The 288,358-nt window shown below is 33.8% G+C and overlaps 4 protein-coding genes across 12 annotated transcripts in view; 2 read left to right on the top strand and 2 right to left on the bottom strand.

Moving 5' to 3' along the window:
• The window catches only part of LOC145293177 (interferon-induced GTP-binding protein Mx1-like), a 200,974-nt gene extending 145,355 nt beyond the window's left edge, over positions 1 to 55,619 (bottom strand). For 2 of the 9 annotated variants that reach the window (XM_080139651.1, XM_080139649.1), the window contains exons 1-4: positions 54,722 to 54,844; positions 15,409 to 15,523; positions 4,398 to 4,506; positions 1,624 to 1,679 (exon numbers count right to left, since the gene is read on the bottom strand). In XM_080139651.1, coding sequence (XP_079995777.1) covers positions 1,624 to 1,679; positions 4,398 to 4,486 — 145 coding nt within the window. In that variant the 5' untranslated portion in view covers positions 4,487 to 4,506; positions 15,409 to 15,523; positions 54,722 to 54,844. Of the gene's footprint in view, positions 1 to 1,623; positions 1,680 to 4,397; positions 4,507 to 15,408; positions 15,524 to 54,721 lie in introns of all 9 variants that reach the window. The other 7 variants (XM_080139650.1, XM_080139648.1, XM_080139653.1 and 4 more) reach the window with 5 other exon arrangements.
• Positions 55,620 to 76,435: 20,816 nt separating this feature from the next.
• On the bottom strand, positions 76,436 to 77,224 carry LOC145292784 (uncharacterized). The gene has a single exon (XM_080138823.1). The coding sequence runs from the start codon at positions 77,222 to 77,224 to the stop codon at positions 76,436 to 76,438; it is 789 nt and encodes a 262-aa protein (XP_079994949.1).
• Positions 77,225 to 81,724: 4,500 nt separating this feature from the next.
• Positions 81,725 to 231,131, top strand: LOC145293179 (N-acetylglucosamine-1-phosphotransferase subunits alpha/beta-like). The gene is made up of 29 exons (XM_080139654.1): positions 81,725 to 82,244; positions 124,511 to 124,596; positions 133,764 to 133,883; positions 137,149 to 137,342; positions 142,592 to 142,662; positions 151,289 to 151,417; positions 151,811 to 151,885; positions 153,109 to 153,177; positions 155,640 to 155,687; positions 159,230 to 159,361; positions 165,517 to 165,687; positions 170,765 to 170,888; positions 173,602 to 173,676; positions 176,191 to 176,246; positions 176,964 to 177,078; positions 180,370 to 180,578; positions 189,004 to 189,170; positions 189,587 to 189,702; positions 192,040 to 192,371; positions 194,245 to 194,432; positions 195,407 to 195,559; positions 197,872 to 197,938; positions 199,654 to 199,761; positions 203,109 to 203,194; positions 205,527 to 205,625; positions 206,431 to 206,485; positions 206,815 to 206,927; positions 208,312 to 208,402; positions 230,609 to 231,131. Exons 1-29 carry the CDS (start codon positions 82,119 to 82,121, stop codon positions 230,741 to 230,743), a joined length of 3,510 nt encoding a protein of 1,169 aa, XP_079995780.1. The 5' UTR covers positions 81,725 to 82,118; the 3' UTR covers positions 230,744 to 231,131.
• A 21,070-nt stretch (positions 231,132 to 252,201) lies between these two features.
• On the top strand, positions 252,202 to 278,484 carry LOC145293180 (low molecular weight phosphotyrosine protein phosphatase-like). The gene is made up of 6 exons (XM_080139656.1): positions 252,202 to 252,359; positions 265,644 to 265,717; positions 271,579 to 271,692; positions 273,553 to 273,614; positions 275,748 to 275,850; positions 278,250 to 278,484. Exons 1-6 carry the CDS (start codon positions 252,320 to 252,322, stop codon positions 278,325 to 278,327), a joined length of 471 nt encoding a protein of 156 aa, XP_079995782.1. The 5' UTR covers positions 252,202 to 252,319; the 3' UTR covers positions 278,328 to 278,484.
• The last annotated feature ends 9,874 nt before the right edge of the window (positions 278,485 to 288,358 follow it).

A 288,358-nucleotide genomic window follows, 5' to 3' on the forward strand; every position in this document is an offset into this window, starting at 1 on the left:
TTTCATTACAACTTATTTTATTGAGAATGAAGAAATACTTAAAACCTGAATGGCTGGATTTGGATCCTACAAGAATGGACACTGCTGACATGTGGCAACACTGGACGAAGTCATTCACAATATTCCTTGAGGTGGTTAATGGCTCACAACTAACAGACGAGTTACAACTAAATTTATTAATTAACCTGGTGTCTCCGGCAATATTTAACCACATTTCCAATATTAATGACAACCAGACAGCCATGAATGCCCTCAAGGAGGTTTTTGTCCATCTAAAAACAGCATCTTCTGCAAGCATTTATTGGCCACTTGTCGCCAATAAACAAATGAAAGCATGGACCAATATCTACAGTCCTTGAAAGAACTCGCCAAGGACTGGGATTTCCAGGCCGTGATGGCTATATAAGCGAGGTATGAGTACATCAGCGATGCATTTATAAACAGAATTTCATCATCCCACATCAGACAGAGACTTCTAGAGAACAAGAAACTTGACCTACATACTGCATATGATCAAGCTTTTATGTTGGAATCGGTCTAAAAACAATTGTCGACATACGCTCAGTCGGACTCCTTGACTACGTTTATATCTGCAGTTAAAACTGAAGAGGAAGAGTCTATGTGCGAGGAGCAACTCACAGCAATGGCACTCCTGGGACAGAAATACTTCTTCTGTAGAAACCCAACACATGACTGGGTGAGGTGCTCCGCCAGAAATGCAGTATGTAAAAACTGTAAGAAAAAGAGGCATTTTGCACATGTCTGCAGATCTTCAACAGCAGCTGCTATATATTACGGTGAGACTCTTCTTGTTTCATCAGTTCCTTCTTTAAATTTCTCATTTGTCCTTATGGGGAAAAGTCAAAGGTGAACCTATGAAAATACTCGTCGATACTGAGAGCTCTGAAAATTTCATCCATCCTGATAAAGTTAAGAAGGTCGGGTTAGCAGTCTCGCCAAGTTCTGAGAGAAATTTAATAGCCAGCAGTTCTCATGCATCCTCCACTCTTGGACATTGTGGTGTATCTCTGAGTCTGAATGGAAGGGAGTACGATAATGTCAAGCTGTCGATTGTGGCAGACCTATGCAGTGACATTATTCTCGGGCATAAATTTCTAAACCAACATTCGTCTGTAGAAATACCTTTCAGAGTACCCCCTCCCCTTCTCACTTTTTGTGGACTAACTGCCATTAAAAATGTCCCTTATTCTTCTCTCTTTACAAACCTAATCTGATTTAATATTTAATAGATTTTGATCAGTATATTAATAATGTATTAATAGTTTAAATGTCTGGAGATAAAATCTTTTTTTCATTTTTAAGATTCAATTCATAAAGTAGAACGAGTTTGTTTTACATGGAGATATCCAATTCCCTTCAAAGAGCACTCTAGATGGGGAAAAAATAAAAATTGACCCAGAAGAACTCTTCCACTTCCAACCGAGAACATCACAAATATTATATCTTGATCCCAGTCCGATGTCTCAAAGCAGAAATGAACATTGTACAATAACAACAAATTAGTGAAAAAGATCCAGTAATGACAGAAATGCAACAATGTGTAAATAATCAGCAGCACATTGCACCATTTACACATGTAGAGAGAAAATAAATTAAATTTACCTGTCATTTTGGAAAACTCAGGAGGAATGTTAATTTCAGGATTGCGTAAAGGAACTCTGAAAAGAAAAATTCAGTGTGAGTGACTCTTGAAGGTAGAAATAAGTGAAAAATTTGGAGGAAAACCTCTTAACAAGAAATCAGAAATCTCTATTAATTACAGACATAATAAATCAAACACACTTGATAGCTTACAAAAAATACAATTTAATTTTGATTTTGATTTTGTTTGTTCATCATTTTGAAACTGATTTATAATTTACAATTATTAATATTTATGCTCAATATTAATATAACTCTAGAATAAATATACCTATTGAGCTTATTATATATCTACAGTACTATGAGCACTGTTCTTTTAAACTATTAATACATTAACATAAACTTTGCTCTTTAGACTCCAGGTCTAATTTCCTCCATAATATACATACATTATATATATATGCATACATTATTTTATATATATATATATATATATATATATATATATACACACACACATATATATATATATATATATATATATACACATATAAAGTAAAAATGGTCAAACACTTTTTGAAGACAGTTATGTTTGAATTTCAAATTTCTCATTTATATATATATACAGGGTGGGCCAAAATAAGGGTCCTATCTTTAAATTTGAATAACTTCCACAAAATAAAAGTTAAACTCATAAAACTTTATGTGTGTGTAGACTGACTCTTCCGAGATTTTTTTGAAATAAACAAAACAAATTTTGGCCGAAAAACACTTCTTAAAACTGACATGAATTTATGAATTTTTAAAAATAGGACCCTTATTTTGGCCCACCCTGTATATATATATATATATATATATATATATATATATATATATATATATATATATATACTTTCCCTTACTCTATGATTTAAACAGTTTAAAAACTTTTAATTATGATTTTCTATGTTTATTGTATTTAGCAAATTAGGTATAAACCATTAATAATGCTAATATTTTATCCTCTGAGGAGATGGGTAGACATCAAAAACCTATAGGTTAAGGAGATATCCTTATTGAAATGTATTCTTTGTCTTGCACATAATAAAAATTCTAGATTTGAAATTTAACCATTTCACGTCATAAAATTACAACAACTAAATTATGATATATATATATATATATATATATATATATATATATATATATATATATATATATATATATATATATATATATATGGTAGCTTCCTTCAATTTTTATCCACTGTGTTAGAAAGACTATGGATACCAACTGTAAGGAAACCTGTGCATGAAATATTTGTGGCAAGAGTTGCACAATCTCCAACCACACATCTCCTGAGTTGGCATTGTTAAATATCAGTGACAAATGGAGGTTAAGGACGACTGAAAACAATGCTGAAATAAGCAAAGTCACCCATCTCAACGTTGTTTAACTTCGGTGATCTGGCAATAACCAGTGTGTCAACGTGATTATATATGTATATATAACTTGTGTGTGTATATATGTATACACACACAAATATATATATACTTACATGTGCATACATGTGTGTGTGTGTATACACACACACACACACAGAGTCATATATATATATATATATATATATATATATATATATATATTGATTAATTAAGTTCATGTGTATTGTTGATAATAACTAAAAACCAATATTTCTTCAAACGTGTTCAAGACATATAAAGAGCTTTTATATAAATAAAATTCTATAAACATTGTAAGGAGTCTATGCAGAACGATCAACATTTCAACATTTTCATATTTCATCAGGACTTTAGGTGAAACTCACAATCATAAAATAAAATAAAATAAAATTTACCCAGAATGCCACAGAAAAGATGAGACGAACGATCCTTTTCTACCTCCTTCAGATCCTCTTGGTAGGCATTAACCCCTCATCCCCGTCGCTCGTCTGATTCAACCTTGATTCTAAAACCACTTAATTTTCCCACATCTCCCGCCTTTGAGCACCCAGGGCCAGCCCAGTTGACCACCTAAAGAGTAATTTGATCCCACATTATTTAGTGTTAGCTACCAAGTAGATAAAAGTTAAAAATTAAAAAGTGAAGAAGTGTTTTTAGATATCATATACATGTTTGCTAGAGTTTCTTAAATTAATGAAACTAAAAATCGCCATTTACCTTATTTGTTAACTGGGTTAGTTAAATGGATTTCTTTATATTTTCACCCAAACTAGTCTCTTCATTTTAACTGGATAAAACATACACACAAATATAAATGTGTGTACATAAATGCACCCTCATGCACACAATATCTGTCAATACTCAAACCAGATGACCGATGAGGATGAGGGAGTAAATGCCTACTAAAAGGATCTAAAGAGAATAGAACAGAGTTGTTCTTGTATTTTCTGTGGCATTCTAGGTAAATTTTATATATATTTATATAGATTACATTGACTGAAACAGTTTGAAAATAACACTCAAGTAGTCCGAAGAATCCAATTAATATTAATAATCAATTCTCATCTTGAAAATTAAGAAACGTTGCACAGATGTTGTTTTGTATTGTTTTCTCTTTTTTCTTTCTTTTGTTCCTCTTTTTTACTCTGTTTCTCTTTCTCTCTTTTTTCTTCTGTTTCTTTCTATTTAATAAATTTATAAATAAAATGAATTGATGTCTTTGTGTAAAATATTTAAAATGCTGATGTAAGGTGCATGCTAGAGTAAATTGTGAAAGAGAAAGACATAAAATTTACATAGAAAAGTATATTTAATTACTTTTATCTTTTTAATTGTAATAATTTTATTAGTCACCTTTTTGATGCATTTTTCACTCCGTTTCTGCTTTTTGTTTTTCGTGTTAATGTTTCACTTCTTTCCAGCACTGTTTCTGTTTTTTCCATTTCCGTTCGACACCTTTACTCTAAAGAAAATGTAATACATTTTAAAATTGTTGTTTTTAAATTGATTCTTCTACATTTTGGGGATAGGGGTGGCTAAGGTCCGTCCTCTGTCGTCTATAATATAAATCTCACTTGTCTGTTTAAATGTATGTATGTATGTTTGTATGTCTGCCTAAAACTTTCGACAGAGGTGACGTGTTAAAATGTTTTTGACTCCTAATGGGGTATGCCACTAATGATTTCGACGATCGTTTTTATAGCCACAAGTTATAATAAACAACCAATCAGAAGCTTCCAAAGTTACTATAAAAATTGTCGAATTTTGGATTCAATCAGTTCACTGGTCTCCATCATGAGCCTGAATTTGATTCTTCACCACCATCTTTGTTACTAGGAATTACTTAAAACTCAAGATCGGAACTGCACTGATTCTTTGTGCCATCTTTGTTCAACATAATGTCTCAACACTTAATTTTCATGAGAGCGGTATTGTTTTGAAGCTCAACCCTTCGGATGACAAATATCGAAAAATTGGCTAAATACATTAATTCCTTCACCTTCAACTGGGCACTTTTCTTTAGGCAAGGGTCGCTTTTTTCACCGATATTTTCGAAAGTCATTCTCTCTTTGACTGACTAGCTTTAATTCAAACCTATATCACTTTCGGTTTAGCGATGGCCCCAACAGCAAATACGCCGCTTTTTTTTTTTCACGTTCTTTTCGTCCTTCGCAGTATGGGTTTGAGCCTGCCTACTATGACTTTTTTTTTTTGCTGAACACACACTTCCAAACACCTGGGCAACGCCAGGTACCCAGACTAGTTTTAAATAAAGGAAAAAGCCCCTCTGCACCCCCATTTTTAAAAAATTTATTCTGTTGTTTCACATAAATGAGATACAATATAAATGTGAATAACTTGAAAAACTTGGGTAGATAAAAAGAAAATCTGAGTAGACTCTTGAAATTTTAGTATGTTATTGCTTTACATCTTATGAGATGGCTGACCAATTTTTATAATTTCAGGTTCAAATGAGCAACTATCGCAGGAATTGGAATACACCTAATTATTACAACTGGTAAATTTTAAAAATGCAATCTGGACGTTAGGACACTTTAGAAAAACAAAATGCAATAAAATTCTGTTTTAAACTTGGAAAAATGCCACAGAAATGTATGGAATGCTTCAGACTGCTTTTGGACTATCTTGCATGAATCGGGCATCAGTTTTTGAGTGGCATAAGAGATAAGAAAGGCAAGGAGTCTTTGAGGGATGATGAGAGGTGTGGGAGAAGTAAGGAATCAGAGTTGATTGGCCAAATAAAGAATTTCATGGATAAGGACTGTTGTGTATCTATAGAGATAATAAATGCACAGTTTGATGTCAGTGTAGGAACTGTGCACACAATTATTAGTGAAGAACTGAAGATGCGGAAAAAATTTGTGCAAAGTTTGTCCCAAGGATGCTCAAAGAAGATCAGAAAGAAAGACATTGTCATGATCAAAATGGGCATCGAGATAGGTTCATGAGTAGTAGTTGATGGGAAAAAATCAGAAGCTCACAGTATTAATGCTGGAGTCACTCAGCGGTCCACCCTGGGCCCAACTCTTTTCCTGATCTACATTAATGATCTTCCAAATCACATCCTTACATCATTCGTAGACATTTATGCTGATGACACTACTATCTATGGTAGCACATCTATGACTGTAAATGACCAAGTTCTCTCTGATTCTCTCTCCTCTGATCTTGAGCACGTGGTACAATGGGGAAAGGAGTGGCTGGTTACTTTTAATGCATCTAAAACCAAGTTTTTATCTTTACATAATCAACGCTCTGATACCGATCTGGCATCAATTGAAATGAATGGCTCTCGTCTTGAGGAGGCCTCATGTTTTGACAAGCTTCTGGGCTTGACCTTTACTCCTGATCTGAAATGGAACACATACCTCAAATCTGTTGCTAAGGCCGCTGGAAAAATGATGGGATCTTTCTATTAATCACATAGATATCTCACTGCTGATGCAATTCTCTATCTATATAAGGGCCAGGTACATCCAAGGATGGAGTATTGTTGCCACATCTGGGCAGGAGCTGCTAGAAAGGACTTGTCCTGTCTTGATAGAGTTCAAAATAGACTTCGTAGTCTCATAGATGTCCTTTTCTCTTCCCTGCAACTTCTTTCTCACAGAAGAGATGTTGCGAGTTTGTCTCTGCTTTATCATTATTTTCATGGTAAGTGCTCGACTGAGCTTCAATCTATGGTCCCCCCTCGCCAAACTTTCACAAGAAACATTCGTCTAGCTGAAAACACTATCAATAATTCCCCCCACTCTTTATCTGTGCCTAAACCTAAACGTAGATTTCATGAACAAAGCTTCTTTCTTAGAACTGCACGCCTGTGGAACTGTCTTCCGTTTTCCTGTTTTCCAGCTAACTACAATCTGATTGTCTTCAAGTCCAACATAAACAAGTTCTTCATGAGCTGTTCCACTTAACTTAAAAAAAATTTCCATTACTAACGATTACTATATTGTCCAATTGACTACTGTACACTCTTAACCCTTATCCTCGAGTGGTCTTTGGGCCTTGATAAGTGGTGATGCCTATGTAAACAAAAAAAAACAAAAAAGAAAAAAAAAAAAGACAGTTCCTCATCCTCTCTATAGTCTACACCTTCTCCATGTGACTTTTGGTTATTCTCTAAGATCAAGTAAAACCCTAGAGGCTGTTGTTATGGGCCAATTGAGGAGATGAAAGAGGCTATGATGAGAGTCGTTGACATGCTCACACAAGAGGACTTCCCTGGGGCCTTCAAGAAGTTGTTGAAACGGTACATTGCAGCCTGAGATTACTTCAAATGAGACTAGAGTTTCATGTGTGTACTATCAATAAAAGTGCCCATACGAAAATGTCTGGAAACTTATTGAAGGCAAATCATAAATCTTAGAATTTAGATGGGGATCAGTTTTGCATGTAAATTTTATTTAAAATTAGCATCCACTTTAGGACAGATAATTACATGAACTTCTGAATCGGTACTGCTAGATGAGTCTAAATAGAGGCAAAGGTTGCTTATTCCTTAACTGCAGCTCCTCTTTTGAATTGACACTGATGAGTCTAGAGGGAAGCAAGGTTGTTTAATCACTAACCATACATCCTCTTTCTGAACCGGCATAGCTTGATGAGTCTGTAGTGAAGCATTGATTGCTTAATACCTCATCGCACTTCCTGTTTCTAGGTAGCAATAATAATGTAGTATCTGTCCTCTGATTATGAGACCATATACCCAGGGATTACCATCAGCATTTTTTTTTGGGGGGGGGGTATTATAGTGTCCATTTTGTTGTCAGGAGACAATCCTTCCAGGCATTATTTCCTCCTTTTTTTTTTTTTTTTTTTTTTAAAGTAGTGTTAATGTAGTGTCTGTTCAGTGGTTATGAGACCATAAACCCAGGGATTACTATCAGTTTTTTTTTTGTTGGGTAGTGTAGTGTTCATTTTCTTGCCATGAAACGATCATCCCAGACATTACCTCCTTTATTTTTTTGAAGTAGTAATAAGGTTGTATCTGTTCTTTGGTCATGAGGTCATCATTTTAGGAACCCCATCCTCCTACGTAGACCCCTACTACCATGTCTCCTTCTCCAACATCAGGGGTCTACGTTCTAACCTTCCAGAGGTTGAAACTCAATTACAGGAGACGAAACCTGACATATTCTTTCTAAGCGAAACTGGAATAGGGCCGACCACCTCCCTAGATGAGTTCATAATTAAAGGATACTCTAACCTAACATCTAAATCTGACCCTCAAGATTGCCACGGGCATGGAATATGTGCCTACATTAAAGATGGCTTCCCATGTGGCAGGGATATCTCCAGAGAAAACCCTAATCTACCTTATATGTGCTTCCGGGTTGCACTTGCTTACACCACCACATTTATATTTGCCCTCTATCGCCCTCACAACAGTGGAGTTACTGTCTTTAAGAGTATATCAGAAAAAATTGACCACATCCTGTCTGCTCATCCCTCGGCTAACATTCACATTTGCGGTGACTTCAATGTCCATAATGTGGACGTTCTATCTCCTTTGGGATCCTCCGACCACTGTGTCGTATCAATTAAGATAAAAATGAAATATAATAAATCTACAGACATACCTCTCCACCTTACTGTATACCGATACTCTATGGCGAACTGGGATAGCTTCCGTACATTCATATCTGATCTTCCTCTACATTCCATGTTTAAAAAGGATGTGTCCTCTATAGTATCAGATCTGATCGAATGGTTACTTGTAGGCATAGGCCAATTCATACCATCCAAAAAATTCCAACAAAAACCTAACAGCCAGCCATGGTTCTCCCCAGAATGTGCTGCTGCCATCGCACACAGAAATCACTTTTTCCATAGCTACCAACGTAATAGATGCACTGAATCTAAAGCTGCTTTCAGAACTGCCAGTAACCATTGTAAAAGAGTAATAAAAAATGCAAGAGAACTATATGCGCAATCCGTTAAGTCCAAAGTAGCTGAGCAGCGGCTTGGTTCCCACCAGTTTTGGCAAATAGCAAATAGGATCTTGAACAGAAACATGCACTCTATCCCAACCATTATCAATGGACCAGAGGTCATCTCGACAGCATCCGACAAGGCCAAACTATTTGCCAAAAACTTTGCGGCAAATTCTACCCTGTGTGACGAAGGCCATCAACTCCCATATTCCCTCCTATAACAGACAACACACTATGCAACATACAAATATCTGTGCGTGTGGTCGCTAAGCTAATCAAGAACCTTGATTCCAGTAAAACAACTGGCCCTGATATAGTGCTGCAAAAGCTTCAACCAGAACTTGCCCCCATACTTACAAAACTGTTTAAGCGTTGCCTTAAGGAGAAGTGCTTTCCAACACCCTGGAAAACCTCATCAGTATGCCCTGTATTTAAGAATTCAGGTGATAAGTACTCCCCCTCTCAGTACAGACCAATAAGTCTCCTGTGTGTCATGAGTAAATTGTTGGAATCCACAATAAATAGAGAAGTAGTCAACCACCTCAGCAGAAATAACTTTCTTAGCGACACGCAATATGGTTTCCGTTCTGCTAGATCTACAGCAGATGTGCTAACGGTTATATCTCATAGGATTAGCGAATCTCTCAAAAAAAGGCTTCATTTCTAGGGCAATTGCTCTCGACATATCAAAGGCCTTCGATAAGGTTTGGCATAAAAGCCTACTACACAAGATTTCCAGCTACGGTATAACTGGAAATGTTTTCTCTATCATTAAATCATTTCTATCTGATAGGCTCATAAGAGTAGTGGTTGATGGGCAGAAATCAGAGGCCCACAGTATTAATGCTGGAGTACCTCAGGGGTCCATACTGGGCCCAACTCTCTTCCTGATCTACATCAATGATCTCCCTAAACACATACTTAAATCTTTCGTTGACATCTATGCTGATGACACGACCATCTATGGCAACACATCAAAGGCCGTAAATGATGATGTTCTCTCTGATTCTCTCTCCTCTGATCTTGAGCGCGTGGTACAGTGGGGAAAGAGGTGGCTGGTTACCTTTAATGCATCTAAGACCAAGCTCCTATCTCTACATCATAAACGCTCTGATCCCCATCTGCCATCAACTGAAATGGATGGCTCTCATCTAAGGGAGGCCCCAGGATTTGATAAGCTCCTGGGTTTGACCTTTACACCTGATCTTAAATGGAACACATACATCAAGTCTGTGGCCAAGGTCACTGGGAAAATGGTGGGATCCTTCTACCGCTCCAGAAGATATCTCACTAATGATGCAATTCTCTATCTATATAAGAGCCAAGTACGTCCAAAGATGGAGTACTGCTGCCACATCTGGGCGGGGACTGCAAAAAACAGCCTATCCTGCCTTGACGGAGTACAAAATAGACTCCGTGGCTTGGTGGGGGATGCCCTTTTCTCTACCCTGCAACCTCTTTCCCACAGAAGAAACGTAGCGAGCCTGTCATTGTTCTATCGTTATTTCCATGGCAGGTGCTCGTCTGAGCTCCATTCTCTGGTCCCCCCTCGCCAATCTTTCTAAAAAAACACCCGACTAGCTGAAACCACCGTCAATAATTTTCCCCACTCCCTATCTGTGCCTAAATCAAAACGTACATACCATGAAGAAAGCTTCTTTCTTAGAACTGCACACCTGTGGAACTCTGTTCCGCTTGCCTGTTTCCCTCCCGACTTCAACCTGGATGTCTTCAAGTCCAACACGAACAAGTTCCTGATCAACCGCCCCCCCCTAAGTAATGACACCTTACCAATTCTCCAATACTATTGCTACACTATCCCTTTGATTACTGTACACACAATAACCCTTATCCCTGAGTGGCCATTGGGCCTTGATAAGAGGTGAACTCCATGTAAAAAAAAAAAAAAAAAAAAAAAAAGGATTGCCATCACCTTTTTTGGGTGTGGGGGGAGGTATTTTATTGTATCAAGTTTAAACTCCCAAGTATTATCTCCTCCTTTTTTGGTTGTAGTGATAATGTAGTGTCCGTTCTGTGGCCATGTGACCATCCTCCCAGGGATTATCTTTTTTTTAGGAGTGGGGATACTGTAATGCCCATTTTGTTTTTTGATCATCCTACCAGGCATTATCTTTTCTTTTTTTTGTAGTAGTGATAATATATAACCTGTTCTGTGTTTATGAGACCATGGATTACTAACATCTTCATTATTTTTTGGAGAGGTGAGTTATGTAGTGTCTGTTTTTTTGTATTTATCCCTTCCATTATTTTTGAAAGTAGTGATAGCATAGTATCTATGGTCATGATTAGGGCTGTGACAACAGAATATTCTTTTCATTGTTTTGACTCTCGAGTATATATCAGTTAATATTTTATGTTTTTATATAGAGTGATGTGGTTCTTGGTTGATTAACTGAGTCTAACTGTGTCGAATATATACTTGAGAGTCAAAACAATGGAAAGAATATGCTGTTGTCACAGTCCTAGTCATGATACAATACCCCCCATGGAGATTATTATCACCTTATTGAGGGAAGGGGGGTAGTGTCCATTTTGTTGTCATGAGACTATCTTCCCAGGCATCATCTACTTTTTGTGGTAGTAACGATAATATAATATCTATTCTGTGGTCATGAGACCATTGTGAAAGCAGGTGGAGGAAACGGAATTATCTGGAATCAGAAATGTCATTGTTTTGTTCTATTTGGTGTTGCCCAACAGCAATAAATATGAGATTACAGTATTACATTTAAAAGGGGATTGCTCCAGTATCTGAAATACATTTTTTCAGCCCAGTAAAACAAGAGAGAGGAATGAGTTAGGTTAAAGATAAAAAGAAGGCAACAGAGATGGACGGTAAAAGGAAGAGAGAGAAAGAGAGAAAGATACACTGAAAAGAGAGGGAGAAAGAAATTTTAATATAAAGATGTTACACACATAATTTCACTTCTGTTCAATTTTATATGGCCACAAGGAATGCCGAGTAGTCCTGTGAACAATTTAATATATTTAGTGCATAAGACTTCTGCATCTCTCTGCCTTTCTTTCTCTTTATGCATAAGTCAATATCTCTACTTATATATAAAAGACACTTTGTCTGTGTGTGTGTGTGTGTGTAGGAGGGGTGAGACTTGGAAACAGCTGGGACGAGTTTTTAAAAATTTCACACAAATGTACTTATGTGTCTGGCAGTGTTCTTAGATAGGTTTTGTATGGGAATGCTTCCAATAAATATCAAAAATCGATAATCGAAAAAATCTGATTAAAGGGAAAGTCAAAAGTTGACCAAAGTTAACACTCTAATACAGCCTAAAATCACAAGTGCATTTTAGAAGTTTTATCACTGTATGAGTAGAAGAGGCCAGCATATAAAATCAACAGTAGATTCTTGGATAAGATAGGGGTGGGTTTGAAATGAATACTTCTGTTTAGAGCACAATTGAACCATATTGCTTAATCGTATTATTTGGATTCATCGGACTACTGTTCTCATCTTGAGTGTGATTTTCACAACATTTCGGTCAGTGTAACCTCTGACCTTCTTCAGGTGTATCTTGTCAAACTTGGAAATGTTTATATCAAACTCTGGAATTTGGACAGAATTTTGAGCGGAACCCTTTATTTACTTCACGGGAGTAGCGTGCTCTTGTTCCATCAGCCATGACTGGATAGAGGCCCTAAGTAATTTGCAATTGTATTTTTCAATTACTCACACTGAGGATTGAACCTTCAACCTACAGAATATTTTACAATTGATTTTCAAAGTATACTAACCACTTCACCATGGGTCCTTGTGGATTACTTAAGACCTCTATCTAGTCATGGTTGACGGAACAAGAGCATGCTACCCCTGTGAAGTAGATAAAGGGTTCCGCTTAAAATTCTGTCCAAATTCCTGAGTTTGACAGAAACATTCCAGAGTTCAACCAGATACACCTGAAAAAGGTTGAAGGTTACATCGACCAAAATGTTGTGAAAATCAAGATGACAACAGTAGTCCGATGAATCCAAATAATACGAACAATCAATTCTCATTTCAAAAATTCAGAAATGTCATATTACTTGACTTTTGCATTTTAAACTTTAATTCAAGCTATTATATAAAAATAAGTTTGCAAAATCAATTGTAGGTTCTCTACAGTGCAATGTAGACTATAATGAATTGTGGACTGTCACTGTAGGAAGCATGTGAAGCTTCCTCCCAATGCATCATAGTAGGTCCTAGGCAATCAATCGGTTTTATTGAAAAATGGGCAATTTCATCAATTACGGTGACAATAAAAATATTAAAAGTGTGGAACATTCATTGATCCTAATTCCAAGCAACGTCAGGTCTCCCTGCTAGTATATATTAAATGAAAACACCATTCAGTCTCTGTGTGCATGCTTGTCCCTAAAAAAAAGACATACTGAAGAGTCTACTTTAAATATAAAGGTATTCAAATGTACAATTTATATGTGAACACAATGGAAATAGTTGTATCTAGGTGTCTCTAGCTGCTTCTTAAAGCAATGCCTTAAATACAGTTGACACACTGAACAGCTCCCATGAAATAATCATCCTAAATTCTCTTTTCATTTTATGATTATTTTCCTAGTGAATCTAATTATCCCCCCTGGCTTATCAACCTCTTTAACGCCACCTTCTTGCTTACATGAATAGCTGCATGGCTTAGATATTTAGCTAACGACATCAAGATTGCTAAGTTTCTGAATTTTTGAGATGAGGACTGATTATTTATGTTTTGAATTCTTGAGTGTTATTTTCACAAGCTACCTCCGTGGATTACATAAAGTGTTCCGTTTGAAATTCCATCCAAATTCTTGAGTTTGACAGAAAGATTCCAGAGTTTGACAATATATATATATATATATATATAATATGTGCACAAAATATCTATATATATACATGTGCACAAAATATCTGGAAATAGTAACTCTCCCACCTCTAAAAAAACATGGTCAAATTTTCATTCGGCCAAGCAAGACGGATGCAGAAACAGTGTCTAAAACAAATGATAAGTACTAATTTTTAAAATTCATCTTAATTCCTGAAATTTATACATGCTACCTCGCTAAATTTTGTTTCTCTTGTTTTTCTCTTTGTTTTATTTATTTATATTTATTTATTATGTCTTATTTTTCTTGTTTTTGCAAACTTTCTCTAGTCCCAAGATGAAATTCGTTACCCCCCTCCCCCTCATATGCTAGCTATACTAAACCACTGAATATAATTTGTCTTATTTTCAATTATATCTGTAACTGAAATTCAGTGTCCTTAGCTATGTCACTAGGACTATTTCTGAATAGATACACAATGATTAGAGCCTGAGCTAATTGACTATCTTTAACTATGAAATCTGACATGCTATGTACTAAGTTTCTCTTATTACCGTACAAACACCCCCTGCTGGCTTGCTACATATATCCAATGGACACTTTTCCTCCAAGATCACTGCCTCTGTCTGATCTCCATGTTAAAAAAAAAAAAAATTTTTATCTCTCTCTAACAAAACTTTATTTGACACTGTAAATTTTAACAATTAATTTTACTGTATTCTGATAACTAACAATCAGCTCTACTCCCCAAGCTGCCATTAACACTCATACATTACACACGCCTTGGGGGGGGGGCTTAGCTTTCAGCCCTTAATCTTCGCATGCTGACTGATTGGAAGTCATTATCACTAAAAATCTATACATTTCTACCTCTATGGCATGCATTAGCTTATTCTTATCCATGTAAATACTTACTCGCTACAGTCTGTACTTAGATTTACGGATATCTACATTACATAGCAATAGTTGTCTCTTCTTTAACTTTGCAAGATTAAATACAAAAATTGAACCAATACTCTGTAATGCAAAATACAACTCCCTGATTTTTAAATGAAAGCTGAAGATATCTTCATTAGAAGAGGAAACATACTTAATACCTACAACCTCCATATATTCGTAACTACTGGAAATCTGCCTATATATCTATTTACTTTATTATACATACTGAATACGCCATAGCTTATAATTTACTTCCAATTATACCTGTACTGTATTGTACTTCATATAAAAAATGACGTCACTTGTATCTACATTGAAGATACATCTTAACCCTCCTGCCATCTGAAATATCCAGAGCTTGGGCATCAAAATTTTTAGTTAATTTATGGCGATTACCATAGATTTTAATGACGTTTGAAAAAGGGTCACCATTTCGGACTGTCCCCTTTTTGGGGCACCTCCGAAATTAGAGAGAGAATAAGAGTGCTGAAAAAGAAAGGTTGGGGAAAAGAAAACATTGGATTATAATTAAGTGCAATGAGACTTTAGGATTTATGATGTTTTATAAAAGTTTCCAAGATGTAGGGGTACAAAGAGGATAGTACATTTATTTTGATAAAAGTCTTTACCCAGAGAAACTGGTCAGTCGCATGTTGATGCTTCTATCGTTCCAGCATATCTGAGACAGATTTCTTCTTTGTATCTCCCTCCAAGACAGTCCTCCATTCCGATTGGCTGAAACCTCTGGTGACGTTGCGAGAAGAAAGGAAGGGAAAAGTAGAAGAGTAGGGAGAAAGATAGAAATAAGGGAAGCATACCGTAGCAGCATCATAGTAGTAATTCACTACAAATTCTTAATATCAAGCATTCTGTAACACATTATTCTAAATTCTAAAGCCATAAATATAGTTACTTCCACTGACTGAACTCTTACTCACCCCCTTCTCCAGTAACAATGAAATAACAATGTCCCTTAATCACTTTGAGGAGTATTATTTTACAGTAGATATATAACCTTTACAAACTAACCCAGTAACATTAACTATCCCAGCAGGGTCGCAGAAATATCTGGATTAGGACCCAGGCACAGGGCAAACCCTCTCAGTGCTGATGGAACATAGATCTTCCCAGGTCATCCGTCTAGGAGAAGGAAAACTCTGAAACTAAACCTAAGGGGAGGGAGGCCTCTTCAGTCTTGGATGACGGCCTTCCTAGAGCTGGTGACTCAAACAAATTACCGGTCTGCAAACCTAAACTGCTTAAGGAGTAAATAGGCTCTGTCTATCGCCTGGCTTCCATACTCCTTCTTTGCCTATTGAAATGATAAAAGAAGAATGAATAAGAATGCCTTTTGTAAAGGTTTTATCAGCTTAAAATATATACACGTGTTTGGTAAAATCAATATGGCGGAATCCTTAGTTCCGGCCAAGGGGAATAACTATGATTCATTTCCTGAAGAGTTACAGTAATTTATTATAACATTTTCCCCTTCAACAATAATTAAGTATGGAATTACAGAAGTTAAATTTAGTCTGTTCAGTACTAGGTTAAAAAGTCCTTATATTTACTTGGAAATCACCGCATTCTGGACGATCTCCGCACTGACTCACAGGGATTTTTGTTCTCAGCATCCACATCGTGGCTAGTATGGATATGTTCAGGATCAGGTAAGGGATTCTTCTCCTCCACGTCGATATTGTTTTCGTCAGGTGGCGGTTCTTTACGGGCTTCAGGACTTGCAGTATTGTTTTCATCGTGTTCGTCTTCTTGGTTTGAGGAGTTAGGGGCCAGGTCTCGCACATTGACAGTAGTTTCCGCACCAGAGGGTAGTCGTACATGACCATAGTAGGGGTTGATGTCTAATAAGGTAGCAGGGGTTACTGGAGGGTCGAGCTTACTAGACTTAGTATGGTTTCTGACATATACTGGTCCTGGTTTCGCCCAAGTGGGAACAGAAGTTCCGGAGGAAGATCTACGACTATATTTGAACATTCTCTCATGAGGAGTCGTATTGGTGGCAGTGCATAGTAACGACCTGATTGAATGGAGAGCGTTTGGTAGTATATCTTCCCAATGAGGCAGTTTCATGTTGCTAGAGTGTAAGGTCGTTTGGATGGCCTTCCATAAAGTTCCATTGAGCTTCTCAACTTGCCCGTTACCCTCAGGGTGATACCTACTTGTTTTAGAGGTGGCGATACCTTTGCCACGTAAGTAATCTTTGATTTCTCCTGCAAGGAAGTCGGCAGCCCGGTCAGTGTGTATCATATCGGGCATGCCAAAAATAGCAAATAGTTGGTTTAGACAATGGATCACGGTTTTACTAGTCATATCCTTACAGGGGAAGGCAAAGGGAAAGCGAGTATATTCATCAATCATGGTGAGTAAGTATTTGTTACCACGTACAGAAGTAGGTAAAGGGCCTTTAAAGTCGATGTTTAGTCGCTGGAAAGGTAGTATAGCCTGTATGAGTGTTCCTTTGTTACAACTGGCAAATTTAGGTTTCAAATACTGACAGGAGGGGCACGAATCTGTTATGTTTTTAATTTGTTCTAAAGAGAAAGGAAGGTTTCTTGTCCGGATGAAGTGGCTGAGTCGCGTGACTCCAGGATGGCATAGTGTAGCATGCAAGTCACGGAGGTCTTGCAAAGTGTGCGTTAATGCAGAGATGCGAGAAAACGTATCAGCAGCTGTATTTTCCATTCCTGGGCGGTAAGTAATGCTGAATTTGAATTGTGATAGTTCGATCCGCCAACGACATATCTTATCATTTTTAATTTTTGATTTTCTCTTATTATCGAACATAAAACTGACGCTCTTTTGATCTGTAATAACTTTGAAATGTCTCCTGAGTAAGAAGTGTTGCCACTTTCGAAGAGCTTCGACAATCGCAGCAGCTTCCTTTTCGACCACGTGATGTCTAATCTCGTTCGGGCTTAGTGTCCGAGAAAAGAATGCAATGGGTCTACCCTGTTGGTTCAGCGTAGCAGCAATGCAGTATTTACTGGCATCAGTTTCCACTACAAATACTTTGTCCAGGTCAACAGTTATAAGGGTGGCATTACTTAAGTCGGTCTTCAGCGTCTGAAAAGAATTTAGAATAGACGGGGGTAGTGGAAACTCCCTGTTATGGTTCAGCGGCAGTATCTTATCAGAAAAATTTCGAATGAATTTACTATAGTAAGAGAACATACCAATTATTCGTTTTTGCGACTGTAAATTTAGAGGCGGTGGCATTTCAAGGAGTGGTTTTAGCCTCAGGTAATCAGGAGTAATTTGGTTGTTCTGGATTGTGTACCCAAGAAGTGTGATAGAAGTAGTAGAAATGATGCTCTTACTTTGGTTGAGTGTGATGTTGCATTTTTTTGCTACATTATAAAACCTTTGAAGGTTGTAATCATGTTCTTGTTGATCCTTTCCGCATATCGTGACATTGTCTACATACACAAAAGTATCTGTTAATTTTTCTCTTTCTACAATGCCATCGATGCATCTTTGAAAGGCACTCACTCCGTTAGTGACTCCAAAAGGGATACAAGTAAATTGGTAAAGTTTTCCATTTACTTCGAATGCTGTGTATTTCCGATCGCCGTGACTAATTGGGATTTGATGGTAAGCAGACTTCAGGTCAAGTGTTGTAAAAACGTTGTATCGAGCTATGTCATCAATCATTTCAGTAATGTTAGGCATGGGATAGGCATCTAGTTCTGTAAATCTATTTATGGTGTCGCTGTAGTCGACCACCATTCTTTTTTTTTGATTCTCAGTAGAGGTCACTAAAACTTGGGCTCACCAAGGAGATATAGAGGGCTCTATTATGCCTTCCCTCAGCATTCTGGCAGTTTCCTCTTTAATAAAAATGTTGTCAGTGAATGAGTGACGACGAGATTTGGTGGCAATAGGGGTCGTCCGAGTAGAAAGATGAGAGAAGAGGGGAGGAGGAGAAATTTTGATACATGGAAAACTGTTACTCTTACCCATCGCTCCAATAACAAGTTCTTCCCTGGGACCGTCGAATTTCAACGTCACAGTTTTATATTGTTCTAGAAGGTCTTTTCCGACAATCATATCTGTGAACAGGTCCTTAATTACTTCCACCGTCATGGCGTGGTGGTTTTTACCATTTAGAGAGATGTCAACAACAGGTTCGCCGATGATTTTAGCATGATGATTCAGGTCCGCCAATGCTACAGTTTTCAGTTTGGGGATAACAAAAAGTTTCAGCTTTCTTGCTGTATTTTTGTTAATGAACGTCCCCACGCTGCCGGAGTCTACCATAGCATTCACTATCTGCCCATTTATTTCGCATTTGGTGTAGGTGATGTCTTTGGCACCCGTTCCTAGTCAGGAGAGATTGGGTAGGGGGGAATCCGCGTCGTACAACACAGCAGCAGGAGAGGAGGATGATCTACATACCTTAGCCCAATGGCCATTTTTTTTACATTTTCTACACTCGGCATTACGCGCAGGACACATCGCCCATGCATGCCATGTGTTCCCACAGAAGAAACAAATTCCTTTTTGTAATGTATTTCCTTTTACAGCGGCTAAGGGAGTTTCTACTGGTTGAACTACGGTAACTGTTATGCTCGGGTGGTAATCGAAGCTGGCCGTATGCTTCTCCGCTTGTTCTAGGGACCTAGCCACTGTAAATCTCTTGTAGCGTCGAGAAAGGTTTTTCAAGTAGGCGCTGACGGATAGACGAAGACGAGATGCCGCTAATAAACGCGTCCCGTATATATTGTTTTTTGTTTTCCTCGGCACTTACCGCTTGAAATTCGCAAGATTTAGCGAATACTTCCAATTGTTGCATGAACTCGTCGATGGTTTGTGTCGGTTTCTGTTTACTTGTCAGGAGTTGATGTCTGTTAAATACAATGTTTGTTGGTTTCATATAAATAGCGTCTAGCGTTTCTATGGCGCCGTTGTAATCCGTGGCGTCGCTTATAATTTCGAAAATTGTCGCCGAGACAGAATTGATCAAAGCGAAAAGATTTTGCGCATTGTTTTCGATTTGGCCGTTATTTAATGTGCGTAGATAGTATTCGAATGTTAACTTCCAATGTTTGCATATTTTTTCCGAATTCGGAGCAGTTGGTTCTGTGTTAAATCTGTCTGGCCGCAGTAATTTGTCCATTTTTTTTTTTTTTATATTTTAAGCTGATAAAATTGAAATGATAAAAGAAGAATGAATAAGAATGCCTTTCGTAAAGGTTTTATCAGCTTAAAATATATACATGTGTTTGGTAAAATCAATATGGCGGAATCCTTAGTTCCGGCCAAGGGGAATAACTATGATTCATTTCCTGAAGAGTTACAGCAATTTATTATAACACCTATTAGCCAGGAATAGAGGTCGAATCACAGAACTTCGACAGAAACTCTCAGTGATCGATCTTGTTTCCTGACTAGGGCAATGAACGCCGTTTTCCCCACTCCCGACACATCCCATCCCTTTAAACTGGGCACTTGGAAGTGTTTGAATACCATAATGCCAGTGCAAGTAGATTGGGTTGACCATTGTGTGATGGGTTGAGGGTACCAGATTGACAGTTCCTGGCTGCTGTTCCCGACTGGTAGTACAGGAACCCTAACTCTTTGGTAGCGCTTAGAGTGGCTTCTCCATCAACAGTTAAAAAATGTCGGAATGTTTGTAGTGCCATGTCGCGCATGGAAAGGGACCCTGCACTCATCCCCGGTGGGCTTTCCTGAGGCCACAATCCTAGTAGATGGAATATCAACTGATGGTCAACTTATGTTGCATGTCTGGTATTCTGCATAACCACTTGTTCAGAACCCCTTACCTAAACTGAAACTCTTTAAAAAAATGATAGTACAATCAAAAATAAAGCTTAAACCAGGACAAAACTTAAAGAAAACCAAGAGACTTGCATTTACGAACATCCGTGGGCTTAGAACTAATTTAGATGATGTTGAAGAATTTCTCCTAACAAACACCCCGGATATCTTAGCATTAAGTGAGACTAACCTACACTCCTCTATCCCCTCTAACTACTTTAACATGCCCAGATATTTCCCACTCTGCCATAAGGACTCTGACAGACATATGCACGGACTTGGAGTCTATATTCATAACACCCTCCCCTTGACTAGAGAAACAAAACTAAAATCGGACGATCAAGCCTTTATGTGCTTTAGACTTAACATGCAACATAACATTAGTTACTTTTATTTTCTCTACCCCTCTCCCTCAACCCAGGACTGTACCCTAATAAACAAAATCTCTGACAGCACTTTCCCTCGATACTAGCACACAAGTGCATGTATTTGGTGACTTCAATGTCCATCACAGCAACTGGCTTGGATTTTCTACTTACACGGACGCAGCTGGTACAACAACACATAGCTTTTCTATATCTCATTCCCTATCACAAATGGTTATGTTTCCGACCCATTTCCCAGACCAGCAAGAACAACATGCTTCACTTCTAGATCTGTTCTGACCACAGTTCCCGATGATTGTGTAACAAATGCCCACAGCCCACTCAGGAAAGCTGATCATGCAGTGATAATGGTTGAAATCGCACTAAACTCTAGAGGCAAAACCGAAGAGCCACTGCTCAAAACAACAAGATATTATGAAAAGGCTCACTGGGAAGCCATCAGGGATCTCCTCAGAGATGCCTCATGGGGAAATATATTTTCACTTCCTGCTGAACAGTGCACCAAAGAGATCACTGAATGGCTCAAAACGGCAATTGAAGCACATGTTCCCACGCGGGAATTTTATAGCAAGCCCCACTCTCCCCAATGGTTTACTTATACTTGTGCAGCTGGCATTGTGCAAAGGCAGCGTGCATACCACAGATTTAACCGACATAAGTCCAGTTCAAACAGACAGAACTATATAGAAGCCAGAAGTAAATGTAAGAAAGAAATAGCGATAGCTAAGAGAGAATTTACTGAAACTACCAAAAAACGTATCGAAGCACAGAAATTAGGAACCTGTGACTTCTGAAAAATCTACAACAGTGTAGTAAATAATGGGCAATCAACTATTCCCCCACTATCCAACAATCATGAGCTTGTTTGCTCAGCAACTGAGAAGGCTAACATGCTTGCCAGTCGGTTTGTCTCAAACTCCACACTGGACCCTGCTAACCACCCTCTCCCTGACTTTCTTTTGTGGACGGACATCACACTAGACAATCTGAAATCACCCCTTCTCAAGTGCATGCTATCATAAAAAGTCTTGACATTTCAAAAGCGTGTGGACCTGATCTCATGCTGGATGTGCTATTAAAAAAATGTTCTGCCGAAGTAGCTCCAGTTCTCTCCAAACTTTACAACAAATGCCTTAATAAATCTTGCTTTCCTGATTGCTGGAAAACTGCTTCTGTGGTACCAGTTTTCAAGAATTCTGGCGAAAGAACCGAGCCAGTAAATTACCACTCCATTAGCCTCCTCCCACTTTTTGCCAAAATATTTGAGTCCATAATTAACCAGGCTCTGGTCCCTCACCTTACAGATACTAAACTTCTGACTGACCAACAATATGGATTTAGGCAGGCCTGTTCCACAGCAGACATCCTAACTGTAATCTCTGAATGTATATACCATTCACTGGACAAAGCAGGGGAGGGTAGAGCGGTAGCTCTAGATATATCTAAGGCTTTTAACAGGCAGCTAAATCCCAACCTTTCACAGTAGAGATCCCTAGTAGAGATGTAAGAGAGCCTTCTACTCTAGTAGTTTCTTCCCCAGAACCGCTAGACTTTGGAACTCCCTTCTGGGACCCTGCTTCCCCAACTGTACTAACATGCAGAAGTCCAAGTGTAACGTGAACCAACATCTTGCTACCCAACTCCCTACATAGTACCCCTGTAGCTTATGTCCCTGATAGTAGCCCCGTACATCAAAGTGGCGATGTGCCTTGTTTGGGGTGAAAATGTTATAAAAAAATATATATATACCTGAAGAAAGTCAGAGGTTATGTAGACGAAAACGTTATCAAACACATGAGGGCCATATAAAATTGAATAGAAGATAAGGACAGTAGTCTGAAGAATCTGAATAATATGAATGATTGAGGTTGCTCTTAATGTAAACTCTACTTAATATGATATTTAATATGTAACTACTTACCATAGGGGTTAGCCATTGTAGGTACTGGCTGTAGAGTCACCAACTTGTAAGGGTGTGAGTCGGGGTTCACCAATTCATAATCGGGATCTATCAATTTTTAGAACCAGGGTTGCAGGTGCAGGAATCTCTTAAAATCTAAAGTAGTAGGGTATCTGTGGGACCATTAAAGGTAAATTTAACGAGATCGCCGATTAATAGAAAGGTGTCACCAAATCACATCTTCACATACATAAAAATAAAAAATAGAAATAACTCTAGAAAATAATACCCAACAAAGAACTCAAAATCATTGTATTAATACGAAATAAGCAACATTTATTTTCATGTCAGAAATATTAGTTCAAAATGTTCCAACATCAGTGTTTTCTTGTACTCAGGGTTCACTATGAAGGATTAGCTAAATGAGGATTTTGTGAGAATAGGATGGTGTCTAAAATTATTGATTTTTTTTGTGTTCAGAGTGTCACACGTGGCTTGAAATAAATGTGATTATTTTCTGAGAGAAAAATGAACATCAATAATCATGTGAGATTACACTGTTTAAAAAGGGAGAATAAAATTCACATTCAATCTGGTAATTTCCCATGATGGCGGAGTTATTCTTACATCCAGTTTTAGGGAAACACGAGAAAAACACATTTGATTTCCACTGCAAATCTTTATATAGGGATGTCTTCGAAAGTTCCAACCTATTTATTGTTAGGGTTAGTGGTAGAATAAGTCATTTGTTTACAACTTTTCAGGAATTAAGCCTCCTGACCTGATAAGCAATAAGTAGCCATTTATATTTTTATTCAGTGTGTAAAAAACACTTTTAACAACATATTTTGAAATTAGAAAAAAAAACTTAGTTTTAGCACGTTAAAAGCATACAAGTAGATAGTGATAGCCTGATTCTTGTCCCCTGATTAAAATATGGTTCAATTTTTAGTTTCTTTTGAACTCAATACTCACCTTTAAAATGATGACTTAAAGATTTTTGAGTTTGCTGAAAGCGAATATCACATTTCAAACTGGGGCAAACAAATAGTTTTCCTAATATCTTTATTATCGAATGTAATCTCTACTTATGCAAACAAACATGGCCACAAATAAAAACAGTAGGGATTACATTGAATAATAAAGGACTTAATAGTAGAAAAAGTATTTGTTTATCCCAGTTTTAAATGTGATATTTGTTTCACAGGACCCGGAAACTTGTAAAAAGTCGTCATTTCAAAGGTGAGTGTTGAGTTGGAAGGAAGCTAAAAATTAACACAAATTTTTATCAGTAGACAAAAATCAGGCTATCACTGTCTACTTGTGCCTCATCCTAAGCTCCTGCTGATTAGAATCAATTAATATGCCGGATTGCCTATTCTTGTTGTTTTCCCTTTGTAGATTATATAATGCAAAGTGTGACAATTTCTTTGAAAAGCAGAGAGTAATGCTTATAAAAGAAGGTAATATTGATGACATTTAAATATTCATTTAAATAGCATCTTCTTTATCATAAATAAGAAAATAAAATGCAACAGCAATCAACTCAAACAGTGTTTATATATATTAAAAAATAGTTTTATTTAACACAGTAGTTTCTTTTTATTAGTGGTGTGGAGTATTAACTCTCTTTTATCTGGTAATTCGTTATGAAATTAGGGAAGTCAATATTCGTCAATATAGAATTAAAATCCATTACATTTTTTATTAGGAAAGGTCTAGAAATGTTTTAATGTAGATGGCTACATATAAATCCATATGTCTGGATAAAAAAGAAAGATTTAAAGAGAATCATTCATCGCTGTTTGCAAAAAGAGAAACCCCTTGGGAAGGTATTTATCCATTGGTGCAACTCCTAAGTGTGCGTATTTCCTGGTAATTAATTTTTACATCTCCTGATAGAGTTATGAGGACTGATTTCTCACTAAAACTGATTTGATTTTTCCTGCATGCTGTATTCATAATCAAAATTGCTCCCAGCCTGCTTCCTGTACCCATGCATGAAAAGACAAAAATTAGTCCCCATAGAATTTATATCACTTTGAGACATTCAACTTGAAGGCAAGTGGGTACTACATCATTGTGTACAGATACATGTGTCCACAAATTTATATCCTAAGGGATGCTTTGAACCCTTGGATTAATAGTCAAGTATTATGACATATATTTCTTCAAATGAGTCATATAGCTCGTTGGGTCTTGTATATTTTGTGTAGTGGATGGTGCAACCATCTGACCAGGTAATGTCAGTGATGTTCCATAAACAATCTCAGCAGGTGTAATTCGAATGTCTACTTTATTAGTAAATCTGATAATAAGGAGCACAAAAAAGAAATTCTATCCAATTATTAGGATCAGAAAATGCTTTTAAGGAAACTTTTAATTGATGCTGAAAGCGTTCAACCATGCCAAGATGGTAAGCTGTAGTATGTATGTGTTTACATCCAAGTAGGTGGGTAAGCTTAGCATAAGTTGAGAGTCAAATTGTCTACCTCTATCAATAGTTATTATTTCTGGAATGCCATATTGTGATATCCATTGTGAAATAAATTTTTTGGCAACAGTTTCAGATGAAATATTCATAATGGGGAAAGCTTCAGGCCATCTAAAAACTCTGTTAACACAGGTAAGCAGATATGTGAAGCTCTTTGAAAGAGGAAATGGATCTATGATGTCAATAGTAATGTGTTTAATACGGGCCTCTTGGATTTTTGGGAAGGAATACGACTCCATGTCTAATCGCATACATCTTTGTTGATGGCAGTCCATATGAAATGTGATGTCACCAATTTTTGTGTTGTATGAATACCTGGATGAGATAAATTATGCAATTTTTAACAAATGATTCATCCGTGTTTATGAGGCACATATGGACGTTCATGTCCAGTTGAAATATAACACCAAATGAATTCATTTAAAAAAAGGCAAAGGTACTTTTTAAATTTTAGATTAGAAGAATTTCAGAAGTTATTTTCTCATCATTCTTCTGGTCTGCAGAGATCAGATGAAGATTAATATTATTATTAGCTTGTATAGCATTAATATACATGTATGACAATGTGTCAGTAACCACATGTCTGGTGCCTTTAATATATCTAATATCAGAAGTAAACTGTGAAATGCTTCTCTAGGTGAATGCCAATCAGTCTTAACAAATAAGGCATGTGATAATGGTTTATGACCAGTAAAAATTGTGAAATTTGAGCCTTCCAATATAAATCAGAAATGCTGAACTGCAGAATAAGTGGCAAGAAGTTCTCTACCGATGGTACTGTATTTAATTTCAGCTTTTTGAAGTCTTCCAGAAAAGAAGGATAATGGTTGCCAAATGTTATTAACAAATTGTTGCAAGACATCTCTGATGCTGACATTAGATGCATTTACTAATAATGATAGAGGTGCATCTGTCTGAGGAAAAACCAACATTGTTACATTCGCTAAAGTATTCTTTAATTTTGAGAAGGAGTTTAAGTCATGTTCATTTAATGTAATTTTTTCATTTTTATTTTTTATTTTAAAAAAAAAAAAATCAATGAAAGGTTGTGTTATTTCAGCACAATGGGGTGAAAATCTTCTTTAGTAATTAACTAAGCTGTGGAATTTTTGGAGTTTATGAAAGTTGGAGCAGGATAATCAATAATAGTTTTAACTTTTTCTGGTAGGGGACTAATGCCATCCTTATCAATAATGTGGCCAAGAAAAGATAATGAAGAAATTCGAAACTCACATTTGCTGAGATTTATGATAATATTGTATACTGATAGTCTGTGAAATAACCAATTAAGATGTGGAATATGTTCATCTTCAGAAGAACTTGCCATTAATAAATCATTGATGTAAGCGTAAATGGAACACATACATCAAATCCATTGTCAAGGTCGCTGGAAAAATGGTGGGGTCCTTCTACTGCTCCAGTAGATATCTCACTCCTGACGCAATTCTCTACCTATATAAAAGCCAGGTACGGCCAATGATGGAAGTACTGTTGCCACATCTGGACAGGAGCTGCTAGAAGCAGCTTATCCTGCCTTGACAGAGTTCAAAATAGACTTCGTAGCTTAGTGAGGGATGCCCTTTTCTCTTCCCTGCAACCTCTTTCCCACAGAAGAGATGTTGCAAGCCTGTCTCTGATTTATTGTTATTTTCATGGCAAGTGCTCGTCTTAGCTCCAATCTATGGTCCCTCCTCATCAAACTTTCACGAAAAACACTCATCTAGCCAAAACCACTATCAAAAATTTACCCCACTCTTTATCTATGCCTAAACCTAAATGTAGATTCCATGAACAAAGCTTCTTTCTTAGTACTGCACACCTGTGGAACTCTCTTCCATTTGCCTGCTTTCCAGCTGACTACAATTTGATTGTCTTCAAGTCCAACGTAAACAAGTTATTGATAAACCATCCCCATAAGTACTCCAATTTACAAAATTTCCACTACTTATGTATACCCAGTGACCCTTATCCTCGAGTGACCTCCGGGCCTTGATAAGTGGTGACTCCTTTGTAAAAAAAAAAAAAAAAAAAAAAAAACTTGTAATCTATGTGTAATTTCATCTATAAATCTTTGAAAAGCCTGACCTTTCTTCCTTAATCCAAATGGCAGCTTCAGGAACTCGAATAGTCCAAATTGGCTGGTATTAGTAGTCTTGGGAATATCTTCAGGATCAACAGAAATCTGTTGTATGCATGAACTTTGTATGCACAAACAAGATTAATCTTAGAAAATATTGATTTTCTGGAGTGAATTCAAACAATTATGAAGATGAGGAATTGGATAATTATCTGGGATAATACAGCTATTTCTCAATAATCTTCACATGGTTGTCAGTCAATGGTTATCTTTTGGGAACCATGTGGAGTGATGATGACCAACTGCTATTAGAAGGGTGTATTATTCCCAGGTTCAACATATGTTGAAATTCCTGCTTAACAGCTTTTAAACAATCAGATCTGAGTCCGTGGGAACGAGCATTTACAGGTATTCCTTGTGTTTGAAGATGGTGAGTGACATCATATTTGATTTTATTATCACAAAAAATGGATTGAGTTATGTTTGGAAAATTCCTAAGGATGTTGGTATATATGTAAGCCGATTTTTTAAAATGATAGACTTATCTTTGTTGAATTATTAATTTTACTATTAATCCTGTATCATTATTAATTAATCTTCCTCATTTAACATTAACAAGTACTGACAGTTTAGCAATAGTGACCCACTGAAAGGTGTGCCCGAATCCTAAATTCAAAGTTATAGACTTTTCTCCAAAAGTCGGGATAGAAGAATGGTTGACAGCTTGTAAATGAAATGATGTTTAGTTAATCTTTTCTTTAATTAATTTTCTAAAATAATATAAATAATAATAAATAATGCTTAAAATGTTTTGGCAAGGGAGTGATTCAATTCTCTCTTGTCAAAGTTGGGATGCTGAAAAAAAAAAAAGTACAGAAGGCACTCAATACTGAGATAAGGATAATATATTATTGAATTATTAAATTGAACAATAATAAAGAAAAGTCCTTGCAAAACTGATTATGCTTGCAGCTTTAGAAGTCCAGCTATAAAGCTCTGTTACGAAGTTGAGTGCGAGATCTCATTTCGATTTGTGAAGCTTTCTCGCAAAGAAAACAACAAATTAGCAGGAGCAGCAAATACATTATGGAATTAGACAACCATGACAAATAATAGCAGCAGCTAAAAACAAAAATATTTACAAATCTTTGCAAAATACCAAAATACTCAACTCTGGTTAATTTCCAACAATTTGATTGGCTGTCAAAATCCAACTTTGACCAATCAGAAACAACTTGCCATGGGAGCTGGGCACCTGCTATGTTTACGTTTAAATAGAGAGGACCCCAGCTGATCCTAGGAGACTGGCTTGATAGAGCCCAGTGCACGCCACATGAATCCCTGTCAGTTGAGAACCCAACTCCAAACCCAAGGAGAGCAACCAACTTTAACCCTGGCCAGTTTGGCCACGGGTCTCAACTAAAACTAAGATATGAGAAGTACTACAACTTCACCAGTCTATCACCGGCTAGTACTGACTTCCACACCAGACCACTGGTCAAATCCCCAGACAAAGGATCAACAAATCCATCGAAGGCGCTACTACTAGATGCTGCCACTACGACGTACACAAAGAAACTTGACAGCTTGCCTGAGAAATGAGATGGCTACAGACATCACTTACTGGAAAACGACAAATCTGTACCTTGTTAGGATCTACAACGCCATAACACACAGCTGAATAAACGTCCCACCTAACGTAAGAGGAGCAACATTTCCAAAACCAAGTAGACAATTAATCTGCTAAGTTGCTTCCACTTAACGTTTCCCATTGAAAAACAAATTCTTATTTTCAGAAATTATTATCAAAGATACACAGCGCAAAGAATAATACATATATATTATCATATTTCATCAAAAGTAGATGACAAATCTGCTGCATTGCTCACCTTAGACTTTTCTTATTAAAAACAAAAAAAGAAGCAAACTCCTATCCTTCGATATTGTTGTCGAAATAACACCACAAGGAATAACAATTATTGACGTTTTACCAACAAGAAAGACACGAATCGCTGATAAAGACTATGCTAAAATGAATAACCTTAAAAGCAGGGACAAACTGTTGTTGAACTGAAGGACTCTTTATTTTATTTTGCTTTTCTTAAGTTTTTTTTTTTTTTTTAAATAAACGATTGAGTAATCAATCGGTTAAAATTAAACTTATATTGTTTTTCGGGTTCTTCCACGCCACCATACGCTTATTCATAATATAATGCTCTTTTACGTCTGAATGTTCAAAGTATAATATAATGCTCTTTTACGTCTGAATGTTCAAAGTAGGACAGTCACATTCAAATCAAAGAGGAAGGTTTATTACTTTTTTTTTTTTTAAAATAGGAGTTACCACTTATCAAGGACCGGAGACCACTTAAGGATAAAAGTTAATAAGTGTACAGTAGTCAATTGGATAATATCGCAATAGCCGTTAGTAGTGGAAATTTGGTGATTTGGATTATTTAACTTGGTAAATTTGGATTACTTAAGGGGACAGCTTATCAAGAATTTATTTACATTGGACTTGAAGATGACCAAATTGTAGTAAACTGGAAAGCAGGCAAATGGAAGAGAGTTCCACAGATGTGCAGTTCTAAGAAAGAAGCTTTGTTTATGGAATCTATGTTTAGGTTTAGGCACAAATAAAGAGTGGGATAAATTATTGATAGTGGTTTCAACTAGACAAGTGTTTTTTTTGTGTAAGTTTGGCAAGGGAGACCATAGATTGGAGCTCAGACGAGCACTTGCCATGAAAATAATGATAAATCAGAGACAGGCTCGCAACGTCTCGTCTGAGGGAAAGAGGTTGCAGAGGAGAGAAAAGAACATCTCCCACTAGGCTACAAAGTCTATTTTGAACTCTGTCAAGGCAGGATAAGCTCTTTCTAGCAGCTCCTGCCCAGACATGGCAACAGTACTCCATCCTTGACCATACCTGGCTCATATATAGGGAGAGAATTGCATCAGCAGTGAGATATCTACTGGAGCGGTAGAAGGACCCCACCATTTTTCCAGTGACCTTGGCAACGGATTTGATGCACATGTTCCATTTCATATCAGGAGAAAAAATCAAGCCCAGGAGCATGTCAAAACATGGAGCCTCCCCAGGACAAAAGCTATTTATTTCAATTAATGCCAGATGGGGATCAAGGCGTTGATGTAAAGACAGAAGCTTGGTTTTAATTTTAAAAAAAAAAAAAAGAAAAAAAAAAGAAATGGCTTCTTGTCAGCATTCGAACATTCTCAGTTCCGACCTGTTCAGTTCGGTTATCCTGAACTCTACTCTCGCCATCTTGACTGCCAGACTTATGTTATCTTATTCTAGTGTGTAGCCTCATTGATATGCAAATTAAATCAAACTACCCTCCCCCGATCCTTAAAGATAATCTCATAAACTTAAAACCCTGCTAGTTTCTCTTCCTAGTCCACTCAGATCCACGATACCCGGCTAAGGACACAGCTAGCCCTCACTTAAAAGTGACGACTCCTTCTTTATATAACAACCAAATTGCATTTCCAGTTTTTCATTTAAAAGTGACGACTTTTTCTAGGAAATCTTCTTTTTTTTTAACTTCTTCATTTAAAAGCGACAACTTTTTTTTCCAGTAAATGCAACCGAATTTCATTTTAAATTTCTCATTTAAAAACAATGATTTTATATACAAGTTGATCACGCATTGTAAGTTCTTTTAACAGCAGCGACTTTTTCTTTTCTCAAAAACAAACAAAAAAAAACAAATCTAACTCGAATTATACTTTCATTAAAATAACTTTCTGTTAAAAGCGACAACTTTTACTTTTCTTTTTAGCAAATACAACGGAATTTCATTTTAAATTCCTCATTTAAAAGTAACGAGTTTTTAATACATACTAGTCGACCGCATTCCAACACGTTCATTCCAGTCAACAATTAAAAAAAGAAAATCCAATGAATGCTATTGGGAAGACCAAACAAAAAAAAAAAGATCCAACTCACTTCAACATCGTTGTAACTCCACCTGTCTGCCCACAACTCGTTTAAGTTTTTCCTTTCTCAACGCTTTAAATTTTTAAAGTTTGACGTGAATAATTTTAATCTTTCCATTTTTCAACGCTTCCAATTATTTCAAATTCGAAGCATGCCATTTAATATTCTCATTCTTTCGATATGTCATATTAGGAATAAGCGTATGGTGGCAAGAAGGAACCAGACAAACAATATAGATTTAAATTTTAAATGATTGATTTCTCAATCGTTTATTTAAAAAAAATAAATAAATAAACTAACGTGTTCAAAGTTCGTAAGGATGTGAGAATGTTCCGGAAAGAAGATTTTTGGTGTAAAGTTAATATTTGTAACTTCTTAGGAGAGAAAAGTCAGGCGCTAATAAGAAACATGATGAAATAAAAAATGTAAATGTTAATTCTCGCTGTTGGTGCTCCCACGTGAAGTTGATGAATGATGCGCGCGAAAGTGATTGTTTAACGTTGGGAAAAAGAAATCCGACGGAGCCAATGATTACCCCATGCTGGTTGACTGACTGTGACTCTGGGCTCGACTGACTGGTTTTGGCGTGTTTTCCCTCTTTTATAGTGGACAGACTGGCTCCAGTGAGGGCTGTTAAGGAAAATATTTTTATATTCTCTTTTCTCGTAATGTGATTGGTTGAAAATACAACATCTCTATGCTTCCAACCACGTCAGCAAAAACAAGACGAGTTCTAGCTTTTATGATCGCGAAAATTGCGTAGGTGTATACAGCACTGAAACGTTCAACGATGTATTCGCTGCTCCTGCTAATTTTGTTGCTTTCTCGCAAAGAAAGCTTCACAAATCTAAATGAGATCTTGTATGCACTTCGTAACAGATACTTTAAATTTTTCCAGTTTGACGCGACTCTTTCCCTTCCTTGAGGCTTTTAAATCTTGACGTGACTAGTTTTAATCTTTCGCATTGCAATTTCGATGTGACTCGTTTAATTCTCCTTTTGACAACACCTTCAAATTTTGTCTTGGTCGCAGCGACTTTATTTTTCAGGATGAAATAGCTCCTAATTAAAAAAAAAGAAAGAAATGGCTTCTTGTCAGCATTTGAACATTCTCAGTTCTAACTTGTTCAGTCCGGTTATCCCAAACTCGACTCCTGCCATCTTGACTGCCGACCTTATATTACCTTATTCCTGTGTGTAGCCTCATTGATATGCAAATTACATCAAACTACAGATGCATTAAAAGTAACCAGCCACCACTTTTCCCATTGTACCATGCGCTCAGAGGAGAGAGAATCAGAGAGAACTTGGTCATTTATGGCCTTTGATGTTAACTGGGCAGATTCACATTCAGAAAAGAGGGAGAATAAAGGAGTTTTGCATTCAGTTTGACAAATAGGATGTCTTCTGATTGGTTAAGGAGAATTGCCTTGACCAATCAGACAGGTCCTTCTTTAGAATATAAAGGATAAGCAAGAAGAGAATTATTTTAAGGATGAAAGAGTAGTTAAGAGAAGTAAATCCTTTTTTTTTTATATATATGCTTACTTCAGCATCAGTAGCAATGAGAAAACCAATACCAGTAGTATTATCTGTTAGATAAAAGATGCAACACGTACAGATATTGCCAGAAGTGTCAGTTGCTTTTACTGAGGCTGAATAGTTTCCCAATGTATAAATAGGTTTTGTGAATGCGCAGAGTTTTTGGCATTTATAAGCTTTCTCTCTACAGCGATAATGGAAACGACACAAGCAAATATGGTGGAATCCAAGTTTAGCATTACAAATTCCAGAGAATTATTTAAGGATGGGCACTTTTGCTGAAAATATCGGTTAGAACACCTGCAATGAAGGTTATCTCGACAAGATTGGTACTGTTGATGCTGCTTTAAAATCAATTTCTGCAATCTATTAATCAGGTCCTTAATCTGTTTTGATTACCTTTTTTTATTATTAAATTCCGTAAGTAGCATCATCATCATCATCATCATCAGCAGCAGCAGCAAAATAAATGGAACAAAAAGGTTTCGGATTGTGCTTGACTCACTGGATCTACAGTAGTTGTCACTTCAAGGATTTTGTTGGCTATGTCAGCCAACTCTTTGACTGAAGTGGTTTCCTTAGCAAACGCTAATATCATTTGAGCATCTGACGGTGAGCGGTTGATGAAAAGTTGTTTTAAAACATTAGGCTGGAATGGATTTTCTTCCATCAACTACTTTATTCTTCCTAGATGAGTAGCTGACGAATGCATTTCTGTTGAGAGTCCAACGTTCTTTTTATTAATTCGACTCTAAAAATATCATATGAAACTGATCCAGGAGAAGACATTATCAAATCTCTAACCTCAGCTAGTATTTCATGAGTTAATGAACCCACAACATAGTTGCATTTTGTTAATTCGCTATGTGTTGCATAAAGAATTGCACCTCGATATGAGCAAATCATAATGTTGAATATTGAGTTTAAAACAGTGGTATTTTTAATATATTGCTGAAGTGGCTGTAGTTGAGGACAGGGCATCGTTATTCCTATTTTCTATTAAAAAAATGACAGCTAAAAATTAATATTTTCTGAATGTTGACATGTGGGGTCACCAATTTATAAAAAGAGGTAATAATTACATTTAAACATGCATTTTAATATCATAGACTCATTTATAACAAAAAAATAAAATAAAATGCAGCACTCAAGAACACACCAATAAATAGCAATCAACTCAAACAGTGTTTATATATATTAAAAAAAAGTTTTATTTAACACAGTAGTTTCTTTTTATTCGTGGTGTGGAGTATTAACTCTCTTTTATCTGGTAATTCGTTATGAAATTAGGGAAGTCAATATTCGTCAATATAGAATTAAAATCCATTACATTTTTTATTAGGAAAGGTCTAGAAATGTTTTAATGTAGATGGCTACATATAAATCCATATGTCTGGATAAAAAAGAAAGATTTAAAGAGAATCATTCATCACTGTTTGCAAAAAGAGAAATCCCTTGGGAAGGTATTTATCCATTGGTGCAACTCTTAAGTGTGCGTATTTCCTGGTAATTAATTTTTACATCTCCTGATAGAGTTATGAGGACTAATTTCTCACTAAAACTGATTTGATTTTTTAGAATTTAATTTCTTAGAATTTAAATGACTTTGGGACGAAGCACGCAATTAACATTCCACCATCTGTTTGCTTGAGCAAATTGGTGTTCTCTTGATCTAGTGTCTATTATAAAACTTAAAAAATTTCTATTGAGTTATTTCCCTTTAAACTTATACAGCGAATCTGTGAAATAATGATTCGCTAGATGCTTATAACTGGGGGGGGGTCACACTACCGTGAAAGCCTACAAAGTATCGCCTGTAGGGGCTTTGACATTTCAAGTGGGGCGTCAAGGAGCTCTGCTTGTTCTCTGTCATAGGAGAACATATTCTCTCCTATGATTGGATTAAGAAATATATAAATATTTCTTATAATATATAAATATGTTTATTGATATATTAATTAAAACATAAAGACGTTTCTAGAATGTCGTTATTCAAAAATAAATAATAATCGGCGTCTATAAATATAAAAAGGCGTAGAACGCCTTTTTGTTCCTTTTTTGAGTCTCTAGAAGGTTCCAGGAAGTTCCTTTTAAAAACTCATATAAAAGAAACGCTATTGGTGGGTAAAGTCAGGCCGTAAAAACAAGTTTGTGACATATTTTGGGATGCAAAAGGAGGCAACCAACATCCGAATTCCGGCTTCCACATAAGGCCGTAAAAACAAGTTCGTGACATATTTTGGGATGCAAAAAGAGGCAACCAACGTCCGAATTCCGGCTTCCACATAAGGCCGTAAAAACACAACCTCACTGAAGAACTGCTGTCCGGATTCTGGTAAAGTTTTTATTTATTCTTTGAGTTTGTTGACCGAAACACATATACATATAAAAATATACTAAACAAAATATTTCAAAACAATACATTAAGAATTACGATCTTTATGATCTAAGGGAGACAATTTATTAGCGAGTTGTCGCCCTTCAAACATGATAATCTTTTCTTTTTTTTCTTGTTAATTTATTTTTTAATAAATTTATTTTTCGTTAAATCTTTTTCTTTTGTTTTAATTTTATTACATGTGGGTGCTGATAAATCCCTAGACCATACGAGCTATGATCAGCACACATATGTAATATTCTCACTTTTTGTTCCATAGGCATGTTTGGTGTTCATTTGGGCATTCCTTTGTTTGGTGATTGGAGGGTCAGGGGAACAACTGGCGTTTTCAAATAGAAATAAAAAAATAAAAAAATAAATGATTTTGACTTCAAACACTGAAAGTAGGTCTCGTAGCATATAGAAAAAGCTGTTCGACAGACTGAGCATCTCCAAAGTAAAACGTTAGTGCTCCTACAAAAAATAACCCCTTTTATGGACTTGTAAACAAAAAAAAAGATTTCAATATGGAGCACACGTTTAGGAAATTGCCCCTCCCCCTTCTAAATTTCACAATTTACACTTTTTTTCTTTTCTTTTTCACGTTAATCTTATCAATTACAAACTTAACTTTCAGATTAAAAAAATAATTTTGAAAAAAAAAAAAAATTTATGACTTATCGTCAGGGATCAGTTTTCAATTATAACATTCCACTAAATTGAACACCTACTTTGTGACTATCTCTTTTACGTGACAGTAAATATTCCAGTCTAAAAAAGGGGTTAGAAAGGGAACGTTTTTAATCTTCCACCCCCTCCTCTCTCTCTCTCTCTCTCTCTCTCTCTCTCTCATCTATCTATTTGAAAGAAACCCAACTATAATAAATTGTGAAAACAACTTTTTTTTTTTAAGAATTTGGTAAAAAATTAAAATGGTCACTCCAAGAATGGATCTTTTGCAAAAATTTACAGAAAATAATGTGTTACATTATGAACAGACAACACATTTTGTGACAAGCAACAAGTTGTGTTCTTGTGGATATGCCATGTCTATACTGACATGTTCAACTTTCAAAGATGACATATTAGTAATTTTCTATTTTAGCATTGGAAAAAATGTATGACTATAATTATTTAAAATAATGTTGTATTTAAACCAAGTTAATTTAAACTAAACAGAAATATTATTTGTATCAAATGCTAAAAGTTAGACCTGTTGAATTGTCACATGTTTTTACTCATAACCAAAAAAATGTGTTTTTATTTTTGGTTAATTTTTACGACGTGCCCAAGCTTATTATAAACACCCCAATGAACGACTTTCGGAATAAACACCCCCTTCAACCTCCCCATGTTAAGAACGGCTTTCGAGGTTGGGGGATATTTATTCCGAAATCCGCTCTTAACATGGAGAGGTTGGGGTGTAATTGTAAGAAATTCTGCAGAAATAAGCAAGCTCTTTATTGGATGGTTTGTCTTTCCACGGATTTGTTTGAACCAATGAAATTGCATGTTATAACTAACTGCCGAATGTTCTTGGCGCCAAAATTATCCTTTCAGATCATCAGAATTCAAAAAGACAGAGGCTTGAATGGGCTCGAACTCTCACTCGGAGCTCGAAGCAGCAAAATTACTTTGTTACTTTTTGAGAAGTTTTAATGCCTCTATGTTGGGCAAATTATTATATCCTTGCACACTTCATGCTCTGTGAATCTACTGACTTTCTTCTTTACAAATTAATGTCTGTCAAAGACGAAAGTAAGATCTACTGTTTTATCTGCCTTGTCCGCCGTTGGACTGAATCAAAGAGGACACTATGAGGCTACCAGACTTGCAGTATCAATCTTGGAAGATATCTCAACACTTCAACCTGCGCTGTTCTTCAGCGGAATTTTCTACCCAGCTTTTATCGAAGATGAACTATTATCCCCTCGGGGATGTTACCAGCCCATAGTGGCAGATAGCTGAAGATGACGTTTTTTTTGCAATATGGATCTTTTTGCTTTAATAAAATTAACGTTGAAGTTTAAAAGGTGAACCTGTTGTAATTCTGCTTGGTTTTCTTCCATTCTGCCGAGGGCAAAACCTATGTGAGGATTTTCTCACATAATACGCTGGGGCACGTCATAAAAATTAACCTTATTTTTTATACAATTAAACTTTGTATTCAATTTTTTGTTTGAATTGAATATTCTTGGAAAGTTTTTCTGACACTAAAATAGGACGTTACTGTGATGATCATTTTCAGCATACTCGATGTTACATATAGGGACCAGATCAATGGAGAGTATCATCACGGTTATTTCAATAAAGATTTAAGTCAGCAATTATTGCTGGTGTTATGATGTTAATGCTACGTTTTTCTAGTCCTTCAACGCAATCAAAATATTAAAAAAGAAGTGTCAAAATTAGTTATCACAACAAAGGGTGCAGCTTAGATAAGTAGGTCCCGTAGACGAGCCTCGTTCTGATATTCAGAAAATTTAGGTTAACAAACTATGAAGCTACCAAAAAGTAATCCTGTTGAATGAAGATGGATATAAACAATATTTTTTAAATTAATTTCTTAATTTTACTTAAAAACAAAATGTAAACATAATATGTAAACAAAATATTTTATAAAATGTAAACAAAATATTTTAGAAAATAATTTCTTAATTTTAAATAAAAATTGGGCTGATGTACACAAGTGAGACTCCTCTAGCGAAATACACATCGACTCCAATGTTGTACGCAGTTCGATTGAGGGAGCAATTATTATTTTTACAAGGAAAGAATTTTTGCGCGTGTGGACTAGTTTATTTATTTTGGCTTGAACTTTGTGCTTTTTCAGATTATTTTGTTATGCCTGTTGTTTTTTTCTTTTTGAATGGATATTTTTCATTTTGACTTGAATTTTGCGCTTGGCAAATTATTTTATTATTATATGATTTTTTCTGTTTTGTTTTGGATGGATAATTTTTTGGACCGGAGATTATAGTTATAGGTAATTATTAACAGGAAAATTGGTGCAAGTCTAAATTAGCACTTGTGGCGATAAACAAAAATAAACAAAAAGTTTTAGCATGTACGTACCTCTCACGGAATGTCGTCAGTGTTTTTTCTCATATCGAAACACAGTGGAAAGTTATTTGGTGCTAGTGCACTTATTGATCCGCGCTATTTTTAAATAGTATTTTCAAGTTTAATTAAAGTCTTATGATACCTGTTTTTATTAAATTGTTAGGTGAAAGTACAGAATAGGTACACAACACCCTCCGGTCCTCATGTTAAGAATGGCTTTCTAAATAATAACATCATTATTTCAGCACGGCTCAATAAGTGCATGAGCACCTTTTATTTTCTTGAATAAAATAAAAACTACTCTACGACAACATTACTGTTTTTGTTTTAATAATTGTTTTTTTATTTAAAAATAAAAATTTCAGTTGTTCAGAACATGTTTTTACCAAAAGCTTATTGGGGAATTTTTTTTTTTTAATTACCATATTTTTCATGCACATGCTCAACATGTATTGTAAATCTTTAATTAAACTTGACTAAACTGTGTTTCGATAAGCTTTTTGTTTATTTTTGTTTATCGCCACAAGTGCTAATCTGGACTTGCACCAATTTTCCTGTTAATAATTACATATAATCTCCGGCCAAAAAAAACAAAATGTCCATAAAAAAAATAAAACAAGAAAAAAATCATATAATAACAAAATAATTTGCAAAGTTCAAGCCAAAATAAAAAATATCCATTCCCCCCCCCCAAAAAAAAAACAATCTGAAAAAGTGCAAAATTCAAACCAAAATAAAAAACATACATAAAAAAACAATCCGATCAAGCCAAAATAAAAAAGCCATAATAAATAAGAAAAACTAGGCGCTCCCCAAGTCGAACTGCGTACAACATCGGAGCCGATGCGTATTTCGCTAGAAGGGTTTCACTCGTGTACATCCGCCAAAAATTGATTGTAAAGAAAATTTTTTGTAAATAATTACTGGAAAATATTGCAAAGTGTTTACATAGCTGGTTCTTTGGAATAATAGGGGCGCCACAAAATCCCCTTCCAAAAAAGAAAGACAACAAACAAAGAAAGCTTTAGTGTTTTTACTATTTTAAACAGCTTTTTTTTTTAAAGTTTGAAACACAAGTAGCGGCTAGTTGTTAACTTAGAACAACAAGTGTGCATGGCGGAAATTCTTCATGTATTGTAATGCTTTTATTGGGGTTGAAAAACGTTTTTTAGCCACCATATTACTATTATTCCTAGGAGGGCAGAGTTAGACACAAGGTCGGTTTTTAATGCAGAAAAGTATTTATTACTAAAAAATGAAATAGTGAAATATAAAAGCAAGTTAAGCTAAAGGTAAATAAAAATAAAAATTTAAAAAAAAACAAAGAAATTTCGAACATTTATTACTAAAAACATAACGAAGTGAAACATAACAAACAAGTGAAAATAAATAAATAAATAAATAACAAGGGTCAATAATGGTAAAAGCACCGGTGTCACATGTTACATGACCTAACTGTTCATATTTTTCAGAACGAGGCTCGTCTGCGTGACCTACTAATCTAAGCTGCATCAGGCAATGCAAACTTATATAAATATATCCTTTTGGTAATTGGTTCATGGAAATTTACAACTTCAAGTGTAAGGCACGCAACAATTATATTCGTGATTTAACGTCAGGGAATGGAGCGAGTGTTCAAAGAACTGGTCTACCCGACAGGAAAATCTGACTTGACTGATTGGTTTTGGCACGCGTACCTTTTTATAGTTTTCCAACCAGCTTATAAAAATGAAAAACAATGCAGTGGAGTTTCATTCCATATTAATAAACAACTTTATTTGTTATCTTCGTTAGTAGAGTGTACAAGAGAGGAACGTATTAGTAAGTTGAAGTGTTCTTGTGTAGTTGAAGTGTTCTTGTGTAAAGTTTGTTGTTTTTATGCTTCACGAAAATAACAAACAAAGCTCAGAAAGTTATGCGTTCCAGGGCCACCAAATATAGAATAAAGGACAAAACGGAATGGGGTTGCGTGTTCATATCACGTCGGGTTTACCAAAATATAGAAATGAGAGAACACAATGGAAGTTTCATTCAATATTAATAAACAACTTTATTTGTTATCTTCGTTAGTAGAGTGTACAGGCGTACAAGAGAGAAACGTTTTAGTAAGTTGAAGTGTTCTTGTGTAGAGATAGAATTAATATCATGCCGGCTGATTGAAGAAGAGAACAGTTCAGTTCCCACGTGTTTATAACTAGTAGTAGCTGGGGCAAAGGAAACCGATTAAAAGAGAAAGAAAGGGCAAAGTCTTCAGTGTGTTGACGTGTTGTTGTGCGTGTCTGTGAGTTGTATGTTCTTTAGCATGTCAAAGAATGTTCGTTTGGGTACTTTTGTAGAATGATAAAATTTGTGTGGGTACAGCACGTGGAAATAAATGGTAGTCAGATGAGAGCCATAGCTAGTCCATATTATTCACGTTCAGCCTAGGGCTGCAGCCCCAGGCGATGTCTGCATTTGGGCAAAGAAATGAGAAAGAGGATTGAAGGTTCGTGATTTCGCCTTTTATATACTCGGTCACGTGATTGGACAAGCCAGGGAGAAATGAATTTCAAATCTCGAAGTCGTGAGAAGTAGTCTCTGCCTGTGATGTGTCGGCTGCTACAGGTTCCAACGAAAGCTGTTGGAAAAAATATTTTGAAATTCACTTTCTTCGTAATCCAATTGGACAAAAAAAAAACATTTTTGTGGCGTAAGGTGCTTTGAAATACGTCCGCGTGAAAAGGCAGAGTTTTAGTTTTTATGATCGTGAAAATTGCATGGGTGTATACAGACGTTATGTTTCTTGCATGTCGTTACACTCGAAAACCTGTAAACGTTGTCACTGAGTTGAAAAGAAAGTAAAAATTTACTTTAACCCCCTTTTTAAGACGGGAATATTCACCGGTCACGTGAGAGGGATGGCCACAATGTAGGTGCTTAATTTAGTAGAACGTTGCAATTGAAAACTGATCCCCCAACGATAAAACTCATAAAAAAATCTTTTGTAATCTGAAAGTTAAGTTTTTAATCGATGAGATTAATGTAAAAAAATAGTGTAAATTGTGGAATTTAGAGGTGGGGGGTGGGGGGCAATTTCCTAAACGTCCGCCAAATACGGCCATAAACGAAGATGTCAAAAAAATATAATCAAAATTTGCGCTAAAAAATAAATAAGCTTCCGGGTCAAAAGAAATAAGTCAAAAGCATCGTTTGTAATACACTTTACATTAAATAAATTTAAAAACAAAAATTCTTTGTAATACACTTTACATTAAATAAATTTAAAAACAAAAATTCTTTGTAATACACTTTACATTAAATAAATTTAAAAACAAAAATTCTTTGTATATCCAAATTACGGGGAATAAAAAGTACGAAAAATCAAGTTTTTTTTCTTAAATGCGAAAAATCCCAGACCCCCCCCCTTCCAAATGTCTTTCCCAGAAAGAAAAACAGCTGGAGCGTAAACAAAATGAAAGTGTGATATTTAGCCTTTCGTCCCCGGCCTTGGCATTATCTACTGCCAAGGCCTCATTTGGGGTACGAAAAAAGCTTAGGTACGAAGGCCAGTAAGGGGGAGTAGGAAAAAAGGGGGGGTCTTTTCTAGTCCTTAGCTAGACTTGCGTAAGATAGCAAGTACTTTATTATAAAGCCTACACTAGAGTTTCTATCACGCACTATTCCGCCTAACATTCTTACCAGGACCTACTTAAAATAACAGCTCCCCAGCTTACGGGATGGCAGGCAACATTCACACTGTGAAGAAAAAAGCATAAAAAACATATAACAATATTTACAAGTAACTTAAAAAGCAAAATATATTTACAAACTAAAGGGGTTTTTTTTTGTTTTTTTTTTGTAATGGGGGTGAGATGATGGGGAGGAGGGCAAACGAGAATACACCCAAAAAGAAAGAAAAAGAAAACAAATTAACAAAATGCCTATGGGGGCGGGTTAGTAAGGGGACCCTCCCTACCTAACGGCTGGTCTGTCGTATGAAATGCCCACTGTCTTCCGGTCCTTTTCCCCCCGAGGGAAGAAGGTGAAAGCAAGCAGCTCGTTCCCTAAAGGGGAGTGGAGGAACTAGGGACTTGTATGAAAAATAAATTAGGGTCGGGGATAATAGGGATGGATGGCGTCTTCCAAGATAAAGTACGTAGTGGGCGAAATAGGCCTGGGACAAAATAAAACAAGTGGACTTTTGGGCATCTTTGGAAGCTCTCCTAGTGCCAATCTATCAAAAAATAAAAAGCTATGGGAACAGGATCAACACGCATACTACCCTAACCTAGGCCCTATAAAAAGCACAAGCTATCCACTCTTGGTGGTTACGTACCTATCTAGCCTTAAACCTACCCAACATTATAAGGTGAACCTTACATTACTTGTCTTGATGGGGCTGGGTTCCGAGAAAAAAGAAACCTCAGCACCCCAGAACCAATACCACTAGGGCGGAAACACGAACTGAAATCTAGCGCCTCGTCGGATGCACAAACTAGTGTTGTGCACCCATCTCCTATCAAAGTCGATGTGGTGCAATCTTTTCCAATCACATCTGATTTTCGTCTTAAGTTGATGCTTAAAACGAACGATCAGATCGTGATCAGAAACAGATTGCTCCCTATAGACAATGTCCAGACGTGAAACCCACGTCACTAACCTAGCCACCGCTAGGATCGCTAGAAACACCACCCGTTTCTCCCTGTCAAACGGCGGATCCACATTGTCAACTACGTACGCCAAATCAAGTGGCACCGACCGCTCGAGGTCGATGCGAGCCGTTACCCCTTCGACATACTCCCAGAGACTCCGCACCCCGCTGCAAAGAAAGAACGCGTGTTCTCTCGTCTCCTCCTCTTCTTCATCATTGCAGCGTGGGCACGGGGGATAGTAGTAATCCCTATCTCAATCATCCCTGGCTTGTTTGCCAAAGAGTGGCAGCGCGTCCCGGACTAGCCTCCACGTAAGTGAGAACTCTGTATTGTTAATATAGCTACTGGCAGGCGCCCAACTCCACAGCGAGAGAATTTTCCCCTTGTAGCCGCTCCACCAGCGGGTCTTTTGCAGTCCCCTCCACTAAATCCCTATATAGCCTCCACCTAGGCTGTGCAAGGTCACTGGACCCCGGCAATGCCCTAAGGGCGGCTCGGCATTCGGTCAGGAAACACCTTTCCCCCGCCGGTCTTTTGCGACCTTCAGCGGCAGGGTCGGATATGAGCAGTGGGAAAGCTTGCTCCACGACTGGTACCCAGGGCGTTTCCTCCATCAGTGTCCGACTCAGGAACGCCAATCTTTCTGCGTGCTTATGACTTTGCAGATCAGGCAGCCCTAAGCCTCCCTCGCTAAGTTTCTGTGTACAGACCTGTCTACGGACATACGGCTTTCCTCCTACCCAAAGAAGTTTGAACAGGAGGTGCTCTAAAGCCTTACAGCGGTCCGCAGGCAGGGGAAAAACAGATAAACGGTAAAGGATCAGCGGAAACATGTACGTAGCACATGCCTCCGCGCGACCCTTCAAGGACAATTTCCTCCGAATCCAAGTCCTTACTGACGACTCGACCTTAGTCTGTACTTCCGACCAATTCTTGTCCAGCTGGAGGTCCGGCCCGAACCACACACCGAGGATCTTTACTGGGCCATCAGTCCAGCCGAACGCACCTGGAAGCGAGTTTAGTCCGGTCCAGGTGCCCAACCGCAGGCCAACTGACTTGCTACGATTGATCACAGCCCCTGTGACAACTTCATACTCAGCGATCACCTCTCTCACCGCTTTAATGTCGATCCATCGTGCAACGGACACGGTGAGGTCATCGGCGTACGCGGACACCCTGGCAACTTTGCCGCCAGGCAGAGCTATGCCGCGTAGGACTGGTCTCGCCGCCTCGTCCCTTAATTTGTGAAGGAAGAGCTCCAATGCCAGGACATAAAGCAGAGGCGACAGCGGGCAACCCTGCCGCACCGACCGGGAGACCCCAAAGGACTCCGACAACCTACCATTTACTTGCACCACCACCGCGGGATCACGATACAGGGCGGAGATCCACTTGCGGAAGTCCGGACCAAAGCCGGCGGTTTCCACAACAGTCCTCAGGAACCCATGGTCCACCCTGTCGAACGCCTTGGACTGATCTAAATTGATCAGCGCAGCTTCAGTGTCGTCTTCTACCCCCTTTAAGATCGTGCGAATCAAGTGCAGATTGTTCTGAATCGATCGACCCTTCACAGCGTAGTTCTGATCTGGTAAACAAAATGAAAGTGTAACAACAACAACAACAACACCAGATGTTTTTCATCTCTTTTTCTATATAAGTAGCCTGAGTGCCCAGCGTTGTCCGGGTGTTTGGAGGTGTGTGTGGAGCAAAAAAAAGAAAAGAAAAGGTATAGTAGGCAGGCAGGCTCGAACCTGTGACGCGAAGGTGGAAAAGAAAGTTGGTGTGGTGTGTGTAAAGATGTTGGTTGGGCGAAAAAAAATTGCGAGCGCAAAAAAATAAAAAATAAAAATAAGGAATAGTAAGCAGGCTTGAACCCATACCGCGAAGGAGGAAAAGAGCATGAAAAAAAAAGACATCTTTGCTGTTGCGCCCATCGCCAAACCGGAAGTGACGTAGGTTTAAATTAAGGCCAGTCAATCGAAAAGAGGGGATGACTTTCGAAAATATTGGCGAAAAAAGCGACCCCTCCCTGTAGAAAAGTGCTCAGTTGAGGGTGAAGGAATTAGTTTTTAGCCAATTTTTCGATATTCGTCGTCCGAAGGGTCGAACTTCAAAACGATACTGATCTCGTGAAAATCCATCACCTCTGTCGAAAGTTTATGCGAGACATACATACATACATACATACATAAACAAACAAGTGGGGTTTATATTATAGGAGAAGAAAAAATGGTACAAAAGTTATGATGATGGTAACTGTCAGTGTCGGAATACTCTGGCCAGAAAAGATGTATTTCCCTGTTATTATTTTAGTAAGAACGAATTACTATTTCGTTATCTTTCTTATTTTCTTGTTCCGTTATTCTTCTTACTAAAATAGAATTGTTAATTTTGCTACCTATGTTTTGTTTTTTGTTTTTTTTCATGCGTACCTATTTTACCCTGTTATTATTTTAGCAAAAACGAATTACTTTCGTTCTCTCTCTTACTAAAATAAAATAAAATGATTAATCATTTATTAATTCTTTTTCACTGCAAATAAAATAAAATAAAATAAAATAAATAAATAATCCAATTTCTTCACGACAAATAAGTAATAATGATTCTTTTTGTTATGTTACGAAGCGTATGGTGACAAGCAAAAAGAATAGACAACACAGGATTAAAAATTGGACGAACTCAACAATTTATTTTCGAATAAATAACACAGAATAATAATGAGCTGTCGTTGGGGTAAAGATGGCAGATTGTTGTTGTTGTTGTTGTTGTTATAAAGCGTGACGATCCCTTCGTTGTAGTAGTAGTAGCAGTGGTGCTGGTTATAATGCTGTGTTAATGGCGATAGTTGTTGTTGTTTATAAGGTGCGACGAAGCCTCCGTTTGTAGTAGTAGTAGCAGCAATGATGGTTATAATGCTGTGTCAATGGCGATAGTTGTTGTTGTTTACAAGGCGCGACGAAGCCTCCGTTTGTAGTAGTAGTAGCAGCAGTGCTGGTTATAATGCTGTGTTAATGGCGATAGTTGTTGTTTATAAGGCGCGACGAAGCCTCCGTTTGTAGTAGTAGTAGCAGCAATGATGGTTATAATGCTGTGTCAATGGCGATAGTTGTTGTTGTTTACAAGGCGCGACGAAGCCTCCGTTTGAAGTAGTAGTAGCAGCAGCAGCAGTGCTGGTTATAATGCTGTGTTAATGGCGATAGTTGTTGTTGTTTATAAGGCGCGATGAAGCCTCCGTTGTAGTAGTAGTAGCAGCTGTGCTGGTTATAATGCTGTGTTAATGGCGATAGTTGTTGTTGTTTATAAGGCGCAACGAAGCCTCCGTTGTAGTAGTAGTAGCATTGGTCGCGACAGCCGTAGCGTTGTAGTGATGGTGAGGCTGGTGGTCCTTCTCCTGTCTTTTCCTTGGCTTCGCTAAATATAGCAAGCATGCGGACGTAGTTGTAGACAATGGTCAGTGATGAAGAAATTGCCCCCAGGTCAAGAAAACTGTGTTTCTTTTGAGTTGTTATTTTCGCTACGGTGTGTAAGGCATCTAAGCGTTCTGCCCGTAATTTCGTGGAGGTAACCATGATCATGTGTCTCGACTTTGGTGCCATGGCAGCGATCGTAGAGTGAATCCCTACGTAGTCAATTTCTCCCCAAAGCGGTCAGGAATCATGAAACTTGAGTGGTGGTCGTCACGGTGACATGTGGCAGACAGTATAACGGCGTTCTCAAGTCAAAACGAGATCTAAATCATAACATCATAACAGCTCCCCCAGATCTCATTTTGACTTGAATTGTCCAGTGCGGTCATAGTTGCATGTGTGAATGGAATCAACCCATGATGAAATCCTTAAATCGTTTAGGAAGCTGGCCTCGTGTTGACCGATTCCGAATCAGGTCTGATCTGTATCCCGACGGTAGTCGAGGGGTTTCTATGTATATGGGGTCCTGCAACGCTCTGTGTGCCCCTGCCTGGGGTGGAGGCGTTGTCTCTTCGGTAGATTGACGAGTTGGGTAGGGTAGAGGAGGTAGATTGGGGGACAAATGTTTTGGTCGTGGTATTAATCAGCGGACATGTGCCCAGTGAACCCATTCACTCTCCCCGTCATCATTTTTTATCTGGATCACCATGCTGTTGGTCTTAGCAACTTCGAAGGTACCGATCCAGGGTAGGTGAGATGCATGAGCAATAGCTGATTGAGGCCAGTGGATTAGTACCTTGTCACCGACTTGTATTGGTTCCTTATTCATGTCCTTGTCTAAATTTGGGTTTTGGGCATGGTCAGCTTCATTGTTGGCCAGCACGACGTGTCGATGAACTTGTCTTAACAGGACATTGACCTGCATGCCGTAAGCCGTGGGGCTGTGGTTTGTGATACTGTTGTCGGGTAATCTTGGTAAACCAATGTTGGGCTGCCGACCAGTGATTATATAGTGTGGTGACGCTCCAGTGGCACTGTTGATGGTAGCATTCATTGATGAGATGACGGATTCGAGGACGTCGGTCCACTCACAGTCTCTATCTTCGCACAGCATGTATATGGCGTTTTTCATCGTGCGGTGCTGTCGTTCAATGTTGCCTGAGCTTTGTGGTCGCCAGGCACAGTGTAATTCCTGCGTGATTGATGTGAGTTGGCAAAAGATCCTGTGTACCTCCCCCGTGAAGTGGGTTCCGCGATCGGATGAAACAATGCGTGGTATTTCCTGGTGTCGAAGGAAGAAACTGTAAATTCCACAGGCAGCATCGATCGCACGATCTCTGGAACACAGCACAGCCGTAAGGTGTCTACTGAAACTGTCCAGCATGGTTAGGATGTAGCGTTTCCCCTTTGAAATTGGCATCGTGACGAAATCAATGTAGATGATTTCGAACGGTCTTTCTCCACGTTTGCAGTGTCCGGTGGGCCAGTCCTTGCGTTTGCCATAGTTACCCTTCCGCTTGGCACATGTTTCGCAAGAGTTGACATACGTCTTAATGTCATGGTCCTTGCATTCCCACCAGTAGCTGGATAGATGTTCGCGTATGCGGGCGATACCTGAATGATTGACGCAGTCATGGGCCTGATGCAGGTACTTGGGACGGAGTTTGTATCGTACGACCAGTTTTGGGGAATGATTGTTGTCCCTAATCATCAAGACAGATGTGCCGGGCTCCAGGTAGAACTGGTGGATGTATTTGTTGAGTATGGGGGCCCGATGGTCATCGGGGTCGATGTTACAGTTTTTGCTGGAGTTATTCGTCTGGAGGGTTTTGATGATTCTCGACAGTGTGTTGTCTGTGCATTGTTCAGCAGCGATATTGATATGGTCGCAATTGTATTTTGTGGGGATGGTCGATGTAGAGTGATAGGCAAAGAACGCATCCACAATATTCTTGTGGTGGCGGGTGTTCTGAGGTGTGTGTGTTTCGGGGATGAGCATTGATCCATCAATTTCGTCCATACACCAAGATGGGATGTAAATGCGTAGGTCCGAACCCTGGATTCTGAATGTTTTGCCTGCAGGGTTGGCGTCAGCTGGTGTGTTATTTTTTCTTTGGCCATGACTTCTGCTGAGCATGTCGGCCCAGACATTGGATTCGCCTTCCACAAATTCCAGGACGAATTTATAGCATGCGACCTCTTCTTGCCATCTGCGGATTTTGGCATTGTTGAATACCCGCTGATCCAGATAGGTTAGTGATCTGTGATCGGTGAAGATGACGAAGGGGCGGCTGTGTAGGAAGTAGTCGAATTTTGCTATGGCCCACTTTATTGCGAATGCCTCGCGTTCAGTTGTGGACCAGTTTTGTTCCGTGGTGTTAAATATGTGTGAAGCGACTGCTATGATCTTCTTCTTTCCCCTGTCATCTTCTTGCATTAGGATGGCCCCACATGCGGTGTCACTCGCATCAGTGGTGAGCGTGAAGAGTTGATCAAAGTCAGGGAATGAAATGACAGGAGCCAAGGACAGTCGTTTCTTTATCTTATTAAAGGCCTTGTCCGCCTGCTCAGTCCATGCAAATGGTTTGCCAGCCCTATTCAGTCCATGGATGGGGGCCATGATACTGGAAAATGTGTCTGACCTGATTTGTTCCTGTACCCGTGTCTCCAGGAATTGCCGTATCCACACTAAACGACCTATGAGGCCTTACAGTTCCTTTTTTGTTGTTGGAGGCTTCATTTCCATGATGGCGCGGACGTATTCGGGGTCGGCCTTGAAACCCTTGCTATTTACGATGCGACCGAGGAATTTTGCTTCGTTCGCGAGGAAGGTACATTTATCCGGATTCAATTTTAGTCCAAATTTACGTAGGGCGGTGAATAGTTGCTCCAGTGCCAGTATGTATCCTTCAAATGTTTTGGCGTGGACTAGGTTGTCGTCAATGTACGAGGATATGTTGGTGCGAGATGTAACAGTGGCCAAGGCTTCAGCTATGCAGCGGGAGAAGATTTGTCCGGCAGATGTGAGACCAAAGGTGAGTATAGTTGCTCCAGTGCCAGTATGTATCCTTCAAATGTTTTGGCGTGGACTAGGTTGTCGTCAATGTACGAGGATATGTTGGTGCGAGATGTAACAGTGGCCAAGGCTTCAGCTATGCAGCGGGAGAAGATTTGTCCGGCAGATGTGAGACCAAAGGCGAGTCGTGTGTATTGGTAGCATTTGCCCTTCCATGTGAATGCAGTTTTGTGTCGATCACGCTCGTCGATAGCGATCTGCCAATAGCCACTGCGAAGATCAAGGGATGCAAAATATTTATTTTCTTCGCCGATTCTGTGGAACAGGTGGTCAATCGTAGGTATGGGGTAGGGGTCGAGATCGACTAGGACCTTGTTGAGTGTTGCTTTGAAGTTGGCAACTACCCGGATTGCCCCGTTCTTCTTGCGAACGGCAAATACAGGACTATTAAAACCCTTGGGGTCCTTGCATGGTTCGATGATCTCTCTGGCGGCCATGTGCATGATTTCAGCATCGACATCAGCCTCGAGAGCCTGGGCGATTGGGTGTTGCTTCTGACAGCGGGATTGGCCATTGGTTGGTATTCGAACTGGTCTGATGAAGGTACCCTTTTCTCCCTTTTCGGTACCCATGATGTCGGCGAAGCGGATGATTAAGTCTGCTGTGGCCTCCAGTTCATCGCGGTTTGGATGGTTGGGCAATGCCACACCCACATTACTCTGTAGCCAGTGTAGTTTTTCATTTTGTGTCTTGAGGCTGGGTTGTGTGAGTCTAGTGGGATGATCGATGGTGTGGCCTCCAAATGTGGTATCATCAGCTGGTATCTTCTGTGTAAGAGCTGGTAGTATTGCTGCCGCGTGAGTTATCGGAGTGGACGCGAGCGTGCGTCTGAATTCGATCGTTGATTTTTGGTGGTCGATTGTGTAGGAGTCTAATGTGCTGTGACCAAGGATGCTTTGGCCGATCAGGATTGGAGATATAGTGGATGTTATCAGCATGTTGATCCCGTCGAACCTGGGTGAATCGTGGTTGCCGATGGCGATGCCACAATTAAGTTCGCCAAGGATATAGATGCTGCCGTTTATGCCTCTCACATGCACGTTGGATGGCGTTATTCGACGTCTGATCTCTTCGGGTATTCGAGATACTGGCATAATGCAAGTGGAGCAGCCTGAGTCCAACATAGATATGTCCGAGAACGTAGCTCCCTCAATCATGAAATGTGTGTTGACGAAAGGTGACTTCTGCGCCGAGTGTTGATGAAAGTTAAATACATGATGGTGAGTCTGTTGGACCACGGGGTGAGCCATCACATCTCGCCCGGTCCGTATTGAAAATCTTTGGCCATGGTAGTGGGGAGAGTATCTTCCGGTGGCATATCCTTGTCGTCTGTTGCGATATATGCCTTGGCACGAGGTGGGTGCCGGTACCGACAGTTGCGTCCATGGAAGCATGCATAGCCTTTCATGTAGCTTTGGCAGATCTCAGCATCCTGATTTTGTCCATCGTCCCTGCGCATCTGAAAATGGCCGCGAGTGCCAGTGGGTTTGGTGTTGTGCTGTGTTGTGGTATCTTTCCTTGCCTGTGGGCGGAGTGTTTGCCTGTTCACATTGTGTTCAGTTCGCCTGGTCCTTTGATCAGATCGTTGTGGCCTGTTTGCGTAGTACGCAATGGGACTATCATTAATTTCATCGTCCGTTTTGACACCACAGTCGATGTACCGCTGTGCATCACTAGCTATCCCACCCGCCGTATAATGCTTATCCATTGTTTTGACGATGTGTGGGTATAAGCTCGGTGTCCAGGCTTTCACCTTCTCGCTCATTAGCATTGCACCCATGAGAGAGAAGACAGTATCTGCAGGTATTTCCCGTGAGTGGTCCGACTTAAATTTTGCCTTTATGTGTACTGCAGCCTCTCTAATCGTGTTTTCCAGTCGGCCGGCGAAATCTGTCAATCTCTCCCCATCTCGACGCTGCAAATCCCAAGCCCGGCTGAGGTGCTGGAAGTTCGTCATTTGGCTGCCGTGGGTCGTTATGAGGTATGCTTTGAGTTGCTCGAAGGTAGATGTGTCGTGTTGGGAGTCCGTCATTTGCTGGAATATCCCTTCGTTCAGAAGCTGTTTGCAGATTCTGACAAACTCTTTTTCGATACTAGGGTGTGTACTGATTTCCGGCTTGACGTGTATCATGTATGTTTTGTTTACATCCGTGATGAAGCGGTTAACATCGTTCCCGGGGTTGAACTTTTTTATATCCTTTACCGAATCGTGTATGGCCTGTAATCTGATCATCAGATTGTAGTTGTTGTTATCGGCTTTGGGCGTGTCGGTTAAGGTGGTCGATTTGAGGGTGGAGAGCATAATCTCTAGGTCCGCTTTTATTTCGGTGAAAAGGGCTTCGTCTGGTCGTGATGTACTCGATTTTAGCTGGAGGAGTGCCGATTTCTGGTCTCTGATAAAACTGAGAAGTTCGTTACGGGTGCACCCTGAGTAGTCCATTCTACCTGTCGCACGCTTCTGACACCAGTTGTTATGTTACGAAGCGTATGGTGACAAGCAAAAAGAATAGACAACACAGGATTAAAAATTGGACGAACTCAACAATTTATTTTATGAAGCCTCCGTTGTAGTAGTAGTAGCAGCAGTGCTGGTTATAATGCTGTGTTAATGGCGATAGTTGTTGTTGTTTATAAGGCGCAACGAAGCCTCCGTTGTAGTAGTAGTAGCATTGGTCGCGACAGCCGTAGCGTTGTAGTGATGGTGAGGCTGGTGGTCCTTCTCCTGTCTTTTCCTTGGCTTCGCTAAATATAGCAAGCATGCGGATGTAGTTGTAGACAATGGTCAGTGATGAAGAAATTGCCCCCAGGTCGAGAAAACTGTGTTTCTTTTGAGTTGTTATTTTCGCTACGGTGTGTAAGGCATCTAAGCGTTCTGCCCGTAATTTCGTGGAGGTAACCATGATCATGTGTCTCGACTTTGGTGCCATGGCAGCGATCGTAGAGTGAATCCCTACGTAGTCAATTTCTCCCCAAAGCGGTCAGGAATCATGAAACTTGAGTGGTGGTCGTCACGGTGACATGTGGCAGACAGTATAACGGCGTCCTCAAATCAAAACGAGATCTAAATCATAACATCATAACATTTTCCGAACACAAAATATTTGAAAACCAAAACATTTAATAAATGTTTTAAATGTTAAATGTCATTTATTGTATCAAAATATATCAAAAACATTTATTTAAAAGTCTGCGTAAGAAAATATGATTTAAAATCATATTTTCTTTTAAATTTGAATAAAACAATTTTGGGCGGACGTTGGGAATCTGAGCCTTACCTTATAAATTTAAAGTTAATATCATCCAATAGAGACTTATGTAGCAGATAAAAAAAAAAAACTTTTTAAAATCATTTTTTTATTTTTTTTTACTCTAAAATAACCGGACGTAACTCAGCGTTCACTAACAATTTAATAAAAGAAAAACGTTCCGAGTGAACGGTGAGTTACGTCCGGTTATTTTAGAATGAACCTTAAGTTAGTGTTTAATTTACTACAACGTTATAATAGAAAACTGAACAAGCCGTGAAAAGTCATAAAAAATGATTTTAAATGTATTTTTTTAATTATCTGATACACAAGTCTCTATTGGATGATATTAACAAGAAAAAAGTTTTAAAAAAGTGAAAATTGTGGAATTTATAAGGTAAGACTCAGATTTCCAATGTCCGCCCAATTTTGTAATGAAAGCAACACTGGATTTTTATTTTTTTAATAAATAAATGAAACATTTTTCGAATTTATAAATTTTATTTTATTTTAATAATAAAGATAACGAAATAGTAATTCGTTCTTATTAAAATCATAGCATGGGAAATACGTCTTTTCTGGTAATAATAAATTTTTTTAGGTACGGGCAAAAATGGGCGGATAAAGATAGAGGGACCTAGTTTTGAAAGCAGATTTATCATAATTTTTTGTAAGTTTCTGACTACTTTTGATTGTATTTGAAATATTAGAGACTAAAGTTAATTTACTAGAGGAAAAAATATATATTTGTACACGGGAAAAAAAAGTTGTGAAAAATGTTTTCACGGCGAACTAATCAATTAAGCTACATTTTGAAGTTAAATAAATTAATTGTAAAAATCTTTTAAAAATATAAATATTAGTTTTCTGGGTCTATTTCAAATATAGTTAGTAAAGTCCTAAGATATTGAATTAAATAATTTTAAAAAAAAAAAACACCTTGTTTGTGCAAAAAATATTTTTTGTAGATTTTGGTGTGCTAAAAACGAATCTGCAAACCGTTTCCGGCGCAAAAAAAAAAAAAAAAAAGTTTTCATGATATGTAGAAATTACTTTTTCGAAAAGTGGGTGATCACTTTTCCATGTAAATTTAACTTAAAATCAGCACCCACTTTCTGGCCACCAGAGAGAGAGAGAGAGAGAGAGAGAGAGAGAGAGAGAGAGAGAGAGAGGGGGGGCTTCTTTTTTGTGTTTATTGGCTAAAAGTTTTTTTCGATTTCTTTTTCTGTTTTCTTCTTTCAATAAAGATACGAGGAAATTAAAAAAAATAAAGAAAAATCGATATTATTTTACTTTAAGGCTCGTCTCAGATTCGTATAGAAAAAAAATTAGTTTTTTTTTTTTTAGTTTTCGGTGTGCTTTAAAAGAATATGGTAACCGTTTCCGTCGCAAATTTACCGTTTGTATGGTATCAACCCCTTAACTCTGGGACTATTTTCCATTTCACAGCCCAGCCTTCGTTTAGGTACTTGTACAGTTTAGTCAAAACATTAAAAAAATGAAAATATCGAAAAATGTTTAAATTGTATGTATCCGTTATGGGACGAAGTTCTCTGAAAAAATTTCACTTAATTTCATCAAGTAGTTGTTTTTACAGCGAAAAAAATTTGCTATGATACCGAGCAAAATTTTTGGTATTTTTTTACGATCTGCCCAAGCGTAGTATACCCCCAAACCACCCCATGTTAAGAAGGGCTTTCGAAATACCTCCCTCAACCTCTTCATGTTAAGAACAGCTTTCGAGCTTGTGTGTGGGGGGGGTATTCAGAAAGCCGTTCGTAACATGAGGTAGTTAGGGCTTTTATAATACGCTGCTGTGGCACGTCGTAAAAATTTACCGCATTTTTTTTATAAATAAAACAAACAGGGTTAATTTTCTTCTGTAACACCGTCGACCGATTACCACGTGACCTAACTTTCCCCAAAGTGGAAATAAGACTCAAATTTCAGGCCCCCATTGCGATATTTGCACCCATTTTTTACTTACCTTTTTCTCGCGGGGATGAGTCTGAAAGCGGCGAAACAACTTTCAAATGTTGATGAACAAGTTTGAATGTAGAAATGTCTCGGTTAAAATGCGTTTGCGTATATAAAGCGTAACTGTCACACCCACACCTCTTCCTCCGCCTTCTGATCATTTTTCCGAGAATTATGAATCATTCGCCTGCTTATGGGTTTCCGAGAAACGTATTGTTTTTCAAGATTCTCCGAAATTATTTATTTATTCGTTTATTTTTATTAGTATTCTTTAAGATTGTAATTTATTCATCACATTGATGTATGATCGTAATTCATTGAATTGCGTATATGCTAACTCACCCAAGGTCACTCTGACCTTAAGGGTGGTATTTTTCATGCGAAGTCGATGGTATGTCCTCGACAATCGGTCCGACAATGTCTGAGTCTTTTAAGTTAAGTGGCCTTTTTATTGTAGGACCGTGGTATGATTCTGTGCAGTTGTAGAAACGTCACCTTCCCAGGCTTTACCTTTTCCTTTTGAGATTATTTATTGATAATCGCCTGGTATGCCGACAGGGCTGCTTAGGCATTTTTGTAGGCCAGAGTAATCTGCCTCTTGCGTGTTGACTTTTCAATCTCTACCTTTGTAAAATAAAGACAAGAATCTGGGGCAAAAAGAGAGAAGAGTTCATGTGTGTGTGTGTTGAACTTATGGTCCATAGCCATGATGGATTATTTGTCTCCATAAAGTTAGTAGTAGAAACGTGCGTCACGAAAGATTAAAGTTAGTACTGTAGGATGAGAAAGAGAGATTGCGTGTGTACTGCATTGAAGTTCGTGTGTGGAGATAGCCATGTTGGCTTGTTTGTATTCACATCTTAGTTGAACCCCCAAGTCCGAAGGCGGGGTGAGTTCTGCTGAATCCCAAGAGAGAAGTTGGGGGGGGGGGGGATAGATTTTTTTTTTTTTTTAATTACATTTCCACCCCAAACAAGGCACATTGCCACTTTGGTGTAGGGGGCTACTATCAGGGGCAGCAACTACTGGGGCACTACGTTGCGATGTGGGCAGCAAGATGTCGGTTCGCATTACACTTGAACTTCTGCATGTCAGTACAGTTAGGGAAGCAGGGACCTGGAATGGAATTCCAAAGTCTAGCGGTTCTGGGGAAGAAACTACTGAAGTAGAAAGATCTTTTACAGCTAGGGATCTCTACTGTGTGGGGGTGGGATTTAGCTGCCTGTTGTGTTTGTCGAGGGTGTCTAGGTCGTGGGGGCACAAGTGTCTGCAGTTCGTCAGAGCATTCACCATTAAAATACTTGTAGAACAGGCAGAGGGATGCAACGTTTTGTCGATGGGACAGAGGCTGAAGTTTAGATGACAGTTCAGGACCTATCAGATTTGCGACTCTACTTTGAACCTTGTCTAGGAGCGAAAGACTAGCAGCAGATGCACCAGCCCAAATGTGACAACAATACTCCATACATGGGCGAATGGTGGCCTTATAGAGGTACAGGATACTTTCAGGTGTTAGTAGTTTTCTAGCACGGTAGAGAGAGCCTACCTTTTTCGGAGCGGCCTTGGCAAAGTTTTCGATATAATTGTTCCAACTCATATTTCCTGTGAACGTTAGGCCAAGGAGTTTGAAAGGGAGTCAATGGCCATTGCTATTGGTGGCAGAGAAGGTTTCTTGTAATTATTAAAGGTAACCAGTTTAGTCTTGGCAGCATTAAATGTGACCATCCATTTATGTCCCCATTCCACTACAGATTCCATGTGGAGTTGTTATCAGTTCAATAATTAGGAAGAAAGAGAGAGAGTGTTGCCAGTTTAATCTTTTATAAGTTCGGCCACATGACTGAGAGCTGGCTTCTGATTGGACAAGCCAGGAAGGAAGTATATTCAAAATCTCCAGCCGCGAGAATTTGCTCCTGCTTTTGTTCATTGCAATTTTGTCTGTTTTACACCTTTGACCTTACCTCAAATCTTTCCTTGATGGAGGGAGGTAAATACTATTCTAACAAATTTTTTTCGCACAATGTTTTTTTTTCTCAAGGAAGTCACTACTTATCAAGGCTTGAAGGCTATTTGAGAATAAGGATTACTGATTGTGTGGTAGCCACTGAGATAACAGCATAGTGATCGTTAATAGTAGAAATTGTGCAGAATTTGATTATTTAAGGGGATGGCTGGACAAGAACTTGTTTACATTGGATTTGAAGATGACCATATTGTAGCCATCCAGAAAGCAGCCAAGTGGAACCAAGTTCCACAGGCGGTCAGTTCTAGGAAAGAAGCTTTGTTCATGGAACTTGCATTTAAATTTAGACACAAGTAGAGGGTGGAAGTAATTGTTGATAGTGGTTGTAGCTAGACAAGTGCCTTTTGTGAAAGTTTGGCATGGAAGCTCAGATGAACACTTGCTATGAAAATAGTAACAGAGATGAAACAGTCCCACAACATTTCTTCTGTAGGAAAAGGTTACATTTATGAGAAAAAAGCATCATCTACTCCCTATTTGAATACTGTCAAGACAAGATAGAGTGCTCCGGGCAGCTCCAAGCTAGTTGTGGCAACAGTACTCTATTTTAGGATGTATTTAGCTCTTATACAGGTGGAGGATTGCATCAGGAGTTAGATAATTTCTGGAGCAGTAAAATGATGCAACCATTTTTCCAGTGACTTTGGCGACAGATTTGATGGAAGTCTTTCATTTCAGATTAGGAGTGAATAGAAGACCTAGAAGCTTTTCAAAGTAAAAAACTTTTTTGAGACAAAAACCATTCATATCAATTGGGGCCAAGTGGGGATCAGAGTTTATGGTAAAAAGATAGAAGCTTGTTTTGGATATGTTAAAATTAACAAGCCACTTTTTACCCAATTGCACCATGTGCTCAAGATCAGAGAAGAGAGACTCAAAGAGATTTTTTTCATTGTTGGTTTTTGAAGTGTTGTCAGAGATGGTAATGTTGTCTACATGAAACCCAATTACAGGAGACTAAACCAGACCTTTTATTTTTAAGTGAAACTGGCATTGGACAGGCTATTTCCCTAGATGAGTTTGCAATTACAGGATACTCTAACTTAACTTCTAAATCTGACCCCCAAGATCGCCATGGGCATGGAATATGTGCCTATATTAAAGATAGCTTTCCATGTGGGAGGGACATCTCCAGGGAAGATCCTAACTTACCCTATATGTGCTTCCGGGTTGCTTTAGCTCACACTACTGCATTTATATTTACTCTCTATCGCCCCCACAACAGCGGAGTTACTATCTTTCAAAGCATATCTGAGAAAATTGACCAAGTCCTTTCTACTTATCCTTCAGCTAACATTCACGTATGTGGAGACTTCAATGTTCACAACGTCGAATGGTTGACCCACTCAAACAAGACCGATGATGAGGGGAGGTTCTGTCATGATTTCTCCATTGCCTATGACCTCACTCAGATTGTTCAGGAACCTACCCGTGTGCCCGATAATGACGGCCAGTATGCGAGCCTACTAGACCTTTTTCTCACAACTTGCCCTGAACTATGTTCAGTTTCTGTTCTGTCGCCTCTTGGATCTTCCGACCACTCTGTTGTATCAATTAAGATAAAAATGAAATGTAATAAGTCCCCAGACGTACCACTTCATCGTACAGTATATCGATACACTAAGGCTGACTGGGATAGCTTCCGTACATTTATATCTGATCTACCTCTGCATTCCATGTTTAAAAAGGATGTGTCCTCTATAGTATTAGACCTAACTGAATGGTTAATTGTAGGTATTGACCATTTTATACCCTCTAAAAAGTTTCAGCAAAAACCTAACAGCCAGCCATGGTTCTCTCCAGAATGTGCTGCTTCCATTGCGCACAGAAATCACTTTTTCCACTGCTTCAAACGTAATAGATGTATGGAAACTAAAGCCGTTTTCAGGACTGCCAGCAACCATTGTAAGAAAGTAATAAGGAACGCAAGAGAGTTGTATGCTCAATCTGTTAAGTCCAAAGTAGCTGAGCAGCGGCTTGGTTCCCACCAGTTTTGACAAATAGCAAACAGAATCCTGAACAGAAGCGTGTGCTCCATCCCAACTATTATCAATGGACCTGAGGTAATCTCGTCAGCATCAGACAAAGCCAAACTCTTTGTCAAGAACTTTGCAGCTAATTCTACCCTTTGCGACCAAGACCGCCAACCCCCAATATTTCCTCCTGTATCAGAAAACACGCTATGTGATATACGTATATCTGTACGTGATGTTGCCAAGCTAATCAAAAACCTTGATTCCAGTAAAGCAACTGGCCCTGATGGTATTCCAATTATAGTACTCAAAAAACTTCAACCTGAACTAGCGCCCATACTTACAAAACTGTTTAAACGTTGTCTTAAGGAGAATAGTTTCCCATCTCCCTGGAAAATCTCATCAGTATGCCCTGTATTTAAGAATTCAGGTGATCGCTCATCCCCCTCTCAGTACAGGCCAATAAGTCTCCTGTGCGTCATGAGTAAGTTGCTAGAATCTGTGTTAAATACAGAAGTAATCAAACATCTCAACAAAAATAACCTTCTTAGTGACACTCAATATGGTTTCCGTTCTGCTAGATCTACAGCAGATGTGCTTACAGTTATATCGCATAGGATTAGCAAATCTCTCGACGGTGGCAATCTTTCTAGGGCAATTGCTCTTGACATATCTAAGGCCTTTGATAGGGTATGGCATAAAGGTTTACTTCATAAGATCGCTAGCTATGGTATAGCTGGAAATGTCTTCTCAATTATTAAATCATTTCTTTCTGATAGGTTCATAAGAGTAGTAGTTGAGGGGCAAAAATCAGAAGCTCACAGTATTAATGCCGGTGTCCCTCAGGGATCCATCCTGGGCCCAACTCTTTTCCTGATCTACATTAATGATCTTCCAAATCATATCCTTACATCATTTGTAGACATTTATGCTGACGACACTACCATTTATGGTACCACATCTAAGACAGTAAACGAGCAAGTACTCTCCAATTCTCTCTCCTCTGATCTTGAGCATGTAGTACAATGGGGAAAGGAGTGGCTGGTTACTTTTAATGCATCTAAAACCAAGCTTCTCTCTTTACATCATCAACATTTTAATCCACATTTGTCATCAATTGAAATGAATGGCTCTCGTCTTCAGGAGGCCTCAAGTTTTGACAAGCTTCTGGGCTTGACCATTACTCCTGATCTTAAATGGAACACGTATATCAAATCTGTTGCCAAGGCCGCTGGAAAAATGGTGGGATCTTTCTATCGATCCAGTAGATATCTCACTGCTGATGCTATTCTCTATCTATATAAGAGCCAGGTACGTCCAAGGATGGAATACTGTTGCCACATCTGGGCAGGAGCTGCTAGAAAGGACTTGTCCTGCCTTGATAGAGTTCAAAATAGACTTCGTAGCCTCGTAGGAGATGTCCTTTTCTCCTCCTTACAACCTCTATCTCACAGAAGAGATGTTGCGAGTTTGTCTCTGATGTATCGTTATTTTCATGGAAAGTGTTCAACTGAGCTTCAATCTATGGTCCCCCCTCGCCAAACTTTCACAAGAAACACTCGTCTAGCTGTAAACACTATCAATAATTTCCCCCACTCTTTATCTGTGCCTAAACCTAAACATAGATTCCATGAACAAAGCTTCTTTCTTAGAACTGCACGCCTGTGGAATTGTCTTCCGTTTTCCTGCTTTCCGGCTGACTACAATATGGTTGTGTTCAAGTCTAAGGTAAATAAGTTCTTGATGAGCCGTTCCATATAAGTTATTAAATTTACCAAATTTTCATTACTAATGATTACTATATTGACCAACTTCTACTGTACACTCTTTAACCCTTATCCTTGAGTGGCCTCTGGGCCTTGATAATGTGGTGATGCCTTTGTAAAAAAAAAAAAAAAAAAAAAAAAAACATAAATGTCAACAAATTAACTTAGATAGGGAAATCATTGATGAAGATAAGGAAAAGAGTTGGGCTCAGTATATATCCTTGAGGCACGTCAGCATTGATACTTTGAGCTTACACTTGTGTCCATCAATAACTACTTGTATAAACCTTTTTGGAGAGAAATGATTCGATGGTTTAGAAGACAGATATTCCATAGCTGGAAATGCCGTGAAGTAGATCTTTAAGCTCTCAACATATCAAATACCTTTGATATGTTGAGAGCTTTTGCTCTTAGAGAGAAAACTTCCATCAATAGATTCACTGATTCTATGTGAAATTACAGTCAGTAAATTAGCTGTAGATCTTGCAAAATGGAAACCATATTGCTTCTCATTGAGTAGGTTGTTTTGGTTGAGGTGATTGACAAACTTTTTTATTATAACGCCTGTTGTAGTTTACTCCCACCAAAAGTTCAGATTCTAATGGGGGCGATTACATTTAAACAACCTGAAAAAATACTTACAAAGAAAAGAAATTTAAAAAACAAAATATTTTTGATTTTAGAGTGAGAGATCACCTTTTATATGAGTTTAACTTGAAATGAAACCCACTTTCTGATAACTCAACTGTAAATACAGACATGTCATCGATTTTATTTTTTTCAATTTTGGAGGGAAAGAAATTTTGTGTGTGATAGAGGCAGATGTGGGTTTGTAGTGGTTGGATTGCAAAATGATTCAACTGAATGCCAAATAGCTTAAATAGCTTACTCTCTTTCTTTATCTACTTCGTCACTTCCAAAAACTAGTTAGTTTTCACATGAATGTATTAACTCACACGAATGTATTTTCAACCAATGAAACTCATTTTCAGCCACAAAAGTAACACGTCTATACACAATTGACCATGCCTATAAAGAGCAGTGACCTGATTAGCATAATCACATTTTCTCCAGAATTCTCAAGCTGTTTGTACTGAAAAGTCCAAGAACGTATGCTCGCCCCCCCCCAACCAGGAGAGAGGCATTAAATAGAAATCTTCAATGACTCACATACAAGCTTTCATCAGCGTGCACACTATATGCACTAACAAGAAAAAGATAATCCAACAGACACATATACAATGCTATGTTGCCAAATGCTCACATTGTATATTACTTACGCATTTTAGTCATACTATGAACATATTGACATACATACATCTAACCCTTGTCTCTACTAACTCAACATTCTTTACAAAACACAAATTTACATAAATGAATACTTACTGACTGAAAATAACTTATATCTATATACAGTAGAACCCCGGGATATGGTGGTCCTAGGATATGTTTTTTTTTTTTTTGTCAGGTTACAATGTGGAATACAATGTTTTTCTGGCCCCTGGTTACGGAATTTACCCCACCTTTGCAGTGTTATTTATAATGTTATTTGATTATGTACATGTGTATTATATAATCTACTGTATTTTGTTACTAATTTTTAATGCCTTATCCCGGGGTTCTACTATAATTATAAAATTTTGTGAACCTTGCTAACTTTCTTGCTTGCATCTTGTCTTCAATGATCGGGCGATTCCATCTTTTAAAAAACGGGATGGCAGGTGAACTTATATATATTTTTATAATTATAAAATCTGGGGACCTTGCTTGCTTGCTTGCATCTTGTCTTCGATGATCAGGCAATTCCATCTTTTAAAAAAGGATGACAGGTGAATTTATATATACATAACACCGTAAGGTGGGGCAAATACCTTAACCAGGGTCCAGAAAAACATAGTATTCCACATTATAACCTGAAAAACCGTATCCTAGGGCCACCGTATCCCATGGTTATAATAGTAATTTATAAAAATATATATAGCAATTAAGCTACATAGAATATTCTTGTGAGAATTCGTCAGGCATAAACCTGACGAATTCGCACGAGAATGAAACGCGAAATATTCTGTGTAGCTTAATTGCCATATATATTTTTATAACTTACTACCTAGCTCTACCTATGTATTGAGCACTGTTAAAGTAAATACTGAAAATTTATGCATAAAATTATATTTTGTATATTAATTTATGTGATTAAATGAAGTAGTCATATATATATATATATATATATATATATACATATATAATCAAGGATAAAAATAGTCTAAGTTTCATTACATTTGACATAAACAATTATTACCAATAAATTTATCCTATATTTTTAAACAAGTCTCTTATTTTTGCAAAAAAAACACTCACATTTAACAGACTTAGAAATTAGATTGATTCTTCTGGTCAGGCATTCTCTCATTTATTTTGACAATAAACATTGGACCAGAAAGGCTACCACTAATAGTTTTGATATCGTCATGGGTCTTCAGACTCGGCTTCGTGACGGATTTAGTCGGGATCTTCCTATTAAAGGAACTTAAGATATATTTAAAGAAGATCTAGGGAGGTCGTTATAGCCAGACCTAGGGAGTATAATAAAACTGTCAAAAATCTTTGCTTTTTTTTATTTTGAACTCTCCATAACAGTTGAACCTAACAAGAAAACAACTAACTGCTTAGATATCTCACTTAACCTCAACTCTGAAACATACAGCCCTTACCACAAGTCAAACCTTACACTTTTATATGTACATAAGTTTTACAAATTACCCTAATTCAATAATTAAATCCATAATACCCTCAATCTCTACCAGAATCTCTAGGCTTTCAGCTGACAAAAAGACCTTTGATCAAAACTTCATGTTTTATAATAACGCCCTTAGAAATCCAGGTTATATGAAAAAGATAAGATATAACCATAAAAACCAAGAAACTCGCCGATTACCCTCATTAATTATGCATAACATTTCCAGAACTAAAAGAAAGCATACATTATCAAGTAATAGCAATAATAATGTCAACCATATCAATCACAAGCACACTAACATGGACAGGTCTTCCACTAAAAAAAGGATGAGGAGAAAGAATAATCTTTGGTTTAACCTTCCTTTCAGCTCCAATGTTATGACTAATATCCCCAAGGAGTTCTTCAATATTGTTGAAAATTCTTTTAAGTATCTGCATAGGTATAGCACTTTGTTTAATAAAAATTCTATCAAGATATCATACACTACAATACCTAATTTAGCTTAGACAATCATAGCCTCTAATAACAAGAAAATTAAAGATACCCAAGCAATTGCTTTTCCCTTGGTCAAGAAAACCAAGTGTAATTGCCAAAAAAAAAAAGAATAAATGTCCTCTCGATAATAACTGTATCCATAAGAATGTGATTTATTTATGTACTGTAACTGACATACCATCTAAATAAGCAAACACCACTAATTTTTCCTAACAGCCAATGTCTTGACAATTAAATAGCAATGAACCTGAACATCTGCTAATAAGCTTGATAAGTAGCAGCACTAACAATATGAATACTGATAGTCCTCGGATAACAACTACCATAATAATATTGGAAACTAATCTCTTCTTCTCTTCTATATAAATAAAATGAACTCATTTTTTCCCGTGGGATTTTGACCTTAATAGGATTAAAAATCAAGATATTTCATGCAAATACATTATGCACAAACGGCAGAACAATATCTGAGGTTTGTTATAGGCTTATTAGTTCTCAAATTCCTCAATAATCTTAGATTTCTATACTTTTTCTGCTGAGAAGTCACGGCCAAAATCGGTTAAGATCAATGGAAGTGGTAAAATATTTTCTCTCTTAAAAATTCCTCCTCCCCCTGCCACCACTTAACACCGTTTGGAGATCGTCCACAAGGAACAGTTGAGAAGAGAACACCGGTTTGGCTTCGTAGTTCTATCATGTCAAGTTATTTAAAATCACTAAACTAAGCTGCAGAGCTCTGTGGCGTAGTGGTTAGGGTACTGGACAATTCACATTATATTTTCACGTTCGCGCCGACCTACCATAGTGTTTTTTTATTTTTTTTTTCCTAAACAACTGGAATGGACTTTTCTTGGTGGCTGAACTGTTAACGTTGCAGATGTTTGTTTTTTTTTTTCACACTTTATTTTCCTACTTTTACTCATGACTCCGGGTTTGATCCTTCCTACTTACCTACCATAACATTTTTTAAAACTCCCCCCCCCCCCGTCCCGGAAACAAACACTCGGGCAACGCCGGGTACCCCCGCTAGTTCAGTAATAATATCCTCAATAATTCACCCCCTATCCTGTCCTAACCTTAATAACAATCTAATACTAAATACTACCAACAGTATCCACAATGCACCCAAAACATACACATACATCGGATCCACTTCAACTTTAATAAAGGAGAGAATCTCTAACCACACATCATCTTTTTAGCAATAAAAACACAAATAGTAACCAGGGAACTTCTTCAGCTACTCTAATGAAAAAAAATCTAAGAATATTCGCTTCTCAATTAATTGGAATATAATATGTAAATCACAATCTTACACCTCTGGATCTACAAGGGGCGTGCAATAAGTAATGCCCCTGACCCACTTCCCATAGCAGTAAAGAAACGAAACTTGGCACAGTTATTAGTCTTTCTCTACATCGGAACCGCCCAGAGTTATGCATTTCTCCCATCGTTTGATGCAGTTCTGGAGACCGTTTTGTTAGACCACCCCAGGTTGGTCCTCCAACCATGACGTGACTTCAGAAATCAAGGCTGCATCATCTGGGAAACGCTTTCCTTTCAAAAACAACTTCATGGCTGGGAAGAGGTGAAAGTCAGAGGGTGCAAGGTCAGGAGAGTGGGAGGATGATGGAGGATTTCATAACCACATGTATGTGCTTCTGATCTGGCGACATGTGAGTTGTTGACCGGAGCATTGTCCTGCAGGAGGAGGGTACCTTTACTGATCTTGCTCTGCCTCTTGATTTTGATAGCTTCCCTTAATTTCCTCAAAAGTGAAGCATAATAGGCTCCTGTAATTGTGGTACCCTTTGCCAGGAAATCTCTCATCACTACTCTGTCCTGGTCCCAGGAGACTTGACCTTGCCAGCAGAGGTCTGCACCCTTGCCTTCTTTGGAGGTGGTGAGTCCAAGTGCTTCCACTGCATTGACTGGGTTTTGGTCCCTGGATTATAGTGATGGACCCAGGTTTCATTCTGTGTAATCAGTCTTTTGAAAAACTTTGACTCATCTTCTTGACACATTTCCAAATTCATCCTCGAGCACTCAACGCGTTCTCGCTTCTGGAATGGTGTGAGCAACCTGGGAATCCATCTGGCAGACACCTTATGCATACGCAAATGGTCAGGAATGATAGTTTCCACAGACCCTGTACTAATCTTGACATCTTGGGCTATTTGGCGAATAGTAATGCGCCGATCTTCCAAAGTGGCAGCCTCAACTTGATGGACAGATGCCTCATCAATGGCAGAAGGGGATGGGGGGGCGACCAGGTCTGGGAGCTGTTTCCACAGACTTCCGGCCATGTTTGAGTTCACGATGCCAGCGTTTTACAAGGTCATATGATGGAGCATTATCATCATGTTTCTTTCATTTCATCAAAAGTCTCCTGTGGTGTGCGCCCTTTCAAATACAAAAACTGGATCACTGCTCGATATTCAACAGGCTCCATTTCACACCTGACTCAGTTAAAACACCTGTAAAACAAAAACCACAATTAGTTCAAAGCTGTAATTTGCCACATAACCCGTAGAGATATAAATCATTGCACATGCAAAATTTCAGCTAGATCAGACAACTGGAAGTGGGTCAGGAGCCTTACTTATTGCATGCCCCTCGTAAGGTCCTGGATATGACCTTAAATTATATCCGATGATGAGACTCCAGCTTGCAGGTTTTGGGGAGGGTGGAGCCACCCTTTAATTGCCATTGCTCCCAGGTCCACTCTAACCCGGAGTGGTAGTACCTGTTAGGGTCCCAACTATGAATTAAATAGAAACTGACTTAAAAAAGAACAAATATATTCTATTAAAAAACTTTTCTTCAAAATCACTGAATTCGGCATTAAATAACCCAAAAAGTGTTGATATGCCGTAAAACAAAAACAACCAACCAACCAACCTGGATCTAAATATTGTAACCTCTGTCTATCTGAGGCAGTTAGGATAATAACATCTCCTCAATCCAAGAATGTAATCAATACAAAGAGTGAGCTGATTTTCCAAGGCAAACATAGGACAAAATACAAGTATTGCAATTTTAAAATTACCTAGTCCCTATGTTGAAATAAAAATATGTTAGAAAGTGTGTTTATTTTTTTTATCATTATTATTATCATACATTCTTCTTATTATGATTTTTCAACCCGCTTTACCAGACTTTGTCCTCTTGTCTAGTTTATGCCTTTTATCCTGAGAATTATAGAAATAATCGGACCAAGTAAAGAATAGATACCCTGTAGCAGACGACGACGACGACTAGTGACAACCAGCGCACATTTCAATCGACACCGGTGATTCGATCTTGACATTGGCATAAGCACATGGCGTTGGTTGTTTAAATTTTTTAATTTTAATAAAATAAAACAAAATAAACCTGATTTCGTGTCAATTGGAGATTACATCAGCTGAATTATTGTGAAAATGGCACTCAATTAGAACAGTCGTCTGAAGAATACAAATAACATAAATAAAAAAATTTTTTCTAAAATTTAGTTTTTCTCAATTATTCATTTATAAAATTCTGTTTATGTTTAAGTTAGCACTTGCTAACCGGTGACACTAATATTCATCAATATTTCATTTATTTCCATAGCATATTTATCTTTCATTTTCTTTTTATTATTCGTTTCAGTGTTACAGTATTGAACGGTGTAGTATTGCGCCGTCGGATTCAGGGTTGTACTATTGTAATGCAAAAACCTCGCAGAAAGGGTTGTAATCAACTGAATTCCTACTACACTGACAAAAAAAGCTTAAACAGATATATAAATAAAAATAAAAAGGTTATGTAAATGTTTTTAAAAAGACACGTAATTACGTGAGCAGGATTTTTTCCTTCTTTTGATGCGATAACAAGTAACGTTCTTATTTTTTATTATTTATCTATTTATCTATTTTCGAAACAGTGCCAGGTGCAAGTGGAGAAGGAAAAAAACAGGGTTATGCAAAATTTGTGTCGAGAATTGTCTAAAGTTCTGACTTTTTTTTTGGCTTTCACTTATAAAGTGTGAATTTATGAGGTGAATTTATTCGACACAATATGATTCAACTCAGAAAAAGCTAACGTGAATTAAGATTAAAGTTAAGGTGTTATTGTGGACCCTCACCCCTTTTAAAAAACCTTGTTAAACTTTACGATATATTTACATTCTATGGAGGTCAAGCGCGAACGAACACCCAATAATTTTATTATACCATATTTCTTCAAACTGAAACATAATTATCAAAGTATACTTACGCAAATAGATATGAAAAGTCTTTGTTAAAGTTTGTGCCATATTTCCATGGAGTACAGGCGCGAACGCAGACCCCACGATTTTATTATATCATCCCTATTGAAGTTGAAACATACTTATTAAACTATTCTTATGTACATCTATATCAAAAACCCTTGTAAACGTTTTTTTTTTTTAAATTTTTTATTTCCATACTTTGGGGGCCAGGCGCGAATGCGGACCTCACAATTTTTATGAAACACCGTTCTGCCAGATCAAACATAACCATTCCTGATCCTCAATACATCTTCTATCATTATATGCAATCAGTTTTTTAAAATAGTCAACCATATAGGAGCCTATTCGTGACCACACACACATACACACACACACACACACACACACACACACACACACACACACACACACAGACGTTCAGCTTTATATATATATATATATATATATATATATATATATATATATATATATATATATATATACATGTATATATATATATATATATACTTCAGAATAGTTTTTATTTAACAATCAGTTGTTATGGAAACGTGAGATTGTAAGGTTTACAAAATATTACTGGCAGTAATATTCTGTAAGTTATCCCATCTAAACAAGAATTGCTCGATATGCAAGATAGAGCAAATAAATTAAATTGTAATTCAATGAATTTAAAAAAACTCTCATTGAAATGAATTTCATATCAAAGAATTTTTATTATTCTAAGCAAGACAAAGAATGCTTTAGAAAATTAATCTCCTTAACCTATAGGGTTTCGATGTCTACCATCTGATCAGAGAGAGAAAATATTAGCAAATATTTATAAAGGTATGCACCCTATTTGCTAAAGTCAGTGAGACATGGACTTCTGATATCCTTTTTCTGCAAATTCTCTTGCTACAGGACTTCTGATAAATTTAATATTTTGACTTTGACTTTCCATGTCTCACTGACTTTAGCAAATAGGGTGCATACCTTTATAAATATTTGCTAATATTTTCTCTCTCTGATCAGATGGTAGACATCGAAACCCTATAGGTTAAGGAGATTAATTTTCTAAAGCATTCTTTGTCTTGCTTAGAATAATAAAAATTCTTTGATATGAAATTCATTTCAATGAGAGTTTTTTTAAATTCATTGAATTACAATTTAATATATATATATATATATATATATATATATATATATATATATATATATATATATATATATATATATATGCGTGTGTGCGTATGTGATTGGCCTGATTTTACAAACTCACATTTTTCTGATTGAAACAAGACTCATCGGGTCACATTTTTCTAGTACACTTTTATAAGAGTCCCTTTAACATATGAAAATTAATTTGTGTAACAGTGTACCTTTTGTATATATCAATCAAATTGTGAACAAACAGATAGGAATACAACTTATATATAGTGTTGCTAAATCATGTTTGCGTGTGATATGATAAAAATAAGGCATTCAAAATGTTTCTTATCTTAAGCATTATTACATGAGGAGTCATTGCGAGTAAAAAATTAATTTATTTTACCTATATAAACTAGGGAAATGCACGATTAAAATGTGTAAACATTTGAATTGTGTTGTATAAGAATCAAGATGGATGCCATCAGTAATTTCATAGAGCATGAAGCAGTCTTGACCTTGTAATCAAAAACCAAGATCGAGTAAAAGGGAACGAAATGCAAGAAAAAAAAAACATGGCAAATAATTTAAACAACTTTTATTTTGGAATGAACCGAGGCAAAGCTGACTAGTCGGAACATGACAATTTAAACAACCTCATGTAGAATAAATGCGCAAGAAAAAAAAATTTTGATTGATATATACAGTACGTCTACTATAGATTTGAAAACGGGTGGGTACTTTATGTGTATGGCAGTGTTCTTAGATAAGTTTTGTGTTGCAATGTCTTCGATAAATATTGATAATTGATAATCGAAATAATCCAATGAAAGAAGGAGCAGGCGATTTTGACCAAAGTTAACACCTTACACAACATAACATCACAAATGCATTTGGGAAGTTTTATTACCACATAAGCCGAAAGGCTTGGTATATAAAATCAACAGTAGTAAAGAAAATTTTATCCGCTATGTCTCGCGGAAGATATTTCTTCTTAGCTTGATATCTGCAATGTAGATAAAGAGAAAGAAACATTCAAGGGAGAAAGGAATATGAAAAAAGAAAAAAAAAACAACTTGAAAGAAATGATTTTTATTAAAATGAAAGTCCTGATAGGAAAAAATCTGTAATCTGCTGGCTGCCAAGAGTTGTCCATTTGACTTACAAGCGAAATCCTTGTATTGTAACATTTTTGAAAGGGTAGAGAAGGAGAGAGGGAGAGAGAGAAGGAGAAAGGGGGATTCACTTACTGAAGGCAATTCAAAATTCGTATAAATCCTTTTAGAAAGTGTATTATTATCTTTTTTTACTCCAAGACATTTTAGAAAAATCGTTGCAATCTTCTTGTTTTAAGCGATATTTGTTCTTCCATTATACAGCGTTTGCTTTCTTTAGTAAAAGTTCTTTGCAGGTGATATTTTTAGTGCGTGCGACTACAACACTTCCAAATCATCCCAACCAAAAGACAAATAATCCTTTTGTAATCTTTTTTCAAGTAACTCGAAACCGCCACGACAAATCCTGTGTTTTCCTTTTTTCCTTGGATAATTAATTTCTTTGTAATTCACCATATATTCCAACTATTTTAATGTCTAGTTAAGACAGAGAAGCTGATTTCTTCATAAATTTCCATGGTCTTGAATTCGCCCCCGAAACTCGTTCCAAAATATCCGGTAAATTTGACATTGAGGGGAAATTAAAACTTCCTGCTATGGTTTCAAATAATCTGAAATAACAGCAAGGGGATACTTAATTCCAAATATTTCTCATATGTTATATCTCCTCCCTTTGGTTTTCATACATGAAGTAAATTTCACAGTGTGTTGGACTTATTTGATACTCGAGATATTCATGACTGTACCCTATTTCCAAAAGAGAGGAGATATAACATATGAGAACTATTTGGAATCAAGTCTCCCCTTGCTGTTATTTCAGATCATTTGAAACCATAGCAGTATGCTGTAGTCTTTTTTTGAAAAGACCCATCGGAAAGAAATTGCACATCTATCCTTTTGTGAGGACATCAATGTATACATATAATTTTTTGTTAAAGCGTCGATTTCATTTTTCATAGCTGCTTTCTATTCTTGTTAATTTTCTGAATTAATAGCTTCAATAAAGCTGTTTGGCGCATTTTCCATGGAATAGCAATAGCCAACTTGATAATTCTCAAAATTTTCGACCACTAAAAATCGGGTCTTTTATTTCTGACATATTTTTAACTTTAACATCAGCATCAGCATCTTCATTGTCATCATTATTTATCCTTCAGTGACAATGCTGTTGTTTTTACTTGATGTATGAATTTGGGGAAATATTAATTCTTTTTCATAAATTGGATTTTTGTTTCTGAAATCAAACATCTCAGACTACTTTGGTAAGAGCTACGGAAGTGTAGAGGACTAGGATATATAAATCCTAATCCCGTTACAAAAGAAAATAATGAAACGAATGGAATGAAGGAAACAAAAACTCAATTGCTGGATAAAATAAACATGTCGTTTATTTACTGTTGAAGAATGAATGTTTTAGGTGTAATACGTGTTCATGTCTGCGTTCTGGTGTAAACATCGTTTGTTGTGGGATTGGTGGCATAGAAAGAAAAGGAAATGCATGTTCATCTCACGTTCGGGTCACCTTCGTTTGTTCGCACGTGGAAAAAGGAGTGAGTAATGTAGTGGAACGAGAAATGGCCGTCCGGCATGTAGAAAGAGAAAGAGAGAGAGGGTTAACATCAGTTAAGCTGCGCGCCATGTTAGCAGTCAGCTACGCGGAGGTATTCTCAGGCACAAGTGGTAGATAGAGAGAAATAGAAAGTCAATCCAGGTTATGGAGATAGAAAGCGTATAAAGTGTACATACTGTCTGTTGGCTTTTTGCCCCACATGGTAGCAGGTGGTGTGAGGTGTGCAGGTGCGCACCTGCCGAAACGGAGGCGGCTGGTCCTTGGACCACTCACCTCGGAAAGCGAGTTGGAAAAGAAGGAGGAAGCAGCTTATTGTTCTTGCTTTTATAGTTGTTTCCGGTGGTCTTTTGCGCATGTGTGGATTTCCCTTTGAAAGGGGAAGTGACATTGCCCATGTGTGCATGCATGTGCGCACATGTGCGTGTATGTGAGTACATGTGTGTACGTTAGCATGTGTGTGTATACACGTGAATGTGAGTGTATATATGTGAACGTGAATATATGTACTTGTGTGGATGTGTGCGCGTATGTTTGTGTGCGTATGTATATGACAAGTAATATAGCTTGAGATGTGAAAGCGTGTTCTTGTGTGAGACTAGAAAAGGCTCGCGCAGAAGTTAAATTTGTTAACCTGTAGCAGAAACAAATGGAACCTTTTTCTTCCTCGAATAAATGCCTCTCCCCTGTGCTATTTGGCCACATACTGATCAATCAGGGGTACGGCGCATTGATCCTTCCTATCCCCTAAGGAAATCGGCCAGCATCCGGTTTGAGGAACAACAACTCGTCCTTACTGAGAGAGCCACCAAACAGAACAGACCTCCCTTTTCTTCTCTCTCTCCACCTCAGTGATTTCTAATGGTATCGACGATTCTACAGGGAATAATTACCGCGATAGCACCAGGTAGCCGGAGTTCAGCTTTTGACCAGGAACATATCACATTCTCCTTAATAAACCTTTAGGGAGTTGAGTTAATGCTTTTCGGGCACTCCCTAATAAAATAAATATTTCAACGCAAGCTACTGAATAAACGAACAAACGATTTCGTAAAACTTGGAAGGAAAAGGTTTATTGAAGCAAGGGCATGATGCCATTTAGATATAGCTAGGATAGAACTCGTCTGCCTTTGCCCGGTAGTTAATCCCCAGTTGTAATTGTAGATACCGGTGTAGGCAGAGAGAAAGTGTGAGGAAACAGGTCCGCTCTCTTTGACGCCTCGCTGGAAAAAGGGTCGAGTTTTTCTCGTCCGGGACGGAAGCAGTTATAGTTCCTTAAGGGGGTAAGGAAGATCCCTGTGCTATGCCTCTGATTGGTCAGTATGTGCCATATTGCACAGTCAGGCGAGGCACTAACGCACAAGAAAAGAATTCTATTTGTTTCTGCTACATAACCCCCTGCTTAGGCTGAAAGCCGACAGAGAAAAAAGTAGCAGAACAAATAGCAAAAAAAAAAATTAAATAAAAATGTCAATTTATTCACGTTATTTTTTGTTTTTACGAAGGAAAAAAAAATGTTCTTAGTTTTCTGTAAAAAGTTGGGGAATATTTTTTTTTTTAAGCGTTCTTTTTGTGGAAAGGAGAGAAAGAAAAGTTTCTTTTTTAACAGAAATATACAGTTTTACATAGTTTCTTTGGCCAATGTACCCGTCGGCCACTACGTGTCGTGGTCACATAACTGTTCTCATGTGGAGCATTTACCTCAGGTGTACGATGATGCTGTGTGTATGTTGGAGGAATGTGTGGCTCATGTATTAATGTGTCCAGAAAGGCTCTTTTTACCCTATCTATGGAAACTGTCTCTTTTTTACCATTAATGTCGAGGATAAAAGTTTTATCAGTGCGTGAAAGCATGCGATAAGGAGGGCCAGTGTAGGGTGGAGTAAGGGGAGCTTTTACTGCGTCCTTTCTGACGAACACGTTGATATGTTCTTTGGGACCAAAGATTTTATGGTCTGTTCCCTAGGGTGCATCGGTGATAGCTTACTGAGATAGGCTCGTATTCTGTTGACATACAGAGCTGAGTCAGTTGTTGTATCCTCTATCGGGGTCAGCATCTGACCTGGCAATGATAGAGGTGCTTCATAGACTAGTTCGGCTGCAGAATATCCCAAGCCCTCTTTGATTGAGGCACGACAGCCAAGAAGGACGACCAGTAAGCACTCGCTCCATCGCTGTTGGTCAGGGTAAGCGCATAATACTGCTTTCAACTGGCGATGGAAGCGTTCTATCATCCCGTTAGAAGCTGAGTGATATCTCGTTGTCCGAATGCGTGTGATCCCTAGGATCCTGGACAGTTCCTGGAACAGGTGGGATTCGAATTGTATGCCACAATCAGTGGTGATGGTGGTGGGAACTCCGTAACGCGATATCCAGCCTGATATAAGGGCTCGCGCTACAGACTCAGCCGAAATGTCTGTGAGGGGAATGGCTTCAGGCCACTGTGTAAAACGGTCTATACAGGTCAGGAGATACGTAAATCCCTGACTGACCAGCCAAGGTCCAACCAAGTCTATGTGAACGTGGCTAAATCGAGCGTCTGGGGTGCAGAATGTTCCAAGGGATGCACGGATATGCTTGTGTACCTTTGACTTTTGGCAAGATACACAGGAACGTGTCCAGGCAGTGATATCGCACCTCATATTTGGCCAGAAAAATCTGGCTGTAATCAGCTTCACTGTGGCTTTGCATCATCGAAAACAACTCTACGATGAGGCTTTGGAACAAATGGTCGAGGTGAATCCGTTGAGGTATCGCAGATGATCTGCGTGTCTGAGGTAGGTACGGGCAAGTATGCAAATTTGCAAGTTGCAAATTCAGGTGGCGATGGATCCAATGTGTCCAGACTAGGCTGGTCTAAGGCCATCTGTTGTAAATCGATATCTGATGGTGAGGACAGAGAATTGCGAGACAAGGCGTCTGCCGCTGCGTTCTGCTCACCCGAGATATGTCGGATATTGCTGGTAAATTGCGAAACAAAATCCAAGTGGCATGTTTCGCGGGGAGAATATTTGTCCAGCTTAGAACGAAGTGCATATGTAAGTGGACGGTGATCAGGGTAGATCACAAATTGACGACCCTCGAGTGAATGTTGGAAGTGTTTCACTGTGAGGTACATTGCCAGCAGTTCACGGCCAAACGTGTTGTAACGTTGTTCCGCCGGTTTCAGTTGTCGCGAAAAGTATGCAAGAGGTTGTAACTGTTGTTGGTGCTGCTGTTGCAACACTGCACCTACAGCTGTGCCTGATGCGTCGACGACCAGTGAAAACTGGGCATTGGGTACAGGATGTGCAAGTAAAGATGTTGTCGTTAGTTTTGTTTTCACTTCATTGAAAGCTTTAAGCTGGACCTCATTAAGTGAGATTTGCTCATTTTTCTTCTTCCTGTTACGTAACAGGTCAGAAAGAGGAGCTAGAAGATCCACACAGTGTGGGATAAAGTGTCCATAGTAGTTCAACAGACCGAGGAAGTGCCTTAGTTGGCGAAGTGAAGTAGGTGGTTGAAGGTCTTGCAGAGTCTTCACCTTTTCCGGTAACGGAGATATACCATCTGGGCTGATAATGTGGCCCAGGAAAACTAGTGACGAAGCACTGAAAACGCATTTTACCAGGGTTAATCCTCACCTGGTATTGCTGAAACCGTTCGAACAGTAGGCGGAGGTGAGTGACGTGTTCCTCTGGTGAAGCACTTGCCACAAGAATGTCGTCTATATAGTTATAGACGAAGTCCAAATCACGCACTACTTCGTCCATGAAGTGCTGAAAAGTACTAGTGGCATTACGTAAACCGAAAGGCATAGTTAAATATTCAAACGCTCTGAATGGAGTTGTTAATGCCGTCTTTGGTATGTCGGCTGGATTTACTGGAATTTGATGGTAAGCCTTGACCAAATCTAGTTTGGAAAAGGTCTTACAACCATGCAACAAGGAAGCAAAATCCTGTATATGTGGGATTGGGTAACGATCAGGTACCGTCATGGCATTGAGTCGTCGGTAGTCCCCAGTCGGACGCCAATCTCCGTCATGTTTTGGGACCATATGTAAAGGGGAAGCCCATGGACTGGACGAGGGATGTATTATTCCCAACTGTAGCATATGATTGAATTCAGTCTTTGCTGCTTTAAGTTTATCAGCAGGGAGGCGACGAGGGTGTGAGAAAACAGGAGCACCTGTGGTCTCGATGTGGTGTTTTGTAATGTGCGTGGGTTTGTCACCACGAAATTTAAATTTGTTAACTCCGGGTAAGCGTGTAGCAACTCGTGGTAAAGATCATTTGAAGTGGCAATGAAAAATACCAGGCTGATAGATGGGACATTTCGCATTAAGCCAGGGACGGAAAGTTCCGTACTAGCGTCTATCAGCCGGCGTCTGCGAATGTCTACCATTAAATTAAAATGATGCAGGAACTCCGCACCTAGAATGGGGTAAGGTATATCCGTTACGGTAAAAACCCGTGTAAAGTCTCTTCGTAATTCCAAGTCCAGAGAATGTGAAATTTGACTGTACGTGGGGATAGGGGAGTGATTTACCGCTTGCAGTGTGATGGGTGAAACTGGTGGCTTCTCTGTGAGGAGTTTCAGGGGCCAAATGCTGCAAGCTGCTCCTGTATCAACCAAGCAACATGCTTGGGATAAGGAGTCAATGATAAAATAGGCACGGTTGTGGGTGGTCTGTGAAGAATGTGGCGTGCTCAGTTCTCCAGACAATCGTTTCTCTGGTTCAAATACGAACAGGGCATTTTACAGCGCCGTGCGTCCTTGCCAAAATGACTATGATAAAAGCATAGTCCTAGCTTGCTAGAATGACGGCGGTGATGTGGGGATGGCGAACGGCTCTTGTAGTGGTGTTGGGGCGAATGTGGCCTGCTCATGGTCAGCTTACTCACCTCTCTGGTGAGGCGTTCGATGGCTGTAAGTCTAGCCACCGATGTTGCTTCTTGCGTTACCTTTATATCTGCCGCAGGGCCCGTGGGTACTTCAGCCTGTTGCTGAGGGATCGCCGTGGTAGTAGGCCCTCTCACAAAATCCATTACTTTATCCGCCGACGCTGCTACTACGTCAACAGAATGCTTCTCAATCATAGGCGCTAGTATTGCCTTTACTTGCGCCGGCAGCCTTGAAAAGAAAAGCTGCTTAATTAGGGTACTGTCAGAGGGGACATCTTCTGCCAGCTCCCTCATTCTGCGGAGTAACTCTGTTGGCCTGCGGTCCCCTAAATGCTCATCGTGTACTAACGTCTGGAAACGTTTTTCTGACGACACAGACGTCCGGAGCAGAACCTCCCGCTTTCTGCTATCATATGTAGCGTTAAGAGGGGTGTCAGTTATTAAGTCCTTCACAACAGGAGTCAAAGACGCGGGGAAAGCACTAAATAAAATATGTAATTGTGTTTGCTCCGAAACGTTGTTCACAGCAAAATATGATTCGAGTTGGGCAAACCAAACTCGAACGTCACTGGCAAAGGCGGGCAATGTTGTCATTTTAAGAGGATAATAGACAAAAAAGATAAATAAATAAACTATCCGGATACTAGAAGGACATTATTGGAGGACCACGTGAGAAAAAGGGAAAATATTTAGACGGAGGCAAAAATAAGAAAAATATTTAACAGGCTAAAAAAAAAAAAAAGAGAAGAAAAAAAAAATTTACAAGAAAATAAACTAGAAAAATGCTTCAAAAGAGCAGTGGTAAAAAAAAAATGAACAATGTGTGTGTGTGTGTGTGTGTGTTTTTTGTGTGTGTGTGCCTGTATGTGTAACCTAAACCTGAAGGTAAATGAATTCTTTAAACGGGTACTTACGTTTTGGCCGATACGTGAAAGCAAGTTTTTTTTTGTTTTTTTTTAGTAAAAGTTCTCCCTTTTGTTTCGCGGAATTAGCTGTCCCTCAAATTACTTGTCTCCTGTTCGCATGTGGGTGCGTTCTGGCGTCGTTTTCCCCAGAAGGAGGGTGAAAAAAAAAACTTTTAGTCACTTTGGTTTTCAAGTCATTTACGACGAACTGCTATCCATGTTTCTCGCGTTCTTTTTTCTAGGATATCCACCACGCAGGTTAAAAGAGTCTATTGCAGGAAATAATGTCTTCTTTTTTCGTTTTTTTTCATACGGTGACGAAGAAAAAAAAAATGTTTCTGTGACGAATTTTTTTTTTTTTATTTATATATATATATCCTTCTCCGAGGTGTGAAGTTTGTCTGTAGTATTACATTTCTTGAGGAAAATATTTCAGGAATTTCTGCTCGCCGCCCCTTTCCTTGCTTAGACGGGGTAGAAGTCTGGCTCGCCATTCAGTAAACTTGTGTACACATCGGGTCATCATTTTAGAAAGTTGAGTTAATGCTTTTCGAGCACTCCATAATAAAATAAATATTTCATCACAAGCTACTGAATAAACGAACAAACGACTTCGTAAAACTTGCAAGGAAAAGGTTTATTGAAGCAAGGGCATGATGCCATTTAGATATAGCTAGGATAGAACTCGTCTGCCTTTACCCGGTAGTTAATCCCCAGTCGTAATTGTAGATACCGGTGTAGGCAAAGAGAGAGTGTGAGGAAACAGGTCCACTCTCTTTGACGTCTCGCTGGAAAAAGGGTCAAGTTTTTCTCGTCCGGGACGGAAGCAGTTATAGTTCCTTAAGGGGGTAAGGAAGATCCCTGTGCTATGCATGTGATTGGTCAGTATGTGCAATATTGCACAGTCAGAGGAGGCACTGACGCACAAGAAAAGTGTTCTATTTGTTTCTGCTACAAACCTTTGCTGTGTTACCTTTTATGAAGTTGTTGCGTTCATCATTTCAGAAGCTTGTATTGAATTATTTATTTTATTAGGTTGTGCCCTAAAAGCATTCAAAACCCTAAAAACCTGTCTGTCGTCATCAGGACTGCATAACAAGAGAGATTCTCCATCTCATAAAACAAATGCACGAAGCATGGGTGACGGGTGCACCAAACTCTTGTGATTGTTGACACCGTGTTACTCAGTTTATCCACATTGATAGAAACACATACAAACAAGAGTTTGCAGAAGAAACAGAGCATATAGCAGCCTATGGAGACTCACATAAACTTTACCAGGAAAACAGAAGAGTAAATTTAATATGCTTTTCTCTTTTACTTTATTTTTATGTTTTAAATAAGATTTTAATCATTTAAAAAAATTTTTTACAAATTACTTAACTTTTTCCCCCAAGAAGAATATTGCAACAAAAAATAATTTCAATTTATTACAGACATGTGTAGAGGACTAGGATATATATATCCTAATCCAGTTACAAAAGAAAATAATGAAACGAATGGAATGAAGGAAACAAAACTCAATTGCTGGATAAGATAAACGTGTTGTTTATTTACTGTTGAAAGAATGAATGTTTTAGATATAACACGTGTTCATGTCCGCGCGGGTGTAACCATTGTTTGTTGCAGGACTGGTAGTATAGAAAGAAAAAGGAAATGTATGTTCATCTCATGTTCGGGTCACAATCGTTTGTTCGCGCGTGGGAAGAGAAGTGAGTAATGTAGTGTAAAATGGGAATGATAGTCCAGCGTGTAGACAAAGAAAAGGATAGAGGGTTGACATCAGTTAAACTGCACGTCATGTTAGCAGTCAGCTATGCGAAGGTATTCTCAGGGACAAGTTGTATATATAGAGAGAGAAAGAGTGAGAATGTCAATCCAGTTCATGGAGAGAGAAAGCATATAAAAGTGTACGTACAGTCTGTTAGCTTTTTGTCCAACATAGTAGCAAGTGGCGTGACGCACGTGCGTGCGCGCACCTGCCAAAAAGGCACGCTATTGGTCCGTAGACTGCCCAGCTTGGAAGCTGGTCTGAAAAGGAGGAAACAGCTTATTGCTCTTGCTTTTATAGTCGTTTCCAGTGGTCTTTTGCGCATGTGTAGATTTCCTTTGTAGATTTTCCTATCTGTGTGTATGTGTGCGCGTATGTGAGTACATGTGTGTACATTAGCGTGTGTGTGTGTATACACGTGAATGTGAGTGTATATACGCAAACGTGAATATATGTACGTGTGTTGATGTGTGCGCGTATGTATATGACAAGTAATACAGCTTGAGATGTGAACGGGTGTTTTTATGTGAGACTAGAAAGGGCTCGCGCAATACTCCCATTCCCAGGAAAAAAAAAATATATGCAGTGTATATATATTTATATATATATTTTTTTTGTAAGTAATGTTTTTGGCAATTGATTTTTCGTCCTGTTTTTTTGCTGTTGGTGTGGTTGTTTAAAAAAAACGTTAAAAACGGAGTGTGTTCGTAAAAAAATGTATTTACTTACGCGCGGAAAGGTGTTTACTCTTTTTTTAGGGTGATATTTGTTTGGTTGTTTTTTTGTGTGCTGACATCTGCAACGAGTTGCTTGGACAGTGAAGTGAATTGTTCGTTTGGAAGGAAAATTTTTTTGTGTTGACGTGGTGTGTCCAGTTGATGGTATCTTCGCAAGTGAGTCTGCAGTAGTGTGTGCATTGTTTGGACGGGCGCTAGTTGCACATTCGTTCTTGTTGAACGCTGAGTGTGATTGCCGGCTGTCAACGAAACTTCCAAGTTGTAAGTTTATCAGTGTGCATGGTGCATCTCAACTCGTATTGTTGATTCAGCTTCTTCCTATGTGTTGATAGGGATGTCCTGTAATTGTTTCTTTGTTGTTGCTGTGCGGGAGAGAATGTGCATAGGCCTATATGATTTTGCTCTTCGCGTTTGTTGCAGGGTAATGTCAGGAAACCGTGAAAAATGTTTGTCAAGCTCGAATTTTTCTTTAAATTCGGTATGAAGTCGACAGCTCCGTGTTTGTTTTCTGCCGAGTTTGACGAAGGGTTTCATCATTGTTGTTTGTAGTAGTTATTCCTGTCAGTAGTAATTTACTTGTTTTTCTTTGTTGAAAAATTCGTTTTTTCTCTTTATCAAATAAAACACGTGTCTCACTCAAAACAATTAATTTCAAAAAGGTAGGGTCACCATGCTTGTTCGTTTCACATCGGTCGGTCGCCGGTTTGTTGCGGATTTGTGGTTATAGAAGGAAATGTGTGTTCCTCTCGCATTCGTGTGTCACCAATTTGTAATGGTGGTGCAAAATAGGGAAAATGAATTGAATTGAGAAAGAGACGAACTACGTGTTAAATTGAATTAAACAAACTAGGATTTATTTTGTGAAGAAACAAATGAAAGAAAAGGGTACCACACGTGTTTAGTTTGGCGTGTGTCTCTCGCTGTTAACTGGTGAGGAAGAAAGTGTATTGTTTGGCGTGCGTCTCTCATTGTTAGCTGGTGAGAGGGAAAGTAGTAGAGAGAGAGAGAAAGAGAGTGTGTATAAGTGTTTCGTCCAAATGCATCCATTTCATTTTTAAATAACGGGGTCACCATTTTCCTGTATAGGAGTCAGGATATAAATACCCTAACTCGCTACAAAAGAAAATAATGAAACGAATGGAATGAAGGAAACAAAAACTCAATTGCTGGATAAGATAAATGTGTCATTTATTTACTGTTGAAAGAATGAATGTTTTAGATATAACACGTGTTCATGTCCGCGCGGGTGTAACCATCGTTTGTTGCGGGACTGGTAGTTGAGATGTGAACGCGTGTTTTTGTGTGAGACTAGAAAAGGCTCGCGCACATGCAAAAGCATATTAATTTTTAAATTTAAATTTAAAAATTAAGTAAAATATAATCCTTAAAAAAATTGGATCCATGTAAGAAAAGCATTTCTTGTAAGACATGAAAATAATTTTTAAAAGTATTTTTTTAAACTTACAATTAACTTACAAGATTTGATGTGAAATTTGTCAATTTTCCAAGTGCTCTTTTATAAGTTTTACAAAGTAAGGTATAAAAATTTACCTTGGATTTATTTTATGTGATTTAAATTCTGTTGCACTTAAAAGAAATTAGTTGAAACTATATATCTATATTATTAAGTGCTAAATAATAGATAGATTTGTTTTTTCAACTTGTATAAAGATAGGCTAAAGGTAAAGAATGAAATACAAAAAACATGAAAAAAAAAGCTCAATGTATTTCGATAAGTAATTTTTATTTTATTTCTATATGAAAACTATATATGAAATTCGGCAAATACAACGAACATAACATGGTTATGAACCGTTCTTTGTGATCTGCGCCGACCAGCTGGTGGCCAAAGAGGACAAATCGAATGACTTGTACAAATAGAGCGTCTGCTTATTTAAAAAAAAAAAAAAAAAATATGAGGCGGAAGTCCTTTGTCACGTGTTCCGGAAGTGCCCTCCTCTAAACCAGACACGTTTTTCTTGTGTGAACTTATCAACACTTTGTTTTCTTCCGCCTTTTTAATTAATCTTCATTTTCGTGTTGCTTAGAAATATCTTGTCATTCGTAGATTTACGATGAAATCTAACGCTTGTAAATTGATACAACGACAAATGTACACGGTTCTTTCACATAAATATGGCACCACCGTTATTTTCTTGGGAATTGTGTTAGTCGTTATCTCAGCTTTTCAATTTGGCGAGGTGAGTTGTGAATTTTGTTATTATTTATTTCTAATCGCAAACAACTGTTTTAATTCATGTATTAACCTAATTATGGATTAACTTTTAATTTATAAATCGTTACATAATGCTATTTGCCTTAAAATTATTTACTGGCGGTCTCCTATTTGAAATTCTAGTGCTTCTACAGAATTTTAACCGGGTGCTTGTTGAGAGCCGGCAAATCGATTTTTTTAAATATGTGATTTTAAGCCAAAACAACAGTAATTACTTAATTGTTGTGCCGAAAATAGTAATATATCCTAAAATTACGAAAATTAATTAGGTAGAACAATTGCTATTGTGTCTTTAGTAAAAAAAAAAAAAAAAAAAAAAACTGAGTACTTGTGCACTTTCGTTACCATGCTGAAATAACGTTATTATTTTGAAAGCCATTCTTAACATGAGGAGGGTGTTTTGTACTATTCTGTTTCCACCTAACAATTTAATAAATCGTGAACCTTGAATTTAACCTGAAAAAAAAGCTATTAAAAAAAACCAAAAAAAAACCGCGGTTACAGAAGTAAGCACCAAAGAGTCTATCGCTATCGACTAAAAAATAAAGGTCAGTATGGCCTGGTTGTCTCACTGAAGACCTACCTGCAAAGAGTTGCTTTTTAGGGGTATTATCTCCAACCTCCCCATGTTGAGAACGACTTTCGGAATAAACATCCCAAACCTCATGTTAAGAACGGCTTTCGGAATAAACACCCTTTGCAGATAAGTCTTCAGTACGACAATCAGGCCACATTGACCAAAACAAAACGTCCCCATCAAATTAACGAAAAGGTATGTCCCCTGTATTCGCAATTTTCAAGGTGTTCACATAAAATGCAATTTCCCCGATTTTCCGTAAAAATTACAGTAATTGTGACCCGGAAGACTAACACAAAACCTACCATTATAACACTTGTTTTCTAGAGGTTTTCGGGTGTGCTGAAAACGAATATCGTATTACAAGTTTTCCGGATATTAAGCAATGTAATTCTTTATTTTGTAAGTGGTGGTCATTGTTGTACGCGCAAGCGCGCATATTTTTGCTGCAAAAATAAGTATCGAAAATTTTATGAAAATCTGATCATTGGTCAGATTTTCATAAAATTTTCGATACTTATTCATTTTTAAATTATATACTACAAGCAGGGTTTTTTTTAAATATATGAGGGATTTTTTATTTTTTTTTTTAATATATTAATTGCAAAATGTCCTTTGAACGATAAATATTGTTTACTAAGTTTATTTCAAAGATAATTAGTAAATTAAAATCCTAAGATATTGAGTTAAATTTTAAAAATATACACCTTGTTTGTACAAAAAAAAAAAATAGCTTAATCAGCCCCCCCCCCCCCCAAAGCAAGAGATTTTGTCTTCTCGCAATCACAACAAACGAAAAATCGTCCAGTTGTAAATTGGAAGCCCAAAATGTCAGACAGTCAAAAGGCTGTTTGAAAATGACGTCAGGTTGTTAATGGGAGGGGGTAGGTAATGCTGGTTTTCTTTCTTTTTTCTTTTTTTATCCTCATCATGCATCCGTACATTCTTATCGTGAACGTTTATATAATTTTTAACATTAAAATTTTTGTTTCAAGATTATATAAAAATTATGTTATGCCGAAAGTTTCACATTCATTCAAACAATTAGAATTTTACATATAAAATTTATGCGAAACATGTAATCTACAAAAAAAAAAAAAAGTAGAAATATTTTTTGCAATTATAATTTTTTGTGTGTGAAAATATTAAATAAGCAATGCTTAGTCCAATGATAATATCGGTAGTTCAAGAAATTAATTTTTCTTCAAGATATATCGAATTAGCTAATACGGATTTTATGGTTTTATTTTTCGTAATGTTCCTGAAAAAAATTAATTTTTCTTTTATTTATTGTTACAAATTATGATGCTTTATTTTCATTAAAAAAAAAAAAAAGCAAAAATAAATTCTTTTTTTTTTTTTTTTTTTTTTTTTTACTATTGAAAACCATAACTTTAGTAAAGGTTTTGTTTAAACAAAATAATACATTTTCACTAGAATTCAAATAAAAATAATGGGTTCATTATATTCTATGATAAATACTGAAAATTTCATTAAAATTGGTTAATTTCCTAATTTTTGGTGAAATTTTAAGTAAAGGGAAGTGTTAAAATGTTTATACATTTTGAGCATCGGCTTGTACGTACCTATATTTAAAACTAAAAAAATCAAAATTTACGATTTTTGCGATTTTACTACTAAACTGCATTTAAGCTGAGTTTTCAACTCTCAACTTCGATTTAAGTTGTCTCCCCTTTTTTATTTCATCGGATCTAAAGATGGCTGATGAAAACACTATGCCTAGTTGTAAAATTTGATTTTCTTGAACAAAAAAAATACTTGATCGAATTAAATAATTTTCGGACTATTTCGTCTTTGTTCTGTGGCTGGAACATTCTTAATACAGACTTTTTTCTGTATTTTCTTTACTTTTAATTGCCGCCATAAGTGCCAATATGAATAAGCACCCAAATTTTTTATTTTTATTTTTTATAAATATTGATTTGGTTTCTGATACTACTCTTCTTTTTTTTTTTTTTTTTTTTTTTTTTCGTGTTCATTTGGAGTTTTCTTGAGGGGAGGGGGGACGTTGCTACCTGAACTTAGTCATAGAGTTAAGAGAGAATGTTTTGTTTTGTAAGAAACAAATAATAAATCCAAACAATGTTTATTAAAAATGAAATAAAGGATAATTTTCACTATGTTCTAATCCACAAAAATTCTGAAAACAAATTAATATTTGCACTAATTTGCGCAGTGGTTTAATTTACCCTGTCACTGCTACAAAAAATCAACTAACTAATAAAACGATAAAATATGGCAGCGTCTTTGGGAGCTAACTTTTATATATATATATATATATATATATATATATATATATATATATGGATTTTTAAACTTGCACTTATTTAGGAAAACAAAAATACTTGTCACTGCATGATGTTATATTTCAAAAACATGAAAATTGATCAAATAGTTTTGTTTTTTATTTTTTTTTTTAAAGAAAATCAAATTTTACTATTTTTAGCGATTAAGTATTCTTAACTGCCATTGATGACCCCTTGATTCAGGAGTGATTGTTAAGGGGGAGATAGCCAGTGATGAATTTCGCATTTAATCAAACATAGAGACTAGTTTTTCTCATGGTACGGCATAAAATTTGATTTTCTTAAAATAAAAAAACTACTTTATCAAATTAGATAATTTTTGGAATATGCCATTTTCGTTTCATTATGAGAACATACATCATAATGACGTTTTTGCATTTTCTTTACTTCAAATTTTTATTACAAGTCTAAATAAACATCATATATTATCCTTATTTTTTTAAATAACGTTTGATTGAATTAGTCAAAAGAATTTTTTTCTTACAATTTAGTATGATAGCTTATTTGGAATACTTTAATTGACACTGTTGCCAAAATATCTGCAAAATTGTAATAATAATAATAATTAAAAAAATAAATGGTACTTCTACAAAATTTGAACCAAGCAAATATTTGTAAACTAAGCCATTACTTTGATAAAAGTTTGTTTGATTCAAATTCTGTAAAAGCACCAAATAAGCTAAATGTAGACTTTAGAATGGAATCTTTAAATAAACTTATGTAGAATAATAATCCACTGTTTGTTTATCCAAAACAAGGCACAGTATTAATGACATATTAGGGCTACTGTGATTTGAGGTTAGACTTATAGAGGGTATCATTAGTGAAGAGTTGTGCAGCAAGATGTTTGTTCACATTACATTTAAATTTCTGTATGCTGATACAAGCAGGGAAACTGAACAGGAAGGGATTTCCTTACACTAAGGAATATTGGAACCAAAACTTCCATTTCATTATAATACCTTAATGATTAAATCCTGATTTCTGTTCTCTGATAAATTGAACATCTACTTGGTTATAAAATACTCTTAAGTATTTAATTTAGCATCTGCTATATCTTGGCTTGAGTATAACGCTGTATGATGCATGAACTTGAAAACACTGATAAGAGTTTTGTATTATCACATTTGTTTGTAGTGGTGTACAGAGAACTCGATCACCCCATAACATGGCAATAAAATGTTTAAAATGGGATTTTAATCTGATCAAAAATCTTTGCATTAATACAAAGTTATTTTTGGTGAACCCGTCAGATTTAAACACAAGTATAAAAAGTGACAAAATCTCAGATTGGAATTTCAACAGTTTCCAACTTAAAACACCCAATTACTGTTTAATCATATTTTGTCAGCCCATTTCATTTTACACTTGTGTGTTGCCAAAAGAATCATCCTTCTCTCACACACTTTCTCTTAGGTAATGTGACATATCAATTTTTATTAATTCTCACAATTTAGTAATATTCATCTTATATTCATAAAGTTGATCTTCCATTTTCATTTAATGATTTTATACGTTGGTCAGTTATACCAATATCTAACAATCATGGTTATGTTATGTTTAACTTCGGAAGCTAACGGTAAAAAAATCTCAATGTTAGAGAACTTCCAAAGTTAACATCATATTCGCTGCTGATAATTAAAAAACTTTTGCTCCATATCTATTTCAGTATCTTCCAAGATAGATTTCAATGCTTATCCAGCGAAAACAGTTTAATGTGGTTAATCGTGACAGGATAGGAATGTGGTTAATCGTGACAGGATAGGAATGCTGAGTCTCTTAACGTCTAAGCAACAACTATGAAGATGAAGTCTGCAAATCACAAATTACTCATCTCAAAGAATTCTGATAATAAAATAATCTTTGATTTATTTTGGTTAACCAATTCGGACATCAGTCTGTCCCTGCTTCAGTGAAAAAACATGTTTAGTTGCATCCATGTGGAAGTCTTGGATTGGTTTGTGAATCAAATTTTATTTGGAGGTCATACCGTTCTGAAAATCTAGTGAGTTCTGATGTTGCTTCTATCCAGTTTGACCATTTTGTTGACCATTACATGTTTTTTTTTTTTTTTTTTTTTTTTTACTGTTATTCACCTCAAACAATGCACATTGCCACTTGGATGCAAGGGGCTACTATTTGGGACCAAATTTTAATACACTATGGAGGAAGTTGAGCAGCAAGATGTCTACTCACATTGCACTTGAACTTTTGCATGTCAGTACATCAGTACAGTCAGGAAAGCAGTGAATTGGAAGGGAATTCCAAAGTTTAGCAGTTCAAGAGAAGAAACTATTAAAGTAGAAGGCTTTCCGGCATTTAGGAATTTCTTTGATGCTTGTTGGGTTAGTCAAGGGTATTTACATTGAGAGGGTGGGGTACAAATGAAAAAAGTCCATCAAAGCACATTCCATTAAAAAATACTTGTAAAACAGGCACAGACATTTCGGCAATGGAACAGGAGTTGGTAATTTGGGTGATAGTGCAGGAGATATTAGGTTGGATATTCTTTTTTGGACCCTGTCTATAAGCAAGAGACTAGTGGCAGATGTACAAGCGATACTCCATGCATGCAGGCGAATGGTGGCTTTGTAGAGATATAAGATACTCTCAGGTGTGAGTAATTTTCTAGCACGGTAAAGGGAGATCCCATTTTCTTTGCAGCAACCTTGTCTTTCTCAATCTGGACGACTGGCCATTTTAAAACATTCGTGTTTTAATTTTCACTTTCTCTCAACCTCTTAAATTTTATCATCCTTAGCCTCCTCTGGACTTAATAATAAAAGACACATTCGTGCAGTTGAAAATCCTTTCTGTAAAATTTTTCATACCTACATGATATAGCAACAAGTCAAAAAGCTAATATATAATGAAATGAAACTTATCCATTTGCTTCTTGGGATGATAATTTCTAAGGATGGGATCATCCTATAGTACAGACTTGTGGAAGGGACTATCGGTTGTTGATATTCAGTGGCGTAGCTAGAGTAAATGTCACTTGGTTGGTCCACTTAAATGTCACCCCACTAATCCCCACTTCACCCTATTGTTAAATTTTGTACTTACTTCCTGATTGGTACGTTACTGCTTACACTTATAATCAAAGAAAAAATCATATACGAACAATCAGTTCAAATCCAAAGACTGTTAAAATGCAACTGTGCAAACTTATTTACTAGTATGGAAACTGGTTATGAAAACTTTTTGGAAGAAAAACATAAGTGTATACTATGACGAGTCATTTAGTAAATGGATGAATAAATAAATTGTTACTATGAAGAAGAAAAGGGGGCGTTAGAACTGTAGTCAAATAGAAATGCTGAAAAAAAAAAAAAGGGAAAAATTAGTGAGTAAAATCGGAAAAGATGGTTTGAAAACAAAAAGATGCGTAATAGCGGACGTGCCTTATTAACTCATAAAACAAAGCGAATAAAATAAAACAGAAGAGGACCGATAGCCACTTCCAAAATTCACCAAAGAATTAACTCCCCTATATGTAACACAATGTCACTTCATTATAAGTTAATATTAACGACATAACTTTTGTACCATTCAAAAAAAGGGCAAAATAAGCTAGTAATAATTTAAACAAATTTTTTTTCAGCATATGAAAAATAATGCAAATGCGAGACAAAAATCGTGTTTACATAATTGACACTTTAATATAACATTCCCAAGATGAAAACACACCCGTGTTTAATAAATCTAGCAAAAAATCAACTAATGGTCAGATTTTCATGAAATTTTCGATACTTATCCATTTTAGAATGAAATTACATATAAAATGCAGTTTCCGTAAAATATGAGATTTTTTTTTTTTTTTTTAATTTTTTTTTTAGTGCATGTCTTCCTCTCCCATATTTATTTTTTCTAAGTTTGAACAAAATATATTTAAATTGATCAAAATTTCTATTTATTATGAAACATAAGAGTTCAAATAAGTAAAAAATATTAATTTTTTAAGTTTAAATACACATATTTAACAAAACCTTACCTTGAAGTTGCAATTAAGAAAATGATATAAATTTTGTTTTTTTTTAAATAGTATTTTTTTTCTAATTAATATATACTATTATCAGTTGAATTGCCAAGAAAAAAAAACTTCCTAAAAATTAATAAATTTTTAAAAGATTAAAACTCCATTATTTCAACATGTTCCGTTACAACACAGATTTTTGATTAATGATGTTTAATTTTTTTTTTTAATATTAAGTTATAATATAAATATGACTCTTGCTAGCTATTTTATCACAAGATTAAAACTGATTAAAAAATATTATTGTGCAAAAAATAAACATTTTGTAGATCACTACCAAATCTAGTTTGTTTCTTTTTACCAAATAAAGTATGGAAGCCGGTAATTAACCAAATGAAAAGTCATATTTAGTAAAACCATATTTAATATACGAATGTTTATAATATTATTAATAATTAAGCTGTGTAAATCTTAAACTCTTACAAAACTTTAACAAAGATTAATTATTAATTGCAGTTTGAAGAAAATAAACAAAGTTTTGAAAAGTTGCTTCTGCTGCACCATACTTCGTAATACAAGTCTGACGTCACAGGATTATGTGCTTCATTCTTCACAATGACTAAAGATCACGTGATGATAATAAATGAATGGGTGGAAAAACAAAATTATGAAGAAGAGAAGAAATAAGACACTTAAAAAAAAGAATAGAAAAAAGAAGAAATTGTGAGTTAACGATTTTTTTGTTTTATATTTAAACTAGCGGAGGTACTCGGCGTTGCCCGGGTGTTTGGAGGTGTGTGTGGTGTTAAATAAAAAAGAAACGGGGGCGGGGGGATAGGATCGAACCTGAAGCCCTGAGGCGAAGTTTGAAAATAAAATCAGCCAGTCAGAATGAGTTACTGGAAGATGTTTGAATTTATTTAAGTAAGAACCAAATTGAAAGGTGCGCGCATGGAAGTCGTAGAGCGTTACGACGACGACGGACGCTATTCAGCAAATGAGGTCAATGACCAGGTTTGTTTGTTATAAGCGAAGTAAAAAAAGAAAACATAAAAACGAACATTAAAACTTAAGCGCGCCGGGGGGGGGGGGGAGAATCAAAACATCAAAAAAGAAACCCAAAAAAAAACTAACGTAAGGCAAATGAACAATGTTAAATGTAAAAATCGAAAAAAGAAAACAGAAAAACGAACACGTGAAAAATGGCTTAAATAAGCCAGTTTCGATATTAAAATTAAAAAAATCTGTGGGTACTCAGGTGTTTTTGGGTGTGTGGTCGGGGATGGATAAGCGAAGTAAAAAAAACCAAGAAAAATGAACATTATGTGAAAAATGGCTTAAATAACATTGGTTCAATATTTAAATTTAAAAAATCGAAAAGAAAAAAGACATCTCACACCACATTTCGAACCCACAACGTTTAGATAACGAACCAACGCTCTAACCAACTAAGCTAACGCGACGTACATGAAATTTAGTCAGTTTTTCAACTATTTAAAGTAAATCAGGTTATGACGTCATCTGACGCATGCATAGAACCGGTCGTTGTCACGAAAGGACCGTTTTTGTTGACCCCCCCCCCTCCCTGTCGAAAATTGTCGATTTTGGGGTGAAAAAAATGAACGTTTTTGGCCAATATTTTGATATTTTTCGAGCGAAGGATGAAGCTTCAATATGATACCGAGTTTGTGAATTTTTGTCGTGTCTGTCGAAAGTTTTTAAATACACATACATATATACATTTTCGCTTTTATATATATAGATTTACATTAGAAAGAGAAAACGGTACTTATGCAGTTTTGTTACCGCAATTTTTCCGAACCTTCAAGAGTGTTACCAGACAGATATCGAGAAGAACTGGGATATGCTGAGCCGCTTAGCCAATTGAATTCAAGTTAGCAGACGCTAAAAAAATTCAATGCATTTTTAATTCAATTATTTTTTGTCAAAGTTCACACTTTAATAAAAGTCCTTTTTTGTCAAAGTTTCCAAATAATTAAGATAATGAATCTCTAAACTTTGTTGACGCTACAACGAACTGTGTCTCAAGAATATGCAGAAAAAGAAAATTTGCCAACATCCCTACCCTCTACATTAAAAAATAATCATTAAAAAAAAATAAAAACAAAACAAACAAAAAAACAACACTAACCATCGGCAAAAAAATTAACTAACAAGAAAAAAAATTCATAACAATGCCCCCCCCCCCCGAAAAAAAACAACAATGGTCCTCCAAACAACAATAAATAAAAAAAAAAAATAAATGATTAATTAAAAAGTTTCATTAAAAGACATCTACAAAAAAATTTGTTTTTCATATCTTGTTTAAATTCTTTTACTTCATTTTCATTTTCTTGTTAAAATAAAAGTTTAACATTACCAGTGGTGTTTTAATTATTTTGCCCTTAAGATATATTAGAAACTATTTTGCGTTATTTGGGTTTTTGGTCTTCATCGCGTTTCTGCATTGGCATATCCCAATTCTTTTTGATATCTGCTTGGAAAAGCTTGTGAAATGCTGTTGACATTTGATCTGCATGCAAAACGTCTGGTATGCTGTTAAAAGGTATACCAAAGTATTTTGCATTCTTGATGTCGGCAATGAGTTTTCTAATCGCATGTTTTGCCAAAAGAGAAATAAACTCGTTCTGTATTTCAGGCGACATGTATGAACATATTACCTGACTGTATGCGCTTTGCTGGAGGTTGAAAAGATGTTCCTTTAACACGACATCATAGTGAGATAACAATTCAACAAACCCCAAACCTTTCTTTGATGAGGATGTATTCTCGTGATGTCCTCTAAATGACAGGTTCTGGTGTGCGAGAAAAAGTATCACATCTAAAACTCTGTGCAGAATGTCTCTGAACTTCCTTTTTTTCTCCATCAGGGAAATGTGCACTGCATCGATAGTTTTTTGCAGCTGGAGTCCTGAAGCCAGCGTTTTCCACTTCTCCCAGCATGACAGATGATCCTTTGATTGTTCATGCTCAATAATTTTGGGATTTAGCTTCCACCAGGCTTCAAAACAAGTGACGAAAGTAAATGCTCCAAGAGCCTTGTCTTTTTAAGCAAACAACTGACAGCAAAAGTAGTACAATTTTCTGTCACGCAGCGAGTAAGTCATCCACGATCGTAGCACTCTGTTGCCATTTGACAATGAGGAATAAAACCAGGTTGTAGAAAGTTGCCGCAATTCACCTTTAACCTTTGCGCCTGTCCTTTTAACCGACTTGAAAGGCCCCTGCTTATTCTGGAATGGCTCGCTCCCCCTTTTGATGATATCAATTCTTACACTATCAGGCACAGGAATTTGCTATAACACATCATTGAATGTTGACAAATTACTGGCAGTGCTGGAGGCCGAGGCTTCAAACTCTTCTGATCGAACTGCAATTGCTGTATCATAATGTTCTTCAATATCAGTTTGTTCTGTGCTGCTGTCTCTTGGTTTCCTGCTATTACTTGAAAAAATGGCCTTCGAACTGTTACATTTTATCTTGGTAAATTTACAGTCTTTTATGTGTCTTGTCAGTAGCTTAGAAACATGAAAACTAAATTGTCAAATGATATCGAAGATAGCAATTAGCAAAAATAATTTCTATCAGTAGTCTGCGATTTTATTGCCTAATATTACCTCCCCCCTCGTATAGACATATAAACTGAAACCAAGGATGAAATGTCGCCAAAAAGGGGCAAAAAGTTTTAAATTCACTAATTCCATTAATGCCCACTTTATTTGATAACAAATCTTTGGAATTGTTAGAAGCTTTTTTGTTTTTCTTTCACACTTTTTTACCACCCTTTTTAAGTTTTGCCAATGCTAGCTAGGACCCCCCCCCCGGCCCGGACATTTTATCTATTTATATAAAAACGAAAATGTATGTATGTATGTTCACTTTTTGTGTATGTCTTTAAAAGGCTTTTTTCAGAGAACCGATCGGTTGCCTTACAACTTAAAACTTTTTATATCGCGCCTAAATGATAATATCTATGACTTAACAACGGTGGTCACCTCTCTATTTAATTTGCCCGACTTTGAAACATTAAATATTCAACATTTTCAGATCAGCACATGTTACTTTCATTTTTCGATATAAAAAAAGCGAAACTCGATTCAAATCACTGGCCTGGTCAGTGGTCTCTAGAAAGCGATTTAACGTTTGATCAATGTCGGCTTATGTTCATATCAGAAGGTTGCTTTCATTTCGAGACGAGACACTCCCCTTAATAAACAGGGAGCTGGTTTTCCCCAAAGTTAAAACCAACAAACCAGTTTATTGACCTCATTAAAAACTGCCCCGCAGAAAATGTTAACTGCTGAATAAGTATTGCTTACGATCGCCGCATGTGCATTAAGCTTTTTCGTATAAAAAAAAGAAGTTAACAGACTCGCGGTAAATAAAAAACTGTCCGCACTCAAAGTTCACGTCAATAACTCGTCAAAAACGGGCACCTGTTTTTTTTGTTTTTTTTTCACACCTTACTATTTTCCAACTGTGCGTCAAGGCTTCGTTTTTTTTTTTTTTTTTTTTTTTTTTTTTTTCAAACAACCAACGATTTTTCTTTTCATTTACCCAAAAACACACACACCTAAAAACACTCGGGCAACGCCGGGTACCCCCCCCCCCAGCTAGTGTATATATATATATATATATATATTAGGGGTGTACCGATTATCAAATTGACCGATTAATTGTCCGATTAATAGGTTTTCTAATACCGATTTATCAGCAAATTTTATTGTCATAAATAATGATACTAATATTAATTATATTGTAAACAGATGAGTTTTTTGCTTGCTAGTGAAAATTTATCAAAGATACATGCACGTCTACACCATATTATTAAATAACAGGTATGCTGCACTGTTAACATGTAGACTTTTACAACTGCACTGAATTTGAAGCAAATAGATGTAAACATATGAAAAATTTCCCTCCTTTCTTTTCCTATCAAATTAACATTATTTTTATCACTATCAAAGAAAATTATCACTATCAAAGAAAATTGTTTCATTTTTCAGTTTTCATATCGAAGACTTGTACAGTAAATTGAAATGATGTGTGAACCGAAAATAAAGCATTCTTTGTACTCTTGTTCCTCATTTTCAGACTCCCATTATATATATTTTTTTTATTTTTCTGGTTTGGATAATGTATATTTTATTGAGATAAGTTACTAATTAGATATGAGACATATGCATTTTAATATGTAAAAAATGAACTAAATATTAACAGCCTTCAATCATTATGGCAACCAGTTTCTGATGGAAGTATTTTTATGTCAATCCCAAGAATAAGAATACAGTTATGTCAATTTATTACATCAATGGATGGCAAATCAGTAAAACTTTTACAATGACTAATATGTTAAACTATCTTAGAAATTTTCATTCAAAAGAAGCAAAAGTTTTAAATAAGAAATAGAAGAATAATGAATATTCAAGGACAGACATTCCAGGAACAAGTGGCAGCAACTATGAGCCTCCAGCGAAACACCAAACTGTTATAGAAACAATATTGGCCAAAAAGAAAGTTTGGAATACTAATGATCATAGGTCACAAGAGATTCATTATATGAGAAAGAAATGATTGCTGTTGATATTTTTTTTTTTTTTTTTTACACAGGCATCACCACATTATCAAGGTCAAGAGGCCACTCAAGGTTAAGGGTTAAAGAGTGTACAGTAGAAATTGGAAAATATAGTAATCATTAGTAATGAAAATTCAGTAAATTTGTTAACTTATATGGAATGGCTCATCAAGAACTTATTTATGTTAGACTTGAAGACAACCATATTGTACTCAGCCAGAAAGCAGGAAAACGGAAGACAATTCCACCGGCGTGCAGTTCTAAGAAAGAAGCTTTGTTCATGGAATCTATGTTTAGGTTTAGACACAGATAAAGAGTGGGGGGAATTATTGATAGTGTTTACAGCTAGACGAGTGTTTAGCGAGGGGGGGCATAGACTGAAGCTCAGTCGAACACTTTCCATGAAAATAACGATACATCAGAGACAAGCTCACAACATCTCTTCTGTGAGATAGAGGTTGCAGGGAAGAGAGAAGGACATCTCCTACGAGGCTACGAAGTCTATTTTGAACTCTATCAAGGCAGGACAAGTTCTTTCTAGCTGCTCCTGCCCAAATGTGGCAACAGTATTCCATCCTTGGACGTACCTGGCTCTTATATAGATAGAGAATTGCATCAGCAGTGAGATATCTACTGGATCGATAGAAATATCCCACCATTTTTCCAGCAGCCCTGACAACATATTTGATGTACGTATTCCATTTAAGATCAGGAGTAATTGTCAAGCCCAGAAGCTTGTCAAAACTTGAGGCCTCCTGAAGACGAGAGCCATTCATTTCAATTGATGCCAGATGTGGATCAGAATGTTGATGATGTAAAGAGAGAAGCTTGGTTTTAGATGTATTAAAAGTAACCAGTCACTCCTTTCCCCATTGTACCATGTGCTCAAGATCAGAGGAGAGAGAATCAGAGAGAACTTGGTCATTTACAGTCATAGATGTGCTACCATAGATAGTAGTGTCATCAGCATAAATGTCTACAAATGATGTAAGGATGTGATTTGGAAGATCATTAATGTAGATCAGGAAAAGAGTTGGGACCAGGGTGGACCGCTGAGTGACTCCAGCATTAATACTGTGAGCTTCTGATTTTTTCCCATCAACTACTACTCATGAACCTATCAGAAAGAAATGATTTAATATTTGAGAAGACATTTCCAGCTATACCATAGCTAGAGATCTTGTGAAGTAAACCTTTATGCCATACCCTATCAAAGGTCTTAGATATGTCAAGAGCAATTGCCCTAGAAAGGTTGCCTCCCTCGAGAGATTTGCTATATGTTGATATTCAATCATATTTTGTAACATCTGACATTGGATTTAATAGGCTTATTGCGAATTACAGTATTTCATCAAAAAAGTAATTCAATGTAAAATAATTTTCGATATATTTATAAAAATAAAACAAAAATGCAACCATCCCTAGCTGAAAGTAGCAGCATTTTATGAACTACAGATATTTGGACAGCTACAACAGATAATGCTCTCTTCCTGAGTTTGACAAGTCATTGATTTTCAAATAACTTTCAACAGTGCAGAGCTGTGCTTAGAGTTGTTCTATTCCCTGGTACACAAACAGGTACAAGAATAAGTGAAGAATTGCACAATGTTCTGAATGAGTATAAAATCTTCAATAAAGTTTTCAGGAATAAAAATGGTTGCTGGTGTCAGGGAATGTAAATTAGAATATCATACATTGTAACTTAGGTTGTGAAGGCAACCTTAACATCTAACAGAAATACTGTTTCTCACTTTAATCGCTTTCTATTAGCAAATTAGCAAATTAATTGAAATACAGGATCAGCTTAATTTGGAAAAACTCATTCAAAGTGTGACCACATAGTGGAGTTCAACATATTATATGCTGAAAATAAATTAAGAACAATGAAAAGCTTTGGTAATGTGAGCTGTTGATAAGATTCCTACCTTACCAATGAGGACTTGTCTGAAAAACATATCCAGTTCCTGAGTCCATTTGAGGAAATCACTAAAGAAGCAAGTCACAAAACTTCAACAGTATCAATGATATTTACAAATTTAGCTGTAAGGTTCTTTCTGTCAAAATCTAATTCTAGTATTTCTGACTTTAGTGGAATCCTTATCATTGTTGAACAATTCAGGTTATCAATCGAAATAAGATTTCATCCTATCTAAATGATAAAAACTTGTGTATGTCTACTTTCCTATACCCATGATTCAAATATTAATTTTAAAAGATTGGCATAAAAAACACATTTAGAATTGGATTCTACATTTACTTTCCACTAATGATAATGAAGCAAGATCAGCAGTATACATTACCCTGCTGAGGGTGAAGAAGCACAAACGTGTGTAAATTACAACATTGCAACTTTGAAACCAACTGACAAAAAAGTAACGAGTAAAAATGTCACAAAAGATGCTTTCATCACTCTTTCTATAAGAAGACAATAGGAAGTAAAAGTAAATTATTTCTAATTTAATTTTGGCCTTAATTTTTGAGGTGTGAAAAGTGAACATTGCATCATTTGCAATAGCAAAATTGCACTGATGGACCATTTTTAAATTTAATTTGAATTAAATGACAGTAAATATGAACATTCAATATAATTCTATACATCATGATTATTATGCCTATTTATTTTTTTTTAACAATTCCAGCTGCAATTATAAGTTTAAAAAAATGCCCAATTTTGGTGGTGGAAATAAAGTACCAAATGTCATAAACATATACTAATTTCAAAATCACATATCACAAAAACTATTAAAAGATACAAATCTGGAATATTGCATGTCTAATCAATATGTATTGTAGAATGCTATATCAAAATGTCAGCTCTTTACACCATGTAAATTCATGTTTATTTATTATCTGATCTTCCATGGTCTGGTCCGTACCGAATGGTATATATATTATTTTAATTGGAATTCATTATTGAGATGAGTTTTATTTATTAATTTTATTTATTGTGGACGATGTTTCAGCCAACTATTCCTCTGGCCTTCATCAGGTGGTAACAGCGACAGGATAAAAACTCTGAATCTCCTGACTACATTCACTGCAATTACTGCTTTCCGTAGTTGTTGTCGTCTCACCACGTTTTGGCCAAATAAGCCTCTGGCCGGCTTTGGGTAGGATTGAAATCGTATATATGTGAAACAGAAAGATTTGCACAAATCGGAATTTTTTAATAAGACATCTATTCATTTTTTTTTTTTTTTTTTTTTAATGATATTTTGGGATGCAATAAGATTCCTACCTTAATTTACCAAAAAATTGTCCAGTTACAGAAATCATCAAAGAAGCAATTCACAGAACCTCAACCGTATTGATGATAATACCTATAATTTTAGCTTTGAGGTTATTTCTTTCAAAAGCTGTCCAATCTAATTCTGATATTTCTGACTTTAATGGAATCCTTACCATTGTTGAACAATTCAGTGAATCAATGGAAACAAGATTTTCATCCTATCTAAGTGATAAAACTTGTGTGTGTGTCTACTTTCCTAGATCCAAGATTTAAATTTAAATTTTAAAAGAATGACATTGAAAACACCATTAAGGATTGGATTTTACATCTACTTTCTACTGATGATAATAAAGCAGAATCATCAGGATACACTTTTTCAAACTCTGTTGAAGGTCAAGAAGATCAAAGTAAAAGTAAAACGGGTTTGTATTACTGTACACATAGATTCGAAAAAGTTGTCAAAAAACAAATATAGAACAAATAAATGTTATCAAAGGCAAGATAAGTTACTTTTCTACCTAACTGGATATATTTTTTGTGTTTTTATTCAGTGTAACATGTTTATTCAGCTCGAAAAACATGCAATGTTTACCGATGTATTGGAAAATTCAAAATGGCAGCCGACTGTCTCTCGGAGAGGGTACGTTTGGGAAAAGGTATTATAAATAATAAACTAGACAAAATACTGTTAGAAAACAACCGAATACATGTCAACTTATGTCACGGTAACATATATTGAGCGAATTTCTAACAGTATTTTGTCTAGTTTATTATTTATAATACCTTTTCCCAAACGTACCCTCTCCGAGAGACAGTCGGCTGCCATTTTGAATTTTCCAATACATCGGTAAACATTGCATGTTTTTCGAGCTGAATAAACATGTTACACTGAATAAAAACACAAAAAATATATCCAGTTAGGTAGAAAAGTAACTTATCTTGCCTTTGATAACATTTATTTGTTCTATATTTGTTTTTTGACAACTTTTTCGAATCTATGTGTACAGTAATACAAACCCAGTAAAACTGTATCTCTTTGAAACCTGTTTGATGAATTAGCTTCAAATAAGTCTACAGTAACAAATCAAAACTTAGAGCCAGTAGAAGCTGAGTTAAACATGGTGACTACAACTAAAACAGAAATGCAAAATCATAATTTAAACACAAAAGGTGTAAATCCTGTATGGTTAAGTGCACAAAAGAACTTGACCATTAAGTAGCTTTACAACAACTAGCAAGAGGTGATAATCTATTTCAGTGGTGGAAAAAAGAGACCTTACCACTGCTGAGTAAACCGGCCTCAAAATATTTAAGTGCATCACCTTCATCTGTAGGGAGTGAGAGGCTCTTTAGTACACATGGTAATGTGTATGAACCTATGAGGAAAAGGTTGTGTCCTGAGAATAGAGAACGTCTAATGTTTCTACATTACGACTTAAAAGTATTCAACTTTAAATACTGAGGAGACTATGAGAGCAGAGGAGGCAGGTAGCTAGAATAGAAGAGGAAGTAGAGCAGTAGCAAGTACAGAACTTCAGCTTATAGTCATTCACTTAATGAATTACAATTTGTACTTTGTAGTTGGTTTGTAATTTCTTTTTTCTCATATAATTGTTTAATTATATTCATTTAAGAATTGGAAATTGTATTTTGTAATTTTAGTTAATAAAGGTAAAAAGCCATAATAGTTGCCAGATACTTTGATATGTTGTTAAATTGGCAGTTACTATGTAAATGTGTCAATGCTATCTGATGAGTTTCTTGACAGTGATGAAATGATTTAAATTTAATAGGAAAGAGAAAAGTAATTAATCGGCTAATTAATCAGTAAATTTGCAGATTACCGATTAATCGGCAGTCGCCAGCTAGACCGATTACTGATTACCTGCCGATTAATCAGTACAACCATAATATATATATAACCATTTAATACTTTCTAATTTTTTTTCACAGTTTAAAAAATGAAATGAGTGTCATCAAATGATTTCAAATTTACTATTAAAAACTTCAAAAATACAAGGTTTAAAGTTTTCAATAAAAATCGGCAAAAAGATTCCTCAGGCTAATTTTTTTAAAGAGTTTGTAATTTTAAAAATTAAAAACTTAAAAATTGCATAATATATGATAAATAAATTCTATTTCCGACTATTTTCATACCTTAAAGATTAGGGGAAGGGGATTGTCACCCATTTTTGGCTGTCACCTGGGGTGGATCGCCCACCCCACCCCCTCTTTAGCTATGCCACTGTTGATATTACTCTTCAGGATGGCTGGGTAGTAGATATTGTCTCTTAGCATTAAATAACCCACAGGAGTTGATGTTCTTCTGTAAAGAAGAAGAGACAAACCAAATGAGACACTCTTTATCTTTGTCCAACATTGTCTAATCAAAAAATAGATTCAAAGTTTAAAGCTGTTTTCTGATCGTTTTCTGTTTTAATTTGAAACTTTTCATTGACTACTATACTATGAGAGGAGAGCATTATTCATTTCTTGATCCTCACTTTGTAATGGTGAGTAAGGAGGTATCGCATACTCTTTTTCTTTTTCTTTTTCTTTTTTCTTTTCTTTTAATATCATTTTTGAGTCTTTGGTATGACGCCATGATAGAATTGAAAACTCGGTGCTTCTATATTATACAAACGAAAAAAATATTGAATTTATTGAATGTGAAGTGAAACAAATCATCCCTATGTAATTGTCAGGTCTCAAGTAGTAACATATCCCAAAATTACAAAAAATAAGACCATAAAAATAATTATTAATGAAAAAAGAAATTTGTGAAAGGAAGTGAAATCACTATATTGCACTTGCTAAGAGATAATTTGACAGGGGAGATTATTAAACTTTTTTTTTTTTACATGGGGGTCACCACTTATCAAGGCCCGAAGGCCACTCAGGGATAAGGGTTATTGCGTGTACAGTAATCAATGAGATAGTATTGTAGTAATTATTAGTATTGGGGGTTTTGATAGAGTGTCTTACTTAAGGGGACGGTTTGTCAGGAGTTTGTTTATGTTGGACTTGAAGACGTCCAAGTTGTAGTCAGGTGGGAAACAGGCAAGCGGCAGAAAGTTCCACTGGCGTGCAGTTCTAAGAAAGAAGCTTTGCTCATGGAATCTACGTTTGAATTTAGGCACAGATAAAGAGTGGGGAAAATTGACAGTAGTTTCAGCCAGACGGGTGTTTTTCGTGAAAGATTGGCGAGGGGGGGGTGATGGATTGGAGCTCAGATGAGCACTTGCCATGGAAATAGCGATAAAACAAAGACAGGCTCGCAACGTCTCTCCTGTGGGAGAGAGGTTGCAGGGAAGAGAAAAGGGCATCCCCCACTAAACCACGAAGTCTATTTTGTACTCTGTCAAGGAAGGATAGGCTGTTTTTAGCAGCTCCTGCCCAGATGTGGCAACAGTACTCCATCCTTGGAGGTACTTGGCTTTTATACAGATAGAGAATTGTATCAGTAGTGAGATATCTTCTGGAGTGGTAGAAGGATCCCACCATTTTCCCAGCGTCCCTGGCAACAGATTTGATGTACATGTTCCATTTCAGATCAGGAGTAAAGGTCAAACCCAGAAGCTTGTCAAAACATGGAGCCTCTCCAAGACGAGAGCCATCCATTTCAATTGATGCCATATGTGGATCAGAGCGTTGATGATGTAAAGATAGAAGCTTGGTTTTGGCTCCATTAAAAGTGACCAGTCACCTCTTCCCCCATTGTACCACGTGCTCAAGATCAGAGGAGAGAGAATTAGAGAGAACTTTGTCATTTACAGCCTTTGATGTGTTGCCATAGATGGTCGTGTCATCAGCATAGATGTCAACGAATGATTTAAGTATGTGTTTTGGGAGATCATTGATGTTGATCAGGAAGAGAGTTGGACTTAGGATAGACCCCTGGGAGACTCCAGCATTAATACTGTGGGCCTCTGATTTCTGCCCATCAACCACTACTCTTATGAACCTATCGGAGAGAAAATGATTTAATGATTGAGAAAACATTTCCAGTAATACCATAGCTGGAAATCTTGTGAAGTAGACCCTTATGCCATACCTTATCGAAGGCCTTCAATATGTCAAAAGCAATTGCTCTAGAAAGGAAAACGTTGTTGCTTATGTCACGTGACGAACATAATTCAAAATGTCGGACAAAATTTTTTTCTCCATAAAAACTTTATCAAAAACAGTTTTTCAGTAATAATTATTTTTTTAGTTTATCGTTTTTCGTAATTTTTAGATATATTACTATTTGAGATTTGTAGGTACCATTTACTTGAAATTCAGTATTTTTTCGTTTGTATAATATAGAAATGCCAAAAAAATCTGTTTCTTCTCGGCCCATCTAATCAGTATATAATATAGAAAAGTATTAGTGAACCTTGCCTCTTAGATTTACAATAATGTATCTTATTTATTTATTTTGGATAATCATTTTTACACATTTAATGTTTACTCTTTCCATTTATGCTATTAGTAGTTTCATAACAATTTTCATTGTCCTTTTTCTGACTGTTTTTGGTCATTTCTATGGGTTTATTTAACGTTATAAACAACTTTTAACTCTTGCTAGAAGAAAAAAAAGTGATATGTAGAAAACTGATCTGAGCATAACAATGAAATATATTCATCTTGTATTAGAGTATAGTGAGCATCAACCAACTCTAAAGTATAAAATATGGACGATAAAACGCTTTGGATAATCAGATTTCAAGGGGGTTCTGCTAAAATCGTCATATTTTAAAAACCAAAGCATCTTAAGTCCTCAAAATACCATCGTTTTGTTTGGAAATGAATATACGTTCAAATAAATTAATAAATAATAATGTACATTATATATTTTAAGAGTTTTAAGCAAATAAAGTGATAACATCATAAAACGGCATTTCAGTAAGATTTTGTAATGACCCCACCCAATTTGTAAATGGTCATACCGCAATTGTATTAAGAATTTTTTCATGAAATTTGGAAATTAACTAGAAGAGATATAATTTTTAATAGATTGGGGTGTCCAAAATTCATTTGACCACTCATTTTTTGTTGTGTTAAAAAAAGACTTCAACATGACGAGTATTGAAAATTTTGAAAAAATTTTCTTTGGACACCCACTGTTAAATAAATCAATCTTTAAAAATAAAATTCTAACTTGCTTTCTCTTGTGGTACCAAGCAATTAAAAATCATGATACCTGGAAAAAAAATCGTTCTATTTTAAAAAAGTATCTAAAAACTATCCGTAGCAGCAGCAGCAATACTATCAGCGATAACACAGCTGTAAACAAACGGTTTTTTGTTCATTTTTTTCAAAAATGAAAATATGACTATAAAAAATGTTCTTACATATTTAGTTAGAGCTATGAGGGGCGTGCAATAAGTAAGGCTCCTGACCCACTTCCATTTGTCTGATCAAGCTGAAATTTTGCATGTGCAATGATTTATATCTCTACAGGTTATGTGGCAAATTGCAGCTCTGAACTAATTGTGGTTTCTGTTTTACAGGTATTTGAACTGAGTCAGGTGTGAAATGGACCCTGTTGAATGTCGAGCAGTGATCCGGTTTTTGTATTTAAAAGGACGCACACCACAGGAGACTTTTGATAAAATGAAAGAAACTTATAGTGATAATGCCCCATCATATGACCTTGTAAAACGCTGGCATCATGAACTCAAACATGGCTGGAAGTCTGTGGAAACAGCTCCCAGACCTGGTCGCCCCCCCCCCCTTCTGCCATTGATGAGGCATCTGTCTGTCAAGTTGAGGCTGCCATTTTGGAAGATCGGCGCATTACTATTCGCCAAATAGCCCAAGATGTCAAGATTAGTACAGGGTCTGTGGAAACTGTCATTCATGCGTATACATAAGGTGTCTGTCAGATGGATTCCCAGGTTGCTCACATCATTCCAGAAGCGAGAACGCGTCGAGTGCTCGAGGATGAATTTGGAGATGTGCCAAGAAAATGAGTCAAAGTTTTTCAAAAGACTGATTACACAGGATGAAACCTGGGCCCATCACTATGATCCAGAGACCAAAGCCCAGTCAATGCAGTGGACGCACTTGGACTCACCACCTCCAAAGAAAGCAAGGGTTCAGCCCTCCGCTGGCAAGGTCATGTTCACAGTCTTCTGGGACCAGGGCGGAGTAGTGATGACAGATTTCCTGGCAAAGGGTACCACAATTACAGGAGCCTATTATGCTTCACTTTTGAGGAAATTAAGGGAAGCTATCAAAATCAAGAGGCAGAGCAAGATCAGGAAAGGTACCCTCGTCCTGCAGGACAACGCTCCAGTCCACAACTCACATGTCACCAGATCAGAAGCACGGGCATATGGTTATGAAATCCTTCTCCATCCTCCCTACTCTCCTGATCTTGCACCCTCTGACTTTCACCTCTTCCCAGCCATGAAGTTGTTTTTGAAAGGAAAGCGTTTCCCAGATGATGCAGCCTTGATTTCTGAAGTTACGGCGTGGTTGGAGGACCAACCTGGGGTGTTCTACAAAAACGGTCTCCAAAGCTGCATCAAATGATGGGAGAAATGCATAACTCTGGGTGGCTCTAAAGACTAATAACTATGCCAAGTTTCGTTGCTCTATTGCTATGGAGAGTGGGTCAGGGTCATTACTTATTGCACGCCCCTCGTATTTTGTTACCAGATCATAATTAGCTTAATTAGAGCTATTCAGTTATCAGAATATGTAATTAAAGCTATCCCAACCAGTCTGTGGTCAAATTTTAAAAATATTTATATGGTTGAAAAGGCAAGAAAATAAACTTTGTAAATATGTAAATTGCATGCATTTTTATCCATTGTATTAGTTTTTAATGGTGAATTAAATAGTGTTTTGTTTTAAAAAAAAAAAAAAAAAATGTGAAATATGATTTTTTTTTTGTTTTTTGCTTCACGTGTGCGATCAGTACCCCCCCCCCTAACTCCAATATATTTTTTTCCATCTTGCTTACTATATTTTTTCAGCAGATTATAATTGAATGGACACTAATCTACCCAATTATTAAAAAAAAAAAAAAATCCAAAATCACTATTTAAATATTTATAGGGGGTGCTCAGTTAATCCTATTTACTTGCCTCCCCACGAGGACAGTTAGACGGTTGGTTTTTAATGTAGGGAAAATCCAGCTCCCCCCAAAAGAGGGCAATCTGTATAGGAACAAACATAAAAATTGTCTCTGTCATGAAGGATTTTTCCTTTACAGACAGAGGACAGAAAAGGTGAAGTGTAGCATCAGAAGTGTAGAGTAATCAAAAGAACTGTGTTAGTCAATAACACACAACAACAACAATAATAATAATAGCAGCAACACTTATCAAGGGTCCAGCTTATGCACAAGACAGACATCAGATTGAGCTGGACTGAGGGCTTGTATTTATGTACAAGCATATCCAATCAGGTGATTCAGCCAATCACAATCCAAGGAATAGACTGGCCCATGTGTGCACAATGGAATCTCCCATTGTGCCATGAATAGTTCTCCTCTTTCATGAGAAGTAACTTTAGTCTTTGTCAAGTTATCCACAACTTGAACGCTGACCGAAAGTCCACTACACAATCCAACAAGAAGACTAAACTGATTTTGGTCGAAGTCCAGGTAGAGAAATAAAAAAAATGTCTTAAATTGAAAAGTTTAACAAAATAATGTGTAATTTGGACAAGAAATGTAATCTATATATATATAAAAGGCAAAATGGCCATGCGCATTTTTGCATATCCACAAAAGGCTTTTTTCACTGGGGTTCTCTACGACGTTACATTTATTTAGAAGTTTCCTTAAACTTCCTAGATTATAATATCTACGATTTGCGAACGGACATTGTCTCTACATTTATTTTGATCGGATTTTAAAAAATTCCCTCTATTCTGTCCTTTCACGTGTTTGTTGTCTTTTGCATATAAATAAAGCAAAACTAATTGAAGCGAAGTCATTCGCCGGCCTTCTCGGCCGGGACGTCCAAAAAGGCACTTAGCTTTGATCAGTGTGGTGGAAATCCTTCATATCAGACAATTTCTATTCATTTGGACGCTGCCAGAACTCCCCCCTTTTAGGGTGAAGCCGGTTTTCCCCAACGTTGTGGGGAAACAGATATGGCAGATACTGGCTTAAAGCCAGAGTTAAGTGTGTGATTTTTAACGTAAGCCAGACTTCATTTCTGTGCCTACATGAATTCATTCACTCACTATCCATTTCTGTTATCACTGAATTTGAACGCTTCTCACTTCCTGTGGCATCGTAGCGTAGCGGTAAGATGTCAGGTTTTCTTTCATTTTCTTTTCTGCTTCGCATCACTGGTTCGAGCCTGCCTACTAAGACATTTTTTTGTTTCCAAACACCCGGGCAACGCTGGGCACCCTCACTAGTTGAAAATAAAAACCAAATTCCTCCAAAATTTGTGAACGATTTGTCAGCTTTAGCAAAAAGTATTTTTTGATATTTAAATAGGTGGGCAAAAAATACTTAATAGTTTTCCAAACGTCACGTTTTCTGTTAATGACGTCACTTGTTTTAAATAAAATTTATTTGTGTCTGTTTGTCGTAATTTTTGTTAAGTTTCACACCCCTCATTTATATAAGTTTGCATATTTAAAAGTAATTTGATGCTCAAAATCTAAGCTATAACATTTTCAAAAGCCAATAATTATGAACCACTAACCGTAAATATGGGTGTCAAATGCCCTCTTAAAAAAAACTTCCTCTAACCCTAGGTACGAGTGACAAGCCACCTCCTCTTAAAACATTCTTTAGCCCTAACAATAACGCTACATCTGAGTGGCAAGTTCCTCACCAAACAAAATTCCTTGGTAAGCTACAAAAAAAACTCCAAAAAAACCAGATCCTTCTTTAAAGAAAAATGCATGATTTATTTCCCATAAAAAAATAAATTGGTCAACTGTCTTAAAATGCTAGAATGGTCTCAAAATAGTGAACTATTTTACATTAAATTTATGTGAAATCAACCCCCACTCTAAATTTGTTTTCGTTTTGTTTCTATCAAATCTTCAGAACCTTCACACATAATTTCCCTTAGCTGTATCATTAACCCAAAGTCAGATTGGCAACCTCCGTACCCTTTCATAATTGCACAAAGAACCTCTTAAAACCACACATAATTGTCTTTAGAAAAAAAAGGCGCACAAGATTTATCTCCTATAGAAAAAAAAAAAAAAAGAATGGTAATTAGCCCTAAAATGCTAGAATGGCTCAAAATAAGCAATCCTTTTACATTAAATTCTATTATTCTATTAATTCTATTAAATTTATCTTTCATTAAAGTTTTTGCGAGGTGTTCACACGTAATTGTCTACAAAGGTAAAACCATGTTTTGGAGAGGTGGTCAGATGGGGGGGGGGGTTAACAGAAAGTATTAATCTACAATAATACCAAAGAAATATTGTAATATATTCATTTTTAAACAGTCCTAGATTTCGATTTCAGTTATTTGCACATAAAATGTATTAAAATTTAGCTTTGAGTTCTCTAACTTCTTTTCTTTAAATGGATACATGGCATTTTTAAGGAATTGCAGCGTACATTTACTGCAAATTATTTGGAAACCATTAATTTCTGGAGATTTTCAATTGCATCTTCTAATTCCTAGCACAAACATACACTTATATGGTAAATTTCATTTCTTAATCTTGTGTTTTAACAAAGATATGACATTTTGACTGAAAAAGTAGTGTAAAAAATGTGATTAAACACATATGGTCTTAAAGACGGAAAAATATCCAAACGTGTGAGGCACAAAAATAGTCATAACTTCCTTAATTTTAATTGAGTTTTAAAACTTAAAAAATTCTTTCTTAGCTCATCAAGCTCTTTCTATAGATACCAATATTGAAATATTTTAAGCCATTTCAATTTTTTCATGTGCATTGCTATTTAAATAAATATTTAGTGGATATGCTAAGGTATTAACATGTGCAATCATGCAAAGAAATTTAGTTAAAATAACGGTAGTCAAGGATACAAAATATACCTTATTAAAAAAACAGTTGAATTCTTTTACATTTTGTAAAAAAAAAAAAAAAAAAAAAAGCTGAATCGATGGCTTTGAAAGAATATGCCTACCCTCTTTACATTCAAAACACTTAAAAAAATATTTCTCTGTTTGTATAAACTGAAGTATGTGTATATGTTTTTATATTTCTATGTATAGAATTCGCTCGTAAACTAATTGATCATTATGGACTTTGAAACGCAGCTACTAGGTGTAAAGATGGGTAATGTGGGTTATATTTAGTGTAATTTATTTTTGTAAAAAGGGGTGGAAGTGCTTTTTTTTTTTTTTTTTCTTTTTTACAAAGGAGTCACCAGATATCAAAACCCAGAGGCTACTCGAGGATATGGATTAATGAATATACGGTGGTCACCGGGACAACATCATCATCATCATCATCATCATGCAGTCTGTCAGGCTTGACGATGTCTAGTTGGGGCCTCAGTGCTTTATCCTTCGGTGTTGGTATAGTCTCATTCCATCGCCACAGGACATTCCACCTTGGCTCCAAACTTGCTTGCACAGTTTAGGTGCAGTATCTGTTGTGCATCAGATAGACACCCTCTGAATGTCCAATGCTCATGTCCAGTTGCGCGAACCCACGACGACTGGCAGCAGAGGAGGCCGCAACTTCTGGCCAAATGTAATCTCAGTGAGGTAAACAGTCGCCCTATTGTGTCCGCTACTACGCCTTTTCTTTTTGGATGAGGTTCCATAGCCATTTAAGGAAAACTGCAAGGCAGCAGTAGGATTTGAAGTTCCCATCTCTTAACCTTTTGCTGTGATAAGGCCTACAAGGCAGTGGTGTTTGATTTTGGGGTTGGTTCCCCTAGTCTTCGCCCAACCAAGGGCACCCATAAGACAGTGGGGTTGGGGTTGGTAGTGTGCCAGGACATGTCCACACATCGGTGGGCCATAAGGCACTACCTCTGGGGTCCCCTACTACTCCGAGATCTCCTATAAGTTTAGCCTAGGGCCGCAAGGCACCCAGTTACCATGTGTGGCCAATGTGGAGGCACTGTAGGAGTCTTGATAATGGAAAAGCTATGTACTGGCAGGGAAGACATGCATAGCTGCTCCCTTTTCACCGTGAGGTTAGCCAGTGGTGTTAGCTGGAAGCGAGAAGGCATGCAAGCATGAACTTAACACTAACTTGTAACTAACATACTAGATGCATCACATCCCCCTGCTGGATTAAGAATCCAAATGTACACACCACCGGGACAACAGTGTAGCAATCATTAGGTTGAAATTCGATATAGTTTGATTATTTAAGGGGCTGGCTCAACAAGAATTTGTTTACATTGGACTTGAAGACAGCAGTATTATAGTCAGCTGGAAAGCAGACCAGTGGAACAGTTCCATGGGTAGGCAGTTCTAGGAAATATGCTTTATTCATAGAATTTGCATTTAGATTTTGGCATCAATAAGGAGTAGGGGAAATTGTTGATAGTGGTTGTAGTTAGACAAGATTTTTTTTTTTTTTTCTTTTGTGAAATTTTAACAAGGGTTATTAAAAATCAGTTAATACATATTATCCAAATTTCAGTTTCTTTGGAGTATATTTAAGGGAGCATAATATGGGCATAAACTTTTAATGGTGGAAAGAAAAAGAAAGTAAAGAGAGAGGGAAGAAGAGATATTAGGTTGGTGCAAAAACAGTATCGTTTTCTCACATATGTTACTTTTATATATGATTTCTGAATTAATTCATTGATATATATAGCCATGTTATATATCATTTTGAAGCACGTTTTTCACTCTATCGAATCGTGTTATTTGTTACCGTTCTCAATCTCTTCATTCCTTTTTATGCAGGCTTTTAGACAGCATGGACAAAATTCAAATCTGTACGATTTTCTTGTTCTATTTCAAACTAGGCTGAAAAGCTGCCAAGACAGCTTGTGATATCAATAATGCGTTTGGAAAAAGAACCACTAATGAACGTGTGGTTCAAAAAATTTTGCAATGGTGACAAGAGCCTCGAAGATCAGGATGGTTGTGGCCGTCCGACTGCAGTTGATAATAAACATTTGAAAGCCTTAATTGAAGCCGATCCTTGTAAAACCACATGAGAAGTTGAACTCAAGGTTGGCCACTTAACAGTTGTTTGCCATTTAAAGCAAATAGGGAAGCCAAAAAAGTTGGATAAATGAGTGCCGCATGAATTGAACGATAACCAAAGAAAATCGTCGTTTTGAGGTGTCTTCTATGTTCCTTCTGCACAACAAAAACGACCCATTTCTCAAACGGATTGTGACGTGTGATGAGAAGTGGATCCTCTACAACAACCGATAATGTTCAGCACAGTGGTTGGATGCCGGAGAAGCTCCACAACACTTCCCGAAGCTGACTAGGGACTTCTGGAAAATCTACAACAGTGTAGTAAATAATGGGCAATCAACAATTCCCCCACTAACCAACAATCATGAGGTTGTTTGCTCAGCAACCGAGAAGGCTAACATGCTTGCCAGTCGGTTTGCCTCAAACTCCACACTGGACCCTTCCAACCACCCCTACCTGACTTTCCTTTGCAGACACACTAGACGATCTAAAAATCACCCCTGCTTAGGTGCATGCTATAAAAAACCTTGACACTTCAAAAGCATATGGACCTGATCTCATCCCAGCTGTGCTATTAAAAAAGTGCTCAGCCGAAGTAGCTCCAGTTCTCTCCAAACTCTACAACAAATGCCTTAATGAATCTTGCTTTCCGGGCTGTTGGAAAACTGCTTCTGTGGTACCAGTATTCAAGAATTCTGACGGAAGAACTGCCCCATTAAATTATCGCCCCATTAGCCTCCTCCCACTTTTTGCCAAAATATTTGAGACCATAATTAACCATGCTCTCGTCCATCACCTTACAAATGCTAAACTTCTGACTGACAAGCAATATTGATTTAGACAAGCCCGTTCCACAGCAGACATCCTCACTGTAATCTCTGAACGTATATGCCATTCACTGGAAAAAGCGGGGGAGGGCAGAGCGGTAGCTCTAGATATATCTAAGGCTTTTGACAGGGTATGGCATGAAGGTCTTCTCAGGAAAATTAGATCATACGGTATTACTGGTAGAATACTTAACATAATTAAATCCTTCTTAGATAAGAGAAAAATCCAGGTTGTCCTCTACGGTCATACATCTAAACAATATGATATTAATGCGGGAGTGCCTCAAGGGTCTATCTTTGGACCTCTATTGTTCCTAATATTCATAAATGACCTCCCGACAAAATTGCCTCTGAGATGGGTATATATGCTGATGGCACCACACTCTATAACAGGCATGACAGGAAAACAAATGAACGCATATCTAAAGAGATGGCAAAAACACTAGAGGATGACCTCCAATCTGTAGTGGAATGGGGACAAAAATGGATGGCCATATTCAATGCTGCCAAGACTAAACTGGTTTCTTTCAATAATTACAAGAAGCCTTCTCTGCCACCAATAGCAATGGCCAGTGACTCTTTATCTGAGAGTACATCTTTCAAACTCCTTGGCCTAACGTTCACAGGAAACAAGTTGGAACAATTACATTGAAAGCATTGCCAGGGCCGCTGCGAAGAAGGTAAGCTCTCTCTACCGTGCTAGAAAACTACTAACACCCGAAAGTATCCTGTACCTCTATAAGGCCACCATTCGCCTATGTATGGAATATTGCTGTCACATTTGGGCTGGTGCATCTGCCACTAGTCTCTCGCTCCTTGACAAGGTTCAAAAGAGAGTCGCCAATCTGATAGGCCCTGAACTGGCATCTAAGCTTCAGCCTCTGTCCCATCGACAAAATGTTGCATCCCTCTGCCTGTTCTACAAGTATTTTAATGGTGAATGCTCTGGCGAACTGCAGACACTTGTGCCCCCACGACGTAGACACCCTTGTTTCTTCCCCAGAACCGCCAGACTTTGGAATTTCATTCCAGGTCCCTGCTTCCCCAACTGTACTGACGTGCAGAAGTTCAAGTGTAACGTGAATCGACATCTTGCTGCCCAAATCCCTACATAGTACCTCAGTAGTTGTTGCCCCTGATAGTAGCCCTCTACACCAATGTGCCTTGTTTGGGGTGAAAATGTAATTAAAAAATTTTTTTAAATTGCGCTAAAAAAAGGTTATGGTGACTGTTTGGTGGTCTATCGATGGACAGAAGTCCAAAGCTCAAATTATCAATGCTGGTATGCTTCAAGGATCCATCCTGGCCCAGCTCTCTTCCTTATGTTCATAAATGATCTTTAAAATCACATTTTAAGTTCATTCATTGACATATACACAGATGACACTACCATCTATGGCAAAACTTCAAAGGCCAACAATGATCAAGATCTCTCCTCCAATCTTGAGCATGTGGTACAATGGGGCAAAAAGTGGCCAAGCTATCTTTTCACTACTAATGGTCTGATTCTCACTTGGCTCCAATTGATATGAATGGATCTCGTCTCAAAAAAGCTTCCTATTTTGACAAGTTTCTGGGTCTGACCTTCATTTCTCACTTGAAAAATGATTGTCATTTTATTGCTTGAGAAGGTATCTCACTCCTTACGCAATCCTCTATCTTTATAAGAGCCAGATATGTCCTAAAGTAGAGTACTGTTGCCACATTTGGCCAGGAGCTACTCGGAGCATCCTATCCTGCCTTCACAGAGTCCCAAACTAGCTTCAAAACCTACTAGATGATGCCCTTTTCTTTTCCCTGCTGTGTCTTTCCCATAAGAGATGTAGCAAACCTGTCTCCGCTATATCATTATTTTAATGGCAGCTGCTCGTCTGAGATCCAATCTATGATCCTCCCATGCCAAACTTACACAAAAAAACACTCGTTTAGCTACAACAACCATCAACAATTTCCCCCACTCACTATCTGTGCTTAAGTCTAAATGCAAATTCCATGAACAAAGCTTCTTTCCTAGAGCTGCCCGCCTTTCTAGCTGACTACGGTATGATCATCTTCAAATCCAATGTGTCGAGCCGTCCCCTTAAATAATCAAGTTATACTTAATTTCCACCACTAACGATTACTACGCTTTTATCCTGGCGACCACCATATACTCATTAAACCTGTCCTTAAGTGGCTTTTAAGCCTTAATAAATGGTGATTTCCTTGTAAAAAAACCCCCCAAAAAACTGGAATATTTCAAGAATTTGAGTGTTCAAGCTACGAACTTCACAACCCTGGTTATGAATATATTATTGAATTCTTTGGACTACTGTTTTCATCTCTAGTGTTATTTTGGTCAATGTAACTGCCAACTTCAAGTGTATCTTAAGATTCCTTATTCATGCTTTAAATTAATTTTTTTTTTTTTTTTTCTAAAAGAATGGGTGCTTATATACACTAAAATTTTGTACTAGATATTTCTACTCAATCATGGCTGGCATGATGAGAGCATGCTGCACCTGTGTGTTAAATGAAGGATTCAATTCAAAATTATGTGAAGATTCTTGAGTTTGACAGAAAAATCTCTGATTTTGACAAGATACACTTGAAGAAGATCAGAGGTTATATTGACTTGTGTAAAGCAAATAACACTCAAGATAAGTACAATAGTTCAAAGAATTCAAATAATATGAACACTAGATCCTCATTTAAAAAAATTCAGTATCTGGTTATGAAATTTGTAGTTTTTGTATACATAGAACAGTTTAATTTTTATTTTTATAACGTTTAATGTTTGCCAGCTGTTGCACTATGTGATTTAACTGATTGAATAAATAAAATTTAAGAAACTCTATAAATATTGAGTTCACTTGTATTCAGTAAAACTTTTCATTTATGTTTCTAAATATGGAAATGACATTTAGAAAATTGACGCCCCACCTCTAAATTCCACAATGGACACATTTTTTTTTCTTTTTTCACATTAATCTCATTGGCTACAAACTTAACTTTCAGATTCAAAAAAAAAATAAAAAATTGGGAAAAAAAATTTTTTTTATGGCTTTTATCATTGAGGGTCAGTTTTCAATTATAATGTTCTACTAAATTGAACACCTACTTTGTGACCATCACAGAAAAAAATATTGCAACTCTCTCACATGACCGGTGATAATTCCCGTCTAAAAACAGGGAGTTACAAAGGGAACTTTTTTAACCAATCCCTCTTCGTTCTCTCATCTATTTTATTTATTCCATCTACATTGTCTCGCTTGAAAGAATCCCAAGTATAAGAAAATGGCCACTCCAAGAATGAACATTTTGTGAAATTTTACAGAAAAATGTGTATGTCAGATGTTTTTACTTATAACCTAAAAATCGTTTTTGTTTTTTTTTTTTTTTTTTAATACACTTAAACTTTGTATTCAATTTTGTTTGAATTGAATATTTTTGGAAATTTTTTTCCGATGCTAAAATAAGACATTACTGTGATATTCATTTACAGCATACTCGAAAACCTGTAAAAGTCATCAGGTTGGAAAGAAAGTAAAAATTTACCCTAACCCCTTTTTTAAATGGGAATATTCACTGGTCATGAGTCGCAATATTTTTCTCAGTGGTAGTCACAATGTACGTGAACGTTATAATTGAAAACTGATCCCCAATGATAGTCATTAAAATATTTTTTTTAATCTGAAAGTTAAGATTGTAATCGATGAGATTAATGTGAAAAAAGAAAAAAAAAAAAGTAAATTGTGAAATTATGGGGTGGGGGTCAATTTCCTAAACGTCCTCCGACTATTCATTTGAATTTCAAATGAAATAAACCTGCAGAGAGGGATTAAGATAAGAATGTAGAAGTAGTTGGATTGCACGACTGGATCAATATAAACGATGTATAATATTTATGATATAGTGTTATGTAACACAATGACGCCTTCACCCCCACAACACAAAGTGATTGAAGACTAGAAGAAAATGAGAATTACTAAATTTATTTATGAGAAAATATAGAAATATAACTAATGAATGTGGATTGAGAACAGCAAAGTGATGGGTAGAAGCATGAATGTAAGATTGGAGAAAGTCAGTAAAATGCTAAAAAGCAGTAATTCCAAAGCAACAGTCCAACACTATTTTCTTATGTGAAAAGACTAATCTATATATATAAAAGCGAAAATGTATGTATGTATGTTTGTGTGTCTGCTAAAAACTTTTGACCGACGGAACAAAAATTCACAAACTTGGTATCATATTAAAGCCCCACCCTCCGGATGACAAATATCGAAAAATTAGCCCGAAAGGACCATCAGAAGTGTGTCAACTGATCGATTTTCTGCAGGGGCCGGGGTCCCAAAAAAAGTGACATTTTAATGTTAAACATTACATATTTTTAAATCGATTTATAACTGCCCCAAAAAATATGGGCGCCAACTCTTCTACATAAAGTATACACAGGGCCGTTTATTTTGGGTCAACTTGCATTTAAAACCCGCTGAGTCATGTTACGTGATCTTGACGTCAGCAAGCTCTAATGGCAGTCTGAATTTACAAAAACATGTTATCGGTAAAAAAAAAATTAACCCTTACACAAGCTAAACTATGAACTTCTACGCGATGGCAACGTTACCAAAGTTATTAGCACATTCAAAATAGTTAGATACGATAGTTAAACAAAAAATAACAAGCCAAAAATGTGAAGTAAAAAAAAAAATACGCTTACAAAAAATATTAATGATCGAAGTTTTTACAAAAAGAAAACAGCCAGACGCCATTTTCTTTTTTAGTAACAGTAAGGAAGACGAAGTGAGAGAGAGAGAGAGACGCAAACAAACAGAGAGAGAGATATAGAAAGAAAAACGTTAACTTTTCACCCCGAAATCGACAATTTTCAACGGGGGGGGGGATGTCAACAACGCATGCGTCAGATGACGTCGTGACCTGATTTACTTTAAATAGTTGAAAAACCGAACAAATTTCAGATGCGTCGGTTTAGCCCAGGTAGTTAAGGCCTTGGTTCATTATCTAAACGTTTTGGGTTCGAATCATGGTGCGAGATGTGTTTTTTTTTTTTTTTTTTTTTCGATTTTTTTATATTTAAATATTGAACTCTGTATTATTTAAGCCATTTTTCACGTAACGTTCGTTTTCCTGTTTTTTTTTTGTTTTTTTTACTTCGCTTATTCTTAGCGACACCCAAAAACACCCGGGTACCCACCAATTTTTTAAATTTTAATATCGAAACAGGCTTATTCAAGCCATTTTTCACACGTGTTCGTTTTCTGTTTTCATCGTTCGTTTGCCTTACGTTAGTTTTTTTTTTTTTTTTCGATGTTTTGATTACCCCCCCCCCCTTAATTAAAACGTTTTCTTTTTTTACTTCGCTTATAACAATGCTTACATCGTCATCGTCGTAACGCTCGACGACTTTCAAACATCTTTCACTTATTCGCTTATCAATGCTTCATTCTGGCTGGCCGATTTTATTTTCAAACTTCGCCTCAGGGCTTCGGCTTCGATCCTACCCCCCCCCCCAGTTTCTTTTTTATTTAACACCACACACACACCTACAAACACCCAGGCAACGCCGGGTACCCCTCGCTAGTCTATATATATAAAAGCGAAAATGTGTGTATGTATGTTTGCTTTTTGTGTATGTCCAAGAAAGGCTTTTTTCAGAGAAGCGGTCGGTCGGCTCACAACTTCTTAAAACTTTTTATATCATATCTAAATCATAATATCTCCGAGTTAACAACAGAGATCGCCTGTCTATTTAATTTGCTCGACTTCGGGAACATAAATATTCAACATTTTTCGCTCGTCGCATGTGGATTAGGCTTTTTCGTATAATAAAAGCGACACTAATTTTGGCGGTATTTTTCTGGTCGCGATCGCCGGAAATGTCCAAAAGCAATCAGCTTTGATCAATGTGGAAATATTTTCCTTATATCAAACAATTGCTATTCAATTTGGACAAGGGGAGTTGGTTCCCCTCCTTCCCCCAACATATTGGGAAAATAAAAATAAAAAAGTGTTCTCGCATTAAATAAAATACTACCCCGCAGTCAAAGTTGACCTCATTAAGTCATTAAAACATGCACTCAAACGTGTTTCCATTAGTATGTCGCGGTGGCCCAATGGTTAATGTTGCACTTTTTTTTTTTCACACTTTAATTTCCAACTTTGCTTCAAGGGTTTGGGTTCGATCCTCATACTCCCCTACCAAAACTTTTTATTTTTTATTCTAGAAAATGTCTTTTTAAAGAAATGGGTGACTAAGAAAGAACCGGGCTCAATTCAAAATTACATTAACCTGGGGTCAAAGTATAAAAAATATCAGAGGCTTTTGGTTACAAAAGAATAAATAAATAAATAAAACATATCAATGTGATTGCTATTTTCTGTATTGTGGAATAAGGTTAAAAAATACTGCATTTATTTCTCAACATCATATCTAATAGAGTGGGGCTATAATTGCCAGCACCTGGCTTCATTTTCAACAAACATTTAAATCAAATTCTGAAATAAAAAAAAAAAAAAATGAAAAAAAAAAAACAGTTTTCACATGTTAAGAATATGAGTCAGTAGAAAATTTAATTATACTGCGTTTGTTATAAATTTTTTATTTTTTGTTTACGAATTTTAGACTATTTACTACTCTGTACTTTACCCCAGTGCTTATTGATTTGTGCAGTCAACCACTTAAATTTGTTTCTACCACATTATCTATGCAGTACAGACTAGTACGCCAGGTGCAGCTGTTTTCTTCTTTCCTTCCTCAGTCAACTGAAGCCATGATAATGACATTCTGTTCTGTAGGTAGTAATGAAATATTGGCTCCCCTTTTGTGTCTGTTTTAAGCTGCCTTACAAATAACATCTCTTGAACATAAGATTCATTGCCTAGCAGAGTAAACTGCAACAGGCTTGTTATACAGTGATTCCTTAATGTTTTCAAACATTTCATCTACTCTATTTTTTATTTTATAATTGTGTCCAACTGTTTTCAGGAATCTTACTGCCAGCCAAATAAACTCTCCTCAAATTGTATAAAGCTTACCAGATCAAACAAGAAGCAAAGATATGTTGTATGATGCAAATAAATCATCAGTGAATTGTTTGCGAAATGCTACAAACTATGATTTTCCAGAACAACAAGATAGGAGTCAAAAAATAAATATACAATAAATAAATGTTACCAAAGGCATCTAAGTTACTCTTCTACTTACCTAGATTAGTTTTTTTTGTGTTTTAACTTATTTCACATCCTGTGTGTGTGTGTGCGTGTGTTTTAGTTAAAAATAAAGGTAACTGTCGGGTTAGAATTTAAAAAAAAAAAAACCCAAAAAACCAACAAAATGGTGCCATAGTCAAGCCTCAATAACATCTCAAAAATCGAAAACTAAACAAAATACTAATAGAAACACGTCATCAATTATTCGAAAATGAAATGTTCTACCAATATTTTTGTTTAATTTTCGATTTTTAAACGATTATCAAGACTCAACTATGCCTTGAATTAAACCATCATTTTGTTTTTTGTTCTAACGCAGCATGTTTTACATAACCTTTATTCTTCACCGTGAAAAAAACCCTCTGAAATAAGTTAGAACACAAAAAACTTATACAGGTAAGTAAAAGAGTAACTTCTCTTGCCTTTGACAACATTTATTTGTTGTCTATTTATTTTTCACTTCTTTTTTTGTTTTGTTAGCTATTCTGAAAAATCACTGAAAACCTTCAATGATTTTCTGTAACTAAAAACATGCTAAATATTTTTTCATGCTCTGTGATATGTTGGGGATGTCACATATCTACCCCCTCCTCCAAAAAATAATTGTAATTTGCCAAAATAATTTTAAATGCTGAAAATGTAAAAATATATTGCAAACTATGGATCACTGTTGATTCAAAGAGACCTTCAGACTTTTCACTCTTGACATTGATTCCTTTAAATATTATTCTGCACCCACTCTTTTGTTTTGTCGTCTTCTCTCACACTTCAGGAACCAATATGATAAATACTCTAAAAGAATTATTCAGAAAAAAAACCCTGAATATTTTAATTCCTAAAAGAAATTGGGTTGTAAATAAAATATAACTTTAAGTATTGATTTGCATTTATTTTCTAAACATGCACCGTTTTAAGAACTTGATTTTTTTAAAAGAAATTTTATGTTTATTAGTATCACAAATATATGTAATATCATCCATAGACACATACATTTAGAGAAATAAAAAGGGACAATTGTTCCTTTTTACTTTTCTATTTCATCGGAATACTATTTCCATTATTTTCATCACACATACATCCATGATATAAATCTCACCTGTCTGTTTATATGTATGTATGTATGGCTGCCTAAAATTTTCACGAGATCGGTATCGTTTTGAAGTTCAATCTTTTGGACGACAAATATCAAAAAATTGGCTAAAAAAATTTTCTTCACCCTCAACTCGGCACTTTTCTACAGGGAGGGGTCGCTTTTTTCACTGATATTTTCGAAAGTCATTACCTCTTTTCGATTGACTAGCCTTAATTTAAACCTTCGCCACTTTCGATTTGGCGATGGACGCAATGACAAAGATGTAACTTTTTTTTTTTTTTTCATTCTTTTTCCTCCTTTGCAGTACGGGTTCGAGTCTGCCTACTACCACTTTTTTTTTTGCTCACCTTCAAACACCCGTGGCAACACCGGGCACCCAGGCTAGTTTATATATAAAGTGTAGTCGTCTGTATGTGTGTTGATATGTCTAACTAAAAGTAAAAAAAAAAATAAATAAATAAATAAAAAATACTAAACAAACATCCAAAAAATTTATATATTTTTATATATATATATATATATATATATATATATATATATATATATATAGCTCAGCATTTATATATTTATATATATATATAGATCAGCATTGCTCCGGATGAATAAAATCTAAAGTTTAGAAGAAAAAAAGTAATTCTCTGGGAATCAACTGGGTCATGTTTCATTAGGAGAGTGGATCGGTTTTTCAGTATTATTATGTACTACTTGGGAAATAAAATGCTAACAAATTACTTGATAGATTTGTTATATAATAAACAGTTGCCTGCACGTGTGTGTGTCTGTGTGTGTGTGTGTGTGTGTGTGTGTATTCATTCATCTAGAGAGGAATGGATAAGGCATAGGAGAAAGATGAGTTGGGGAGAGAGAGAAATGGATAGAGAGACAGATAGAAAAATAAGTTTTAGTAGAAATGTTACATTTCTGCCCCGGCAACACTGGGTAATCCTGCTAGGAATCTAATAAAACTTGCAGTTCTGAGTATGACTTCAAATTATGTCTGATTGGAGCTTTAATTTGGCAATTTGTTTGAAATGAGATATCTCCATTTAGTTGCCATTACTGCTAAGTTCATTCTGACCTGGAATCGTAATAGCTATCTGGGTCCCATCCTTCAAAACAAATTAATCTATAAATATTTGATGGTATTTAATGAAAAAAAATATCTAATTCAGTATTGACATTTACTGCTTTCATTGGGACTATGGCCATTTACATATACAGCAATGATAATAATAAAAAAAGATAAAATCTAGAAATAGCTTAAGGTCCAAGGGTTTTAATATACATAATAAAAGAATATGGGGAGAGGATTATTCAGTTCAAGACATCAAATATTAAAGAAATTAGCAAACAAGTGAGAAATAACACAAAACAATCAAGTTAAGGTTATAATACAATTACAATGTTGATCAAAAATTTAAAACCACTTAAAAATCTTTAAAAAGAAACTTTTTTTAAAGATAGATTGTAAACTCTTCGGACTTTAGGTTACTAATACTACAATCTAAAAGGTTATGGAAACAAAAAGGTACATTCTAAAAAATTTATTTAAAAATTTGCATTTTTATTAAATTAGGCTTTTTACACATGATCAAAATTATAAGACCAAGGGTATAAAATCGTTAGATTTATGGTAATTCTAATGTTTTTAGTTCAGTTAGAGATTAGCCATCACTGTGCATCGGTGTTACCATGCTTAAAGCAAGAAAACTAACTGAAGTTGAGCACTCTCGAATTCTAGGATTCCAAGCAAGGTTTGTTACAGCAAGCGATAGCAGCTAAGGTAAACCGCAGTAAAACTGTTATTTGCAACTTTCTAAAGAACACTAAAAATTCTGGAAAAGCAAAATCCTTTCATAGCCCCCCCCCCCCAATTTCTCCTGCATTGAGTAGTAGAATCAGATGGGTTGTTATGAATGACAGAGGATTTTTTTTTAGTCAAATTAAGGAGGTTACAGATGCTGATTGCAGTCCATCAGACGACACTTACAACAAAAAGGCATGGTAAATAAAAAGCGTAAACAAATTCCTCAATTCCTTCCATGTTACAAAGTGGAATGCTTCAGATTTGGTTGTGAATACCAAACCTGGGACGTTTAGAAGTGGAAAAAAGTCCTGTTTTCTGATGAGAAAAAATTCAATTTAGATGGTCCTGATGGCTTCCGGCGATATTGGCATGACAAAAACATGCCCCTTGAAATTTTTCCCACACGTCATAGTGGTGGAGGGTTCATAATGGTATGGGGTGCCTTTTCTTACAGAGGGACAATGGAGCGCCAGGTGGTCGTCAGACAGCAGCTGGTTATGTTAGCATGCTACAAAAAGCATCTTTGGTGATAAAGGGTCATCGTTTGTGTGAGGATGGATGGTTATTCCAACAGGAGAATGCTGCAATTCACACTGCAAGACAGACCTTGAGCTTTCTACAAGAAAATGGAGTCCATCTCTTGGGACATCCTGCATGCTCAACGAACTTGAACCCAATTGAAAATGTTTGGGGATGGATGACAAGAAAGATTTATCGAAATGGCAAACAATATTCAACAAAAAATGAACTTCATGAAACCATCTTCAGAAACTGGAGCAGGATCCCCCACACCTTAATGGAAACCCTTATTTCTAGCATGCTCTAAAGAATTTTTGAAGTCATCAAAAGCAGTGGAGGTAGAAGTTATTAAGTTTTATTATTGAATGTTTTCATACACTTTTTGTACAATTCAATAGAATTTTTGTCTCTGGTCTTATATCTTGATCAGGTGTAAAAAGCTTAATTTAATAAAAATGTAAATTTAAAAAATAAATCTTTGGAATGTAGCTTTTTGTTTCCATAACCTTTTCGAGTGTAGTATTGATAACCTTAAGTCGGAAGAGTTTAAAATCTATCCTTAAATAATGTTGTTTTTTTTTTTTTTTTTAAAGATTTTTAAGTGATCTTAAATTTTTGATAAGCAGTGTATTTATTTACATTAAAATACAGGAGAAAACTCTATAAAGAAAAACAAAAATAAAAAGGTAATATAGGAAAAGGAATCTAAATATTATTTTTAGCCAATGAGCAAAAATCACATTTAAACATATGAAACCAATGAAAGAAAGTGGGGTTTTAACTTCGACTACATTGGCAAGTAAGTGTAAAGGTATTCCACATTAAAGTTTAATAGTTTGGAAACCGTGATTTCTTTTTGCATAAAAAGTTGATATGTAAAAGAAAGCAAGTCTTATAAGTATCAGGCAATTCCAATTCCATTGGCTGCTACACATTCCTTAGTCAGACTATTGGGTTGTTTTCCAAGTGAATGGATGATTATAATACTGCTGGTCCGTTTGAATTCAGTTTTCATAAGTTAACACTGCCCAACTCCATAAATAGTATCTCTGCAAATTTGGTCCCTCATGACTAAGTGGCCCTGTGCCTTGTTTGGGGTGGAGCGTCAATAAAAAAAATTTCATTTGTTCTCATTGACAATAAAATATTCTAAAATAACTCGAGTTATCCAAAGTTAAAATTTTAACATTCAAAATCCCTTTTTTTCAGGGCATCTTTTTTTTAGTCAAATATATGTAAATTGATAAATGGTGTTTTCCCCTTCCTTTCTTTCTTTATTGATGTTGTTCGACTGGTGCTTAGAAACTAATATCTCTGGTTTCTTCTTAGATAAATTGGTGTCAATGATCTGATTAATAGTGTAAGCAAGTCACATAGCCGTCTGTCAACTTTTAGTGACGAATTAAATATATTTTTAGTCAAGGGCACAATAGGTTTACATGCATTTTTTGTGCTTTTAAGAAATTTGTTTTCTTTTCACTCAAATAACTGTCTGGGTGATAAAAATATGAAAACTGCTTTTCTTTATTCATGATATAGTTGGTTTGATAAAATAAACTTCTAAAATCCTAATTTGGATGATCGTATATGAGCATTAAATGACCCCAAAATGATTGAAATGCTATAAAGCAAAACAACCATCTCCCAAAAAGTTACTGTCAAAATAACTGTTCTCTTTTTTTTTTTTTTTTTTTTTTACCCCAAACAAGGCAAATTGCCACTTTGGTGTAGGGGGCTACTATCAGGGGCAACAACTACTGGGGTACTATGTAGGGATTTGGGCAGCAAGGTGTCGGTTCACGTTACACTTGAACTTCTGCATGTCAGTACTGTTGGGGAAGCAGGGACCTGGAATGGAATTCTAGAGTCTAGCGGTTCTGGGGAAGAAACTATTGGAGTAAAAAGATCTTTTACGTCTAGGGATCTCTACAGTGTGGGGATGGGATTTAGCAGCCTGTCGGGTTTGTCGAGGGTGCTCACGTCGTGGGGGCACATGTGATTGCAGTTCGTCAGAGCATTCACCACTAAAATACTTGTAGAAAAGGCAGAAGGATGCAACATTTCGTCGATGGGACAGAGGCTGAAGCTTAGATGCCAGTTCAGAGCCTATCATGTTTGCGACTCTCTTTTGAACCTTGTCAAGGAGCGAGAGACTAGTAGCAGATGCACCAGCCCAGATGTGGCAGCAATACTCCATACATGGGCGAATGGTGGCCTTATAGAGGTACAGGATACTTTTGGGTGTTAGTAGTTTTCTAGCACGGTAGAGAGAGCCCACCTTTCTTGCAGCGGCCCTGGCAATGCCTTCAATGTAATTGTTCCAACTCATGTTTCCTGTGAACATTAGGCCAAGGAGTTTGAAAGATGGACTCTCAGGTAAAGAGTCGTTGGCCATTGCTATGGGTGGTAGAGAGGGTTTCTTGTAATTATTGAATGAAACTAGTTTAGTCTTGGCAGCATTGAACGCGACCAACCACTTTTGTCCCCATTCCACTACAGATTGGAGGTCTTCCTCTAGTGTTTCTGCCATTTCTTTAGAAATGTGTTCATTCGTCTTCCTGTCGTGTCTGCCATAGAGTGTAGTGTCATCAGCATATATACCCATCTCAGAGGCAATGTTGTCGGGGAGGTCATTTATGAATATCAGGAACAATAGAGGTCCAAGGATAGAACCCTTGGGCACCCTCGCATTTATATCATATTGTTTAGATGTACGACCGTCGAGGACAACCTGGATTTTTCTCTTATCTAAGAAGGATTTAATTATGTTAAGTATTCTACCAGTGATACCGTATGATCTGATTTTACTGAGGAAACCTAGTAAGATTGATTTCCCATTAAAGATAACCAAACAATATTAAAATATGATAAAAATTGCCAAGAAGTGCACAGATTGACTTTTGTAATTAGAAACCTTCACATTTTATTTTTCATTAATCTAAACTTCTCTTGGATATGTAGTTTTTCTTTATTTTTGTTTATTCATTTAATTTTCAGACAGTTATGGAATGGAGTTATGTACAGTATATCAACATGTTCAGTTCATTTACAGATAATGTGGCTGGAGTATCATTTAAAAATAGGTAAGTCTCAAATTCACTGTACTAGAAAATAAATTAACCTAACAAATGTACTAGATTGTGAGTCGTCTTTCATTCCACCTTTTTTAGTAACTAGCAGGGCGCCCAGCATTGCCCAGTCATAAAATATGCTTAAATATGATATTTTGATTAATGCAGATTTCGTATTTATTATATCATATTGGATCCAATATATAGTAATGATTTTAAAAAGTTAAAAAAAAAAATGACTTGTGTGCTACCACCAAGAATCAAAACCAAAACGTTTAGCTTAAGATTTATTTTTGCCTCTGCCGTTAATGACTTAGCTATGAAGACATGTTTGCTGCAAACTTAAAAAATAAAACATGAACCAATAGCTACTACCTTATGCATGCATATTCGTAATGCCAGCATTTGACCTTCACCTGGCAAATTTCATCTTTTTTTTAATTTTCACACTTTTGTACTGATTTTCCCGGGCTAAAACCCAAATATAAAGTTTTGCATGAGTTCAAATACCTTATATATGAAGTTTCATGTCTGTAGACCAAAAACTCTAAGAGAAGTTAGGCAGGCAAAATATTTAAACAAAAATATATAAGTATACATGAATATATATGGAATGTGTTTACTATAAACTTTTTATGCAAATATTGTGCAAGTATAAATTATGTAGAATATCTGTATGAATATAATTACACGTAATAGTTAACTAAAGATGATCATCCCATAATAAAACCAAAAAATCTAATAGGAAATTAATTAAAATGAATGTTTAAAAGAATATGCAAATTAGCTAGATCTTTTGCTAGTAAATACAATTCCATGGACCGTATATAAGAAAGTTGTATTTTCTTTTTAAATAAATAGAAAAACGGGTTTTTAATATGAATATCAATACACAAAAAAAAAAAAAAAAAAAAAAAACAGATTTATAGGAGTAAATATTAGATCTATTTTTATTTAGGTCAGTTTTCAAAAACCGATATAAAATCGAAAATACTTGACTTGAGTTTTGGCGGCATTCACCCCGAATGGATTGAGCTGGCCGCCCCTCCCCCCTCCCAGAACACACGACATCTTAAATGTATGCAGACCACATACAACAATCTGCCATGGCCAAAATAGTTATAGACAGCCAGTCCCGGGACCAACGGCGAACACCATAGAATTGTGTACCAAAGGTAGGTTCAACGTTGGCTTTGATGGAGTGTAACCACGTCTTCAGCTGGCTTCCTAGGCATCTTCACCAATCTTGGAGTGGTTCTGGAGCTATTGCTTCCTGGATGAACTCTCCTGTGTTGTTTCTTGGTTAAGAGGAGTATTTTGTATTACATCCAGATTTGTGTACTAGAGACAATGTGAATGAAGCAACCATGTGATTAGTGGAAGAGTCTCTAGCACTTTCTTTTTTTTATTTATTATTTTTTAATTTTCTTCCTTTGAAGATTGTAATGCTGGGTACGGGGTAGCCAAACTTGCTACCAACATTGCCCTGCTTTTTATTGAAAGCAGCCGAGAGCTTTTTTTTAGTATCCTCGTTATTCCCTTAAGCGCAATTGTCTGGATCTTTTGCACTTGGTTCACCAGAAATATTAGTTAGGTAGGACTTCTTCATAAGTCCTGTGGCACCTATAATAACTGGTATGATTGATATCTCCCTAAGATTCCAGTTTCTTTTCATAAGACCTTAATATTTGGTCTGTTTTTCCCTTTCAACTCTGTTCAAACCTCCATCATTAGGGACATTCATTTCAACCAAGGTTGCCACTCTCTTTGACTTATTCCATATAACTGTCAGCACTTTCAAGGTAGGTGGCTGTAGGGATTACATGGTTGTAATGTATGGTATGCAAGTCATTTCCAACTGTTTAGCATGAGCATTCCAGTTACTTATGAGATTATGGTGACTGGAGGGTATTATAAAAAAATCCTTCAATTGATCATCAGTCAAAAGTCGGGATGATGACAGATGTTGTGAGTGATGGCCCTTAGACAAATCCAAGCCAATTGAGGAGAGATGGGTTCCCAAGAAAGTATGATGGTATGGGCTTTCTCACTCGGTGTGAGGGCTACACCATGTTGGCCAGTTGGGCCACTGTGATAGAAATGATATGAGATATTTGAATGTGGAACTTTTATCATGCAGTGAATAGAGTCAGAGATCCTTACCTCAAAGAGGTAGTGTGTCTATCTTATACTCATAGAGCAAGAGCATGGTGAGCATTTTGGGCTTCATGTGATCATAGTCCTTACGTTCCAGTAGGTGATGTGATATACATCCCCACAATGAAAAAGCCTAGCTTGCATAATTGACACTCGTATCACTGGGATGGCGAGTACATCGGGCCCCTGCGGACACCATAGCAGTAATTGTATCCAGCTAAAGCCGCATGTTCATAGGAGTTATATGGGGATATTTGATTCACAAGTGGTTCCTAACCGCAAGTGTACACACATTAAGGATCATGCCGAAGCCAGTGCTTTTCATGCCTTCCTAATTTTGGGAAACCAGATGTAATGATGGGGATGCATGGGAAGAACTTGATCGGCAAAAGTGATAAGTTGGTACTTGGGCATAATTTGAACCAGATGTAACTTGGTTTGCTCGGAACATGACATCATGCGCTTGGAATGTGACATAAGACGTCGATCAGACAACAAACTTTTCGAATCAAAAATTAGAAGGAAATAAAAATCATTAAATGCATTAAGCAGCACACACCTGTAACAGCCCTTTTCTGAAAACTGTAAAGAAAAAAAATGAATATCTCTAGTTTGGAAAAATATTTGATGACACTGGAACAAGCGGTCTCATATTGTCAAGTAAAAAAAAAAATTAATTGCTGGAAAAAAAAGAAAACACCAGCAAAACAAAAACAAAAAACTGTGTTTCCTATGGCGATAAGTGCATCCTCGCCAAAAGAAGATCTGAGAAGAATGTATGTGGGTGGAGATACATGTGCACACAATTCACCTCCAATCTCCCCATGTTAAGACCCCCCCCCCCAAAAAAAAACATAATTTATTAATCTTTTTCTTGAAAAAAAGTTTTATTGTTCCACAAAAACTTTAAGAAAATAAATAAATAAACTTTGCTTATCTGTTTTGTTTTGAACCTTTTCTTTGGACAAAAGAAAAACAAACAAATTACAGTAAAAAAAACTTATAATTTAAAAAAAAAAAATAAAACAAAACTTGTTACAATAGGTCATTGTTTCTTTTTTTTATTTCTTGTGTTAAAATTATGTTTACATGTTTCCTTGATTTTTTTTTTTTTTTTTTTTTTTTTTTTAAGCAGCGTTTGCTATGCTTTCATAATCGGCGAAACTCGGCAGTTAACGCAATGTTCTGAGCAACGCTGATCGGACGTTGAGTTACGTTTAGTTCAAATTATGCACAAGTACCGATAAGTTTGCACAACCTATATGAGCCACTTTATAGGGCAAGCAGAAGCTCAATTCCACCGACCGGTCGAAGCAATATCAGACCCTTACGTATGGTGATCATTGATAAACAGGTGGAATGCGACGAACGTTGATGCAATAAAAAAGAAATTTAAAAATTTTTTTTTTTTTTTTCATGAGGAAAGATACTATTTGAACAAAACAATGGCTTGATAGGTATCATTTGGACAGTTCCATCAGAAACAACAGTTAAAAGATGGAATGCTGAATTTAAACATGATCATACAGACACAAATGAATGCTAAATGTTTAGGTCTCCCAAATTTGGCAGTCAGTTGTCTCAGAAAACGAAAAAAAGTCCAAACTCGTAATTGTAAATTAAATTGTGTGAGATAGAAGAGTTGAAGATATCAGAAGGCAATGTATTTACCATTTTGCATTGACATTTGTCAATGAGAAAGCTGTGTCAAAAGTGGGTGCTTCGATCAAAAACGTGTTAAGAGCATTATTTGCAACTGTTTTAACACAAGACAAACAAGTTTTCACATCAATATGGATTTACCACTTCAGAGTCAAATTGGCAGTCAGCTGAGTTGACAGCAGCAAATGAAAGCTGTCCAAGACGACCAAAGATGCAAACATCAGAAGGCAAGCTTTTAGCTTTTGTGATAAAAAAGATATTTTGTTCATCAATTATCCTGACAAAGGAAGAACCATCAATATCTTTAGTTAACTATTACATGTAATTCTATTCATGCAGATATTCCGCATGATTTATACATGCGTAATATTTGCGTAAAAAGATTATAGTAAGCACAAAACTCTTTTTATATATGTTTATGTATACGTATATATTTTTGTTTAAAAGTTTTGCCTACCAAACTCCTCCTAAAGTTTTTGGTCTACAGACATGAAACTTTATATATAAGGTATTTGAACCCATGCAAAACTTTATATTTGGGTTTTAGCCCGGGAAAATCAGTACAAAAGTATGAAAATTAAAGAAAAAATGAAATTTGCTAGGTGATGGTCGAATGTCAGCATTACGAATATGCATGCATAAGGTAGTAGCTATTGGTTCATGTTTTAATTTTTAGCCTTGCAGCAAATGTGTCTTCATAGCTCAGTCATTAACGGAAGAGACAAAAATAAATCGTAAGCTAAATGTTTTAATTTCGATTCTTGGTGGTGGCGCATAAGTCTTTTTTTTATTTTTATTTTATTTTTTTATTTTTTTTTTATTTTTTTTTTTTAAATCATTACTATATATTGGGTCCAATATAATATAATAAATACGAAATCCACATCAATTAAAATATCACATTTAAGCATACCTTATAACCGGGCAATGCTGGCCGCCCTGCTAATATATATATATATATATATATATATATATATATATATATATATATGTATATATATATATATGTATATATATATATATTGCATTATTTGTGCATTTGAAGGAAAAAATTGCTAAAAACATTATCAAAGAACAGGTCAGGGTTAAGCATTGTTCAGCATTGAAGATAATCAATTAGTTATGAAAGTCTTATATTCATATTTATTCCTTTTTTTTTTTTTTTTTTTTAATCAAAAAATATTTTTAAAATGTCAAATATAAAATGTTTCATTAATATCTATAATTTATATGAAAAATCATAAATTATAGATGTTAATGAAATATTCAATATGGTTATTTTTCATTTTTCAAATATAAATAAATTATTTTTAGCTGAGCATCATATTTTCAAGTATTACAATAAAATAATATATATATATATATATATATATATATATATGGCAAGTAAGCTATGCAAGTGTGTTTATGTTTCATCCCTGCAGAGAATTGTCAAGCTAAGTGCAGAGATATTTTGTTACTGTTTGTTTTTATATATCAACATGATTTTATTCCAGCTAACAGTCAGATCGTTATTTTAATTTAATGGCTGAGTTTATCTCAAACAAAGGCTAGCTTTCATTTACTTGATGTCTTTTATTTAGGTGCAGTGCATCCCTTTTGTCAAGTTAATAGTTGTCTTTTTTTTTTTAACATGTGCACGAAAAAAAAATATATACTAGAACACCCATGATCTGTTGAGTCAAATAAGATATTTCATTTATATATTAATAATAGGGTCAAAAAAACTTAAAACAATACTCTTCTATTTACAAATTTTTTGTTCAATTTGAGCATTTTAAAAAACACTTATGTTATCCGTTTACTTAACTCTACTAAAAATTTTGCTCCAGATACAGTTGTAATTATACAACTGTATAAGATGGACACACTACCTCTCTGAGGTAAGGATCCCTGACTCTATTCACTGCATGATCAAAGTTCCACATTCAAGTATCTCGTATCATTTCTATCACAGTGGCCCAATTGTTTTAATCACGCACAACTTGGGTAACGAAAATATTTTAATAAATGTTTTGTATGTAAACAATTCCAACTTGCAATGAAAATACAATCAAAATAATCACTTTAAACAATTAGGAATGCTAAAATCGTACATCGTTTTTTATTATTTTGGGTTTTATATCATTTTGTTTATATTAGAATTCTTTAAAAAGTTATATATAGAAAATGTAAGGGAAAAAAAATCAAATACAGAAAAGAGTAATTCGTAAAATGCTCATGTAAAAAAAAAAAAAAATTAAAAAAAAAGCAAAAGGCATTGTTTTTTTTAATTTTTTTTTTATTACATTTCCACCCCAAGCAAGGCACATTGCCACTTTGATGTAGGGGCTACTATCAGGGACATAAGCTACAGGGGTACTATGTAGGGAGTTGGGCAGCAAGATGTCAGCTCACGTTACACTTGAACTTCTGCATGTCAGTACAGTTGGGGAAGCAGTTGCGAAAAAGCTTAATGCACATGTGGCGATCGTAAGCAATAGCTATTCAGCAGTTAACATTTTCTGCAGGACAGTTTTTAATGAAGCCAATAAACCGGTTTGTTTGTTTTTAACTAACTTTGGAAAAAAAAACAACTCCCTGTTTATTAGGGGGAGTGTCTTGTCTCGAAATGAAAGCAACCGTCTGATATGACGTAGCCGACATTGACCAAACATTACATAGCTTTCTAGAGACCACTGGCCATGGGCCAGTATTTCGAATCAAGTTTCGCTTTTTTTTTTATACCGAAAAACGAATGCAACACGTGCAGATCCGAAAATGTTGAATAATTAACGTTTCAAAATCGGACAAATTAAATAGAGAGGCAACCACCATTGTTAAGTCATAGATATTATCATTTAGACGTGATATAAAAAGTTTTAAAAATGAGCGACGGCCTCGAGAATCCACCGGAAAAAGCTATTTGAAGACCTACACAAAAAGCGAACACATTGTGAATTTTCGTTGTCTGACGAAAGTTTTTAGCGGACACACAAACACACACACATACAAACATATATACACACATTTTTGCTTTTATATATATAGACTAGCAAAAGTGCCCGTCGTTGACTGGGTTCAAAAACGGCCTACAGAAATGGACTCTGATTTATGAAAGTATGATAGGTTATGAAAAAGAAGGGTTGTAATGAGATAGCTTCAAATTTGGGGGTATCAAAACCAAAATAGAATATGATGAAAGTCAAAATAAAATAGATAAACCCCATAATTTATTATACCATACCTGTTCATGCTGAAACACTTATCACAATATTCTGTGGATCTATATTAAAAAACCTTGTTAAACTTTGTGACATATTTACATTCTATGGAGGTCAGGTGCGAACGAACACCCCCATAATTTTATTATACCATATTTCTTCAAACTGAAACATAATTATCAAAGTATACTTATGCAGATAGATATGAAAAGTCTTTATTAAAGTTTATGCCTTTTTCCATTCTATGGAAACCAGGCGTGAACGCAGACCCCACAATTTTATTATACCATCCCTATTTAAGTTAAAACATACTTATCAAAGTATTATGTACATCTACATCAAAAACACTTGTAAACGTTTTTTTTTTTTAATTTTTTATTTCCGTACTTTGTGGACCAGGCGCGAACGCAGACCCCCACAATTTTAATGAACCACTGTTCTGCCAGATCAAACATACCCATTCCTGTGTCTCGATACATCTTCTATCATTATATGTAATCAGTTTTTTAAAATAGTCAACAATATAGGAGCCTATTCGTGGCCAGAAACACACACACATACACACACAGACATTCAGCTTTATATTATACTAGCGGGGGTACCCGGCGTTGCCCGGGTGTATGTAGGTGTGTGTGGTATTAAATAAAAAAGAACCCGGGGGTTGGGGGGGGGGGTAGAATCCAACCGGAAGCCCTGAGGCGAAGTTTGAAAATAAAATCAGCCAGCCAGAATGAGTTACTGAAAGATGTTTGAATTTAATTAAGAACCAAATTGACAGGTGCACGCCCGGAAGTCGTCGAGCGTTGCGATGACGACGTCAATGACCAGGTTTGTTTGTTATAAGCAAAGTAAAAAAAGAAAACGTTAAAACTTAAGCGGGAAGGGGGGGTAATCAAAACATCAAAAAAAAAAAAAAAAAACTAAAGTAAGGCAAACAAACGATAAAAACAGAAAAACGAACACATGAAAAATGGCTTAAATAAGCCTGTTTCGATATTAAAATTTAAAAACTCGGTGGGTACCCGGGTGTTTTTGGGTGTGTGGTCGGGGGGGGGGGGATAAGCGAAATAAAAAAAATAAAAAGACGAATGTTACGTGAAAAATGGCTTAAATAACACTGATTCAATATTTAAATTAAAAAAATCAAAAAAAAAAAAAAAAAAAAATGAAGACATCTCGCACCACGATTCGAACCCAAAACGTTTAGATAATGAACCAACGCACTAATCAACTGACCTAACACGACGTACATGAAATTTGTTCAGTTTTTAAACTATTTAGAATAAATCAGGTCATGACGTAATCTGGCTCATGCATAGAACCGGCTGTCGTTACGAGAAGACCATTTTTGTTGACTCCCCCCCCCCCCCCCCGTCGAAAATTGTCGATTTCGGGGTCAAAAAATGAACGTCTTTGACCAATTTTTCGATATTTTTCGAGCGAAGGATGAAGCTTCGATATGATACCGAGTTTGTGAATTTTTGTCGTGTCTGTTGCAAGTTTTTAGCAGACACACAAACATACACTCATACATACATACATACATACATACATTTTCGCTTTTATATATATAGATGGAGGTTCAAAATTGTCCATATTCTGAAAAAAGAAAAAAAGAATGGAAATGTAATCACTGTTTTCATGAAGATAAGAATTTGTGTTAAGTAAAGTACAATATACTGTGGGCAGAACTGTGTCAGTAAACTTTTGTCTTGAAAAGGCTTTATTTCTCCTTGAAAATATGGAAAATATCTTGAAAATCATATTCTTTATGTCCAGTAAAAATTTGTGTCAACATTTTAGAAATAAAATCCAAATAAATACTATTAAATTAGGGAAAGTTTATTTTAAAGTGGAGTTTTCTTGTTATATAGTATCTGTATATATATGTGTATATCTACTCACTAATATCAGACCATAAGTAATTTTTATGTTCAGTTTTCACTATAATGGTCAATTTTTTTTTTTTTTTTTTTTTTCTTTGGTGTTCAATTGCACTGCACTTCTATAAAGAGTATTATGTTCTGTTCTGTGCTTGGTACTCCTACTCGTCAACATATACGTATATATTTCTTTTATACACACTGTATGCATTCATATTTCAGCTATCCAAAACTAAGATGATTTTATTATTTTTTTTTTTTGTTTTTATTATAGGTTATGTTCTCCAATTCCAATAGATGCAGTATATACTTGGGTTAATGGATCTGATCCAAGTCTTCTCTTACAGATACGACACATTGAAATGGATTTGAAAAAACAAATTAATGGTATCAGGTATGTTAGATTTGCCATGCTTCTAAAGTCATAAATATATCTTGTAGGCTGATGGCTATTATTTTTAATTTTTATTTAACTTTTTTTTATTAGTATGTGCAGAAATACATATTTAAATTTTCTAAAATTATACTACTCAAAATTAGGATTGTTTCTTGTTTTCAATAATGCGATAAATAGTTGTATAAATAAAAATTTAAGACTCAAGTAATTTTGTATAATCAGAAATAGGAGTTTTCGTCTAATTAGCAGAAATTTCATCTTTTTAAAGAGAAAAAAAGTTATCTACAAAACCCTCCATTTTTTTTTTAAATCTTTTTTTTTTTTATTTGGCTGAGACTGCTACCTTTTTCTTTCTTATATACATGAAACCAAAAAAAAAAAAAGCCCTTAAAAGCTTAATTCCTTTAATATATAATGAGCATCTCTATTCAGAAAACTCTATTCTCATGGAGCAAGGATATATGTGAGATTGACAAAATTCTTGCAGTGTTTAACTTTTAAATTCAGATGAACATATCTTGGCTCAAACAAAAATTTATTGATCAAAATAAGCACCATCAGAATCAACACACTTTTGCCAACGCAAAACTGTTGTATTTATGTCAATAACATAAAAATCTTGTGTTCTGGTGGCAATGAAGTCACTGAAGACATTTTTTATATTACTTTGGTTTTTGAAGCATTTCTCACGCAGAAAGTTGTTGAGATGCTTGAAAAAGTGGCATTCGGTAGGTGAGAAGTTTGGAGGGTATGGCAGATGAGGCATAGTTTCGTTCAACTTCTGCAACGTTGGTTTTGCAACGTGCAGTCAGGTATTGTTGTGGAGGAGAATTGAGCCTTTTTTGTTGACTGATGCTGAGTGTTGGTGTCAAAGTTTTTGATGCATTTAACTATTATTTTGACAGTACTTTTCCGCCATAATGGTTTCACCTGCATTCAAAAACTGTAATGGATGAGACCAGTCACAAACAGTATGACCTTCTTTTGGTGCAACTCTGGCTTTGAGAAGTGCCGTGGAGCTTTGTTGGCATCTAACCATTGAGCTGAGCATTACCAGATATCGTATAGAACCCACTTTTTATCACGTCACAATCAAGTCAAGAAACAGGTCATTCTTGTTGCGTAAAAGAAGATGACACTTCATAATGACGTTTCTTTTGGTTGTCATTCAATTCATAAAGTACCCATTTAGCAAGTTCTCAAAAAGTTGTATAGGGATTGGTTTCGACTAAGGCTCTTAATTGATGGTTATCGTCCTCCGATGGCTAACTACTATGCTCATTATCTTCAAGACTCTCATTGCTTCTATGAAATTTCTTAAACCACCATTGTGCTGTGTGTTCAGTAGTGGGTCCTGGGCCAAACGCTTTGTTGATTTCAGCAGCTTTTCTGCCTAGCTTGAATTGAAATAAAATTGTGCGAATTTGCTTTTTTTTTTTTTTTTTTTCCATCTTATATTCAACATTCTGAAAATAAAACATAATTGTTTTAAAACAATTATAATTTAATTAGATAAAATAAAAAACGCTCTTTAAAATGATATATCAAGTAAAGGTGTTATAATGGAAATTTATTTGAAAATACATCATTTGGAATCAAAATTAAAAAATTCCACAAGAACTTTCTTCTCAACCTAATATATATATATGTTCGTCTTATACTTTATTGTATGGACTTTGGATTAGTGTTGGAGTTAATGAAGGGCATGTTTGTTTGTCTTTTTTTTCTTTTCTTTTTTTTTCTTTTTTTTTCTTTTTTTTTTCTTTTTTTTTCTTTTTTCTTTTTTTTTCTTTTTTTTCTTTTTTTTTTCTTTTTTTTCTTTTTTTTTTTTTTTTTTCTTTTTTTTCTTTTTTTTTTTTTCTTTTTTTCTTTTTTTTCTTTTTTTTTTTTCTTTTTTTTTTCTTTTTTATTTTTCTTTATTTTTTTTATTTTTTTTTTTTTTACAGCAAGAACTCCTAAATCCAAGATGCCAATTTAAAAAAAAGTAAAATATACTAGTTTCAGGAGAAAAAAAAAATTCTATTAATTTCTCAATATTCATTTTCACTTTAAGAGTCAAAGTGTTAGAGATATGACTAAAATTCTCTAATTGTTTAAATAGAGTTAGTGTATGCGCATGCATTAGCAAATAGTTATTATTGATTCATGATAATATTCTGTATGTTATCTCCTACACTATAACTACAAAACCAATGAACATATTTCTTTAAGATTTGGAATCTGGCTCCTTCTATATATCGGCATGATTAATATAAACAAAGTATTTATGTGAAAAAAAAATATTTTAAAACTTTCCATGTAAAAATTTACATTTATTTTCAAATCTTAAGATAACAAAAACATTATAAACACTATTCTTAAAATGCAGCAATTGAATTTGACGCATTTTAAGAGTGAAGATTCTACTGACTTGTAGACCAAGCATCTCTTAGAGACCCATTTAAAATAAGATGTATCTATTCAACCTGACTGAAATGCTTCAGTATTTTTTATGTTGAACAAATGACTGCAAGATTGTCTGCTCAAAACTGCTTTATCTAATCACTTGTAGGTTTAACATAAATCCTGTGGTCTACTACGAGAGTTGAGCTATATTGTAGCATGACGCAGGGTGGTACTGCTCAGGGAATAGGATGAGAGGGAAGGTTGGCTCTCATAGTATCACATTTATAAAAATAAAAACTTGTAGGATTTTAATTCTTCTGTTCTCATCTTGAGTATTATTTTCACTGTTTTGGTTGATGTAACCTATCTTTTTTAGATGTACTGGCAGAAATATTTCAGAGTTCAACAAAATACACCTAAAGAAGGTCCAGGGTTACATCGACCAAAGCATTGTGAAAATAATACTCAATCTGAGAACATTCGAAATATGTGTAATCAATCCTCATCTCAAAAATTCAAAAATGTGATAAAAACTTGTAGGATTTACCATGATTGTGTAATTGTTTCATTGTCGCTTTGTGTTGGGCCCAATGCCAGTTTTCTGTACTTTCAATGAATTTCAACAAGTCTTAAACATGGAAAATTCATTCACCTGTAAAACTATGTATTGAATTTTTTTATTGAGGCTTTTAATTATTTTTACAAATGAAATACACCAAAGCTTAATTATTTAAAAAAAATAAATAAATAAATAAAAAATAAATTTCAAGGTGAATGATTCACTAACCAGTCATCTTGAAATTTATTTTATTTTTTTTTATATTGTAGAAAATATTTGTCTGAAAAATGTTTATTTGTATTTTTATTTATTTTTCAGAGATAACTGTACTTTCAGCCATTGTATACCAGCAAATCTGATAGTCATCGAACCAGAATTTTCTACAAAACTTTCTTTTGAAGAACTCAAAATAAAGTATAAGATATTTAATATGGCTATTAATATGTTTTCATTGAACTTCACTGGAGAGCATCACAAATTTACTGTCATTAATTATCCTGATGAAAAATCAGGTAATAAGCTTTTATAAATATTTTTTCAAAAGATTGATTTCCTCGTAATATTCAGCAATCTTTCAAGAAGAGTTGAGGTAGTAGTCTTTGTAAACACAGTGCTCAGTATATTTTGATAGAACAATATTACATATGATTTTTCTGTTATATCTATGCTAGTATTTTTGTATTGGCAAGAATTATTATTTTTACTAAAAACCTGTAGACTGTATGAAAATTTAAATGAATTATAAACTTGAAAAAAAAAAATGCCAATCATATTAGTTTATTTACTCGGAATTGCCTAGATTTGAAATATTTTAAGTATTTTATATCTCCTATATAATAATTTTGATTGCACAAATTCCCCTCTGAACCAAAGTGCCGTAAGTTTGCAACAACAGATGCCACATACAAATTTATTATGTCTAGACTATTAGTCACTATCTTACTATCTTATGTAACTTTAGAATGCCTTTTTAAACACATTTAGTCATTATAATAAAATCCTACATTTCATCCTAGGAGCAACATCATCACAATTGCAACCATCTTTAGAGGAAGTAGTTCCTATTTTTCCCTCTAAATAACAAGTCCACCTACTGTCCTCACTCATCACCAGTAGGATTTCTGCACTTTCAACAAATATGGGATTTCACCCTTATGGGATATCATCCTCTCCATCATTACCTTGTTCTTTGCTGATCAGTGTATCTAGTTTGTTCATAATCATGTTATCTTGCCAGCCAAGCAAAAATATGTCACTGGAGAGGGCATAAATTTGTATACATAGGATTTGTTGATTTGTTAAGAATTTTTAAAGCCAGAAATAACTTTTTAGTCAACAGGCTTCAAAATTATTTTTAAATTTCAAAGAATAATATATATATATATATATTTTTTTTTTTTTTTCAGTTATTAACAAAAGATTAAAATACCTGACTTGATTTTGAAAAAAAAAACAAACAAACAATGCATTTTGATGGATTTAATTTTGTATTTTTTTTAAATAGGATTTTAAAGTTTTAATAAATAAAATATTAATTCAATTTTCATTGTGACAAGAAATCACATGTGAAAGTGTCTCCTAGCTTTATTAATACAGAGATATGCGCCAATGATTTAGTGCTTGCATGTGAAATAATGGAAAGTCTACTTTTTAGGACTTGGCAGAATAAAAACCTTGTTACAACAGTCATTATTTATAGCAGTAAACTTATTACTATTTCACTTCCTTTATCGCATCTTTTATTTGAAACCATCAAACTGTGACAAATAAACAGCTGCATTTTTTTTTCTAAGTTTGTCTGACTTGAGTCATTACAATAACAATGCAGTTGATGAATAACCACCATTGTATAATTTCTTTATTTTCTTAAACTTCTACAATGTGGTTTGGTTAATTTTCTATCTGAATTTATGCTTTTCCTCAAATTTTTCTTTTAATATTAATGAAATAGTGCAATTCTTTTTTCTTTTGTGTCTATATTTCTCGTCTTTACATAACTTACACATTATTTTTTATTTATTCACTACTAACTTTACAAAAAGATGCATTATATTGCCCAGAAGTAAAAAATAATGATAATAATTTGCTTACGAAGAAATTAAATTAAAAATTTTATTATTTTTTTTACACATTGATCACCACTTATCAAGGCCCGGAAGCCACTCAGGGATAAGGGTTATTGCAAGTACATTACGTTAGTGTGGAGATTTGATGAAGTGTTTACTTAAGGGGGCGGTTCATTAGGAATTTGTTAACATTGGACTTGAAGACATCCAAGTTGTAGTCTGGTGGGAAGCAGGCAGACGGAACAGAGTTCCACAGGCGTGCAGTTCTAAGAAAGAAGCTTTGTTCATGGAATCCGCGTTTTGATTTAGGCACAGATATAGAGTGGGGGAAATTTTTCACAGTGGATTCAGCTAGATGGGTGTTTTTTGTGAAAGATTGGCGAAGGGGGACCAGAGATTGGAGTTCAGACGAGCACCTGCGATGGAAATAACGATAAAACAAGGATAGGCTCGCAACGTCTCTTCTGTGGGAGAGAGGCTGCAGGGTAGAGAAAAGGGCATCCCCCACTAAGCCACAAAGTCTATTTTGTACTCTGTCAAGGCAGGATAGGCTGTTTTTAGCAGCTCCTGCCCAGATATGGCAACAGTATTCCATCCTTGGACGTACTTGGCTTTTATATAGATAGAGAATTGCATCAGTAGTGAGATATCTTCTGGAGCGGTAGAAGGATCCCACCATCTTTCCAGCGACCTTGGCAACAGACTTGATGTACGTGTTCCATTTTAGATCAGGAGTAAAGGTCAAACCCAGAAGCTTGTCAAAACACGGGGCCTCACCCAGACGAGAGCCATCCATCACAATTGATGCCAGATGGGGATCAGAGCGTTGATGATGTAAGGATAGGAGTTTGGTTTTAGATGCATTAAAGGTAACCAGCCACATCTTCCCCCACTGAACCACGCGCTCGAGATCAGAGGAGAGAGAATCAGAGAGAACTTTGTCATTTACAGCCTTTGATGTGTTGCCGTAGATGGTCGTGTCATCAGCACAGATGTCAACGAATGATTTAAGTAAGTGTTTAGGGAGGTCATTGATGTAGATCAGGAAGAGAGTTGGGCCTAGGATTGACCCCTGAGGGACTCCAGCATTTATATTGCAGGCCTCTGATTTTTGTCCATCTACCACTACTCTTATGAGCCTATCGGAGAGAAATGATTTAATGATTGAGAAAACATTTCCAGTTATACCGTAGCTGGAAATCTTGTGAAGTAGACCCTTATGCCATACCTTGTCGAAGGCCTTTGATATGTCAAGAGCAATTGCCCTAGAAAGGAAACCTTTGTCAAGAGATTCACTAATCCTGTGGGATATAACCGTCAGCACATCTGCGGTAGATCTTGCAGAGCGGAAACCATATTGTGTGTCACTGCTGAGGTGGTTGACTATTTCTCTATTTAATATTGATTCCAGCAACTTACTCATAACACAGAGGAGACTTATTGGTCTGTACTGAGAGGGAGATGACTTATCACCTGAATTCTTAAATACAGGGCAAACTGATGAGGTCTTCCAGGGAGTCGGAAAGCACTTCTCCTTAAGGCGGCGCTTAAACAGTTTCGTAAGTATGGGAGCAAGTTCTGGTTGAAGCTTTTTTAACACTATAATTGGGATGCCATCAGGGCCAGTTGCTTTACTGGAATCTAGGTTCTTGATTAGCTTGGCGACCTCATGCACGGATATTTGTATGTTACCTAGCTTGTTCTGTGTTATAGGAGGAAATATGGGGAGTTGATGGCCTTCGTCGCATAGGGTAGAATTAGCTGCAAAGTTCTTTGCAAATAGTTTGGCCTTGTCTGACGCTGACGAGATGACCTCTGGTCCATTGATAATGGTTGGGATAGAACGCACACTTCTGTTCAGGATCTTATTTGTTATTTGCCAAAACTGGTGGGAACCAAGCCGCTGATCAGCTACCTTGGATTTAACAGACTGGGCATATAGCTCTCTTGCATTTTTTTACTACTCTTTTACAGTGGTTGCTGGCAGTCCTGAAAGCAGCTTTAGTCTCAGTGCATCTATTACATTGGTAGCTATGGAAAAAGTGATTTCTGTGCGCGATAGCAGCAGCACATTCTGGGGAGAACCATGGCTGGCTGTTAGGTTTTTGTTGGAATTTTTGTATATAATTATTTTATGAAATAAGAATTTGAAAAAAATGTTTTAGTATTTGTTACAAATAAATAGTAAAGACCAAGTAATAATCTGTAATTAATGTAGAGATCTTTCTGATTCTCTTCTGATCTGGAAAATGTGGTGCAATGGGGGAAAAGGGTGGCTGGTTAATTTTAATGCATCGAAAACCAAGCTTCTCTCCTTTCATCATAATTACTCTGACCCCCCCCCCCCCCTCATGCTCCAATCTAAATGAATGACTCTCGTCTTGGGAAAGCGCAATGTCTTGACAAGCTTCTGGGATTGACCTTCACTCCTGATCTGGAATGGAACGCAAACATCAAATCTGTTGCCAAGATCGCTGGAAAAATGGTTGGATCACTCTATCGTTCCAGGAGGTATCTCGCTGCTGATGCAATCTTCTGTTTGTATAAGAGCCAGGTACATCTGGGAAGGAGCTGCTCAGCGCACCTTATCCAGCCTTGATAGAGTTCAAAACCAGCTTCGAAACCTAGTAAGTGATGCCCTTTTCTCTTCCTTGCAACCTCCTTCCCACAGAAGTGATGTTGTGATTCTGTCTCTGCTTCATCATTATTTTTATGGCAATTGCTCGAATAAACTCCCAATCTATGCCCCCCTCCCTTGCCTTTCACAAAAACACTTGACTAGCTACAACCACTATATACAATTTCCCCCCACTCTTTATCTGTGCCTAAATCTAAATGCAGATTCCATGAACAAGGTTTCTTTCCCAGAACTGCCCGCCTGCTTCCCTGTTGAATACAACATAGTAGCCTTCAAATCCAATGTAAACAAGTTCTTGTTGAGCCGTCCTCATAAATAATCAAATTCTACCCAATTTGCACCATTAATGATTACTACACTATATAGCAGGGATGAGATCAGGCCCACATACCTTGGAGGTGTCTGAGATTTTTATGATATTGCGGACATAAGAAGGGGTGATTTTCAGATCATCAAGTGTGACCACTCAGCATAGGGAAATTTGGGAGGGAGTCGGCTCTAAGGTGGAGGCAAATCAGTTGTCATACATACAACTTTCTGGTTGTTGGATAGTCGGGGAATTCAAATTATTGTGCATGCATTCTGAACAGAAAAGGGATTCTTATTTATAGTTCAACTTAATTAAAACAAACAAAAATACAGAAAATACAAATAAATCTTTAAGATGTACATGCAATTTTTTTTTTTTTTTTTAAACTAAGAAAATTAAATTTTATTATGAAGCGAGATGCTATTTTTTGATCTGCTATTTTTATAAATGGGGAGCCAATTCAATTTGAACTATTGAGATCAAAATCAGCCTTTTAATGGATACAATTTACTCTTAAAATCACTAAAAATCATTTTCTGAGTTAAAAGTACTCAATTTACATGATTTTTGAAATATATCCTCATTCCGTGACAAATATATACATAATAAAGATTTGTTTGTATTCTTTTTTTTTTTTAATTAAGTCGAATTCTAAATAAGAATTGGAAAATGTTTTATTATATATCACATTAATTTTGTATTAAAGAAATAAATTAAAATTTTTTAACAAATTTGTTTTATTTTTAGTTTTGAAAGCACTTGAATTCCAGGCGGAAATTAAAGCTCAACCAAATACAATAATAAAAAGAGGTTATTATGTAAGTGCTTCTTTTTTTTCCTAAAGTTGTGTATTAAAATTCTCAGCTCTTCAATGTAAAATGTCTGTTTAGTAAAAAAAAAAAATTTTTGTCAACTTATGATTAATCCACTATTATAGTTACAGATTATTTAAATGACATAATTTTTCTCCATCTCTCTTGAACATTAGCCCATTCTAATATTAAATCAACAGTGACAATAAGAGAATAAGCAATATTATAAGTAATATTAATGCAGGCATTCATAAATGAATTAGATAAAAACAAACTGAGTATCGAATATATCAACAGGAGAAGGAACGGAGATAAAACCATTAAAAATGAATAAGTGAAGAAGAACTATGATAGGATATTGAGAGTATATCTATAACATGTCATTATCACTGCTGGTTAAGTTTTTATTAGATTGGGAAGATCTTTTGAAGAAACATACAAGATTATAAATTGGGATCTTCTGCAATTAAAAGAAATGATTTTCATGAATAAATTATTGTAAGGATTATTCCCACACGTGGAAATGCCTAGGAAGTAATGAGTTGATTATAGAAAACATATTTTATAAGATAAAATATTTAATCTCCTTCCAAATCTATCTAATACAAGAATAAAAAAGCATTGGAAATGCAAAAGGATATAGGGATGGTATGCCAAAAAGTATACAAACAAGATAGCTATGAATGGCTAGGCACATGGAAATAGAATTGCATCCAAAGTATAGCCCTATAGCTTTTCTCCAATCTTCATTCCGTGCCATCATTACAGTTGTAAAAAGCTATAGGGCTATACTTTGGATGCAATTCTATTTCCATGTGCCTAGCCATTCATAGCTATCTTGTTTGTATACTTTTTGGCATACCATCCCTATATCCTTTTGCATTTCCAATGCTTTTTTTATTCTTGTTAATTAGTATTTTTACTTACAGTCTTATTTTTAAACTTACATTCATGATAGTATTGTCTTTTTTAGGAGGCGGCTCATTGCCGCCTCCATTAGTAGCAGGTCGCTTCCTGCTGGGTTTTAGGTCTTTGGGTTTTGGGCCTTAGGAGTTGCCTCTTGGTCCTCCATCGGTTCTATATTACATAGAGAGTGCTACTGCCTCTCTGATAAAACAGAGTATTATAAAGTTCTAAAATGTTCATACCTTCACTATTAAATTTTTCTTGGTTCATTCTTTGGCGTTTTGGCAAAGATTTGGCAGTTTTTGATATTTATATTTATAATAGTTTGTGCATGAGGCAGCTTTTTTCCCCTTGGGATCCCTGTTATACCGTGCTTTAGAGTCAGCACGTGAGGCAGCCTTCTTTTTTCTGGTTCTTTGTTATAAAGAGCACGTGAGGCAGCTTTTTTTCCCTCGGAATCCCTGTTATACCGTGCTTTTGAGTCAGCACGTGAGGCAGCCTTCTTTGCCTCAGGATTTGCATGATACTTAATTTTTATTATTTCAGCATTTTTCTGATAGTATTCTTTTTGCTCAGATAATACCTTGACTTTGTTTTTTTCATAGTCTATATTTCTCTGAGCTTTTTTACTACGTGCTGACTTTGGCATTTTTTATTAAATGTAAACATATAACACTTATGTGTATCTTACTATAATATCACTTATCTTATAGCAAGACAACTCTCGTAGAATTGAGATACTGCCCCGTCACCGATAGTTAAAGTGTGGAACGGTATATACACCAATAGTGTAGTTGTTATCTTTATATGAAGTCCTAATCAATGACAGTGTGAGGTTACTTGGTTAATTTATTGTAGTTTATTTTAGAAAACTTACTTGTTTTTATTAGTAGATTGTGTATAGTAGCCACACTTGGATTTTGATTCTTTTTGGTCAGCTTCCAGTGAGTTCTTAGAAGATGACTTTCTTGCAGTTTCTTTTGCGGTTAATTTAACTTATTTCCTTTGGCGTTTGGTGAGTTCTTAGAAGAACTGGTCTGATCTACTTTTCTTAGCGAGCGAAGAGATTCAGCTGCATTTAACAATGGTTGCTATAGTGTATTTTTGCGCATGCGTGAGAATTTTAAGTTTCCTCCTTATTTTCCAATAGTTTGACAGTAGTCATGTGTCTTTCTGCCAAGAGCGACAGACGTCAGTGTTAGCCGTGATCGTCTAGAGGTTAGGACCCCACGTTGTGGCCGTGCTAACCTAGGTTCGAATCCTGGTCACAGCATTGACATTTTGTACATATTTTACAGTCCAAAATCTGAAGAATTATTTGTTTTTATAACATTGTTTTTTGACGTCGTACTTGCTGATAGGTTACTCTTATAACAATTTTGATCAACTGAGATAAAGATTTCGTGGTTTCATTAACGCTGGTGGGTTACTGTTTAAAGAAAAAACCTTAACGTTCACCTCAAATATTCAGCGTCCAAGAAATATAGGCCACTGGCAAACTGGAACGTCTGTGAGCATCCGGTGTATTATTTGGAGCTGTCCCTTTTGAGAGAAGTTCCGTGTTCGAAGTGGTCTGTCTACATTGGGTATATAGTGTTTAAAACTTGTTATTACACGTAATCTTATTTAATTATGGAGTTAGCTAAAAAGCGATGGGTCACTGCACTTCTCCACGTAAAGAGCAGTCGATTGATGCTTGAACTGTTGTCAGAGACCGTTTGTACACCGAGATACATCGTCTCAAAAGAAAGAAGAAAGAAGAACAATTGGCCATTTTTGTACCCTTTTTTTTCTGCTCTCTTTTGACATTTTAACCGACGTTCTGACACTCGCTGGATTCGTAAGACACTTCTCTGTAAGAATATGTGCTTTTTGAAACTTATAAGTTGATTTTAGTTGAGATTTGGATAGTTTTGTTTTGTAGGCGTATATAGGCGTGTACGGGCCATCCCTATATAGAGAGTGCTACCGCCTCTCTGATTAAAACTGATTATTCTGCTTACTTTGTTGGTTGGTTGCATATTGAATGTTTTAAATAGTGTGAGGAGAGAAACAGAGGTAGTTGAAGCAAGGTGACATGAATAAATGATGAAAAAGGAAAAGAATGGCAGCATGTTTGATGATGGGGGAATGTGATAAATATCTGTTTACATTCACAATCTGTCGAATGCATTAAATGTATTTACTGTACAATGTACCAGCATTAACCCAACAGACCATAAGTCATCTTATAAATCCTTCCAAATTCTATTCTATATTATATTTCTCTTAGACATTGTTGTGTGTGTAAAAAGGCATTTGTTTTAAGTAAAGTGGGTGAAAATGCTTTCAAGTTGCACATGGTTGGCACTAAACACAAAATGAACAAAAACAGTAAATAGTTGACCAGTTTTGATATGGGTTAGAGTACTTCATGTGGGACCTTTTAAGACTGTTTCATGAAATAAAGAGATAAATGAAAATTACTTTTCTTAATTAAGTTTTTTGGTTTAATTATTGTTTACGTATCAAATTTTGTTTAGAAAACTTTAATTTTGTCTGGAGAAAACCTTAAAAAAAAAAAGAAAAGTTCTTGAAAATGAACATGGAAAATCTGTTTGAACTTTGTCATAAGATGCAGCAAAAGTATTACAGTATCCATTCGATGCATTGTTAGGGATTAATAAGGATTAGTATTTAAGTTCTCTTTTTTTTTTTCTTTTTTTTCTTTTTAACTACTGGACCAATCTGGCTGAAATTTTGTATGGACCTTTGTTATGATAAGGTATAACAAAATAAGTACTATGGTCTCCATTTGATACACAGTTGATGGTTAGGGATTTTGTTGCAATATTTTAAGATTAATGGGGTATGATCCCACACAGAAGATTCTATTTATAAACAATGCTGCTAAGAACTGACGAATCAAATTAATTCACGTTCTGCTACCAACCAATCAGAAACCAGAATTGCTTCATAAAATTTTAACCTTTTCTGGGGCAATTTCACATGTTCTTTTCCCGGGTTTCGACACGGTAAGAATATTTTCTTCTGTGGAACTGTCTACTACAAACAAGCCACCTCCCAGGACTTGTGTGTAACAGCGAACCATCTGAAACTGTTCTGAAACTCAAAATGGCTTACACTTCTAGAGGTTATGCGCCCAGCGTGCGTCTTTCTTTCGATGGATCCGAATCAAGATTCGAATTGTGGCAAGTTAAATTTCTGGGATATCTACGAATCCAAAAGCTACACAAAGTACTACAAACACAACCTGAAAACAGAAATGACCCCTACTTCATTGAAAAGAACGCAACTGTCTTTGCAGAATTAATGCAGTGTTTAGATGACCGAAGTCTATCACTGGTAATGAGAGAAGCCCTGGACGACGGCTGCAAAGCATTAAACATATTGAGAGAGCATTATTTATCGAAAGGAAAACCCAAAATTATTTCTTTATACACTGAACTGACCTAATCACAAGAGTTTCCAATGTAGATACAGGACTCAAAATGGCGACTACATTAAAAATGTAGAGAGCTCTGTTAGCGAACATACATTTTTATTTTCGTGTACATTTGATGCTTCAACAAACAATAATAATTTTCTTGTCAATTGTGGGGCCACGGCACATGTGATTACAAAGGAATCTGATTTTATCAATTTTGATCCCAACTTTGGGCCACAAAATCATTTTGTAGAACTAGCTGACGGGAGTCGAGTCAATGATATCGTTTTGAAAAGAGGCAATGCGAAAATCTCGCAATAAAGGTGAACTGTGTTTCTGTATTCTAGAAAACTCTCTTCTAATCCCAAAATTTAAACAAAATATATTTTCAGTACAAGCTGCCACAAAACAAGGTGCAAATATAAACTTTAGCCCCAATAAATCAAAACTGGTATACCCGAATGAAACTGTATTCAACATTAAAGAAAATGGAAGACTATATTATTTAAATAGCGTAGTCCCATCGAAAACCGCCTGCCATGATCTACAGACATGGCATAAAATTCTTGGACACTGCAATATTCCTGATATCAAAAAGTTGCCGACTGTAGTTGATGGAATGCAAATACAAACATCAAAAACCTTCAACTGCGACGTCTGTACGCAAAGAAAAATGACAAACTATCAAAGCAAGATACCAGACAAAAAGGCTAAAAAACTCCTATCAATGGTGCATTGTGACTTGAACGGTCCCGTAGAACCGATGGCCAGAGAACATTATAGATATGTGTTGAATTTCGTAGATGACCATTCAGGTTTAATAATGGTTTACTTTTTAAAGAACAAATCTGATACCCTGCTAGCAACTAAGAAATATCTAGCCGACATGGCCCCCTACGGTGAAATCAAGTGTATTCACTCTGACAACGGTACGGAATTTACCAATAAAGACTTTGAACTTTTACTAATTAACCATCATATCAGGCATGAAACATCAGCTCCTAGATCGCCACACCAAAACGAGACTGCTGAACGTGCGTGGCGGACACTTTTTGAAATGGCAAGATGCCTACTCATTGAATCAAAACTCCCTAAAACCTCTAGACGTATGCACTTATGGCGGCAGCCTATATATGCAACAGGTGTTTTAAGAAAACACTATCTAAAACTCCATATGAATCTTTCTGCAGTAAAAAACCAAATTTAAGCAGAATGCATATATTTGGTTCAACTTGCTTCGCATATATAGAGAAAAAGAGTAAATTGAATATTAAAGCTGACAGAGGTATATTTCTTTGATACGATAAAAACAGTCCAGCCAATTTAATATTTTTTCCCGAAAAAAAATAAAATAAAAAGAATCCGGTGTGTAAAATTCACAGACACGTTTAAATGTAAAGACGAAAACCCGTCATATGAAGAGGATGGAATTATATTACCTCAAATAATTAGAACAAACGAAAACAATAAAAATGATGGAGACGAGAGTGTCCATGATGATGATAAAGTTGAGAGATATCCCAAAAGAAATAGAAGACGACCCGATTTTTTTGTGGTCGACAATATAAAGGATTATCAAATCGACTATTGCTGTTCAATGGAAAATGTGCCAAAAAGCTTCAACGAAGCAATTAATTCAGAACATTGTGATGAATGGAAAATTGCCATGAAAAAAGAAATAGATGCCTTAACCGAAAATGATACCTATACGGTAGTGCCTCTCCCAAGAGATAAACATGTTATTTCTACCAGATGGGTTTTTACAAAAAAGAGTACAGCATCAGGCGTAGAACAGTACAAAGCAAGATTTGTTGCTAAGGAGTGCTCTCAGATTTACGGTAAAGAATACTTTTCTACGTTTTCGCCGACCACAAACCTAAGGACAATCAGAGTTTTACTGCAAGTTGCATCACAATATGACCTAAACATCCATCAAATGGACGTAAAAAATGCTTATTTGAATGCCCCAATAGACTGTGAAATTTATATTACCCCTCCAGAGGGATTTATAATGAAAAATAAAAATAGCGTGTGGCGACTTAACAAGTCATTATATGGTCTAAAGCAGAGTGCTCAGTGTTGAAACACAGTATTCCATGATTATATTATTAAACAACAATTTAGACAATGCGCTGTAGATCTCTGTTTATATACCCAACACAAAGACGATAAACTACTGATTTTGGTTTTGTGGGTCGATATTTTAATTGCATCAAATTGTGACATAATGTTAACTGATGTTAAGAACAAATTAAGTAAAAGATTCAAAATGACCGATCTTGACAAAATATCCTGGTTTCTGGGGATAGAATTTACTCAAAGCAAAGGACTTGTTACGATGACTCAATCGAGATACATCGACAAAATACTTTTAAAATTTGGAATGGGAGAGTGCAAGAAATGCTCTACACCGGTCGAAAATGATATTAATAAAAATATACACACAGAATCTGAAATAATAAATGACACACAAGATCGCAAAATTATAGGTAGTCTTATATATTTAATGACTGCAACCAGGCCCGACATATGCTATACAGTAACAAAACTGTCACAAAAATTATCACGACCGACAATGAAGGATTTAAACAGAGCTAAACAAGTCCTACGTTATTTAAAAGAAACTAAAGAACAGAAGTTCCACTTATGAGAAGGCTCTTACTTTTTTGCATGAATATCAGCGGAAAACCCTAGGGGTAATGCTCAGAGTATATAGATTTCTATATATCAAAAAAAAAAAAAAAAAAAAAAAAAATAGTCCCGGACAAGATGTTAAACTGTATCCATTTTATTTGTATTAACACTTTAACCTACTAATGCGTAACTAATACTTTTGCTTGAAAAAAAAAAAAAAAATCTTTGTAATTTTCCTTTTTGACGTTTGAACACAATTAAAAATGGCGTCTTTTTAAATGCTAAAATTCTAAGATCCAAATGATTTCTAATTTTTGTTATGTCTAAGTGAATATAAAAATATTTATTTTTGAGCAGAACAAACACAAGGGACTTCCCCATTATAAAAAATAGGGAGGATGTTGCAATATTTTAAGATTAATGGGGTATGATCCCACACAGTCGGAAGATTCTATTTATAAACGATGCTGCTAAGAACTGATGAATCAAATTAATTTCACGTTCTGCTACCAACCAATCAGAAACCAGAATTGCTTCATAAATATTAAACCTTTTCTGGGGCAATTTCACATGTTCTTTTCCCGGGTTTCGACACTAAGAATATTTTGTTCTGTGGAACTGTCTACTACAAACAAGTCACCTTCCAGGACTTGTGTGTAACAGCGAACCATCTGAAACTGTTTTGAAACTCAAAATGGCTTACACTTCTAGAGATTTATATGTAATGTAAAACTGAGTACAAATTTAATCATATTCAACCATCAATTTGGCATAAAGCACTCATTTTAAGTCAATAGGCTATAACCATTGCCTGTTTTTAATGGGCTAAAACATCTAGTATATCTTCCTTTTTGTGTATATAAACAAAGAATTCACCACCCAGCAAGTTACAGAGATAGGAGGCGTGTAAAGAATAGAGTAATTCACACGTGTTGATTTAAAGACAGGCATGAAAATGTATTATGTCTACTTATATAAGGCACTGTGAGTGTGTGAGAGAGAGTTTGTTCTCTATAAACTCAAATGGTTGTGCTGATTTTTTAAAAGTTTCACACAAATGTACCTTATGTGCTTGGGAGTGTTCTTAGAAAGGTTTTGTATTGAATACCTCTGATAAGTATCAAAAATATTTAATCAAAGAAATCCCATTAAAGAAGGAACAGTCCAATTTTGATCAATGTTAATCTATTCACATTAATTTGTTTTTTTATACTAATTTAATTTTAAAAACAGTTTGTCTGTTTATTCAGAGTTTTTAATTTTAATTTAAAGATGCTTCAAAGAGCTTACAAATTTTAATTTTATTACCTGATGGCATACATGTGGCTTTTTAAGTTCACTGGAGAGTTCTATCAGATCCGCACGCTTACCACAACCTTGATAAAACAGCATGAGGATGGACATTTTACTTGCAAGGAAAAAAAATAACAAAAGAACAATTTCAATCTCATAAGAATATGATATCTAAAATTAATTAGAAATACTTCAGGTTTTCCTTTTGTTTTTTTTTGTTTTTTTAATAAAAAAGGAAAAAAATATTTTTGCATCCTAATGTGTTTCTAAAACAGTTTGTTTATTCAAAGTTTTTAATTTTAATTCAAAGATCCTGCAAAGAGTTTACAAATTTCAATTAATTTAATTTTATTTCTTATATTTGTTTTGTAGACTTCTGATTGGACACTTCAACAAAGCGTTCTGTTGTCTGATACAGTTTTCATGACCGGTCTTACCAAAAATATTAAATTGAAATCTATTAAGAATTTACTTTATAAAAATAAAATCACCTTTTCCAAGGTATGTAATTTTATTTAGCTTTTTCCAATTACTATTACCATTCTGATAATAATTTAAGAAAGTAACACACAAGCATCTTGCTCATATTACTATTGAGATGTTAAATTGTATTTAATTTTACATTCTTTTGATCTGTTTTTTTTTTTGTTTTTTTTTTTTCCACATTGATCAGTTAATCATGCTTAAATGTTAATATTATGCAGCTTTGTGTTGATTGTGACAGACCTGAATATGTGTATAAATTGGGGCTGGATTAACTCAAATTTTTTAATTAATTTAAAAATGTGATTATCTTTGGTCAATCATGTATAAGTTTTAAAAAATATTTTTTTTGCTAACCACACAGTTTTAATGGTTGTATTTTATGGATATATTTTCTTGTTCTTTGCACAGATAGATCTCTATAATGCTCAACAATTGGCTGTTATTCATTTACCATCCAAAGAGGACATGGAGGAACTTTTGCAGGTGAGGAAAGCTATTACTTGTCTATCAGGTTTCTCAGATTGTCATCTTCTACACATCAACTTAACTACTTAAAATTCTAAATAACATTTTTATTACAGGACATATTAATTTTTTATATAAGTTTATAAAGACAAACCTCTGGAAATGTTATTCCAGTAAAAATAAGAAAAAGGAAAATGTGCAATATCTCAACTGAACATTTAAAAAATATTTCTAAATTTTGTAAAAGAAATTTGAATGATTGTTTTGATTGGTAATCTTTTAAATCAACACATTTTAGGTGAAAACATTACATGCTTACATGTCGTGTCTAAATTAGTATAAATTACAAAAATTACAAAAAATGATCTAATAAAAAAAACAATTACAAGTAAAAATAGAATTTATATGTTTCAATGAATGTTTTAATGTGGAAGAGTTGTACAACCAATTAAGTATGACAAACAAAGAGATAACCCTTGACTTAAATTAAGGGTCTGCCATTTTTAAACAAAATATATTGAAACGTAATTGTGGATAATTTTTTGTAAAAAGTACATCTAGCACATCTTCTGTTGGATCATTTTTTCGTAATCTTTGGAATTTATACTAATTTCGACATGACCATGAGTATGTAATAATGTTTTCACCTAAAATGTATTAGTTTAAAAGATCACATATCTAGAGAATCATCAAAAATTTTTAAATATTTGTAAAAAGTTTTTTTTCTGTCATATAGATTTAATAAACAAAATGCAAGTAAATTAGAACATGTAAGGTGCATAGCAGAAATCAAACCTTTAATGCAAAGTTATGCAACCAGTCATATTTGGCCGTGTTCAGCTCTTCTTCATTGCAAAGTGGATAGCACGTTTAAGAAAATGCTTAACTGTTTGATAGTCTGTCTTGCCCTATCATTCAAAGTTAGCAATATGTCCTAGTTTATACATGTCACAGTGTAGACAATTCTGGTGTATAATTTACATAATTTAATAAAACAAATTTGATAATGTAAAATTATTAGTATTTTTCTTAATAATTTCTTTCAGACTTCTAAAAAATAAAAAAAACTTGCTTGTAATATTTTTCATGTGAAAATATTTCAAAGAAGTTTAAATTTTTGTTTTAATACTGACATTTTTTCTTTAATAAAAAATTTAGTTAAGGACAAAAGTTCAACTGAATTAAGGTATAAAATTTAATTTTGTATGCTTATTTTTATTAAATTTTAATCTTATTTTCAGGTTAATCTCACTTTTGACAGTAAAAATGTTACACTGGTGGCTGCTAATCTTGTTTGGGATTTGACTGATGTAAGTAAAAGAAAAATCAAATCAAAAATTGATCCTGTGCGTCATGAGTAAGTTGCTGGAATCTGTGTTAAATAGAGAACTAATCAACCATCTTAGCAAAAATAACCTTCTTAGTAACACGCAATATGGTTTCCGTTCTGCTAGATCTACAGCAGATGTGCTTACAGTTATAGCTCATAGGATTAGCGAATCTCTCAACGGAGGCTACCTTTCTAGGGCAATTGCTCTTGACATATCTAAAGCCTTTGATACAGTATGGCATAAAGGTTTACTTCACAAGATCTTCAGCTATGGTATAGCTGGAAATGTCTTTTCAATTATTAAACCATTTCTCTCTGATAGGTTCATAAGAGTAGTGGTTGATGGGCAGAAATCAGAAGCTCTTAGTATTAATGCTGGAGTCCCTCAGGAGTCCATCCTGGGCCCAACTCTCTTCCTGATCTATATTAATGATCTTCCAAATCACATCCTTACATCATTTGTAGACATCTACGCTGATGACACTACCATTTATGGTAGCACATTTAAGACCGTAAACGACCAAGTTCTCTCTGATTCTCTCTCCTCTGATCTTGAGCAAGTGGTAGAATGGGGAAAGAGGTGGCTTGTTACTTTTAATGCATCTAGAACCAAGCTTTTATCTTTACATCATCAACGCTCTGATCCCCATCTGGCATCAATTGAAATGAATGGCTCTCATCTTGGGAAGGCCTCATGTTTTGACAAGCTTCTGGGCTTGACTTTTACTCCTGATCTTAAATGGAACACATACATTAAATCCGTTGCCAAGGCCGCTGGAAAAATGGTGGAATCCTTCTATCGATCCAGTAGATATCTCACTGCTGATGCAATTCTCTATCTATATAAGAGCCAGGTACATCCAAGGATGGAGTACTGTTGCCACATCTGGGCAGGAGCTGCTAGAAAGGACTTATCCTGCCTTGATAGAATTCAAAATAGACTTCGTAGCCTTGTGGGGGATGTCCTTTTCTCTTCCCTGCAACGTCTATCTCACAGAAGAGATGTTGCGAGTTTGTCTGCTTTATCGTTATTTTCATGGCAGGTGCTCAGCTGAGCTCCATTCTATGATCCCCATTCTATGATCCCCCCTCGCCAAACTTTCACAAGAAACACCCGTCTAGCAGAAAACACCATCACTAGTTTCCCCCACTCTTTATCTGTGCCAAAACCTAAGCGTATATTCCATGAGCAAAGCTTCTTTCTTAGAACTGCACACCTATGGAATTGTCTTCTGTTTTTCTGCTTTCCAGCTGACTCCAATATGGTTGTCTTCAAGTCTAACGTAAACAAGTTTTTGATGAGCCGTTCTATATAAGTTAACAAATTTACCGAATCTCCATTACTAACGGTTACTATATTGTCCAATTTCTACTGTACACTCTTTAACCCTTATCCTCGAGTGGCCTCTTGGCCTTGATAAGTGGTGATGCCTATGTAAAAAAAAAAAAAAAATCTTAAATGACACCGTCGATAAACTGATGAAATATCAAATTAGTAATCGATTGTGTGTTAGGAAATAAAGAAAAAAAATTTAATCGATTTTATTTTTGTTTATTGTTTAAACAAAACGAGTCAATGAATGTGTTCATTTATTTTTGTGAAAAATGCTGTAGGAAGTGGTCTTGGTGTTTAGTAAAAATTATGTGCATAGGAAGGAAGTGTTCAGTTATTTTCTGATAATTGTTGAATTTAGAGGAGAAAAATTAGGATCATTTTAAAATACAAAATTATATTGGAACACAGATTCTGAAAAAGAAATTCCATAATTGTTTCATTTTTCCTGACAGCCACTGAGAAGAGCAGAAGTCAAGTGTTGACATATCCTGTTCCACTGCTTAACAGCACTTGAACAAGAACACAACTACTCACATTATCATGTCCACTCAGATGACATCTGCTTTCTGATGCAGCTCAGTTTTAAGCTTGTTCCAATGAACACAATATAAGGAAGCAAGTAGCAAGAGTTGTCAACACGTACTGTGAAAGTTCATAAATCTAATTCAAGTCCTATTATCTCCCTAGCTGTCATCTGAGGCAACACCTTGTCCATTATGGCATCATCCCACATTGTCTATGTCTAGATGAAGACAAAAATTTGTAAATGTTTATCTGTTCTTGTACATTGTACTTCAAAATATCAGGTTTCTTTTTTACAAGAACAAATCTTCTAATCAAATATTCGATAAATTTTGTTTTAATTATTATTTCAACTTTTAAACTGGCATAGTCATAAATAAATAATGCACCAGATCAGCTACATTCACTCGTGTTCTTATACTCATGGGAAAGATATGTTCTTACATTCAGTGAATAAGTAAATATCATGAGTCCCACTGGATTTGGTAATTTGCAGCAGTAAACCATAAAATGTAATTTATTGAATAAATAAACTATAAAGTGTTATATTTTTATTGAATAAAGTGTTATTTTTTCCTTTGCAGTATTCTGAAAACGAAGATACATCTCGGAGTCGGTTTGAAGATAATGAGGTATAATGCAAATCAAATTTATTGTTATATTCATATTATTTCCTCATTTTCAGTTCCATGACTAAAATAACTTCAGGCTTAAAAGCTGTTATAAATGCAGGCTTTAAAACTAGCTTTTAAACGTACAGCTCATAATTAAGTTTATAATTTAAAATTAATTTTAATGAGTAAACAATAAAATATAATTTGCTTAGAGGAAATTAAAACTTTGATAACTAGTTTAACAAAATCAATGGTTCAAAAATAATTATATTTAGATACGAAAATTTTCATAACAGAGCTAATTTTCAATTTTTCTTCTAAAATATATATATATATATATATATATATATATATATATATATATATATATATATTAGAAGATAGATCCGGTATTGCCTAGGTATCAACAAATGTTCTACAATTCCAATGCTTTTATTGTCATCAAAATCAGTGAAATCAACCATTTTGTTAACACCCTCATATAGTTCAAATCGATTTGATTGCAAAATGGTTGATTTACTATTGATTTTTTTTACACCAGGTCCTTCTGTTTGTACAGTGATAAAACTTCTCAAATTTGTGATGTTAGGCTATATGAGGGTGTTAACTTCTTTAATCTTTTTTTGATTATGAATTTGTGATTCTTATCGGAGACATTCCCAGACACATAAAGTACATTTGTGTGAAATTAAAAAAAATATGTTCAGCCATTTTGGACTCCATAGGGAACACACACATACAAAGTGTGTTTTAATATATATATTTCTCTATTATATAAGAGGAACATGGTCTGAGTGTGAGTGAGTTTGTTCTATATGGACTTGGAAACAGCTGGGCCGATTTATTTATTTTTTTTTAAATTTCACACGAAGGTACCTGATGTGTCTGGCAGAGTTCTTACATAGATTTTGTATCAAAATGCGTCTGATAAGTATCGATAATCAAAAAAATTTGATTAAAGAGGAAGTTTGATTTTGACCCAAGTTAACACTTTTATACAATCCAACATCACAAGTGGATTTGAGAAGTTTTATCACTGCACAAGCATAAAGGCCTAGCCTATAAAATCAACTGTAGAGTCTTTTATAAGACGGGCGCATTCGAAATGAATTTTTTTTGTTTTGTTTTGTTTTTTTTTTTGTTTTTTAGAGCACAATTGAACCATAATGCTTGACTTTAAACTTGTAAGTGAAGCCATCATTTACAGATAAATTTATAAAATCAACAGTAGATTCTGTACAGTGCAATGTAGACTACAATGTATTGTGGACAAAGTTACTGCGAAGAGGCATGTAAAGCTTCCTCCCGGTACAGTGCAGGGATCTCCTAACTAGAGCAGGCAATCAATCAATCAATTTGATTCAAAAAATGAGTGATTTCACCGATTTCAATGATAATAAAAGTATGGGAGGGGATCCTCATTTAATCTCAGACAACATTTGGTTTCCCAACTAGTAGGTCTATCTATCTATCTATATAATTTTATTTGTTTCTATCTTTGTAATATGTATTATCCATGTTTCATCTTACAATGCATCAGCGAGGTTGAACCTAATGAGATTTGAAATCATGGAGAATTAGATTTTAAGATATAGGGGCATCACATTGGTGAATGGAAAATTATTCTCATGTAGTTTTAAATGAAATGCTTTTTTGTAGAAATAGTTTAGTACATTCAAAGTATTGCAAATAAAAACTTTAAAATAAAATGACATAAAAAAGTCATGTATTCCTGCCACTTCAACTAGCAGATTTTAGCTCAATGGTAGAATGTTTGACTTGTCTTTGATATTTTAGTTTTGAATCTCACTGAAGGTTCAGCCCACTGATGAGTTGTAAAACCATGAACTATGTATCCATTAATAATTATATTAATAAAATAAGATTTATATATAAAATTATATCATATCAATGGTTTGGTGTCGATGTATCAACACTTATCAATAACTTACTAACTTTATATTTAAACTATTGCTATTTTCACTGTCCAGTCTGGCTTTGTTAGTCTCTTCATTTAAAAAGGTCTTGGTCTCTGTATTAAAGGCCAATATATAGATATAAGTTAGGTAGGGGATTTGCTTTTAGGGAAGGGGGTATTTTGAAAAGTATCTTTTGTAAAGAGCTGTTAAATCTGGAGGTAAAAATGCTTTTGATTCAAAACCACAAAAAAGCTCAGACACATGGGTTGAACTAGATAGTATACTTCCTTTAAGTCATGGTTAGAGATTTTTCATCTGATAGTGGAAGTTGTTTTGTAATAGTAAATATCTTATTTAATACATATATTAGGTTCTTACTCTGCTAACTGAGCCTTCTGATGAATTTTTCTCCTCAAAGTTGTTTTATATAGAGAAATTAAGCAGAAACAAACCAAAATTATCTGTCCATCAACGTTTCGTTTTTAATTCAAGACTTCCTCAGAATGATTGGGTTGAAGAAATAAAATACCAATACAATACTCAAATATATATTTGTTGTGTTTGTAATGTGCAATGGATGTTTTTGGTTTATTTTCAAACAAAAAAAATAGCCATGAGCATTCAATTGGTGCATAGCATTCATGGTATGGAGTGAGTGAAATTTATTTTAAACAAATTTTTTTTAAACGATATATAGCCATTAGAATTTAAAAAGATATGATGTTTCTGTTTTTGGAATGAATATAGTCATTAGAATTCAAAATGTGGGATGTGTATATGAAATGAAATGAGTGTTTGTTTTTATTTATTGATTGATAGTTTATTTTATTATCAGTATTATTTTCTGTGATGTAAGTTAGTTAACCTCTATCTAAATTTAAGTTCTATTTTTTAATATAAGGTTTAAATCGTACTAGTATTTTATTTGTTTAAATCAATAATTTCACAAAAGTCTTGAAATAAAGACAAAACTTTGATGGACATATAATTTTATTTTTTTTTCATCTCTTTATCATGTTGGAATATTATTTACATAATTTTCATCGTATATATATATATATATATATATATATATATATATATATATATATATATAATGAAAAATAAAATTGAACAAATACAATATTTATTGATCCATCAAAAAATTCAAACAAGGAGTTATAATGAAAAACACTTAATCCATTTCATAATTATATTTCCTTTTAAATTTTTCATGGATCAATAAATATTGTAATTTATTCAATTTTATTTTTCATAATCTATTTTTCCTATTTCTTTAATTGGTCAATCTAGTATATTGAGCTTTTTATTATCTTGATATGTCCAAATTTTAAGATAATATTTATCTTTGTAATTTTTTATTTGTCTCTCTCTATCTCTCTATATATATAATGAGGGATATTTCAAAAGTAATACCTCCTATTTTTTTTATTCTACCCGAATAGCAAAAAAACAAAAATTCTCCTCTACAAAACAACCAAACTAGACACCATGAAAAAATATGTGAATATATAAAGAACGTGAAGGATAAAAACTTTTTTCTAAAGTTATTGGATTCAGCATTAATATCCCAAAACTGTTTTATATACTATAAAATAAAACAATATATAATATATACCATTTTAATTCTTATATTTTTAGGAATTACGGTACTCTCTGAGATCGATTGATAGATTCGCTCCCTGGATACGACATGTTTTCATTGTCACCAATGGACAAATTCCTTTATGGCTAAATTTGGACAGTCCAAGATTAACATTGATTACTCATGAGGTAAGAATCTCTTACAAATTATTTTTTTATGTCAGCAAATCATGTAATTAAATGTATACATATTTACCTTATTGTTCAGCTTTATTGATTTCTTGTTAGTACAATCTAATTATTGAAGGTGCAATGATGCTTAAAATTTAGATGCTAAAATAGCTATTGTGTATCTGTATATTATTCATATCTTATTCTGCTGTCGGATTCTATTATGGCATTTCACATGTCATAGAAAAAGATAATTTTTCAAATCTTGACAAACAGAAATGCTGAGAATTTCTTTTTATGTGCTTTTGCAAGCATCACATTTATCCTGATCTCAAAAGGTTGGTAGTATTTGACCTATACTGTCTCAGTTGAATTTTGCAGGCCTGTTGGCACCATTTTGTCTTCAATATACAAATCTGAACATGATGTAGAATTATCCCCCTTAACTAAGCTTTTTTTTAAAATGAGACTTTGACCGGTCACACTGCGCACCGCAACATAGGAGAGTTCATGCATAAAATAAAGAACTACTCAAAGATTGGTGAAGACGCGCAAGGACTAACTAAAAACATGGTTACACCCTATCCAAACCAATGTTGAACCTAATTCTAGTCCACAGATTTACGGTGTTCGTTGCTGGCCTTGGGACTGGCTGCCCATATCTTGGTCGCCACTGATGATTATCATATGTGGTCTGCATTCATCCGAGGCACTGTATGTTATATGGAAGGAACTGGTGCAACCTATCCTGGGTGAATTTCGGAAGTCAAGTCACATGTATTATATTTGTCAGTTTATTTAGTTTGCTTTTTAGACAATATTATTTTATAAATTACTAGCTGTACCCTGCCATGCATTGCTGTGGCTCAGTTTGGTGTAATGGAAAAATCTAATAAAAAGAGAAAATATTCTTAGTACAACAATCTGCTCCAAAAGGTGAAAAAAAAAAAAAAAAAAAAAAAAAAGGCGAAAATGAAAAAATGGTACTCTTGCAGAATTTGACCCGGATCCTCGGGAGTTTCCGCCAATCATGGCTTGTGCTCGACCAGAAATCACTAGATTAAGCCGAATGTTGAAATGCTAAAGTGTGTTTTTTTTTTTTTTGTATTCAAAAATGTGAGTTTGTAATTAATATTTGGGTGAGGGGGAGGGGGGTACTATACACAGATTCGAAAAGTTCAAATACATCAAAGCAAAGGTAAGATAAGTTACATGCCTACCTAACTGGATAATTTTTTAGTGTTTTTATTTAATGTAAAATGTTTAATCGGCTCAAAAAACATAGTGTTTATCGATGTATTTGAAAAAGTCAAATGATGGCGGACTCTGTTGAATACATTAAGTTTGGGAAAATAAGTTAAAAAAACTATACAAAACAGTGTCAGAAACCCACCAAGCATATGTTACCATGACGTAGACTGGCATATTCAGTGGGTTTCTGACAGAATTTTATATAGTTTTTTTTTAGTTTTAAGTCATTTTCCCAAACTTAACGTCATCAACAGTGTCCACCACCATTTGTATTTTTCAAATACACCGATAAACACTGTTTTTCGAGCTGACTAAACATTACATTAAATAAAAAAGGGTTTGTATTACTAAACACATAAATTGAAAAAGTTGTCAAATAATAAATATATAACAAATAAATGTTATCAAAGGCAAGATAAGTTTTCTACCTTACTGGATAAGATTTTAGTGTTTTTATTTAATGTAAAATGTTTAATCGGTTCGAAAACATGCAGTGTTTATTGGTATATTTGAAAAATGCAAATGGGAGCAGACTGTGTAGAACAAGTTAAGTTTGGAAAAATGAATTAAAACTAAAAAAAATATACAAAATACTGTTAGGAACTCACTCAATGTATATTACTGTGACATAGGCTGATCTATATTTGGTATTTATTTTTAACCATATTTTGTATAGTTTTTTAGTTTTAGTTTTAACATTTTCCCAAACTTAACGTGTTCAACACAGTCCACTGCCATTTGTAATTTTCAAATATATCGGTAAACACTGTTTTTTGAGCCAAATAAACATTTTACATTAAATAAAAACACTAAAATATTATCCAGTTTGATAGAAAAGCAATTTATCTTACCTTTTAATAATATTTATTTGTTATATATTTGTTTTTTAACTTTTTCGAATCTATGTGTACAGTCAAACAAACCTAATAAAAAAGTAAATATTATCCAGTTAGGTAGAAAAGTAACTTCTATTGCCTTTGAAACATTTACTTGTTCCTATTTACAATGCCTCCCCACAGGACAGAGTTAGACACCAAGGTCGTTTTTTAATGTGGAGAAAAGGAACAAAAATAAAAATTGTCTCGGTTGTGAAGGATTTCTCCTCCACTGACAAAGAACAAGAAATTGAAGTGCAGCATCTGAAGAACAGATACTACACTTTGATCTTATTTGTTTTTTGTTGACAACTTTTTCAAATCTTTGTGTATAATGATACAAACCTGGAGGGGGTATTTTTCTATTTATTTTTATTTTTTGTACGGCGCTAGTTTTTATTTTGGTACCGTGCTAGTTTTTCGAAGTTAAATTTAAATTTCACAATATCTTCTTTTTTTTTTTTTTTTTTGAAAGCACAGGATAGTTACAAAACATCACCCTCCCCATGGTAAAAATGGCTGAAAAAATAACGGTTTTCTTAATAGAAACTTTTCTCTACTTTCACCTAACAATTTATGGTTTTAATAAAGAAAAGGCATTCATATTTTCTTATATAAAAACAACTTCTGTTAAAAAAAAAATGCCCAAAAAAAACGGGTACTTCCAATTTTGTTAAGTTTTCTTGAAAAAAAACAAAAGCTTTAACCTAACAATTTACGGTAAAAAAAAAAAAAAAAAAAAAAAAAAAAAGCAAAAACAAAGCGTTAATCGACTGATGTATACGAATCGAACCCCACTTGCCAAATAGGCACCAGCTACAATGTTGAACGCGCCTTCCATGTTGTTTATCCAAGTTAAATTCAAATTTCACAATATAATTTATAATAAATTGTTAGTTGAAAGCACAGAATAGTTACAGAACACCCTCCCCTCTCCATGGTAAGACTGGCTGAAAAAAATAACGGTATTTCAGCATGTTACCAAAATACATATGTACCGTAAATTTTCTTTAAAAAAACCCTGTACTTTCACCTAACAATTTATGGTTTTAATAATGAAAAAAAAAAAAAAAAAAAAAGAGTTCATATTTTCTTATATAAAAACAACTGTTTAAAAACAAAAAACATGTACTGCTAATTTTGTTAAAAAAATGTTTTTTTACAGCAAAGATGGTTTTGTTAAGGTTTTTTTTTCCTTTTTCCTTTATTTTGTCTGTTTTCCTTTCTTTACTCCTTCCTTTTTCTTTCTTTACTCCTTCCTTTTTCTTTCTTTACTCCTTCCTTTTTCTTTCTTTACTCCTTCCTTTTTCTTTCTTTACTTCTTCCTTTTTCTTTCTTTACTCCTTCCTTTTTCTTTCTTTACTCCTTCCTTTTTCTTTCTTTTATCTTTTTTCCTATTTCTCTTTTTTTCTTTCTTTTTTCTCTTCCTTTTTCTCTTCTTTTTTTCTGTTTTTCTTTCCTTACTAACTGGTAACACATTTTGTATATAATAAGAGGCCCAATTTTTCCCCTCTGGACGAAACTAACGTAGGTTGACAAAAACAGATGGCACATAAAAATTTATGTTTACACCATTAGCCATTACCTTATTTACCTATATAACACATTTATATTCACATTATTTCATATTATTAAAACATTACATTTATTCCAAGCAGCGCCATGTTCATCATCATCATAACCTACAGAGGAAGTAGCTAGATTTTCACCACTTCTTCGACAAGTCCTCTTATGCCCCCATTCCACACTGTGCACATTTATACACAAGTTATGGATACTGTGGTTACACCGTTTTTAATAGATCCATAAACTTTGAGCCCAACCATTAAATTCCCGTCCATCTATTCGAAAAATAACTTCTTCCTTACAATCTTATCCTGATTGGCATAGATCATACTGATCTCTTATTCAAGACACTAAAACAAACACCCAATCAAGCCGTTATCCAATATGGCAACTATTGATAGAGGAGGCCTGATTTTTGCATTAAATAAAGCGATTACTGCACCTCAACAAAATTATTTGCTTCTCAATCCTGCTCCCTCTCCATCCCTTTCTCTCTTTCTCTAAATGCCATTAGAGGGAGATAGAGAAAGTGAGAGAAGTAGAGATAGAAAAGCAAAAGAAACAGTGAGAGATAGAAACAAAGAGATACAGAGAAAGATTAAATTATCGTATCAGCAGAGAGAGAGAGAGAGAGGTTGCATTTTTTTTCTTTTTCTTATGGTGATATCTAAAATTATTTAAAACAAGTATTGCAGTTAATACAAAAAAACATAACTGATAAATACACAAAAGAACTGAAGCGAGAGAAACAGTGATAGAGAGAGAGAGAGGGACATTAAAACAATGGTAAATTTTTATGCCGTCACCCAGCAATTTTTAATCCATAAAAATATTATGGCCCTGTCGGTGGGGCATTAGAATACGCCGACTGTCCCCCTGCAGAGGGTAAAAGTCCCTCAATGGGGGTCCTGGATATGACCTTAAACTATATCCAGTGGTGAGGCCCCAGCTTGTGGGCTTTGGAGAGTGTGGAGCCACCCTTTAATTACCATTGCTCCCAGGTCCACTCTGACCCGGAGTGGTAGTACCTGTTAAGGTCTTAACTATGGGTTAAATAGAAACCAATGTGAAAACAACAAATATATTCTATTAAATAAAAATTTTTCTTCAAAATCTTTGGATTCAGCATTAAATAACCCGAAAAGGGTTGATATGCCGTAAAACAAAAACCAACCAAACAACCAACCATTAAAATATTAAGATCTACTTTTTTTGCCACGCCTTTTATAAATTATATGAAAGCACAAATTTTGATAATTTAAAATTTAACTTATTAAAGTGGGGGGGGTGGAGGTCACTTTTTTTTATATAACTTAATCGTAAAATGCGGACCCACTTTTTGGCCACCAAATGTTCAACTAGACATGTCACCCTACCATTTTTTTAAAGTTTGATGATTGCAGGAGGAGAGAAGACAGCAAAACATGACGATTTTTTTTTTTTTTTTTTTTTTTGCGATGGGCAGGAGGGAGGTTTACATTTAAAACATAAAATAACAATAAATTTAATTATGTTTTGGCAGAAGGGGATTAAATTTTTTTATGAGACCATTCTGTACTTTCACTTAACAATTTCAATTTTCATAAACAAAACTAACCATAAAATATGACAAATTAAATTCAGGGGAGGGAGATTACATTAGAAACATAAAATAACAAAATATTTTATTTATTTTTTAATTTTTGGTAAATGTGGCCTAGTACACCAACATACAACCTACCTTTAACAATTTGTTTTCATGAGGAGTTGGGGGTGTCTATTCTGAAAGCCGTTTGTAACATTTATGGGTTGGGGAACAGCAGCAGCAGCCACAACAATAGCAACGGTACTATAATTTTTATCGAGGGGGAGGGGCCATGCTTTCACCGGGCGACGCCGGTTAGCTAATAAATGAATAAATATTTCTAGTGTAATTACTTAATTCAGTACCATATGTTTGTTAAGATATACTTACTGTATAGAGTTAAGGGTCAAATAAGTATATCTAAAAGTACAACAACAGGTACTGAATTAAATTGTAATTTTAGATATGATTAGATTGACTTTTATTATGAATACTAACAATCCCATGATGCAATTTTACACGTGTGCACTTCCAACTGAAATTACAAAATTTTACACAAATAATGCTCAATGTCCAGATTCATGTTAGCAAGCAACTTTAACAATGAATTTATTTATGGTGAACAGCTCGGTTAATATGTGCAAATATGTTAGATGCTTAGCTAATATGTGCAGAAAAATTACCATTTGAACAACTGTGTTAGAAAGTATAAGAAGCTATATCTTGTAAAACTCTTTCAATGGTAACCACAACCACCACAAGTGATGGTATATATCACTTGTTTGTTTCATAACTATTCCAATTAGTTCTAACATATAAATCTTAGTAATAGCTTTGTAACACTCTCATCAAGATAAACTATGACAGCTTTTAATTTTAATCTTTTCATTGTGATTTACATCTTTTTCCTTGCACAGGACATATTTCCAAACAAAAGTCATCTGCCAACATTTTCTTCTCCGGGCATTGAAGCCAATTTACATCGGATCCCAGGTTTATCAGATAAGTTCATTTACTTAAATGATGATGTCATGTTTGGTAAAGAAGTGTGGCCAGATGATTTCTATTCTCATTCAACTGGACAAAAAGTAAGTTTATATTTGTTTTTTGTTTTTTTCTCTTTTTCTGACTATTTTTTTTTTCTATTTTATTTTCTGTTTCTTTTTTATTTTTTCTTTCATTTTCTTTTTCATTCATCTTTTTTTCTTTAAATTTTCATCTTTTCTTTTTTTCTTTTTTCTTTCATTTTACATTTTTTTTCTTTTTCTTTTTTCTTTTCTTTTCTCTTTTTATTTTTACTTTTTATTTTTCCCATTAACTATTTTTTTTTCTTTTGGAAGAACTAGATTAAAAAAATAATTTTATTCACTCCAAACAAGACACATTGTCACTGAGATGGAAGAGACTACTATGAATTAACAACCAGATTCTAAGTGGGGAGTTGTGCTACAAGATGTTTGTTCACATTACATTTAAACTTCTGCATGTTGATACCATTAAACAGCAAAGGAATTTTAAAGGCAAGCAGTTTATGAAAAGAAGTTATTAGGGTAGTAAGTTTTCTGGCATTTGAGGAAGAGTATGCTTTTGCTGTCTGGGTATTTATGTCAAAGAGACAAAATTGTAGCAAGTTAGTCAGAGTAAATTCTATTGAAGTTGTTGTAAAATAAGCAACAGCAGTGCAACATTCTGGTGATGGGACAGGAGCTTAAGTTTGGTTAACAGTGTGGAACCTATTAGAGTACAGGCTCTATTTTGGACCCAGTCTAAGAGAGATTAGTGGTGGGTGAACCAGTCAAGATGTGACAATAATACGCCATGTATAGGTGGCTTTGAAGAGATATAGGATATTGGTATGTGTGAAAAGTTTTTTTAGCCTAGTAAAGGCAGCCCACCTTACTTGCAGCAGACTTGGCAAATTTTTGTATGTATGTGTCCAAATTTGTGTTATATGTGAATGTTAGACTAAGGTGTTTAAATGTTAAACTCTCAGGTAAAGTGCTACTAGCCATGACAATTGGGGGTTAGAAAGCTTTCTTATAATTGTTAAAGCAGCCATTCTAAACATTTCCTCCATCATTGACCCCCCCCCTCGGCCTTGTATATTTCTCCATTTAAATCCTACTCCCATACAAAAAATTCTTGTCATCATACAAAGTGACATAAAAACAAGGTCAAAAAGAACCTTTTTATTGTTTAAGACTTTCATTATTATCATCATCATCATCATGACAGGCTCCTTGCCCAGACCAATGTGACTCTTCCTCTCCAAAGTTTCCTGTCTTCCATCAGTGGCCTCAGATCTTCAGGTTCACAGTTGGCGTCATGTGGTATTTGTTGGATGTACGTGGATCTAGGTTGTCCTCTGACAATGACCGGTGAATCGTAGGTGTCTTTCTCTGATGGTATTAGATATGGCAGGTAGGTTGCCATAAAGTTGCTGCTTCGTGGGATGATTTTGCCAAGATATATTGATTATTGTTCTTAGCATATGGGTGTATGAAACATTAAGACTTTAGGTTTGTATAAAAATAGTATTATGCATCATATCACAAAAAATAAAGAAAATCATTTTTTTTTAAATAGAAAATTATGAAATTAATTTGTATTACATTTCTTATAATTAATTTTATTACGTTTCTTAGATATGATACAATCTGAAAAGAAATAATTATTTTTAATTTAGTAAGTACTTCAATTATTTACCCCCGTCTATATACTTTTAACCTCTGGTTGAGAATCTCTCTGTTAAAGGAAAGGAGCTTTGTCTTAAGTATAATCATCCATTTATGGCCTGATTCAGTTAGATTGGAGGTCATTTTCTAAGGATTAAGTCATTGCCTTGAATGTACATGTCGAGAATAGAGCATGGTGTCATCTATAAATATACGCATCTCTAATGGAAGCCATTTATGAAAATTAGAAATAACAGATTAAGAATCTGTCTTAACAGCATTAAATGTAACCATCTGTTTATGCTTTGAAACACATCCACATTAAAGACAACCTGGATCTTTCTTTTATTTTAGAAAGATCTGATTATATTAAATATTTGTCCAGTAATACTGTATGAAGACCTTCATGCCAGATTGTGTCAAAAGTTTTGAATATATTGAGCGCTACCACCCTAGCTTCGTCTGCCTCATTCAAAAATGGCAGTTAGAATGTCCACAATAGAATAAGCTTGCCTAAATCTATACTGAGTCTTTTAAAAGTTTAGCATCAACAACGTGCTGGACCATCGCTAGATTGATTATTGATTCAAAGATTTTAGCGAAGAGACAGATGAGGTGATAATTTTGTGGATCAGTTCTTTCACTAGAATTCTTACTACCACAAAGGTCATTTTCCAGCTATCATGGAAGCAAGATTTGGCAAGGCATTTTTTCTAATGTTTGAAGAGAACAGACAGGCCAGCTCCACAGAGCATTATTTTAAAAATTATTCTAGCACGGATAAGATCAGGCTCACATGCTTTGGATGTGTCAAAAAAATTTAATGATATTTTGGACATGGGAGAGGTAATAATCAGATCAAATGTGGCTTCGGTCCATATTGGGAAATTTGTGAGGGAGCGGTTTGTTACATCCAAGTCTAATTACTGGGCAAGCTGTTCAGCTTTATCAGTTGTTGTACCAGTGACATCATGGCAGTTAGATGCATCACATTATTATTATAGATTTTCCAGAAATAGCTGATTCCTAATTTCTGTGATTCAGTATGCTTTCTGATCATCTCAGTATACATGGTTTTAGCTGCGGGTATTACATTCGTACAATGGTTTCTTGATGCTATAAATTTTTGTCTATTTGTGGTTGACTTGTAGCAGTTCAATTGGTAGAATTCTTGCTGCCTATGTGCAATAGCAACTACACAGTTCAATGTAAACCATATGTAAGAGTGGGGCTTGCTATAAAACTTCCATGTAAGAATATATGATTCTAATGACCCATTCCGTTATCTCATTTATACTACGTGTATCAGAATTTTGGGGGAATTTTTGACACCCCTAACATGAAACTGTGAATAAAATATAAAAAACTCGTAATTTCTTTTTTAAAAGTGGGTTGTTTATTTTCTTTATGGAATATATTTCCAAAATAAACTATTAAAGTTGTTTAAAAAAATAATAGAAATATTATTTTTTAAAAAACAGTGTTTACAAAATGCTGGCACGCCTTCATGCAGCCATTTTTTTTTACATAATGAAATCAATTGAATTTTACGAGTTAAATTTTTTTCAATTTTTAAACTTTAAAAATCTATCAAAATTTTTCTATTGGTTAAATTTTTACGATATTTTCGGGGTCAATGTGAAATTTTATGCTCTTTCCAATAAACTGAATATAATATTTTAGAAATTGAAGATAAAAGATCAATAAATAATATATTGTAAATTAAAACAAAAAAAGTGTGTTTTTGTTTTTTTTTAAATTTACCTGTAAAATCCAAAGTGTAAAACCTTTTTTTTTTTTTTTTTTACCACAATTTTTTTTTTTTTTTTTTTTTGAAGCTTATGTTCTGCTTATATTTTCCAGTTAGTAATAGACGATAACGACAATTTTTTTCTATTTCATTCAATGTTTTCTTCTTTTAGATATTTTTTTTTAAATTTCACCCGATAAAGAAGAATGAAAATATAATAAATAAAAAATTTATGCATTTCTTTGAGAAAAGAAAAAAAAAAAATTTCCTCGAGTGTTTTTTTTTTTGTTAAAGGCAAAATCTTATAAGTAAAATTTGACTATTTTTAAATTATGGGAACATATAATTCTTCTGGCAAAAAGCTAGACGACTAACATGAATGTGTGGTTTTTACTGCCTTCTGTCCATCCGTAAGTCTAAACAATGACAAACAGCGATTTCCGTTTTTTCGCTAAAGATGTAAAAATCGTTGCGTCATGGTGCTTTTTTCAAACAGTTGTTTAAAAAATTCTTTTATTTAAAAAATAAATGGAATTTAAAATATAAATATGGATAAATTCTGAACAATGAAGAATGGAACTAAACGTTGAATAGTATTTTTTTATGGGTAAGTGATTTTTTTCGAATTTATATCTTTTTTTTTTTTTTTATAACCGAAGTAACCGAAGTATTCTGTTGATTTTCTTCAAATTTTTTTTAAAGAAAACCGATTTAAAAAAAACAAATATTGCATTATTTGCTATTAAACCTGTTATTTTTTTTTAAATTTGGTCTTTGCTCTTTCAATTGAAAAAAAAATTAGGGTTTGAATTACATTTTTCAAGTAGTTATAAGCTTGTAAAAATAGGAGGTCGAATTAGTCAATTTTTTTTCACACATTCTTAAGACCGGTTTCTGACACTGCTACATTTATACTGTATAGCAGGGAGAGAAAAAGTTTTTTGTCATAGGACATATCTGAAGATTTCCAATCAGCCCATTTGTAGTATCTCATTATTTTAAGTAATGGCACTTCAGTTTGGAATTGGAAGTTTAGAATGATATCAACCATTATCACAAGATGATTAGCTTTCACAATGTAATTAAGTGAGACTGGCTGATTCTCACAATCTGGGAGGCTGGTTGAAAAAAATGAATGTGGAAAGGAATGTGCAGCAAAGAAACTATGTATGCTGTTACCAACTGCATCTGTATATTTCGAGAAACCAAGCCGATCTCTGTGATGAACAATAAAATCCCCAAATACATGGATTTGGGTGCTCAGATCTAAAGAAAGTGCTGGATCTAAACTATCAGACATAGTTGAGCAGGGTACAGTCCAGGATCAAAGGAGGACAGTAGTTGAAATATAAGTAATTAACACTGTATTCTATTGTACTCTAAAGCACATGTAGACTTTATCCTCTTATTCTAGGCTGTAATGACGAAGGTGTTATGGAGATGGACTCCAAACCCATGCATATGCTTGTTAGTTTTTGTGGGAGCTATCCTAGCATGTCAAAATGATTAGAGGAGATTGAGGAGGGTAGACCAGTTTGATTTAATGCTAGGATATCTGGCGAGTTTACAAGGAGGAAGGATTCTAAATCATCGAGGTTAGTTTTAAACCTTTGGATATTTTAATGCGAGCCTCAAGGGAGGAGGCAAATTAATTGTTTTTAGGTGAGATTTAAAACATTTTTAGGTGTAACATATCTGTAAATGACTAAAATGTAAGTAAGATGTTTCTTTTTAATCAAGGTATATTTAACATGGCCAATTCCAAGCTGTGATGAAAATTGCCCAAACACCTGGATCAAAGATGGATACTGTGATAAGCACTGTAATAATTCTCAATGTGATTGGGATGGTGGTGATTGTGAAGGTAAGTCTAAACATTTTTTAATTAAAAATATATGTATATAAACTTTAATCTCATTTTTTATAAGTGCAGTTTCAATAGAATTTATTTTGATGGTAACTAGTATATTTGTTTGACCATTTTTATTTTTAAATTAGTTTAGAGTACTGAATGGAAGCATGGTTTCTTTTAAAGTGCTTCAAATGCAATTTCTAGTTCAGTTGATAAGTTTTAGTTAAAGATAAGTTTGTGCACTTTCATGCAGTTAGTTATTTCTTTATATTAATGACTCACAATTACTAAGGCTAAAAGCCACTCAAGGATAAGGCTTAAAGAGATTATTAATTGGATCATGGATAACACTGATAGGGTTGGCAGTGATGAGTTTAAATGGCAGAATTTTATTATTTAAGAGGACAGTTTCATAAGTACTTGTTGACATTTAGCTTAAAGACTTATGTTGTAGTCAGCAGGGAAGAAGTTCTATGGTATTGAGGGGAAATTCTTAGAAATAAGCTTTGTTTATGGAAGTTCCATTAGGTTCCAAGTGGTAGTAAACCAGTTCTTGCTTTGAATGTTTTAGTCAACATGATTCTTCAAGAAGAGAGCTATTCATTTTAGCTGATGCAAAATGAGGATGTGATCATTGGTAGTGAAAGGGTTTTGGTTTTAGACGTTTTAAAAGTAACAAGCCATTTTTCCCCATTCCATGATGTGCTCCAGGTCAGAAGAGAATCAGCAAAAATGTTAATCATCAATGCTATTCAAAGTGCTGCCATAGACCGTTAGTTGCATAGATGTCAATAACTGATCTCAGAAATTTGATTTAGAAATCTTCTTTCTGATGAAGATCAGAAAGCAGATTTGGGCCAATTCTATGTCCTTATGACTTCCACCTGTCAAGAACTACATTAATAGACCAGTTAGAAAGACAGATTTGATAGTTGTAAAAACATTTTAAGATATTCCATAGCTAGCAAACTGGTGGAGCAGACTATTAAAGTTATTCAAGGGGCATTTTTTTAGGGAAATATATTTCCGTTACAAAGACAACTGTCCACTTAATATGTTTATTGTGTCTGAGAGTTTCCCTCTCAATTTTCAAATTAAAGTTCAATTGAGTGAGATTGAATATTCAGATAGAATAGCGGAATTACATGGTAAATTGCAAGACTTGATTTTCTCAAGAAAATGACCAAGAATATGTCTTAGCGTAACTATTCGAATTTTATTCAAATTTACTTTGCATTTCGTGTTATGAAAAGTTTTCAATATTTTTCAAACAAATAATTACTATATAAGGTTTGTATATATTATTTTAGTTTTGCCTTTGGGTATCACAATTCAATGCTTATTCTGTATAGTTTTATAAAACAATTGGATTTGGGTATACTGTTTCCATCTTCCCAAGACCCTCAAATTGAGGTCAACAACTAAGAGATTGAAGAATGTTTCTTGGAGATATCCTAGATAGTTCAGGAGGCTGTAAATGGGCAATGATATGCAAAGTTAAAGCAGTATAGCAGTTTTCAAGATAGTTTTTATGTCAAAAGTATATTAAAAAACATCAGAGGACAGTTGTATATTGTGTGTGTCCAATCTGTGAAAAATTTTAAATATCTTGAAGATATCTTAGATAGTTCTTGAGACTGTAAATTTGTAGTGACCTGCAGGATTAAAGCAGCATGAGTGGATTCCAAATTGATGGAAAAATGTAAGAATAAATTTATTATTGGAGGTCATTGATACGGAGGAAGTTATCTGAAGTTGATTAAATTGGTTTGATCGTGTGCAAAGGAAGGATGTCTTTTGAAGATTCAAGTAAAATAGTTTTAACCAATGTGATACTGTGGTTGTTAACTGCTAAGAGTAAGTGAGTATTAAGTAAGAAAAAAGACAGGCGGATAGGTAACAAGAAAAAGTATGTTTAGCGAGTAACAAAAGGATTTATCAATAGACAATAGATAGGAATAGAGGCAAGGGTAAGGTTTAAATTCAGGTGGTATGAATGACTGTAACAGAGATATTGAACAATGGACCCAAGATATTTTTAAATTTGGGGAGTGGCTATGAGTCAGCCACAATAGAAACGATCAACCAATGATAGTTCAGTGTGACTTTGACAGCAGTTGGACTTGGGACTCCAAGAAAGACAGATTGTTGTTCGGAGGTCCCACAAGGCAGTCAGTTTGGGTGCAGTTGAAGATGGATTGTAGTTTGGGCCAGGTTGGGAAAGCTTTGGGAGATGGAGATGAACTGACAACAACTGAAAAATTCAGCCTCGACAGAATGTAGATGTGGGCCTTAGCATGCAGAAGGTTGATGGAGACACACACATCCATAGTTCAACTGATATATTTGTGAAGCGTTGGAGTTCATGTTGTCCTATTTTTCTAGCACTGATTTTAAAGGTACATATACTTTTAAAATAGAACAAAATATGATAATTATAAAAAATGGTATCATAGATGCTATTTTTGTTTATCTATTAAGCAGATGTCCTGCCTCATGCAATCATCTAATGAGAAGTTGTTGTTTTTTTAATATTACTAAATTTATAAGGATTCCATAGACATTAACCAAAACACTAACAGTGAAACAAAAAAAGAAATGCTGTAACAAAAAATAATTTATTCCTTGAAGATTGCATCAAGCAAGAAACATAAATATGGTAAATATATTTATTTGCTAAATATATTAAAATTGTTTTTAACTATGTAAACTTATTTTATTGTAGGAAAAACTGACACTGAACCTCATTCAAGAAATTATTGGGTTGGTGACCTCTCCTTTAGAAGTGATGTTAAGCTAAGTAAGTTCAAATAAATTGATTTATGAGTGTATAAAAAAAAAAAAGGAAATGGATTCTTTAATCATTTGTTTAAACTTAGTTTGATTTTTTCTTCTCTCTTTTTGCAACATTAAATTATAATCATGTATTGCTTTTCTAACCATTTCAGAAAGTACTTTATTTCTAAAAAAGAAACAAAAGAAAATTGGGTTGGGGGTAGATGTTCACATTAAAGTTTAATAATTTTTTTGTTTCTTTTAATATTATACAAAATGAACTTTTTTTGCAAAGTAGGCCAGAAAGAGGCGTTCTCAACCCAAAATTGCTCCCGGATCCAACTCAACCTCTTCATCCATTTCTTCAGCAGAACTGTATGACAGATATACTAGCGATTGACACCACTAGAAACAGTGAGAAATGTGAATGGGTGATCACAGTTAACAAGGATGATGTTACTTGCGCAACTACAGATTCCAGTTTCGGATTATAAGCTTTTTAATTATAACATTAATCTATACTGACAGAAAAAAAAAATTACTCTCTCCTCACTCTATCTAGAAGATTAATTTGTCGTGTATGCCTACAAAGAATTCACTTACTCCATTAAAAAATATTGCTCACTCTGAATGAATATATATATATAAATATATATATTTGTGTGTGTGAGTTTGTTTCCTAACGACTTTGAAATGGCTGGGCCGAATTTTTTAAAATTTCACACAAATGTATATTATGTGGCTGGGAGTGTTCTTAGATAGGTTTTGTATTGGAATGTCTCAAGTGCAGTTAGGAAGTTTGTCACTGCACAACCAGAAGAGCCCGGCATATAAAATTAACAGCAGTGTCTTTGATAAGACAGGATGTGCTCAGAATGAATGTTTCTGTTTAAAGCACAACTGAACCATGATACTTGACTTTGTATGTTAAACTTTAATTCAAGCTATTATATAAAAATAATTTTATAAAATCAGCCATAGATTCTCTACAGTGCAATGTAGAGATTCAGCATCTCTATCCACTGCGCCACGGGCTCCGAAGAATAGAGACGTTGAATCTCTACGGTTCCAGGTGAGAATTGTCTGAAGATGGTGGTTTCAAACCTACCCAAAGCCGGCGAAAGGCTTACTTGGCCAAAAACGTGGTGAGACAACAACAACTATGGATGGCAGTAATTGCTGAGAATGCAGTTAAGAGATTCGGAGTTCCTATCCCATCGCGGTTATCACCTGACGAAGGCCAGAGGAATAGTTGGCCGAAACGTCATGAAACAACAACTAAGAAAGATGAGGATAATAGTCCGCAATAAATGAATTAATAAATTATACTATTCTTAATAATGAATTCCAATTAAATAATATATATAGTTACTCTATGTCCATGCTGTGGTAAAAGATCTGCAAAACTTTAGTGTTGACACAGCTGATAAGGAACTTGAGTAAGTGGCCAATCATATTCTTTTTCTGCTTTTGTCTGAGAAAGCATTTTAACCCAAGGATCCGCCCATTTAATGTGTGACAGTATCTGAACAATCAAGCTAGAATGAACGTTTGCATACAAAAATTACATTTTTGTCTTTAAAAACACTTCACTAACACTGCGAGTTCTTTCCTTATGTTTTAAAATTAGGTTGAGAGCCTTGAAGCGTTCAACTTTCAGTGTTTGTGTTCAAGCTCTTACTTTCTTACTGATTTTTCTACTTCTTGTACAAAAAACTCCCCACTTCTCACATTACCTAAGCAAACAAACAAGTTGGGGGTGACAAACACTTATTCTTTCTAAAAATTTACATATCAAAGCCGATACTCCAACATGGAGCTTGCTTAACCTCGATAGATGCAGATGTTAACCTTTGTCACTTCCTACACGAGATGACATCTCAATGTATTTCAAATAAGGCCCAACTCTCGGTTGCCAATTATGCTGTTGTACTTTCAATCGGATGTCAAAAGGCTGTTTTTACTCAGTGACTGATTGGAATATGAAGGAAAATCAAAATTCACAAAATTAATTTCCATTAAAACCAATATTATCAACTTAATTTTTATACCAATTTCAGCAAAAAAGCAATATTATCTACTTAATTGTTATGTCGCAATTAGAACATATTACTGCATTGTTACATAAAACAGGTACTTTCATGATCCATTGATCTGCCATTATTGTTTTTGAAATATAACTTAAGCAAGCAAAGTAACTTATGATTTGGAATCTATTCAAGTATAACTTACAATTTTTCTTTGAAAACTATTTTCATTGATAATTTATTTCCTATTTTATCATTTTTCCTAATTTTTGAATATTTTACTAATACTGGCATGAAAATTAAGTGGACATCATTGGTCTTAATTGAAATTCGATATTTAAATTTTTGTTTTATTTCAAACAAACGCCTTTCACTGTACCTCAGTATATAAAAAAAGAATTCTGTTATTAGGTTTGTTATTAGTTATTAGAGTTAACTTTATTTCTCTTTTTATTCCAGCTTATTGTTATAAGTTAAAGTGACCTTAAAATTTTAAATAATTCTCTTTACAGTTTATTGTAGTGTTGGATGTGCCAATAGTTGGTTAGGTGATCGATATTGTGATGATGTAAGTATTTTATCATATGATAAATCAAAACTTAGTTAAAATCGGTTGAAATGTGGAGTGTTTTCACTTTAAAAACATACAACAACATAGAAATACTAACTTAGTCTTTTTTACTCTTTTTCTCTTTTCTCTTCTCATTCTCCATTCTCTTCCCCTTTTTTCTTTTTCTTCTCTTTTTTGCTTTCTCTCGTTTTTTTTTCTTTCTAGTTTTTTTTCTCTCATTTCTTTTACTCTTGTTTCTTTTTCTTTTTGTTTCTCGTGTTTCTTTTGCTCGTGTTTCTTTTGCTCGTGTTTCTTTTGCTTGTGTTTCTTTTGCTTGTGTTTCTTTTGCTCGTGTTTCTTTTGCTTGTGTTTCTTTTGCTCGTGTTTCTTTTGCTCGTGTTTCTTTTTCTCTTGTTTCTTTTTCTCTTTCTTGTATCTTTTGTTTCATATTCTTTTTCTTGTTTCTTTTTCTCTGATTTCTTTTTTCCTTTTTTGTTTCTCTTTTTTTGTTTTTTCTTGTAAAACTAAAGTTATATTAGAAACCTTTCACAGCAATTTTAATATTTAGGGTATCATATCTACCAAATTTGATGGTTCATCTAATAGTCTGAAAGTTGATCCACTCATAACTCTAAATAAAAATTAAAATCTATTGAACCAAATCTTTCCAAATTTTCTGCATTTCTTTTTTTTTTCTTTTTCATTTAAAATATATATATATTTTTTTTTTTTAAGCCTTGTAATGTTTATGAATGTGGCTTTGACATGGGTGATTGTGGCACTCAACAATACGACCAAATCTATCGTATTGACTTTGTACCAGGCCGAGATACTTATCAAGTTGATCCTGGTAAGTTTTCACTTTATTCTTTTTTTTTTTTTTTTTTTTTTTTTACTCTTTTCATAACAATTCGATTAACAACTAAAATCACAAAGTTAAGTGATGTTAAAATTTATTAGTACTTAGATCCATTTGAAAATATTAGGAAAATTCGTTAACCAAACACCTACAGCAAAATTAACATATCCAGAGGAGTGTTGAGAAATCCTGAAGTATCTGATTTTACAACTGAAGAAATAAAAACTTAACCTAAAAAGATAAAAAGCAAGTATCAAATGTAAAGAAAATAATAATTTAAAAAAATAATAATAATTGACAGAAACATATATTACTTTTAATACCTCTAGATCTTCATCTAAACTTAAAATTGGTTACATTGCATTGAGAGTTAGCACATATTCCTAACCCGCTTTAATTCCAGCAATGCGTGGCCAGGTACAGCTATTTTTAAATAAATATTAAGTAAAGATTTAAAGAAAACTGAGGGGAATATATATATATTTTATGTAGGGTGTTTTATTTCTGGGGTGGGGTTTTATTTATTTTTTTTTTAACAAAATTTTTCAATACACAAATGCAGAGATGGTGTCTCTTGAGTAATTTCTCATTTTAAAATGAGTTCATTGTGTATGATTATTCAATTTCGTTTTATTTTTTCCCTTTTTGCCCCACTATTCTTTAAATCTTTCCTTAATATTTAAAATCAATTTTTTAGAAATCAATCACATCTAGTTTAATGTCCTTTTTATATGCTGACATGTGTTGGACAACTTTTAGAAATTGACTTTCAAGCTAACCTATTTCTGACAGATCTTTATTTATCTCATTTTCTCTCAAATCTTTCCTGGTATTTTCCTTAGCCTTCCCCTGCCAACTGACCCTACTATCTCAACTGTTCTACATCTATTCATCCAAGCACTCTGAACCATTCTTTCCATATGATCAAACCAATGAAGCCTCCTATCCTGTACACATCTACATATACTGTCTCCATTTAATCTTTCTCTGATGTTATCAGATCTAAACCTTTCATACATACACATCCATTATATTCTCATGTCATTTCTCTCGATTTTACTAAATATGTACGATGAAATTATTCCCGATCATTGTACAACTGACTGCTCCTGCTGTTTATTATATAGAAACAACATGTAAAGTTGCTTAATCAGCAGAAGCCGAATCGGACAATTTAATTGTGCTGCATTTTGATTGTACATAAGGAGGTTTACTCAGATTGTACAATTAAATTGTATGATTATTTGCATCTGCTGCTGTTTTGTTGTTAAAGCAACTTTTACACAGACGATCTACTAGATTTGTCTGTGCAAAATATTGTAAAAAATATGTTGTATTAATAAAATGAACAATAAAATGAATTTACTCACAAATTTCAATGGAGGGTTATTTTCGGCAAATATATTTTTAGATTCATATAAAAAGTATTTACAATTTTTTTTTTTTTTTTTTTTTTTTTTTTATTTTCACCCCAAACAAGGCACATTGCCACTTTGTTGTAGGGGGCTACTATCAGGGACATAGGCATCAGGGGTATTGTGTAGGGAGTTGGGCAGCAAGCTGTCGGTTCACGTTACACTTGAACTTCTGCATGTCAGTACAGTTGGGGAAGCAGGGACCCGGAAGGGAATTCCAAAGTCTAGCTGTTCTGGGGAAGAAACTACTGGAGTAGAAGGCTCTCTTACATCTAGGGATCTCTACTGTGTAGAGGTGAGATTTAGTTGCTTGTGGGGGATATTTTCGTCGAGGGGGCACAAGTGCTTGCAGTTCGTCAGAGCATTCATCATTAAAATACTTGTAGAACAGGCAGAGGAATGCAATGTTTCGTTGATGGAACAGAGGCTGAAGTTTAGATGACAGTTCAGGACCTATCAGATTGGCGACTCTCTTTTGAACCTTATCTAGGAGCAAGAGACCTAGTGGCAGATGCACCAGCCCAAATATGACAACAATACTCCATACATGGGCGAATGGTGGCCTTATAGAGGTATAGGATACTATCGGGCGTTAGTATCTTTCTAGCACGATAGAGATAACCCACCTTCTTCGCAGCGGTCCTGGCGATACTCTCCATGTAATTGTTCAAACTCATGTTTCCTGTGAGCATTAGGCCGAAGAGTTTAAAAGATGTACTTTCAGATAAAGAGTCATTGGCCATTGCACTTTTAATATTACGGTGATTTCAGAGTCACACTATCATAAAACGGAACTTTATGCAATATTATTTAAAGAAAAAAAAACAAAAAAAAACTGAAAATAATTTTTTTTAAATAATAGTTATTTACTTGCCTCCCCATGAGAGCAGTTAAACACTGTTTTAAATGTGAGAACACTAGTTTCTCCAGATTGGAAACCTTGCTTACTTTTTAAAAAGCTTTTCTAGTTTTACATTGCTATTGTGTTTCAAAATTCAAATTTTTACAAAAGGTTACTTGTAAAATTTAAATGGCTGAAAGTTGTTACTGAATAAATTTGTTTTGTTTGTTTTCAATAATAAAAAAAAACTTTATTTTTTTTAATTTATTTTACAAAGATTTAAAACAAGTGGCCCACTGGGTTGAAAAAAGTCTCAATATTTGAGAATTTGCCAAAAATTATTGCAACTGTGATTAAGTCGTTTTATTGTTTATTTTAATAACATTTTTGCACTGACGGACTTAGTAAATCTCTTGTGTAAGAGAATATTTAATAAAAATCAGTTTTTTTTTTTTTTTTAGTAAATATCTTTTTAGATATGAAGTTAAAAAGATATTTGCTAAAAATAACCTCTCAAAACTTTGTAAGTTTGTTTTATTGCTTATTACAAGATTGTTTTATGATATTTTACGCTGACAGACCCAGTTGATCACTTGTGTTAAAGTTACTTTAATCAGCAGCGGTGGCAATTTAGTTGCACAATGATCATCGTACATATTTAGTAAAAACCCTCATTTCTCTCTATGTATAAAAATGTTAGCAAAATGAGTCGATGACAAAACTACTACCAATGTTTCCCAATGATATAAGTGGATAATTGGATGCAACAAATCTGATTGCTTGTGAATGATATTACCCTGAAACTTCCTCCTAGGGGAGAGCCAGGTCAATCCACCTAGGGTGAATTCCACTAGTATACATAACTGATTCCATATTTGATGCTTGTAAAGCTCCCATCCATTTTCATTTATTTATTTATTTATTTTGTAATGGTCTTTCTTTTTTGTGTAGTATATTTGGATTGTTGCAGTTGTTTACCAAAAACAAAAAAAATCTCTTAATATTCTTGAAACTCTTTTTGTTTAGGTCAAAATCTTTTCTATTTTAACTTGAGTTCTCTGTTGGGAGAAGATGACAGAGTGGAGTCAGCAAATATGAAGAAGGACAAAATAATCCGTAGTGCTATCATGTCTCAAGTCTTCAAGGTTATGACTTTATTGCTTTACCCAAATCACACAGCAACTTTGAATTTCTACCTGACTACCCATGAAAAGAATACCAACCACACCAAACAGGTAAGGTTGATATTCCATTATTTTTTAGCGTTTACTGTTTAATTGTTCAGTAAGCATGTATATATACATAAATTACAGCTAGTTACAGGAAAATAAACTAAAATAATGAACAGGACAGAAATGATAGATAACAAATACATCTTGCATATAAAAGTATGTTGTAATATTTACAAAATCAAATCCAAACAGCATTTAAGTTGATAAATCAAAGTTTTTCAGATTAGCCAATTTTAATTTATTATTGTTGTACCACGTTATTAGCAAGATAATAAGATAGTTTATTTTTAAATTACTTAGTTTGGCTCAGACAACTGCCAATATGAAACATTTTTAAATAATCGCCTAAAAATAAAAATCAGCATGAAAAATAAATGGGAGTTGCCTATCATGTGCAAATGAATAAAATTAAAAAAAACTAAAATGGTAACACTGCATCAATATGGTCAATACTAATGGATACACTAGTTATTTTATATAAAAAAATAATCTTTATATTAATACGATAGCGTGTGTGTTCTTTTGTGTATCACGCTTTCCGGCAAATTTGATTGGTTGAGATTTAATTCTGGAATAGACATTTAATTTCGGAATACAAGTTTACGAACGATCTGGGTTCTATTTGATTAGCGTGTTCTTACCGCTATATTTGTTTATAATTCTATAAAATTTAGGGTTATATCTTTCAAAAGTTAAGAAATAATTAATTTTAAGTTATTCCGTAATAAAATCGATAACAAATCTCTGCTGGCGGAGACAAAAAATTAAGCAATTATGTTTTTTTTTTTGTTTTTTTTCATTGTTTATTTTTCTACATTTGTTTATTGAGAGAAAGAGCAGCTGATGTTTTCGTTAATATATTATTGCTCCTACTACAACGTTATGAAACCTCAACTTTCATGAAAAGCCTTGACCTTACAAACCAAAAAAGCGACACATGAAATGAAACCTGTTTTGTAGATAAAATATTTTTATAAAAACATTAAATGAAACCTGTTTTGTAGATAAAATATTTTTATAAAAACATTAAATCTAAAAATATATATATATTAAATGACAGTTCATTTTTCTAAATAAATTATTTTTATTACAACATTGTTTTAATGAACATTATATTTGTTTTTAATTCTATAAAATGTAGGGTTTTATCTTTCAAAAGTTGTTAAAAAATAATTGATTTTAAGTTATTCCATAATAAAAAAAACGATAACAAATTTTTCAGCCGGCAGGAACAAAAAATTGAGCAGTTATTTGTTTTTTTTTTTCATTGTTTATTTTTTTTTACATTTGTTTATTGAGCGAGAGAGACACTGATGTTTTTGTTAATTATAGTTGCTACTACTACGTTATAAAACCTCAACTTTCATGAAAAGCCTTGACTTTACAAACCAAAAAAAGTGACACATTATTAGCGAAACAAAACCTGTTTTGTATATAAAATATTTTTATAAAAACATTAAATCTAAAATATATATATATATTAAATGACAGTTCATTTTTCTAAATAAATTATTTTTATCAACACATTGTTTTCAATAAAATATTTTTATAGTTGTTCCTCAAAGTGTGCCTTTCGTTTCAAACTTTTAATTTTGGATTGTGCATTTCTTATTTCATGTTCCAGCGATTCACTTTTTTTTTTTTAGGTAATCGATTACGGTCGTCTTGGATTTGGTTCACGGACTTTGATCAAATTAAAGAAATTTTTTTGCTGACAGAGAATTATTTTTTACACTAGATAATTATTACACTTATTACAATTTCCTGTTGAAGTTTGTTTTCATAATTTTCATCTACCGTGGTTGTTTACCTTCAATATGGACGAACGAAGAAGGCAGCAAAGACAGGCAGCCAGCGAATGACAAAATAGAAGGCAGAATCAGTTCACGGCGGATGGAAGACAAGCCTAACGAAATAGAAACAGAGAACAAATGCGAAGAACAAGGAGTCAAATGAGCGAGGAGAGAAATGCATGTAATAATCGTAGTAGAGAAATAATGCAGAGAAGAAGGACTCGAATGAAGAAGAGAGAATTGTATAACACTCAAGCAAGAGAACGGTTGCGAACAAGAAGATATGCAATGGACAAAAAAGAAAGACGAGCAACGAAGCATCAACAGACAACATATGAGAGTTAGAAGAAATGACATGACTGAAGGGAACGACTGATGAATCTTGAAAATAGGAGAACTAGAAATAACATCGGAAGAAATAATGCAAATGATGTTCAATTTATAAATCCTGATAGATTCTATATTGGACGAATGAATGTTATTTATGAACACTGCCAGGCTCTCCGATTCCAGAGAATCCTCCTGTAGCTATGTTTGAATTCTTGTTTATGTAGTTATATGAGCAGTAGTGTTTTATATTAATTGTATTATCTTCTTTTAGGTGGGTTTCTTGTAGGGCAATTATAGCAGGGCAGAAAATTTTTATAAGGAGTAATATTTCTTCAAAGTTGGGTTTTGTTCCTCTTATATTCCATTGAAATATTTTGAGCCATGGTTTGTCTTTTTCTGGTTTTGGACTGTTGGTGTTTATGTCTACGTCCATAGTTTCGATATTTGCTTGGATGTTTCGGGTTTCAGATCGCGAATGGGGTCGCGGTGGGTGGTGGGGTCCTGATCTAGAGATTGAGCGGGATCTGTTTATTTTTTATTTTTTCTGTCATAGGGGTTGTTTCTATGGATGCTGTTGTTTGGAGTTTAATAGGTTTTTGTGGTAGAGTTTTAGTTTGGGGACTTTGTTTTATTTCGGTTATATTCTTTAAAAAATCTTTACTTTCTGTGATGGTTTGTTTCATGGTTTTTTTTAAGTCTTCTATTAGTTCTCTCATTTTGTTGAGTAATTTCATGAATACTTCAATTTGGGTGTTTGAGGGATTTGTTTTTGTTGTATTATTTGGTTCAAGGTTAGGCTGTGTATTTCTTTTTGTTATCTCAGAGTATTTTGTGTTTTCTGCTAGTTTACGGGCTTCTTGGAAACTTATGTTTTTGGTGTATTTTATTCTTATAAGCAAAAACATTCCACACAGTAAAATATACCTAAAAACAAACATGCAAGCTGTTGCAATAACCGCAACATTCCATAAAACAACATTCTGTTCACTATACATCCCACCAAGTGAAAGAATAAAAGAAACTGAACTAAATGCCCTAATCCAACAACTACCAAAACCATTCATACTAATGGGGGACCTAAACGGCCACAATGAACTATGGGGTAGTACAAAAAATGACAAACGTGGTAAAATAATCGAAACGCTACTTAACCAAATTCAATTATGCCTACTCAACACCATAGAAAATACATATCTACACCCAGCAACAGGCACTCTCTCAGCTATTGATTTAGCAATTTGCGACCCAACTCTATTTATGGACTACAACTGGAAAACATATGATGATACATGCGGAAGTGACCACTATCCAATTATACTAGAAAACAAAAACCCAGAACCAGACGACAAACCCTCCCGTTGGAATTTAAAAAAGGCAAACTGGGAAAAATTCCAAAACTTCTGCAAATCTAGACTGATACCAGAAGCAAACATCCAGACTGAGGATCACATAATATATTTCAACAATACACTCCTTTCCATTGCAAAAGAAAACATATCAAAAAGTTCTCCCCCTACAAAAGTCAACAAACCATGGTATAACAAAGAATGCCAGGAAGCAGTGAGAATGCGACGTGGCAAACTAAGAAAATTTAAAAAGAATACAACTAAGGAAAACGTAGATCAATTTAAAAACGGCAGAGCAAAAGCAAGAAAAATCATCAAAGAAGCAAAAAGAAACACCTGGAAAAACTTTGTATCAAAAATAAATGAGAACACCAAAATCAAAAAAGTATGGGAGATGGTAAGGAAAATATCTGGGAAAAACAAAGACCCAATCAAACACCTTACTTGCAATAACATAAAAATTACTAACAAAGAAAATATTGCAAAAAAACTAGCTGAACAATTCTCCATAAACTCCTCATCAAAAAACCAATCAAAGAAATTCCAAACCCTAAAACAGAACGAAGAAAAGAATTAAATATGATGAAATGTGAGTTAATTGATTGGTGTGTTTGTAATGAAATCATCAGCCCAGACAATATATCAAAGTTATTTTAGGGGGGGGGGGTGCAATTTTAACAAAAAGGCTAGAACGATATCATGATGTCTTCATTCATGCTGAACGCCCATAGAATGTCCAGCAGCAATATATTACATATGAAAGATGCCACTGTGGAATTTCCACAGGGCCTGCTAGTCTATATATGAATAGGATAGCGTGTGTGTTATTTATTTTGCGTGTCACACTTACATCCGAGTGACTGTCGTTTAATTGTTATGGACTTCCATTTTTTGTAATAAATAATTTTACCAAGAATCCTTCATAAATTTTGGTTTCTGTTTTGATTATAGCTAATGACACTTCAGTAATCTATTCTTTTATAAATAATTTTATCAAGAATTCTTCATAAGTTTTGGTTTCGATTATACCTGAAGGAACTCAAGTTTCTATAAGTTTTGACAAGAAAAAAGAATGGGGACTCACATTTGTTTTTGTGCTTGACAGTCACATGTGAGTAATTCAGACTCTCGCTGTTTTTATACACATATTACTATACCAGGTACATAAAAGAAGCCATGGAGGGAATGGAAGGTTGAGTTGTAAGAAGGCGTACTACAGAGACATATGCAACAGATAGTATAAGTTGATTAAAAAAACAGGCGAAAAAGATCACACAACTTTATCAAAACTAACTTTCAAAGCAGAACCTGAAAAGCTTCTAAATATATGTGGTAAATAAATAAATTAGCAGCAACTAATTCACTGACACCATAATTTGCACTACCTCTTAACTGTATAATTTCATTGTATTCTCTCAACTCCAAACTATACGTTACACCTCAATGTAGCACATGTGCATAGCTCATCATCCTCAAAACAAACTCTCCCATTCTTCAAACAGTCTATTTATATGCAGCCCAAGATCATCTAATCTGCATATGATTGGTAACAATTCATGTTAGTACACACAACTGCTCAGGATATATTCAACTAGCTGCAGCCATTTTGTTTTTTCTGTTATTCATTAGCTAAGCTCTACAAGACATGCAGATATGTGGGCATTTTTTTAGGCAAGTAATTTTCGCACTTGTTACAATTTCCTTTACAATGAACATGTAAAACTTATGAAAACTGGAAGATATCGAAAGAATGCAGTTAACAAGAAATATTGAGGATATGGGAAATTTGAGTTTTAAGGAAATTGGAAACATTTAATATTCCAAGATGCAGAATATATATAACATTTTAAATAGACATAACAATAGTGAAATACTTTACAGAAACTCATATAAAGAAAACGAGCAACTTGCTCATTCTTCCCATTAAACATTGGAATTTCTGTATAGAAGGGGAAGATGGTAAAGGAGTGGTTTGAATAAATATTTTTTATAATGAACCAAAAATAAAGAAAGATACCCTCCAAAGCAGGAGAGGGTAATAATAATGTATGATAATAATTGCAGCAACATGTCATGAATACAGCTTGTATGAATAAATGTTAGTTTTTGTATGATCATGTTGACTCCTTTTGTGATTATGTTACATAGACTGTATTGAGTTTTCAAATGAGATGTTTTGAAGAATCTGAGCTTACTATCAGTTATACTGGTTATATTTACAAAAACAGTTTCTTTTCAACTTCTGCTTTCTGTTTAGTCTTGCTGATGTTATACCGAGGAAAATACTTATTTAAACTCCGGTTTAATTTTAAAATTGTAGAATTTAAAAAAATCTTTATTTTGAAATTTAAAAAAATATTTTCAAAGTAAAAACTAAATATATGGAGCGATAAAAAAGGAAACAAACCAAGTTATATGTTCATCAACGTTTTGTCTTTATTTCAAAATTTCCTCAGCATGATTAAATTGGAGAAAATAAAATACCAGTGCAATATTTGAAAATATACTTGTGAAAAGAATATCTTTGTTCTATTTCATAACAAAAAATAGTCTTTGATATTTCAAAATTTATGTTCTTTTTTAATTAAATATATATATATATATATATATATATATATATAGCCGTTATAATTCAAATGTGGATGTGTAATTGAAATGAAATGAGTGTATCTTCGTTTTGTTATTTATTGATTGATTATATATGCTAGTTATTATAGGTAATATTTTTATGGTATAATATATATATATACCAGGTTAAAGGTATTCAAGAGTGATAATTAATGAATTTAACAAAGTTATTAAGAGTGCTCAATCAAGATATATTTTTTATTAATATAAACAAATTTGCATGGTCGTGACACTGAACATGCTAATGTTTCAGACAAATGGTTGGTTAAAACCAGAAAACCTCATCAGGCAACTAAATAAATGGTTACTTTCCACAGAAGAAGCCAGTCCTCAAAAAATATATATATATATATATATATATATATATAATTCCTACAATAAGTATTAGTATTATTGTTAAGCAGCGCTACATTAGGAAACCAACCACATAATTGACCCTAAACGATGGCTAAGTACTCTAACTAAAGAACTCTAGGAACAGAATACTCCACAAATATAGATAGATATATGCTATAATGCACCTGTTTGCATGTGTATGTAGGATAAGGGTTAATGAGTGAATGGTAGTAACTGAGACAACAGCATAGTGATTGTTAGTGGTGGAAATTGGGTAGAATTTGTTTAAGGAGACAAATCAGCAAGAACTTGTGTAAATTTGACTTGGAGATAACTATATTGTAGTCAGCTAGAAAGCAGGCACATAGAACAGAGTTCCACTGATGAGCAGTTCTTGGAAAGAAGCTTTGTTGATGGAATTTTTTTTTAGATTTAGGCACATAGAGAGTGGGGGAAATGTTTGATAGTGGTTGTAGCTAGACAAGAGCTTTTTGTTAGTGGTTTCTATAAGAGACTGTTCTATTGATCTATCACGCTTAAGTTTGAAATTACATTTTCATCACTAAATGCTAAGATTGAATGAATGTATTTTAAAAATGTTTTTTTCAAGATGTTTATGAAACCAAATATTTACATTATAAACAATTTTTTTTATTTCCTTTGTTTTTATCATAGAAATTTAATAGATCAACAAAAATAAAAAAAACAAATTAAACAGACAAATAAAAAACTTGGAAATAAATTTAAATCTTAATCATCTCTACATACATATAAAAGGAATCTGTATATGGGTTCATTCCCTATGGACTCTGAAATGGCTGAATCAAATTTTTTTTTTAATTTTATAAAAATAAACTTTGTGTGTGGGAGTCTTCTTAGATAGGTTTTGTATCGGAATGCCTCCGATAAGTATTGATAATCGATAAAATCCGATTAAAGAAGGAAGTCCGATTTTGACCAAAGTTAACACCCTTATACAGTCTAACATCACAAGTGCATTTGAGAAGTTTTATCACTGCACAAGCCCAGTGTATAAAATCAACAGTAGTTTCTTTGATAAAACAAGCACATTCAAAATGAATGTTCCTGTTTATAGCACAATTGAACCATGATATTCGATTTTTGCATTTTAAACTTTGATTCAAGCCATTATATGAAAATAGTTTTACAAAATCAAGTGTATTCTTTACCGTGCAATGTATATTACAATGTATTGTTGACAAAGTCACTGTGGAGAGGCATATGGAACTTCTTGGTGCACTGCGGTGGGTCACTGACTAGAGCAGGAATCAATCGATTTGATTGAAAAATGTGAGATTTCACTGATTTCGATGACAATAAAAGTATTGCAAGGGTAGAACAATCAGTGATCCTCATTCAATCTCATGCAACATCGGGTCTCCCTGCTAGTATTTTATATATTATCTCAAAGGTAAATAAAATAATTGATGAGTGGCAATATGATTTTAAAAGAAACAAATGTTAGAAACTCAAAGAACTCGTATAAATTAATAAAAGGCTTATAAGATGTTAATTATAAAAATATGTTGGGATCCTTAGGTTTAACTACTTTACCAGAGAAATGAATGAGGAATGGGGTGTGGGGGCTGAGTTAAGACGTTTGAAATAAAAGAATTTCTAAATATGGAACAAACTTTTTTTATTTCTCTCTGCACTGTAAATTTATTGCCAAGAAAAAATTTAATAATTAAATTAACCATACAATTAACAATTTCTAATTGACAAATCTATTTTAAAAACATATTGCACAATCAGATTTAAAATAGTCTTAATGTAAATAATTTCAGGAATAAACCAGATGAATTTGGAATAATGGTAAAACTCAATTTACAGGGATTTTTTTTTTTTTAATATTTAAAAGAATCAAATTTGTATATCCGAGAATTTAGTTTTCATAAAGTTGGCATAAGATTATTATTCAAATAAAAAATGCATAAAGAAACATAATAAAAATGTATACTTTTTTTTTTCCAGTCCAATTTCACTGTTATGGTTAATACAAAAGTGATTCAATCCTCACATGGTCCTTTGACTACAAAATCAAATTCTTCCCAAAAGTATCTAACAACACCAACAACAATTCCAGCAGTTTCACCTGAGAATAAAGAAATTGTTTTTCCAAATATCTCAACTCAGCAATTGTAAGTTTCACGGTTTTCTTTAAATATTGGTTATATATTATTCCAATCATACAATGCTTATTTTTTAGTTCCTGGTGTGAATTGGAAGTGACTTTTTTTATCACTGTCTGTTAATTTCAAAATAAGTTTGCTTTTCTCAGAAGTTTGCACAACCTTTTATATCAACAAACGGTTGTGAAATTCATCTCGATTTCAAATTCTTTTGCCATTAACCATTCTTGGTGCACTCAATAATTCTTCCCTCAAATTCAACAAGTCATGATTAAACCATTAGTTTAACTTTATAAGTGATCACAAAGGTAGACAACTTCTACTTTACATATCGTTTTTTGTTTTATGATGAATATCTATCTTAAAAAGTCAATTAGCTTAAACTAAACTTTTATAAAATATATGTATATATTTGAATTTTTCAGACATCCAAGACCAAAGAATGTTTCCTTAATATTTTTTCAAACTGATTTCTCAAATTATAATTTGTCAGATGAAATCCAAGAAAAATTGGATATATTGAACAAGTCATACATTGATGGTACGTTTTTTATTTAAAATTATTTATTTCATAACGTTTTTTTTATATATATATATATATATATATAATATTATGTGTGTGTGTGTGTGTGTGTGTGTGTATATATATATATGTATATATATATAATCTTTTTATCCCATTCTACCTTATCGAAACCTACATTGTCACTATTGCTTAAGCAAATTAAATTCTGTTGGATGCAAGAGATAAAATGAGTTCTAATGTGTTTTTTTTTTATCGGACCAGTTTCTAGAATACCAATCTTCCAAGTGGAACCAACTGCCCGATGAGGTTGTAAACTAACCCACACAAAAGGGTTTCAAGGCAGCCTTAGACAGATGCTAGTCGGACCTCCACTGTTTTCCCCTATATAGCTTCTCTTTTTACATAGCCCCCTTAATTCTCACTGACTTTTTCCTCTTGTAAATGACAACCGCTTGTGCATTTATTCTTTGCCAATTAAATGAATGAATGAAAAGTGTGGATTAGAATGCTACTTTTGAAATTGAGTTATCTTTTCACTTCTTTGCTGACTGACTAATAAAAAGCATCTCTTAATATTTTTGTGACTGTAAAATTACTAATTTCCTTCAACTCTCAGATCCCATATGTTAGCCTTCCTTTTTGTAATAAAATACATTTCTTTTCTATAACATTAAATAACACAGGTTTGCCAATCTACATTGATATAGAGTAAGAGCAATGATGATATCTCTCTTTCTCTAGATTGGGTTTCCTGAAGGAAATGAAATCACTCTGGAATTTTTTGAGAGGGAATCAGAATTTTCTCCTTATAGTGTAATTGAGTGGTTATAGTCAGGTAATGTACTTAAATTCCAGCGTAGCACTACCAGAAGTGATGGTAAGGCAAATCGGTTCCTCCGCTTTTTTTTTTCTCTCATGCTGTGCATGTACTCTTTTTATACTACGTTTTTTCAATCAGTTTCTTTTTATTTAATAATCATTGAAAACTTTGTTTTGTTTTGTTTTGTTTTCCGGTCTTATTTTAATTAAGAATTATTGAAATTAGTGTTTTTAGGTTTTTTTTGTTTTGTTTTTTTTAGAATTATTGAAAACACTTTTTGAACTCTTTTTTTTTATGAATTATTGGAAACACTTTGAAAAATCTTTTTAAAACTATTTTGGAAATATTATGCTTTGAATACATGTTTTTTAATGATGTTTGAAATTTTATTTTGATTTCAATAATTTTATTTTTATATTTTCATTAACATATTTATTATACAAATTCAAAATACTTTTATTTTTAAAATTCAAAAAAAGAAAAGAACTTATTTTTATATTTTCATAAACAAATATTTCTCATAAGATTCCAAATAAATTAAAAACTTTTTAAAAATTTTGTCATTAAAAGTATGAATAAAGACTAATTGTGTTATTTTTATCTGTATAATTTTGTTAGTTTTTATTGTATATTTTTCAATAATACCCTTTTCTTATATTTTATTTTATTAAATCGCTTCACAATATAAATACTGAAGAACAATAAAAGTGAAGGAACTGATTTGCCATGTCACTGCTTCTGGTAGTGCTATGCTAGAAGTTAGGAAGTACATTAGCTGATTATACATACTATACAATTGAGCTGTGTAAACTAATGTGTTGAATAGTATCATAATTATCTGCCCCTGGAACAGATAACCCATGTAAGATGAGATTGGTGCAGCCATTTTGGTTTTTGAATGAAACCCAACAGTGAATTGTCGAATGTCTTCTATATGTTATAAGCTGTTATAGACAAAATAGCATGTATTTTAATAATAGTAATAATGGCATGTATTTTTATAATAGTTGCATAAAAATGACAAATATAGATTAGTACAACAAATGTAAGTGTGTGTGTGTGTGTACACATATATATGTGTGTGTGTGTGTACGAGAGGCGTTCTAAAATTAAGGCCTCCTATTTTTTAACTCAAAAACTAAAATGTTGAAGAGCTACAAGCATGGAAATGGTACCATTAAAATGAGCAAGCTTTTGTGCTCCAGAATTTATTTTTCTACATTGTCACCACCATTCTCAATGGACTTTTACCAGGAATTCAATGACGCATCTCTGCTTCTGATGCACATCCATGATAGGGGTTGCTTTCTTAGGGTCTTGTATCTGCAACAGAGAGATGAAACTTTCAGATCATGAATGGATAAGTTGAGACCTCATAACAATGAAATTTGCAATCCCCTCTGATCCATTCAGGTGGAATAAAAAATAGGAGGCATTACTTTTGGAACACCCCCCTCATCATATATTAGTGTCTGTAATTATATATTTTTTCTCGTATATTCTTAAGTATTATTTGTTTGTTCTCTATTTAGGTGATCTCACACAAAAAGGATATGAGATTAGAAGATATATTTTATGGAAAAAGTTAATGCAAACTAATTATACAACTAAAGTTCCAGAGAGTTTTCATGTAAAAAAACTCAGTGATAAATCTTTACAATCCAAAGACAAAATAATTTCAAATCTTAAGCGGTTAACAGCAAAATCAATGGTTGATAAAAACGAGTGGCAAACAACCCAAGAACAATTGAAGGAACCGGATGGACCTGCAAGACGTCATCTACTGTCTTTATCAGAGAACATCAATAATCCTGGAGTTTTCCCTTGGGAAAAGAGCAATGCATTGATTTTTAAACTACAAAAGGTAAGTGTTTTAGATGTAGATTTGTTTAAAAAGTGAATTAATAAATATCCAGAAGTAATTCGAGGAGTGTTGGGTGAATGGATAAATACCCGGCATGCTTTCAGTTGCCCACAACCCCATCTGTGGTCTTGTCCCAAAATCACAATTGGCACAAAAATCCGGATTTACCAGGCACTTGTTCAAATGATTCTTTTCTATGGCTATGAGACCCGAGTTGTGGATCTCAAAAGGTTGATAATGTTTGTCCAAACTACTGGTGTCCTGGCACCATTTTGTCTCCAATACACAAACTAGGAACATGATGTAGGATCATCCTCATTAATCAAGTTCTTTTGAAGAGGAGACTTCACTAGTTTGACCATGCTGTGCACCACAACCCAGGAGTTTATCCATGAAACAATAGTTCCAGAATCACTCCAAGATTGGCAAAGATACCCGGGAGATCAGCTGAAGATGTGGTTTAACACCATTAAAACTGACGTTACACTTATCTCTGGTCCACTGGATTACGATGTTCACCACTGGTCCTGAGACTGGCTGCTCATAACAAACTTTGCCACTACATATCATTGTGTATGGTCTGCGCTCATCCGGGACACTGTGTTCTATGAGAGGAGCTAGCTCAACATATCTTGGGCGAATGCCATTAAAGTACAAACTTAATGGATTCAGGCACAAACTATGGAAGCAGCTATGCAAAATTCAAATCCTTGTGATTATTTTTGCACTAATGCTGTTGGAAAAGGTACAAACCTATAATCTCCGCGTCCCCACTCAAGTAAAATAGCAACTTTTATTTGATTGTGTACACTATATATTGTAAGTTATAGATATTATGCTTTTATATTAAATCATTAAACAACCCAGAAATGGTTTAATTGCTGTCAAAAGTAAAAATAAGTTATTCAATTAATTACCTCTGCTGATGTGGAGATTGTTTTCAGTTGTCAATATTTTTGTTTATAGCCTAGCATCCACATCATTTGACCAATCATCTTGGTCAAAATATTTGTCATCATCTAACTTAGAATGATTTAAGAAAGGTGAATTTATCAAATAACTTTGGTTTTGATTGTAGAGATTCACTACTTGTCCTATATTGTAATGAATGAACTCTCATATCTTATGTGGATGTGATGTTTGATATTAACTTTGAAAAGTTTGGTCATGGTCAAAATTTTGACAATCAACTTTTCCAAATTTGATGTCTGAAATTGGCCAGAATGTTGCGGAAGAAAAAGTGTCCAAAATTTGTTTTTGTTGTAATGGTTTGAGATTTCAGGCATAATAAAGAATTCATTCATCTCTATATATAAAGATAGGTATGTGTATATGTTTATATATTTGTATGTACAGTATACTTGAAACTGTAACGAACCACTGTTATAGAAGATCACTAAGAAGATTGAGACATATCAAGTAACCAAATGTTAGTCTGACAAAGTGCAGTTTTATAAGGGAAATTTTAATTAATTTTGTTTATAATATTTACAATGAAATCTACAAATTTTAGAGAAAATAAATGCTAGCTGCTAGATCCAAAATTTACCCACTATATTTCAAACAAAATCTCCAGATTTACCGTAAAACTGCTAAATTGGCAACACTGTTTACCGACCATTCATTTCTATGTTATGATGATAGACCGGTAGATGGTGTGGTAGGATTAAGGGAATTGTGAACAGGTGAGAGTATGCATAAATTTAAAATAAAAAGAAAACCAATTGTAGTTTTATTTCATTACACTTATTTGCTAATCAAAAAGCATGACACCGTTTCAATTTAAAACAACTTGTTTATTGAAATGGAATATTTACAAATATATATATATATATATATATATATATATATATTGAATATTTTTCTATTTCAGCAATGGGAAAGAATCCAAATGTATAAAACTGTTTCCAAATCTCCAAGAAGGTTATTTGATACTTTTGGCGATTCCATACGGCATGTAAACCGACTGTATAACAAAGCATTTGGTTATACATCTCGTAAAGTGTTGGCTCATATTCCGCATATGATTGACAAACATGTCATGAAAGAATTACAAGATTTGTAAGTGTTCAACATTTTCTTTCTTTATATATATTTCAAAAGACTTTAGCAAATAGAGTAGAAATAAAATAGGTTTTAAAGGCTCCTAAAATTCATACTAGAACTGTCCGCAAGGACTCGTGATGCAATGGTTTAGAGTATTTAGAAAAAAATCAATTGTAAAGTGATAGATTGAAGGTTCAATCCTCAGTATAGGTGACTAAAAAGTACAATTGCAAATTATTTAGGATTTTTATCCAATCATTGCTGACAGAATAAAAGCATGCTACTCCATGAATTAAATAAAGGGTTCCATTCAAAATTTTGTTCAGATTCCAGAGTTTGCCAAAAATATTCCCAAGAAGGAGGTTGGAGGATACATCAACCGAAATGTTGTGAAAATGACACTCAAGATGAGAACAGTAATCTAAAGAATCCAAATAATATGAACGTATTAAATATATATATATATATATATATATATCTATATATATACATAATGAAATCCGATTGCCAAGCCATATCCTAAAAAACACCTGTTAAAACCACACATTGCCTAAATAAAGAAAAAGCAGACCTCCCCTAATAAAATACTTGTGTGGATGATAAAATGATAAACACTTTATTTTGGAAGATTAAGTGTTAGTGTTAAACAAATTTAATTAGGGTGGCAGTTTGTTTAATGCTGAACATTTTTAATGGTTTCATATTCACCAACAAATTTTCCATATGCATGCCAAATTGTTTTTATCTTTAATAATTTTTATAACAGAATTTTATCAATGAAAATAAAAATATATTTACTCAATATTTTCAGGAAAATAGGAGGGTGGAAGGATTTTCAGCTTTTAATAGAAAAAAGTTATAGATGCGTTTTGAAAATTAAGAAACTAAGTCATTGATCAATTTATATTTTATAAATATCCCATTTCTTTATAGCAAAATGTAAAATTCAATATTTTTTATGAGCATTGCAACTATTATATACTTGATAGATTTCCAACAGAATGGGACGTTACCAGTTCACATCGGATTCGAAGTTCAGATGACATGCAATTTGCATTTGCCTATTTCTACTATTTGATGGGAGTCACAGTAAACGTAGACCCAGCTAAAATATTTGATGAAACTGATACAGACAAATCGGGGTAAGATTTTTTTTTTTTTTTTTTTTTTTTTTTTGTGTTACTATCTGCAAGTGGAGTTAAAGAAAACCAAAATCTGAAAAAAAATCCAAATGTCAGACATTTTATTTTATTGATTCTCTTAATTCATTTTTTGTGTGGTGGAAAGGTAGTGGTAAGAAACTCAAATTTTTGTGGCACTCTGAAATGTTGAATGCACAAAAAGTGCACTGAAATTGCTGGTACATTGAGATGATGAGCAGTTTGTATGCAACAAATGTAGCACAATGGAGATTTCTAATGTGGAGAAAGTATATTTGGATGGCGATACTATTGAGGTTGTTCAAGTTTTATTATCTTGGTCATATCATTGGAACAAAGGGATAAGCAGGTGCTAATATGATTGCAAACATAAGGAGAGGCATATTATATTATAATATATACGGCATAATCACGTGTACACAATGGTTCCCACTGGATCACCAAAGTTAAGCAACGTTGAACCTGGTCAGTACTAAATGGGTGACCATTTGGGACTTTCAGGTGCTGTATGTGCTCTCCGCTTATCTTGGCATTGTTTCCAGTCGTCCTGGACTCAGTGCTGATTCAGGAGAGGTGTTGTTGTGGATTGCGTAACCCTTGCCTCACAATTACATGCACAGCTGTCCCTATAGGAGGTATCCTTTGTCTTTCAAGACTGAACGGAGGCAGTGATAAGGAGAGGATGATGTAAGTTTGAGAAACTTCTGCCATTAATGCAAGAGATCAAGGCATGTGCACAGTGTCATATATGAAAGTGGAACCTTGCCAGTGAGGGTTGAGGAAATATGTTGCATGGATAGAAATGATTTGAGAATAATATGATGGATGTGTAATGTAAGTTTTAAAGACAGGTTTAGATCTGCTTGTAACGTTACGCACACGTTTTAACATGTAGACACTTGGGATCCAACACGTTGTAGCAGAATACATCGCAAGGAACAGAAAAGAAATAATAACTCTACTCACTTTTTCCCGTTGTAATAACCATATTTATTTCCAGGTACTTTCCCAAATAAAACGTGATCGTGTTCTTTCTCTCTGATCTCTGTCCTCTCGAATGTCCTCATCTGTTTGTGCACGCATTCCTTTTATAGTCCTTTTCTTTTTCCTTACCATGACATCACTTCACACACGGCTTAGCATTTGCATACACACGTCCACGTTCTGTTACATGATAACTTCAGAGGAAGATTAAATCTGGACAATATATGATGTGTGCAGAACAGGAGATTTTGATGGTATGTATACATTAAAAGAATGGACAGTAGTTTTTGGGTTAGTAGATGTAGAACATGGAGAGCAATGATATGATGAATGTGTCATGCAGGTCTTAAAGAAGGGCTTAGTTCTGATAACCTCAGAGGGAAAGAAAATATGGACAGTATAAGATGTGTGTAACAAGGGTAGACTTTTATGCGTTTTTTTTTATGTGGCTTCCTTCAGTCTTGACAGACTATGGATACCCACTGTAAGGGTGCCTGCACGTGAAATTTGTGTGGCAAGAGTTGCGCAGTCTCGAACCACGCCTCTCTTGAGTCAACATTGTTGCATACCAGTGGCAAATTGAGGTACAGGACGACTGGAAACAATGTCGAGATGAGCGGAGAGCACATACAGTGCCTAGAATTCCCAAATGGTCACCCATCTGGTAGTAGTGAGGCTCAACGTTGCTTAACTTCGATGATCTGGCGAGAACCGGTGTCTCAACGTGATTATGCCATATATAGACTTTTATGGTATGGCCATGCTAAAAGAATGGAAGAGTTCTTGGGATAGTTGAGTTAATAGGTCCAGCCAAAGGAGAAGACCAAGCAAAATATGGGAGCAAGTGATAAGAATGAACTTAAGGTCAAATAAAAACCTGGCCAGAGATAGGTTAGTTTGGAAATGCCGCCTCAGAATTGTGGGAATGAACATGTACGATTGTCACATTTTCAGAGTTTTGTTTTGTCTAATTATCATGATGTGCATCCTTTTATTAGCTTAGTAGCCTCTGTTTATTGCTAACGGTTTTATGACCATGGCTTAATAAAAAGGGGGAAAAATGTAAAATAGATGAGAAATCTTTAACAAATGGAAACATTTTAAATGTTTAAATTTTTAATTGATGCATCTACACATTTTTGTAAGATGCTATTGCTCTATCATGATAAACTGTGATATAAAATGATGCATCTTAAGAATAGTCGTTCTTATGATGAATTTAAAACTTATAAGTTCTATTCAACTTTAGATTTATCATATGTGATGTCTTAATGAATTAATAATCAAGAAATTCAATTTGTATTTTCCAGAGTTTTATCTGATCGAGAATTTAGGACATTGGCAACCCGGCTATATAATCTTCCTTTAGATTTAACTGTAAGTATATTTTTAACACTTTTATAATGTTGGATAATTGTCTCTAGATACGAAAAGGTCAACCATCTTAATTTTGTGTGACTGTCTGGCTAGTTAAAAACAAATTCTATGGTTAGATATTTTTCTTATTTCTTCAAGTTCAGTCATTGTTTGGATGTCTGGGTTCTCCTATGAATTTTTTGTATATTTTCATGGTTAGAAAAAATGTGGGGGATATTTAATTTGAGATTTTTTTTTTAAATTACAAAGTGACCATAAAATAAGTAAAAGTAACAAAACAACAACTTTAAAAAACATAAATTAGTTAATTTTCTCAAATTATTAATTTCCCGGTTATTTTGAACATTTCAATTCTATTATGACTATCAAATCTTACATCACACATTTCAAATAGTATAAATGCAAAAATAATGCCTCCTCTTACATTCATCCGCTCTGATTTTAGCAAATTTTAAAATTTTAGTTTTATTTTTGCTTTGATATCTGAAGATGTTGTACCAACCTTAGAATTGTTTTCTTTCTTATTGAAAGAAAACAATTCTAAGGGAGGTACAACCCTTGCCTCACAGTTACATGCACAGCTGTCCCTACAGGGGGTATCCTTTGTCTTTCAAGACTGAACGGAGGCAGCGATAAGGAGAGGATGATGTAAGTTTGAGAAACCTCTGCCATAACCAGTAATGCATCCAGATTTCCAATAACATTAGATGGTTAACATGGTATGGCTTAATCAACAATGATCATATTTGTGATAAATGCCAATAGCCGCTGTAGTTCCAAACGAAAAATATTACATTGATGATTATTGCCGGCTTGCAACCCTAAATTTGTAATATTTCAATTTAATTTCTAAAACAGTTTGATATTATTTGTTAATTAATATTTGATGGAGAAAGCAAATCATTCAAAATGAAATTTAAAAAAATATATTTCAATTTTATTTGGATTACTACACTAACACTATTAACAAGAAAAGGATTCTTAGTTTAATCAAACTGATGGAAATTGCCAGGTTAATCAAAGTTGCAGTAATTTAATTTATACTTTGATATATTCTTTTAATGGTTATTTATTGTATTTCTTATAAATTTTAACAGTTTTAAGAAGTATTTCTGTTCTTATCTTGGATGTTATTCTAACTATGCATCTTCCAATGTATTTAGTGCTTCCAGATCAGGCTGTCTGAAGATATTGGCTTTCTAACTTAAATGCACCAAACATTGATATTTTGTTAAATTCCAAAATCTCTATACAATTTCAAACAGATCCTTTAATTTGCAGTGGTATTAAATAAAGGGCTTTATCTGAAATTCTATATAGATTCCAGAATTAAAATTTAAAGATAGCTGTTTCTTGTTCTGTCAGCCATGATTGGGTAGTCGTCATAAGTAATTTGTAATTGTATTCTTAGGTACGCCTGCACTGAGGATTGAACCTTCAACCTCCAGAAGACTTGTCACTTAGAACAGTAATCTGAATAATTCAAATAATACAAATTATGAATCCTCACTTCAAAAATACCAAAACAAACAATTGTTTTGTTTTTAGTAATATGAGCTTAGAGTTTTCATAGAAATTAAATAGTTTCTATAATTTGGATTGGTCCTTCTTTTCCTAATTTCTTTTTCTTTTATTTTTTTTAATGACAAAAAAAAAGTACATCTGAGGAAATTCTTAACAAAAGGCTGAATTGTTTTTTTGTTTTTTTATTTCAGACATTGTCCAACTTGGAGGAAAAGATAATAAATTGTTCTGTAAATTATTCTGTACCTGAAAAAGAATTGCCTGAAGAAATCAAAGAAAAATACTATGAAACTAAAATGGTAGGAATATATATCTTTTGTTTCCCTTTTTATCATTATTTGGATTATTCAGACGACTGTTCTCATCTTGAGTGTTATTTGAACAACATTTCAGTCAATGTAACCTCCAATCTTATTCAAGTGTATCTTGTCAAACTCTGGAATCTTTTTGTTGAACTTTGTAAGGACCATAGTGTGGTGGATAGAGTACTTGGTGAAATTCAGTTGTAAAAGTTACATTCCTGGAGAACAAAGGTTCATTCCTCAGTGCTGGGAAACCCAAAAAATTACTTAGGACTCCTACCTAGTCATGACTGATGGAATGAAAGCATTCTACACCCATGGACTAAATAAATGGTTATGTTCAAAATTCCATGCAGATTCCTGAATTCAACAAGATGCACCTGAAGGTCGGAGATCACATCAACCGAAACATTGTGCAAATAACACTCCAGATGAGAACAATTGTTCAAAGAATCCAAATACATTTTTTTTGTTTCTTTTTTCAGTTATTTCAATTTGATTAACATTTAAGGGACTCCAAATAATTGTGCTTCCAATAGCTTTAAAATTCTCTATATTGAATTTATGCCATGGAAATGTTTACAATTTAAAATCTATTTATCTGATAAAGCTAAAATTTTGCATGTAATAAAAGAGCATCAAATTTGGAAAAATTGGAAGTTTAAATTCTGTTAAAAGTTTAACTATAACTGAACTTTTCAAGTTCAAAGATTATATAAGATGCATCATTGGTTACAAAATGAATCAAGTAGTGAATCTCTATGATGAACAGAACTAAATTTATCATCAAAAGTGTTACTTTGGCCTTTTTTATGATCATGATCTTTATATCAGAAAATTAAATCAATTCTAATTAAACCATGCCCAATATTTTGATCAAGTTTAATGACATTTGATCAAGTGATGTGGATACTAGGCTGTACACAAACAAATATAGTGTAAAACTAATAAAGAAACTTTACTAAAAGCATAACCTGCTTTGCAGATGTGATTAAGTTTTAATTAGGTTAATTACTTTCCAAACACATGCAAAAAAAAGTTTTAAATTAAAGAATTTTTACACTTATTTAAAAAAAAAAAAATATGAAAAAATCTTCATGATATAGGTACTGATCATGGAATGAAGATGTCATATTCCAAAAATTCATGTAAATTAATCAAATACTTTCTCTTTTTTAACTAAAGTGAAAAGTAGAATTTTCATCAGCCATATTTAATAAATAAGATGGTGACAACGCAATTCAAACTACTGAGATCAAAATCAGCGCTATAATGGATAGATTAAGTATTAAAATTGCTAAAAATCATAAATTTTTATTTTATTTTTTTTTTTATTTCATTTTCACCTCAAACAAGGTACAGTGCCACTTTGATGTTGGGGCCTACTATCAGGGACATAAGTTGCAGGGAGACTATGAAGGGAGTTAAGCAGTAATATGTCTGTTCACATTACATTTGAACTTCTGCATGTCAGTACAGTTGGGAAAGCAGGAACCTGGAAGGGAGTTCCAAAGTGTAGCAGTTCTGGGGAAGAAACTATTAGAGTAGAAGGGTTTCTTACACCTAAGGATCTCTACTATGTAGGGGTGGAATTTTGCTGCTTGTCGGGTTTGTCAGGGGGTATTTACGCAGAGGGGGTACAAGGGCTCATAATTCGTCGGAACATCCACTATTAAAATACTTGTAGAACAGGCAGAGAGATGCAACATTTCATCGATAGGACAGAGGCTGAAGCTTAGATGCCAGTTCAGGACCTATCAGGTTGGCGACTCTCTTTTAAATCCTGCCCAGTAGTGAGAGACTAGTAGCAGATGCACCAACCTAAATGTGACAACAATACTCCATACATAGACGAATGGTGACCTTGTAGAGGTACAGGATACTTTCAGGCGTAAGTAATTTTCTAGCACGGTAGAGAAATCCCATTTTCCTTGCGGCAGCCCTGGCAATGCTCTCAATGTATCTGTTCCAACTCCTGTTCCCTGTGAACGTTAAGCTGAGGAGTTTTTAATAAGTACTTTCAGGTAATGTATCATTAGCCATGGCTATTGGTGGTTGAGAAGGTTTCTTGTAATTATTAAAGGAAACAAGCTTAGTCTTGGCAGTATTGAATGTGACCATCCATTTTTGTCCTCATTCCACTACAGATTGGAGGTCTTCCTCTAGTGTTTCTGCCATTTCCTTAGATACATGTTCATTTGTTTGTTGCTTTGTTAAAAAACCTACTTGATCAATTACGATAATTTATTGACTATGATATTTTTATTCAATAAGTACAGCATAAAGATTTTTTTTTTTTTTTTAAAGTGTGATTTTAAAGAAAAATTCTTTCTATTTCTAAAAATTAGAATTCTTGTTTTGTTTTCCTTAGTCTAACATATAAAGTTATCTTGTTAAATTTTCAAAGTCTGATCCAAATAGCATTGAAGCTGACAAATCATATTTTGTTTCTGACTAGCAAATTTTATGTTGTTATTTTTGTCATGTTATTGGCAATATAATAACATAGTTCGCTACAATCAATTAAAAAAATTTAGTCCATCCCAGACAACTTGCTAATATGAAACATTTTCAAATAATCATTTAAAAACAAAAATCAGTAAGAGAAAAAAACCCTCATAGTTTAGATTGAAGAATATAATAGGATTTGCCTGCCTTATGTGCAAACAAAAAGATTAAAATGACTTAACTGTATCCCAGTCAAGGTAGATATCAGTTTTTAATGTTTTTGCAAAATGGATTATTACTTGTGTAAGTTTTGATTTAAAATTTTTTTTTTTTTTTTTTTAATATTTTGACAAAGTTTTATGATGATTGGTCAAATGATATGGCTGTTAGGCAGTATATGAACAAGCATAGTTACAAATCTGACCAAATAATTCCTCAGAATTGTCTGATCTATTCTCGGCTTCCTTTGTTCCAGCTCATTTGGTCAGGAGGTCTCCATCAATTCATTGTTTAATATCTCATTGTAATACAGCTTCCTATTCTAGTAGCTTCTTTTCCAAGGTCTGTAAGGTTGTGGAACTCTACTCAGTTTTCCTTCTACATACAGGCTTGGTCTTTTCAAGACTAAGGTCAATAAGCATCTCCTGTCTTTGCAATCATCACCTTTCGTTCTTGTTAGCTTCTTACATCAAGTGGCTTTGTACCTTGTCTCAAGCGATTTCCATAAAAAAATACATAATCTCCTTATTAATTATTAATATGAAAAAAATAATTTTGTTATCACCTTATTTAATTTAATAGATTTTCTTTGATTGTCAAAAAAGTTTGCAGACATCCCGTATATGTTTATATAATTTTATTAAAATGATTTTTTTTTTTTTCTTTTTCTTATTCAGCCCCAAATGACAAAGGATTTCTTTTTATGCTGTCCAGCTCTCATAGATGCTATCAAAGCAAGTTTTAAACCTCAGCCAAAATACAAGTAAATGTTAACCATTTTTTTTTTCTTAAAATTATTTTCAACTCTTATCTATTTGGGTTATGTGCAGTTTTCAGTGATTTTGAAATGAGTCTTTTAGCACTTCATAAAACAACTGTAATGTGAGTCTGACTGATATGTTGATATTGCATGCTGCATGATAACCTACTAATTATACTGATATAGGATTGATGCCTTTTACCTTTGTCAACCCCTATCTAGATCAACAAGTGTGTAACACTTTTTATTAATTAATGAATATCTGATAACTTTTATTTAATGAAATGTATGTAATTATGAGGAACATTACTTTTGGAATGCCTCATATTTTATTCCACTCGAATGGGCCAAAGGGGATTGCAAATTGCATTGTTATGATGACTGAACTTATGCAGTTTCATCTCTCTGTTGCAAATATTGACAGTGAGACTCGAAGAAAGCAATCCCTGTCGTAGACATGTGTCAGAATGAGATGTGTTATTGAATTCTTGGCAAAAGTGCATTGAGAATGGTGGTGACTATGTAAAATAATAAATTCTGGAGCAAAAAAGGTTGCTCGTTTTAATGGGACCACTGTCATCTTTGTAGCTTTTTAAAGTTTAAAAAAAAAAAAAAATAGGTGGCTTTCATCCAATGTCATTAGGCGCAGGTGAAATGTGAACAAATTCCACAAAATCTATCACGGTTTTTCTAATGGCTGAAAATACTTGATGCTTTGCCAAGGCTATCAAGGGTATTTTTTATTGTGACGCCATCACTAGATGGGTTGCCTACCACAGATTAAAAGAGAGGCCCATCTACCCTTGAGAGAAAAGGATAGGCCGCGCCAGTTTCCCAAGCTGGTATTTTTACCTTGCGATATATACAGCGCCTTGCCTTCCCAAATGGTTACCCATCTGGTACTGGCCAGGCTCAACGTTGCTTAACTTCAGTGATCTGGCAAGAACTGGTGTTCCAACATGATTGTGCTGTATATTGTCAACGTGATTGTGCTGTATATGTGCTTTACTTAAAATAGCTACATTATATTTAAGATAAAGGTATTTTATTTTAAATGTTTTATGTATCATCATATTTGGTTTAAGATGTTTCTGTTATATATTCTTATATATATTTTAGGAAAAGTTTAAGTTGATAAACTAAAACAATTTTTGAGTTATCCCAGATGAGATTTCTGATATTATGGACATTTCCCCCCTCCACCTATACCCAGAGCCAAGACACCTCCTCCCCTACACTGTAAGGAAATTATTCATTAGCAGAGCAAAAGTATAAGTAAAATAAAGATGATAGGAGAAGAGGAGGGGGCTGTCAAGATCTTTTTCTTCTATGGTGAGTTTCTGAATAATCAACCACTCCCAGCTGACAAGTCAAGCATTGAAGTAGTTAGTTTCTATTAATCAGGCCAGACATAATTTTGAGTCAATAAATATAAAAGAGTTAATTGATGAACAGTTTTCAGTATAGAACAGACTGTGCAGAGCTTTAGCAGATGGGATGACAAAGATGCCTCAACAGACAATGTTTGGTGGTCATTTATCTCACATACTCAGAGCACAACTGATTTATACACAATGTATCGGAGTTATGTTTTCTTTTATAAGTTGGCATTGTTTTATTGTTTATACGTGTATGTCAGAAAAGGAACTAGAAAACTTATAGAAAACTACAAAAAACAGCATTAAGATTGCAGTTGTTAAGGGGAACACAGACTAATCCATATTAATACTTTTTAATAAACGTAGATAATTTATTAATTAAAACCTAGGAAATATTTCAATATCACAGTTAAACATAAGTTCAATAATTAATAGGTTATATTAGTTAGAGCTTTCATATATTGATAGGATGAATTGTAAAATTTCAAAATATATTAATTAGAAGATTTTCTTAATCAGCATATTTAAATTTATCATATTTTTATCGTGACGCCATTACTAGATAGGTTGCCTACCACGGATTAAAAGAGAGGCCCATCTACCCTATCTCTTATAATATTATATGAAGTATATTAACACCATTAAAAAAAATTTACAAGAGAAAACAGATTATTCTCAAAATAGTCCTTAACAAGATAGATCCGTAGAGGAGTTCAAACACAATCTATTGGCATTGCACTTTCAAAAATAAAGAAAAGTTGAATTTTTGAAAAAAAAAAATTTTTTTTTGATAAAACAAATAAGAGGATGATAACTGACTTATCAAACTTGGTTGGATTTTCTCAAAAAATAAAACTATAAGAGCAGTTGAACAACCCTAGTGTAATAACGGCTTGAAATTGAACATTCAACTGAATAAAAAACTTCAATCTCTTGTGATTTTTTTCTTATTTCAGATATATTATTCATGAAGACCATGAGACAATATTCCAAATGATTAAAACAAATATTTCTGCTGCTGTTTCTCAATTGGATAGAATACGTAAAGATCCAAAGTAAGTTTTTCTTACAATCAGTAAGAGTTATATACTTTAATGTACACTGGTGGATTGGCAAGTAGGCTCTGAAGTTAAGGGACAGGGGAGAGGGCTATATCAAATAAAAATACAGTAAAAAATCAAAGTGAATTGCATGTCATGTGAATTAAGTTATGCAATTTGAAAGGGTTCAATTAGATCATTCTGTATTCTAAGATTTCTTCAAATCTCTTTTGATAACTCAAATTATCCATGTCTTCAATAATCATTGTAACCATTTTCTGTAGCTCTTCTATATTCAAAATAATGTTCCAGTTTTTCTGATGAACATTTGGTGCCCATGATCGAGAGTATCTAATTTTAAATAAGATATATCAAATAAAAATCCAATAAAAAAAAACAAATTTCCCTGTATTAAAATTTCCCCATATTAAAAAACAAAAATAAAAAAAATCTCTGTACATAGCCATGATGAAACGAAAATGTTGCATTCCAAAAATCACACAAATTGATCAAGTAGTTTTATTTTTATAAAGAAAAACATTTTTAAATGATTAATGGGAACTTGTAGGCATTACAACATAAATCTCACAAGTTTGAATTATTGAGTCATTTCTTTTTTTTTTTTTTTAGATTGTTTTCAAAATGGCAAACAAGACAGCTGCTCTTTTGTTACTCATAAAATTTGATTTTATTATTTAAAAATAAAGCCAATTAATCAATTTAGGTAATTTTTTGGGAATATATTTTTGTTTTGTCACCAAATTTTTCTTTATTATTTTTCATTTTTTAAAGTTATTTTTATTTACTTTTCCTTGATCAGAAAATTCATCTGTTTAAATGATAACATTGATCACGCAAAGCAAGAAGCACAAACAGTAAGTTTGATTCTTACTTTTTACATTGCATTCATGTTTATGCTTTATATATTTATGATGAACATTAAACTAATTAATATATAGGTTTTATAATTACAAGTTAATTCTTAAATCATTTTTTTCATTAAGTCATCATAATTCTAATTTAATAAATTTGATACCAATTTGAAATAACTTTTTATGATATTGGAATTTGTGCATTTGTTTTTGTGTTATATATGTGCATATATACTTTTTTTTTTAATCATGTACATTTTTTTGTGTGTATGTATGTATGTATATAGATGTATATGTATGTATAAATAAAATTAAAACCTTTTCTTCCCCAGGTGAAAGCTATCCTTAAAGATTTTTTTGAATCAATGTATCCAATTCCTTCTCGTTTTGAACTTCCAAGGGAATACCGGAATCGGTTTCTTCATATTGATGAACTGAGAGAATGGTATGAAAAACTTTTTAAAAAATATATTCAGAAAAAAATGTTATGCAACTTAATTCAAATACAAAAGTACGCATAATACTTGAATATGCAAAGATCTAGTAATTTTCATTACACTTTTGTATATGCATCAATAACATTGATAAGATACATAATTCTAAAACAAGGAATTAGTTGTGGCAGTAGTCTCAATATCAGTAAAATAAATGAATATTATAGAATTTGATTTATAAAATTAAATCACACTTGCATTTGTCAGGTGTGAGTTTTCTGCAATTGGCAGCTGTTTGCTTTTCTTTGTCTTTTCGATCATCACAATGATAATTATTTTTTTAAATTGAAAAATTAATACATATTTAAAAAGAATTTTATTATTAAAACCATAAAATTTAAATCTTAATTCGGATAAGACAAAGAACAGAAAACATGTGTCCTAAGTCTTTGACCACCTCGTATTTAGACCTGTTAGTTAGCAACAGCGTAAATAATCAGTAAAGCAAGTCTGAAATCATGTTCAGCATCTGACACCTCACTGTTATCTTTTGGCTGTATGTCTATATGTTCTAAGCAAATACATTGGCAGCACCTCGTTGTCACTGATGCTATAATTCACACCATCTCTTAATTTCACTGTGTTCTCTCCACTTTCAATATTATATCGCGCCTTAATGTAGTCTGTATTTATACTACTAAATCAGGCTGTTTGAAGATGCCAGCTCGCTGATCTAAAATGCACCAAGCATTGATGTTATTGTTTTTGTTTTCTTTCCTTTTGCAAAACTCAATCCTGTTCTGCAAAGTCAAAAACAAAAGCAATAATTTTCCTCTATAGAACAATCAAACCAAACTCTTTGAATAAGCATTTGAAGCTATCAAAAACTTGAAGCATAAACTTTTTCCAAACTTTCTGGATTTGACATTAAATAACTCAAAATGGGTTAATATGCCATAAAATAAAACAATCAAACCAAGCATAACGTGTGCACAGTTCATGTGCCTTGAAAACGAACTTCCGTGTTCCTCAAATGGCCTACTTATATGCAATCCAGAATAGTCTAATTTGCATACAATCGGCAATTATTTGTGTTAGTTCATGCGATTGTTGAAGATAAAATCAATTGGGCATCACCATTTTGTTTTTATTATTTAACAGTTGAACTTTACAAGACATGCGATAATCACACTCATTATAATTTTCTCTACAGTCTAGTTATCATTTCTGTTGAATGTTTTTGTATCGTAAACATATCAGACATATAAAAGATATTGATTAGTGCAACCAGACGTTTGACATGAATTCAACCTTGCTTTGCTGTTATATAATCAATCAACAAACATTTTTGATGATTTAATTTTTACATTTCATTAAATTTTTTACTTATTGCAGGCGTGTATACCGAAATTGGCTTCGTTTCTGGACTTATTTGACATTAACTATACTAGTACTGTTGGCTTTAATGTCATTTTGTTCTGATTATGTAAGTGACAATTTTTCTTTAATTTTTTTAATGTGTTAACAAGAAGTTATCTAAAAATAATTTAATGTGTTAATAAGTTATTTAAAACAACTAATATCTAAGAACAGTCCCTTCTCAAAATTTAATTTTTCAAGAAAGTGCTATTTTTTTAGAGGGGATTTTCAAGTTAAATTCAATTTTCACAGTATCTTTTGTTTGTTGAATTGTTGTTTAAGTTGTACAGAATAGTAACAAAACCCCCTCTCCCCATGTTAAGAATGGATTTCTAAATAACATTGGTACAGCACAGTTCGTAAACTGCAGAAGTATCAAAAACTTTGATGTAAAAGAAAGCTTTAATTGATAGTAAATTAAATCTTCAACTCTAGTTTTTGACTTGACAAAAAAATCTTTAAAATTAACCTAAGAAAATTACAAAAACATTTAAAAAGAAAATATATATTTATTTTTAGTGTTTACTTCCTCTTTTTTAACTCAAAAACTAGATTGTTGAATAGCTACAAAGATGGGAGTAGTACTGTTAAAACAAGTGACCTTTTGTGCCCCCATTTATTTTTTTACATGGTCACCACCATTCTCAATGCATTTTTGCCAGCCTCTTTTGATGCCTTGGTCATAAAAGTCCAGAGCACGCTTTATCACTCACATCTGTCGCCACTCTGAAATCAACTAACATATCTCATAACTATGCTGCCATTAACTGCATCAGCTTCATAAACGTTTGACAGGCACCGGTGAATGTTGATCAGTTCGACTTTTTTTGCATGGAGGAATTTAAATGATGCAACTGTTTCTGAGACACATTATTGACAGGAGTTGCTTTCTCAGTGTCTCACACTGTCAATACCTAAAAAACTTTGCAAAGAATTAAAGAAAGACAAAATTCAAAGAAATTTCGAAGATTTATTACTATAAACATAACGAACAAGTGAAAATAAATAAGTAAATAATTGAAACCAAAGGCAAGATAATTCAACGTAAAGAGTCAATAATGGTAGAAGCACCGGTGTCACATATCACGTTACCTAACTGTTCAGATTTTTCAAAACAAGGCTTGTCTGCGGGACCTACTTATCTAAGCTGCACCCATAGATTTGTTAAAGGTGACTGAAAACTACTTTTTTTTTTTTTTTTTTTTTTTTTTGTTCTTGACAAGAAAATTTTAAGATGAAAAGGAATGCAGAAACATTTTTTTTTTTTTAATCAATGATTTATTTATACATAGATTTAGGTTGTAAAGATGAGAAACTTGCTGATTCTGCTAAGGTAAACTTTAAAAATATTTTGTCATTTGGTTTTCTTCCTTTTTCTAATTACATTCTTATGCTTTCTGAAAAGTCCCCAACAGTTGTTTTCAAACTAATTAATATGGATGATTATTTGGTTGATGCCTATGATGCTTCCACATGCAACATTTATTTGCTGATTTCAATGTTTCAAAAGTGCTAAATTTTCAGATGATAGTAAAATAAAAAAATTTTTAATTACTTGTTCAGTTTTTATCAGGATGTGTTCAGTTTTAATTTAAAATGAACCTTCTCCCACCTCCTGAAGTTGATATTTCCCAAGGATTTCACAACCATAAAAACAAAAAAAATGTCCAGTTCTCATCAGAATGTGTTCAATTTTCTAAATTTAATTTAAAATGAAAGCCCCCTTCTTGAAGTTGATATTTTCAAAGGATTTCACAACCCTATAAAAAAAGAAGAAAATCGTGCAACTTTACTATAGTATGTCATCCAACACAATTGTGTATTTTTGAACAAAGGTATTTCAAGGAAAAACATTATTACGTACTTAGATGTCATGTTGAAATTAGTATAAATTCCAAAACTTACAAAATGTCATCCAGTAGATGTGCTAGAGCTAATTTTTGGGAAAAAAAAAGCATGTAGTATTATCAAGAATAAGCAAGATGCCCGCCTTGAAAGCAGTTATCTCCCCCTGATCTAAAGGATTAATTTAAAGTGAAATTGCAACTTTGAAAAATTCTGTTTTTACTTATAATTATTTTTCTACTGGACCATTTTTCATAATTTTTGTAATTTCTAATTTCGGTATGAGTAAGTATGTAATGTTTTTCTCAGAAATGTATTTTTTCAAAGACCCACTAATAATAAAGTTGCACCAAACAAAATTTAAATCTTAAGATGCTTAAAATAAACTATTTTTTTAAACTTGCTGTCATTTTTATGTATTTCGGATATGTTGAGAGCTGATAACTAGTTTGTGTGTATGAAGTAAAAGACAATGTTGAAAGTATATTTCAATGGCGAAACTTGTTGGAATACAGGAAGGGGCTGATTCTTGTATGATTGCAAGAGTTAAGGAATGGATAGTTCAGGGACTTCTGTCATTACTAACAAGCAGAGAATAATTGCTGTTGACTAAAAGGAGAATATATCTGGCATGTTTGTGCATTGTGAATGATGTATAGAAGTAAAACTGGCCAGTGAGGGTTGAGGATATGTATTGCATGGAGAGATATGATATTTGGATGTGTAATGTGAATCTTAAAGACAAGCTGATGACGTCAGAGGAAGATGAAATCTGGACAGTATAGGGAGAAATGTGCACAAAATGGGAGACTTTATTTGTTTGATCACATTGAAAGGATTTATGAGAGTGCTTGGTGGGTTAGTAGGTTTGGAATAGGTGAAATAACACATCAAAGGAAGTGATAAGGAATTTCAGAAAAGGCAAAATAAAGGCCTGGTCAGATGTGGATTACTTTGGAAGTCAAATTCTAAATGCTGTCAAACACATGCCAGCAGGTAGAACTGATATCAAACTGAATCTGATGATGGGGCTCTGCTTGCTGTATAAATTTAATGTAAAATCATCCTTGGTTTAAGATTATGAAAAGATGTTGAACAGGAGTTTTTGATTAAAAATTAATTTTAAAAAATTACGAACCATTTTTATATAAAACTTGCATATCAAACTGAACCTTTCTGTAAAAAACTGAACATGTAATTCTTTTCCAAATATTTCTTAATAATCTTAAAAATTGGTGCTTAACCAATAATAGTATTAAAAAAAATTGATAAAAATTATTCAGATGGGGTGGAGTGGTATACATTATATGTCTACCAAATATATTTTTCAGTTTATAAATGTTGTTTTTAAAACTTTTCTTTGTATCTATTTTTTTTTTTCCAGTTTAAAACAAATCTTTACCAGATTATTCGGTCAAGATAATGGAAGATCTGAAAGCTTAAGCCTTTATCCTAATTCAATTGAAGGTTTGCTACTTATGACAGTGATTTCAATTACTAAAAACATTAGATTTATTAACTGGCTTTGTTAAAAAAGAATAATTTGTAAGACTTTTTGGTACTCCTTGCTTTGAATGGACCTAAGATTAAAAATATATATATTTGAAACTTTGTTACATTAGAAATATTGCCCATACTTTCTGATGATGTTTATTTTTTTGCGTGTGCATATTTTTAAGAAATTCCATAACAAACAGAATTTCAAAATCTATATAAATAAAACAGTAGATGCATGTATGTGTGTGAAAATATTTAACTCGCAAACTATTGGTCACATAACATTGAAATTAACAGGAAATAGTAATCATACACCAAGGATATTTTATAACGAGTAAAATTTTTATTTGGATGGATGAATAACACATACAGAAATGTCGACAAGTTGAAATGCAAAATGTTCATTTCAACTTGCCGACATATTTCTATTACTTTTGTACATGTGTAAATTCATTCATAATTTAAAGTGATTTAATTTTAAATCATTCTTATCTATCTCTCAATAGCTGAAATGATAAGGAACTTGGCTGTTTTGGTTTTGAGTCTAGCTGATGTCACCCAAGACATTTTTTTTTCAAACTGGTGAAATCAGTACTATATATCAAATATTATATAATATTCAATTGAGAATTGGCTCTGTAATAATAAATACGAAATTTGCATAAATTAAAATATATTAACATGTATTTTACAACCAGGTAAACCCAGCTGCCCCCTCCCCGCTAGTAAATAAATAAATTAAAAAAAAAAGGAATAAAATTTAAAAAATATGAATATGCTAGTTAGCATTTTTTACAGAATTATTAAAATATCTTTTAAAACAAAACAAAAAAAAAACAATATAAGTGTTTTAGCATAAAATATATGGAAATAGAAAGTAATTTTAGTGTTTTTTGAAAAATAAACATAAAAATAAATGATGTAAAAAATGGTAAAAAGGCTAGATAACATTTGATATTAAATTGAAACTAGTAACTATTTCCTTGATTGGTATTATAAATACACTTTACTTTTGAAAACTAAAATAATTTTGACTCTTAAAAAAAAATGGACACTGTTATTAGAAAAATAGGTGCTTTGACTGTTTCTAAGATGTGACCTATGCAGATTCACTTGTTTTTTTTTTATTTTTATTTTTTTCATCCCTCAAATCTATTCAAAGCAAGGACCACCAAATCTTCTTTTTTTTTTTTTTTTAACTAAGCCATAAAATGGGATTTTCTAAAAAAAAAAACAGGAAAAAAAAAAGAAAAAAATTTGCACTATTTTTTCTGTTCATGTTCAGAATGACCCCCTCTTATATTAAAAACGAAATAAAGAAAATTTTGTATAATACACATACCTATAACAAAAAGAAAGCATTATATTCCAGAAGTCACATAAATTGATCCAAGTAGTTTTATATTTAAGTAGGAAATCAAATTTTGATTAACCAATGTGATGCAATTTTGAAAAGTTTGAAAGAACAAGGGAGATAATCTCAAATAATCTAAATTTGTAAAATTTTAGAAAACGATTTCTAAAATGTGGATGGGGGAACATTGGAAAAACTTAAATTCACATAAATTGATTTTCTTTTACTTGATGAATTTACATGATTTTTGGAATACAATATTTTTTTCTGTCACAGGTACATACATTATACAGATTTTTCTTTGTTTTTTAATATAGGGGAATTCTGGACACATTTTTTTTTCTTTGGTATTTTTTGTTGGTTAATGGATAACAAGCTTGGCTCGCATCTACCATTAGTGAGTCCGATCTTTACTGGTCATCTACTTTAAAAAAGAAAAAATGATAGACTGACGTTCAGATAGATACAGTCACAGATAAAATCTTTCGAAAACACTTTAAAAATATTACAGTTAGTTAATCGTAATAACTCCTAGATTATGGCAGATTAATTTTGCCATTATTAATCAGCAAAGTATATGTAGTGTGATGATGTATGGAAGTAAAACCTGACTAGTGAGTGTTGAAATGTTGTAGGGGGGGGAATGATATAAGAATGATACGATGGGTGTGTAATGTGTGTCTTAAAAACAGACTGATGACATCAGGGGAATATTAAAACTGAATAGTACAGGAAGGGGGCAGTGTACAGCAAAAGAAAACGTTGATTTGGTTTCATTGAAAGAATGGATGAGTGTATTTGGGTTAGTAACCATATAGAAACAATTCATCTTGGATACACTTTTTATACCTCATTTAATTTTAAATTTTTTTCCAAAAAGATCACATATTGATGAGCTAACTGAAATATTTAATAAAAAAAATTTAGCTTGCAATATAATGAATATCTACAGGATTCCTTAAATAATATTGTATCACATACAACTCTTATGCAGAAACATTTTCTAACATAATATACTAATAAAAAAAATTCTAGAAAGAGCATTTCAAACAGAAATACAAAAAGCTTCAACCTCTGTTCTATCAACAAAATGTTGCATCCCTCTGCCTGTTTTACAAATATTTTAATAGTGGATACTCTGACAAACTACAAGCCCTCATACCCCCTCAACGTAATTTCCCCAACAAGCAGCAAAGTCCCACCCCTACACAGATCTCTACATGTAAGAAAGCCTTCTACTCTAGTTTCTTCCCCAGAACTTCTAGACTTTGGAATTCCTTTCTGGGTTCCTGTTTCCCGAACTGTACTGACATGCAGAAGTTAAAGTATAATGTGAACAGAAATTTTGCTGTTTAACTCTCTGCATAGTATATCCCTGCAACTTATGTCCCTGATAATAGTCTTCTACATCAAAGTGGCAGTGTCTTATTTGGGGTGAAAATGTAATTAAAAAAAATTTTTTTTTTTTAATAGACGAAATATATTTACCAGATGTAAAAACATTATTTTAGGAGAAAATATATAATTTTATATATAAAGGAATTTTTTTAGAAGTGATGAACTTGAAATTAATTAAAAAAATCACTGAAACATTTTTATTATACAAATGTTTATCCCAAAGATTAATTTTTGGAATTTTTAATTTAAAGACAATTTTTGATATATGTCCCCTCCCCATGGCTCACCCGTATATAGCATAGTCTAGTGGTCCAATTGTCACAAACTGTACAAATTAAATTAGGTCTATTGTATCTGCCATATCAGTGTAGACATGGGACTTATCACAAAAAAAAATAATCAGTTAAATCACACTAATGAGATTGCCAGTTGACAAGTCCATTTTGTGAAATTATTAATTTATCAAATGTTTCCAAATTATTTTCAAAATAAATTTGCGCAATTTGCAAATGCTGCTCATGTGCCAATCTCTTTATGATAAATTGCTAAACAAAGTTGAACAAATAGTTACCAAATCTGCAATTAAGGAAAATAGTTGTCAATTTAAATTTTGCCGCCTTAAAAAAAAAAACACCCCATATAATATTCACAGATGGATTTTATTAATACTTTGATGTACTAATTGTCTTTTAAATATTTCCAGAAAACTAATGTCCTTTAAAGAGGTTTAACTGGTTTTACAAAATTGTAAAATTGATTATTTTGGTCATTAGTTAAAAAGTTGTTTTAATTTGTAATTAATTTTCATTAGTAAAAATAAACTTATTTTACAAATATATATATATATATATATATAGTGGAGATGGTAATTAATAAAAACTGAATAAAGTGCTCAATACTGTTGTAGAGCAAATATGCGTTTTATTTTTTATTACCATATCTTTCTGTTAAGTTACATTATTGTTTCAGCTACTCGGCCGTTTTTTTGGTCATCTGTAGCTTTCTCAGACTTTTACAGAAATGTTCCTTTTCTGTAAAAGTCTGAGGAAGCTACAGACGGCCAAAAAAACGGCCGAGTAGCTGAAACAATAATGTAACTTAACAGAAAGATATGGTAATAAAAAATAAAACGCATATATATATAAGTAGATTGTAGTTTGCTTGAAGCATTGTTGAAGAAAATTATAAGGTAAAATTAAAAGCCAAGAACAATGCGAGATTTTTTTTTTTATAGAGTAAAATTAAATGAAAACAAAAGAAATAAATTTCTTTTTTTTGTTGTTTGTTTTTTCTTTTTCACACAAATTTTAACTCTAAACAACAGTAATTTTTTTTTCTGTTGTATTCAATGGTGTTATTAATCTCAATATATTTCAGACTTATTAGTCTTTTTTCAAGAGAAGACAGCGGAAGAGTGTTCAAAATTGGAAAAGCAGTCGCAGAGTTTGCCACGTGATACCGCGAAATATAGAACAAAAAATGACGTTAGGAGAACGTTAAAATAAATCAGTTGATGTTTGAAATACTTGTTGCGTTTGTGAATCAAGGGAGATGACTATTCAAGCAAGGTTTTTTTTTTTTTTATTATTATTTTAATTATTGTTTTTCTTATGTTTTAAACTTATATTATAAAAGCGGAGCTCAATTCCAGATTGCTTCACCACCGCATTAAAGAGCACTTAAACACTACTGCTTCGTCGTTCTATAAACATATTCGCACTTGCATCAATTCAGAACCAGATTTTCACATCAACATTCTTGCTTCTTCAAGAAACGTAGGTCAACTTCGTATCCTCGAATCTTTAATTATTTCAAAAAATACTCCCACACTAAACAATAGACTGGAATTGAGCTCCGCATTTATAATATAAGTTTAAAACACAAGAAAAACAATAATTAAAATAATAATAAAAAAACAAAAAAAAACCCTTGCTTGAATAGTCATCTCCCTTGATTCACAAACGCAATAAGTATTTCAAACATCAACTGATTTATTTTAACGTTCTCCTAACGTCATTTTTTGTTCTATATTTCGCGGTATCACGTGGCAAACTCTGCGACTGCTTTTCCAATTTTGAACACTCTTCCGCTGTCTTCTCTTGAAAAAGGACTAATAAGTCTGAAATATATTGAGATTAATAACACCATTGAATACAACAGAAAAAAAAATTACTGTTGTTTAGAGTTAAAATTTGTGTGAAAAAGAAAAAACAAACAACAAAAAAAAAGAAATTTATTTCTTTTGTTTTCATTTAATTTTACTCTATAAAAAAAAAAAAATCTCGCATTGTTCTTGGCTTTTAATTTTACCTTATAATATATATATATATATATATATATATATAATAAAATTTTAACTAATTCATATAAACTTCAGCAAATTTTGCTGAAAAATTTTTTTTTTTATCCTAAATAACAAAAAAAAATGCTCATGCTTATTTTGATGTATTTATTATTATTATTATTATTATTATTATTATTATTATTATTATTATTATTACTATGATGAATAATACATTTAAAAAATACCAGATTGTTATGCGTAAAATATCTTCTACAATGTTAAAATGTTCATTAAAAAAAATATTTAAAATTTAAAAGCACACACTTTCAAGTTTTTCACATAATTAGAGGAAAAATATATATACAATAATTTATTAAAATTCAAATCTAATAGTTATTGTCATTTTCTTTTCACAAAGATAAACTTCCTGTCTTTTTTCTATAACATTTTTGGTAAATTTTAAAAAAATAAGTCATTCTTTTTACATAGTTTTACCTACATAAAATGAGTGACCATCTTATTGTTTTAGGAGTGCGTTAGGATATGGAAAATTTTATATAAAATTTAGATTTGGTGGATGTTGTACTTTGCTTGAAGTAGGAGTACCAGACACCATAACGTTCAGCACTGGACAAGGCACACACTGCTACTTAATTTGACACTCATGGTCTTTAAATCAATAATAAGTACATTTCTCCTACATCCATCAAAATAAAACTTTTATAACTGGATTCACAATAAAATTTACTTTAAAATGGTATTTTAATATTTTTGTTGTGATTTGTACATTCAAAGAAATCACTATTTAAATCTGACTATTAACGATGAAACATGCCAGCATAGCTAGCAGTATCAGAATTTTTGTAGGAATTTTTGACACCCCTAACACGAAACTGCGAATACAATATAAAAATCTCGTAATTTCTCTGTTAAAAGTGGGTTATTTATTTTCTTTATGGATTATACTTCCAAAATAAACTATTACAGTTGTTTTAAAAGTAATAGAAATATTTTTTTTTTTTTTTTTTTTAAACAGTAATGAATTTTCTGAACTCAATATTTTTCAATTTTTAAACTTTAAAAATCTATCAAAATTTTTCTATTGATTCTATTTTTACGATATTTTCAGGGTCAATGTGAAATTTTATGTTCTTTCCAATAAACCGAATATAATATTTTAGACAAACGTTTTTTTTTTTAAATTCACGCCCCCCCCCCCCCCCCCCCCCCCAAGTGTCACCCATTTTCAACTTTCTCTTAAAAAGTAAATAATTTATGTCGGAGAGTTTTATATATCACAAATTGAAGAGAAAAGGTCAATAAATAATATATTCAAATTTAAAAAAAAAAAAAAAATCCCTTTTTTAGAAATTTACCTGTAAAGTCCGAAGTTTAAAACCTTATTTTATAAGAACACATTGTTTTTTTTTTTTTTACTTTTTTTTTTTTTAATGAAACCTTGGTCCTTGCTCCTTTAATTGAAAAAAAAATTAGGGCTTGAATTACATTTTTCGAGGAGTTATAAGCTTGGAAAGACAGGGGGTCGAATAATTCACGCCTCTCATTTTGAAATGTCTATTAAAAAGTAAATAATTAATTTATGTCGGGGAGTTTTATATATCACAAATTGAAGAGAAAAGGTCAATAAATAATATATTCAAATTTAAAACAAAAAAAAAATCGCTTTTTTAGAAATTTACCTGTAAAGTCCGAAGTTTAAAACCTTTTAAAAAAAAAAAAAAACACATTGTTTTTTTTTTTTTTTTTTTTTTTTTTAATAAAACCTTGGTCCTTGCTCCTTTAATTGAAAAAAAAAATTAGGGCTTGAATTACATTTTTCGAGGAGTTATAAGCTTGGAAAGATGGGGTGGAATTATTCACTATTTTCACGAAATTTCTGATACTGCTACAGCATAGCATGCCTGCTCGCAATAGATGGCTTTTTGTAAATAAGCAATAGGGGTGTGTTCACATAAATACTCGAAGCAAAAGTTGTACACATCAACAACGTTTCTAATTGTTTTACCTAATTACAGAAAAGAATTGTCTTAGCTACGAAATTTGAACACACGTACGTCTTTCCAGTCAAAAGTTAGAATATCTCAAAGCTGATGCTTTGTAGTACAAAGATAAGTAAAGATAGAAACTGTGTTCAAACTCTATTTAATATCAAATGCATTAAGTTTTTGGCAGTCTTGCAGTTAAGCCCGGCAAACTTGAAAGTAAGTTCGACAACTCTCGAAGGGTCACATCAGTATTTACACTGTCAAATCACGATATTATGAATTATTAAAGTTTTAAAACATAAAATAAAAAATATTTAATTAATATTTGATAAAAAAATATTTTAAAAATTATTTAAATATTTTTATTTTCTTTTATTACGCACAGCAAAGTTTCACGGTTTTTAAAAAATATTTTAATTTTTTTTTTTTTTTCAATTATGATATTACAAATTATTAAACTTTTCAAATATTTTTTTAAATTTAGATATTTTTCAAATATTTTTTTCAAATATTTTATTTCAAGTTTTATGCTTTACACACGACAGTTTCAGTTTTTTTATATTATATTTTGTTCTGTTAAGACAATAATACACTTTTTAAAAATTGTTTCTTTTTTCTGTTAAATAAATAGTTATAAATATATAAAAATGTATATATTTGTTCGTTTACTTTATTTAATCAAGTGGTTACTTCTAATTCGTTCAATATAATTTCCTTAACAAAATAACCCATGATTTGACGGTGTAAATACTGTTGTGACCCTTCTAGAGTTGTCGGACTTACTTTCGAGTTTGCCGGGCTTAACTGCAAGACTGCCAATTTTTTTGTTTTAAAATGTTAAAAGAATTGGATAAAAACTTTTTATGCACGAGTAGATAAAAGTAGTGACAAACGCATATAAACATGAGAATTTTTGTGTGCCGTGACATGCACACAAAAAATCTGTAAAGAAATCGTTCGTCAACTAACTTACGAAAATAAAGTATTCATTTTTTTTTTTTGTTATTAAAACATAAATTTTTAAGGTACTACTACAGTTTATCGCCAAAAATGAAGACACCATTTTTTTTTTTTTTTTTTCGGGCACCTGTCGTCAAAACCAGAGGGAGAAATCAGTATTTTAAACTATGACTGAAGCATGAAATAAAAAAAAAATTTTTTTAAATTAAGCTAGATAATGATTACTTCCGGAAAGAACTAATTACTACTTGCCCCAGTGTAGTATAAACACCCCTAACTGCTCCATGTTAAGAACAGCTTTCGAGGTTGGGGGGTGTTTATTCCGAAAGCCGGTCTTAACATGGGAAGGTTGGAGGTGTTTATATTATGCTGGGGCACGTAGTAATTAGTTTTTTTTTTGTTTTGTTTTTTTTAATTTCATGTTTCGGTCATAGTTTAAAATAATGATTTCTCCCTCTGATAGGTGCCCGAAAAAAAATGGCGTCTCCATTTTGGGCGATAAACTGTAGTAGTTCAATTATTAATTATGGACAGGAAAAGAATATTTTTAAAAAAAACATAACCGACAATGAACATTGTTTTTTTTCTTATTTTGTTGCTGTTCTTAGTTTTCGAGTCACAAATGAAATATCTCAAAGTTAACGCTTTGTAATTCAAAGATAAGTAAAGATAAAAACTGTGTTTGAACGCTATTTAATAGCAAATATATTAATTTCATTTGTCCTAAAATTTTAAAAGAATTGGATAAAAACTTTTTATGCACGAATCGATAAAAGTAGTGACAACCGTATGTAAACATTAGAATTTTTGTGTGCCGTGACATGCACACAAAAAATCTGTTAACAAATCGTTTGTCAACTAACTTAATAACAAAGTATTCATCTTTTTTTTTTATTTAGAAAACATAAATTTTATATTATGAAAAAGAAAAGAATATTTAAAAAAAATAAATTCTTTGAAAAAGAATGACCATCAATGACACGCTTTTAAATGAGTTAAAATGCATAAACCACCTATCCAGTTGAGTAAAAGAATAACTTTTATTCGGTTTGTTTTACAATCCACAGAGGTATGAAGAAGTGGTCAAAAAACAAATATATAACAAATAAATGTTACCAAAGGCAAGTTACTCTTCTACCTACCTCGATAAACTTTTGGTGTTGTAAATGTTTATTCTGTTCAAAAGATAAGTAGTGTTGAGCGTTACATGAGAACAAGAAAAAATAGCTGCAATGTTGCTTGAAGTCTCGACAATGACTTAAAAATAAAAAAATTATACAAAAATATGGTAGAAACTCACTCAATAATTGGCACGGTAACTTGAAGCCGTTAAAATGAAATTTAATTATACTAATTAGTTTAATGTACTTAAAAACATAATTGTAATCTGTACAAAATTTTCTTTCATTTGATATGCTACAAGCCATATTTTATTAATAATTTGTTTGAATTGTGTCGTGGTAGCCATCTTGGATTTCCTAGTTGCCATGTTGGATTTTTCACGGTGTAATGATAACAAATAATAATGTCCATTAGAATAATATTTCGCATGATGATGAAGCCTTACCTCCCATTTTTTAACTGTTTTTTATGATGCTTCTACTTAAAGTCGTTAAAATGAAACTTAATTATGCTAATTAGTTCAATGTATTTGAAAATAATTTTGATCTGTACAAAATTTCCATTTAATTTGATATGCTGCAAGCCATATTTTGTTAATAATTTCTTTGAATCATGTCATGGTGGCTATTTTGGATTTTCCGGTCGCCATCTTGGATTTCCTGGTCGCCATTTTGGATTTTTCATGATGTTATAATGGCAAATGATAATGTCTGTCAGAATAATACTATGATGATAAAGCCTTACTTACCATTTTCTTAGCTGTTTCTATGATGTTTCAACTTAAAGCTATTAAAATGAAACTGGAATAAGCTAATTAGTATGCAAGTTACCAAGTGAAATGGGCATAAATAATGCCAACTGAACCTTTGTGCTATTATGATAATATGTTCAAAATTTTAGCATAATATCTTTAAAAGATCTGAAGATACAGCTTTTTAAAGATGTGTTAGTCTGTAAATCGTGCAAATTTCCTACCATTTTCAGTCACAAGCTTATATGCATTTGAATAAGACTGACTTTAGGCAAAATGTCCAGTGAACCATGCATTTTCTTGTTCTAATGGGTCGATTTAAAAAAATTAAAGATATTATTTCTTTGTTTTTTTATGCTCTTTTCAATGTTTGATTTGAGTTACTTCAATCTAAATTTAAAAAAAAATGGTGTGGTATTGCTACTTGAAGCATTATGTTGTTTGAAGGCTATATAACAATGTAATCTTGTAGAAAAACAGTTGGATATGAGACAAGTAAAATGAATAATGGCAATATTGAAATTTTTCAATAATTTCCAATTATAAAATATGTACCAACATAATATGCCGAACTAGAATGGTTGAACCAGAAATGGTATTGTGGTTTTATGTTCTCTAAAATTTTTAGGTATACCTTATCTTCAAAAAAATATGTACAATCACTCAGTATGTGTTTTATGCCAGAAATAGCAGGAACACAGCAGAAGTTTGAAGGGTTCTTAAATATTTTTTTTAAATGCAGGTTGGCATTTGTTTATTATTAAATTATTGTTATAACATTTACCAGTAATAATTATGTGTTTCACTTAGATGTAATTATAATTATTTATTTATATATTATGCACACGTGCATATGCATATTCATCTTTTCTTCTGTTTTGTTTTCATAATTAAGATGTAAGGGAAGTAACTCATTGAGACAAATATCAGAGTTAAGAGGAGTTGGGGTTTTTTTTTGGGGGGGGGATATTTTTTTTAAAATTTTGTATATTATTTAACTTTTTTTACATTTATTTTTAATATGTATTATTATTATTTATTTAATGATTTGTTATGAAAGTAATAGGAGTAATAGGTAATTAGGGGAATATTTTGGGTGCGCTGTGTAATTTTTTTAATATTATTACTTACTAGCGGGGATGCCCAGCGTTGCTCGGGTGTTTGTAGATGTGTGTGTTGGAGGAGGGGGCTGAAACAAATATGATAAAATAAAAAAAAAAAGTTTTGGTAGGTAGGTAGGATCGAACCAGACGCCTTGAGGTGAAAATGGAAAATAAAGTGTGAAAAAAACCTGACACGTTACCTGTTCAGCCAGCAAGGTAGAGTAACAGAAAAACGTTTGAATTTATTTAAGGATTAAAACCTGAATTGACAGGTGTGCAAATTTAATGCGGTCAAATAGAAATCCCACAGTTAACTTTAACTACGAGGCAGTATTTTTGGGTTTGTTTACCCAAGTTTGGCTGGTTTTGTTTCTCCAACTCCCCATAAAAAGGGGATTGTCCAAATTGAATAGCAATTGTCTGATATAAGGGGGGTTCCCCTGCATTGATCAAAAGCTTATTGCTTTCTGGAAGTTCCCATTTCAACTTGGTTTCAATTTATTTATATGAAAAAGCTAGGTACGGACAAAATGAATGCTGATGCTCAAAATGTATAAACATTTTGACCCTTCCTTTACTTAAAAATTCATAAAAAATCAGGGAATTAACCAATTTTAATGAAATTTTCAGTATTTATAAAATTATGATTGCGGAATATAATGAACCCATTATTTTTTATTTAAATCTGAGAGGAAATGTATTATTTTGGTTAAACAAAAAATACCTTTACTAAAGTTATAGTTTTCAGTAGTAAATAAAAAATGCAAGAATTTATTTTTCCTTTTTTTATATAAATAAAGCATCGTAATTTATAACAATAAAAATAAAATAATTTTTACAGGAACATTACGAAAAAAGCCCTAGAGTCCGTATTAATGAATTCGATATAACTCAAAGAAAAATGAATTTCTCAAACTACCGATATTACCATTGAATTAAGCATTGTTTATTTAATATTTTCACACAAAAAAATTATAATAGCAAAAATATTTCTACATTTTTTTTTTTTTTTAATTTTGCATATGCAATTTTTATATGCAAGATTTTAATAATTTCCTTGCTCACAAGAATGTGAAACTTTCGGCGTAACATAATTTTTATTTAATCTCGAACAATAATTTAAAAAAAAATTAATTTAAAAACAGGAACATAAAAAATAATTAAATTAAAAAATGATAAAAATTGATACAAACGTTCAGAATAGGAAGGTATGGATGCACGTCTGGGGGAAGAAAAAAAAAGAAATCTGACACCCCTACCTCCTTTTACTATGATGTCTTCATTTTGAAACAGCGTTTCGATTGGTTGAAATTTTAGGCTTCCGTATATTCGTGTTTACAAACTTTTATTGGTTGCATTTTGCCGAACGGCAGAATTACTTGCTTTTTGAGGGCTAATTAAGCTGTATTTTGTATAAACAAGGTGTTGGTTTTTTTTGTTTGTTTTTTTTTAATTTAATTCAATATCTTAGGACTTTACTAATTATCTTTGAAATAAACCCAGAAAACTAATATTTATCTTTTAAAGGAATTTTACAATGAATTTATTTAACTTCAAAATTTACATGAATTGGTTAGCTTGCCGTGAAAACATTTTCATAACCTTTTTTTTTCACGTGTACAAATATTTTTTTCCTTTAGGAAATTAACTTTAGTCTTTAATCTTTCAAATACAATCAAAAAGTAGTCGGAAACCTACAAAAAAATTTGTAATAAATCGACTTTCAAAACTAGGTCCCTCTATTTTTGCACGTACCTAGAAAAAGCCGAACCAACATGAGAGAGAGGCCGAAATAGCAAGAATTTTCTACAAGTCGATGTAAATAAATCTAGACACAATGTGCGTTTGCAAATCCTAGATATTACAATCTAGACGGTATATAAAAAGTAGTATGCCAACAGAGAACCCCCCCCTCCAAAAAGCCTTTGCCAGACATACAAAAAATGTGCACACACATTCTTTTATATATATATATATATATATATATATATATATATATATATATATATATAGATTTAATTATCTTATATAGAAGGATCAGCCTGTTTGTATCCTGCAAGTTTCATATGTATACTAATTTTTCAGTATACATGCATACAAAATATTAGTAGCCTATAATATAAATCTCACCTGTCTGTTTAAATGTATGTATGTTTGTATGTCTAAAACTTTTGACAGAGGCGACGGATTTTCACGAGATCAGTATCATTTTGAAGCTCGATGTCTCTGACGACAAATATCGAAAAATTGGCCAAAAACATTAATTCTTGTACCTTCAATTGAGCAGTTTTCTACAAGGAGGGGCCCATTTTTTGAGAGCCATTTTTGCAAGTCATCTTATCGGTTGAATTGACTTTGCCTAATTTTAACGTTCCGAACTTCCAGTCGTGTCATGGAGTAGCAGTAAGATGTCAGATTTTCTTTCACTTTCTTTTCTGCCTTTGCCTCATGGGTTCGAGCCTGCCTGCCTACTACCACTTTTTTTTTTTTTTTTTTTTTTTTTTTTGCTCAACACACACCTTCAAACACCTGGGCAACACCGGGCACCCAGGCTAGTATTTAATAAATATTATATGTTATTGATAAGTAATTTATGTGTGTTAATTGTGTTTGTGTGGTTATATTAAAAAGTTGAAATAGAGCTCTGCTCTGTGTTTTTAGGGTTGAATTTCTTTATTAGCAGTGATATGTTTTCTTTTTAATAAGTCTGGAATTCATAAAATTGAGTAATTTATTTGATTTTTGGTATAATTTGGAAATTTTGCTTGGCTTCGCTTTTATTTCACATAATCATTGTTTTCATCTTTCTTTTTAAAAGTATCAAAAATGCATTTTCAAAATTAAAATTTTTTTTCTAATGGATTAAAATAAATAATTTTCTTGTGCATTTTTTTCCAGCTCTTCTTGATAATACAGCCCAAAAATTACGTTGAATTATTTTTATTTTAAGAGTTTTTAATTTTTTCTTTTTTTAAATAAGATTAATTATTGTTATAAAAAATAATAATTGTTATAAAAAATAAGAATTATTGTTATAAAAAATAAGAATTATTGTTATAAAAATAAGAATAATTATTGTTATAAAAAATAAGAATAATTATTGTTATAAAAAATAAGAATAATTATTGTTATAAAAATAAGAACAATGTTTCATAACTGAAGCAAAATATTAAAAGGAGCATAATTCCCTTTTTTTAAATTATTTCTCTTCTGTTTAAGGATGTGCATCTAAAAGCAAAAAAAGAAAAAGGATAATATATAAGGTGTTTTATTTTTTTAAATAAATGTTAGAAAAATATTTATTATACAAATATGTGATTTATTCTAAGATTAATTTTTGGCATTTATAATTTAAATATAATTTCAGGCATATGGCCTCCACACATATATGGCATAATCAGAAAGTTCAATTTTCACAAACTCTGGACATTAAATTAATCTATATCTATCAATAACATGTGGAATTTTGTCTTCTGAGTGGTCTATTCTGTCTGGTTTATTATTGTAGAAATGGGACTTTACACATCCCTAAAGAAAATAATCTAATGAGGTTAAATTGCACAAACGATGTTGGCTGTTGACAAGTCCATTTCATGAAATTATTCATTCATCAAATGTTTCCAAATGAGTTTCCGAATAAATTTGTCTAATTGGCAAACATTGCTTGAGTGTCAGTCTCCTCATGATGAATTGGCAAACCAAGCTAAACTCAAAATAATTGATAGTTGTCAAATTTGCAATTAAAGAAAATAGTTGTCAATTTAAAGTTGATCGCCTCTAAGAAACACCTTGTACAAACCCAAGGAAGCAGTACAAACCAGGTTTCCAGATGACTAAAAAGAATGAAGTATTCAGGATTACTAAACAGATGGCAAAGACAAATACGCATATTATTGGTGAAGAATTTGTGTTTGAAATGACAATGTAATGCTAGCAACAAATGAAGACGACAAGAGAAATGCTATTATGAGAAATTGTTGAGTTTTTATGAAACCAAGAAAATTTACAGGTTGCATTGAGGGTATTGCCAAGATTGCTGCAAAAAAGGTGGGTTCTCTCTACCGTGCTAGAAAGTTACTTATGCCTGAGAGTACCTCTACAAGGCCACCATTCGCCCATGTATGGAGTATTGTTGCCACATTTGGGTTGGTGCATCTGTTACTAGTCTCTCCCTCTTAGACACGGTCCAAAAGAGAGTTGCCAAACTAATAGGTCCCACACTGGGCTTCAACCGCTGTCTCATCAATGAAATGTTGCATCCCTCTGCCTGTTTTACAAGTATTTTAATGGTAGATGCTCCGACGAACTACAAGCTCTTGTGTTTCCTCAACGTAAACACCCCCAACAAACCCGACAAGCAGCAAAATCCCACTCTATACAGTAGAAATCCTTAGATGTAAGAAAGCCTTCTACTTTAATAGTTTCTTCCCTTGGACTGCTAGACTCTGGAATTCCCTTCTGGTTTCCTGCTTCCCATTTGAAAACCTAAATAAGTTAAAAACTTGTAAGATTATGATGAGAATGAATGTTACCAAAATCAAAGTGATGATCAGTGGTTGTAGTATTAGAAAGTTCCACTCTTGCTCAGTTTGTGGAAAGAGAGATGGGTTTAATTTAATTTTTTGTGAAATGCAGTGGAATTAATAATAGGTTGAGATAGTTTTGTAGGCAAGAAATGTAAAATAATGGATATGGATGGAACCCCGGATGTAGAGAAAGTATATCTGCATGGCAAAGGCATTTGTCCAGGTTGTCCAGAATTTTGTTACTTTGATACCATTGGAGCACAGGGTGGAGTAAGTGCTAACCTAAAATCTAAAGTCCATATAAATATTAGTATCAATATTTATAAGACAATCCTAACCATATATATATATATATATATATATATATATATATATATATAGGAATTGTTATTAAAGTATGTTATATTATTGGTATTATTTAAGCGATGATGCGCTAAAAAGCTCACAAATGAAGAGTTTGGTTACACCTTGTGTTTTCAACAGCAGCAGCATACCTTGGATTTAACAGGAAAAAAAACATGAATTAGAAATCTTTCATTCTCTGAAGATGGATGTAGTACAGTCTAAAATATATCAGAAATATTTCAACTTTAAAAATAAAAAGAGAAAGAAATTGAATAGTATTTTTCTTGCATTTGTAACATGTTCTAAAACAGTTTTATCTGTTCATTCAATGTTCTTTTTATCTCTCTCTCTCTCTCTCTCTCTATATATATATATATATATATATATATATATATATATATATGTATATAAAAGTGAACGTGTCTGTCTGTGTACATTTCCCTATGTAATAACTCTGTCAATTTTTTGTCTACAGACTCAAAATTTGATATACAGAGTACTGAGATTTGGGAAAATCTATGTGATAGGTTTTCGGCCAGAAATTTGGCTGTTAAGGGGTCAAAATTCAACGATTTGACCTTTAAGAACTTTACCAAACTCCTCCGACAATTTTGGGTCTAAACACTTGAAATTTTAGATATAGGTTCCTTGGACATGGATCTAACTTAATAACTTGATTTGAGCCCAAAACAATAAATGTTAAGGGGTCATAATAAGGGTCAAAGTTAAAAAAATTGACCGTTTTTTTTTTTTTTGTTCAGCATACACCTCCAAACACCAGGGCAACGCCGGGCACCCATGCTAGTATATATATATATATATATATATATATATATATATATATATATATATATATATTAGTTAGAATACAGGATGGATTCCTAATACTGTGATAATTTTGGACCTTTTTTTTAAGTGCAAGACTTTGGACTTGAAAAATACTCTATGGCAGGATATTTTTATTTTATTGCTATTGAGAAAATTGTGTTTAATAGGACTTGTACGACTGGATTATGAACTTAGAAAAATGCGAATTTTGTGAATTAAAAATCGCTATTAGATTGTCTTACAATGTATAAAAAAAATTGAGTTGTCTCCCCATTATTAAACATTGCAAATCAAAACACAGCATTTACTTCCTCATAAAATTTGATTTTCTTAATTAAAGAAAAAAAAAAATGATCAAAATTAAAAGTATATACATCAAAGATTTTTTATGTATTTTTGTTTTTTTAATTAGGTTGAATTTTGAATTCGTGCCAAAAAATAATTTCACTTGTTTGAGGAATAAATTGTTTGGAGCAGTTTAAGCTCTTGACGTCAGTTTTACATTAATTTTAAAACTTCTCATTTATAACTTTGTTATAAACACAAAAATAAAATTTTCCATATAGATAGAAAAAACAAAATTTTCGTTCAATACACTTTGTACATTTTTTCAATGCAATTTATCTTGTAAATGTGGCAGGACAATAAATGGAAAAGAACCAAAAAATCAATTTGTTTTCGATTGCAACTTAGAAATCAATCAGAACTTATTGCAAATAGTCTCCAAAGAAATAAATATTCAAACACAAATGCTAAATATTTTTTCCAGATAATAAAACAATATTTCAAAACCAAACTATTTGTAAAATTAAAATTTAAAAAAAGTCATTGGATTTAAACAAATAGTTTATTACTATTTTTCTTTCCAAAACCATAATACAAATTAGTTAAACATATTATTTGGATTTTTCAAACTGATGTTTACTTGAGTATTATTTTCATAATTCAGAATTCTTCAAGTGTATTTTGGGAATTTTTCTGTCAAACTCGGGATTCTGGACAAAATTTAAAATGGAACTCTTTATTTAATCCATGGGGTAGCAGGCTCTCGTTCCATCAGCCATGTAATTCACAATTATATTTTTGGTTGTCACATTGAAAATTGAACATTCAACCTTCTAAAGAAGGTCACTTTTACAACTGAATTTTTCCAAGTACTCTAACCATTTATAATTAATAGTTCCCATATATTGTGTTAAATTCTATACTAAGTCTGCTTAGTAATTGTTCATCACCCAATACTTGTGCTACTTCTTTGAGTCATCTTACTCTATACCATTCTTTTCTGTCTATAATTTTTACTTTAAGACAACTCAAAGAAGCAGTGTATATATGTTGGCTGACGATCAGCTAAGTAGTCCTAGTATAGAATTTAACTCGATATGAGAACCATTAATTATAAGTAATAGATATTGTATATAGTACTCATATATATATATATATATATATATATATATATATATATATATATATATATATATAGTAATAAATAGTGATATTTACATCTAGAAATAAAATAGATTCAAAGTTCTTAAAATTTTTACTAGAATTGTGGTGCAGTGATTAGAGTACTTGGAAAAATTCAATTATAAAAGTTGAAGATTCAGTCTAATTACAAATTACTTAGGGCTTATATTCAGTTGGCTGACAGAATGAGAACATGTTACCCCCATAAATTAAATAAAGAGTGCTGTTAGAATTTACGTGCTAATTCTTGAGTTTGACAAGATACACCTGAAGAGGGTTGGAGGTTACATTGACCATAATGTGAAAATGACACTCAAGATGAGAATAGTAGTCCAAAGAATCTAAATAATATGAATAACCAATCCTCATCTCAAAAATTCAGAAATGTAAATTAGATAAGCTTTCAGCTGATATAAACCTAATATAGAAATGTAGCATGCAAATAATGTGTGTCCATTGTGTAGAGTTGGCATTTGGACTTTACCATCTATTTTAAACAATTCTCAACAATTATTTGAACATAGCATATAATTTTACAGGACCATATAATTAATGAATGAACCAAATTATTATAAAATTATTAACTAAATTTAATGTTGTTTTATTTATTTATTTATTTTTTTAAATTATACCATGTAATTAAAATCCAATGTTCAATGCATGAGAAATTGCTAAGAATTACTATATCAGTATCAATAACTGTCTATATGACAATTTAAAGACTTCCAATTCCATGTATCACTAAGTAATAATTTGTTGGATGACATTAATGATTTTATCTTTTCAGATTGAATCTGTGTACAGAAGAATATTTCCACACCGTCCAAGAAGTGGTAATTGCCTTGATCAGCAAAATGCTAAAGAAATCGAACCGAAAGCTTCTTTCACTCAGAATGAAGACGACTTTTCCTGTCATGTTTAACATTTAATTACAAATCATATATATATATTTTTTTTTATATATGCATCATCAGGGCAGCTCCAATAATTCTCATAAATCACTTGTATGCTAATTAAATGTTTCATTAATAATTAGTATTCATTTCACTAATCATCAAAATAATTTGCACTTTAAGGGAAAAATTTTGCTTAATGGACTAATTCCTTTTTAATTTATTCAGTTTTCGGCATTTCAACGTTTTATAATCACAAAAGCAGTAAAAAATGTTTGGGAGTATTCTGATTTTCATTACCATTTTAAAATTATAAAATTTACAAAATATATTTTATAAAACTAATATTTTTCCTTTTTTTTAAATAGAGGAGTAATATGTTCACTATGATGTTGAGAAATCGTTTTACTGTTTTTTTTTTTGGGGGGGGGCAACAAATTTGTCCAAACTGGAGAAGTATACTATACTAACATAGAAATGGTTTGCAACACTGCCTTGGACATATACATCGTTTTAATTATTGTTCAAATTACTGTCCATATTTTGGATATCATTCTTACAACATTTTGGCTGATGTAATTTCCAACTTACTTCAGGTACATCTTGTTGAATTCAGAAATCTTTTTGTCAAACATGTACTGACTTTCACAAACACATCCACATGAGTAACTTGCTCTTGTTCCATCAGCCATTACCAATATTAAGTAATTCATCATTCTTAGTATTGCCCACTCTAACCTAGAAGACAGTCACTTTGAATTAATTATTACTTAACACTTATATCCATTACACCATTTTTTTTTTCTGGAAATTATAACTGTAAAATTTTAAAATAATTTTAAGCTCTATATTTTTAATTTTTAAACCTTCTGTATCAATAAATGGATATTTTATATATAACACTTTTCGGTACTCCTGCAGTATTTTACCCACCGATTTCACGATCTTAGCCGAGCGTTGACGCCGACGAAAGCCGAGAATTCGGAGCTCTACGGTGCAAGAACGCTAAAAGTATGTGAATAGCAACAACATTACAAGGAAAAGATATTACACACACACAACAAAAATGGATAAAATTAATACAAAAAATTTGGATAAAATAAATCACAAACACTTACCGTAAGTTAAAGTAAAATAAATTTATTTTGTTGAATATTTTTTTTTTTTTTTTTTTTGGTTCATTTTGTTTTCCGATAGCTTTTTTTTTGGGGGGGGGGTAAGCAACAGTAATAAACACTTCAATGCATTTTTTTTTGTTTGTTTTTAACAAAACGTTATTAAACAGTAACAACAATTTTTTTTTTTTTTTTTTTTTTTTTTCAGTAATGTTTGTGGGGGGGGGGGGCAACAATTACTGTTTATCTTTAGTTCCGACTGGAAGATTTTCTACTGACTGTAGAGAGGCAAAGTAGGGAGCAAAGGGTTTTCAGAGGATGTGGAAAGAAGCTCCTTCCCAACCGGGTAGCCTTCCGCGATTTGATTTATTATGGAGACAAAAGGGTTGTGTCCAAATTTTTGTCTCCACATAAATTCGCATAAATATGTTTCCAACAACTCCCGTTTTTTTTTTTTTTGGTTTTTTTTATCGCTAAATTAAATAGCTGAAATGTAAGGCTGTGTATTTTTACTTTGAACAATAAAATAACTGAAATGAAACGCTATGTGTGTAATTTCAATGAAAATTATTCGTCTGCTGCGCGTTCGTTTGAAGCGCCCTGATTGGCTGATAGAGTATCGTACCGCTCGCCATGTTCCGGCGTTTTCCGACGGATGTCGATCAACGCTCGGCTAAGATCGTGAAATCGGTGGGTAAAATACTGCAGGAGTACCCACTTTTCTAAATAATTTTGTATGAATCTCTCACATCTGTAATTTTAATGAATTAACAAATTTAAATATAAATCTAATTTTGTCATTTCAAAATTGAAATATAAACTATCATTATTTGTTTAGGCATGAAATTTATTTATAATTCTGCATTTTTTTATTTTTGAACCCTGATAAACTGGAGGGAAAAATGATTTTTAAACTTAATTTTAGATTTGTTTAATTTTATTCAAGGAATTTTTACTTTTACAAAAGGAACAAGACTGTGCTCAAATCGTCAGTTTAGTTTTATCTTTATTTTGATATAAAGTCGTTTACATTTGACTACTCCAATTTAATTGTTAAAATGATATGAACACAACAAAAAACCCCATAAGATTACGAGTTAAATTAATAAATTGCAATTTTGATTTATGCCAAATAAAATAAAACTTACTGATTTGATTAAATAAACAGTTAATTTAAAAATAGTAAAAAGGTCAGTCATTTATTGCTTTCCTCCACTTCATTGTTAAATTGCTAATCAAAGAAGAGAGTAATCGGAAGAGTATAACGAATGAAAATGTGAGAAATGTGTTTTGCTTCTGGTGAATCTCGGAAAAAATGTTTCTTATTAAATTTGTTCCTGGTTTTCATGAGTGATAGGAAAACAACGGCACCTCTTCTGCGCGTGCATTTGGAAGAATCCCACTTTTCTTTTATTTATGACTAACCGGGCTACCCGGCATTGCCTAGAGCAAAAGTGTAACATATTTCTGTTGAAAATTCTATCTCTCAAACTCTCCCCACTCCCATTTTCACCTTGCTCTTTCCAATGTCCTCTTTCCCCTCCGCCCAACCCATTCCTCTCTAATTCGAAATACACTCACATGCACATGAAAATTCTCCTTTATATAATAGATTCCTCATGGAAATAGTCAGTATTTTATTGCCAAATTAGTACACAATAACACTGAAAAATGACAAAACCCGGTCCTCAGGAAATTAAGAATTTTTTTCTAAATTTTAAAAATTATTTGTCCAGGGCAACACTGATCAAGAATATACCAACTTTGTGGGTTTTTGTTTCGTACTTTTTGATTTTTCAAAAAGAAAATATTGTTCCAGAAGTATTAAAATCTCACTAGAAATACAATTTTTAGAACACAGACCAATATTTGCCATAAATAACTGAGAAAATAGATTTAAATAAAAGCTATTATTGTGAGAAAAATGGTGATAGACTTGCTCTCCTTTGTATATATAGCATTCAGAAGCATTAAACATAAACAAGGAAATAAATATCCATATAGATGGTTAGAAAACAAAGACAATTGTCAAGTTTTATCGTTTAATAAAATTACTGAGAAATGCAAAACTTTTAGTTTATATATTGGGAGATTACAAATCACTTAAATTTTTTTTTATCATGAATTAAACTTTCTTTTTTTTTATCAAGTTTAAGAAATACAAAATTTATGGTTGTTTTAAAATAACTATAAAAATCATTTATGCCTTTCATCTACAATGACTTTTACAAATGAAAAATGTAGACAATAATTCAATTTTAAAATAATTCTATAAACTATAACTGGAATTTACCCCGACAAGACATTGCTTATCATTGGGCAATTCACTCTAATTTAAACAATTCAAGGTACTTTTTCATTAAAGGTACTACAACCATTTTCAACACCAAAGACTATACTCGCATAAATTTTTGTTGTAGAAATAAGTGAAAGTTAATCTTTTTACAAAAAGAAAAAATGTTTGCATATTATTCTTGTTGATGTCAATGTTTGTTGCTGCCATTACGCATTAATGATTTTAAAAATTCCATCTAATTAAAAAATACAGAAAAATCTTTGACATACTTATAGAATGAAGATGGTTTATTCTAAAAATCATTAGTAGTTTTGTTTATAACTAAGAAAATCAATTTTTATTAGTATCTGAGAAATCTCACCTGCCATTGTGAAAAAAATATAAAAAACGAAGAGAGATAACTCAACAATAATTCATAGTTACTAGATTTATGTTGTAATGCCAACTGATTTCCATTAATTGTTTAAAAATTATTATTTTATAAAAATAAATTACTTGATCAACTTCCATAATTTTTTAGAATATGACATTTCTGTTCTGTGATAATACATCATAAAGATTTTTCTATAGATTTTTTTTTTTTTTAATTAGGTTGGATTCTAAATAAGAAACCAGATATCTAACAGGTTTGTCTGGGATTGAATGAGGAATCTTATGTTGTTTTGAACCCAACTATAACACCGTTTTTTGTTTTTTTTTATAATGGCACCCTTTAAATAAGAAGGAATGAAAATAAATTAACATTAATCAAATTTTGGTAAATTTATTGCTGTTAATTGAAGCATATTCAGCATTCCTTGGAAACAATGAAGACCACCTTATTCACTTCAACTTCAAACCCTGAACGCCGTACAAACATTTCTATTCTTATTTAATTTCTATAATTTTAAAATTATAATTAAAGACATTGCATTTCCTTTTTTTATGGATGTCGAGAACGAATGCAGCAGACATTATGATAATGTTGCATGAATCATACTTATTCATGCATCCTAAGTAACATAGTTTCAAAACATATATGGTTCTGAGATTTTATTGATTTTCAAGTTCAATAAAATATAATTGTCTGGTGCAACATAAAGGCAAGAAAAACATACACTGCTACACAGTAGCTGGTTTGATAGTTTTTCTTAAAACAGATTATATCTCATGCAAAAAATTCATATTTAGTAAAGATTTCTTGCCTATGTCTACATACAAATAAAATCTACTACTGTACGGTTTGACATTTTCTGTTCCAAACTCCTGGGGTTGAACGCCTTCTTGTGTTACCGTTGGTGCTGATGGCTGCTCTCCAGGCATTACAATCATTGACCAGATACCCTGTGATGTTTAGAAAGTGAAGGTTAGCCTTGATGCTATCCAGACATTGCTTTGGCAGACCGTGACATCAAAAGACAACATTCTGTGTTGCTAAAGGTTGTCATCCATTCTCTTTACGTGCCCAAACCATCTGGATCTTTCACGCCTCAGGATAACTTCCAAAGAAAGGATGCTAAGATGTTTGTTTAGATCAGCCATGCACTATCAATATAAATGATCGGAAGAAAAACATTTGTATTTAAGTACTAAGAAGGGGGGGGTGCTTAGACATAAAATACACTTAAATAGATTTAATTAATGCAGATTTCATATTTGTTATTACAGGACCAATTTTCTATTGAATATTATATATATATTAGTACTGAGTTCAAAAGTTTTTAAAAAATGACATGCGTGCCATCAGCTAGAATCAAAAGCAAAACAGTGCTCCAGACGCATTCCCTACCATTGGAGTTATTGACAGATAGATAAAAAAGATAAAAAATTAAACCACTTCAAGTTATGAATGAATTTGCGCATGCGCAAAAGTAATAGAAATATGTCGGCAAGTTAAAATAAACATTTTGCATTTCAATCTGCTGACATATTTATGTACGCATTATTCATCCATCCAAACAAAGATTTTACTTATTATGAACAATCCTTGGTGTATGATCACTATTTTCTATTAATTTTAGTGTTATGTGACTAGTAGTTTAAGTTTAAATATTTTCATACATACATACATATACTGTTTTATTTATATAGATTAATTGCGTCAAGCTGAATTTGCTGTATTTATATATTCAAAAGATCATAAACTCTAATTTGCTAACCTTTTGGGTGTTTAAAAAAACATAAGTAAAAATAAAGATTATATATAAGATTACATAAGAATGCCTTTTTGAAAAAATATTTATGTAAAATTGATGTTGGTTTTTAAGTTATATAAATCATCTTGAGTCATATTTCAAGTGAAAAACGTTTTATGCATAAATTTTTCTGTCCCCCCCCCTCTTTTTATACCCAAAAAATATACTAAAATGTAAAAGATTTATATAAAAATTCTTGATTTTTTTTTTTTTTTTTTTTTCACTCACTAAAGTGAATTTTTAACATTTTCTTTTACATTGCAAAATCCTTTTCTCAAATAATATTTGCTCATTTGTTAGAAACAGCAATAAATAATTGGAATGTCTGCAAAAATTTATTTTTAAAAAGGCTCGTGACTTCTTTTATATTGAAAAATAAATTGTTGTACAATTGAAATAAAAAGAATTCTATTAATATCTGAGTTTTAATGTTTTTTTTTTATCAATTTACATGAAAAAAATAAAACAATTTATTAAATTTCATTTTAATATTTTTTGGATATTTTTAGTCGCGTGCAAGCGAGAAAAGGAAAAGAATGAACCGAGGGAAGGGAGAGACTCCTCTGCCTCTCGCAGACCAAACAAATTAAAAGCCCTTGCCCCCGAGGAACTGTTATGTAGACCCTCTATCTGTGGCAACAAACATTTCCCATCGGCAGAGGAAAAACTTAAATCTCTGCTCGATTACAAACAGATAGAGGGGAAAGATGTAAATATCCCTTCAAATTTCCCGGACGCCCCGCTCCTAATAACTTTTGTCAGAACTACAGAGGCTTGCAAGACCAACTTGTGGACAAGGCTGCAGGCTGCTGAAGGGGCATTTCCGGGAATCGAACTGGTGAAGAAAAATGACCCTTCTCTTGACGAACTGTCAAAACAATGCAAGGGAACGGTCCCAGTGTTGGTCCATCCGTCACTCTACAGGGCCATGAAATTAATTTATCCTTTGGACGTCGGCGGCATTGCGAGAGAAGGTCAGGATATGAAAAACCTGACCACCTTGAGCATGGCACATAACGTCGGTGTCCTCTCCCCAGCTGACTTTGGAGTGGAGTGTGACACGCCCTAAGGTAAGTACCATGGCTTTGAATTTGGCTAATTTGAATGCGAGGGGCTTGAGATCATTGGGCCGGGCGGTTCGTTTCCGGCACGACCTCGTCCCTGGGAGTGGATGTGGCTGCGATTCAGGAGACGCATTTCGTTTCCTCTGTGGACTGTCACGTGCTGGCCAAAGATTTTGAGGTTTTCTCAGCATATGGCAGCCTGCGGGGGAAGAGAGTTTCCGTGCTGGTTAAACGTACCCTGTCGGCGACGGTAGACATTCATAGGGATGCGGTGGGCAGGCTGGTTGTGGCTGGTGTTGCCGTAAAAGATTCTGTGTTTCGGGTGATCGCGGTTCATGCGCCCAGTACTGCTCATGAGAGGGTCTCATTCTTCAGTCAGCTTGACGCGTTTGTAGATTGTCGGAAGCGGGTAGTGCTAATGGGGGATTGGAATGCCATCTTAGACCCCGAGATAGATAAGGTAGGAGGCGATGCTAGAGGATCAGAGAGGTGCGAGTCCAGCTTGGCTGATCTGATGGCTAGATGCGGTCTGATCGACAGGTTTCGGGTCGAGCATCCAGGGCGAGAGATGTGGACGTGGACCAATAGTGTTTCCTCCTATCCAAGCACTTACTTGGACAGGATGTTAGTTAGAAGAGGCGAAGTAGACTTCTTATCTTGTCCCACGTTCACTTGGCTAGGCCAGACGGACCATAAACTAGTTATGGCCCGGCTGAAGCTACGAAATAGGCCTAAGTTAGTGGCACACGGGAAGTTAAACACTTCCCTTCTCAAGATACAAGACTTCCAAGAGAAGCTAGTAGAATTAATTCAAAAAGCACTAGTGGGGGTGGTTTGTGGGAGTAAGTGGTGGGTAGGGCTAAAAGCCAAAATTAGAACCTTCTCTGTCAAGTATGCCCAGCGCCTCGCACTAGATAAGGCCAAGATGAAGGAGAAGCTAGAGCAGAAACTAGCCCGGACTACGGGGGAGGGTGATAGGGCTAGTCGGGAACTAGCTAAGCAGGACCTTCTGCGTGAGAATAATGAGCGTTATGAAGGTCAAGTAGTCAGAGCTAAGCTTAGAAAGGTAGGCAATGAAGCAGTTAACTCCAACACTGACGCGCGTCGTGAAATTTCTAGGCGTGGCTTGGACAAGTACATTGCAAAGGTAAGACATTCGGATGGACGCACCCTGGAATTGACTCTGGAGATCTGCGAGGGTTTTCGAGAACATTTCGAGGAGCATTTTACGCAGCAGCCCGATTTTCCGGTCCTTGAGTTTAGCGACTATTTGGCTGACTCTCCCAGCTTCGAGGTGGCTAGTTGCGAGGGCTGGGTGACGGAGCGGGAGGTTTTTACTGCGCTGAAGCAGGTCAGCTGTGACAGATCACCGGGGCTCAATGGTCTGCCATACGAACTGTATTTGATGTTGTCGCCCATGTTTCTGCCTCTTCTGATGGATGTGTTCAACCATTGGTTTGCTCAGGGATCCATCCTGGTGCAAGTTACCAAGGGAGTGATCACATTGCTGAGGAAAGGTAACTGGCATGGTGGGGAAGAGTTAGACGATTACAGGCCCATAACTCTGTTAAACACAGAGTTGAAGATTTTGGCCAAAGTCCTGTCGAATCGGCTGCAGGTTGTTATCGGCAAGTTGGTTGAACCAGAACAGAACTACGCTGTGAAGGGGAGATCGATTCAGAACAACTTGCACCTGATACGCACGATCCTAGAGAGAGTGATAGATGACGACACGGAAGCCGCGCTGATCAACTTAGATCAGTCCAAAGCTTTCGATAGGGTCGACCATCGTTTCTTGGCATCTGTCTTAGAGGTCGCGGGTTTTAAACCAGACATCTGCAAGTGGATCTCCGTGATGTATCGACAGCCCACAGCCGTCGTGCAAGTCAACGGAAAGTGCTCGAAACTCTTTGTTATCTCTCGGTCAGTTCATCAGGGTTGTCCGCTGTCGCTCCTGCTCTATGTCCTGGCTTTGGAGCCCCTGCTCCGCAAGCTGAGACGTGGGGAGGCAAATTCGGCCCGGCGCGGAATTGCAATACCCGATGGCTCAGCCGTCAAGGTATCCACATTCGCCGATGATGTCACAGTCTTTGTGTCGGAAGCGCTCGCTCGGTACGAAAGAATTACAGAGACCAAGATAAACCACAGCAAGTCTGTAGGACTGCGGTTGGGCGCCTGGAGTGGCAATGCCAAGCTCCCGGCACCCTTCAGCTGGACGGATGGTCCGGTTTGGATCCTCGGCGTGTGGTTTGGACCGGGTCTCCAGCTTGACAAAAATTGGTTGGAGGTACAGTCAAAGGTAGAGGCTGCAGTCAGTTCGTGGCTTCCTAGGAAACTTTCCTTAAAGGGTAGAGCTGAGGTGTGCGCCACTTACGTCCTTCCTCTCATCCTTTACCGACTGGCCATACTTCCCCTGCCTGCACAACACCTAACAGCTCTCGTCGAACTCTTGTCCTCGCTTCTTTGGGACAGAGCAAAACACTGGGTGAGCAGACAGGTCTGTGTGAGGGAGGCTTAAGAATGCCGGACTTGAAGTGTCATTGAGATGCTGAGAGGCTGGCCTTCCTGACCCACTATATGCAAGATGACCAACCGTGGCACCCCGTGGTTACTGCCGCCTTCCCTGACCTTGTTCTCGACCCCTCTATCGAGTCGTCGCAGGCTGCGGGGAGATTCAGCCTTCCTGAAAGAGTACCGAGCCGCGCTAAAACGACTACCAAAATCCAGTGACCTTGTGACTGCTAATTCTAGGGAACTCCACAGGGATCTAGTGAGGGGGGCCGCCGCCGACCCGCTATGCGCGCGCTTGGGTTAGCAGCAGAGTGAGATTTGCTCTGCATGGAGTTGGGCGCCAGGTTTGAGTCATCTGAATAATTCGGAGTTCTCTCTGACCTGGCAATTGGCCCGAAATGCATTTCCACTTAACAACATACAATGCAGTTCTAGTTTTTTGGAGTCGCCTGCTTGTCCCCGTTGTGGAACAACAGTCGTAGAGACGACTGATCACACTTTCTTCGATTGCCGTGAACTCCGCCAGGTCATATGTCAGCGAGGTGACGGCTCACATCGATCCTGAGCATCCTCGCCCGATTACCGTATCCAATGTCATTGACAACGTGAGGCCGCCGTGGGACAGGGAAAGACAAATGGTCTACATTACGATCATGACCGTGGCGAGAATGGTGATTTGGACGTCACATCTACAAGATGGCCAGGAGGTGTTGTCTTTTTCTGATCAGGATCTGATTGCTTTCTTTAAACACCAACTACAGGTGAAGATCAGATGTGATAGAAGAAGGTTGCATCGCGCGGCATTTGACAGAAGATGGATACATGTAGCAAGCCTGTGTTTACGAAAAGGAGTCAAATTTGAATATGTGTTCCCTGCCTAGGTCTGGAACGTACAGTTCCATCAAGTGTAATTTTATTCTTAGCCTCTTAGCTAGCTGAGTGAGTGATCAACCGCCCCCCCCTCCCGATTAGGAAGCCTCCAAGATCCCCAACCCTACCTAATTGCAATTTTTTCTTTTCACCCCCCCCCCCTCTCTCTCTAAATTTCACCCATCTTGGAGAGAAAGAAATCAATCACTAACCACCAACCCCACCCCCCACCCCAAGTTTTTCTTTCTTTTTTTTTTTTTTTTTTTTTTTTTTTTTTTTTCTGCATTTCGTCCCATCTAGAGAGCATCCCCACTTAGAGACCGGCCCGCAGGAGCTCAGGTTCCTTTACAAACCAAAGTGGAATGGGCAGTCTATCAACTTGACAGGGTTGGGAGGGCCCTACTAATCACTACTGAAATTTTTTTTTTTTTTCCCCCCCCCCCACCCTCGACACAAATGAATTATTGTATTACCTTTATTGTTATCTTTTTTGTTTTTACACGCTAATAAAAATGTTTTAAAAATTGGGTGCTTAGTAGAATGTCCCCAAGTACAAAAGGGCGAATGCTGTATTATGGTGAAAGAAGATTCTAGCTAAGAGAAACTTTTGTTTAGTTCTAGAGTGACAAGGATGACCAACAACCTCCATATCCCCCCTCTTTTGAGTTGGCTTTGTGCCTAAGTTTTTTGTTCATGTTCATTTTTTCCTGAATAAAAGATTTAATATCTCAAAGTGTAGTATCTGTTCTTACTACATGCTGTACTTATTGTGATATAAAGTGGGGGATCACTTTTCTGTATTAATTTAATGTAAAACGATCACCCACTTTACAACCAGTCAGTCTCAAAGCCATTCAAGTCATTCTCCAGATCATTCAAGTTGTTTTTGAAGGATTCCAGTTATTTTTTAAGCATTCAATTCATTCTTAAGTTCATTAAAGTCATTCTAAGTCATTTACTTTTTATTTATTTAAGTCATTTCAGCCCATTTTTCGGTCATTTTAGTTTATCTTTAAGAATTTCATGTCAATCCTACATTCACGCATTCATTTATTACACGAAAGCATGCGACCAATGGCTATCGGCCTTGTTAATAGTGATTTTGCACTCACTATTTTTTGTACATCTATATATATAAAAATGTAAAGTTGGTTCGTTCTAAACGAATAAAACCATATTTCTACGTTACCAATTTATTTGAAATTTTCAGACAACCCATTTTTAGAGTCGAGGTATGTTTTTATGTTATTAAAATAAATTTACCTCGCAAATTATTAAAATTAAAATATTAAATAAAATAAATATATTTTTTTAACTGTTACTGCGAATTTGTTCTGTTGATAAAACTGAACTTCCGGTTCGATTCATTTCACAGCCACGAATTGACGAAAGATTTAATTTTCTGTTAACTCGATAAGTAAAAAAAAAAAAACACAAAAAAAACATATTTCATTTGTTTATCTTCCAAATTTTTTAATTTACACATCTTTTCTTTATTATATAAGGCCCCCAAAAAAATTTTGTCGCTTGCTTTTTGAGTTTTTTTTTTGTTTTTCGATATAAGATTCGTTGGTAAAGTACAGTTTTTTTTTTCGCGCTATTTTTTAAATCGTATTTCCAGGTTTAATTAGTTTTATATGTTTTTTTTTATTCAATTGTAAGGTTAAAATACACCCTCCCCTCCCCATGTTAAGAATGGCTTTTTAAATAATAACGTTATTTCAACACGGATCACTCTCTGCATGAGTATTGTACTTTCACCTAACAATTTAATAAACAAAACAAGTTACTTATGCAGAGAAGGTACCATGCTGAAATAATGCTATTAAGAAAGCCATTCTTAACATGGGAAAGAGAGAGTGTTCTGTAACTATTATATATTTTCACCTAACAGTTTAATAAACAAAAGATAGTACTTATGCAGAGAAGGTACCGTGCTGAAATAATACCATTATTTAGAAAGCTATTCTTAACATGGGGAGGGAGTTTTGCATCTATTCTAAAATATGAATGCTTTTCGTGCACTTATTGATCCGTGCTGAAATAATAACGTTATTATTTAAAAAGCCATTCTTAACATGGGGAGAAGAGGGTGTTTTGTAACTATTCTGGACTTTCACCTAACAATTTAATAAACAAAAATTAAACTTAAGCAGACAAGGAACAGTACAGAAGCATTAACATTATTTAGAATACAATTGAATAAAAAAAAAAAACAACTTTAATTAAACTTGGAAATACGATTTAAAAAATAGTACGGATCGGTAAGTGCATTAGCCCCATAAATTTGTCTAATTCTTAATTTCTTATGCTATTGAAAAAAAAAAAAAAAAAAAGAGGTAAATATGAGGAATTACTCCATCCTCGAAAATTCCTTTAAAATTACCCCTCCTATAGGTTTTCGGGGTCGCTGAAAGCGAAAATAACCTTTATAATTAAGGCAAACGAGTAGTTTCCAAGATATGTAGAAATGTTAGTTTAAAAAAGTGAAGGATCACTTTTCCATAATAATTTAACGTAAAATGATCACCCACTTTGTGGCCACGATATTTGGGGTGGGGGGGGGGCTTTCTTTCTACCCTTGGAAAATCCTTTAAAATTACCTGCTTAAATTGGTTGGAGGGGCGGGGGGTCGGCCCCCCCCCCCCACACACACACAGAAAAATGCCCCTCTCTCAGGTGGCCAGAAAGTGGGTGCTCATTTTAAATTAAATTTAAATTGAAAAGTGATCACCCACTTTTCGAAAAAGTAATTTCTTCATATCATGAAAACTTTCTTTTTGCGACGGAAACGGTTTGCAGATTCGTTTTTAGTACACTGAAATCTACAATAAAATATTTTGTTATATACGAACATGAGACTGGCCTTAAAGTAAAATAATACCGGATTTTTGGGGCAGATTTGCCATTTAGTTGTATAATATCCTCAAACCAGGTAATCATTAAAAGGGACTCTTAAAAGTCGTTACCTGTATCGATCAAAATTTAAAACCACTGATTATATGTCAGCCTACATCACAGTCACATATATTCAGTGAGTTCCTGACAGTATTTTGTATAGTTTTTTAGTTTAAACTCATTTTCCCAAAATTTCCCCAAACTTAACGTGTTCGATACAGTCTGTCGCCATTTGTATTTTTCAAATATACCGATAAACACTGCATGTTTTTGAACTGATTATACATTACATAAAAACACTACAATCTTATCCAGTTAGGTAGAACATTTACTTTTCTTGCCTTTGATAACATTTATTTGTTATATATTCATTTTTTGACAACTTCTTTGTATCTGTTAATACAAACCCTTTTCATTTAATGTAACGTTTAGTCAGCTCGAAAAACAGTGTTTATCGGTGTATTTGAAAGATACAAATGGTGGCGGACACTGTTGATTATGTTAAGTTTGAGAAAGTAAGTTAAAACTAAAAAACTATACAAAATACTGTCACAAACCCACCGATTATGTCAGCCTATTTCATGGTAACATATTCGGTGGGTTTTTGACACTGTATTGTATAGTTTTTAGTTTTCAACTTAATTTCCCAAACTTAACGTATTCAACAGTCTGCAACCATTTCTGTTTTTCCAGCCGATTAAACATTTTACCTTACATAAAAACACTAAGCAATTATCCAGTTAGGTAGAAATGTAACTTACCTTTCCTTTGCTTTCATTTGTTTTTGGACAGCTTTTTCGAATCTGTGTATAGTACCCCCCCCCCCATCACTCAAATATTAATTATTAACTCATATTTTTGTATACAGAAAAAAAAAAAAAAAAAAAAAAACATTTAGCGTTTCAACGTTATTATCCACTGATTGTTGGTCGAGCCCAAGCAATGATTGACGGTAATCCTGAGGATCAGGATCCAATTCTGCAAGAGTACCATTTTTTTCATTTTTTTTTTTTTTTTTAGAGTGGATTGCTGTACTAAGAATATAAGAAACATGCATTTTCTCTTTTTATTAGAATTTTCCATTACACCAAATTTAGCCACAGCAACGCGTGGCAGGGTACATCTAGTATATATATATATATATATATATATATATATATATATATAAACAAAAGTCTATATTCCAAATTTCATGTCTTAGTTTTTTCTCTTTAATTACATTGACATTCACAATTCTTGAAAGCAACTGTTTCATAATGCAAAATCATTCACTTCATCATTATATCAATCAATGAATTAATTCTGCCCTTAACTTGTCAGAAGAAATAGCAATTATAAATCCATCAAAAGAAAATAAAATGCATTTAGGTATGATTTACAAAATCTGAAAATTGGAAGAAAAGTTGCAATCACCTTTTAGTTAATCTTTTATTATGCCATTTGAATTTTCAAGTCAAGTCACTAAAATTTAAATTATTAAATTTCTGTAGAAATTGCATTAATTTTGATACACACTAAAAAATATTCTATTTTGTATTTTATTAATTTATTATTAATTAATCTACATATATTTACTGAGATAATGTTAATAATATATATATATATATATATAAAACATGTCTATATATTTATTTAATTTTATACAAAACTAACTACAAGATATATGTATTTTATTATGCCAATTATTGATTTTATCAAAATTATATATCTATATATAATTTTTCATTACTATTTTAATTAAATTTATTATTACATGAATTATAATTCTTTTATTATCATTTAATTCTTATTAATCTTAATTTTAATATAAAATTTCCCTTTGTAATATTTTATCATAATTTGTTTCAAAACAGTTAAAGCTTTGATAATTCACTTTTATATTTAAACTAGTGGGGTTGTCAGGGTGGAGAGAGGTGGTGTAGTAAGGATTGAGCAACCCTCAGAAAAAAATTAGATGTAGTAGGCAGCCTGGTTGGAAAGATGTGTGGAAAAAAAAACACAAAATGTAATCGGCGAGAAAAAGAAGTATGTGAAAACCAGTTTAAGCGGACTTGAAAATAATTCAGTTTTAAAAAAGTAGAATTTGTTTTAAAAGGAAACACAAAATCACATTACGTAAGCCTTGAAATAAGAAAAACTGTTATGGCAAATAAAAAGCTTTTAACCCTGTTAAACCTTTCAAAAAAAAAAACCTTGTTTAAAAAAAAAAAAAAAAAAAAAAAATGTACTCAAACATGAAAACCAAAGCTAATGACGCAACCCTATTATCCACTACCCCACGATGCAGTCAGTGAAATAACGTTGCTTCTTTTATTTAAACCAATTCAAGAAAGAATGTCTGATGCACATGCATAGTTTTTGAAATCATTTAAAAAGGAACGATTTTTCCGATTTTCCTTTGTTTTGAACGTGTATTTCTATGCAAAATAATTCTGCTTTTTTCTAATTCTCAGATATTATTTGACTGAGACATCACTCTTTCAAATGGTACTGATCTCAACACTGTCCGATGTGGCTGAGAGAAGTTTTGGAGACATGCAAACACACACACACATTTTGCCTTTTCTATATTAGACTAGCGAGGGTGTCCGGGTATTTGTTAGTAGGCAGGCTTGAACCCGTGATGCGAAGGTGGAAAAGAAAGTGAAAGAAAAACTGAGATGGAACCGCTATGCTAAGCATTCAAATTTAACGATTAAAAAGTTGACTTGCTAAGTGAATGAGTTCACGCAGGCGCAGAAATGAAAGTTGACTGCAGGCCAGTTTCTGCTGTATTTTGCTTCCCCATGATGTTGGAGAAAACTAGCTACCCCAAAAAATGTTTCTTCAACATTGATCAAAGCTGATTGCCTTCAAGACGTCTCGGCCACGAAGGCCAGGTGAGTCGATTTGCTTCGCTTTATTTATACGAAAAAGACAAACAAACACGCGAAAGGACGGAATAGAGGGAATTTTATAAAAGTCAATTAAAATAAATGTAGAGACGATGTCTATTCACGAATCATACATATTATAATGTAGGGAGTATATAAAAAGTTCTTCAAAATAGTAACCCTATCGAGAACCCCCCCCCCCCAAAAAAAAGCCTTTCGCAAACATACAGAAACACGCACGTCACTTTTGCCTTTTATTTATATATATATATATATATATATATATATATATGGATGAGTTATTTCCCTTTATCAAACCTAGTTATATTAAGTGATTTTTTTATTATATTGATAAATATATTTATCTAGTTTTATTGTTATTTTATCACATATTATTTATTTATTAAACCAATTTCTATTATAATTGATCATACTATTTATTTAAATTAAATAATATGAACATTCCAATATAAATTAATATATATTTGTAAGTTTTATTTATCAATAATCTAAGTTAAATTATAATATTCAAATCAACAATAAGTTGGTTGGTCTATTAGTTATCCTTCCATAAATTTCATCTACTCTAATTTATTGAATTAAAATATATCCCAATTTTCATTACTTTAATTTATCATAATATACTGAAATAAAATCCCATACTTAATTTATTTTATATTTTATCTGTAAATTCAAAAGTAATAATAAAGTATTTGATATCCTTTTTAAGCTATTCTTTTGTATTAATATTATTTGATTGTGATTATTATCGACATATTTTACTTCAATCTATCATTTATTCATTAATTAAACTTTATATTTTGTTCAATTTTATTTTAATAAAAAAATTTGTACTTTAATTTGATCTATTATATATTTATAACCTATCAGCTTAATATTTAATTTTATTTAATTACTACTATTTTACTTTTATTTATTTTATTTATTCATTTTAAATTAATTATTTTGAAAGTTTTACTCTAAAAATTAGCTTTTATACATCTGTAATTGTTATATTCAAATATTCTTCAATCAGTAATCATTTCTCAAACTAGTTTTCTTAGTACAATTTTTCTTTTTCTTTTATCTTAAATACATCATATTTCCAATTGTACTTGTCTTTAAAAGTACACTAATCACATAATTATTTTAATCAAAGGAGTATATAAAATAATATTTGATGATTTTATTCTTATTTGATTTTATTATTTTAGGATTGTTAATGTTCTTATTTTCGCAACAGTTGCCATGGAAACCAGTCATAAAAAGCATCGCTCACCTCCTTACATATTTTTACGATTTTGAACACCAGAAAATTCATCATAACTTTTGTTTTACTGAATGAAAATTGAAAAAAAATTTTTTTCACAATATAGCTGAGAAGGTGATCTATAAACTGTAATAATTGTTTGAAATTTGGTTGAAAAATTATGAAAAGTGCCACTTAACCATATATTCAAACACTACTGTTTGAATGATTTTTATTTTTAATCAGTCATAAAAATAACCCAACTAAATCATGTGAGGCACAAACTATGCAACCTAATTGAATAGACATAGATCAATTTAACCCAATGCATGATATTTCACCTTTCATCCCAATTCGCACCATCAAAAAGCTAATAAAAATCGTCCAGTATGGGCACTACTTGGACAAAGTTTCTGTTCTGTCGCCTCTTGGATCTTCTGACCACTCTGTTGTATCAATTAAGATAAAAATGAAATGTAATAAGTCCCCAAACGTACCTCTTCATCGTACAGTATATCGATACACTAAGGTTGACTGGGATAGCTTCCGTACATTTATATCTGATCTACCTCTGCATTCCATGTTTAAAAAGGATGTGTCCTCTATAGTATTAGACCTGACTGAATGGTTAATTGTAGGTATTGACCATTTCATACCCTCTAAAAAGTTTCAGCAAAAACCTAACAGCCAGCCATGGTTCTCTCCAGAATGTGCTGCTGCCATTGCGCACAGAAATCACTTTTTCCACTGCTTCAAACGTAATAGATGTATGGAAACTAAAGCCGTTTTCAGGACTGCCAGCAACCATTGTAAGAAAGTAATAAGGAACGCAAGAGAGTTGTATGCTCAATCTGTTAAGTCCAAAGTAGCTGAGCAGCGGCTTGGTTCCCACCAGTTTTGGCAAATAGCAAACAGAATCCTGAACAGAAGCGTGTGCTCCATCCCAACTATTATCAATGGACCTGAGGTAATCTCGTCAGCATCAGACAAAGCCAAACTCTTTGTCAAGAACTTTGCAGCTAATTCTACCCTTTGTGACCAAGACCGCCAACCCCCAATATTTCCTCCTGTATCAGAAAACACGCTATGTGATATACGTATATCTGTACGTGATGTTGCGAAGCTAATCAAAAACCTTGATTCGAGTAAAGCAACTGGCCCTGACGGTATTCCAATTATAGTACTCAAAAAACTTCAACCTGAACTAGCGCCCATACTTACAAAACTGTTTAAACGTTGTCTTAAGGAGAATAGTTTCCCATCTCCCTGGAAAATCTCATCAGTATGCCCTGTATTTAAGAATTCAGGTGATCGCTCATCCCCCTCTCAGTACAGGCCAATAAGTCTCCTGTGCGTCATGAGTAAGTTACTAGAATCTGTGTTAAATACAGAAGTAATCAACCATCTCAACAAAAATAACCTTCTTAGTGACACTCAATATGGTTTCCGTTCTGCTAGATCTACAGCAGATGTCCTTACAGTTATATCGCATAGGATTAGCAAATCTCTCGACGGTGGCAATCTTTCTAGGGCAATTGCTCTTGACATATCTAAAGCCTTTGATAGGGTATGGCATAAAGGTTTACTTCATAAGATCGCTAGCTATGGTATAGCTGGAAAAGTCTTCTCAATTATTAAATCATTTCTTTCTGATAGGTTCATAAGAGTAGTAGTTGAGGGGCAAAAATCAGAAGCTCACAGTATTAATGCCGGTGTCCCTCAGGGATCCATCCTGGGCCCAACTCTTTTCCTGATCTACATTAATGATCTTCCAAATCATATCCTTACATCAATTGTAGACATTTATGCTGACGACACTACCATTTATGGTACCACATCTAAGACAGTAAACGACCAAGTTCTCTCCAATTCTCTCTCCTCTGATCTTGAGCACGTAGTACAATGGGGAAAGGAGTGGCTGGTTACTTTTAATGCATCTAAAACCAAGCTTCTCTCTTTACATCATCAACATTCTAATTCACATTTGTCATCAATTGAAATGAATGGCTCTCGTCTTCAGGAGGCCTCAAGTTTTGACAAGCTTCTGGGCTTAACCATTACTCCTGATCTTAAATGGAACACGTATATCAAATCTGTTGCCAAGGCCGCTGGAAAAATGGTGGGATCTTTCTATCGATCCGGTAGATATCTCACTGCTGATGCTATTCTCTATCTATATAAGAGCCAGGTACGTCCAAGGATGGAATACTGTTGCCACATCTGGGCAGGAGCTGCTAGAAAGGACTTGTCCTGCCTTGATAGAGTTCAAAATAGACTTTGTAGCCTCGTAGGAGATGTCCTTTTCTCTTCCCTGCAACCTCTTTCTCACAGAAGAGATGTTGCGAGTTTGTCTCTGATGTATCATTATTTTCATGGAAAGTGTTCAACTGAGCTTCAATCTATGGTCCCCCCTCGCCAAACTTTCACAAGAAACACTCGTCTAGCTGTAAACACTATCAATAATTTCCCCCACTCTTTATCTGTGCCTAAACCTAAACGTAGATTCCATGAACAAAGCTTCTTTCTTAGAACTGCACGCCTGTGGAATTGTCTTCCGTTTTCCTGCTTTCCGGTTGACTACAATATGGTTGTGTTCAAGTCTAAAGTTAATAAGTTCTTGATGAGCCGTTCCATATAAGTTATCAAATTTACCAAATTTTCATTACTAATGATTACTATATTGACCAATTTCTACTGTACACTCTTTAACCCTTATCCTTGAGTGGCCTCTGGGCCTTGATAATGTGGTGATGCCTATGTAAAAAAAAAAAAAACTGTAACCTACTATCTGTGCAACTATAAAGAAAACTATGGCAAAACATCAAGCACTTTCGAGACATAGCATGAATGGGGTTCTGGATGATGAGCAACAATAAATTCATGAATGCCTCAAGGGAAAAAGATTGTTTAGAAAGACAAACATCTTCTATACAAGTTACATAAATTTATGTAACGGTCTCAACAATGCAGGAAGATATCAGATAGGCTGGTTCAGCTGTCATGTATTAGAGAAAAGGAATAGAGCCTGAGTCGTTAATCTCTGGTTTTAGATGGTTGTGTTTTCCAAGCAAATCATTGCAGTTGTATTGCCAGGCTTTGTATCTCTTGAATTTTGCTTTTCTGTGAGAATAGCTGGTTTTTATTGCTTGCCTATTTTTAACAAATTTCTTTAATTACCAGAATTACAGAACGTTGAATATTCTTTTCTTTTTTTTTTTTTTTAATTTTCTTCCTTTGAAGATTGGCTGCCCCATACCCAGCGCTACAAACCAGCTGCCAACATTGCCCTGCTTATTGAAACCAACAGAAAGCTTTTTTTAGTATCCTCGTTGTTCCCTTAAGTGCAATTGTCAGGATCTCTTTTGCACTTGGTTCACCAGGAATAAGAATGCAAGACCTTATGTCATTGAATGAATAAAGAAATAAGTGCTTACAAGGAAGAATTGCTAAACACTCTTAGCGAGAATGAAGGTCTCAAGAAATAATGCCTTAAGAGAAACATTGTTTTGGAGAGCGTGAAGGTGTCAATCAATTTCATAACGTGGCCGCCACAACACTATCTCTGCCCCTCCATGCCCCCTCCCCAATGTAAACAGAATTTTTAAACGGTATTCTACTTGGTAAATGTTGGCGTGTTACTTAGGGAAAAATAGTTAATTAAACTGCAGAAGCACCTGTTAAACTACACAAGTTCTATAATTGAATACCCCCTTAACAAAAAAGAACGAAAAACATCACCTGTTAAACTACACAAGTTCTTTAATTGAATAATGCCCCCCCCCACAAAAGAACGGAAAACATAAAAATGTTTTTGTAAACTCGTGAAAACTTCATTTTTAGATCAATTAAAAAAGCATTAAAAACAACGTAACGCACAAAAAAATGAACCACATTTTTTTGTAAAACTTTATTTCAAATCTCCGCTAAAAATTCCTCCACGATGTGATAAGTCACTTCACTATGCACGTGAATGCATCATGTAAGAAAACACTACCGAAGGCGGTGAAATGGCGCAAAATAGTCCCAGGGTCCAGGGGTTCATACCATGCAAACGGTAAATTTGCGATGGGTTTCAGTCAGCGATCTCGAATACCCCTAAAAAACAAATTAGTGTAGTCTGTGTTCTGTTATAGCGTAAGGTAACATTTACTGAGTATATTTGCCAAAAATAACCTCTCGAAATTTGTGAGTAAATTCATTTTATTGTTTATTTTAATATTACAACATAATACAACATATTTTTACAATATTTTACGCTGAAAATCCAGTATCTTGTCCGAGTAAAAGTTGCTTTAATGGTACAACAGCAACAGGGGCAAATAATCGTACATAATTTAGTCGTATAATTTTAGTAAACCCCCTTATGTACGATCAAAATTTGGCACGACTAAATTGTCCGATTCAGCTCCTGCTGATTCAAGCAACTTTACACGTTGTTTCTATATGACAAACAGCAGGAGCAGCCAGCCGTATAATGATCAGGAATAATTTTGGTCGTAAAATCGTTTGTTAAGGGAGAGAACTCTAACGCGCGTAGCGAGAGAAAGAGCCTGCCATGGAGTCAGAAAAGAAGCGTGTACTTTTTATTTGTTTAGGTAAGGTGAATGGTTTTTTTGTTTGTTTTTTTGGTGGATTTTTATTAGTCTTAAGAAAATATTAAAAGCTATTCTAAAATTATCTAAACTAAAAAAATAAAATTGTTTTTAACAACATGCGTTGTGTCAATTTATTTAAAAAAGAATGAGTTTTTCATTGTCGGTATTTCGATATTTATGCCGAATACGGGCCGTGCTGAAATAATTAACGTTAAGGGAGGACGTTTTGTAACTATTCTGTACTTTTACCTAACAATTTAATAAACAAAAGATGCTGTAAATTTTGAATTTAATTGTAAAATTCTATCAAAAAATAGCACGCTATGCATAAGTACCGATATTTCATTCCCGTTTTTATTTTTATTTGTTTTTAAAATGTTTCGCAAACAAACGATCCTGAATATTAAAATAAATTCAACTAATTTTAATATTTGTTTTAGCGAAAATTCATTGCGAAGCATTTAAAACTAGAAACCTAGAAGAAAAACAATTAAGCATTAAGAATTTGGGTACTTCACGACAAATGTGGACCCTGCGTAAACTTTTTTTTTTTTTTTTTTTATGACTGCTCCCTGAAAGCGCATACACGAAAGGTTTTCATTGGCTTATTTAATCACGAAAACTTTTGGAGTACTGTTTGTGGCAAAAAAAAAAAAAAAAAAAAAGGTCAAAAGCATCATTTGAATATTATGAAAAAATTAATGTACCAAATAGCGGAGAAAATATGATAAAAATAAAATAAAAACAAACTCGAAATAAAAGTATGAATCAAATTTAGTCAAAGACATGAATACATAAAGAGTGAAATAAATACACGCTCGATTAAAAAAACGTGTATGAGAAAGTGAAAGAAAATCTTTTGTGCATTTCAGGGAGCAGTCATAAAATAAAAAAATAAAAAACCTTTACGCATGGTCCAGTGGTCTACGTTCCCCGTGAATTACCAGAATTTTGTGCTATTCAGATTGGCACATGGCGTCACAGTTTTAACCCTCTTGTATGTAACACGATGTAACTAATTAATTTATTATTATCATTCTAACTTTTTTTTACTATTTAAAAGAAGAAACTTCAAATAAACTGCTAATATTTTTTTTTAAATTTTTTTACAGTTTATAAAAATAATGAAAATGCGAGACAAAAATCGTGTTTACATTATCGACGCATTAAAACAATGTTCCTATGTAGTAGCGTGTTTTAAGTCGTTGACACACCTCACACCTATGTTCTAAAAATCTAGTAAAAATCAATAGTCATATTTACCTGAAATTTTCTATATTTATTCATTATCAAATAAACTTACATATTAAAAGTAGGTTTCGTTAAATACATTAGAGGATTTTTTTAGGTGTTCCATTCCCCCCCCCCCCATATTTCATGTTACGAAAACTAAAAAAATAAATGTAGGTCGATAAAAATTTCAAAATTTTTTAAGCTGGAAAGATCAAATAAAAAAAAAAAAAATAGTTATATCTATATATATATAAACTCCCATAATTTTTTTCATTTACCTCAAAGTTGTAAATAAAATTCGACATAAAAGCAATAATATTATGTTAAAAAAAATAAAATAAACAAGTTTTCTTGATTTTTTTTTCTCGGTAACATAATTATTTGAATTACAACAAAAAAACCCGAATTCTAAAAAATAATTATTTTTAAAAAGCTTTAAATGATATTAAATTCAAATATCACGCGATATGAAGTTTAAACCGATTTTCTTAATATAACAGGTTTCCAAGATTAAAAAGAAAAATTCATATAATATAATATGACTCTTGAGATAATAAAAATTGCAATAGAAAAATCGACCAAAACAAAATTCGTTTCGATTTGATTATTTAAAATGACAGAAGGTTGAAATCAAAATTTGCGCTTTTTTTTCAAAAATATACGGAAGCCTGTAAGGACAAGCATTTATAGATACATGTATCAACAGAACAGGTTAAAATTAATTTTATCGGCTGTCTAGTTCGTTATTAAAAATCTATTTGCTTTACAAAAGGTAAGTCTTATTATTTTTTATGCATTTTTATTGTATATTTTATTTATTCAGAAATTTCTGATAAATTTATCGTTTAATGTATAAATTTTGAATTCTTTGCAAGCTTTTTTCTTATATCTTCAAATCATTAACACGGACTAGTTGTTTTTCGTAATATATGAGAAGTTACTTATGCACTTATTTTACCGTTCTAAAATAATAACAATAGTAAAATAACGTTATTTGCAAATAAATTTTATAGTGCTAATGCTCTTCCATAGAAATTACAATAAACACACGAACTGATGACGTTGTATTTTTTGTTTAGTTTGATGACGTAATACACAACATTTTGGAGGTCCCTATATGGCGGCAATTAAAAGTAAAGAAAATACAGAAATATTTGTATGATATGCTTACTCGTTTACAGAACGAAGATTCCCAAAATGACGTAAATTGATCAAGTTTTTTTTTTTTATTCAAGAAAACCAAATGACACTTCTGCATTACACGGACGGCGCCATTGTTAGGGGGCGATAGCTCCAATTTCTTCTTGGGCAGATAAATAACAAACAAGATTTTTTTTCATTTATTGTATAAAAATGTATGAATTGTAAAAACATTTATTGAAAAGTGTGTAAGAAAATATAATTTTGATAAAACAATTTTTTAATTAAATTGGATTTTGTTTTCCCAAAACATTTTTTGAATTAAAGTAAAATTAGATCCCCCCCCCCCCAGCATGGCCCTATCGGTGGGACATTAGAATACGCCGACTGCCCCCCCCCCCTGCAGAGGGTAAAAGTCCCTCAATGGGGGTCCTGAATATGGCCTTTAACTATATCCAGTGGTGAGGCCCCAGCTTGTGGGCTTTGGGGAGTGTGGAGCCACCCTTTAATTACCATTGCTCCCAGGTCCACTCTGACCCGGAGTGGTAGTACCTGTTAGGGTCCCAACTATGGGTTAAATAGAAAAAGACGTGAAAACAACAAATATATTCTATTAAAAAAAATTTTCTTCAAAATCTTTGTATTCGGCATTAAATAACCCGAAAAGGGTTGATATGCCATAAAACAACCAACCAACAACCAATCCCCCCCGAGCAGTTTAATAATTTAAGTCTAGTCTATCATAAGTCTAGATCAGGCATGTCAAACTCGGAGCCCCTCGGGGCCCACAGGAATCAGTTTGTGTTGGCATATAGTTTACTGTCTTCATGACTAAACTAAGCACATGATCCAATTTTAAAATCTTGAACACAAATTCTGTTGATGAATAATACAGTGTAAATGACAAATCCGGATGTAAATTCTTTATTTTTGCTTGTAACTTGGCAGCAACACCATTATGTCTGCCAACTATATTTGCTGCACCGTCAGTAAACAAGCATACAAGCTTGCTCAAATCATGCAGAACCCGTTCAACATTCTCAAAGATGTCCTGGCTTGTTGTAGTGTCATGTATAGGGATTAGTTCAATCTTCTTCATAAATGTTGAATTTATTGTCACGGGCCCTGATGAAGACCGCAAGCTGTGCTATTCCAGTGATATCGACAGTCTCATCAATTGCAATTGAAAACTGTTCAAATCTTAATGATTCAGCTTTCAACTGTTGTGACATTTCATCAATCCATTCAGCAACAGTCTTCCTGGTGAGGGAAATATTTTTGAACAAATGTGCTTTTTACAGACACACAACTTCGGCCGTTTTTATAAGGCTGTTTCACAAAATCTCCTTCGGTGTAGGATTTCCCTTGCATCACTATCAATCGACTGAGTTCATAACGTTCAGTAACGGAAGCGACATTTACTTTCTGACTTTTTGTAAAAAAAGCCTGTTGCTGTGTCAAGTTAACTGGCAATTCTTTGATATTGAAACATGCGTGGGGGGCCTTCATATTTATTATAAGACAGATGATTAGTTTCATAATGTCTTTGCAGGTTATACGCCTTCGATGTAGAAATATGGTTATTGCAAATTAATGTATATTTCTATTCACTTCTGTGCAAAAGTACTGTAGTTCCCATTTTTCTTGAAACATGCCCTTCTTCATTTACCTTTCTTTTTTCTTAGTCACAGAAGCACTAGCCATTTTAAAAACGATGTGCAATCTGGAAAATTAAAAAGTCAAAATAAAATCAAACACAATGAAAAATATTTATAAAATATCAATAAAAGCAGTTATCACAAAGGAACCTGACCCCGGCTCAGTATTACCCGATTCATATTTTTAGTTATAAAAGTCAATTTTAATAAAAAGTATACAATAGTAAAAAGCAATATAGATATAGTAGCAATACACATGAAAAAATTGAAATAACTTAAAATATTTCAATATCGGTATATATAGAAAGAGCTTGATAAGCTGAGAAAGAATCTTTTTAAATTTTTAAAATCCAATTAAAATCAAGGAAGTTATGATTATTTTTATGCCCTGCATGTTTGGATATTTTCACCTCTTTAAGACCATATGTGTTTTGTCACATTTTTAGCACTACTTTTTCAGTAAAAATGCTATATCTTTGTTAAAACACAAGACTAAACAATGAAATTTGCCATATAAGTGTATTTTTGTGCAAGGAATCTGAATATGCTACTGAAAATCTCCAGAAATGTATGGTTTCCAAATAATCTGCAGTAAATTCACATAAATATTCTGCTATTGCTTAAAAATGCCATGTATTCATTTAGAGAACTCAAAGTTTAGTTGTAATGCATTTTATGTGCCAAAAACTGAAATCGAAATCTAGGATTGGTTAAAAATGAATATATTGCAATATTTCTTTGGTATTATTGTAGATTAATATCTTCTGTTACCCATCCCCATCTGACCACCTCTCCAAAATATGTGATTCTACCTTTATAGAAAATTGCATGTGAACAACTTGAAAAACTTTAATAAAAGATGAAAAAAAATTATTTTAGAATTTAATGTAAAATGATTTCCCATTTTGAATCATTCGAGCGCTTTAGGGCAGTTACCCTCTCCTCCACTTTTTCCTATGATAGATAAATCCTGGGTGTTTTTTGTTGTTGTTTGTTTTCTAAAAGGCGATTATGCGTGGTTTTAAGAGGATCTTTGTGCAATTATGAGAAGGTAGGGAGGTTGCCACTCTGACTTTGGTTTAATGATAGGGCTAAGGAAAATTATGTGTGAACATCCTGAATACTTGATAGAAACAAACGAAGCAAAATTTTAGAATTTAGAGTGGGGGTTGGTTTCACATAAATTTAAAATAATTCACTATTTCAAGATGTTCCTAGCGTTTTAGGACAGTTGACCAATTTATTTGGGGGGGGGATTAATCATGTGCACTTTTCTTCAAACGTTTTTATGCTTTTTTTTTACGTTTATATGAGCTCACAGGGGAAGTTTGTAAAGTGGGGAGCTCTGCCACTTAGCGTTATTGTTAAGGCTAAAGGTTTTAGGAGGAGGCTTGCCACTCGTACCTAGGATTAGACATAGAATTAAGCAAGTTTTTTTTTTTTTTTTTTAAGAGGGTGTTTGATACCCATTGTGAAACTTTACAAGAATTATGACAAACAGACAAAAATAAATGTTATTTAAAAAAGTGACGTCCCTCTAACAGAAAACATGATGTTTGGAAAAATATCAAGTATTTAAATTCTATTTAAATATAAAAAAAAGAAACAAGTTTTTGCTAAAGCTGACAAATTGTTAAAAAATTTGAATTAATGTTATTTTGATTTTTAATTACATTTCATGTCTTTTCCTACCGTTGTTATTTTTTAACTGAGCACTTCCTACAAATATTTAAATAGTAATTATTTAAAAAAAATTTTTTTTTAATAATCAGGTAGATTAGTTTCCATTCGATAATAATTCACTGAAAACATTTTTTAAGGGACGAAAATTAGAAGTGTGTTACCGTTCGTAATCGTACACGTGAACCAAAACATCATATTTCACATTTTCGCTTGTTAAAATATTTTAAAATTTACTACTACCCAATTTTTTAAAATATTTGTATGGTTGATAACAAAATAGCTCTAACATGTAAGAATTTTTTTTATAACCAGATTTTCAATTTAAAAAAAAATTGATTTGGAATAAAAATAAACAACAAAAACAAACGTCTGTTTACGCCATGTTATCGCTGCTGCTCAGCAGTGCTGCTGCTGATACAGCTACTATCACTAATACTACAGAAGTCTTGATTCAAATTCATAACAATTTTTTTGGATATTATGTTTTTAAATTGCTATGTACCACTAGAGAAAACACTGTCCAATCATCTTTTTAACGAATAAACATTGTAAAAAGATTGTTTTATTTGATAGTGAGTGCCCGAAGAAATTCTTTTTCAGAATTTTCAATACTCACCATTTTGAAATCTTTTTTTTAACACAACAAAAAAACGAGTCGTTAAATGAATTTCGGACACTCGAAATTATTAAAAATGTCATCTCTTTTGGCTAATTTCCAAATTTCATTAAAAAATTCTTTACAGAAACATGGTACGAATGTTTAGAAATCAGGGGGAGGGGTCGTTACAAAAACTTACCGAAAATGCTGTTTTATGATGTTCACATTTTTATCACTTTATTTGCTTAAAACTCTAAAAATATATAATATATGTTTATTATTTACTAATTCATTTGAAAGTTTATTCATTTCTGAACAAAACGGTGGTATTTTGAAGACTTAAAGTGCTTTGGTTTTTAAAATATAACTATTTTAAGAGAAACCCCTTGAAATCTGTGATTATCCAAAGAGTTTTAACGGCCATGTGTATTGCTAGATATAGGGTCTACATGGCAGGAAACGTAAAAGTAGAAAAAATAAATACAGAATAAGAGGTGTGTTCGAAGAATAGTTAAAATTTCTTATCTATCCTTGCTTTGAGAAAGTTATTCTTTACATTGAAACCATCAATCAAAGACTTAGAACGTCACGGGCACAACATTTTTTTGATTTATCACTTTATGAAGACAATTTGCTTATCGACAGGTTTATTGAAAATAGAAGGTAAAAACTGAAAAAGAAAGTAAAAAGAGAAATACAGTGACAAGTGGATAAGAGAGAGAAGTGGGAAAAAAACGCTTAAAAGTCGAAGACAATGAAAATGTGAGTCCAAATAAGGATGTGAAGAAATTGAAAGTCAATAAATTCTGTAAAAAAAAAAAAAATCATATTTGTTTCTTTGAGGATCCACTGAAGCTAATTTACCGGTGATAAAGCAAAAAGCTTGTCCCTTCGAAAAATTGAATTTTCTGCTAGTTGTGGGTTTTGTAAAATTACGTTTTGTCAGTTTTCACGGGTGCGAGTCGAAAAAAGATAAAACAAATCTAACAAAACCAATGTAACAAAATAACTTTTAACTTTAAATAAAAAAAGAACGAATTTCAAAACAAAACAAAACAAAAACTAAAACAAATGTAATGAATTAAAAATATAAAAACAATTAGAATTTTGAATTTTAAAAGAAAAATTAATATTGTGGATAGAATTGCTTTCTTTACTGTCATTGTTGCTATTATTTCTCTGATTATTACCTAAAAATATTTATTAATGAAAAATAAAATAAATTCAACTTTGTGAGCAGAAACCATTTATAATTTTAATTGCAACAAAATTTAATTTTATAAAACCCACAACCAGCAGAAGATTAAATTTTTCGAAGGGACGAGTTTTTGTCTTATCACAGGTAATTTAGCTTTAGTGGGCCCTCAGAGAAACAAATACCAAAAAACAGAAAGAAAAGAAGGACTTACAGCGTCGGTGCAGAACATTGAGGTGAGAGTGAAAAAAGATGAGCTACCGCTGGGACAGCATGTTGGTGTGCAGGAGAAAAGGAAGTGAATGACGCCACCAGAAGTCGGTGTAGGGCTAAGAGAAAGGTACTCTGCGTAAGAAAGGGAAACTAAGGGAAGTAATGAGAAGTCGTGACAGTTGTGTTTGTTACGTTGTAAGCTTTCGATGTGTGGGCTCAGTATCAAAAAAGATTTTCCTAAAGCGAAGATAGATAAGAGATTTTAACTACTTTTCAAACTCACCTCTTATTTTGATCTTTTCGTTTTTCTCCTTGATTTTTCCAAGTTGCTTAAAATTGTCTGTGGGGCTGCAATTCTGCTTCTTGTGAGCCGCATGCTTGACATGCCTGGTCTAGGTCATTAGTTATCTGTCCAGGGTATTAAGATCATATGCTAAAGTTTTGATCCTCTTCTATCAAAGAATTTCAAGTAGCACTAGTAATTCACATGCAAAATATGAGGGTACGATCACTGGCTCAGTAGGAAAACTGGTATTGATATAGATCTTTGTAGTTCTTTCATTCTGCAGCCAGGCATAACTTGAAAGCATTTACTGAGGGGACATTGATGGTGTGAGGACTTAGTCTGTTCCAAATAAGAGCCACTCTATTAGGGAAGAACTGGCCATGGGAGTCAGGATGATGCTGGATCTGCATCTCCAGATTATGTCCCTTGGTGGATGGGGTGAGGGCTAGAGCGAACAAGGTCTTTTATATCAGACATTGTGAAAACCCTTTATTAATTTGTAGACCTGTAATATATCGGCATGCTGTCTGCAGAATTATAGAGTAGGAAGGTTGAGACGGGTGAGGCGTTCCGAGTAAGGCAAATCAGAGATGCCTTGTACAAGTTTCGAGAATGTCCTTTTCTTTTTTTAACTTTGGGCACCAGACCACAGAAGCATATTCCAAGTGTGCGCAGATTAGGGACTTACAGAAGCAGGAAAGATCTGGTTGGCTTTGTTGACTTGGAATTCAACATATTAGTGAAGAGCAACCTTCGGTCAATGATTGCACCAAAATCCTTCCCCTCATTGATCTCTTTCAGAGTACAGTAGCTTCCATCATTAAACCTCATGGTGTATGAATGGTTGGGATGGTTAATACCTAGATGCATTGTTGTACACTTCTCAGAATGGAATTGCATACACATGGTGCTTGCCCAGGATTGGAGTTGGTTTAGGTCACTCTGCAGACTGGAGTGCTGGGGATCCTGTGAATCATTAATGACTTGAAAAATCTTGGTGTCATCAGCAAACATGCGAACGAAACTCTCCATCATCTCTGGGATATCAGCAATGAAGATAATGAAGAGCAGTGGGCCAAGAACAGAACCCTGTGGCACATCATTAGTCACATTCACCCAGTTAGAACAAGTTCCATTGACCATGACTTTCTGTTTTTGGTGGGTGAGAAAACTACGAATCCGCTGTAGGGTATAACCCCGGATTCCGAAGGTACTCGATTGTGCGAGGAGTCGCTCATGAGAGACAGTATCAAGGGCCTAAGCGTAATCCAGAAAGATGACATCAACTGGTAGATTACGACTTAGTACTTCAATGAGGTCAGTGATGGCTGACTTGCCAGAAGTAAATCCATGTTGTTATTCACAAAGTTGTTTTTCTTGAGGTGGTCAGTAATATCCTCGAATATTAGTCATACCATGACCTTGCAAACAACTGATATGAGAGAGACTGGTCTGTAATTGGTCAAGTTGGACTTGTTGCCTGTCTTAAAAGTAGAGGTTACGATGGCAGACTTCCACTGACAAGGTACATATCCATTGGAAAGGCTAATAATGAACAAGATGCATTGTTCAAATTAAAATAACATTGGATTTTTTTTCCCAAAACATTGTTCAAATTAATATAACATTGGATTTTTTCCCCCAAAACATTTTTTTAATTAAAATAATATTGGATTTTTTTTTTTCACAAAACATTTTTCAGATTAAAATAATATTGAATTTTTTTTTCCCAAAACATTTTTCAAATTAAAATAACATTTGATTTTTTTCCCTAAAAAAACATTTTTTGAATTAAAATAACATTTGATTTTTTTTTCCCCCCGAAACATTTTTTTTGAATTAAAATAACATTTGATTTTTTCCCCCAAAACATTTTTTGAATTAAAATAACATTTGATTTTTTCCCCCAAAACATTTTTTGAATTAAAATAACATTTGATTTTTTTTTCCCCAAAACATTTTTCAAATTAAAATAACATTTGATTTTTTTTTCCCCAAAACATTTTTCAAATTAAAATAACATTAGATTTTTTTTTCCCCAAAAACATTTTTCAAAATAAAATAACATTTGATTTTTTCCCCCCAAAACATTTTTTGAATTAAAATAACATTGGATTTTTTTTTTCCCAAAACATTTTTCAAATTAAAATAACATTGGATTTTTTTCCCAAAACATTTTTTGAATTAAAATAACATTAGATTTTTTTCCCCAATACATTTTTCAAATTAAAATAACATTGGATTTTTTCCCCTAAAACATTTTTTGAATTAAAATAACGTTGGAATTTCTTTTTTCCCCAAACATTTTTTGAATTAAAATAACATTGGATTTTTTTTCCCCAAAAACATTTTTTGAATTAAAGTAACATTGGATTTTTTTCCCAAAACATTTTTCAAATTAAAATAACATTGGATTTTTTTTCCCCAAAACATTTTTTGAATTAAAGTTAAATTGTCACTGTCACAAAATATAGTTTGTTTGTTTTTTTTTTTAATTTTTTTGTGGCACTTGTGAAGGGTCAACGAAGTTATATATATTATAGTTTTAATTTTTAAATTAATAAACAATTTAAATGGAATGAAATGAAGGAACTTGGTCGAGAATCGCCACCTGGTAACAGTTTAATGAAATGCACAAAAAAAAAGGTGCCATTCGTGTAATGCGTAAGTGCCAATAAACTTTTACAACTAAGCAAGTCGTAGTGTTTTTATCGGGCATGATGAAATCCGATTAAATAAGAGAGAGACAACTCAATTCAAAGTGTTGAGGTAAAAAAATTGGTCTTATGTTCAATACAGTTTAGTAGTAAAATCACAAATTTAGATTTTCTTACTTAAAAAAAAATTACTTGATCGATTTATGTAATTTTTGGAATATGACATCTTTGTTCTGTAACGAGTACAGACTTTTTGGCCAGTGTGTACTAAAGTACCAACTATAGACATACCTTTTAAAAGTTAATTTTTAGTCATTCAGGTCTGTTTTGAATGAATATTTAAAATCATATTTTTTTTATATAATATTAAAGTCTTTATTATCCAATGTATTCTCGATTGTTTTCACTGGAAGCCATGTTTGTTTTTGTGCTCGCCCATTAAATTATTGACTTATAAAAGGAAAGACTTTAGTTGGTACTCTAGTGCACATTGACTGACTTTTCTGTATTTTCTTTACTTTTAATTGTCAGCATAAGTGCCAATTTGAATACGCGCTCATTTAAAACTAGAGACCTTCTAGGAGAAAGAAGAACAGCAATTAAGCACCAAGAATTTAAATTAAAACGTGCACTTAGAAATTAGGTAAAAGTACAGAATGATTAAAACTCGAAAACTCAGAAACAACACTTAATTTTGGTGCTTGATGAGAGAGAGACGACAGATCGATTTTTTTTTTTTTAAATATGTAATTTTAAGCAAAAGCAATATTACTTAGTTGTCATGTTGAAAATAGTAATATATCCAAAAATTATGAAAATTCATCAGGTAGAACAACTATTATTGTGTTTTTAGCAAAAAAAAAAAAAGACTCATTATAGGTCACACAAGTTGGATGCCATTACGATGAAATGTAAAATCTTCACCATCTAAGTGCTTGTTGAGATTGATTCAGGTTTTACTGTATCTTGTGTTACAACTTGTACAGTTTAATCAAAGACATTAAAAGATGAAAATATTGAAAAAAATATTATACATACTCTATTCTATAGAATTAAGTTTTCCAAAAAAAAATCACTTAATTTGATCAAGTAGTTTGTTTTTTTTTTTCAGCGGAAAAACAATTTATGACACCGAGCAAAAGGTAGCCATGTTTTGATTTTTAGACCATAAGGAAGGAAGAAAAGTTATTATTTACCATGGGGAGGGGAATATTGGCGCTTTAGACTGAGTTGTCTCCCCGTGGCACCACCCTCCCTTCCTCATGGTCAAAAAATTAAAACATGACTACTGTCATAAAAAATTGTGGCACTTCTACACTATTAGGACGAGATTTTGTAGTCGATAAATGAAGTTTTCAGATAAAAAGCAATGTTTTCTAACTTAATTTTTTGTCAATTCTTATAAATTACAATGGTAGCTTTCAAATTTTTGAATTATAAAAACAAACAATTTTAATCGTGGTAGCAGGTGAAAAATTTCAACCTTTTTGTCAAAATCCAAATGGAAAATTACCTCCCTTTTGAATTCTCTTGTGTCTTACGATTCTTTTCATCAAATTCTGTTTTTATTTTCTTTAAATAATTGTGTAAGAAGTGTGTATATATGTTTGCCTTCTGTTAGTGTAAACATGTATAAGTTCAGTAGTTATTGTAAACACTGTGCCTATTTGCATGCTTTTGCTTAGCGTGAAAGTTCAGTAGGCAGTGTAGATATATGTCAGTGTGAGTTGGTTGAGAGAAGTTATTTCATTTCTCCTGCCTCTCTGACGGGAAAAACAGAGTACAATGGTGTGCTTGTTGTTTCTTTTTATTTTTTCGCTCCCCCATTGTCACATACGAACATAAGAACTAAATGATAAAATAAGGGAAGTAAGAATGACAAGAGTTTTTAAAATAAATTAAAACACAAATAAACTTATCTGTGTAGGTTGAAGAGTAACGTGCCTTACCTTGCCTTGCCTTTGGTAACATTTCTCTCTCCCTGGTTTATACAGTCTAACACCGAATCCTAAGAAGGAATTTATTTTTTGTACTCAAAGAAGTGATTTAGTGTGAAGACATTTGTAGACTCATCATGTATGTTTGCAATTATGTGATTGCTTTTTTAGAGATTTTGTTTTTGGAGCATATGTGTTTTGCTCACAGAGGTGGTCAATAAATGGATGTTCATTCGTCAAAATGATAAGAACCGTCTGATCATTTTAGAGAGATGAATTGTTAAGCAAGTGTTACGCAATCCTGAGTCAGCATTGCTTATTTCCAGTGGCAAGATGATGTCCCGGACAACTGGAAACAATGCCAAGATAAGCAGAGAGCACATACAGCATCTGATATTCCCAAATAGTCGACGATTTTAGTACTGGAAAGGATCAACTATGCTTATCTTTGCTCATCTAATGAGAACTGGATTATGTTGTGTAAAAGTCATTAAATATATAGGATTGAAAACCATTAATCAAATGTGTGTAACAGTCATTAAATAATCAATAATTAAATAATTAATCAAATGAACTCCTCTTAGATTGATTTTTTTTTTTTTTTCATTCTTTTGAAAATCCTATGAATATGTATAAGAAAATAATATCATTTTATCATCGGAGAATATTTTATTTTACTTAAAGGAAATATTTGTCGGTCTCCTATTGCTCATGCAATATTTGAACATTTGGTGAAAGAAAATGGGACATCAGATAAGGTAAATATTTTTCTTGCATTTCACTTTTCATAATCTGTTATAATAAATTGTATTCTTGTCTATTTGTTCACAATTTGATAAACTGTTTCATAAATTAGTTTTCATATTGAAATGGACGTGTATTCCGGCATTTCTATACGTATTTATTCAAACGAAATCTACAGCAAAAAACTTACCTCATTTACATGTTACATTAAAGAATAAGTTTAATAATTAACTCTGTTATTAATGACTAGCCTGGGTGCCCGGCGTTGCCTGAGTGTTTGGAGGTGTGTGTTGAGCAAAAAAAAGAAAAGAAGAAAGTAGTAGTAGGCAGGCAGGCTCAATCCCGTACCGCGAAGGTGGAATAGAATTTGAAAAAAAGTGACATCTTTGCTGTTGCATCCATCACAAAACCGGAAGTGGCAAAAGTTTAAATTAAGGCTAGTCAATCGAAAAGAGCGGATGACTTTTGAAAATATTGGCAAAAAAAGCTACCCTTTTCCAGTTGAGGGTGAAAGAATTAATGTTTTTAGACAATTTTTTAATATGTCGTCCTAAGTGTTGAGCTTCAAAACGATACTGATCTCGTGAAAATCTGTCACCTCTGTCGAAAGTTTTAGGCAGACATACATACATACATACATTTAAACAGACAGGTGAGATTTATATTATAGAATATTAGAAATAGAATTGTTTTAATTGTTCTGTGTATAAATATTATTTAAAGTTCATTTATTTTTAATCACAACATCAGTTGAGTTTAAAAACGAAACTAAGATTTATTTATATATTATTTTAATTGGAATTCAATATTGAGATGAGTATTATTTATTAATTTATTTATTGCGGACTATTATCCTCATCTTTTTTAAAATAACAACTAAAAAAGATGAGAATAATAGTCCGCAATAAATAAATAAATTAATAAAATTTATTTATTTACACTATGAGAGTTATTTCCCCATTTAATTTTCATAGTTGAAAATGGATGTGCTGTATTGTTCAGTGTAGGAATGTTATTTAAAGTCGATTTATTTCATTTATTTTTAATTATTATTAGCTGACATCAGTTTAGTTTAAAAACGAAACTAAGATTTATTTATTTACGCTATGAGAGTTATTTCCCCATTTGATTTTCATAGATGAAAATGGATGTATTTATGTTTCCATAAATTCAACATGTGGTCCACTTTCAGGAAAATCATAAGAGAATTAAGAGTTACGATATTTGGTGTATCTTAAATAGTATGTGACTAAATCATCTGCTCAGCAATATGTTCCGGCCTGTCAATGCTGCATATATACAGCTAATCTTTAATAAAATATCTGTTTCTTTGGTGTAACTTACAAATTATTGTTTGCATTGTTTTTTTGTTTTTTTTTATCATGTTTGATTTAACATCTGTTTTACATGGTGGCCGACGTTGGACAGTTTTAAAAATTGATTTCAAAACTAACTTATCTCTGGCTGCATCTTTATTTCTTCCAAGTACATTCAAATTACTTCCTCCCATATTTTTCTTGGCCTTTCTCTATAGACTGACCTTGTTACTTAAATTGTTCTACATCTATTAACCCAACAAGTTCCATCCATTATTTCAATGAGTCCCTACCATTTGGTATCTCCTGTTCTGCAAACATTTCCCTAGATACTATTCAGATTTAATCTTCTTAGATTAGGGTTAGATCTGATGACCTAAACTATGGTCTGACCTATGACTTTAAATAAAAATATTTTTCACGCAACAAGTAATGGTCTAGAACAGTTTCATGGCGAAAAATTTACTTATTGATCAATATTAGTGGTTCTTATCCAGAATTCCCCCACCCCTGTTAACAAACAAAAATAAAGAAAAATGATGTATGCACCTGTAACAAAATAAAAATATCATATTCCAAAAATCACATCAATTGATCAAGTAATTTTACTTTTAAATAATCAAATTTTATGAGTAACAAGAGTAGCTGTATTGTCAGTCATTTTGAAAACAATCTACAAAAACAAAAAAAAAAAAATAAAGAGAGATAACTCAATTCAAATTTGCAAGATTTCTATTGTAATGCCTACAAATTCCCAGTAATCACCCCTTTTTTTTTTTTTTTTACAAAGGTATCACCACTTATCAAGGCCAAGAGGCCACTCGAGGATAAGGGTTAAAGAGTGTACAGTAGACAATTGGACAATAAAGTAATCGTTAGTAATGGAAATTCGGTAAATTTGTTAACTTATATGGAACGGCTCATTAAAAACTTGTTTATGTTAGACTTGAAGACAAGTCACTTACAAATGTTTTCATTGTAATAATGAAACTACTTTATCGATTTATATGATTTTTGGAATATGATATTTTTGTTTTGTCATGGGTATGGACATCATACAGATTTTTATTATTTTTTTTTATTATTATTCTGGACAAGGACCACAGTAGCTAATGATTACGAGTTACATGAAGGTGATTTATGTTGAGAAAAACATTTATCAGGAAAGGTTATTGCCTTTCCTCTACCTTTCGAATATTGAGTAATCTAAAAATCAAAAAACACTCTCCAATATTTTAAACAAACATTAAAAACAAATGGATGCTTCAATGTTCTATCAATTTCTGCAATGATGTAACAGGTTTTCTCAATTCTTGAGATCTTGCTCTATTCTCTTCTTTCTATCTTCTAACATATATTTATCCTGTGAAATTTTAAAAGTTGAATCCAAATAGCATTTAAGTTGGCATATTAAAAATTTAATTCTGACTAACCACAGATCATATTTTAAAAATCATGTAAATTGATCAAGTAGTTTTACTTGTATCAAGAAAATCCCTTTTAGACAATTTTAATGAAAATTTGTAGACATTACAAGGCTGATCTCGCATGATTATTATGATTTTGGAGTTATCTGCCCTTGTTTCTTTAAGATGGTGACATGAAGCAGTCTATTTTTGCTTACTCATAAAGTTTGATGTTCTTAAGTTAAAAATAAAACTACGTGATCAATTTACTTCATTTTTGGAATATTATATTTTTGTTCCATTACGGATATGTACATCACTCAAAAGTTTTTATTTTAGTAAGGGGAATCCTGTGCAAAGACCAAAAACATTTAATAGTATTTCAGATCATTTCTTCTGACAGTGTTCTTTTGCAATCCATATGGATCTTTTAGGATTACCACCAATAGTGTGTTGTATTTGTTCAGTGAATTCAAGTTTTTTAATGCTATCAGGGTGTCTAGAATGTGTTTTATGTTTTGATAATGGTGATATCTTTACATCTTTGTTAGAATCATTTTTTGTTTAATAAGTTCTATTTCTAAATTGCTATATTCAAGCTACATAGTTGATTTGTTATATAATGAATTGCCATTGATAATTCCAAAATACAAATGCACACTCTTTAGGTCAGTTCGTTCTCAAAGATAAAAACCGCCTCTTCTTGAGTGCTACAAAATTGAAGAACTACAGAAACTGGAGTGATACTATTGAAATGATTGACCTTTCGTGCTCCAGAATTCATTTTTCTACATAGTTACCACCATTCTCTATGGAGTTGTGGCTGTGCATAGTCATCCACAAAGCGCTTTGCCATTCACATCTGTCGCCAGTCTGAAATCATCAAATCTATCTCCTAACTGTGCTGACATTGACTCCATCGGCTTCATAAGCATTCAACAGATGTTGGTAAATGTTGATTGATTCAAATTTTTTTCCATAGAGGAATTCAATGACGCATCTCTGTTTCTGACACATGTCTATGACAGTGATTGCTTTCTTAGAGTTTCACATTGTCAATATCTGCAACAAAGAGATGAAGCTTTCAGTCATCATAACAATGCAATTTGCAATTCTCCCCGATCGAGTTGAGCAGAATAAAAAATAGAAGGCATTACTTTTGGAACACTCTTTGTAGATATTAGGATGTTTATTTAAGGTTCTTCCTCTACTTCTCAAAGTAAATAAAGCAGTGACTAAGAATAATAATTTTATTCTTCCTCATGAACCAATTAACAACTTACAACAAAAATTTTTTTTTTTTTTGTATACATTTAAGATTAAAGACGACAAGTGCTAACAAAGAAAAACTGAAATGATAGAACTAATATAAAAAATAAAGAAAAAACATCCAAAATTAAGAATTGTAGTCATCTATCCAAGCTTTCGACTTTAATAAGTCGTCATCAGTTTTTAGAGAATATATTTTGTGGATAGTTCTGTTTGATTAAAAGATAATCATAATCATTTAACGTCCATAGCATGAGTTAGGGTTAGGGTTTTGCCTGATGGCTCTTCTCCAAGCCTCTTGGTCTTTTGCCAAGTGTAGTCGTAATCTCAACTTTGTAATGTCATCCTTAACTAAACTGTTTTACATAGTCTAACCCTAACCTTGTAAATCCGTCAACCTCAATAAATCAACATCTGTTGACTGGATTTGCATTATCCATCCTTTCGACATGTCTAAATATAGTTAAGTTTTTTTGTTTTTTTTTATGATTTTTGTTTTCAAATATATATACTGATTACCATATATACTTGTGTATAAATTGATGCACATTTTAAGTATTACCTGTGTAGAAGTTGACTGTAGATTCTAGACAAGTTAAATGGTCCATCTCATGGCTCTTTCTTGCACAGATAATTTCCTTTTTTGGTGTTTTTTTTTTTTTGTAAGACATAAATTATTTCTTGGCATCTGCGAGCGATACGTGCATTTACACAAGTCTGGTCTATTTTATTTTCATATATAGAATCAGGTCGCTGCACACTTACATACAGCAAACACAAATGTTGCAAATCAGACAATCTGAACAATGATATGCTGTAGATTCAAAGCACAGTTACTGTTTTTAAACATAATTTATGTCATTTATCATAATAATGTAAACGCATTCATTGCACGAGCCATAATATACTGTAATAATGTGAACACATGTGTTAAGTGCCATTAAATGGTTTCATTAAATAGTTGTCATTAAATTGTTAAAACCTGTTGAACTTAGGGGAGAACAACATATCGTAAGTACTACATTTCCTAATCAACTACAAAAAAAAGTCATATAATTACCAAATACATCATATTGAACTTGGACCTATAGTCACGTCTAGAGAGTAAACATGGTGAGAGTTATTCCAATTATTATTAAGCCTTCCACTGAAAAACTGCATGTGCTTACATGCTGGCAAACACATAGCAATGGGTTTTGGAAGGAGTCCGATTAATTCCTAGGATTACCGGTATATACTGAGTGCACAAACAAAATTACATTTTCTATGTTATGATTGAACACAGAGTCACTCTTTAACATTTCCAAAAACATTACCTATGTATAAGTTGACCCAAAATAAATAACCTTAAATCATCTCCCAGAAATTTGACTTTATACGGTAACACAAAAATAATGAATAGTTACTTATGTCTATTGGTTAAATTAATAATATTTATTATTACATCATTTTATAAAAAGATGTATACACAGTTTCAGTTTGTTTCAAGTAGGTGTTTGTTAAAATTAACATCATTTTCAAAATGTATTAGAACTCACAAATATCACATTACAGTATTGTCATCTCATGTTCTCAAAATTTTATCTGTTTTGGTTCAGTTGTGTTTTCATGTTTCTAGTAGCATTTTAGAATGGATTTTTCAGTTTGGTCGGACTGTCATCATCAAAACCAAGATTTGTATTATTCCATTAAAAAATGAATGACTTTGACAGTGATATAGCAAAACAATATTCTTCATTTTTGTGCAATTGTTGAAAGTACTTTTAGTAATGGAAACTTCTAATATGAAAATCAAAGATGTTTTACAATTATTGTATTTTTTTTTATTAAAAGAAATATTTAAAAAAAAAAATGTTTGTTTTTCTTTTTTCATATATTTATCAGTGGGAAGTGGATAGTGCTGCTATTGGAGAATGGCATGTTGGCAAGCAGCCAGATAGACGAGCCCTAAAAGTGTTGAAAGAAAATGGAATTGACTTCAGACATGCAGTACGCCAGGTTCGAATCTATAAATGTTATATTTCTCTTGCTTTTTGCTTTTAAGTTTTCACCCGACTTCTTCTAAAGCAATTGGTTCTTCTTTTTTAAATAAGCTGATAAAAACCAGGCTCAACAATTTTGGTAAAAGTCAATGTCAAGAATCTTAACCTGATTATTTATTGTTGAACATCTTAACTTAATTCTTGGAGCAACATCAGGTGAGATACAGCTAGTTTTAATATAAAAATACAAAAAATTTTTCTTGGTAACTAGATTATTTTATGGCTTTAATTAAGTTACTAATGAGCCTAGAAATTGCAAGACAAAGGAAAATAAATCTGTTAGAAAAACCATGAAAATTGGATAAAACAGATGTTCAAATGATTAAAACAAATTGCCAGAATATATTATTTAATTAATTGGAATTCTTATTCAGATATGAAATAAATAAATGGATAAATAAAATCGCCAGAAGTTGTTTAAAACATTTTCAGTTGAAAAGCACAAAACAGTCTGAATATTTTGGAATTCTGAGAATCCAAGTTTGACTCTGTAATTCTGACAAAAACATTGATTTTAAAAATTTTATAATATTTGCATAAGTTGGTAATTTTTGGTACATATATCACACTAGCAGTGGTACCCGGAATTACGCGGGGCAAAAATGTAACAAAACTATCACTTCACTATCTTTCTCCTCTTCTCTTCTCTTCTCCCCCACTCTCTCTCTCTCTCTCTATCCATTCTTTCTTTTATGCCCAGTCCATCATTCTCTGTATATACACATACACGCAAACAACTCATAACGGAAATATCTCTTTAATTAAAAAAAAATGATTCCCTTTAGATAGTACATAATCTGAGTGGAAAACTAACCTTCCCTGATGAAATCTATGCCAGTTTAGGATCAAGGAATGAATAATTTTTTTTTTCAATTTTAGATATTATTTATCTAGGGCAACACTTATCAAGAAAATACCAACTTTATAGATCTTTATTTTGTTGTTTTTTGTTTTTTTTTTTAGTTTTAGCTGAACATACAAACATACACACAGACAACTGGTGCACCTTCTACAAGTGATGTTACCTCAAGTAATAGCACGAAGCTGGATACTCCACCAGACTAGATAAATTCTTGTCCTGGAATCCAGTAAGACCAAGATATCAACATGAAAGATATACTACAACGTATGAAAATGATTAATTTGGGAGAGGAAAATTATGTTCTGAATTTCTTTACAAACTCAGTGTTTGAGAGATCAAGAACTTAAATGGAACATTTGAATATCTATGTATCTCATATTGACTTCAAGTGTTAGTCCTAGGTTGTGGGCCCCTTGATTTCTGAGAACTTCAACTGAAGTAAAATAAAACGAAAGCGACAGCTGTCCTTTATAGAGCATTTCAAGCTGTAGAAAGTATCATTGTGTTAATCTTCTGACATCTCCTGCATTGTTTCACTGTATGTGTGAAAGCCACATGAACATGCAACATACTTTAAAAGTTCATATTGGGCCATAATGCTGCGGAAGCAACCGATAACATTTGTTGTATGAAGGATGAAGCCACACTCAACAGATGCTTCAAAAAATGTTTGATTGGATTGCAAGAACGTTGACAATCAGATCGGTCTGAGAGGCTGTACTTGAAGCTATGGAGGCAAACTTTGAAAGAAGAACTCTGAGAGTATCAGCAAGCTCTACATCTTAGAGTATAGTAGTGTTTCACAATCTTGGTAAAAGCAACCAGAGGTGCCTAGTGTGCAAAATATTGCAAAATTTTTATTCATCTTAGTAAATGGTCTTTTAATTTTTACTTATTTGAATGGAACACTTTCATTTTTAAAAATTAAACTTTTTTTCTTTTTTTTTCCCCTAGATTACTCAAGATGATTTTGACAAATTTGATTACATCTTTGGTATGGATCATATGAACATGAGGTGAACAATTTTTTTTTTATTTGTATTATTTAGATTATTCGACTCACTGTTCTCATCTTGAATGTTATTTGCACAATGTTTTAATCGATGCAACCTCCAACCTTCTTCATGTATATAAGCTGCCATGTTTTATATTGGAAAAGAGTTAACTCCATATTTGCAAGGTTTCATATTTAGATTCTAGTTAATAATAAAATGTAATAAAAAAATATTTAAGAAGACACTAGAAGATATTATTTCTAAAATAATTATAATAAAAAAGCCTAAAATTTAATTAGATCCATTAGCCAATACTAAGTTTTTAAAACATAATTTACAAAAGACAACTATCAATAATTTACCCCACTCTTTATCTGTGCCTAAACCTAAATGTAGATTATATGAACGAAGCTTCTTTCTTAGAACTGCACGTCTGTGGAATTGTCTTCCGTTTTCCTGCTTTTCAGCTGACTACAATATGGTTATCTTCAAGTTCAAAGTAAACAAGTTCTTGATGAGCCGTTCCACTTAAGTTAACAAATTTACCGAATTTCCATTACTAAAGATTACTATATTGTCCAATTGACTACTGTACACTCTTAACCCGAGTGGTCTCTGGCCTTGATAAGTGGTTATGCCTATGTAAAAAAAAAAAAAATTAAGAAATCACTGAGACCATAATTGTTAAAGCATTTTTTTCATAAATAGTTATTCCTACCTTCCAATAAAGAGATGCTATTTTTAATTTTCATATAAATATTTTTTATATAATTGGTATAAGATAAAAGGAATATATTAAAATCTAATTTTCCAAAATTAACCCACACTAAATCAAAGCAACAGATCAAAAAGAATCCAAATAATACAATCTTTCCTCATCTCAAAAATTCAGAACTGCAAATCTTTGCCATTTAGAATTGATTTTTTTTTACAAATGTTGAACAACATAAATTGATTTCTGCTAAACTTTTTTTAATACAGCATGCTGTCTCTTGGATTAAATCCCCCGAAATCAATATTTTCCTGAAAGCATAAAAAAAAGCATTCAAGGGAACAGAACAAATATGATAGTCTGATTCCAGCTTGAAGGTCAAGGAGCAAACTTTCTGATCCTAAAGACAGGTTTTGGGGAGTAAACTTTCAAATCATCAGCAACATATTATTGTTATGCGTGTTATGAGTTGTAAGTTTGAGTTACCAATGTTATAAGTATTAGGGTCTTATTGTTAATTGAATTAGTCTGCAGTAGAAAATATTTACAAGCATGAATAACATACAATAACTGACTAGACTACACCCAAGTACATAAAGATATATTTATTATAATATTGACAAACGTGAATGAAAACAGCAACACTACAATACAGAATAATACAATAAAGCAATACTCACTTTTGTTATGGCTTTACAATGAGCGGTAGATAATATCGTTCATTCTAAAGTTTTACTCTGATTCAAGTAGAGCACTGTTCCCATGAAGGGTAAATACATGCTTCCCTTCTGCTGCCAGAACTCTCTGTCCCTCAAGGGAAGTAGCCCTCCAATCTACTCCATAACTGGTGTTGTTTTCCATTATTCCCCTACAAGAGCTTTTCATCTTCAGTAGCAGGTTGGATGGCAGACTCTCAAATCCCAAATTTAAGGTCACGGAACAAACCGTTTGATTCTCAACAAAGAGTAATAGAGCAGAAACCCTGAACCTAGATAGAGGGTTGGCAAGTAGACTCCGATGCCTGGCAGAATTTGAAACAAATTGGTTGGACAGAGTCTTGGGAAAGAGATTAGATGGAAATTTACTTGCAAGAGATAAAATGCATAGAATAAACTTCTGAAATCCTCAAATAAAAACTTTGCATTGAATCAGTTTGAAAAATAAGTGAGACGAAAGTAAGCAAAAGTTTTGAAACTAACTTTTCAAATGAGATCTTGTCAAATCAATCACACGATGCTTTTTTGGTATCTGGCAACATAAAGTCATCCATTTAGGTTTAAATTACATCTAACTCACGGGTTGACAGCTGACCTGGAGAATAGCATCATGTTCAAAATAGTGATAAAAAAAAAGGGTAGAAAGAAGGATGATGGGTTCAATCAATCCATGATGTTTACGTTAATATTGAAACTTAATATTGAATAAACTTTTATATTTTTCAGTGATCTTGAAGAATTAAACGGCTCTCGGAAAAGCAAGGCAAAAGTAGAAATGTTAGGAAAATATGATCCAGAAAATGTCCTTGTAATTCCTGATCCATATTATGTAAGTATATCGTTTTTGGGAATGATTAAATATAATTTAACTAAAATTAGTGATAGAAAACATTAGGAAACACAAATTAAAAGTATTTGAACCAAGTAGAGTATAAAGACCTCAGTTGACAAGAGGAAACACGTGGATCAGCTTTCGGTCAACACTTGTTTTACCTTGACCTTTGTACACAGTATTCTTTAAATAGACATAGATCAAGTTGTTCAGTTTTTTTTTTTTTGCCAGTAAGATTTATTTTTGTGTGTTATTTTTTTAATACACAAACGATGTGAATATAATTTTAGTAAATAATATTTGAACACATTAACGTATTTTGATTCTTTAAAATATTCAAATTAAGATCAATTATAGACATCACTTTAATTAGTTCGATCCGAGAAATTCTGTTTAATTTAAAAAAAAACTTTTAATTTATTTTAGCATTTGATAGTTTTATTTGTTTAATGCAAAAATACATTAAGAAATTTGTCTTTCTAAATATATGACTATGTAAATATTGAGAATTGAAAGAGAAAGTTAAAATACTTAAATGGAAAAAATAATTATTTTTTACTAAACAAGTCTTTCAAAATAATAAATAAAAAGCTTTATAAAACTAAAGAACTCATGGAAGTTGCACTTCAAAATTTCAGTGTTCACAATAAAACATGAAGAAACTCACAAGGGAACAGAATAGGTATCACAGTCTGATTTCAGTTTGAAGGTCAAAGAGCGGACCTGATATTAAGGAGAGTTTTTGTACAATATTTTTACAAATGCTAAACAAATATTGATATTTGCGAAACTTTGTTTAGTGCAACATAAAAATGTCACTAACTTTTTAGATTAGTCTTATGTTTCTCTTTAAATGAAATAGGAGGCACTATCTCTTGAATTTTATAGAATTATATCAATAATTTAATCTTTTATATATAAATTAGTATTAAACATTTTAGACAGTGGAGGTTATATAACTTGCTATTTGCTTTCTTGGTTCTCTCCACTAGTTGAAATGGTTTTATCTTAAAAAAACTTTAATGAGGTGGAATATATATATATATATATATATATATATATATATATATTTTAAAGCCAAAGACAATGCGGAGAAAGATCGGAATTATGAAAGTAAAAAAAGAAAAACAAACAAATGTAGACGGGTATGCTTGAGTAGAGGAGTGTCTAGCCTTTATTCGTCTATCTTTCCTCACCTCAATGTATAATTATTTATAACCAAGTTGCTGGTATGTCCAGTGTATGTAAAGTCCGTGAGTGGTATGGAACTTTGATTAATTTCGAGAGAAAAGGACCTCTCTTTTTCAAAAGACAAAAGTGGATTCAAGATGGCGGATTTCCGTACCATACCACCCACGGACTTTACATACACCGGACATACCAGCAACTTGGTTATAAATAATTATACATTGAGGTGAGGAAAGATAGACGAATAAAGGCTAGACACTCCTCTACTCAAGCATACCTGTCTACATTTGTTTGTTTTACTTTTATAAGTCCGGTCTTTCTTCGCATTGTCTTTGGCTTTAAAAAAAAAAAAATTCTGTATATTTCTTTACCAACAATGCTTCAAGCAAACTACTTCCTACTTATATATATATATATATACACACACACACACACACACACACACACAAGTAGTAGTACATTTTGCAAACCGGATTCTCATAAATGTCCAGTAGGGCTGAACCAGAAACTTATGCAAACTGTCAGAATATGCAGAGTGCTGGTCAAATTGATCAGCCAATCAAAAAGTGACAACAAACATGATTACCCAACGAGAAGCCACATAATTAGCAGACGACTTTGATAAATTGGAAGAAAAGAAAAAAAAAATTTCAATTTTAAATCATAGAACAACACACGGCAATTAATCTATGGCTGGACAAGTCGCCAGAGCAAGTTGTAGAATATTGTCAACAGAGCAAACTGACAGCATTTGAAATGAGATACAGAACCTGGCAAAAAAATCTTAGGATAAGAATGTAGGGTGGGCTAGAAACATACTGTTACTAATTGGAGGAACTACCCTCTCTCCAAAAGAAATTAATTTTTAATCATGTGAGAAAAAGTGTTTATACAAAAAAGTAAAACAATATATATTCATAAAACGAACGGTAGTTTGTTGCTGTATTTGATTTTATTGCCTTTTTTTCATTCTTTTTATTGTAATTCATATCTGCTGAATGTTGCTATTTTCTGTTTCTTAGCGGTTTTTAAATTTCCTCAGCAACGCTTGTTATATTCCGGCAGTTTATGTCAGGTGTCGACCAAATGTAAGCAGACATTTACAGAAATTCGGTTTGCAAAATTCACAAGCACCATCAATCCATAATTTATTATCGATTGGAAGATGAATTTCATGTGTTTTTCATTTACTTTTTTTTTTCTTACAGGATACACAAGCAGAGTTCTATCCTGTCTATGCACAATGTTATCGATGCTGCAAAGCCTTTTTAAAATCATTTCAATAAGGTTTTATAGCATTCAAGATATTTTCTTTTTTTTTTGTTAATGGCTTGAAATAAAAATACAAATATATATATATATATATATATATATATACAATCAAAGAGAACATTTTTTTTAAAAATGCTGTGATAACGAAAATAAAACAATTTGTACAATGTATTGCATCTTGAAATTTTCATTATTTGTTATTATTTTAAAACCAAGAGGGTTAATTTTACTATTTTTAAGACAACACAATCAGAATATATTATCTGTGTACTGTGTATAAATATTGGTTTTTGGTTCTTTACTGATCTGTTTTCTTGCAAATAACTGCAACTTTCAGTCTTATATCAAAGAAAATTTTATATTTTGTCTTAACTATGAATCAAATTTTTAAAGAGTTGCTTCTAGCTAAATTGTTAGAAAAACAAAACAAAAGGAGCTTATTTGTTCTGCCGATTTCAAGCGTTGAAGCTACCTTTGGATTTGATGACAGTGATGGAACTGACCACAGGCTTTTGTCACTGTCTCCTGATTTCAGCTTCTAAAAGCTCTGGTAATTTGTAGCGTGAAGTTTGTCCTTCATATTGCAGTCAGACCTTTTGGTGCCTTATTTCATTGTGTCTAAGAACATACAAAGAAACTAAGGGGGTTATGAATGAGCTTGCAGGCCAAATGTCAGGTGAAATGTGATCCACAAAGTATTCCGACAGCCAGGTTTTACTGCCACACATATGGCCAACCAGAATTCCACAGGGTGAGGTGGCATGTTGGTATCAAACACCATGGTTATCACTAGAAATTTTTTCAGCATTACCGAGCACTTTTTTGTATGAGGCTGAAAGCCACTTGTTGTTTTGTGAGTTTATATTCAGGTTTTAACGAATTTTCTTGTCAAAGTTAGTTTGAACTTATTGATCAACTTCTTTATGTATCCACCCTCCTTTTAGCATTGTCTTTAATAAAAATTATCCTTTCCTCATGCTGGATGAGATTTTCATCTTTGCCTTGCTCCCTTGCAAAGGCGCATATTGACTTGCTGGTTTCATCATCAATGATCTGAATTTTATCAACTAACTTTGCCTTTTTTTTTTTTGTGACCATCCTTCTGCTGATGTTGAAGTTTTTTTTAACTCTCCTTCACCCCAAACAAGGCACATTTCTATAAGAGGTCACTGTGAATTAGGGGAATCCTAAGTGGGGAGTTGTACAGCGAGTTGTTTATTCACATTACATTTAAACTTCTGCATGTTGGTACAGTCTTGGAAACAAAAAGCAGTGAGGGAATTCTAAAGGCTAGCAATTCGAAGGAAGAAGCTTTTAGAGTAGAAAAACCTTCAGGATATGAGGACCTCTATGGTGAAAGAAGGATGGGGTTTTGCTGACTGATGGGTTGGTTGAGGGGATACTACTGCTGCAATCTCATTGGACTAAATTCCATTAAAGTATTTGTAAAACAAGCACAGGAATACAACATTCCAGTGATAGGATAGAGGTAGGAGATTTCCTTTTTTTTTTTTCTTTTTTTTTAACTCTAAGAGGGAGAGACTAGTGGTTGATGCACCAGCCTAATGTGACAATCCATACATAGGTGAATAGTGGCTTTATAGAGATATACAATACTGTCAAGAGTGAGAACTTCTCTAGCTTGATAGAGGGAACCCACCTTTTTTGCAGCAGCCTTGGTCATATCTTTTATGTATTTGTTTTGATTCGTCTATGAAAGTTAAGTGGAGGATTTTGAATGATGAACTTTCAGGTAGGCTGCTGTTAGCCATGGCAATGGTTTTGTTGAAAAAATTTATAATTGTTAAAGGAAAAGTGTTTTCTCTTAGTAGCATTAAATGTTACCATCCATTTGTAATCCTATTCCACTACAGACTGAAGGTTATTTTTTTTAGGATTCAGTCATTGCTTAGGATATGCACCCCCCCCCTCCCAACATGTCTAGAATAGGGCATGATGTCATCAGCAAATATACCCATTTCAGACACAATTGCATCAGGGAAGTCATTGATGAAGATCCAAGGATGAACACCTCGGGCATATCCGCATTTATGTCATATTGCTTAGATAAACAGTCAGCAAAGACAACCTGGATCTTTCATTTTGCTGAGATGATTAAATATTCATGAATCAATTTTCTTGAGAAGACCTTCATACCAAATTTTGTCGAAGACTTTAGATGTATAAAACACTACTAACTACCCTAGCTTCATCAGTTTTGTCCAGTGTATAATAAATGCGTTCCAAGATGACCATTAGGATATTTGCAGTACAACAGGTTTGCCTAAAGCAATATTGTTAATCAGAAAGAAATTTAGCATTAATGGTGAACTATTGCTAGATTGATTAAAGTTTATAGTGAATAATTGAAAGAGACTGATAAGGTAATAATTTTGCAGGTAAGTGCTTTCACCAGAATTCTTGAATACTGGTACCAGAGACAGTTTTGTAGCTATCAGAGAAGCAAGATTTGGCAAAGTATTTGTTGTAGAATTTGGAAAGAACAGGCATCGGTTCAGCAGATCAAGCCCACATGCTTTGGAGGTATTAAGATTTTTTTATAATATCCGGAACTTGAGAAATCAGATTATTGTATGTGGCTTCAGTTTGCAGTGAAAAGTTTGGGAGGGATGAAATGATTTGTAAACTGCTGATCAGCCTTATCAGTTGCCATGCAGGCGACATGGTGATTAGATAATGGTGGAATTGTTGATTGCCTGATTGATTCTATTATAGATTTTTCAGAAATCACAAGTTCTTAATTTCTGTAACTAGATGCGTTTTCTGATCATCTTGATATACCTACTCTGAGCTGCAGCTATTTCACTCTTGAAGTGATTGCCTAATGCTGTAAATTTTTGTCTATTTGCATCAGACTTATGGTATTTGAATTAGTGGAATGCTTTCAGCTTATACGCAATAGCAGCTGCACAGGTTGAAATGAATCAGTTGGAACTTTTGCGCGTCTAGACATGTACTTTGATGACTGCCTTAACCCATTCAGTTAGCTCATTTGTGCACTGTTCAGCAAAGAGAGAAAAGAATTTTCTTCACCAGGTGTCTTTCATATGCTCTCTTGTGTATTCCTAATCAGTCCATTTGTAGTATCAAGTCATTTTAAGCAACAGCCCCTCAGCATAGGATTGAAAGTTTAGGATGATAACAACCATTATCACAAAGGTGGTCAATGGTCCCAAGTCAGTTATGAGCATTTGCCACACAAGCCTCAGACAGTGTTGCCCAGAATAAGTAAAGAAGTGAGGCTTGCTGATCCTCACAACATAAGACACGGATAAGAAAAGTAAGTTTGTGAAAGAATATGCCATAGAGAAAATGTGTCTTGTGTAACTCAATTCAATCTCTGCAGTGAACATTAAAATCTCCAAATATATGTATTTCAGCAGTTTGATATAGTGTTGCATCAATACTATCTGAAACATAGTTGAGGAGGGTACAGTCCTGAATCAAAGGAGAATGGTAAAGGAAGTATAAGTAACTAATGCTATATTGTAGGGTTAATACAAAACACATGTAGGCCTGCTCATCTAATTCTAGGCTATCTTCTTTTTCAGAGCAGAGTGGGATATCTAGTAATGTCAAAGTGATTAGAAGATGCTAACCGACCGCCTGGTCATAAAATACACTTAAATATGATATTTTAATCTATGCAGTTTTTGTATTTATTATTATCGAGCCAATTCTCTATTGATTACTATATTGTACCCAATATATAGTAGTAATTTCATAAATTAAAAAAATGACTTGGGTGCCATCAGCTAGAATTGAAACCAAAACATTTAGCATTCTAACCTCATTCATTACCATCTGAGAGTGGATATCAAAACTTCGAAAATTAACTGACTTCAACATATAAATATATATTTGCGTATGCATAGAGAAGCACTTTAAGTTAACTCTTGCCTGCCAAGTTCCAATTTTATCAGTTTTTACCACTTAGCAACAAATTTTTTTAAAACAAAATCAAATTTGTTACGCAGGTCCAATTACCTATATATTAAGTTGACCAAAAGTACTTTGGTACTGACTGTTCCACACGCACAAGGTCAATTTTATATATATATATATATATATATATATATATATATATATGTGTGTGTGTGCACATTTCATTGAAGAGCAGAGACAATTCTTGTTTGTTTCTCTTACAATCCATTTTTTGTTTTTGACGGGCTAGTTTATGGACATTCTGTTAAAGTGTAAATAGAAATTTCCCGTATTCACGAACGTTTTCGACCTCTATAAGTTGTCCTCAGGTGAGTGATGAAAAAATAATAAAAAATAAGGTAATGAATTGAATGGAAGGGCGATTAAAATCGTTTAAAATCATTTAAAAGCATTTAAACATGCCATCCGCTTCGTATTGAGCTTGATTAATGGTTGATTTTTTAATACGGATTAACAATGCTTCAATAATTGGGAGGCATATATTAGAGTGTGAGACAGCTAAAATGGCAGTGTTTTTTTATTAGTATGTCTCTAAATTCAAATAGCTACACCTGTTCGTAAACTCACAAAAACCTTTCATAAACTAATTATGCTATATTTACCCACTAGTTATAGAGTTAATTCTCCTGAAGATGTAATAGGTATACTTTATTCAGTAGAACCCAAAATAAACTTCTATCCTCACTTTACATTGAAAGTCTCTTTACAAATGTCCCTGTGTATGAAACTATAGAGATAATTAATAATATATATAGTAATCCCACTCTTCCTGCACTTATAGTCATCCTTAACACACTAAGAAAACTATTAATTTCCTGTACCACTGAGGTCCCCTTCTATGGCCCCGATGGCACCCTATATATCCAGGTTGACAGTGTTTCAATGGGCTCTGCTCTAGGCCCGTTTTCTAAATTTTATATGACCAACCTAGAAACCAAAGTTTTTAATATCATACCTAAACTATCCATCTGTTAGGTACGTTGACGGTATACTTCTATTAATGAAAAATTTAAATGAACTTACAAAAATTAAAACTGCACTTAAAAATAATTCTGTACTAAATTTCACGCATGAAATAAATATAAATAACAATTTTCCCTCCCTCGATATAGAAATTAAAGTTGACACCGATAAATCTATTACCTACCCATACAAAAAACCTGCCAATAAAGAATCCTGTCTCCTCAAATATAAAAGATATAAAATGACCGTCGTGAACATCTCATCTAAAGAGCTAAGCGTAATTCTTCCACTAATGAAATATTCTATAAGGTGCTTTTTTAGCATAAAACAAACCTTAATTTATAACAACTTTCCAAATTATATCGTTGACCAGCAGATTAAACACACTTTAACTGCCATTAATAAAAACACCAATAGTAATAATAATAAAGGTAATATTAACATTTATTGTCACCAGATGCATGCGAATTATAAAATAGACAAAAAAATAATAAAGAAAATATAGTACATAAACATATTTCAACCAAGGAAAAAAACTCTAAAATAAGATTTATTTATTACAAAAAATTACAAACAAGTCAGTTATTAATAAACAATAACCTTACATCTGACCACAGTATGCTTAAAACTAGAAATGTGTACGTCTTCAAATACTCCATAGGAAAATGTGTCTCCAAAACTAACATATGACTCGAACCAGCATCTCTCGCCAACTAACATGTCACCTATCTTCCCCGAATAGCTCCATTTATCAGCACCTCACAGCAGACGACACCCCCAAAACCAAATTTAGAGACATACTGCCATTTAGTTGTCTCACACTCTGTGGTACACCTCCCACCTAGCCTAGTTAATCTGTATTAACAACATAACCATTAAGCAAGCTCAATACAAAGCAGATGGCACGCTTAAATGCTTTTAAGTATTTCAAACAATTTTAATCACCCTTCCATTCAATTCATTCCCCTTTTTTTTTCATCACTCGTCTGAGGATGACTTATGGAGGTCAAAAACGTTTGCAAATATGGCAAATTTCTTTTTACACTCAAACAGAAAGTTTGTAAACTAGCCCATCAAAAAGAAAAAAAATGGATCATAAGAGAAACAAACAAGAATTGCCTCTGCTCATCAAAGAAAGGAGAAAATGCTGCCTAAATATACTAATTACATATATACGCGCACACACACACACACACACACACCAAGTTAAATGTCTTTAGAAGGGAAAACTCGAGGTTATTAAAAGTGCTTGATAAAAAGAGTAAAATATAATATTTTTATTTATATAGACAAATATTGCATAGTCGCTACACTTAACATGCTAATGTTTCAAACAAGCGGTCGGTCCGGAACACAAGCCTTTTTAGGTGACATAATAAAGACTGTGTTCCCATTAAGAAGTCTGGCTCTTAACTGAAGTAATAGAGGAGATATGTTAAAAAAGTAAAATGAAAACATTAAATTCATAAGGAAGTAAGGGTTAAGTGACATTTTAGACTTTAGACATTGAAAGGAGAGGAGGAATATACTGCAAGAAAAGAAAAGCAAAGACAGAAGATATACAAAAGAAGGTCAGAGTGGATTACAGCGTCAATAAAAGGTGAGAGGAAGATAAAACTATTGACTTATCTATGAAGGAGGGGAGGGGAGGGGTGTCAAAACATGACACTGTTATGAGGGGAAAATTGAGATAAAGGAGGGGGTGGAGAGAAATGAATGTATACATTAGAACATTAATTTAAATATATACACACATGTATATGTACATAAATATATATATATATAATGAGAGAGAGTCATGAGAGAGCATATCTCTTATAAGAATTATTTTCTTTTTCTTTATAAAAATGAAAGTATTAAAATATAAAATAAAAACGAAAGTATTAAAATATTTACTTTATAATATTAGGGTAGTAGAAATATAAAGTTTTTTTTTTTTGTTTTTTTTTTACTTCAACTTCATATAAAAAACAACATTATTTTTGCACCAACCTAATGTTTTTTGACATGAAATTGAACGTTAAAAAGCATTATTTTTGCACCAACCTAACATATGTAATAAAATAATAATTAATAATAAACCTTTTATAATAATTAATAACATAATTAATAATAAAATAAATGATAATATAACTAATAATGTGTTATAATAATTAACAATTAAATAATAAAATTAAATAAAAAATATATAAACATTCTTTTTAATTAATTTTAAGAACAATCTAGAAAGACTATTGAGAGAACACGAAAGTATTCTTTTTCGACCTAATAAGAAAAGTTTAGAATAATCAGAAAATTCTGTATAAAAGGACGTGCTGCTCACAAGTCAGTCACTTTTCATCAACAGTTATGGCAGTGTTTCTAGAATGTCGTTCCTGCTGAAAGAAACTTCAAAAAGGCCATTCCCAACATTAACTAAAGAATTTTGGCTAAATACAAAGATTTCTCTATAATTTCTCATTGACCAAAGCCTTATATTTTCAAACGTATCTGATTCATTTATAAGCATTTGATTTTGAAGTTGTTCCTCTTGCACCTTTAGATGTTATAGACTTAATATTAGTGTTCAAGTCATATCAGTACAAAAAAAAACGTGTTTATTTGTATAAATAAATATTTCATTTTTTTTTTTATAACTCTGAGTTGATTGGTTTTATTTACTCTTTTGGTTTGTTGCTTGTTCATAACCCTAGACAAACACATAACAATGGATAGATAAATAGATTGAGCAGTGTAGTTTCACAAAGTGCTAAGATATCCGGGGAGTTTATGAGAAGAAATGATTTTACATCATACAGGTTAGTCCTAAGCCATCAGATGATCTTTGAAAAGAGCCTCAACGGGAAAAGCAATATGATTGGGGAGGGGGGGGGGTCGTCTAGTCTCATATTTTATTTGTCTTTCATACATGGATTCCAAGGAGAAATGTATTTCTTCCACAAATATGGAGATTAAAAATTATCAACAATTATTTGGAAACAAATATATAGTTAGTCTTTTGTCATGAAAACAGTATCAATGAAAGTTAAAAAAAAAAAAAAAAAAAAGAAAGTTGAAAATTGCAATCAAACATCGGCTGTATATGTAATTGGCCATTCAGGTTTTACATTTGTCCATAAATACACTTGCTGCATCTGATGAGTCTTGAAAAGATAAAATAGCTGACAATGGATTATATAAGTCCATTTAAAGTGCTCTACTATGCATGTGCAAATATAGGTTAAATAACATTAGTTTTTTTTTTTTTAGTCTTTGTATGCGTAAAGCTATGTTTTGTTTTCGATTCTAGCTGATGGCATCCAAATCATTTTTATTTTTAAACAGAGATACATATAAATATATATGTATATATACACGGTGAAGGACTACGAAGGTACCAGGATGAAATGAGGTGCATTTACCAGCATCATAAAGATTGATTAACAATCAACTTGAAGCTTGCAACAGAACTATAACAAAATTGAAGATTTGCTGCACGACCACGAGGGACTAATTTCTGAATGAAAAGCCGATACAATATTTATGACAAAAGAGCAGTACAAATCTGACAAAAGGAGAATCAAGAGAAAAGACTGTGTTAAAATTGAATTATATCACTATCTTTTTGATTTATCGAAACTTTAAGATTGGAGATATTTCTTCCTGATATTTTGATTTTGGCTTACCTAACCATCTAAGTATCTTCTTTTTTTGTCACTCAACCCCTATCCAGCACTCCTGATCCCTATTGGAAAGCCAAGCTAATGCTTGCAATTATATTCATGTTTAAATGTTCTTTTTATTTCTAGACTTAACCAATGATTTCTCATAATATAATTTTTTTGTGATCATCCCTCTCCTATGGCTCTTTGAACATTGAATATAAAAATGTGAGAGAAAATCCTACTCTGACATTATATATATAAACCCTTGGCTGTTAACATGTTCTGTTATTTTTGCCATCCGTGTGCTGCACTTGACAGTTTTATGAGGTCGACTGATCTGAACCAGACGTATAACAGGCTCACACATTATATATATTTTTCATTATTAATTTACGAAGATGTAGGGAGATACTGCCATTTCATAGAGCCATAGATTCTGCACAGATGACATCGCCTGATATGTTTCTCCTAGCTCGCATCGTAATAATATACACATGCTCATTATTTATAGGTGTACTGGTAGTGAAAAAAACAGCTTGCTCTTAATGTAAAGATTATTATTTTGTGTCAAAAGATGTTACCTTGTGAACTTGCATGAATTAGGGTAAGCAAATGGTTGGTGAAGGTTGTGCAAGCCATATACAAAAATTGCTTAATGCCACGTTAGAATTAACAGCTTTATTGTTAAAGTGGAAGTACATCAGAGATCTATATTGAGTTTTATGTGTGTCTTAGAAGCATTGGCTTGTGTTGAGAAATGTTTCTTGATAATTTAGTGCTTACCTGTGAAAGAATGAAAGTCTACATGTTAAATTGGAGATGGAGGAATGCTATGGACAGTAAAGGTCTGAGAGTGAACCAAGTATTGAAAAGCTCCAGAAAGAAGAAATTCCCTCGCGCAGTTTGTCAAAAGAGAGTTGGGCACAATCTTTTGTAGTACTTTTAAGCATTGGAATTGCAGGTCAGTTTAGATGCAAGGAGTTAAGACAATGGAGATGGATGAGAACTAATTTGGAAAACATATCTTTGGATGATGACGCTATAGACATTATCCAGAAGTTTTATTGGTACTTCTGCAGTTTAGATCTCATTTTTCTGTGAGTCTTGCTTGGCAACACCTGGTGAATTTTGAAAACTGCCAGATTATATTGAATGAGCAAAAAGAGATGCGAGTGAGGAAGAAGCAGAAAATTAGAAGAAAAGAAAAAAAAGAATTTCAAAGAAAAAGAAAAGGGCAAAGTATCATTGCACTTCAATAACCCTCCTGATAATTAAGAAATACATACTGCTGAAGATCACAATAGTCTCTGATTGCTGGAAAGCATACCGCAAAGTAGGATCCAAAGGGTATGAACATCTTACAGTTAACCAAAGCCCTAATTTTGTGGACTAGGGCTATCACAAATCATGTGGAGAGGATGTAGAAGGAGCTCAAACAACAAAATAAAAAAGTGTGGAACTAACTGTGATCT

Source organism: Euprymna scolopes, chromosome 14 (genome assembly GCF_053919585.1).
Source record: "Euprymna scolopes isolate OS-2025 chromosome 14, ASM5391958v1, whole genome shotgun sequence".
NCBI classification, from domain to species: domain Eukaryota; kingdom Metazoa; phylum Mollusca; class Cephalopoda; order Sepiida; family Sepiolidae; genus Euprymna; species Euprymna scolopes.

Excerpts from the sequence above, each read along its gene's own strand:
- LOC145292784 (XM_080138823.1), bottom strand. The coding sequence starts at position 77,224 with ATGACAACATTGCCCGCCTTTGCCAGTGACGTTCGAGTTTGGTTTGCC.
- LOC145293180 (XM_080139656.1), top strand. The coding sequence starts at position 252,320 with ATGGAGTCAGAAAAGAAGCGTGTACTTTTTATTTGTTTAG. Across the intron at positions 271,693-273,552 it reads TCAGACATGCAGTACGCCAG|ATTACTCAAGATGATTTTGA; the intron begins GTTCGAATCTAT and ends TTTTTCCCCTAG. Across the intron at positions 275,851-278,249 it reads TAATTCCTGATCCATATTAT|GATACACAAGCAGAGTTCTA; the intron begins GTAAGTATATCG and ends TTTTTCTTACAG.
- LOC145293179 (XM_080139654.1), top strand. The coding sequence starts at position 82,119 with ATGAAATCTAACGCTTGTAAATTGATACAACGACAAATGTACACGGTT. Across the intron at positions 199,762-203,108 it reads AATACTATGAAACTAAAATG|CCCCAAATGACAAAGGATTT; the intron begins GTAGGAATATAT and ends TTTCTTATTCAG. Across the intron at positions 208,403-230,608 it reads TGTCATTTTGTTCTGATTAT|ATTGAATCTGTGTACAGAAG; the intron begins GTAAGTGACAAT and ends TTATCTTTTCAG.